At 42.8% G+C, this 215,673-nt stretch overlaps 1 protein-coding gene across 7 annotated transcripts; it reads right to left on the bottom strand.

The window, feature by feature from the left end:
* Positions 1 to 7,186: 7,186 nt before the first annotated feature.
* On the bottom strand, positions 7,187 to 170,105 carry RAI14 (retinoic acid induced 14). Of its 7 annotated transcripts, none has more exons than XM_040262299.1 (18): positions 169,924 to 170,105; positions 142,032 to 142,114; positions 69,513 to 69,643; positions 42,080 to 42,168; positions 31,639 to 31,703; positions 27,773 to 27,830; positions 27,225 to 27,295; positions 25,584 to 25,690; positions 24,788 to 24,966; positions 24,495 to 24,523; positions 23,196 to 23,282; positions 22,191 to 22,277; positions 19,592 to 19,649; positions 17,076 to 17,194; positions 14,711 to 16,246; positions 13,386 to 13,535; positions 9,890 to 9,955; positions 7,187 to 9,074 (listed from the first exon to the last, which is right to left on the bottom strand). In XM_040262299.1, the coding sequence occupies exons 2-18, from the start codon at positions 142,065 to 142,067 to the stop codon at positions 8,997 to 8,999; spliced, it is 2,946 nt and encodes a 981-aa protein (XP_040118233.1). In that variant the 5' UTR covers positions 142,068 to 142,114; positions 169,924 to 170,105; the 3' UTR covers positions 7,187 to 8,996. The 7 variants fall into 7 exon arrangements, with proteins under 7 accessions (XP_040118233.1, XP_040118236.1, XP_040118234.1 ...); XM_040262302.1 differs by having other exon boundaries at positions 7,194 to 9,074; positions 19,592 to 19,646; XM_040262300.1 differs by lacking the exon at positions 169,924 to 170,105 and adding an exon at positions 169,841 to 169,917 and having other exon boundaries at positions 7,194 to 9,074.
* Positions 170,106 to 215,673: the final 45,568 nt, after the last annotated feature.

The raw sequence follows: 215,673 nt of genomic DNA, 5'->3' as shown, positions 1-215,673 counted from the left end.
CCAGCAGTTCCCCGGGTGTTCTGTCTCTGGGGCACGGGGAGGAAAGCCTCAGAACTATTGACGGTGCTGGCACCGTCTATGTAGCCTCTCCTGGTAAAATTCGCGCTACACGTGAGTAGGGGAGCGGAGCTTAGGGAGTCGGTTGCTTAAGAAATGGTCCACTAGTTTTGCTAATGATTGGCAGTTCAGAGAATATTTTCCAGGGTACAGGGCACACTTGGCCAACACTACCTAGCGCAGAGTTATACACCGTGTAGCTTTATCCTACCCACCTTCAGTGGCCTGAAAGACACACAGAGAAATCAGTCATTTAGATCTGCCAGGTGAAGGGGCAGTTGTGGTCAATACACAAATAAATGGCACTGGCTTAAGTAGCCTTGTGTTTAAGGCGTTGTCATGAACCCCACAACGAGTTAGGGGCCTATGACAAGTCAAATTGGAACTGGCATGTCCTCTCCTTTTCAAAAACGAGCAAGCTCAGTAGAGAGAAAAGGAAAATATTTACCAAGAACTTGACAGGTGGTGTTTACGTTTAGTGTTTGTTCTTTCCAGTTCCTTGGTTGAAGTTTAATTGCTGTTGCTCCAGGACTGCCAAGATAGCCTTTCTGGAGTTAGGTTGGAGGAGCTGTTTAAGTGAGTTTGCTTTAATATCCCATAAGTTTAAATCTGGATGACCTATTAAAGCTTAAATCTCTACCCTCAAGCTCCTGAGCCAGAATTTCAGAAAGATCCCACCTGCTTTATTCTCTGTTTCCTAAAAGAGTCCTCAGCATGAAACTACGATGAGAGCACTGATCCGGGCTTTGAAATGGCAGAGCTCTGCTTCGGACTCTGTGCCCTGGGGTAGGTCATAGTCTAGGGGACTCGATTTTCTCGCCTCTACTGTGAGAATATTTGCACCACTTGCTTTCTAAAACCCCTTCCAGTTCCAGGATTCTGTGAGGGTAAACCAGAGATTTTTGTGATTCTATGAATAATATTTAACATGTATGAGGATAAAAAGGAAGAACTTGTTTCCTGTTCTCTTACACATCTCCCTTACCCTTGTTACAAGTTGGTCTTCGTTGAAGAGTTTTAATGTTCTGTCATTGTTGGAAGCGCCTATGAGGTTGTTTCCAAGAGTAATATAACTTCTCTTTCCTGAACACTTGCTTTGCTGGTCCTCGTGAGGGGAAGTGAGGCGCTGGAATAGCCACTGAATTCTCTTTCCTAAAGCCAACAGTCTGGTGCCATCTCCATTTAATTAGTTCTAACCAAAAGCATGTTGCCCTCATCTGTAAAATTAGAAATCAGATGAGAAGAACTTGAAGACTCTTAGAATTCTAAACCTCTGTAACTTTTTTTCTTTCCTTGCATTTCAAACTTGGCTACAAATGTAAGCTTAGTTATGGAGCTGCAGAAGAGGGAAATACCACCACGTCCTGGAGTCTGCAGGAATCCTTAGGACGGACTGCCAAGCAAGGGTTCTTGGCTTAGTGCAAGAGAGAATTCAAGAGCAAGCCACAGTAAAGGGAAAGCAAATTTATTTAGAGAGATACACATTCCATAGGTAGAATGCAGTCAGCTCAGTGAGAGCGACCTCAGGGCATGAGGCCATAGGATTTTATAGTCTTAAGTAATTTCATAGGGAGGAATCTTGCTATTTCAGGAAGTGTTAGTTGCTCAGTCGTGTCTGACTCTTTTCGATCACATGGACTGTAGCCCACCAGGCTCCTCAGTCCATGGGATATCCCCGGAAAGAATACTGAAGTGTGTTGCCATTCCCTTCTCCAGGGGATCTTCCCAACCTGGGTCTCCTGCATTGCAGGCAGATTCTTTACCGTCTGAGCCACAAGTATAGGGATTTCCCAGGAACTGGGCCACTGCCCACTTTTTGGCCTTTTATGGCCCACGTCAGAACTGGCATGGCATAAGGGGAGTGATTTCTAGTATTACAATAAAGGTATAATGAGCTAAAGATCAATGACCTGGCTACTCTTAAAGCCACCTTGGTTTCAGCTGGTTCCAGCTGGTCTTTATTGCATCCCAACAGCCTCACTGCATTATCAAGCATTTGTGTCCTGCCCTTTCCCTTCTGTCTCAATAGTAGGTGTGCTTCAGTTCTGTTTACTGACTCTGAATTGAAATGCTAGTAATCTGGGACAGTGCTTTTATTAATACAGCCTGTTCACGCAAATTTCCTCTCTTTATCCTGATTAAGCATTGCTATTGCAAAAATCACATAGAGGAACCAACCATGTGCAGATGGTTCCTTCTATAGTCTTCCAATCCCCAATCAAATGTGATTATCTCCAGATTATTCCAAACCCAGGAAGTATGAAACTTGAAGACAAGGAAATCCAAATAGACTTTCTCATGGACTGTGTAATTTCTTAAAACATATTTTCCGGCCTCTCAAGGCAGGGTTGGATGTCTTTCTTCTGAGTGCCCTTGGTGTCCCATCTGTGGTCTCATAGTCACACACATGAGGCTGTTTGTGCTCCATTTACTTGAGAGTTTCTCCATGTATCTGTCCATCCCTTAAGGAAGAATACCTACTGAATGCCTACCATGTGCCTGACACTGCTCTTTTTAAGCCGTAGGCAAGCAACAGCAGGCAAAGCAATGAATATTTTGCTCTCCTGGAGCTTCTGTTCTACCAGGTGAAGAAAAACATAGGGCTGCTAGTAAACACCGATGTCTCTGCAAGTTAGAAAAAGGCAGATGGCTTAGGGAATAGGCAGCAACTTTGTGTGAATTATGGAGAAGGAAATGGCAACCCACTCCAGTATTCTTGCCTGGAGAATCCCATGAACAGAGGAGCCTGGCTGGCTACAGTCCATGGTGTCACAGAGTTGGACACGACTGAAGTGACTGAGCATGCATTGTGTGAATTAGGAGAAAACCTTTTAGCTGGTCTCAGGCCTCTGCTAAGGGGTCCAGCTTTGGGAAAGGGATGAACCACCTTACATGAAAGTAACAAATTAAACAAAGAAAAACAAAGCCCTGCAAGGGATCTAGGAAGTGATGTGGGCAGCTGGGGAGGGCAGTGCTGGTTTATACAGGGTTGTTAAGGAGGACTTCTCTGACAAGGTGCCATTGAGGAGGGACCACAGGAAATAAGGGAGCAAATCAGGCCAATGTCAAGAAGAGCATTATAGGATGTTAATAGCAAGTGCAAAGGCCTGAGGACAGAGCAAATTTAATCGATTCAAGGAACAACAAAAGGTTCAACTAAGAATGAGAGAAAGAGGACTTCCCTGGTGGTCCAGTGGTTAGGAATCTGCCTGCCAACGCCAGGGACACAGGAGAGGACACCTAGTTCGATCCCTAGTCCAAGAAGATTCCACATGCCACTAAAACTGTGTGCCACAGCTACTGAGCCCATACACCCTAGAGCCCATGCTCTGCAACAAGTGAAGCCACCACAAAGAGAAGCCCGTGCACTGCAACTGGAGAGCAGCCCCCATTTGCCAAAACTAGAGAAAGCCCGCAAATAGCAATGAAGACCCGGCACGGCCAAAAATAAATACGTGAAGAAAGAATGAGAAGAGACAGGAGAATGAGTCAGCCTAAGAGGAGATCATGATGCAGGGCCTTATAAGCAATTCATCCATCTAAATCTCCACTTACCCACCCATCCAGTGAACATGGAATGTCTGCTCGGTGGCAGAGCCACCGATGTGAGGACCTGTGAGCAGGAGCTTTATATTCACCACTGAACCTTTAGCATCCAGCAGAGTGCCTGGCTTATTATTCATATTCAATAACAGTAAACTGTGTCATCTTCAGGAGCTCCCCATTATTAGAGGTTCTGGCCTCTGTTATGTCTTGCTGCTGTAACGAGTCATCACAAAGTTAGCAGCTTAAAACGACAGGAATTTATTATCTCCTCCTTTTGGCTGGGCTAGAGGCTCTCAGTGAGAATTGTTTTCTTGCCTTTTCCAGCTACTAGAAACCACCCACCTTCCTTGGTTCTCGGCTCTTCTTCCATCTTGACAGTCAGCAGTATAGCATCTTTAAATCTCTGACTCCTTCCTCTGCTTTACAAGAGCCTTTTGATTACAGCAGGCTCACCCAGATAACCCAGGATAATCTCTGTATCAGGCTAATCAGGTCAGCTGATTAACAACTTTAATTCTATCTGAGAACTTAATTTTCCTTTTCCATATAACATAAACTATTTAAATTCCCAGGAATTGGGACATGAGCCTCTTTGGTAGGGTGTTATTCTGCCTATGAAGAGTGTGTTTGCTGCTGCTGCTAAGTCGCTTCAGTTGTGTCCGACTCTATGCGACCCCATAGATGGCAACCCACCAGGCTCCCCCGTCCCTGGGATTCTCCAGGCAAGAACACTGGAGTGGGTTGCCATTTCCTTCTCCAATGCATGACAGTGAAAAGTGAAAGTGAAGTCGCTTAGTCGTGTCCGACCCTCAGCGACTCCATGGACTGTAGCCTTCCAGGTTCCTCCGTCCATGGGATTTTCCAGGCAAGAGTACTGGAGTGGGGTGCAATTTAACCTGACGTAAATGTATAGGTTTAAAAACATCTGATGGTGACACACAGGTAACTCTTACTACCCTTCTCCTTTGTTAAATCCTACATTATTTGACCGTGTCTTGCTCCTCTCTCCCCTCCACATTCTCCACTAACAATCTGGTACATCCAGTCACCCTTCTTGAAATAGTTTCTTCCCATTTTTAGGGCTTGGCTTATAGTGAGTGTGCAGAAATGACTCTTCCCTTCTACCCACCTCCATCTCTTAAGGATTTACTCCTCAGAGGAGCCTTTTCATCTCCTGGAACCCACCCACATCGATTGCTCCCTACCAGCTCCTGTCGGCCCAATTATGGCGACTGTCATTGATGCGCTTTGTCCTTTGGTTCACAAATGTGCCAGACACTCCCTGAATGCTTGGCAGTTCCCTGCCCTGAGCAGGTAAACAGAAACTGCTCCCGTGAATGCCTCTGTCTATTGCTTTTTTCAGCTCAGTCTCTGCCTTGCAGTCTGCCTTTTAAACCTTACATCAGCCCAATCTTGGCTGGGTGGTGTTTCAACTGCTGTCAGCGTCCAGCATTCCAGTTATGCCACATGGCAAAAGGTCATGTGTCAACATATTTGGGGAGTATTTTCCCCACACAGCATATCATGTGTTGATCTTAAGATCGGTGAGTTGAATTATTAAAGGCTTTGGAGTCAGTCTGAAAGTTTACGTAAGAAAAACAAGTTGATGACTCTTATGTAACCCATGTGAAGAAAAAGGCCATTCTTTCTCACTGACTGTGATGACCCACATGCTATTCTACTTTTTCCTTCTCTGCATTCCTGTATCACCTGATGGAGGCCAGTGTGCAAACGGACAATTTGAAAATTACCCAAACAATGCTCACACATATACATACAGACGTTTATTCATAGCATAGTCATCACATCAGTTTTAGGGCTGCAAAATACTGGAAGCAGACTAAATGCCCATCAATGAGGAGCTAGTTTAATAAAATACAGCACAATTATACTATGAAACATTATGCAGCAGATAAAAAGGATGAGATTTGTGTGCTGACAAACAACAATCTTGGATATTTTAGGTGGAAAAAGTATGGTCCTGAAGAATGAATGAAGTTTCCATATTTAAAGAGGAAAGTAAAAGGATGGCCAAAATGTTCATTAAGATCCAATACATATGGACACAGACTGTCTTAAGTCATTCGAGAAACTAAATAGTTGTTGCTTCTGGGGAGGTCAACTAAGGATCAGAAGGAGAGACTTACTTTCAGTTTATCTCATTTATCCTACAATTATACTGTGATACAGAATCATCGAGGGATGACCGTTTCTTTTCTTACCCTGCCGTTGGCATATGACAGTTCTTTCCATTTAAGAATCCTGGTTTGGATTTTTCTAGATTAGTCCTCATTTGAGTGTCCCCAAGAAATTACTTTCTGAGTTGAACGGTTGGCCTCTGTAAGCTCTTTTTAGGGAGCATGCACTTGCTAACTTAAAATAACAGTAGCCTCAGACATATTTTCGCATTATTTTCATTGGTATCTTTTGTCCTTTTTCTTTGCAGAGGGAGGAAGTGAGCGAGGGTTCAGTCGAGTATTATGGTATGCCTTGGCAGCAGGAGCTGAGAGGCAGCAGAACTGTGTTGTGAGCAAAGGGAGATGGCCTTGTTACACTGTGCTATGAAGAATGTGAGCTACTTAAATAATTGCACCCATTTCATTGTCATCTGGTGTTTTAATTATGATTTCAACCTGCAAGAATTCACCCTGCTACTGCTAAGTCACTTCAGTCATGTCTGACTCTGTGCGACCACATAGATGGCAGCCCACCAGGCTCTCTCATCCCTGGGATTCTCCAGGCAAGAACACTGGAGTGAGTTGCCATTTCCTTCTCCAATGCATGAAAGTGAAAAGTGAAAGTGAAGTCACTCAGTCGTGTCCGACTCTTAGCAACCCCATGGACTGCAGCCTACCAGGCTCCTCCATCCATGGGATTTTCCAGGCAAGAGTACTGGAGTGGGTTGCCATTGCCTTCTCCGAATAATTCACCCTACAGGGTTTTTTTTCAGGAATGAATTAACTTTGTAATGTGACAGGATAATGTATCTGACTTTTTAAAAATAAACCATGTGTATGTTTTCAGGCTTCCTAGGTGGTACTAGTGGTAAAGAACCCACCTGCCAATGCAGGAGACATGAGAGACACAAGTTCGATCCCTGGGTCAGGAAGATCCCCTGGAGGAGGGTGTGGCAACCCACTTCAGTATTCTTGCCTGGAGAATCCCATGGGCAGAGGAGCCTGGCAGGCTACAGTCCATAGGGTCACAAAGAGTCAGACAGGGCTGAAGTGACTTAGCATACATTTTCTACTTTTTCAAAATAGAAGAGGAAAGAAAAAATCTAATGGAGGCTTTTAAATAGTTAAAAAAAAAAAAAAAAAGACTGCAGATCAACTGAGAGGCAATTTTCAATGAAATAACTGTGATGCAAGTGTCCAAAAGTGGTTGATGATTGGGGCAGAGTTCAAGGTGGTCCCAGGAGCTAGAAGATGGGAATGGTATGACATGTTGCGTGAGAGATCGCAGACAGTGGCCACCTGCTGAACATGACATAGGGTATAAAAACCGTCGCCCTGAAGTGCTACTGAGCTGATCTTCAGAAGCCTTACAGGGCATGCTAACGAAGGCGCCCAAAATCAACAAGGGAGATGCAAAAGGAAACAAAAGTTTATTTTCTGCAATACTTTTCTGTAAATTACAAAGGCAAAATGCTAAACTACAGCATGTAACTTCAGTATTTAACCAGAGTACTTGAAATAAATATGCATCCTGAAACAAGATAAAAGGCTACACTTTGTCAGGCGTCCTACAAAATGTCTCAAGTTTTACACTCTGCAGCATTTCTGTGTGGGGGTGGGGGGGGTGGTTTTGTGTTTTCTTAAGTGCTGTGACAGAAAGTCCTTTCACATTTTTCTTTGGAGCATGTTCGAAATTGCTGAACTATAAACAACTTAAGAAAAGTAACACCAAGTTCGAAAGCCATTTCTGCTTCGCTGTCGTTGGCCCTCATTCAGCACAGGGCTGCCAAGTGGCCTCTGAGCGCAGGCAGCCCCGTCAGAGCCGGCCTACACTTAACAGTTCTATACGTTAGAGACTTCTGTCTTCAGCTTACATCCCTCAATAAGATCAAGGCCATAAAGGAAGCTGCAAGCAAGTCAGAAACATTTTTAACCTGAAAGTAAAGGGAACAGAGATGTTTTCCCCCAAGACCTCAGCTAGGCACTGTAACGTATACCAGGATTTTTTGTTTCAAAGTAGAAAAACCCACTGGTACTCACAGTCCTTCCCGAGGTAATTTACAAGTGCTGGTAGAGTGGGGGCACTCAGAAATATTCAATGGGCTAAAGAGGATTTACTATATTTAAAGACGTGCTACAGTCCTAAGAACAAATGGCAGAAAGTCTAGGGGTGTTGGTGGCAGCTCATTTTGAGTGGAATATATAACCACCTTCTGCTATAGCTGAAAACGTGGAGAAAAAAGTTATGTATATAAACTCTTAAGCATGATTACCTAAAAAATACTTTGTTAATATAGTCTAATGTAAATTTCACTTACTTAGGGATTTAGATATGAAAACATCTTTAAGAGCCAATAAAAATATTGTACAGAGGAAAAAAAAAACACTTTTAAAAAATTGAGGTTAAAAACTATGAGGCATTTCTTTTGGCTGTAAACACACAGTTTACTGTCCCTTGTTGAAACACAAATGTTTGGATTTCCTGAGCTTCGTGGATAACAAACAGCAGGAGGCAAGTTTGCATAGAAAATTTGCAACATGTCAGCTATGTACTTAAGAAAGAACTTTTAAGGACAATTTGCTTTTGTTTTTAAACTTCATATTTAAGTTAATAGTGCTCATCTGATTGTAAGATTGACAAGCAGGGTGGTGAGAAATATAAGGCAGATGGGAAAAAAGATGGAATTAAAGTTTTTAAATCCACAGGATATCACAATAAAGGATCTTAAGCACATAGTGCATAACTAGTGTCATACTAATTTGGTTAGAAATTAAATCGTGTTGTAGGGGATAGGAAACCAAAGGTAAAGAGAACCCTGCTGTGCTGAATGGCACGGCCCAAGTGTAGGAACAGAAGCACGGCTGCATGGGGCGTCATGTCATGCAGCCACGGAGCCCCTTAGCTAGGCAGGTATCGGGAAAGATACCCCACTACCAGTGCAGGGACCAGACTCCTGAGCGTGACTGATCCCAGCTCTGGTCAGAAGCGGGGGGTGACAGCATCTTTCCCCTCTGCTGCTCTGAAGTCTCTCAGCGGTTCTAAGGAGGACAGTCTTCTCCAGGGACCTGTCCTCAGAAGTCTCTGGAAAGGGAAGAAGTTCTATGATAAGGGTCACAGTGATACACGAATGAGAACAATGGCAGTGGCTGCCGACAACTCCGGATGTAACACAAGGGTGGACAACAAGGGGCCAGTGTCCTGCCAAGGAATCCACTTTACTTCTTCTGGGACTGGTTCTTGCACATGGTGAGGATTTGCTTCAGTACTTTTTGGACATCTTCATCCATCTGGCCCTAGAAAAGTCCAACACAAGACACTCATTAGAATAACCTATGATATCATGCCTTGGACACAACTCACGTGGGATGTTGTGGGGGTGGTGAGGAAGGAGATGAATAAAAGACAGAGGCTGCTGTCCCATAGGAACGTCAAAATGCAGAAAACAGGGCCAGAGGGGAGGCTGAATGCTTGTTAGAAAAGTGAATGTCAAAAAGGTTTAAAATAAAACAAAATGACACTCACTAGAACCTAAATCCTGGCACTGCCTCACCTAGGGAGTGAGATGACTGGCAGGCAGAAGCCTTTATTTGTCCCCCTTGATCTTCCCAGGAAATGTGAGCCCTACCCATTTCCACATTTCCAGGAGTAACTGAGGCAAAGCGAGGGCCCTGATCTTTTTGCTCCAGAGGACAGGGAGGCTGGGTCTCCCAGCAGAGCCCTCAACAAAGGGTTTCTAGAGCCTTAACAGAAAATGAGAGCCCGGCCAGTCTCAGAACACCGACCGTCCCAGGAGTGCGACAGCACCAATGGCTCAGCAAATATCCTCAGGCCCAGAAAGTAACCCCCAGACTCCTTCTCCTGATTGGGTGGGGGGTGGGGTGGGGTGTGCAGTGGCAACCTCCTCATTCAGCAGTCACCAAAGGAGGCAGCTCCCCATTAACAGGGGAAGGGGCTCCCAACACAAAATGCAAAGCAAAGCAGAAGGTATTTGAAAAAGCTTTCCATTGAAAATCCACCTCCTCAAATTCTCATCCATTCTGCTAGTTTCAGGACGGGGATCTGGACAAGGCCCACTGCAGTGTCTCTTTAGGATCCCCAGATATCATACCTGCACGGCGTACAGAAGATGCATCCTGTAAACAGATATCACTTCCTGGTGTTGTTTCTTGCATTCCTAGAAAGAGACAATTCGACACCGTTCAAGAGCTTGTAGTGTGTGTCACTCAGCCGTGTCTGACTCTTGAGAGCCCATGGACTGGAGCCTGCCAGGCTCCTTTATTCATGGAATTCTCCAGGCAAGAATACTGGAGTAGGCATTCCCTACTCCAGGTTCCCTTCCCCAGGGGATCTTTCCGACCCAGGGATTGAACCCAGGTCTCCAGCATTGCAGGCAGATTCTTTACCATCTGAACCACCATCAGGGGCTTAGGAGACCTTCAAAAAAAATCCTAGGGAAGGCTGCGGCCAAATGCTACCCTAGTGATTCCTTCCAGCAACTAGCGCAGGAAGTTTTTGAAATTGCTGTGGACTTGATAGGGTGTGTGGTTTGGAACACTTGTCAGTATTCTTAGGGGGAAAAAAAATCTTTCATATCTTGGCATAGGTCAACTCCAGAAGAAAATTCCTATAAAAAGTAGTTGATAATCCCCATGTTTGTTTAAACAAATATATGTACACATACTTAGGCAAATGTATTCACATAAAGTAAACAACAGGCCAAGGACTACATCAAATGCAGTTACTGTCTCTGAGTGGTTAAATTATAGACAATGTGTATCTAGAGTAGCTTCTTCAGAGTTTTTTTTTTTTAATCTTTCAACTTTTCTACAATGACCAAATATTTATTAATTTAATTTTTAAAATGTAATCTTATAAAAAGAGTTGTTGATCACCTACTGTGTGGCCAGTGGTATGTAATCCCTGGGGAATTCAGTGATTTAGTTGTCAGTGTACTGAGGAGGTGAACAGGGTGATGACCCCAATCTCAAATGGCCCCTCACAGCACAGCTGTTAATGCTTCTATTTCTTCTCACTGAGATACTATTCCAGTTCCTCTCAGTGACTATTTCAAGGATCTCAACTCGGCTCTTAACTCTTCTTAAGAAGAGGCCTTTCTTCCTATTTCCTGATAGAAATTAAAACTATCACATATGGATCACTTAAAAAAATCAACTGAAGTCCATCAGTATCTATTCTTACCACCTTCCCATCAATGTCAGATATGAGGTATCCTTCCCATTCAAGGACAACCTTGGAAACCTCGATCTTTGAAGTTCATGCCACTAGGAAGTGTGCTTGGTAGCTCTCTCTGTGCTGATTCCTCCCACCTCTTGGTTCCCTCCACTCCATCATTTATAGCTTTGTCTTCTGATCACTGTCTCTCTTTCTGGTCCTGCTTCTGTCATTGCTTGGCTGACTGCAGTAACTACATCGATAAACCACCCACCATCCTGGCCTCTCAGTCCCTCAGCCTCAGCTTCATGACCTGTCTCTCTTCCTTCCAGCCACTCAATCTTATGGTTACCTCCCTGCCTCAGTCATTACTCCAAGATCTCAGCTGGAAGCATCCTACTCCTCCACCTCCATATCCTATCTTTCTAGCAAATCTGCATTAGGCTTCCCCTGCCTCCCACTGTTTCTCTTCAGCTCCTGCAGACACCTAGCTCCTTAGTCACTTCTCCACCAGTCAGCCTCCAGCCATTCACACTCCACACCTCCACTCCTCCACTCCATTGGAACTGTGCTTGTTACAGCAACCATGGGCCACCTAAATGCCACATCCTTGCTGCCTCCTACTCATCTAAGATTCAGTACAAGCATCACTTCCTGCAGGAAGCCTTCTAAGACTTCCCCAGATTGGCTATGCACATTGCCTTTCTACACCCACAGCATGTTGGTCATATCTCAACGAATGCTTACCACACTGAGTACACAGTAAGCCATTATATTCCATGAAAGCAGGGACTGTGTCTTATTCATTTTTATATCATGGACACCTGGTACATTACTGATACATAGAAGCTCATTAAATGCATGTTGGATAATTGTAAAAATGACTATATAAACCATTAGTACTTTATCTATGAGTCTGTGATAACCACTTGATCAGAAAAATGACCTGCAAAACAGTCAAGAGCATCTTCTCCTTCCCTGACTACTACTCCACTGCTAGAGCTGGTAACATAAAAAAGCTGGTTTTGAACTTTGTGGCCAGATGGAGTAAGGACTGTAGAAACCTGAATTCACTAGCATCGACCTATACTGAAGAAATCACAAAATCCAAGTTCATGGAAATGTAAGCCAGCAACAGTCCAGGGTAACCTAATCTTCATGTAGAAAACATCACATACCCTCATCAACTAAAGGGCTTCCCAGATGGCTCAGTGGTAAAGAAAGCACCTGCCAATGCAGAAGACGCCAGAGACTCGGGTTCAATCCCTTGGTGGGGGAGATGGAGGAGGAAATGGATCCCACTCCAGGACTCTTGCCTGGAAAATCCCATGGACAGAGAAGCCTGGTGGGCTACAGTCCACAGGGTCACAAAGAGTCGAATACAACTGAGTGAGCACGCCACAACTAAAACTTTACATATACTATAGCTTTGTCTTCTGATCACTGTCTTCCTTTCTGGTCCTGCTTATGTCATCGCTTGGTTGACTTCAGTATCCATGTGGAGGAACCACCCACCACCCTGGCCTCTCAGTCTCTCAACCTGAGAGGCCCTCCAAAGATGCCCATGTCCTAATCCCAAGAATCTATAAACGTTAACTATCAGTCAAAAGGGATCTTTTAGATTAAGGATCCTGAGATGGAAAGAAAGATGATAATGATTATCTGGGTGGCCCTTAAATGTGATTACTAGGGTCCTATAAGAGGAGGCAAAAAGGTCAACGGTGGAAGGAGGAGATGGAAGGACAGAACCAGAGGCTGGAGTGATGTGCTCTGGGGATGAGAGAGGGGCCATGAGCCAAGGAAAGTAGGCCGCCTCCAGAAGTTAGAAAAGACAATCAGATTCTCCCCTAGAGCCTTGAGAAGGAACCAGCCTGCTGAGACCTTGACTTTACTGTTGTGAAACTGATTTCTTTGAACTTATGATCTCCAGGACTGTCAGTAATAAATCTGCATTGTTTTAAACCAAGTTTCTGTTGCTCTATTACAACAGCCACCAGAAACGAGTACAGACATGAAAGAGCTTTACTGGGTGAAATCAGAAGAGGGGCCAAGAAGCAGCTTCAGACATGTGAATATACAACCACCAGACATCCTGGCCGCCTAATAAGAAACATCTCGAGCCGCTGCCAGAGACGGTAACTACTGAAGCAGAAAAACGGAGAAAGGGGAGCAAGTGAGTGGAAGAGGGAACAAGACAAAAAGGCTCCTGCCACTATCCCTCAGACTCCTCCCTTCCCAGTGACACATGGAACCCATTCTCATTGCAGGTAATGACTGGGAAACCCACCAGCTCCCTCTCTGGCCCTCCCCTAAAGGTCTTTAGTCAATTGCTCACTGAAGCACGACACTCTTTAGGCTGGGCAGCTTTCTGCTCGTTCCTACCTGTCCCCCACCCCCAACCCCCAGCCAGCAGTGGAAACAGGCCCACTCACCGCCAGCTGGTTCTGCAGTTGTTTGACCTGCTGCTGCAGCGCCTCCAGCTGCTGGCTCTGCCTCTTGGAGGAGCTGGCAGAGTAGGAGAGCTGTGAGAGGCTGTTCAGGGCCTCCTTCAACTTGGTGACCTCCTTGGACATCTCATTTATCTAGCGAGAAAGGAAAGCTCTTATCAGGAGAGAAGGCACCCGCAGAGGCAAAACGCCAGCTGTTTCTCCACTGGGAACACAGCCTCGGCTGGCCTCTGGGCCTGGAGCAATCCCTTTTCTTAATTTTTCAAAGAAAAGCCAAACAATGAAACAAAAACAGGTAAGAGTCAGGGAAACCAACATGCCTATGCAGACAAGAGCCCCGGAATGAGACTATGCTTGGGGCCATGAAGATAACAACAGCTGTTATGTGGATTCCCTTCTTTCACCCTTAAGATGGGGGACTGTTAAAAATAAAATAAAAACAGAATTTCAGGTATTCTATATTTGGAGCCAGCTAGGCTTTGTTCCCTATTGCTGCCATAGGCAATCAGAAATAAGTTCTGGGAACCCGGGTATCTCTGATATCCTACCTTGTAGTGAAGACAATCCCCACCCCCACGGCTTTGGAAGCTCTTTTGGAAACATTCATTATAATAAAGGAATAAAAGATAAATAATTCTCTAGTGAATGCCATTCAGAACATCTAACGCAGGAGACTGGGCATCTGGGGATGCAGAGCAGATCCAAGCACAGAAGCACGCTTCACTTCTCCCCTTACTCTCCGCCTTCCTCCATGCTCAGCCCATCTCGGGTTGCCTGGCCCCCCACATTCCTCCCTTTCTCTCCTGTTGCACACCTTTGAAAATAAGGACCAGGGAGGGCTTTTACACTGACTCAAGGGAAAGCTCATGGGGTTTAGGGAAGTAGTATCAAGTCTGGCAGTAATTGATTTTCCATATGACAGAGGAAATCTGTCTGGATTCCAACAGAATAGAAGTTTAAGATGGACCACAAATACTTCTCAGCTGATAGGTTCACTTCTGGCCCCTGACACTTGGCAGAGCTTCTGTAAAATAATTTTTAAGGGGAAAATATGTATGTACCGCACATTTGAAAATGCTCTGGTGTGAGGGAAGTAGTAGATGAGGGCTTTCTCACTCTCTCTTTTTAAATAAATGTCCACCCTACTATTTGTAATGTGGCACTGGGGACAGATGGAGTCCCGTGTGGCGCCTTAGTGCTTTCACAATAGCTTAGTGCTAACAAATGCTAAAAATGCTAACTTCAGTAAATGAAGGTTCAAAGTGCTAGCGTTTGCTAGCTAGAAATTCAATAGCAACAGTCTCACCAACCTTCTTGTCTTTATCCTCTTCCAGTTTTGAGGAGCTCTCGGAATGTCTCTTCATTTCTGCAAGTTCTTCCTGAGCATGCTGGCATTTTTGCAGAAGTTCATTTACTTCCTGCTCTTTGGATTTCAAGAGAGTCTGAATGTTTTCCTTTTCCCTTTTCATCTGCAAGACCTCACTTCTAATCTGGGCAACCTCTGAATGGGCCTTCTCTTTCTCTTTCACGGAATCCCTTAATTTTGAGGCCAACACACTCACTTCACTTTCCAAAGACGACTGGAGCTTCTCGTAGGCAGACCGGGGCACCATCGTGTCGGTCATAGCCGCCTTCTCCTCTAGGAGCTGTTTCTCCAGCTTTGCCACCTCCCCTTCCTTGCTCGCCAGGTGCTCTTTCAGACTGCTTATTTTTCCCTCCATCTCTTTGGCAGTGGTCCGCAGAGTGGTTATCACTTGCAAATGCTCTGTGATGGAGACAGAGTTCTCTTTCTGCGCGTCTACCAACTGTTTGAGCTGGGTCAGCTCATTTAGCACTTTTGAATACTGAGACTTCATTTCGGACAGTGCCTCTTCGGCCTTGGCTCTGGATACGTTGGTCACTTGCATCAGCTTCTCATGCTCCGCTTTATGGATATACTCAGCTGTGACATCTTCTAGAGACTTCCTCTTCCGGTAATCCTCCAGCTCTGCCTGGGCCTCCTTGTACAGCTGGGACAGCTCACTCACCTGCTTGTTGAGCTCATCGATCATCCTGTTCATGGTCTCTTTCATGTCCTCAGCTTCATCACCCGCCTCCTGGGTCATCTGATTTTTCAATGTATCTTTCAGTTTTGTGATTTCTTCTTGTGCCTCTTGGTATTTCTCAAACAAAAATGCTTTCTCCTTATTCATATTCTCAATCACCGTGCAATAGGAACTTTTCATTTCCTCATACTCCTCCCTTGGTGGCTGCAGAACTGCCTCTTTCTCCCTTTCTGCCAGCTTCTCCTCTAACTCTCTCACTTTCTCTTTATTTCGTTCACTTTCTTCCAGGGCGCCCTGGAGGTCCCGCTTGAGCACGTCCATTTCTTCCTCGGTGATCCTCAGCTCATGCAGGTGTGAGTAAGTGTCCACGCTTTCTGGTGAGACCAGGCCCAGCTTCATCTGCTTCTGCACACTCAGGACTTCTTTCATAGCTTCCTCGTACTTGCTCTGAGTTTCCTTAAGTTTCTGGCTGAGGTCGGAGCCATTCTCCGAGATCTCAGTGTTGTTTAAGCACACTGATTCTGTCCTCCTGGTCTGGAGCTCGGCCTGCAGCTGTTTCCTCTCCGCTTCAGAGCTCTCCAGTCTCTTCTGCAAGTCACGTAAAACCTCTTGGAGTTGCTGGATTCTGACATCACTGTCAAGAGTGGATTTACTGGAGGAATGTGTTATGACAGATGGAGATGGTTTGGAGTCTAGAGGAGGGTTTTCACTAGGTTTGCCCAGGGATGGGGCCAAGTCAGTTTGAGTAGAATGGTAAGAGTCAAAGCTCAAGTCTGCTTCCCCTTCCCTGGGTGTTTTGGCCTGGAAAGAAGGCAAGAATGAAATGACACCAAAGGTGTGGTTAGATGAGCAAGCAACTGCAATCGGGGAGCAAATCCAAACCTTGAGTATGGGGGAGCAGCAGTATCATTCTGCACACGTCCTCTTGCCCCATGAAAAAACATGGTCTGGGACACAAGAGTCGGACTTAACAACACTAAGCTTATTCTGTGCTCTCAAAGGACAGATTATATTTGCCACTTTAAAAACGCAAGACCTCTTTTGGCTGCAGAGCTTCTGTCTCAAATTTTTCTTTGTTTCTCATATTATTGTAGTTGCCCTACTTCTTACCACATTCTTAAATCTGCGAAATGATCAACTTTACTAAATGAATGACTAGTCATATATATGGTGTGCATATAGCTATCTATTGTCATTATATCATAAAGACTTCCCTGGTGGCTCAGACGGTTAAGCGTCTGTCTACAATGTGGGAGACCCGGGTTCGATCCCTGGGTTGGGAAGATCCCCTGGAGAAGGAAATGGCAATCCACTCCAGTACTATTGCCTGGAAAATCCCATGGACAGAGGAGCCTGGTAGGCTACAGCCCATGGGGTCGCAAAGAGTCGGACACAACTGAACGACTTTGCCTTTACCTAAGTATATAATTATATACTTTACCAGTTTATAAAAATAATAAATTAATGAATAAGTCTCAAGAAACAAATTTAAAGGTATAAAATGCTAAAGGATAATTATATTTTAAAAAGAAGAAACCATGTTGGTGTCTAAAACAATACCCAACTAACCCTGAGAAATCCAATAGCTTGACCCTACTGAACAGACTATGGTAGTGATCTATTTACCTACCTGTAATTTATCTTGTAATTCCTTATTGTGTAAGGTAAGAGAAGCAACTTTTGCTTGCAATAGGACAAGAAGATCTTGCTGGTCAGCTTCAGAACTTACATCCAATAAACTATCAGCACCTTAGGAAAGAAAAAGCCAATTTAAAATAATATTTTAAAAAGTTAACTGTTATATCTCTGACCTCTAACAAACTCACTTTCTATCCAATCCAGTTCTTCTTTCTCATCCAGACTAGGGATAAAAGTCCCCTACAGCTGGATAGATGAACAGAAATTCTCAAGTACTGGGGTCTCCTCACTCCCTAGCACAATACTAAATGCCTAGATACAAATAAACTCATCTGAAAACTGATGGATTTGGTCATACAGTTTCTGTTCACTTGATTAAGTGCCACACCTCGGTTGTTTTTTATTCCTCCCATGCCCTATACATCTCACTCTATGAATCCTTTTAGGAAGATCTCTGGTATCTGGTTCACTTCTTATCCCCATGCCCATTACCCTAGTTCAGACTTCATCACCATACCTGGTAACTGTACAAACGGCTTCCTAACAAATCTTCCTCTCTCTCCTCTAGTGAAAATGTAGCCTGTACCAACAACACTGTCAGACTAATCTTCCTAAAACATACTTTGATGGGGTCATGCCTTTGGTTCAAGTGCTTTAATTGCCCTCCCTCCAAAAATAATCTCCAACTTCCTTTATCTGGATTAAGGCCTCTCAGATCTGGCGCCAATCTACTTTTTTTCAGGGTTATGACTCATCATGTTTTTCCCCAGTATCCCATTTTCATCAGATTCACACCCTCTCTATACTCAACACAAGACTGCTTCTTTAATTCTTCATCCATACGATCGCCCTTGTAGCACTTCTTTGGCTGTATAACTCTTAGGCATCCTTCAAGACCCACATCAGACCCTGCCTCTTCCTTAAGGCATTTGCTGACCACCCCTGCATGAAACAGGAGTCTCCGAATCCCACAATAAACACTGCTGGTAAACCACAACTGTTTGACATTCTACTGATTATCATGCTGAAATAACATGTAAAGCTATGCTACTCAAAGTCCTCACTGAGATAAGACAAGAAATGTGCTGCAGAATGTCACTGAGTGTACTGCTTCCTGCACCCAGAAACTCTTCCTGTGGATAAAACAGTGTGCTTGGCTGGATAACTTTCTGGAGTAATCCCTTTTTAAAAAAAATTTTAGACTGGCAACAGTTTAGAGACCACACTCTGAACAGTGTGATCTGAACAGCACTGATCCAAATTTCACCACTATTTAAAAAATTTCTCACAACCAAATGCAAGGATGAAACCTTGAGTCTTAATTTGGAAGGATGCAAAATGATATCTCTTCACAGAAATGCTTACTAATGATATCTGGGGCCTAAACCACAGCTTTATGAGTGTTCTTGACATCCAGTCTGGTCAGCTTAGAATGAATCAGGGGATTTGGGAGCAGGAGGGTAATTCTAAGCAACAAAAAGTACTTCTAAGATAGGATGGATGGCTTTTAAAATATCCAATTAACATTGTTCTCTACCAGGAATATTTCTTAACACATTATTAACTGGAGCTGTATTAACATCTCAAGCATTAATTTCTGCAAAAATTCCCCAATCAATAATGTGTTTATATGTCTAAATTCCTTAAGTTAAGTGCTCCAAACACATATGATATGCGTAACAGATTGAGAAACTAAATGCTGGAGTGAAAAAGGGGCCTTTGAAATAATCTACTCCACATTTCAGATTAATTCTGAAGGTACTGTACTACATTCTTAAAGGGTAAAGCAACAGGATGAACTCAATACAATGAATCAAACCTCCTTGAAGACAATATGATCGTATGTGATTTCATTGGTAGAAAAGTTCAATTATGGCAGCTGTGGCGGTGCTCAGTTGGCTCTCTCTTCAAGAAATAACCTGCTGCTCAGTCGCAAAGAGGGCCACTAGCTGGCAGCTCACAGCCCGTGGACCTCATCTCAAAACAGTGTCTTAAAATGCATAAAATAGAATGTAGAAGCTACAGCAATTGGCAGGCTTCTTTTGTAACCCACCAAATAACAAGATCTAGAAGCAGGTCTCATAACTGCATAGTTTCTAGTAGAGATACTATAAATGATCTTTCAAGATATCTTATAATAACAGTAAGGGGATATGATACCACCTGTGAGTTCTCTTGGTGTCAAAATCACTGATCTGCTAACACTAAGGGGGCTTACTGTCTATATTCATCACTGAAGGAAGTGCCAATGCTAAATTAGGACCAGATGAAAACAGAGATTTCTTTGTTCATACCCAAGCTCAGGGACTCCTTAAAATCTAGGTGAAAGCCCACTGAAGTAGACAGCATCAGACTGTGAAATACTGGCAGTGTTTGGGTGGTACTCAAGGTTCTCTGACTACCCCTTACCCAATACCTCCCCAATACCTCTCCTTGGCCTTTGCTCTCTTAAAGGGACATGAAATAGAGACCAGTCATGGGAACAAAACACAGGCCCCTCCATCTTACCTGTAGTACTGTCACTTAGTCTGTCTCTGTTCTCTCGTATAGAACTAATCTCAGCCTGCTGGAACACAAAGATGACTTAAAATATATTCCTGAATGTAACACTCTCCAAAAGAGTCCAGCAAATTTTCCTCCTTGAGTTTACATAGGTTTATGTGATCCTACTATGGAAATAGACTATCTCCAGGAAAGAAGATATTTTAAAATATAAGTACATAAAAGCAACAATTAACCCCTGAGGTAAAATTTTGATTTAGAGGTCCCTAAGGATATATTCTCAAAATATTACAAAATGAAACTTCTCATGAATATTATAAGTCTTTGAAGATTAGTTATTTTGTGATTTTTATAATAAAATTACAAAATAACTAATTTAGTGTGCTGTGTGCTAAAACTTGAGACTGTGAATACTATTTTCATAATAGAGACAAATAGAAGTTTTACTTATCTGGCTAATATACTAAAATACATTAGAAGTATTTTTAGCTTTATCACTTTATTGATAAACCATTAACATATGAATTGCTTTTATGAGAAGTGGTAATCAATGAGACCTGTCAGGGAAAATAAAGGTAATTTTATAAGGGAATAGAATTCTTATGGCTGTGGACTGACAATCCCCTAAAGATTTCCTCTAAACCTGTATCCCCAAATATCTGCCTTTTAATATGTCGGAAAAATTCTTGTAACTTCAAAGCCAAACTTTCATTCCAAAACAAAACATGGTTACTTGCCAGAAATTACTAAGTTTTATCTAGATAAGTCACAGATCATAATGAGAGAGATAATTTTTCAGCAAAGGAACTTTTGTAAAGGCTCAAATGCTAAAAATAGAGTGGCTCATTTTTGGCAAGTTCTTATCATAACAAAAGCTTTATTTTCACTTAAAAAGTAAGTGCTTATTTTTATTTTTCAACTCTATTACAGTACAATAAAGTATATACATTGAAAGCTTTTAATTTGAGGAGTTTTAACAGATATACACCCAAGATACCACTATAATCAAGATTCAGAATATTCCCATTACCTCTTAAGTTTCCTCATGCCTCATTAGCCAATCCCTGCCATTCCCAGGCAATCACACTACTCTCCTTCTTTCATTTTCTAGAATTACTATAAATGGAATGTTACAAGGGATGAACTTCTTTGAGCCTAGCTTCTTTCATTCAGCATGACGGTTTCCAGATTCATCTATGATACTGCTTGGCCAGCACTTCATTCTCTTTTTACGGCTGAGTCATACTTTTATATATGGATATATCTCATTATCTTTATCCATTCACTTGTTGTAAGACATTTGGGCTGTTTCTAGTTTAAGGATATTTGAAAAAAGATGCTATAAACATTTGTGTACTTTTTGAGACATATTTTAATTTCTCTTGGATAAACATCTATGAGTGAATGGCTAGATGATATGTTAGGTGTATATTGAACTTTTACAGAAACTGTCAAATGGTTTTCCAAAGTAGCTGTGAGCTTTCCTGGTGGCTCAAATGGTAAAGAATGGCCTGCAATGTGGGAGACCTGGGTTTAATCTGTGGGTTGGGAAGATCCCCTGGAGGAGGGCATGGCAACCCACTCCAGTATTCTTGCCTGGAGAATCCCCATGGACAGAGGAGCCTGGCGAGCTGCAATAGCTGTATCATTTTACATCCAACAAACAAGAGTATGAGAGTTCTAGTTCTTCCACATCATCACCACCCATTGGCATTTTTTTAACCCTTTAAAATTTTAGCTATTACAAATGGTGTCCTTTTTAATCTTTCTGTGATTTTTTTAAAGAAATGTCTTTTTACACTATTTCTGAAAAACATAATTTGTCATATTGTTCTTTGGAATGCATTTATCCCATTTGAGCCATAATCATATTAGAAGATATTAGGATGGTAATTACAAAGGCAAAACTTCCTTTCCTTGCCTTATATTTTAATAAAATCTAGTTAACACAAGGGAGATGATAGGTTGATAGAATCTTTTTCAGATCAATGTGCATCTGAGTTAAACAAAAATTTATTTTTAGTAATTCTCAGATGGGGGAAGTAAATACACAATTATGCCATTGAAATTTCACTTTAACAATTATAAATTTTACTTTTTTTCCAAGTATAATTTCCTAGTGATACTTAGGTAAACAAATATTAAACTGAAATATCCTCTCATTCCTTAAAATACGTTCCAACCACAAATCTAGAGAATCAGGTTGAATGGATTTACTAACATTTCTAAAATACATATTACTTTTATAATTATATAAAAATATATAATCACTTCTTAGTAAGACATCAGAGACTATCCATTTCTTTCTTTCTGATTGATATTATGTCAACTCAATTTGGAAAGATGACTGGTTATCAGGTAAGTTCTTATCTTTGTCCTTTTTTTAAATGAAGAAAATTAAATATTAGTTAATAAATATATTCAGTCTACTCTTTTTTTATGGAGTCCTCACCAGAAAAAATAATCAGAGGATGCTTTCTGATGAAAAGGTTGTAAACCAAATGACTGGGAAGTATATTCTGTTTTACCCAGTGCCATATAACTTAAGTCAAATCTGTTGTATATCTTAAAATTAAGTAATAAGTTGGACACAGAAAACAAATACCTTGAAGGGTGGTTCAGCAAAAAATACTGATTCCTTTCCTGAAAGTGGTGTTGAAGTTATTGATCTTGGGGAAGACACATCACTCAACTAAAAAACCAAAATGAAAACCATCAATAAGGAATCCTTCTTCAAAAGTTTTTCTTCTCCAGTGCCAAAGAATTAGCCTATTTAACCAATGCAAATAAATCTAACAGTAATTATGCTTAGTTTCAATTAATTCAAGGGTAACATATTTTCAATACAATTCACCTATCTCAAATACTTTCTGAAAGTTTACAGAGTAGAATTAACTACGGAACTTTGCTCCTATATTCACTAGAATTAACTTTACAAATTTATAAAACTTCTATTGCATATTGAGAATATTATTAATGAATATGCTAACATGTTTAATATTGCTTATTGAAGGAGATATTCTTCTCAAATACTTGATAAGGATTATTCTCTTTATGGCCTATGCTTCTTTTAATAACAAACCCTGGCTTGTTTTTATTTACCATTTCATAGTTATTCAAGCTTTCTCTTCTACTCAGTAATCACTATAAGCTCAAAAATGAAAGCTGCTTTAATGTTAGTCAACCTTAAATGTAATATGAAAGGCAAATATATTTCAATAATGTTTGATAAACCAACTAAAATTCATTTTCAACTAATGTTTCACCAGTCACATTCTCCCTACTTTACTAGAGCTGTTAATGTGAGCTCTGACTGAGCTTATTATCTTAAGGAAAAAGGTTCTGTCATACATTTTGAGAATTTTGAAAGTTCTAAAAATGATACAGTCTAATTCTTCAGCTTTGAAATAAGTAAGAATCAACATTATTTCCCTACTATAATCAAAATTCTTCATATCACTATTTGTAGTTTAAAACTGCTAAAGAAAATTTTAAATGTGCATTTAAGGGTCAGTTTTAAAACAGTTCTTTTTGACCTAAACACAAAATGACAAAATTATGGCTTTGCTGTTATATGTTTTTTTCACTGTTGGTTTTCTTTCATTTTTACCTGGGTAGGACTGATAGGAGGTGGTGGAGCTTTGCGTTTTTTTGGAGTTCCACTTCTCTCTGAGCTTATTTTAGAGACGTGATCATGCTGAAAGTTATCACAGTCCAAAGAATGGAGGTGGGTTAGTTAGGTTAGTAAAGTCTGAGTAAATAGCTTCATCAAACAAATGAGAAAAACCTCAACAGTTCATGCACTTCTTACTTTATCAAGTTCTGAAACCTGCTACCAACATAAAGTAATATGCATGCTCCAAGTGTTCTTCTAGCAGCCCATGCTTTAAAGTAAGAAAATAAAAAAACACAAGACAAAACCAGATTAAGTTGGTGTGCAGAACTTGGAAAGGAGAGGATAAGGAATTGTTTACCGCAATTTAGAACCCAGAGTATGTTCATAATCCAGCTCCCATCTTAATACAAAAAAGGGGTATTTCCCCAACCTTTTCATGACTTCCATTCCTTTTCTTAAAAACGTACAGTTGACCCTCCATATCCACAAGTTCCACACCCACAGATTCAACCATCTGCATATCCCAGAATCACAGATACAGACAGCCAACTGTACCACACTATTTTATATAAGAGACTTGAGCGTCTGCAGATTTTGCTATTCTCTGCAGATACCAAGGAATGACTATGAATATGGGGAAAGGGGAGAACTTCATCTCTGAAGGTTATGGATAAATAACATAATTGGTACAAAATAAATTCAGTATCAAGTATTTGTTCAGCATGATAATTTTCCCAAGAACCTTGACTTATAAATTAAATAGTCAAATATATAGCTCATTAATAAACAATAGTGACTATGTTTTTAAGAAAAACTCCAAAGTAACAGGGTAAACTTCTCAATTTTTATTTGTGTAAAATGAATGACATTTTAGAAAAGATCTAATTAAAATGAAAGTGGCAAATCTCATATTTTCATTAAATATCTAACACAGATATGGATAGAGTTCTGTAATTCATGTGATATTACAAGTAGTTAAAATACTGCTGTTCTCAGAGTTAAAAATCACATCAAACCTTTTCACACCAGTAGGAAATATTAGTACATTTCAGAAAAAAGATGAATATATGAGTAGCAAGTTTAAAGTTACATGCTTTGGGAACAGGTTAAATTATTAAGAAAATATTTACCACCTTACAATGAATCATTTATTCCAAAGATATTTTACTTCTTAAGTAGTTTCAGCCTAGTCTTAATCACTTTCCTAATGGCCCACAGAGTGGTTTAATCAGAACATGTTCAAATTCCCACAAGCAATGATAAAAAAGAATCTCCTCGTCCTAAGATAAATACCTGCTTTGGTTTTGTTGGTGTCTTTAAATCTATAGAAGAAAAATGAGAGAGAGAAAAAAAAAAACAAAACATAAGAACCATAATGACTCATATCCACTCTGGGTGGGGGAGGGGTATATAAACACACACTCGCACACAAACATACCCATATACACAACATATGCAATATTCAACACTTCATTTTTCCCCAGCAATAATTTAAAAGAATAATATATTATACAAATTCCTTTATTCTTTGGGGAAAATGGAGTGGGATAAATTTGAAACAACATTGGCTATTTTCTTTCACATACCAGCATCCTGAGAGATTTTTGATAATAGAAGGCTTTGAATTCCTGCATTTTCCGAGAGTTTGGAATAATGTAAGGCATTGTGTCCAAGAGAATCTACAAGGTTTAGGTCTGCACCCTTTTTAATTAAGGCTTCTACGATGTTTGAGCTGCCAATCTCACAAGCCAGCATGAGAGCAGTTCTAAAGAATGAGGAGACAAAAAAAATCAGTACTAACAAAATCTGGAAACTTTTGCTAGGAAATCATTTCATTTGTCTGAAAAATAGAGAAAAGGAAATTAAGTGCAGTTAAACCTGTACTACTCTTAATACTCCAGGAAATTCAAAGTGGAATGCTACCAAAATTGGGTAGCTATTTTATCAAACCTCAGATTAAATCATAAAAAATATTAGGTCAAACAACATAGACATAATCTTCTAACTATGATAGAATTTAAATATGATTGGCACAAATCTTGTCTTTTTCTCAAATCAAGTTTTATAAAGAACCTATAACATTATTAAGACTTAAAAAAAAAACCCAATATATTTACTTTTATTTTGCCTGAAAAGTCAAAGGAAATGGCCTATCCATTTCAACATTTAATAATGTCATCATAGACACAGTCAGCTATGATGCTCCAAGAGGTCTGGAGAAAATATTTTTTTAAGTCAAAACAGATTCTTAATTATCCAAAAAAGGCAGAAAACAGTAAAGAAGTTAAAACTGCTTTAAAACAAATGATCCAAAGTACAGCTGTGAAAACTTCTCAGAATGTGGATATCAGGGAAATCACATGCTTTCTAATTCTGTGGTACCTTCCATTTTTGTCTCTGGAATTTACATCTGCTCCGTGATCCAGAAGAAAGCGACAGACCTCACTGTGGCCGTTTTGTACTGCAAGAAGCAGTGGTATATTCCCATCCTAGGAGACAAATTCAGATCAAGATTTTAATTTGGAAGTCAAATACCGGAATTGCAAAGGTCCTGATTCCTTCTGTACTTACTCCTGACTTGTCCTGCTGGCCTTATATTTGACCCACCAATATAGTCTGGCCCCCCCGGCAGGCCAAAATCACACACTAACACAACTCTTCTTATGGAATTTCACTGACTGTGGGCTTTTCCTATGGAGCCAGGCTCTTGGGCTCCTCAATCCCTTGACCGTCACTCAGTCTGGTGATGATGAGAGAGAGAGTGAAACACAAAGTATGTCAGGCTTGAGGCAAGGATACCATGTTCACTGAGAAACGGCTCTCCATGTTCTAGAGAAATGAAGGGTTGTTTCCTCATGGCATTCCTGGGTCCCATGCTCTCTAAGCACTTTCTTCTAAGTATCCTAGCATCCTGCCATGCCATCAACTGTCTTCCCGGAAAGCATTTGCTTTCATAATTTTACTAGGTATCAAAAACATAAGTTAAGAGTTTGTTTGTCCATTACTGACACATGACAAGATAAAGAGATTGATGGAAAGAAAGGTTTAATATAACATCTAACAATTCCTTTAGGAAAAAACTAGATTAGCAGCTCATACAAATTGCAAAATGAATTAAGAATCTCAATATCACAGTATAAAACAAATGAAAAAAATACCAGAATTTATAGGTGACAGTTTCCACAAACTTAGGGTGAAGAGGGGACCTGACTCAAATTATGAAAGCCATAAAGAGAGGCTCTTATTCTGTTCTTGCATTGAACATACCCCATATATGAGCTCGACAATAATTTTAAGGCAGCATGTATTCAAATAGGCAAAGGGAAAAAAAAGTTATAGTATATCCAATTATTTTAACGTGGGGATATTTAAAAATACAACTGCTACTTAAAGATTAAGTATTCTTTCAGAGTAGAACTTCAGATTTCCATGAAAATTATCTCTGTGAAGTTATAATACTTTCTGGCTATGAAGTATTGAGATTCAGCAAATGTGAATTTATTTACAGATTCTAAATGCTCACTTCACAATGTCCCCCTCAGGTGTAACTTATACATGCCAAGTCCGATGATATAGCAGGAAATTCAGTGCTGTAAACAGGAGCAAGAGGGATGTCAATTTATTCTCGACATAGTCCAACAAGGTTAAAATAGGTTATAAGTGGTGTTTATAGTTGGAAAACACTATCCGGGAGCACCAAAGGTGATATATGGGGTGCTGAAAGAAAATAATAGAACCGTTTAGACTTATTTTTTATTTATTAAAAATCAAGAAAATAAGTCTTATTAATATTAAGGTTGATAGTAAGCCATGTGTCCATCCTCTGAAATAAATACTGAACGTGCATGCTGCAAAATGTTTTATTAACGGTTTAAGGACCAATGGGGCTAATACTGAAATCTGTTTTGCATAAGACAGTCTAGTTCAGAAAGCAGCAGACTTTTGCCAAATGCTCCAGAAGGAGCCCGTGGTATTCTAGAGACCAGGGTCCATCTCCACTTCTAATGGTCATCTGTTACTTACCAAATCCTTGAGGTTTATGGGGCTTTTGTGCTCGCAAAGGACTTGCACAGCTTGAAGGCAGCCCTGTGCGGCTAAGGGAAGGAAGACACAGAAACCACAGCAAATCACAAAGCTAGTCTCACAACCAGGGGCATCAAACACTTCTAGGAAAGAAAAGTCCACGTCTACCCAGTATGCAGATGATACTTAGCTGCACTGAAGAGAAACGGTGTCAGGATGGATAAGTAAGTGGTGTTTTAAAATACCGTTTAATTTCAGTGTCGTCCAGACCTACAGTCAGCGCTTGCCAGTTGTTGGTTGACTTTAGGCAAACATTTGGCTTAGCTCTTCGTGTATGCTAAGTCACTTCAGTCATCTCTGACTCCTTATGACCCCATGGACTGTAGCCCACCAGACTGCTCTGTCCATGGGATTCTCCAGGCAAGAATACTGGAGTGGGTTGCCATTTCCTTCTCCAGGAGATTTTCCCAATCCAGGGATTGAACCCAGGTCTCCCACACTGTAGGCAGACGCTTTACCATCTGAGCCACCAAGAGAAGGAAAATTACCTGCATAATGTAAAGCTGTTTTCCCAGAGCTGTCGATACTCTCAGCTGGGCATTTAGACTATAAGACAAAAATCAATAAATATGTATAGTAAATTTCAGTTCTATTCAGTTCATCCTCTTTCTGCAAGGTATGATGCAACTTACTAAGCAAAGTATAAATCTGAATAAGCCCCAGCTGCTGTGCTCCAGGAGCTTATGGTCTCATGGGGAGTGAGACTCACCTCGAAGCAGTCATGACACAAGTGAACTGTCACTTCTCCCTTCTATCAGCTCTGTCACCAACAGATCATCCTACCAGCAAAACAACATGCTCTAGGAATTCTCATCATGATCCCACCTGTCCCCCCATTTCCTGCCCTAATTCTCTATCCCCCTTCACAAAACCAACATTCTGTTAAGAACTGCCTGCACACACACCATCTCCCTGCCTCTTGTTCATTCCTGGACCCACTGCAGTGTACGTCTGTCCTCAATATTCCCTGAGGACTATTCCTTGGATCAGGGAATCCAAGTCACCAACCACCTTCACGTTTCTAATGACAACAAACATTTCTGTCCTCCTCTCATCAACCTCTTACCTGTGATCCACTCCCTCTTCTCCAAACACTCTCCTCTCAGCTGCCTGACCCATCCAGTTGTGGTTTTCCTCCCACTGCTCTGGCCACCCTTCCCCAGAGGGGAACACAGGGCTCTCCAGTGTTTCTTCTTCTCTACACTATCACCCTGGGTCATCTTATCCATACCCACAGCTTGAAACCCCGTCTAGAAGCTAATGCCTCCCAAATGTATATCTTAATAATGACAACAAAACTACTTCACAAGTATTGGCTATTATGTGCTAGGCACTGTTCAAGGAATGGTATTAAGGCTGCTAACAACCCTGATTAGATACCATTAACCCCATTTACAGATCAGGACACTGAGGTACAAAGAAGTTAGTAACTTGCTCGGGTCACAGTAAGCGGCAGAGCTAGAATTCAGACCCAGACAGGCTGCGTGGACCCTGTATTCATGTCAGTACACAGCAGATGGCATCTCTGAGCCCTGGGTTTCATAACCCACTGCCTATTTCTCATAGGCACCTCGAACGCAACACAACCAAAACTTCTGGGGTCCCCTCCTGGTGCAGCTTGATCCTCCCAACCCACCCCGCCACTGTCAACAGCACGTTCATCTCTCTAGTCCCTGAGCAACCACCGAGTCATCCTTGATTTCTGCTTCCTCCTCCTTCCCCACATCTAGTCTACCAACATGCCTGTCAATTCTGTATCCCAAACACACCCTAATCAGCTCTCCTCCTTCCCCCATCACCACCTGGTCTGAGCCAGTACCTGCTCACGTTGACAGCCTTGATGGCCACCTGGCTGTCTTCATGGTTGGCTTTTTCCTTCTTTAGTCACTTCTCTATACAAAGAGAGAGACCTTCTAAACTGTCAGTGTAGCTCTTTACTTCCAAGTCCTGAGCAGTTCCATCATGTCACACAAGGCTGCATCCTGGGCCCTTCTTTCTTTGTGGCCTCACTGTGTAGCATGAGGGATCCCTCATCAGGAATCAAACCCACTACAGTGGACACACAGAGTCTTAACCATGGACCATCAGGAAAGTCTCATGGGCCCTTCTTTTTCTTTCTCCCTCATTTCCCCCCAGGTCCCCTCACTGGCTTTCTTTCCTCCCTGACTACTTAGTGCCCTTCTGACCTTTTGCACTTGCAAAAGGTCTTTTGCAAAAGGTCCGACCTTAGGTCTTTTGCACTTGCTTTTATGTCAGCTTGGAACGCTCTCCCATGGCTCTCTGAACTGCTTACTTTTCAGCTTGAATCTCAGCTCCTCTACAGGGGCCCTCCTGAATACCTCTCACAATACTCTTGTCAGTTTGCTTCTTAGTGATGTGCAATTTGTCGTGGGCGTTTGTGTCTTTGCTCACCAAGTGGCAAGCTCCAGCAGGATGGGGGCTGCTCTGTTCATGAGTAAACACTCGCCATTTGACACAGTGCTCAGGGCCCAGGGCCCACTTGCTAGAAGTCAGAGCAGGGGGATGGGGGGCAGGGGGTAGGAGAAGGAGAGGTCATCTGAATTGGAAGACTCTCACAAGGCTCTCTTTGTGCTCATTGCCTTGAGGAGGGAGAACTCTGAAATGGTAGCCCCTGGAGAAGGGAAGTCTCTCCAGCAGACAGATAGTAAGAGCAAAAGGCCAGAGAGAAAGGAGTAGCTGCAGAAGGCACAGGGCGAGGGGCTGGCAGGAGACAGCAGTGGTCCCACTGCAGAGGGTGTGGGCTGCCCAGACAAGAAGTGAAGCAGAGATCAGAGGGGTACAGGACACAAGGTAAACAACTCACTAGGAGGCCATCAAAGCCTCTGGTTTTCACAGCTATCTAGAAAGAAGAACACCATTCAGATGATCTGTGGAGAGCAGGCAATATTGGAAATGTTCGTCTGCCCTTCAGTGGTAATAAGAATAGAGATCATGTTACGACTTACCATGCTTTTGCCTAATTTTAGAACAGCACAAGGAACTGTTTAAAGGCTTCAAAGATTCCAGAGAAAAACCAATCCATTTGCATAACCAGATATAAAATTACATTAGAGGCTAGAATATCTGGTCCTTGCCCATGAGGATTTCCAGCTTGTCAAGTTCATTCTTCCCTCAAATCAGAGCCAGATGCAAAGTCTGGATAGCCAAGCCAGGATGGGAACAGAGACTTGGAATACAAATAAGGTTTTTTTAAAAAAATTGAAGGTAAGAGCATGGGTGTGGAGGCAGGGCACTTGGGCAAGTCAATGATTTTCACTTATCCAGGGTATCCAGCCCCAGAGCAGGCAGAGAAGAAAAGTTCTATTATAACTTTCTTTAGAGAGAAGCCACATAATAAAAATCATCTTCATCATCACAGATGTTGATCTATCTTTCTTGAATTTCACTTCAAAGACCTGTTAAGGTTAAGCATTCCTGGCACTGGAGGTAGCTTGCCTCATGTAACGCAAGACAAGAAGCTGTGTGATCAACAGAGCAGACAACTTGAAGAATGTGCCCACATTTCTGCATCAGAATTGCGAAGCCAAATTAAAGCAAGATGCTGGGTCCCAAACAGTGCTCAGGAAGGCCGAGACGACAGCTCAACAGAACAGACGGTACTCCAAACATGCAGTTTATTGCTCTGTGCTGTTCCTGAAAACAGCCAAGACTGCATTTTGACTGGCAACAGCAGGAAGTTACTGTATGAATTATTGGGATTTCATTAAATATTCATCTTTAAAGATAGACAGAAGCTGTCGCCCTAAGTGATCGTTATAAAAACTTCCTGGCAAGGAAGTTTCTAACCAGGGAGTTGACCTAAAATTATGAAGAAGAATAAAACCAAGAATTTGAACAAAAACTAAGAACTAAAAGCTCATCAAGTTACATACAAGGAAACAGTGGTGGAAGTTTTGCTTCTCAAAAAAAGCTGCATTCTACTAATGATTGAGCGAGAATAAATACTAGGATATTAGAGATCCTGTATTGTAAGGATCTCCAACAGCACAGGAATTTTTTTTTTTTTAAGGTGACTGTTTAAAGGGTATATGTCCTTCCAAAAAGGCAAAAAAAAAAAAAAAAAAAAAAGAGCTGAATAAAGGGGACAAAAGAGCTGGATCCCAGGAAGGCACTTCAAATTTATTAGGATCCTCTTCTCCACCAGTGGAACTGCTATGGAAATAATCTTCTGCTTAGCTATCTGAAATTTTAATAATGAAGCTTCTTAGGGAACCCCAGTTCTGGGATAATATTTAAAGGAGCATGCATGTATTTATTTGCTCTTTCACACATACAAGGTTACTTTCAATTTTTTAAAATGACACATTTATAATTTTAAGTTGTTCCATTTTACCTGAAGGAGCTTCTTGATGCATTCATGGTGGCTGTTCTTGGCTGCGAGGTGCAAAGCACTGTGTCCTAAATGGATTAAAAAAAAATTGGAAGGAAAAGACCACAGATTTTAAATCTCTTATCTCTGTAATGAAGACAGCTATGAGGAAATAAACTGTTTTCCAACAAAGACGGAATTGTTATTCTTGAGAGTAACGCCTCCACTTCTTATCTGCAAAGTTCATTGTGACAAAAGTGGGGAGAACACAGCATCCTGACCCCTGGATAACATTCAGGGCCCAGGCCAGCTGCCATTCTCCTGGGGTACAATTAAGCTGTGGGCTAGAAGCCTGTGGTAGACTTTAGGTATGCAGCTTCGAAATTCTGCTTTCAGCTGTCAGCATGGGTGCCAGATGCCCTGCGTCCACAACAGTGACACCAGACCACGACTGCCACAGGCCCCGGAACCCAGCACAGGCAGCGGCAGAGAACACACCCAACACCCACGTGAAACCCCACTTCCGCCTGTCCTTTCGCTTTCCTCCAAATGTGCTCCAGCTCTGCAGGGGAACTACCTGCAGTTCAGATGTTCAAACTTGGAACGGGTGGAAGAAGGAAAAGAGTTATAAAAACAACACTATCAAAGGAGCATCGCTTCACGTTCCCTTCAAAAAATGTGATGCCAACGTGAGACTGACGTTTCTGTGCTCACATAACTTTAGGAAATTCTACCCCACAGTCAGAGGCAAACCTCATGGCAAGCCACAGTCCATGAGGTTGCAAGAGAGCTGGACACGACTTAGCGACTGAACAACATTACACCCAGTGCCCTCCCCTGCATTACCTACCAGGCATATAGAACATCTGTGGGTGAGGAGCTTAGGGACAGCCTTGGTGTGGCTACCAGGCTTCCACTCTCGGGCCCTAGAGAATTGCTCTTTGCTTAGCCTGGATCCTCTTCTTCTAGGATAACCATGCAGCTTGCCCACTTACCTGCCTGATGCCACTGAAACCTGCTTCTTGATGAGACCTTTCCTGATTTCACCACTTAAAATTTCTCCCCCACTCCTTTCATCCCTTTGCTTCATTTCTTTGTCCTTCATAGCACTCAGCACCTTCAACCTTCCCTTCTCACCTGACTCCCCTCTCCTCCTACACACAAACACACATTTATGTAGTCAACTATTCTTCCTTTCCCTCTAGAATATAAAGTTTGTATCCCAAGTGCCTATGTGTGCTAAGTCACTTCAGTTGTGTCTGACTTTTTGCAACCCTATGGACTGTAGCCTGACAGGCTCCTCTGTCCACGGGATTCTCCAGGCAAGAATACTGGGGTGGGTTGCCATTTCCTTCTCCAGGAGACTTTCCAAACCTGGGGATCGAAGCAGCATCTCTTACATCTCCTGCATTGGCAGATGGGTTCTTTACCACTAGCACTACCTGAGAAGCCTAAATAAAGACCAAAGAAACAGCATGTGTGTGCTAACACAGACCTGGCTCTCGATACACACTTGTTAATTTGAATTAGAGAGTCTGTCCATTATGAATGTCTGAGGAGGGGGACTTGGGGGCAGGGAACCAAACTCCTAAATCCTGCATTTGTAAACTGATCAAGATACCTCCAATGGAACGCCTGTAAGCAACCCACACTTAAAGCTTGTTTCTCAGCCTTAGCATCAGTGAAATTTAAAGCTATGGAAGGTGGCTCTATGTACCATAGGATGATGAGTAGCACCTCTGACCACTATCAACTGAATGTCCAGATGGGACAAGCAGAAATGTCCCCAGACATTGCCAAACATCCCTTGGATAGGTGGGAATCACATAACCCAGTTGAGAACCCCTGGCTTAGAGGAACAACTTCTTTTATATGGTGATCTGGTCTGCAAATACCATTTCTCTGTTCTGAATTAGTCCTTATAACACTGACCTGAAATCCACTAATTATTAAAGAATCATATAGCTAGGAAACACTGTATTTAAAATTAGAAGGTTTTAGGACCACAGTGAGCTGCATAAAAGCATGTATAAGGTTAAAAGATCAGATACGTTCTTTGCTGAGAAGCTGCACAGAGATTTTAAGGGTATGCATAGCGGGAGCTGGTTGGGGGAGGTAGAACACTCCATTTGACCTCTGCCCAAATGGATGAGGATGAAGATCAGGAAATAAGGCAATAAGATCTTTGGAAGTAGGAAGACAAGTATCTTCTCTTCCCCTTCCTCCTTTTACCACAGGAGACCTCTTTTCAGGAGGTATAACACACAATAGTGATTTTGCTTCAACTACGAATTGAGCTTTGGTGGGTTAGCCGAGCCCTCGACCATCATTTCTATCAGTGTTTCTAAGGAGGAGCACATTCTGTGTTTTAAACAAATGCCTTACAGATGAACTTTTGGAACCCATCCTGATTGTAAGTAGAAGACTGTTTATATCGTGTATGCAATGCATTAACTTTTGTCTATCTTGTAGACAAAAGCTCTTCTAATACATAAATAGCATCCACTGGAAAAAGGCACAGTTCTCCAAAGACAAGAGGGTAGGGAGATTTAAACAACCGTCATAAAATAAATAACAGGCCTTTATTTTCAGCGCAAGTGTTCAAGTCATACCTGAAAGTAAGCACTGTGTTTCTACAGAAACATCACTCTTTTATTCCTTGGCCCTGTGATGGGTTTCCCTAACCAGGAGCACAAAAGCATTTTTCACTTAAAAGAGTCTCTAAATTCAAACGATGCATCAGTCCCTGGACAACATTACTCTGGAGTGAGATGTCTCTCACAGATACCATTAAAACAAAATTCTCTTTCCAAATGCAAAATTTTCTGGAGAGAATATATTAGTGACAAAACTTCACTGTAACCAGCCCCCACACAAGACTGGCCCCCATTTGACTGTGGATCTGTCTGGAATATCAGAAAGCAATTTCCCTATAGGAAAATAACAAGTACAACCCTAATTCAAGTGCATTTCAGCAGAATTCTGCCTGTGAGTGAAGACCCCAGTGCTACTCGTAAGTCAAGTGTCAGAGGCTATTCCAGGTGGTTTAAGAATCCTGCTATTCAAAGAGTCTAAGCAAGATGGCCCAGACACGGAGCACCATCCCCCAGGCTAACCTGGACATTAACCACTTACTCAATGATTTCAGACTGCTACAGAAACACAGCAGAACTCACTCATAAAGTGGAGGAATTACTGATGGGACTAAGAACACAGTCTTCAAGTGCAGGTGACAAATGTTTAAGCTGATGAAATCCTAGGAGACAAAGACAAGGCAAACTAACACTCAAAGGCTGAAGTCTGAGAAATCATAGCTTCAGGTCATACTATGGAAACGTTAGGAAAAATAAAGAGAACTAAAAGATATTCAACAAGATATGTTTGCAATATCTACTTAAGAACCAGAGTTTCAAAATGCTGAATATAACAAATGAAAGAAAGTGTCAGTCGCTCAATCATGTCTGACCCTGTGGACTGTAGCCCGCCAGGCTCCTCTCCCCATGGGATTTTCCAGGCAAGCTACTGGAGTGGCTTGCCATTTCCTCCTCCAGGGGATCCTTCCAACTCAGGGATCGAAGCCAGGTCTCCCGCATTGCAGGCAGATTCTTTACTGTCTGAGCCGCCAGGGAAGCCCAATATAAACAATAATATAACAATAAAAGTAGTATAAACAATAAAATATAAACAATATTAATAAAAGTAGTATTAACAATAAAATATAAACAATAAATGTAGTAATTAATTTTATTTTTATTTACAACTTTAAATATATTTAAACATTGTTCTTAGAAATGCTTATCTGTACATCAAGTTTTCAATCACTGAAGCATAAATCTATTCTCCTAGTTATAGTTCCAGGGGAGAGATCAGAGTATGAAAGATGTATTTCTTTTCTAAAACAAATTTTATTAAAAAGAATATATACATGTAACATAAACTAAATCACTTTGTTGTACACCTGAAACTAACATGACATGTTAATCAACTATGCTCCAATATAAATATTTTTTTAAAAAAGAAAAAATCTACAACGTTGTAAATAAACTATACGCCAATAAAGAATAATAAAATTTTGTGTCTTTTTTATTGAAGTATATAGTTCATTTATAATATTGTATTAGTTTCCAGTGTAAAGTGATTCAGCTGTGTGTGTGTATATATACAAATACCACACACACACATACACAGAGAAAAGAAAAATTTCTAATAACCATTCTTACTATTAGAGTTTTGAAATTATCCCTTAATCTCTACAAAGTAGATCTGCATAGTGATTTACATTGATTCAAAAGGTTTTGTGTTTTTTTTTGCACCTGCATGTATACATCATTTGAAATCTTTTCATGGCCAGATTATGTTGATCACTGTATATAGTTGGCCCTTCAGACATGTATACATGTGCACAACCAGCAAGTAACTATAATCATGCAATCAGTTTTTGGCTTGCCTTTATTCCAAATTAAATATGAAATACTCAATGGACTACAGCCTGCCATTACATTTAAAATGGCCCATTCTCTCAAGTACTTGAGTTTTAAGACATAACTGTTCTTGGCTAGAATATGTGAGCTAGATTGGTATTATATGTGAGCTAGATTAAGGGCATAATAGAATGGAGGGCCACCCAGAAACCCAAACAAAAGCTAAGCCAATAACAGAAACCCTAGAAAGAAGGGTTCTCCAGTATCTCCCTCCTCAAGCCTCTGTGCATTATGGTATCTCCATATTCCACAGCTCAGTTCTCACTCTCCTAAGACTCTCTTCTATGAGAAAAGAAGTTTTGTGTGCAAAGGGATAAAGGAAAATTTAAGATATGGGAGTGTGACAAATCACACATCATTCTTCAACTTCTGTTTACACTTCCTTCTACAGCAAAACATTCTATACATTTTTTTAAACATTTATTTATTTGGTTGCGCTGTGTCTTAGTTGTGGCACATGGGAAAATTTCAGTTGTGGCATTTGAACTCTTACTTGTGGCATGTGGTAAGATCTAGCTCCCTGATCCTATGAAACCCAGGTCCCCTGCATTGGGAGCATGGAATCTTGGCCACTGGACCACAAAGTAAGTCCCCCTCCTGTATTATTAAACTGGACAATTTGCTGCTCTGCCCAGAATTCCCAGCTTCCCTTGAAGGCAGGAGTGGCCAGAGATCACTCTGTGTCCAGTGAGATCTGAGTGTCTGCCACTTCACGAGCTGGGCTTTCCCTTCTGCCAGCTGGGACTGGGACGTGGACGCAGTGGAGGAGCCCCCTGGACTGTTAGGACCAAGGCAATACCCTGGATGGTGGAGTAACAAGTCTGGGTAAGAGTCCTCAGTGTGCAGCTGAGTGGCCATAGCACATTGGGAGTTTTAACTGAAAGAGAGAAAAGTCTATCTTGCTTAAGCTACCGGGTCACATTGTGTCAAATGCATACACTTGCTAAAAAAGAAAGCCTGAAAGTTAATGCTTCAGACAAGCACTTGATAATAAACAGAAGATTCTTTGGTCTTCTTCAATCTTCTGTTAATGCTCTGTTTAATCCTACCTTTTCTTCCTGGGTGCTAATTACAGGAATCCCCCCACCCAAAAAATGCCTAGAAGTCTGGGAGAAATGATTCATTTCTAAAGAAACAGAATGCTACTTCCCTTCCTAAATCAGTGAAGAACACGAGCAAACACAAAGGCCCTGTTTAGAGTCTGCACTGTGAGCTTCAGTTCAGTTCAGTTCAGTCGCTCAGTCGTGTCCGACTCTTTGCGACCCCATGAATCGCAGCACGCCAGGCCTCCCTATCCATCACCAACTCCCGGAGTTCACTCAGACTCATGTCCATCGAGTCAGCGATGCCATCCAGCCGTCTCATCCTCTGTCGTCCCCTTCTCCTCCTGCCCCCAATCCCTCCCAGCATCAAAGTCTTTTCCAATGAGTCAACTCTTCGCATGAGGTGGCCAAAGTACTGGAGTTTCAGTGCAGACTTTCCCAGCTGACTGCTAATGTTATGTCTATCGTGGTGTTTGGCAAATAGGTGATAAGGAATGGGGTGTGTGTGTTTAGTTGCTAAGTTGTGTCTGACTGTTTTGTGACCCCATGAACGGCAGCCCACCAGGCTGCTCCGTCCATGTGACTTTCCAGGCAAGAATACTGGAGTGGGCTGCCATTTCCTGCTCCAGGGGATCTTCCTGACTCAGGGATTGAACCTGTGTCTCCTGCATTGCATGCAGATTCTTTACTGCTGAGCCACCAGGGAAGCCAAGGAATGGGGGGAACCCCACAAACCAAAAACATGAGTCATGAGCTTCTGCCAGTTTGGGGATTTCTTTTTCTGATTTGTACTATGAGAGTGTTTGGCTTGGTGATAATCACAGCTTTTTTTTTTTTTTTTTTTTAAGATGTGAAACATTTTCAAAACCTGATGTGCAAAAGAGACTGGGCGCTAGGATGTTCACATGTATCCTCTCACCTAAGCCTCCAAAGCCATCTAAAACAATGGCAATTGAGATGTACTGGGCTTTCCTGATGGCTCAGACAGACAGTAAAGAAACTGCAATGTAGGAGACTCAAGTGCAATCCCTAGGTCGGGAAGATCCCCTGGAGAAGGAAATGGCAACTCACTGCAGTATTCTTGCCTGGAGAAGCCCATGAACAGTGGAGCCTGGCAGGTTACAGTCCACGGGGTCACAAAGAGTTGGACACGACTGAGTGACTAACACTTTCACACTATTGTTACTACACACAAGGCTTTATCTACTGACAGTATTCTGCTCCTGAGATTGTTTGTAAAGCATTTATGAAAAGTCTGTGGTCAGACTTCCAAACATTTGATGTGGAAGGATGGTTGATAAAGAAATAGATACTAAAATCCCTTTGCTCCTGAACTTAAATCCAGTCACCAGTTTAAGAAGTAGGTAACTGTACCAAGTTAACCATCCTGTACACTTTGTGGATATAAAGGATTAAAAGGGTCAGTGTAATGATATATTTTGAAAGCAGGATTTTTTCTGAAACTCTGCAGGGCAGTTGGATTTATGGTAACAGATTTTCATATGAGTTCTCACTGGGTATTAGAATTGAAGATAACTGGATCTTAGCAATAATATAACAACACTTCAGATAGGTTAATTGAAAAGACAGCATCTATGAGCTGACTTTGAGAGTCCCTTGGACAGCAAGGAGATCAAACCAGTCAATCCTAAAGGAAATCAACCCTGAATATTCAGTGGAAGGACTCATGCTGAAGCTAAAGCTCCACTACTTTGGAGCTTTATGATGAGAAGATGAGATAAGAAGGCTCATTGGAAAAGACCCTGATGATTTAAGATAGAAGGCAGGAGGAGAAGGGGATGACAGACGATGAGATGGTTGGATGGAATTACCGACTTGATGGACATGAGTTTGAGCAAACTCTAGGAGACAGTGAAGGACAGGGAAGCCTGGTGTGCTGCAGTCCATAAGGCCGCAAAAAGCTGGACACAACTTAGTGATTGAGCCATTTAATTCATCCTTTCATCAAATGTTTTGGGCTAATGACAACCACTAAAGCACAGTGACTAATGTCCTTGCCATTCCTTTGGATTCTGACTTGCATTCTTGAGAAGGAGAGAAAGGAGTGGGTGTTATAGCCAACAGGAAGGATATGAGCAGTAAAGGCCATCACATTTATCTTGTTCACTGTAACAGGAAAAACTCTGAGAAGTGTTCTAGATAACACAACAGATTTTCCATGTACTTTTACCCATGCCGCTTTTCCTTCTTTTGTTCCCGGGTTCTGTTTGCATGCTTTCAAGAAATCATGAGAAGTCAGTGCCTCACTCAGACTAAAGCAAAACAATAAGCCCAAGGACCAGAGTGTTGACCTCATTGTTAAAAATGAGAGAAAAGTGACAGGCCGCTCGAGACATTTCCAACTCACAGGATGTCTGGAAGATGTTCTGGGGCTGCCAAGTGCTATGGATTCTACCAGTTTCAATCAGAGTTGAAAGAAATGGGCTGTGACAGTTTCCACTAATCAGCCCAGAGAAGAGTCCAGGACAGGAGAATGGGTCTGCAGTTTCCCCTCCAGCTTGTTTTTAGTTCGTTTTTTTGGGGGGGGGGCCATGCCTTGTGGCATGTGGGATGTTAGTTCCCTGACCAGGGATTGAACCTGTGCCCTGCTGTAGTGGAAGCACGGAGTCTTGACTACTGGACTGCCAGGGAAGTCCTCCCCTCCAGCTTCTTGGAGAGCACTGTCATCTCCACTGGCAAGAAGAGGGAACTGCGCTGGGGTGCCCAGGTCTCACTGCATGACTCCCCAGGCTTTCAGGAAATAAGTGAGGGCTCTGGTAGTAAATACAAACTCTATCCACACAGTATTAGACAGCCACAAAAAACTATGCTTCTTAAGAGTTTTTAGTACAGGAAATGATCATGGTAATCTTTTTTTTTTTTTTTAATGGCAGGATTTAGAGTTTATTATATAATGTGATCTCAGCTACATAAAACTGTACCAGGAAAATCTGATAGGAAATACAGCAAAACAGTAAAAAAATTTTTTTTCTTGGAGTAGAACCGCTGGTTATCTTCTTGGTAGTTTTCTGTATTTCCCAAATTTTCTACAATGAACATGTATTAAACATTTTTTTCCCTTTAATAAAAACATGGGGGAGCGATATTCAGTTATGATGGAAACAATGAGACTCCTATCTATTTTTTAACATCAAATGCAGTTAAACCAAATTATATTACAGCTCCAATTTATTCACACTAAACAAACTTTTTTAGATTATGATTTTCTTAAAGAAATCCCATCTACTTAAGAGGACACATCTCATCAAGGGGATGGTAGCCACTCTTACTGCTTGATATGTATGTGGTACAACTTTAGAAGTAGTAACAATAAACTTTAAAAACAAAATAACTGGATCTTGGTATTAAAGATGATTTTTAATTAGCAACATAAATTAGTGTTCCCTTCAAGGGAGTCACTTAGAGAAAGCATTCTTTCTTCTGCTGGTATTATAATAATTTGTGTTCAGTCGTGTCTGACTCTTTGAGACCGCATGGACTGTAGCCTGCCAGGCTCCTTTGTCCGTGGAATTTTCCAGGCAAGCATATTGGAGTGGGTTGTCATTTCCTTGTCCAGGTGATCTTCCTGGCCCATGGATCAAACCTGCATTTCGTATGTCTCCTACACTGGCAGGCAAGTTCTTTACCACGAGTGTCACCTGGAGTATTGCCATTTCTCAAAATATTTTTTTGGAGCTTTCTGTGGCACTGCTCTGGAAAATCATTCTGTTACTTCCATCACTCCCTATTTTTAACCAAAAATGGTTTTACCAGATTGATACCTCCTTTACCTGACTTGACTTTAAGTGGCTCTTCATCTGTCATAAAAAAACAAGTCTATTCTCAAAGAATAAATATTCCCAGACCCTGATATTATTTTTTAAGTGCCACAGACTTCATGAAAACAAGTCTGAAACATGAGTTTCCCGGCCATATTTTGAGTAATAATTGTATTTTCGTAACACTTGACCAATTTGCCCCCAAGATGACTACTCGGAGGTGTCAGTGTTTTCAGGTGGGAAGCAAAAGCGATCCATCACAGATTAATGCAAAGCCTCAACGAAGACTACAGAACAGACTAATCTTATACTCCAGTAAAAACCAACAAAAGCCTATTAGAAGACAAAGATTTTCAAGTACAATAGAGAAATGAAAAGCCACCAGTACTTGCTTCCACCTTTTGGTGTGGACAACAAGGGGCAGAAACTCAGGCTGGCAACCCAGGGACTCCTTCCGATAATACAATGTTCATAAAAGACAAGACTACACTTCCTTTTCTATCTGACTTGATCATCACTTATCAACACTGGCTTCATGTTAGAATCAGCTGGGAGCTTTACAGAAGTACCAGCTGCTGAAAGTGTTCAGACACTCTGAATCTCGGAAGACAGAGCTGGGATATATATGCGTGGGGGGGTCTGTAGGCGTGTGTTTGTGTGCGTGCTGTTTCTTCTTTCCCTTCTTCTCCTTTCTCCCTTTAAGCTCTTTCACCCTTCCTCCCCTCCAGTTCCTAGGCGATTCAGATGCACTAAAACACAGTAAGGGGTGCAGACCATGGGCAGCTGAGCCACAGGAAGATCCTGCCAGCCTCAGCTAGTTGATGAAATGAGCACCTAAACAATTCCCTCCATCACTCTGTACCATGATTCATAAGAACAAAAACTGGGGGAGAGTACTTGGTTCATATCTATCATCTTAGAAAATAAAAATTTTTAATGGGGGATAAGAAGCATAGTCTCTAGTTGACTGAACGCATATAAGATGAAAATACTTGTAAAGGCCCAAATGAAACCATGTCAGAGCCTAGTCACTGGAGGAGATTCTATGTTTTTCTTTTGGTTGATCTGTATAGACTGTAAATTTTCCACAAGGAATACGTATCATTTCTGTGATACCTACTTTTCTGCTGGCCTGTTGACTTAAGAGAAAAAGATGACATACCGGCAGTATCTTGGGCTGTGACATCCACGCCATGTGTAACCATGACCCTGAGGCATTCCACGTGTCCTTTTGTAGCAGCAAGATGAAAACTGGAAAAGAAGTAATACAATCTCCTTAAGACTGCCACTCTTTATAGACTTACCCCTGACCATGTTTTTGCCTCTTGTGTATACTCTCTCTCATTTAAGCTCCAAACCACCTCGTGAGTAGGTCTTACTTTGTTCTCATTTTAAAAAGGAGAAAACAGAGGCTTGAAGTGGTCTGATAATTTGCTCATTGATACTTTTTATTAAGTAATGGATTAGGAGCTAGATGTTAGGTCTTCCCATGTAAAGATAGGCTTGAAAAAAGTAAAATTCAATGACATTTCTTACCCCTTTAGGAAAAATAACCAGAGTCCCAACTTGATTCAATTCCTAAATATATAAGTAATTTATCAACTTTTTTCTGTTTTCCAGTGTTTTTAACAAAGCCATTATTTTTAAGCAAGGCACTCTCTGAAGGCAAATTTGTCCAAGTTAAACAATGATCAGGGTTCTTGGACAGCATCAATGTCAAATCCATTGTTGTGTCCTAGCAGATAACAATAGTTATCTGTAGTTGTACACAGCTACACAACTTTTTTTACATGGCTAATGTGTGCCAAGCATCTTATTACCCACTTTGGTACATTAGCTCTTTTCATTCTCATAAAAGCCTTAAAAAATTTTTTTTTGTTTGGCCACATCAAGCAGCATGTTAGAGATCTTAGTTCCCTGACCAGAGAGCAACCTTGTGCCCTGTGCACTGGAAGCAGAGAGTTTTAACCACTGGACCACCAGGGAATTCACCATAAAAGCCTTTTGATGTGAGTCCTAACACCATCTCCATTAGATGGCAAGGGTCTACACTCAGGTGCAAACAGCATTAAAGGAAGCCCACAGTTAGGCATTGGAACTCAATGACGCTTGAGGGTACAAACCTCGCTCAGCATGTTTAGACTTATCAATATAAAGAGATAATATCCTTATAACACAGGAAGCTCAGCTCAGTTCTCGGTGATGAACTAGATAGGTGGGATGGAAGTGAGGGTCAAGAGGGAGGAGATATATGTACACATATAGGTGATTCACTTTGTTTACAGCAGAAACTAACACAACACTGTAACACAATTACACTCCAATAAAAACAAATATTTTTAAAAAGAGACAACATCCAATGCCATACCCATCCTCCCCGCAGATCCCAGGGGTGAAGGGCACTTCCATGGGCAGAAGGAAAGCAGAATTCCTCTGAGCAGCCCTGCCTTGAGAAGGAAGTTAATGCACCTCTGAGCTCTCCAACTGCCTCAGACCTGTCTTAGGGAGTTACCTTCTCAGGATACTTGGTGTGTGTAACTCTGAATTAATGCCCAGGTAATATTTTTCCATAGCACAGGATCTGTCACTGGGGCCCATGGTCACACCCAAGTAGCAAATCCAAGAGCTAAACTGATTCAAACTCAAGTGAGCTTGACCCCACACCTCTGCTCTGGAGAACTGGGCTGACTGAGGGTTGGCAGGTCGGCAAATAGGGTTATATCAGTTCTGGTTGCAGATCAGCCATACGTCAGCTATGTATCTCTGGGAAGTCAGTTTAAGCTCTCAGAGCCTAAATTTCCTTCACTGTAAAGTGTGTGGATAGACTCAGATGCTTTCTAATGTTCCCTCCAGCTCTTACACTCTATCATTTTAGCTTCCCTGGCTCTGATCACATTGACCATTTCCTCATTTGTGCAGCGACTTATGTGTAATATTTCTTTAAAGTCAAAATCTACTTTATAGTAGATTTACACATTTTGTGTAATGTTTACACATTACAGTGAAGCTTTGATCATATGGAATGACTCGGGAACATGTGACTTGTTAAATGAAATTTCTGATTAAATACTGCTTAACCAAAAGAACCAACCAAAAGGCAGGACAATGAACAATAACATCTATTTTCAGCATTGTTGGGGTAACTTAATTTTACAATTAGTAAACTTCATCTTTAAAGAGTGAATCATTTAATCACAGTGAAAGGTTTCTAAAATTTCCCCACCTTTAATAACAGTGTTGGCACTAGTGGTAAAGAACCTGTCTGCCAACGCAGCAGACGTAAGAAACACGGGTTTGATCTCTATATCAGGAGAATCCTTTGGAGGAGGGCATGGCAACGCACTCTAGTATTCTTGACTGGAGAATCCCATGGACAGAGGAGCCTGGCGGGCTATAGTCCATAGGGTCACAGAGTCTGGACACAAGTGAAGTGACTTAGCATTCATGCACTGCAGTAACAGTGTACATTACATAATTTAACTACTCTTGAGGACATGAAACCACTAAGAGACTCAATTATTGAACTCTGCTTTCAAGGCAATGGATCTAAATACCCCAGATTATTAATCCCTAATATTTATTAATATTTATCTTTTCTTAATGTCTATGTGCTTGCTTCTAAGCTGTTCACTCTGCTATATCCTATGACCAGGGGAGAACTCAATCAAAATGCTCTGGACAAGGCAGCCAAATCTTTTGCTAAAGATGAAAATACCAGGAACAGAAATTAGCACACTCACATGCACACACACACACACATGCAAACATGTATAGACACAAAACTTTGGACTTAAGTTTAACCTATGGACTTCCCCTGTGGCTAAGCTGGTAAAGAATCTGCCTGCAATGCAGAAGACCTGGGTTCAATCGTTGGGTTGGAAAGATCCCCTGGAGAAGGGAAAGTTTACCCACTCCAGTATTCTGGCCTGGAGAATTCCATGGGCTGTATAGTCCATGGGGTCACAGAGTTGGTCATGACTGAGTGACTTTCACTTTCACTCTAACATATTTAAGCTACACATGTCATAATTGTATAGTTTGCTAAAACGTCTCAAGTGGAACATGTCCCTTCCGCTTTCATACTGAAGAAACACAATGTGCCCAGAGACCCAAAATCCCTCCTGTATCTCCTCTTAGCACCCCAGGTCTCCATGTGCCCCTTCTAGTTGCTAACTCCTTTCTCCCTGTGATAACTATTTTTCTACTCTAAGACTTCCTGGATTTCTTCAGCATGCATGCTCAGTTGCTCAGGCATGCCCAACTCTTTTGTGACTCCACGGACTGTAGCCCACCAGGCTCCTCTGTCCATGGAATCTTCCAGGCAAGAATACTGGAGTGGGTTGGGTAGCTGTTTTCTCCTCCAGGGTATCTTCCTGACCCAGGAATCGAACTCACATCTCCCGCACTGCGGATGGATTCTTTACCACTGAGTCATAGGGGAAGCCCTGTATTTTCTCTGGATTGCACACTATATTTACAGGGCATTGAACTTCCAGACACATGTGACAATGAACAAATGTGTAAGGCCACTCCTGCATGCTGATAAATGTGCTCTGATGAATGTGACACGATATTCTATGGATGGCTTGGCAGCTGTATAATTTTCAGCATCATATTTGAAAGGTCAGTGGTCATTATAAGTCAAGAGAAGTGAGGTGTTAGGAAGTTAGGCTCATTATCCAATCCAATTTTCTTCGACATTGCTTTTTAAAATGAAATTGTTATAGCAATCCATCTTTGATGGCTATAACACATTGCATTGAGGAATCCAGTTAATTAAGGTTTCACTGCATATGTTTTAATAAATTGTGTGCATGTGATTTTGTTTTGCCATCTCTCTTCAGAGTTTAGAGCATGAAGAGACTTTTTCCTTTATTTTGGGAAATCTCCAATTATTCTTTTGCAGAACACTGTGTTCTGATGAAAAAATAAAACGAGTCTTTTCCCAATTCATAATTTTATCCTCATACATTTCACCTGAGACTTCAGCACTTGTTGTTTTTACAGAGAAAATGAACTAGTATAAAGATAAATAATTATAAACAGCCAATCATCCATACATAATGATAGATATTCATGCTGGTATTTTTATACTGCAGAATCTCATATTTTTAGCTAATCAAATCATTCTTAGTTGATGTAATTCAACTAACTAAACCGGTATTTCAAGGTGTTTCTGAAAGGAGACTCATTTCCAGGTGGTTATTGTGGATGTCACATAAAAATTGTTCTTAAGGATCTCATTTATCATATTTTTTCATCTCTGAATTTTTCTACACATATACTTAAACGATAAGCACTTTACAAAGTAGAAATAATAATGCGATGAAATCTTTTGTATCCAACAACCTTGTTTCATGTATACCCTTACTAACCATTATTATTTTGAAGCAAATCTCATGTCATATCATTTCATTCTTAAATATTTCAATGTATTTCTAAAATAAAATGGCTCTTAATGGAAATGTAATAACAATAACATCATCACAACTTAAAATTTATTATTTTTTCAATAATGCCAAATGGTCAACATATTGAGATCTGGTTGATGTCTAATAATGTTCCCCTTTTCTTTTTCAGTTCTTGCGATTTGTTTTATGAAAAAGCCATGCATTTGGGCCTGTAGAATTTCCAGTATCTGGATTTTTCTGCATCTCCCTCCCCATAGTATTTTTTAACATGTTTCTCTTGCCTCTACCTATTCTGTAAACTTGTAGCTAGGTTTAGAGGCTTGGTTTGATACAGGCTCAGTTTTTGGCAAAGCAGCTTTATGAGTGGTATCATGTACTTTTACTGAAGACACGTAATGTCTAGCTGGCTCCGTTTCAGTGATGTTAGCAACCACCGATAATCACTACTTGGAGTCATCCTTTGATTTGTGGTTTGCCAAGTGGTGACATTCTAATCCACGATTTTTTTCTTATTCAATAGCTGGAATTCTTCTAGAGAAAAGAAAAAATTCCCTTGATGACAATTTAGTTTTCCAGAAATATAGTTCATACAGGAAAAAGAAACATCTGATCTTTTACTTTAATGAAAGTCTTCTTAAGAACAAGTTGGTTGCCTGGTGTCTTCTAAAGGAGACCAATGTGGTGTGAGAAGATTAATGTATGTAAGTTAAATAGACATGTCTATGATAGCCAATCAGTTCTCCAGATTTTTTGATAAACAAATTTAAACATTTTCACCACTGTAAATCCCCATATTTAATATGACAATAAATGCATGTCAAACCCACTGCCAAAAATATTTCAACTCTGCATGTAATTGAGTTGATTAAGATATTTGGGCATGGTGACTAAAATGCTTTGATGGGAGAATGTGTCAAATCAGTTTAATTGCACAGAATACGATAAGTGACTTCAAACGGATTTTTGGATATAGTGTTAAGGCCAAAGTACGAGCCAGTTTAGAACGTTTAAGACACCCCACTCCAAGGATAAGAAAAACAGTGCTCAGTCTAGAACATGATGCAAAAAAGAAATGCTATAATTCAGATTTTAAATTGTAGATTTGTTCTTGATAAAATAACCAACACCCCATCTACAACACATATGGGCACACACATGGCTGTACATACTACAGCCATGTTCTAAAACTGGGAAAGTCTTTAAAAGCTCTATGAGCATATGCTGTGAAATAACAAGGCCTCTTCATCTTCAACACCATGTACTACATTTTATACTCTATATAAATACAGTACACTATTCTTTGTAATACATACTATCTATGCTATTTTATACTATGTTCTATCATTTAAAAATACATGGGCTAGATTTAGAAAAAGAAAACATAAAATAAGAAAGAAAAACTACCAAGACATATAGTTATTTAGTATTTATTGATCACTGTGATTAAATACTCTGATACTTATAGAGTATCCCTTTATTTAATAATACATCCAAAAATCATTTTACTACCTAATTTGGGATGAAATGTCTATAACCTGAGTTTGCTAAATCAATTATCACATCAAAGAACAACCCAAATGATCAGTATACTGATTTAGCTTTGCCCTGTTCTTAAGGAAGCTGTACAAATGCAGAAGAAATAAGGTACAAAGTAGACAATGAGATGACTCTTGTCAGCAAGTCCCTCACAGCAACACCACTTATACATTCAGTCCAGTTACCTTACACCTGAAGAGCAACAAATGACCAAGTGGAGGTGCGTCATTTGGTCAATTCTCCCCCAGCTGCTGGAAGAGAAAGCCCTGTCTTCCCTCTCTCACTCTCCCAGCCCTGTGCCTAGAAGCAGCTCTTAATCAAGTTCCTCAGCCATTATACAGAAGGGCGTATTCTATGCTATTCTTCTGAATTTGGATATCCAGTCATTATAAGGTTTTAACTTCAGAAAATCTGGTCCTTATTCCAAACACCCAAGATTTTGAAAAATCAGACAAAACTTCCAAACTTTAGAGCTTTATTAAAGCTTAGAGGAAGGACAAACGTGTAGCCAGATGAGAAAGTATAACAAGAAGCAGGATATTGGGAAGGCAATACACACAATCTTTAAGGGCTCAGGCTAACTGGGTTTGAATCTGCACTCTGCCGCTTATTAACACTGAGTACTCTTGGGCAAGTGTTCTCTGTATCCCAGTTTCCACATCTGTAAAATGGGCTGTGAGGAATGAATGAGGTATATGTAAAAAGTGCTTAGCAAAATGTGAAGCATGGATACATATCCAAAGAAATGCCACCAATTATCAGAGCCTCATCAACACAAGGCAAGGAACAGAGATGGGGACATTCTGCTTAATAAAAGGACTTGTCTCAATGTTCGGAAAAGACGGACTAACAGAAATTAGGTCAGAACCATCACTGCTTAAGAAATGAAGAAAGAAATACGGTTTTCTCTGGGTATATGCTACTCAGCACTCTATTGTGATTTAAATAGAAAGGAGATCCAAAAAAGAAGGGATATGTGCATACACGTTATTTATTCACTTTGCTGTACAGTATAAACTGACACAGCAATGTAAAAGAAGTATACTCCAATAAAAAAAATAAAATAAAAATAAAAAAGAAAAGAAGAAAGGAGGAGGAGGAGAAAAGCAAGAAGAAAATCAAGGGGGCCTGGGAGGGAGGTTCCAGAGGGAGGGGATCTATGTATACCATGGCTGATTCGTCTTGCTGTATAGCAGAAACCAACACAATGTTATAAAGCAATTATCTTCCAATTTTTAAAAAAACTGAAAATGAAAGAAAAGCAAGAAAGACAGAGTTACAGTCAATCATTAATGACAAAAACAAAACAAAACAAAAAACACCACCAAAACCAAAAATCATCTGAGATGAGCCTGGTCTAATTAGTGCTTACACTTGAGCTGCTAAGTAAGATTCAGGCACCTTCCAGAAGTGACAATCTCCAAAGCAGGGTGTGGCAGCAACATGTCATTAGCATTTAGCCTCTCAATAGCATTTAGCTTCCACTTGAGTAACTTTTTATTAGATACTCAAGTGGAGAGTTGGGTTAGCTTGGGTGGGAAAACATGGTTAGTCATTCACAGAACCCGGATCTGTAAATGACAATGAGTAGGTTTCCTTTCTTATGCAGTCCCTGATACATGCAATCATCCTCAGGGCAGCAGTCCCAGTGACTGGTGGGTGCTGGTCTGGGCTGCAGGTGGCATCTGTGGTGTTACCTCAGGCTTAAGGAGCAGATGGCACCCCGAGTCAGCACACAACTACTGAAGATCCTGGTTGGTGGCCTCTAACAGCCTGTACCCTGGATAGCTGATAAAAGAACACAGCTCCAGGTAAAGACAGTTTGCACACTTGGGTGAGGTGGGTAGGAAAAGTACTCGGCTGAAGAACAGCCCCCCTCACCCCAAAACAGAGGCTGCTCTTGACAAAGTTAATCCCAGGGCATTGGAACTAATTTGAGCATGGAATCATTTCTATAGTTGTCTATTTTTATAAACTGCTATAGCTAAATATATTAATTCATTTACATATTTACCATACTAGGGTATTTATGTGCCTGACACTGTCCTAAGGACTGAGAAACACACGGTGAATAAAGAAGCCCTCACAGATCTCAGCTTTTAACAGGAAGACTAAAGATAAACCAGTGGTTCTCCACTGGGGGTGATTCTGCCCCACCCACAGGACATTTGGCAACACCTGGACACAGCTGTGATTATTATTCACAGGGTGAGGGGTGGTATCTAATGTATAATGACCAGGAAGGAAAGGGAAGGGACTAGTCACTCAGTCATGTACGACTCTGTGACCCCACGGGCTAGAGCCTGCTAGCCTCCTCTATCCATGGGATTCTCCAGGTAAGAATACTGGAGTGGGTTGCCAGTCCCTTCTCTAACGGATCTTCCCAACCCAGGGATTGAACCCACGTCTCCTGCTTGGCAGGCAGATTCTTTACCACTGAGCCACCAAGGGAAGAACAGAGACGCTGCTATAACATGCTACCGCGCACAGGACAGCTCCCCAAAGCAAACAGTTCTCTGACTAGTCTAAAATGTGAATCGTACCAACATGTCAAAATGTCAATAGTGCCCAGGTTGAAAAACTGTGACAAACTTAAAACAAATGCATGATGCTGAGATAAATTGAAGAAAACAGGGAAAACCGCTAGACCATTCAGGTATGACCTAAATCAAATCCCTTATGATTATACAGTGGAAGTGAGAAATAGATTTAAGGGCCTAGATCTGATAGAGTGCCTGATGAACTATGGACTGAGGTTCGTGACATTGTACAGGAGACAGGTATCAAGACCATCCCCATGGAAAAGAAATGCAAAAAAGCAAAATGGCTGTCTGGGGAGGCCTTACAAATAGCTGTGAAAAGAAGAGAAGTGAAAAGCAAAGGAGAAAAGGAAAGATATAAGCATCTGAATGCAGAGTTCCAAAGACTAGCAAGAAGAGACAAGAAAGCCTTCTTCAGTGATCAGTACAAAGAAATAGAGGAAAAGAACAGAATGGGAAAGACTAGAGATCTCTTCGAGAAAATTAGAGATACCAAAGGAATATTTCATGCAAAGATGGGCTCAATAAAGGACAGAAATGGTATGGACCTAACAGAAGCAGAAGATATTAAGAAGAGATGACAAGAATACACAGAAGAACTGTACAAAAAAGATCTTCACGACCCAGATAATCACGATGGTGTAATCACTCATCTAGAGCCAGACATCCTGGAATGTGAAGTCAAGTGGGCCTTAGAAAGCATCACTACGAACAAAGCTAGTGGAGGTGATGGAATTCCAGTTGAGCTGTATCAAATCCTGAAAGATGATGCTGTGAAAGTGCTGCACTCAATACACCAGCAAATTTGGAAAACTCAGCAGTGGCCACAGGACTGGAAAAGGTCAGTTTTCATTCCAATCCCAAAGAAAGGCAATGCCAAAGAATGCTCAAACTACCGCACAATTGCACTCATCTCACACGCTAGTAAAGTAATGCTCAAAATTTTCCAAGCCAGGCTTCAGCAATACGTGAACCGTGAAATTCCTGATATTCAAGCTGGTTTTAGAAAAGGCAGAGGAACCAGAGATCAAATTGCCAACATCCACTGGATCATGGAAAAAGCAAGAGAGTTCCAGAAAAAACATCTATTTCTGCTTTATTGACTATACCAAAGCCTTTGACTGTGTGGATCACAATAAACTGTGGAAAATCCTGAAAGAGATGGGACTACCAGACCACCTGACCTGCCTCTTGAGAAATCTGTATGCAGGCCAGGAAGCAACAGTTAGAACTGGACAGGGAACAACAGACTGGTTCCAAATAGGAAAAGGAGTACGTCAAGGCTGTATATTGTCACCCTGCTTATTTAACTTATATGCAGAGTACATCATGAGAAATGCTGGACTGGAAGAAACACAAGCTGGAATCAAGATTGCCAGGAGAAATATCAATAACCTCAGATATGCAGATGACACCACCCTTATGGCAGAAAGTGAAGAGGAACTAAAAAGCCTCTTGATGAAAGTGAAAGAGGAGAGTGAAAAGTTGGCTTAAAGCTCAACATTCAGAAAATGAAGATCACAGCATCCGTTCCCATCACTCCATGGGAAATAGATGGGGAAACAGTGGAAACAGTGTCAGACTTTATTTTTGGGGGCTCCAAAATCACTGCAGATGGTGACTGCAGCCATGAAATTAAAAGATGCTTACTCCTTGGAAGAAAAGTTATGACCAACCTAGATAGCATATTCAAAAGCAGAGACCTTACTTTGCCGACTAAAGTCCGTCTAGTCAACGCTATGGTTTTTCCAGTAGTCATGTATGGATGTGAGAGTTGGACTGTGAAGAAAGCTGAGCGGCGAAGAATTGATGCTTTTGAACTGTGGTGTTGGAGAAGACTCTTGAGAGTCCCTTGGACTGCAAGGAGATCCAACCAGTCCATTCTGAAGATCAACCCTGGGATTTCTTTGGAAGGAATGATGCTAAAGCAGAAGCTCCAGTACTTTGGCCACCTCATGTGAAGAGCTGACTCATTGGAGAAGACTTTGATGCTGGGAGGGATTGGGGGCAGGAGGAGAAGGGGATGACCGAGGAGGAGATGGCTGGATGGCATCACTGACTCGATGGACGCGAGTCTGAGTGAACTCTGGGAGTTGGTGATGGACAGGGAGGCCTGGCGTGCTGCGATTCACGGGGTCGCAAAGAGTCGGACACGACTGAGCGACTGAACTGAACTGAACTGAGATATAATCCTATTAAAACAAATTAAATAAAGACTTAAAAAACAGCATGGGCAGATTCCAAACTTTTTATTTTGCGGTATGTAAATTCGGCATTTTAAAATGCCCAATTCAGTTGTTTTTAGTATATTCATAAAGTTGTGCAACCAACGTCACTATCTAATTCCAGAATATTTTCATCAACTTAAAAAAGAAAATTCATACCCACTAATATTCACTTCCCATCCTATGCCTGCCCTTGGCCATCAGTAATCTACTTCATCTATGGATTTGCTGATTCTGGACATTTCATCAAGATGGAGTCACACTATGAGATTTTTTTGGGGGTTTGTCTTCTCATGTTTGGCCTCTTTGCAATGCTCACCCACGTGTAGCACATACCAGTATGATATTCCTTCCACTGAGCGGATATATCACATTGTGTTTATTCATTCATTGGTTATGGACATTTGGGTTGTTTCTACTTTGGGGTTATTTTGAATAAGGCTGCTAAAACATTTGTGTACAAGTGTTTGTGTAGACACCTGTTTTCGGTTCTAGTGGGTACCAACCTAGGAGTGGATTGCTGAGCCGTACGGTAACTATGTTAAAGTCTTTAACAAAATGCGAAGCTACTTTCTAAAGCACCATTTTACATCCCTAGCAACATGAGGGCTCTAATTTGTCCACATCCTAGCCAAGACCTGTCTGGCAAATTTTTAATTTGAGAGTTGAGAATTTTAATTACACCTAAATTTCCCACAGAACAAACACTTAAGTCTTTCTTAATGAAGCCTTGGAGGTAGTTATTGTAACTAATTATCAGCTGAAATTTCTCCTTAGAGGAATAGAAAAGTGAAGGCAAAATGAAATCAGAACATCCTTGGGCTTTGTCTCTGTAGGCTTTTATACCTAATTAAAAAGTGGGGCCTTTCCTTTTAAAGACAAGAAATGTCACTCAAGTGTCGATAGGAATATATTTTACAAGAGAGTCTATTGGCTTATCTCTTCATTTAAAGATGTCAAGAACTCTGTGGAGGAGGGAGGGGTATAAAAACCTTTATCCATCTGTCCAACCCCAGGCCCAGTGACAGGGACACTCGTCACTGCCCAGGGATACAGCAGGGTGGCCGTCCAGATCCCAGTACAGCTGAAGTGACAGCATTTCAGTAGCCTGAACCTTGGATGCCCACAGGGTGATCCATGGACCAGGAGCTGTTAGACATGCAGGCTCTCAGGCGCCACCCAGCATCACTGATTCAAAAGCTGTATTTACAAGTTTCCCAGCTGATCCCCATGTACGTGACTGCTTTCTAAGTGCTGCTCTAAACAGAGGGCGAGTTCAGAACTTCGCACCATCTTTTTCACCAAGGCATCCATTGTTTCTAACTTCTTTTGAAAACATAATCCCTTAGCCTTGAAAGCAATCTTGTGGATTTGCCCCACAAGAAAGGAATCGATGCTGTTTTAAGTTTCATTATAATAGGCCATGTTTAGTTTTCTTGTAAAAAAAACTCAGCTGGGCCCTTCAACAGAGGGGTAACTAAAAGGCACAAACAGAGTGGCCTGAAGATTTACTTCATGCTCCTTTGATCTCTTTGCTGCTTACTGATATTTGGAATTTCTCTGCTTTTGTCACTTGGAAAGTTCCCAAGGTTTCTGTGCTTAAGAGTTTTATGATTCTCCATCCTGCCCAGAACCCACCAACCACCCTTTCCTCTTCCTCCTCCCTCCCTCGCACTCCCAAGAGAAGACCAAGAAGACCTGGAGAGCCCAGAACAACAGCTGGGTGGCAGCCCAAAGGTACAGAAGGAGAACAGCAGGAAAAAAACGAGTAGCCCAGGAGGCTGAAATACCACGGCTGGGTCCGCTGCCTTGTTATCATGGTTGAGGTACTAACTTCACTTCTCTTGCCTCTAAACCATATTTGAGCAACTAAAAAAAAAAAAGAAAAAACACAGCAGCATCAACAATAATAGCAGGATTTCTCTGGCAGTACAGTGGATAAGAATCCACCTGCCAGTGCAGGGGACATGGGTTCTATCCCTGGTCCAGGAAGATTCCACCTGCCCTGGAGCAACTAAGTCTGCACTCTGCAAATACCAAGCCCTTATGCCTAGAACCTGTGCTTCACACCAAAAGAAGCCACTGCAATGAGTAGCCAAAGCCTGCACACAGCAACAAAGACCCAGAGCAGCGAAAAATAAAAATAAAAAAAATTTTTTTTTAATATTTTTAAAAGCTGCTTATCTATTGAAATACCATGCCCTGTAACTCATTACATCCCCCAACAAGGCTCTGGAAGGAATAACTATCATCATCCCATTTTACAGAGGAGGAAGCTGAGGCACAGAGAAGTCCAGTGAACTTGCACAAAATCCCAGAACCAGTAAGTAGGGGAGCCTGAATTCTGACCTTGGTGTTCTGCCTGCAGAGAAGGCCCTTCATCACCACACTGAGAAACCACAGTACTTGTTAGATCTGCCTGCAAACTATGAAACACCACAAAATACAACTTACTGGCTATGCCGCTCTTAAAGAAACAAAGTTTAAATTAACTAGAAATATTTGGCCAAGAGGCAAATATAGGCTTCTTACTGGGGCAGATGAGGGTTGCCCGTGGTCTCAAATGAAAAGGAATGTATCCAATTGCCACAGCACACAGAGCCCAAAACAGAGGCTTCATTTCCTTCAAAATCACTCAGCAAGTTGTGCAAACTTTCTCGAATTCAAAACCTCGGGACAAGGCCACAATATTCTTCAAGGTCCTTAACCCGAAGGGGATCTGAAACTGCTGCTATTCAAAAGCCTGTGATGGCCATGAAGGTTCCTTCTATCTTGCAGAGCTATTACCAGCACAATTCTTTTGGTTCCTGTTTGCCAGCTGAACCATATATTTGGAGGAGACACAACTCGCATGGCTACTTTCAGAAGACTTGGATTGTTAATGCATGTTCATTCACAGATTTCATTCAAACTCTTTCTTGAGTGAAGGATTTCACCCCAACTCTTTCTTTCTTTACAAGCAACCTAACTCCCGATCCCAAAAGAGCTGGCCCGCTGAGTGAGGTCAGGAATGTAACAGGCTGGCCACCACCAGCAACTCTCTAGTCCTGTCCACTGCTTCTGCAACCAATTTTTTACTCCCCAAGTCAAGCTATAGAAAATAACCATACATCAAACCCTACTAGGACCATCAGACACACCCAGAATTCCAGCAAGTTAGAAGATTGAGAAGAATAAACTGGTCTAACATTTCACTATATAGATGAAGTCAGTGAGGCTCAGAGAGGTTGAAAGTAGTGAAAGTGTCAGTCGCTCAGTCGTTCCTGTCTGACTCTCTGTGACCCTGTGGACTGTAGCCCGCCAGGCCCCTCTGTCCATGGAAGTCAGATTCCTCTGCCCATGGAACTCTCCAGGCAAGAATACTGAAGTGGGTTATCATTCCCTTCTCCAGGGATCTTCCTGACCCAGGGATCAAACCCAGGTCTCCTGCATTGCAGGTGAATTTTCTACCATCTTCTGAGCTACCAAGGAAGAGAGGTTAGGGAAATGTGGAAAAGATCAGGACCTGAGTTCACTGCCCTGACCCTATTAGCAGTTCCTCCCTGCTAAGCCCACATCTCCCTTCTTTCTTTGTAAAGCTCTTTATTTCCAAGAGAGGAGTAACAGTGGTCAGTGAGACTCAGAAATACTTCACAATAATAACCAACTTTTCCTTTTACTATTTATATTATTATTTCACAATAATAAAGCTTTTCAGAGATGGACTATAAAGAAAGCTGAGCACCAAAGAATTGATGCTTTTGAACTGTGCTGTTGGAGAAGACTCTTGAGAGTCCCTTGGACTGCAAGGAGATCCAACCAGTCCATCCTAAAGGAGATCAGTCCTGGGTGTTCATTGGAAGGGCTGATGTAGATCCTCTGGCCACCTGACGCGAAGAACTGACTCCTTGGAAAAGACCCTGATGCTGGGAAAGATTGAAGGCGGGAGAAAGGGACGACAGAGGATGAGATGGGTACATGGTATCACCGACTCGATGGACATGAGCTTGAGTAAGCTCCAGGAGCTGGTGATGGACAGGGAAGCCTGGTATGCTGTGGTCCATGGGGTCGCAAAGAGTCAGACATGACTGAGCGACTGAACTGAACTGAGAACATCAGCAATTCCCCCAGATTGTCTGTACTTTAACTGCATTCCTTTGGTAAGGCATCTTTCTGGAGGGGGAAAAAATATTAGATCATATGAATAAGGGAAATTAAGTATTTGGAATTAGGATTTAATCCAAAATCTTCCCGTGGCCCACCAGGTTCTGTATGAGGGGCTACTGGCTCCCACTGTGATCTCATCTTCTAGTTGATTCCCTGTTTGCTGGGCACATCAAACACCCTCCTACCTCAGAGCATCTGCCCAGCTGTTCCCTCCACCAGGACAGTTCTAGAAAAGTGCATGGCTTGTACCTCGTTCCAATTCAGGAATCTGCTCAAATGAAGGTGTCTGCTCACAGAGGCCTTTCTTAACCCGGTTTATTCAGAGTGGGCCCTAGCTGCTGCTTTTTTTTTTCAGTGCACCTGACATTATGTTACAGAGGCAGGTGATTACTGTCTGACCGCCCTGTTAGAACAGACCTTCCATGATGGCAGAGGTTTTGTCTAGCCTATTGCAACTTTCCTAGCAGAGAGAAGTGATCTGGGGTGAGGCATGGGGGTAATGCAGGTTTCAGTTTTGAATTTGTCTTTTCTATCTGAAGTTTCTATTTTGTGTTTCACTAAACCAAGGCACAGGCTTCCCTGGTGGCTCAGTGGTAAAGAATCTGCCTGCCAATGCAGGAGACTCGAATTTAATCCCTGGGTTGGGAAGATGCCCTGGAGAAGGGAATGGCAACCCATTCCAGTACTCTTGCCTGGGAAATCCCAGGGGCTGAGCAGCCTGGGAGGTCACAGTCCATGGGGTCACAAAGAGGACTTAGTGACTAAAACACAACAAACCAAGGTACACCTATAAACTGGCACGACCATGTTTTTTTCAGGTGGTAAGTTCTTAAGAGAGAAGCTGTGTTATGTGTTATGTTATTAACTTTGCTTCCCAACATCATATCATATAGTGTGTTCCCTGGACCAGCTAAGACCTTAGCATCACGGGGAGCTTGTCAGAAATACAGATTCTTAGGATCTTGCTCAGAATCAGGGAAGAAGCCTAGCAATCTGTGTTTCAATGAGCCCCCTAGGTGATTCTGAAACATGTCCAATTTTTAGGACCACTAGCATTGTAGGCAGAAGCAGGAACTAAAGTCAGCATTCTTTGGTTTTGGTCTCAATTTAGCAATCTCCAAGTATGAGACGACAAAGTCACCCACATTTGTCAGCTTCAGTTCACTCACCTGGTCCATATGATCACGGAAGCCCTTTACAGCTCTAAAGTCTGTGATTTCAACCCAGCCTACCAAGTGTTTCATGGGACTTACTTGCTGCAACGCCTAAATTTTAATGAGGTCATTGAGCTCAAATGAGGCTTTTGCTGCTGCTGCTAAGTCGCTTCAGTCGTGTCCGACTCTGTGCGACCCCAGAGACGGCAGCCTACCAGGCTCCCCCGTCCCTGGGATTCTCCAGGCAAGAACACCGGAGTAGGTTGCCATTTCCTTCTCCAATGCATGAAAGTGAAAAGTGAAAATGAAGTCGCTCAGTTGTGTCTGACTCTTAGCGACCCCATGGACTGCAGCCCACCAGGCTCCTCCATCCATGGGATTTGCCAGGCAAGAGGACTGGAGTGGGGTGCCATTGCCTTCTCCGAAATGAGGCTTAGCATACATTAAATATTTCAGTGGGACAAACCTTAATCCTTAGACCAGGATTTCCGTTTCAGATTATAATCTGAAGGAAAGGAAGGCATCCCTGTCTAATAGCTTCTAGTCAAAAAAGCCTTGAAAAACTATTCTCCTCTTGTAGCAGGGATCAACTCCATGGGCCAACAGAAATTGCCTCAGGCAGAGAAGTAGTAGGCCTCCCTGTGTTTTGGCTATTTCAAAGGCAGGTGCAACAGTGACTCTGATCACTGCTTCTATCAGTAACTGAGGTGGCAGACAGTTTGAAAAATGGAAACATTGATTGCCTTCTCCGGGTAAACATTTCAGGTAGATATAATAAAAGGTGACCGGCATAAAATAAATAAAGACAGTAAAAACAGGATTATTGTTATTAAGTGCCCGTAATGTGCTAATAGAGTCAGCCATGCTTCTTCTCAGGACAGAGGTCTCCTAGTGACAGGAGGAGGAGATGCTGAGATGAAAGATCACATACGCAGAGCTAAGAAACCCCAAGACACTTAAGCTAAACATTAGCTCTTTTTCTTCAAGACTGTTTGTTTTCACAAATGCAGTCTGAAAGTAGCACTTAGGAAGTATGAAATTTTCTTTAGGGCAAATGATTTGTCTCTAGTATTCATGATCAATGCTAACAAATAGAGGAAAACAATAGAATGCGAAAGACTAGAGATCTCTTCAAGAAAATCAGAGATACCAAGGGAACATTTCATGCAAAGATGGGCTCGATAAAGGACAGAAATGGTATGGACCTAACACAAGCAGAAGATGACCCAGATAACCACGATGCTGTGATCACTCACCCAGAGCCAGACATCCTGGAATGTGAAGTCAAATGGGCCTTAGAAAGCATCACTATGAACAAAGCTAGTGGAGGTGATGGAATTCCAGTTGAGCTGTATCAAATCCTGAAAGATGATGCTGTGAAAGTGTTGCACTCAATATGCCAGCAAATTTGGAAAACTCAGCAGTGGCCACAGGACTAGAAAAGGTCAGTTTTCATTCCAATCCCAAAGACAGGCAATACCAAAGAATGTTCAAACTACCACACAATTGCACTCATCTCACATGCTAGCAGAGTAATGCTCAAAATTCTCCAAGCCAGGCTTCAATAATATGTGAACCATGAACCTCCAAATGTTCAAGCTGGATTTAGAGAAGGCAGAGGAGCCAGAGATTGAATTGCCAACATCAGCTGAATCATCAAAAAAGCAAGAGAATACCAGAAAAAAAATCTACTTGTGCTTTATTGATTAAGCCAAAGCCTTTGACTGTGTAGATCATAACAAACTGTAGAAAATTCTTCAAGAGATGGGAATACCAGAACACCTTACCTGCCTCCTAAGAAATCTGTATGCAAGAAGCAACAGTTAGAACTGGACATGGAACAAAAGACTGGTTCCAAATTGGGAAAGGAGTACGTCAAGGCTGTATATTGTCTCCCTGCTTATTTAACTTATATGCAGAGTATATCATGTGAAGTGCCGGGCTGGATGAAGCACAAACTGGAATCAGATTGCTGGGAGAGATATCAATAACCTCAGATATGCAAATGATACCACCCTTAAGCCAGAGAGTGAAGAACTAAAGAGCCTCTTGATGAAAGTGAAAGAGGAGAGTGAAAAAACTAGTTTAAAACTCAACATTCAAAGAACTAAGATCATGGCATCCAGTCCCATCACTTCATGGCAAATAGATGGGGAAACAATGGAAACAGTGACAGACTTTATTTTCTTGGGCTCCAAAATCACTGCAGATGGTGACTGCAGTCATGAAATTAAAAGATGCTTGCTCCTTTGGAAGAAAAGCTATGACCAACTTGGACAGCGTATTAAAAAGTAGAGACATTATTACTTTGCCAACAAATGTCCATCAAGTGAAAGCTATGATTTTTCCAGTAGTCATGTATGGATGTGAGAGTTGGACTATAAAGAAAGCTGAGCACCGAAAAATTGATGCTTTTGAACTGTGGTGTTGGAGAAGACTCTTCAGAGTCCCTTGGACTGCAAGGGGATGCAACCAGTCAATCATAAATATTCATTGGAAGGACTGATGCTGAAGCTGAAACTCCAATCCTTTGGCCACCTGATGTGAAGAACTGACTCATTTGAAAAGACCCTGAATGCTGGGAAAGACTGAAGGCAGGAGGAGAAGGGGACAACACAGGATGAGATGGTTGGATGGCATCACTGACTCGATGGACATGAGTTTGAGCAAGCTCCAGGAGTTGGTGATGGACACGGAAGTCTGGTGTGCAGCAGTCCATGGGGTCACAAAGAGTCAGACACGACTGAGTAACTGAACTGAACTGATTCATGACTCCCAGACTCTGTTACCCAGAATGGGTGATTTGTACCAATTTCCAAACCTTTCTGACCCATACTTTTCTCTTCACAAATTCCTCCAGGGTGATTGAGAGCATCAGATGAGAAATACTGGGGGAAACTGACATGACCTTTCTAATGGGTGAAAGATCAACTATCTGTTGACTGAAGGACACATATGAAAGCCCCCAGCCCTGTGCTGGGTACTCAATATTAACATGAGAAATAACAATTGTTAGTTGTGTAAGATAAGTACAGAAGTAAACAAGTCCCATCAAGTTCTAGGTGGTTTAAGAGAGGTAGTGGTTGAGGTCAAGCTCACCCCTGTTGGAAATTAGAAAAGACTTTATGAAAGAAAGGGCAAACTCGACCTTGAATGACTCTGCAGCCTGTATGGTGGTGGTGGTGGCCTTCTGTAAAGTGTCACTTTCAGGGATGCAGGCACGGAAGCAGGAGTATTTCTAAAGGACAGGCATGTGTTGAGTGATGTCATGTGCCTCAACCCTTGAACTGTCTGGTGGCTGCCAGCGTGAGAACCTCCTGCCCCAGGTGCCCCCTCCTCCTGCGAGGTTAGTCTGGATGGAGGTCAACGCCTGCGTGTGCTGCCGGCCACGCCCACTCGCCCCGGCTCCGCCCTCTATCACAACTCCGTTTCCCAGGCTCTCCTGACCTCTGTATGTGGCGGCAGGCCTCGCCCCTGAGGCAAAGCCAGATTGCTGCAACCCTAGGCAACAATAAGCCATCTGAGTGTCTAAAGTCCTTCCTTTTCAATATACTTAATCCAGCTTTGTCAAGTTTCAAAATGAAAAAATCCTGTGACCCCCACCAATATTTTAATCACTGTAGTTCTTAATCCCCATATGTATTCTCATCAATTTGCACCACTTCCCTGGTTACAAGTCTTCCTTTCAAAGCACAGTTTTGCAACCTGATCTGTTCAGCTTTAACCCATGACACTATTTCCCTATAAACACCTTGTGAATTATATAACTTTAACATAATTTACTTTATGACAAAATTTATCTTTCATTTTAATTTTACTCTGTGCACAAGCATGATATATACATGTATGTGTGGATGGCTTCCCTGGTAGCTCAGACAGTAAAGAATCTGCCTGCAATGTGGGAGCCTGGGTTCAATCCCCGGGTTGGGAGGATCCCCTGGGGGAGGGCATGGCAACCCACTCCAGTATTCTTGCCTGGAGAATCCCCATGGACAGAGGAGCCTGGCGGGCTACCGGCTATGGGGGTCACAAAGAGTTGGACACGACTGAGCAACTAAATGCGCATGCGCACGCATGCACACATACACACACACGTGCATATATGCTAGAAAACATTTCACCTGGGCTCCTTGGGCCTTCCTCAGTTCCCCGGTAACCTGTCATAAGGGAAAACCTGTGGGAAGCTTTGGCTATAAAAGCCTGGGGTCTCACTGCAGAGTGACCAGCACCATGGATCTCAGCTTGGGCTGACCATTCAAGCCACCTGTATGCTGAAACAACCCCATGCCCAGACTGCACCCCATAGGAATTATACAGGTAGCTCTGAGGGTGATGCCTAGCACTTCTCAAAGCTGTCCAGGAAGCTTCTAATGGGAGTTGAGAACCACGGATTTAGTTGCCAAGTGGGTCCCTGACCTTGAAGTGCTATGATAAGCTCTGGAGGAAGGGAAGGAAATAATGACCATGGTATTGTTTTTCTTTTCCATTTGGGACGGTCTCCATCCACGCAGTTGCCACTTCCTCTGTCCCCACCACACCCTCCCAACCCATCCTCTCGGGGCCACCTTGCATCACAGGAAGCATTCCTTCACTACTCCAGTGTACTACCACCTCTTCCCATCTTGAACCCCTTACAGTTAGTATGTTACGATTTAGGACTTAATTATTCTCCAGTACTTCCTTCCGTTGGTCTTATCTTCTCAGCCAGATGCTGTGCATCTTGTAGGCAAGGACCATGTCTTCTCCCTTTTTTTCTTATGTGCTTATGAATGATTTTGGAGCACTTTAATACCTCCCAACTAGAAGCAAACATTTGGGTACATTTGCAAGACAGGAACAGACATTATGTCACTTTCAAAAACGCACTTGACCAGAAGCAGAGTAGATATGCTATAAAGAAATTATAGCTTTCAGTTCATCCCTCTGCCAGATATTAACAGCATTTAGACAAAACACAGGGTGGTTTTGCCTGGAAGGCGATTTTGCTGAGAAGGAGGCTGCAATTGCACATAAAGTATACTGCAGTTTTAGGTAAATGAATTTGAGAGCTGTGAGAGAAGGCAACCAGGTGGTATGACTTGATTTCCAAGGGTTTTCAGTTTTGGAAATCTCTTGGTTATCTCTTCCAGAAAACAGGAAGAGTCAGAAGTACAGTAAGCCACCGGCCAGAGAAGCCCCTTCTCATACTGATCTGCAGAATTTGAGGACTACCTCTTCTATTATACATGTAAGTGCCACCGAGTTATCTAAAAATACTTGCACAAATTCTTGTTTTCAAAGCCAAAAAGATAAGTTTTTGAAAGGTGGGCTAAACATGGATGAAGACTATATATATATATATATTTGTCTTTATACACACATGGCTGGGTGGTATTTCTTCAAATACCACAGTCCCAGCAGTGATTTTATTTAGTCTGGTTGTTCCTAAAACAAACACACATAACTTTAATTAAATGCACATCCAAATGTAGGGGAAACCATCTTGAAACAATTAGCTTGCTCTATGGTGAGAGGTTTTAGGGCAATGGCATCTCCCGCTTCCTCACCTCCACTGTGGAAAGAGAACAGATGGGCTGAGGGAAGCCAAGCTTGACTCCATAAACACAGCCCGCGGCTGAAGCTCTCTGCCCGGCTCTATTTTGTTCTCTTCTGACCCAAGACATCACCTTTCTTTTACTCTTTGTGAAATGAATTTCAGTTATTTGATTGCTTCCCCCCACTTTTTAACCCCTCTTAGATCAGTTTTAGAGGAAAAAAAAATTCAGACAAGGTCTCTTATCTCTCCCTAAAGGAAGTATTCCAGGAAGAACCGAAAAGTCTGAAAAATTACTAAACCACCCATCTGGTTATTGACCTTGGGTTATGGAAGCTTCTGGAGAATGTCAACCGAGATGGCTGCCTCATTCTTCGGACTTTTTGGGTTGTCTGATTCTCTAGGTAGTGAGGGCTGAGTTTGTCTCTACTGAAATTGCACTGGAAGCTGGGAGAGACGTGTGTCAGGTCATGATGTTCACCAGGACGGCTTTTTCCCTCTTGAGCCCCAAGTTAGTTCATCCATAACAACTTTACCCATGAGACAGTACCAGCAAAAAGAGTGTTTTCTCCATTAGAACCATGCTGAAAAGTTCCCTTACACAAATAGCAGCCAAGTGCCTCTTATATGCCTGGAACAGTGGGAGAAACCAACAGCACCACTGAAATCATAGGATCCCTGTCCTCACAGAGCTTCCATGTTGTAAGGGATTTGAGTCACTCAGAAAACACAGATCTTGGGGGCTTCCCTAGCAATCCAGTGGTTAGGACTCTGCACTTCCAATGCAGGAGGCACAGGTTCAATCCCTGGTCAGGGAAGTAATATCCTGCATCCACATGGCATGGCCAAAAAAAATACAGTTCATATTTAAGCTGTAGAGACTTTTCTACATCAAGTTTTTCAGTCAAGATTCTAGTATCTCAAAGAGAAGACAAAATATTTTTTTAAGGACTGAGAATATCAGGGAGGAAGGCATTCTAGACTAGAGAACCTGGGGCAAACACCTAGATGGTCTCACAGGAGAGGAAGGCAGGGAGCAGACAGTGCCACCTCCAGCAGAAGAAATGAGTAAGAAAACAGCAAAACAAGGGCAGGGCCACCAGGAGGCCCTTGAAAGCCAAAGTCAGGACTCCAGGCTGTTAAGCAATAGGAAAACCCTGTGCATCACTGAACAAGATGACAAAATGGGTTATCACAAAAGCTCATTAGAAGACAGGCCTCCAAATTCATTTTGATATGGAGGTGTGCATAAATCAAAGGGTAAACCCTAATGAGTGGGCAGAGAACGAGGCCAAGTCCTGTCAAGGACCTAACTTCCAGGTATGTGATCTAGTCTTACCCTTTGGAGACAAATGCAAACCATTCTATACACATCCTCCAACAAATGCAGGCCCTGCAAGCTCCAGGGGGCTGATGGAGCCAGAGTTCTTGAGGGAGGAACACTCTGCATTGGTCGGCCCTGAATTCAGAACTGCTCCTAAGGAGTTCCCCATTTCCCTGACACCAAACCAGATGCACGTGGAAAGAACAGGAACAAGAACAGCAAAGTCTCCATAGCTTGAGGGGCATGCACATACATGCAGGCAGGAATGCACAGATTAGACTAACCCAAAGCCAGAAGTGTAGACTTGCAAGGTAAGAAGGCAGAAACCAAGGGAACAATGCTGCTTGGGGCTCACTGTTACAGCAGACACTTGGCCTTGCAGAATTACGTGGTACCAAAGGGACAGGCTTTCCTAGTGGCTCAGACAGTAAAGAATCTGCCTGCAATTCAAGAGACCTGGGTTTCATCTCTGGGTCAGGAAGATCCCCTGGAGAAGAGAACAGCTACTCACTCCAGTATCCTTGCCTGGAGAATACCATGGACAGAGGAGCCTGGAGGGCTACTGTTCATGAGGTTGCAAAGAATTAGTCACAACTGAGCGACTAACACACACAGAACAAAGGGACAAGAGCGATGATTTCTAATCCCACAGCACCCCTCTCCCCTCCTTCTCAACACTAAGACTATTAGATTTGAAAGAAAATATGAAGCCAGATAGGTTTAATTCTATAGTGGCTTTGAAAACTAAATTCTTACCATTATCAGTTAATAACTTTAAAAATCAAAAGGAAGAGTCCAACCAGAAAAGTTTAATGTTAGCAGATGATGCCTTATAAAAAATCTTGCACAGAAAAATTAATTACCTCCTCTCTTCCTTTTGCATAGACGTCTCTCTAGTTTTCTACCTAGGTGTCACTGAAGGGAAAAATGGTGGCTTGTAAGTGCAAAGGCAGAGATGTTAGAAATGGCTCAGGGTTAATTCAGGGAGAGATGCATCACGTGGACCTTAGTTTTATCATCTTTTAAATGAAGGTGGTGATTTTTTTTTGTAACTGCTGTGTGCATTTCTAGTTGAAAAGAACAGAACGAACTACTGATTCATGCTACAATGAGGATGAACCTTGAAAACATTAAGCTGAAAGAAGCCAGAGACAAAGGGCCTCATATAGTATGATTCCGTTTGTATGAAATATCTAGAATAGGCTGATTCATAAAGACACAAAGCAGATTAGTGGTCGCCAGGAAGAGTGGGAGGGGAAGTTGAGGAGTGTCACTGTTTAATGGGTGTGGGTTTCCTTTAGGGGTGATGAAAACTTTCTGGAACTAGATAATGATGGTAGTTGTACAACACTGTGAATGTACTTAATGCCACTAAAATGGATACTTTAAAATGGTTAAACTGGTAAGTTTTATGATGTGTATATTTTACAATTAAAAAAGAGAGATAAGAGAAAATAAATTTGACCATCTGTTCTATACATAATGAATATCTTGTTAACAAAAGGCACAGATTGATCAAGGTGATCATAATTATGGCAAAGCTGCTAATCTAAGTTTTCTTTTTTTTTTTAGTGAGTATTGTCTTGGACAAAACTATCATGAACAGTTCCCTTCTCTTTCTCTGGGATGGCTATAAAGGTTTTCTTGTGCAGACATCTGCAGAGCCAGACTGCGAGGAGGAGGAGAGCCTAGAAAGTTGTATGGTGGTATGCGGAGTAATACAAAAGCACCAGGCCTACTGCTAAAAGTCTCAGGACAGGCTTAAGAGGGTGGCCTCTGCCACTGTAGCTCAGAGAGCTTGAACTCCAAATGTAGCATCACCAGAAAAGGTTAATTAACTCATCCAACAAATATTTATTGGCTACCTACTATAGAACTTCCCTGGTGGTCCAATGGTTAAGAATTCGCCAATGCAGGGGACACGGGTTCGAACCCTGGTCCGGGAAGACCCCGCATGCCAAAGGAACTAAGCTCCTGCACCACAACTACTGAGCCTGTGCTCTAGAGACTGTGAGCTGCAACTTCTGAGCCCATCCATCTAGAACCTGTACTCCACAACAAGAGAAACCACCACAATGAAAAGCATATATACCACAACAGAAAGTGGTCTCTGCTCACCACAACTAGAGAAAGCCTGTGCAGCAGTGAAGATCCTGTGCAGCCAAAAATAAAAATTATTTTAAAAAGAATACTATAAACCAAGCTGCTGGCTAGATAATTCCAGCTGGGAACTTTAAGGTCACCGTCCCTTCTAGCAAGGAAGTTATAGTCTAGAGTGCAAGAGACGTAAGAACTAACAGTCACATAAGGTTGAGTAGGCAACTGATGCAACAAAACATTAGCCAACAGCCAAAGCCAGCCTACTACCCTGACTAGCAAGTCAGGGCTCCCAAGGATATGGCCTTGTGCCCACATCTGAGACAGGTCTCTGCCAAGAAGAAGTCAAGCTGAGGCCTGGGGGGTGGAGTTCAACTTAGGGTGACTGGCTGAAAGGACAAGCCCATCTCCTACAGAACCAGACCCTGACCTGTGTGAGAACGTGTACCCTCTCCTCTTTATGTGCTGGCTAGCCTGGTTCCTACAGAAAGCTTAGCCCTTTGAGCTTCCTTGTGGCTGGCAATCAACAGAGTTGGGGTCTCCTCTATGGGATCACCCTTTTCTATGGGTGCTGGGAAGAGAGGTTAATTTGGGGCTTCCCAGGTGGTGCTAGTGGTAAAGAACATGCCTGCAAATGTAAGAGACTTAAGTGATGTGGGTTTGATCCCTGGGTCAGGAAGATCTCCTGGAGAAGGGCATGGCAACCCACTCCCGTATTCTGCCTGGAGAATCCCACGGACAGAGGAGCCTGGTGGGCTACAGTCTATGGGGTTGCAAAGAGTCAGACACGAGTGAAGCAACTTAGCACACAGCATAACACTAAAATGGGACAATTTTCCCTGACAATTTGCCATTTATCCTTCATATCTATGCTTCAATCTACACTCAATCTATTTTCTAGAGAATGGTTCTCTCTGGATGAATCTACATGGGATACTTTTAAAAATATGGATTCCTGGTCCTCTGCCTAGACCAAATGATTCAGAACATCAGGGTGGGCATGGCATCCATATTTTAAAAATCACCCCAGGGTGGACTTCCCTGGCAGTCTTGTGGTTAAGAATCTGCCTTCCAATGCAAGGGATATGAATGAGTTTAACCCCTGGCCGGGGAACTAAGATCCCACAAGAAGTGCAGCAGGATCAAAAACAAAGTTGAAAAAAAATAGAAATAAAAGCACCCTAGGAGAGCAACAGTAATCTAGGACAAGAAAGGAAGGGAGCTGGCTGTATCAAATGCTTACTGTGGGCTGGGCACTGTGCAGCTTTTTACACCTGGCATCTATGGCTGTAGGTGCCCCTCCTTCACCCTTTTAGTGGTGTTCTGGCCATGAGCGTTATCGCCCCTAGCAAAGGCACTCGATCTTGCAGGGTCAGGAGGTCAGGAAGAGATACCCCAGTTTCCTGACCTCTTGGGTGGGACAACTCTGAGTGAGTGAGTGAGTGAAGTCGCTCAGTTGTGTCCGACTCTTTGCGACCCCATGGACTGTAGCCCACCAGGCTCTTCCATCCATGGAATTTTCTAGGCAAGAGTACTGGGACAACTCTGAAGCATACTTTAAACCTGGGGTAAGCAAACTAGTTAAATTGTTAGGCTTTGTGGGCCACACAGTCCTTGTCTTAAGACTCAAATCTGCCTTTGCAGTGCAGAAGCAGCCACGAACAATGCTGAATGAATAGGTGTGGCTGCATTCTAACAAAACCTGATTTACAAAGGCAGACAGTTGAGCCATAGTTGGCTAACCCCTACTCTAAGTCTAGACAGATTCCCAGAGGTCCTTAGTGGGAATGAGTCTCAGTTGCTCATAGCAGTAACCTGTCAATAACATGCTATAGAGGCTTCGTTCCCTTACTGTCCGCTTGCTGAGATCACGGGCTATAAAAACTTCTTGCACTCAAATCCACACCTCACAGCCTGCTTCTGGGGTCACCCAACCAATGTCAGTATCTTGTTTTATTCTCATAACTACCCTAGAGGTTGAATACTGTCATCTCCACTGTATAGTGAAAAAATTGAGGTGCGAGGACTACACAATCCTAGCTGATAAAAGTCCAGATTAGAAATCTAAAGTCAATAACCTCTCTGTAAGATGACCAGGGTAAGGAAGGACAGAGGATGAGATGGTTGGATGGCATCACTGACTCAATGGACATGAGTCTGAGCAAGCTCCAGGAGATGGTGAAGGACAGGGAAGCCTGGCGTGCTGCAGTCCATGCGGTCGCAAAGAGTCGGACACGATTGAGCAACTGAACAACAAATACTATAAATAATAAGGTTTCAAGGTTATGGAAAAAAAAAAAAACTTTCTCTTTTACGCTGTTTCTAATCTGGGATCAGATTCATTTCCTACCTATCAGTTAGTTGGTTACGAGGCTGGTGCTATTTGTTCTCTGGCAAAATCTTTGGTTACACCAGGAACAAATGTAACCATTCAAGGCAAAACTCAAATGTGTTACTTGGAACTCTGAGAGGAACTATACTAAAATATCCTCTTACATATTTTAACAAGGGGTGGGCGGTGGGGGTAGCACTAGACGCTCTTGCAAAGTTTCCCTAGGGATCCTGAGAACTTCAGAGAACAAGCTGAGAACCCAGACGTGGCTGTCAGAAGCCAATCTCATTAACTTACGCCGTCTTGCCCTCGCTGTCATGCTTGGTGGCACTGGCCCCCTTCTTGCCCAGCAGCGAGGCCACCTTCTCAGCATCTCCATTCTCCACGGCCTGCAGCAGTCGGTCATCATTCTTGTTCCACTCGTTGGTCTGTGGAGCAAAGGGGACACGTAGAGCCAGTAAGTGACAGCAGCCACGGCTATCCTGCCTTCAGGATCTGGAATGTCCTCGCTCTCCACCCTCCCTGTCACTCAAATGAGAACCTGCCCTGCAATGGGCAACTTTAAAAATACCTTTCCCTTCACCATGGAGACACCTAAAAAGGCTGGTTTCCCAAAAGAAAACATCCACAGTTCAATGAAATAGCAGCCGGTCACCAAACTCTGCAACAAAGCAACTTCTTTCAACTGAAATGGGGAAGATGAAGCAACTTTCAAAGACCAAGAGGCCAGTTTACACATTAGCTTATTTGTGGCTAAACTTGACAGCTGGCACCGCAGAACACTGACCTTTGACCTGGTCTACAGCTCACTGGGCCCATAAAGGAACAGGACCAACCAGCCACCAGCCCAAGGCCGCCTGAGGATTTACACAGGCAACCCCCCTATCTACTTTTGCTGTCACTTCTTCCGGCCCATTTACTGCAGTTTTGAGTTGTATGCTGGTTTTAAGTAGTTGTCTAGGCTTCCAACTCAACAGACTATCACCAGAAACAAAACTTCTTCCTGAACGAGCTATTACAGATCAAATGGCCCTGAGCAAAGCTTCTACCACCACGGACCCTCAGCTCCGAGAGAATAGTTCTGCAAACGGCAGTAACAGGAAAGCTTTTGGCAGCACAAAAACTAATTTCTAATCTTATTAAGGGATAGAGAAGATCTTGATATCAGAGTAAAAAGAGCCTTGAGTACTAAGAAGTGTCCAACGTGGAAAGGCAGCAGTGAGCCACTGAACATTTTAGAGCAGAGAACAAACTTGTGATGAAAGAAGAGTCAACAGGAGGCGTGTGAGGCCCATGGGGTTCACAGAGGAGGGACCCTGGGACACCTCAAAGCCCCTGGGAAACTGCAAGACCAGCCTGCTTTCCAGACACACCCCCACCGCACCCTTGCTAAGCCTACTTTCTGGAGCCTCCAGGGATGGACGACTCTGCCCTGAAAGGGAACCTTCCTCTCTCCCCAACACTTTCTACAGACAGGTCTCTAGGGCTGGCTGCTTTCCTGTGACCCTGAAAATAAGAATCACCAGGCAATTCATAGTAAAGACCCTGCCATGGACCACTTCCAGGAAAATGTAGAGGAGACACTGGAGATTTAAAAGTAACAGGAGGGATTCTTTTAGGACTACAGTCTTCCATGGGCTCAGGACAATTTGCATCTCTCTGCACTCATGGAACCAGAAAACTCAGTAAGACTGTGCCTCTCAAAGAGCAAGGGTGGGGCCAGCAGATGGCCCCAGCACCCCTTTCAACTCTAGCCTAGAGGCAGGGCTTTCAGGAAAGCCACAGGCCATGGAAAAGGTAACCCAGGGCTCAAGTCAGAAGTTTCCTTCTCTGAGAGTCTCAGGGCTGGACATCTTCCATTTCTCAGGACTCCCTCCTTTCCCCATGAAGGGCAAGTCCTCCTTCTCCTTGCCATCACTGAGTGTAAGAGCACAGAAAGAGTGCATCTGTCCTCTAGGCTGCATGAAGTCCAGAACACCACATGGGTACTTATATATGCTTCAGATATTAAGTCACCACCCTCACCCCCAAAAAAACACCACCACCTGTGTGTGTCTCAGTTTCCCAAGGCTGTGAACTGAACGATCACTGTCCTTACTCTAAAGCTTAAAAGGTTTAATCTAGAAAATGTCCAAAGCCAAACTCTGCTAGGAATTATTCTAGAATTGCACAGTCTGTGATGATGGAAATGTTCTATATCTGCAACTGTCCCAAAACTGTAGCCAGTGGGCCAGTGATTCTGACTGCCCCTCAAGGGACATTTGGCAATCCTGACATGCAGTTTTGATTGTCATGACTAGGGAGTCCTACCAGGATCTGGTAGGTAGAGGCTGAGGTGACGCTAAATACCTTACAATGATCGGGATACCCCTCTCCCCACAACACACAACTATCTGGCCTCAACCACCAATCTCGCATTAGCCACATGTGGCTATAGAGCACTGATAATGTGGCCAGTGAGACTGAGGACCTGAATTTCAAAAATTTAATTTTAGATATCAAGTGCCAGTAGCTAGTGGATATCACACAGAACAGTGTGGCTCTACACAAAGGTTTTCTAAACATTGTTTAGCAAAGAAAGAACGTGTCTAGGCCAAATTATCCACCATTCTCCTACAATTTACTCACAGAGAAGACACTGGTTTTTATCTTTTATTACAAATCAAGTTTCCTGAGACTTCCCCGGTTGTCTAGTGGTTAAGACTCCACACTTTCAAGGCAGGGGGCGTAGGTTTGATCCCCGGTCAGAGAACTAGGATCCCACATGCCACGTGGCATGGCCAAAAAAATAATAATAAAATAAATTCACGTCTTAAAAAATAACTTATAAAAAACAAATCAGGCTTCCTATTGAAGGGGAACAGAACAAATACATTGCCCATGGCACAAGTGTTTGTCAGTAGAATTGCAGGCTTCACTTAATGACAAAATGTAGCAAACACTAAGAGAAATGGATTGCAGCTTACTTCCCTCCAGACTGCATTTTACAAGCCACAACAAAACAAAAAACGTTTACTGAAGCACATTTCCAACCAGTTATTCCTATCTACATCATCCCGACTGCTCCATTATTAGTGTTGTCTTTTAAAATCCTTCCCTAACTTAAACTGACCCAATTAAAACTGGATTGGGAAGATCAAAAGGATATTAAATCTCAGAGGACATGATTGAAAGTACTTAAGCAAAGAAAGGCCACATGAAAGGATTTTCCTTCTCAGTGCAACTAAGGCACTCAACTTTTGGTTGAGAAAAGTCTGATTGCAGGGGCTCCCTAAAATTAGTTACATGTGCATCTGTTACCGGACACATATTCCTGTGCCCGACACACAGCAAGGCCCAAGAAACTGAAATGTTGGAATCTGGTGCAGAGAATGGTTTATTGCAGGGCGATGCAAGGAGAAAGGGTGGCTCATGCCCCCCGCCCCCCCCCCCGACGAAAACTCTGAACTCTCTGAAGGTTTCAGCAAGGCATTTCTAAAGGTCAGGTGAGGGAAGGGGCGTTCCAGGGTATGTGATCGGCTCCTGAACAATTCTCTGATTAGTCGATGGGTGGTTAACAGCATCTGTTCTTAGGGGCCAGAAGGTTTGGGGGCTCCGTGCTCCTGATCATTAACTAGTTCTTCCATTTAGTGGTGGTTTTCTAGCATCTGAAAAAACTCAGGAAATGTGTATGAGATACTATTATTTGGGTACTTCAGAGAGGACCTGCAGCAGAGGATACAGGGGAGGGGTCTGTCCTGGGAGGCCCCATGGCGTCCCGCTCAGTTATAAAGGTGCTGAGCGCGTGGTTTTGCTGCAGAAGCCATGGAAGAGCTGGGCGCCCACACGCATGTGGCAGACACTCCATACCTTGCCCCAAGCATTTCTTCTATCTGGCTATTGCTGAATTGCATCATGTATAATAAACTGACACTGGAAAGTGAAGTGCCTTCCTGGGTTCTAACTGGTATTTCTAGTGAATTGTCAAACCTGGACAAGGGGCTGTGGGAACACCTGGACTTTACAGCTGGTCAGTGAGACAGATGGTTGGCCGAGGACTTGACTCTGGCATCTGAAGTGGGGGCAATCTTGTGGGATTGAGCCCTTTAACCTGTGGAATCAGATGTTAACTCCAGGGCATTAGTGTCAGAACTGAACTGAATTGTTGGACATCCAATTGTTGTCAGGAAAGTTGGAAAACTTTCTTCATATGAAGGACGCCCCACTCTCATATCTGGTATTGTAAGCAGATAGGTTAGGGGATCCCTGGAGAAAGAAATCCAGGAACGGCTTTCTTGACAAAAGAGAAGCCACTCTGTCCTAAGCCATTTTGTGGTCTGAGTCTGGCCACAATCCTTGCCCTTGAACAAGTCTCAGTAATCAGGGAAAACAAGGAATGCAGAAACAGAAACAGGCAGTCAAACAATAGCGCAGTGACAGAGTCCTAGTTCCTCCTCAGGGGATAGACATAATAACAATACATCTTTGAGAAGAGCTTCCCTGGTGGCTCAGATGGAAAAGAATCTGCCTGCAATACAGGAGACCTAGGTTCGATCCCTGGGTTGAGAAGGGACTGGCTACCCACTCCAATATTCTTGCCTGGAGAAGCCCATGGACAGAGGAGCCTGGCGGGCTATAGTCCATGGGGTTGCTAAGAGTCAGACATGACTGAGCAGCTAACTGACTCACATACCGGCAGGAACTAAGGCCCCCACCCAGGTGGAGGATGGGATGATGATGTTGACCCTCCTGACTTCAACTAAGTAAAGCTCGGATTCTGTTGATCCTTACACCCCAATTCTATGCTGAGTTCTCCTCTGCTCAAGCCCCTGCAGGAATATGAATGTTGTTGTTCAGTCATTAGGTCATGTCCAATTCTTTGTGACTCCATGGACTGCATCACGCCAGGCTCCTCTGTCCTCCACTGTCTCCTGAAGCCCGCTCAAATTCATGAGTCAGTGATGCCATCCAACCATCTGGTCCTCTGCTGTCCCTGTCTCCTCCTGCTGTCAGTCTTTCCCAGCATCAGGGTCTTTTCCAGTGGAATATGGATGTACACTTAGCTTAAAATTTCCTTCATTTTGCTGTTGGGGAGGCACTGGTTTGGCTGAGATTCCCAGTGTTCCCCTTACTTGCTTCAATAATTAATCCTTCCTTCTCCAGATCTCTAGCTTGGTTGTGTCTATTGGCTCAACACTCATGATAGGTAAAGTGTGAACTTGTGTCATAACATTCCAAAGTAATTCACTCACATTCTGTAATCGAGGACGATTTCGGGAGCCCACCATCACATCAGCAACCCCTTTCCCTTACTGGCAATCCCAATAAGGCAGGCTCAGGGCAGACTCAGCTGTGCCTCACACTGGGCTCCTGGCCCCCTTAGAACAGTGTTTTCAACCTCGTACTGGGTTAACCCAACATTAAAATATATATATATATATATATAAAGAAATTTTAAGCATCACATGCATAATATGTAATAAGGCTAAACATTCCATGAAACTTTTAAGTATGTAGTGGGTAGTGATATAAAATATATTTCTTACTGGGGTATCACAATAAAAAAATAAATGGACATCACTGCTTCAGGGTGCAGTCATCCCATCCCTCCGCCTACAGAGGGGCAGCCTTCTAAAGCCCAGCGCACACCCTGCAGGCACTTCCAGCCTTTCCTGGTGACCTCTCTCTGGCTTCTCCTCCTAAGGGCCCGCCCACTCACCTCCACTGAAGCCCGCAGTCTAGACTGGATGAAATATCATGTCCTGGCTTTTGTGCGCCAGCTCAGCATGTACTCATTTTGTCTCCAGCTCCCTCAAGGCACTGACAACAGCCTTTATTTCTTACCCCCAAGGTGCCGAGTAAATGTTCAATATCTGCTGATTTTAGTAGGAGTTTCTTCCACAATATCTGACGTGGGAAATGTTTTTTTCATTTCTAACTCTTTCATCCTTTTGCAAAAAAAAAAAACCCTGTTTAATCATGGTTCAGATTTTTTTTTTTTAAACAAGCTAAACAAATCCAGCTCCCTCAACTTTTCTTTCTAAGGCCAATTTTCCAAGATTTTAGTCATAGATACACCTCCTCCAAATCTCTTCCCAACCAAGGATCCATGCCTCATCAATTCATCAGGGTAAACCCAGTGTCCCCCAGTCATGGGAATGGTCTGGGAACTGGTTAAACACACAGACTCCCCCCAGGCCCCATCCTGGAGGTTCCGGTCTCAGTGAGCTGGGGTGTAGGGCTGGGGAGAGAGCCCTGGACTGACCCAAGTTCAACGACTGCTCTGATTGCAAGTTTGGGGACAACCAGAACTCGTGCTAAGGCAAAGCAGAGAATTTACTTGAAAGAATTTTCTTCCTCCACAAAGTGTTGTTGTTAAGGACAGGGACGGGAGAAGAGAAGAATTCTTCACTTTTGCCTCATGGAAGTAAGTACTGCACTTCCTACAAAAACTTAATAAATATATTAGGCTTTCCCTAGGAGTTGCATGTGGAACCCATGTATAAGACATGTATAACATGTTAATGAAAGCATTGCTCATAATAGGCAAAATTTACAAATAATCAAATATCCAATAACAGAAGATAAATAAATTACAATATAACCAAGCAATGGAAGACAACACCGCAATGAAAGTGAACGAACTGCAACTGCGTGCAGCAACGTGGACAGTTACAACAATATTGGTGAAGGTAGCTTCCCTTGGGGCTCAGCCGGTAAAATTCTGCCTGCAGTGTGGGAGACCTGGGTTAGATCCCTGGGTTGGGAAGATCTCCTGGAAAAGGGAAAGGCTACCCACTCTAGTATTCTGGCCTGGAGAATTCCATGGGCTGTGTAGTCCATGGGGTCATAAAGAGTCGGACACAACTGAGCAACTTTCACTAACTAAGCAAGACACCAAGAACACAATAGTATGACTGTGTGTGTATAAAGACAAAAACAGGAAAACTGGATCCATATTGTTTAACGGTACATATATATAAAGATGGTAAAACCATAAAAAAAAGCACAAGGATACCACAGAAGTCAAGACAGTAGTTTGGGTAGAGGCATGGCATCTGAAGAAACGGACATCTTCTAGAGTCTGGCTCAATTTCCTGACCTGGTTACAGGGCCTCTTGCAGACGTTCACTGGGCTTCCCAGGTGATAGTGGGAAAGAACCCATCTGTCAATGCAGGAGATGTAAGAGACGCGAGACATACAGGTTAGATCCCTGGGTCAGAAAGATTCCCCGGAGGAGGGCGTGGCAACTCACTCCAGTACTTTTGTCTGGAGAATCCCAAGAATGGAGGAGACTGGTGGGCCACAGTCCCTGGGGTCACAGTCAGACACAGCAGGCAGCACGCACAGATGTTCACTAAAGGCTACATTCTCTATATGTGACTTATTTCACACACACACACACACGAGTTTAGGAAGAAGACTTGTGGTTCATTTTCTGGTCAAAGCAACACCAGATCAAATGACTTTGGAAGGTTTGCATTCTTACTGGCTGTCTTCTTGTCTCTACACTGAACAGAGCCTGCTGTCAAAGTACAGTTGTTAGGAGGCCACACAAACCTCCAGGAGAATCCGATAAACATATGGACTTTACTCAGAATAACGCACAAACACACAAATGTCTGCATTCAAAAGAGGGTTCTCCAGCTTAAATCCCTACCCAAAGCCCATCTATAAGCCCAAATTAAGAATTCCTGGCATAGAGAAAGATATGCTCCACATTTTTAGTGCTTCTGAGTTGAAATTCCAGCACCACAATCTCCCATTTAGGTGGTATGGAGCAGGTCATTCACATCTGAGTCTCTCTATTCCTATCAGTAAACTGGAAGGAATTCTACCTGGTTATACAATGTGGTTGTTTAGTCGCTAAACAACTTATGACCACGTGGACTATAGCCTGCCAGGCTCCTCTGTCCATGAGATTTCTCCAGGCAAGAATACTGGAGTGGGTAGCCATTCCTTTCTCCAGGGGATCTTCCCAACCCAGGTGTCGAACCCATGTCTCCTGCACTGGCAGGAGGATTCCTTACCGCTCAGCCTGATATAAAGGGCCTGGCAGATATAAGGCACCAACAACAAAAAAAAATGGTGATTATGATTAGGCTTGAATTAGATGATCTGCACTGTTCCATTTTTGGTTTACGCTATGAGTCTTTCAAAATGTACAAATTAGTAAGGATGGTTCACAACCCCTTCAAAGGCAGTCAAAGCCTTAAATTTGCAAATTTTTTACTATGCTCCTTAAACACACACACACGCACATTTTAAAGGGCTCTAGAGAAGACATTCGCAGACATGAAATTAACTATTTTAGTGACTGTGGCTCACTTCTCCAGGAGACTGTTTAAACAGACACTATTTCAACAGAGCACGCTGGGCCCCATTTTCAAGTTCAGGAAGCCATATGTTACGCTCCGGAGACATGTGTAATGTGTCAGCTATGAAGGGCAGCATGTGGGAAAGGCAGACCTTACCTTCCATGTGGGCTCCAAGCATTCCTGCTAAAATATCACATAGGGGATTTTCAATGGCTGGCCTGTAACTGTCCTATTCATCAAATCATTTCCAAATGACACTCACTCACTTAAGAGCTTTTCCTTCAAGCTTGGCCTTTTGAAAGTCGAGCATGCCTCCTGCCAGGATAGCAGAGACCCTGTCAACTGTGTGATGAACACTGGGCTTTGGCATCTGGCAGCGTCTGCCCCTGGCCAGACATGGCATCACCTTCTTTTATTTTGGTTTAATCACTGGGAACTGGAAACCCAGTGGAAACTGAGCGGTCACAGGCATCGGGCTAGCAGGCAGGTTTGAGTTTGGGAATACACCAGCCCAAACCAAAATAATCCAGTGGTACAGTGATCCAGGAAGAGAAAGTTTCTTTGACTTCCTTTAGGAAAAATGCTGAAAACCCTAAGGATCAAACACTTGCATAGCTCCCGGTGGATGGAGCTTGAGCAGCCATCTGGAGAAGTCTATTTGAGAGATTACCTTTAGAAAGACGGCATTTCTCTCTCTAGTTTATGGAAAGGAGACTGTTTTGCCAAAACAATCAGTTAGGCTAAAATGAACATTAGACAAAGGAGACACCATTTTCACCACTGGGAAGACCTCAGATTCATACCATCCGAGAAGAAAAAAAGAACATAGCTCCCATTTTAAGAAAGAGGACAAGAAGCTGACATACTTCAAGCCAGATGATATTTTTCCCTATTGACTGTACCAGTCAGCAATTATTAGATATCTACCTACTAGGTATGCTAAGGTGCTTAGTCGCTCAGTCATGTCCAACTCTTTGCAACCCTATGGACTGCAGCCCGCCAAGCTTCTCTATCCATGGAATTCTCTAGGCAAGAATACTGGAGTGAGTAGCAATTTCCTTCTCCAGGGGATCTTCTCCATTCTATAGATCTTACATTCGTGTATTTGTATTCCAGCACCAAGACCTCCCATTTAGGTGGAATGGAGCAGGTCACTGACATCTGAGTCTCTCAATTCCTATCAGTAAACTGGAAGGAATTCTACCTGGTTATACAATGTAGTTGTTTAGTCGCTAAACAACAATCATTCAGACTCCTTTACACGAATGCATAGTCTTTACTGAATTTTCTATATATTGAAACAAAATATAGCAATATGAGAAATATGCCAACAATATGAAACAAAACATCAGAGTGAAAAAGGGAGTAAAATTGGAAATCAGTCCAATAAAAGAGAGGGACAACTTTCAGCTGGGGCGGGAAGGCTATTTGACTGGATGATAAACTAAACTCTGTAATGAGCAATATTTACATTAATGGAGAGAAGACACAACAATTGAAAAATGCAAGATGTATTTAGAAGAGCGTGTAAATAGTGAGCTGATCCAAGTGAGGCCTTACAAGACTGTCCTTTTTAGCGTCCATGGAAAACGCAGGAAATTACTAATACACCAGGACTTTAAAATCTCACCATCTTCCTGTCTAACAAGCCCAGCAGCATCATAAAGAGCCTTCTATATAATGTTAGTTACTTCGGACCAAAACTTACGTTCGTCTAAAATGAGTCTCCCTCTCCCCACATTTTTATGTCAGGTTATTCACACATGCAGGTTAGGGTGTGTCGCGAATCACTCTGAAATCTATCAGCTTCCCTTTAACAGACTGTGTTATGTGACTCCACATAAACAATGAATGCTATGACATGGACATAACACATCATAAACACCTCCATCCAGAAACAGGCTGGTCCCTCCACCTGACCCACTTCACAGATCACCCTATTCATTTCTGCCCGCCTATTCATCACTGCTCATCACTGGACCAGGTCACTTCCCCTTGCTGGGCTCCCCTGTGCTTCTCTTCCATAGTATTTGGCACAACTGTAATTAAACAGTATTCCTAAAATATCTTTAAAGGTCTGTCAACTCTCACTCGACTATGAGTTCAGCCCAGTCCAATGGCCAGCATCCGTCTTGTTTGTCATAAAGCTTTGGCCCCTGGCCCACTGCTGCCAGATGGTAGGGGCTCAGTTCAGAGCTGGTCCTTCACCAGCTTTGTTTTTCTTCCTTTTACTTTGGGAGCCAGTACTGATTAACCTCTCCTCCTTTGATGCCTTTGTCTTAGTCCCAAAGGTACATAAAGGCTCCATGCTCCTATCAAATGCCTTCCTTTGACTACGCTGCTGCTGCTAAGTCACTTCAGTCGTATTTGACTCTATGCGACCCCATAGACGGCAGCCCACCAGGCTCCCCTGTCCCTGGGATTCTCCAGGCAAGAACACTATGCTACCTAGTGTTAAAAACATTATCCTATTCTTCAAAATCATGTCACATGAGGGAGGTAAAAACAGTCTCATGGGAACAGACAAAAACCTGGAAATAGGTCAAACCAATTTTACCCTTCAGGGAGAAAAATGGCTCCATCCAATTCAATTGGGCTCAAGCACTCATTTATTTTATTTACATACATCAACCCAGTGTGTGTGTGTGTGTGTGTGTGTGTGTGTGTGTGTGGGTGTGTGTGTGCACGTGTGTGTGCGCTACTATGCAAAGCCCTAGGGATGAAAAGACGGATATGAAGTAATATTGACCCTGAAGATGGTCCCATCCAATTCATTTGGGCTCTGGCACTCATTTATTTACATACATCAACCCAGTGTGTGTGTCTGTGTGTGTTACTATGCAAAGCCCTAGGGATAAAAAGATTGACATGAAGTAATGTTGACCCTGAAGAAACTGACATACTTCTGAAGACAGAAACACACACAATAACTACCTCATCATCTGTCAGTGCTCGGCCAGAGATGTGAACTGAATCCTATCAAAGCCCACAGGGGATACTATTACTACCCAAACAGCTAAAACCATATAGCTCTAAGAACTGTACTATCAGTTCGGTTCAGTTCAGTCGCTCAGTCATGTCTGACTCTTTGCGACCCCATGAATCGCAGCACGCCAGGCCTCCATGTTCATCACCAACTCCCGGAGTTCACTCAGACTCACGTCCATCGAGTCAGTGATGCCATCCAGCCATCTCATCCTCGGTCATCCCCTTCTTCTCCTGCCCCCAATCCCTCCCAGCATCAGAGTCTTTTCCAATGAGTCAACTCTTCACATGAGGTGGCCAAAGTACTGGAGTTTCAGCTTTAGCAGCATTCCTTCCAAAGAAATCCCAGGGCTGATCTCCTTCAGAATGGACTGGTTGGATCTCCTTGCAGTCCAAGGGACTCTCAAGAGTCTTCTCCAACACCACAGTTCAAAAGCATCAACTCTTTGGCGCTCAGCTTTCTTCACAGTCCAACTCTCACATCCATACATGACTACTGGAAAAACCACAGCCTTGACTAGACAGACCTTCGTTGGCAAAGTAATGTCTCTGCTACTATCTAGGTTGCTCATAACTTTTCTTCCAAGGAGTAAGCATCTTTTAATTTCATGGCTGCAATCACCATCTGCAGTGATTTTAGAGCCCCCCAAAATAAAGTCTGACACTGTTTCCATTGTTTCTCCATCTATTTCCCATGAAGTGATTGGACCAGATGCCGTGATTTTCATTTTCTGAATGTTGAGCTTTAAGCCAACTTTTTCACTCTCCTCTTTCACTTTCATCAAGAGGCTTTTTAGTTCCTCTTCACTTTCTGCCATAAGGGTGGTGTCATTGCATATCTGAGGTTATTGATATTTCTCCCGGCAATCTTGATTCCAGCTTGTGTTTCTTCCAGTCCAGTGTTTCTCATGATGTACTCTGCATAGAAGTTATATAAACAGGGTGACAATATACAGCCTTGATGTACTCCTTTTCCTATTTGGAACCAGTCTGTTGTTCCATGTCCAGTTCTAACTGTTGCTTCCTGGCCTGCATACACCCTGTACTATAGTTCCTGCTTAATATTACATAATTGCAATTACATACAATGTTACATAATATTACATAAATGCTTCCCTGGTGACTCAGGTGGTAAGGAATCTGCCTGCAATGGGAGAGATCTGGGTTCAATCCCTGGATCAAGAAGATCCCCTGGAGAACAGAATGGCTACCCACTCCAGTATTCTTACCTGGAGAATCCCATAGACAGAGGAACCTGATGGCTTACAGTCCATGGGATCACAGAGTTGGACACGACTGATTGGAAAAGACTCTGATGCTGGGAGGGATTGGGGGCAGGAGGAGAAGGGGACGACGGAGGATGAGATGGCTGGATGGCATCACTGACTCGATGGACCTGAGTCTGAGTGAACTCCGGGAGTTGGTGATGGACAGGGAGGCCTGTCGGAGAAGGCAATGGCACCCACTCCAGTACTCTTGCCTGGAAAATCCCATGGACGGAGGAGCCTGATGGGCCGCAGTCCATGGAGTCGCTAAGAGTCGAACACGACTGAGCGACTTCACTTTCACTTTTCACCTTCATGCATTGGAGAAGGAAATGACGACCCACTCTGGTGTTCTTGCCTGGAGAATCCCAGGGATGGGGGAGCCTCATGGGCCGTCTACAGGGTCGCACAGAGTCAGACGCAACTGAAGCGACTTAGCAGCGGCAGCAGCAGCAGCAGGGAGGCCTGGCGTGCTGCGATTCATGGGGTCGCAAAGAGTCGGACACAACTGAGCCACTGAACTGAACTGAAGTGAGCAACTAACACTTTCAGTTTTCAACAACATGATCTAAGAATATAAATACAATTTAATATTAACAATAACCCTATGAGGCAAGTACCATCCTGAGTTCACTTTACAGATGAGGAAACGGGCACAGAGAAGCTAAGAAACATAAAGTTATTCTTGATTCTCTCAAGAGAAGAAAGCTAAAAGCAGTTCAATTTAAAGAAGATGGATGCACTTTTCAGGATGAGCAAGATTTAAGTGTGTTTACAGACTGAGGCAAGCACAGAGGTCCATGGAGAAAGGAGGAATGAAAAATATAAGGATGGAGGGGGCAGAAGAGAGGATTCAACTCAGGCAGAAGGCTGATCTGTGACTTAGAGTCATGTTAAGACAGAAGGGAGGAAGAGGAAGGTGATCAGAGTCACAGTAGTGGAGAAGACGTCAATTCGTGTTTTACAGCTTCTGTTTGCTCGGGAAGGCAGGCGGTAAAGGAGGCTGAGTCAGTGGGGGGCTAAGGAGCTTGAATAATGTTCCCAGTAGCAAATGTTCCCAATAGCTCCTGGGGGAATGAGAAAGGAAACCCAGCTGAAATGAGTAAAGGGGTTTTCAAGCAGCCCTGAAGGTCCAGCTGAGAGTAAGAATTATAACTCCATAAAGAAACCATTTAGTGGGGTCGTATGATTTTTCACCAGAAGCATTAGGTAGGGTGGGAGCAGAGGGTGGGTAGCTTGATCCATGCCTGGAGACTGGGAAGACCGAAAAGCAGAGATTCCAGGGTCAAGAGGACGGGAGGTGCCAGTGAACAGGTATTTGAAATGGCAGGGGGATCAGGGCAGATAAGGGTAAGGTCCAGGGCAGAGTGCTATAGACCAGAGGCAGGTTATTGGGGGGGGTCATTTAGATGAATGTCAGAGTTTCCACCATGATGGCAGAAAGGAAAAACAGAAGCTGGTAGCCAGATTCCTGGAGAAACAGCCCCCAAAAGATGGTAAGAAAGTGAGATGAAGGTGGCCCAGCAATACCAAAAAGAGAAAGGAGTGATGAGGCTATAGGGCAAAGGGATCAAGTCTATATTTTAAAGAAATGGCTTCCTGGGACTTATTGAGTTTCTACTACACACTAGTCCTTCCTGGATGCTCTGAAGAATTGCTTTCATTTCAGTCTAAGCACCTGTACTGGTTTGAATCATGTCCCTACAAAATCCATGTCCCCCTGCCCAACCCTAGAATGTGACAATTATTTAAGCTTCAGTTTTTTAACTTTTTTTTGGTTGCACTGGGTCTTTGTTGCTGTGTGCGGGCTTTCACTAGTTGCGGCGAGCAAGGGATCCTCTTCTTTGTGATGTGTGGGCTTCTCACTGCTGTGGCTCTTCTTGCGGAGCACTGGCTCTAGGTGTGTGGACTTCAGGGGTTGTGGTCCGGGTTCTGTAATTGTGGCATACAGACTTAGTTGCCTCTCGGCATATGGAATCTTCCCAGACTAGGGACTGAACTCCTGTGCCTGGCACTGGCAGGCAATGGATTCCTATCCACTGGACCACGAGGGAAGTCCTGACCTTCTTTGGAAAGAGGGCTTTTGCAGGCTCCAAGATCCTGACTGGTGTCCCTACAAGGAGAGAAAGATGAAGGCAAGGAGGAAACAGGAAGAAGGCCATGTGATGACAGAAGCGGAGATGTGATGCCATTAAACAAAGAATGCTGGCAACCATCAGGATCTAGAAGACGTAAGAATTCTCCCCTAGAGTCTTGGGGAGAGTATGGGCCTGTCGACACCTTAATGACAGATCTTACTTACAGATCTACCAGATCTGTAGCAGAAGCCCACAGATCGGGCTTCCAGCCTCCAGATCTGTGAGGGGAACACATGTGTTGTTTTAAGCCGCTTGGTTTATGGCAGTTCATGGCAGTTCTAGGAAATTAACACACCATCCAATCAGGTTCCTATTATTATCCTCATTTTACTGATGAGAAAACGGATGATCAGCAAACATACGTATGCTGGCCAAACTCACGAGGCCAGAAAAAGTGGACAATCAGGATTCAAACCCCCGACCTCTGGATCTTTTCCACTGTACAGTCCTGCTCCTCTCACATGCTCACTGCACTGGAGAAAACCCGGCAGAACACGGAGGGTGGCCTGGTGGGCCACATGCAGCAGAGGGACAGAGCTCAGTCTGGTGGCACTGAGACTGGAAACCCTGAGCTTCAAGTCTCTTTTAAAAGCAGGGCCTCCCAAAAAGCAAACTTGTTATGATAGATGAACTTTTTTTTTTTTTGAACTTTATAGTTATACAAAAGCATTTAAAGTATGGTTTTATTCATAAGATGTTCAAAGTAAGGCCTCTTTGAACAGTAAGCTCATATCAGTTCAGTTCAATCACTCAGTTGTGTCTGACTCTCTGCAACCCCATGGACTGCAGTACGCCAGGCTGCCTTGTCCATCACCAACTCCCAGAGCTTGCTCAAACTCATGTCCATCAATTTGGTGATGCCATCCAACCATCTCATCCTGTCATCCCCTTTTCCTCCTGCCTTCAGTCTTTCCCAGCATCAGGGTCTTTTCCAAAGAGTCAGTTCTTTGCATCAGGTGGCCAAAGTATTAAAGCTTCAGCTTCAGCATCACTCCTTCCAATGAATATTCAGGACTGATTTCCTTTAGGATTGACTGGTTGTATCTCCTTGCTGCCCAAGGGACTCTCAAGAGTTTTCTTCAACACCACAGTTCAAAAGAATCAATTCTTCAGCACTGAGCTTTCTTTATGGTCCAATTCTCACATCCATACGTGACCACTAGAAAAACCATAGCTTTGACTAAATGGGCCTTTGTTGGCAAAGTAATGTCTCTGCTTTTTAATATGCTGTCTAGGTTGGTCATAACTTTTCTTCCAAGGAGCAAGCATGTTTTAATTTAATGGCTGCAGTCACCATCTGCAATGATTTTGGAACCCCCCCAAAATAAAGTCTGTCACTATTTCCATTGTTTCCTTATCTACTTGCCATGAAGTGATGGGATCGGATGCCATGATCTTAGTTTTTTGATGAGTTTTAAGCCAACTTTTTCACTCTTCTCTTTCACTTTCATCAAGAGGCTCTTCAGTTCCTCTTCACTTTCTGCCATAAGGGTGGTGTCATCTGCATATCTGAGGTTATTGATATTTCTCCCAGCAATCTTGATTCCAGCTTGTGTTTCTTCCAGTCCAGCGTTTCTCATGATGTACTCTGCATAGAAGTTATATAAGCAGGGTGACAATATACAGCCTTGATGTATTCCTTTCTCAATTTAGAACCAGCCAGTTGTTCCATGTCCAGTTCTAACTGTTGCTTCTTGACCTGCATACATATTTCTCAGGAGGCAGGTAAGGTGGTCTGGTATTCCCAACTCTTGAAGAATTTTCCACAGTTTCTTGTGATCCACAGTCAAAGGCTTTAGCATAGACAATGAAACAGAAGTAGATGTTTTTTTCTGGAATTCTATTGTTTTTTCTATGATCCAGTGGATGTTGGCAATTTGATCTCTGGTTCCTCTGCCTTTTCTAAATCCAGCTTGAACATCTGGAAGTTCTCAGTTCACGTACTGTTGAAGCCTTGCTTGGAGAATTTTGAGCATTACTTCGCTAGTGTGAAAGATGAGTGCAATTGTGCAGTCGTTTGAACATTCTTTGGCATTGTATACATATTTATGATTCATATACAAACAAGATTTGATTTAATCAAATAATATTAATTGCCTAAAAGGTGATATATGTGTAACAACGAACATCTTAAGGCCTGAGCAAGACTTTACTTCCACACAGACAGGACACTTGGGGACATGTCTGGCTATAATCCAAGCACAAACCACAGGTATTTTTGGCCTCAACTTGAGCATAACAGACAGACACAACTCCTGAGATTTGCTCTTTACCCAAGGGACACAATATAGATTTCACATGAAGTATCCAGATGAAATGACTTCATCCACACATTGTTAAGCCAAATGCCTGAATGCACGGTCAGTGTCTAAGTGGTCAGAGAAAAGGACCAGGGCGGTCCCTTGCCCTCATCATGCCCAGGCATCATACCCTTTATAGATGTTAAATGAAGACCAAGGGACAAAATAAGAGCTAAAGAAATCTATGAGCAATGGAAACAGTCCCTGGAGTTACAAATTCTACCAGATCTGACTTCTCTGTATCTTCTGCTACCCCTTCTCCACCCTTGCGCTGGTCCTCCCCTCTCTCAACTCTCCCTTCTAGAACCAGCCAGTTCAACCAGTGAAAGCTGGACTCCTCGATGGGGCAGGTGTCCACCTAGGACTATGGTATCTCCATTGCCAATGGTTCATTTTCTTGTTCTGAGACTCAGAGAATATTTGAGGATCCCAAGTTTAGGGTGGGAGGCCAAGGCATCTCCCCCAACTTAGTGTCCCCTAACAGTTCATCAAATAATGTCCCCTGTTCATATCCATCTAGAATCTCAGAATGTGACCTTAATTGAAAATAGGATTTTGAGATATCCCAAATCCAATGACTGGTATCCTTATAAGAAGTGAGGGCACAGACACAGGCAAGAAGGTCAGGTGAAGGCAGTGAGTGGGTGGCAGAGGTTAAAGTGACGTGTCTACAAGCTAAGGGATACCAGCGTCAGCAGAGGTTGGGAGAGAAGTACGAGATAGTTTCCCCATCGGCACTCCCCAGAAGGAACCAGCCCTGCTTGGGCCTTGCCTTTGGACTTCTGGCTTCCTGAACTATAAGAGAAGAATACATTTATGTTGTTTTAAGCCATCCAGTTGGTGGTAGTCCTAGGAATCTAAGTCAATGACACATGGAAAGAGGGTGGTTGCTTACCCAGCACAAAATCGCCTGCAAGGACTCCATTCCCACTGACTGTGGGTCAACAGAAACCTTCTGGGGGACCCACAGATGACACTGATTTGGTTCCTGTTCATTCCCAGTCACCAGGGTACAGACAGACAGATACGGTGAGCCTGCATCAAGGCGGCTGTGCCTAGCGTCTATCTCAAGGCTGGCGGGACTGCCAAATTTTTAAAAATCCACTTCTCTAAGTTTTTCAAAATTTTTAGAGGAAAAACTTTTTATGATTAAAATAAACAGCGTAACTGTTTACACCCAATGTTTTTCAAAGAGCACGGCTAGGTGGCTACATAATAGAATCACCTATGTCTCTGGGAAAAAACACGAGGGTTAGCTTTTAAAATTTCTCCATGTGATTCTATGATCAGCCAGAATTATTCTTCCCTGGGCAGCAATGAAGATGACAAGTTAGCCTGTTATCAACCACATTTGTTTCTGTTTAAACACTGAACTGGACAAGAGGGTGAATCTCAACATTCCCTACCTTTCTGCATTAAAGATGGAACAAGTCCCAGTAGGCAATCAAGATGCCTTACAATGAGAAAAGAGCCTGAACCACTCTCACTGCACCCTCCTCTTGATGGTTCCCTCGTCTTCATGCCCATGCCCTGGTTAGAGGTACGTTCACCTGTGATATTGTGATCTATAATAAGAAATGTATACCTGATCTCCATTCCCAACTCTGGCACAGAGCTCCTAAAACCCATGTAATTTTCTAAGTGGTGAGAGCAAAAGGAAAAAAAAGGGGTGTCTTTTGTTATATGAATGAGGTGACTCTTGGACCACAACTAAGGATGGGGGCTGACTGCCAGAAGAAATCACCATGTGATTAGAGGGTTGGAATTTTTGGTCCCCTCCCCCAGCTTCAGGGGAGGGGAGGGGGCTGGAAGTTTAATCCACTGCCAATGGCAAATGATTTTATCAGCCATGCCTGTGTAAAGAAACCTTTATTAAAACCCAGAAGGACAGGGTTTGGAGAGCTTCCAGGTTAGTGAATACCTGTAGATGTAGAGAGGGCATGGGAGCTCCATGCCTGTTCCCCATACCTCGCCCTAGGTATCTCTTCCATCTGGCTGATCCTGAGTTGCATCCTTTTCTAATAAACCAGAGTTCTAGTAAATAAAAGGGCTTCCCAGGTGGCTTAGAGGTAAAGAATCTGCCTACAATGCAGGAGATTCAAGAGACCTGGGTTCAATGCTTGGGTTGGGAAGATCCCCTGGAGGAAGGCATGGCAACCCACTCAAGTGTTGTTGCCTGGGAAATCCCAAGGACAGAGGAGCCTGGTGGGCTACAGCCCATGGGGTTGCAAAGAGTGGGACACGACTGAAGTGACTGAGCATGCACACAGGCACTGAGTTCTATGAACTGTTCTAGTAAATTCATCAAACCCAAGGTGGGAAGGATTATGAAACCCTCTGATTTTTAGCTAGACAGTCAGAAGTACAGGTGATGACCTGGACTTGAGGTTGGGGGTAGTCTTGTGGCACTGAGCCCTTAAGCTATGGAATCTGGGGTCACCTCCAGGTAGACAGTGACAGAACTGGGCTGACTAGTAGGACACCCTCGGAGAAGGCAATGGCACCCCACTCCAGTACTCTTGCCTGGAAAATCCCATGGACGGAGGAGCCCGGTGGGCTGCAGTCCACGGGGTCACTAAGAGTCGGACACGACTGAGCGACTTCACTTTCGCTTTTCACTTTCATGCATTGGAGAAGGAAATGGCAACCCACTCCAGTGTTCTTGCCTGGAGAATCCCAGGGACGGGGGAGCCTGGTGGGCTGCCATCTATGGGGTCACACAGAGTCAGATATGACTGAAGTGACTTAGCAGCAGCAGCAGCAGTAGGACACCCAGCTGGTGTCAGTGAATTGCCTGAAGGTGTGTGGAAAACCCCACCGACTGTAACTGTTACTAAAATCATATTACCAATCAAGCCAGAGACCCCGGCTTAGCTCTCCTTCTTACTCACCAACGACTATTGACAACTGCTTCTCCAGTTTCCCTTGCATTGTTTCCACCTTACAGCCACTGCCTTTAATTAATCTAGTTCAGTTCCACAAACAGTTGCTACCGCCAGGCATCGTGTTAGACATTTGGGATGGTGCTCTTCTCTTTATCAAGTCCTGGGCACACTGACAGGTACAGACACTTAAAGAACCAGGGAAGAGGCTCTGACACGGATCACTGTTTAGCTGGAACATTTCAATAGCCTCTTAACTGGCCTTTCTACCTCCAGTTCCTCATCACCCCCAGCCCTCCCTTCTCCCCAGCCCACTATCCTGGAGATTAAATGCTCTTGCTTCTTGCTCTGGCTCACAAAAGCATCTATGGCTACCTATGGCCAACAGGGGACCCCATACTCTTTAGCAGCTCTCCATACACACATACAAGGGAGGACGTCTCTTAATTCAGTTTCAAACCTTCAATTCCACTCTGCCCAGCTCGCCCTCTGGCCCCTGCCACCCCCACACACAAACGTTCTTCTCAAGCCAATCTGTTGGGCTCCAGAATCCAAGTTATTCTTTCCCCTCCTACATGAAACTACTCAATTTTTCCTTGCTCTTGTTTTCATCTTGCCATCTCTCTCTGCTAAGGAGGCATAAAGTTGCTCCCTGCCTTCCCTTTCAACAAAGTTTTACACTAGCATTCAGAGTATGTGGTTTTCCCATTTCAAGTCTCACAAAAGGCCATGGAGTACAGGGCTAAGAGCCTGGAGTCTGGGTTCCTGGAGTCAAACCCTGGCTCTGTTGCTTACTAGTTGTGTACCCTGGAGAAGTCATTTAACTCCCTATATCTCAGTTTCCTCATTTGTAAAATAGAAGATAACAGCACATTTAAAAATATTTGACTCCCCAAACAGACTCTACTTGATGACAGAAAATTTCATATTCATCCACAATGCCCCCTGCCTCCGGAGTAATCTGGATATTTTTTAAATGAATCAATACATTAAAATAAACTGTTTCCACTTTGGAGGAAACTGGGTTCCCAGTTTCCCAGGGCTCCCACTCATCACCACCACTCCAAATTTCTAGCTGTGCTGCCACTGGGTTTGGAAGCCTCAAAGATCAGAAAGTGACTTAAATGATCAAAACATTACATACACATAAGCACACTGTCTAATGTTATCAGAGGTTAATTTTAAACAGTCTGGCTATTTTAATGTATTTGAGGCAAGAGATACCATTGATTTATTTACACCCAAATTCTTGTAGTTCTCAAGAAAGGGCATATCTGTTATAGCCTTTCTTCACTCCAATAATAGCCAACCCAAAATAAACTTCAATATCCACCCACAGGGGAAAAAATCTGGTTCCAACAAATTATTTCAGCCTGAAGTCTGAAGGCAGAGGGCAGCAGTTTTGTGCACAAGACGGGCTGTGATGTTTACCAACAGTATGATCTTTCTGAGACTTCCCATGAGCTCGTGTATAGACGGCCCTCCTATATCACTGTCTCCCCAATCCCCCCAGACAAAGGGCTCCTGAGCAGAGCTCAAGAAGACTGAAGCGTATAACTGCACATTTCCTAAAAAGCACAACAGATAAGTCAAAACCAAGGGAGAGAACTTTGGAAAACTCATCAAGGTTCCCGTATGTAAAGCCTCATTCATTATCCTTTTAGAGTCTACAAGGGATTCCCAGAAAAGTGTCTTGCTTAGAATTGTATGATTCAGCTAGGCACTGAGTGCCAAGAAAACTCAGACAAAAGTTGCCTAAAGAGGGAAAATTCTAGTCAAGCAATATTGGAACGCTAATGTGTGGCCTCGGGCTATGGTTTTAACCTTTATCTAATATAGAAGTCGGGGATCTGCAGTTTGGACATACATACTGGAAATGAATGAGTCTTTTGATAAAACAATGAAATAAAAATAATAAACAACATGGATGCTTTTGAAATTCTGAAACTCCATTTTCCAGGGCCTGTTACACACAGCTTATTATCACTCATGGTCCATCTCTACTGAAAGTCGCTTGGTGTGTATCTAGCGGTATCTCAGACTGTCAAGTTCAAGGGAAGGGGCTCTGGCTTTTACATCTGTATCCCAGGCACCTTGCACCCAGGCTGACACATGGCCCATGATGAACACACATTCATCGAATGACTGAATGTTTCCCCAAGTGAAAGACTCTAGTAAAGCATTACTACTGCTGCTAAGTCACTTCAGTCGTGTCGGACTCTGTGCGACCCCACAGACGGCAGCCCACCAGGCTCCCCCATCCCTGGGATTCTCCAGGCAAGAACACTGGAGTGGGTTGCCATTTCCTTCTCCAATGCATGAAAGTGAAAAGTGCAAGTGAAGTCGCTCAGTCGTGTCCGACCCTCAGCGACTCCATGGACTGCAGCCTTCCAGGCTCCTCCATCCATGGGATTTTCCAGGCAAGAGTACTGGAGTGGGGTGCCATTGCCTTCTCCGAGTAAAGCATTAGGGTTTTTAAAAGATAGCAGTGCTACTATGAAACCACTGAGGAAGTAGCCATTATCTAACCATTCTCCCAAGACAGTCTTTCCTCTTGGGAGCTAATTAAATGTTATTATCTTGACACTGTCATCTTGACACCCCTCCTGCACTACTGGCCATCAACAGACTCTCTCCTCTTTATTCCAACAAATCCAAACTCTTTTCACTATCAGATCCCCAACTTCATGCCTGCTTACTGAAATGCAGTATAAGGTAGTGCTTTAAAGCAGGTAGCCTGAAGCCAGACTTTCTGGGATCACAGCCTGGTTCCAGCCCCACGACCTGGGACAAGTTCCTTAACTCCTGTGTGCTTTGGCTATAAAAATAAAAGATAATAAGAATCACTTCTACCAAAGAATGATTGTGAGAATTAAATAAGTCAAATATTTGCAAGACATTTAGAACATGGTCTGGCACATAGCAAGCATTCAGTATGTGTTTGCTAATATGTTTATTATTCACACTCCTAAGGGAAGGCCCTTTGCTATTTTGAACAGTGGTTCTCTTCCTCTAGGAAGACTGGCTGAGGTTCACGTTCGTCATACACTCCCATCAACCCAAGATTGATGGCAACAGCACAGATGAGACTGTCTGCAAGTCCCAAGGCTCCAGCTACAACTCGCAGCTAAGCTACTAAAGTGGTTGGGATCTCAGGAAAATTCATCCATGTCTTAAATATCTTGACCAATTTATCAGTGTCCTGTTAAAATGAACTGCAGAATATAAAACGAAGAGAAAACTTGCATCTGCTCAGGAAACCACAGATAGATGGATGATAGCCACAAGCCAGAAACTCCAGGGAACCTCTTGTATCTAGTTTTAGGTCAGACAGGACAAGCTGGAGGAAAAGCCAATGGACTAATGACGACGACAAGCTTGCCTGCCAGGAAGAAACTCCAACGAACTCCATGAAAGTGAAAGTAAAGTCGCTCAGTCGTGTCTGACTCTTTGCGACCCCGTGGACTGTAGCCCACCAAGCTCTTCTGTCCATGGGATTCTCCAGGCAAGAGTACTGGAGTGGGTTGCCATTTCCTTCTCCATGATGCCTAATTAAAGGGATAAAGGAAGATGGTCAGGGTGACCACTCAGCGTCACTACGGAGTGCACCCCATGCCAACAGGACACGAGAGGCACCAGGGGCCAGCCCAGAAAGGGGCACTGCGCCCGCGAGCTGCAGGCTGCCCCTGACACTGAGCTCCAGCGTAGACGAGAGCTTCTGCTACCGTCACCTCAGATCCACCCGCTCCTCAGGTTCCTGGCCTTCTGAAATGGGTTTGTGGATTGAAATATTCAAATAGGAATCTTACTGTATCTGATAGAACCCACCTCTCCCCTCCATCTCGGATGAGCACAGCCTTCTTTCTATAAAATATTAGCTGCCAGACAGCACAGGTCCTAAAAACAGCTTCAACAAGTCCAAAAGAGGCAAATATCTTCGAGGAATCGGAGCACATTTGTTCCCATGAAACAGAATTATGCTTTAAGAAACTAGAGCAGTTTTCAAATGTGTACTTTCAACCAGATTCAGGAGGAAAAAAACTGAAACTATTCCACAGAATAATCTGAAATCAAAGATGACTACAAGAAGATGCCAAATTTAAAATGTGTGGGGAATGGTGAAGAGTAGACTGAGGAATCTTGGAAATCTGGAGCTAAAGTATAAGAAAAGTGTAACTCAAAGGAAAAGTAGAGAGATATAATACAAAGGAGAGGGAAAAAGATATGGAAAAAAGAATCCTGGCAAAATATGATGTAGAAATCTAAGCAAAATAAAGAAATAAAAGAATTAATAGAAGAAAACTACCATGAGCTAAAGAAAAGCATGTCTCCAAGTGTGGCTAGAATTAGGGAATGGAGAGCAGGGGAAAAGAGACCAGCATCTTGAGACACATTTTGTTGAATTTTTTTTAAATTTGAAAACAGATTATTTTCAAAAGCTCCCCAAATCAGGTTGGCTCAGATTTCCCTGCAACACTGAACACCAGGATGCAGTGGCCCAACACCAACAGAGTTTTGTTTTTTAACTATTATTGTTATATTTTTAATTAAAATAAATAAAAACCAACAGAGTTTTCAGAGGCACTGAGCATCATGTGGTGATTCTACCTGAGTAGAAATCATGAGTATGCCCTCACCTAAATGCTCGCTAAGTTTTCAAAGCCATGTTCCCCTTGATCAAGGAATGAGTCAAAATAAGAACCCCAAAGTCTAGAAAATTTGGTTGACATAAATGGTGTGTAGCATAAGAAGTAAAACGGTTAATATACAAAACAACGAAGCTGTAGACCATCTTGGAACTTGAAAACAAGAATACAATGTTGATTGCCACCACTCTAAACATTTAGACTTGATATTTCAAAGTGTAAGACAGCACATTTTGCTCCAATATACTCTTCTTACGGAAACAGCATCCTGCTGGGAGATGGTGGTCTTCTTTGAATGAACGATGTATTCATTCAGATAACCGCATGATTCCTCTGAGTGGTATTTTTTTCTTTTAAAAACAATTCTATTTATTTATCTATTGCTGTACTGGGTCTTCACTGCTTTGCGGGCTTTTCGCCAGTCCAGCGAGCAGGGGGATTACGCTCCAGTTGTGGTGCAAAGGCTTCTCATTGCGGTGGCTTCCCTTGTTGTGGAGCACAGGCTCGATGGCATATGGGCTCAGTAGTTGCTGTGCCCGGGCTCTAGAGCGCAGGCTCAACAGTTGTGGTGCACAGGCTTAGCTGTTTCATGGCAATGCGGGATCTTCCCAGCAAGGAGATCAAACCCTTATCTCCTGCACTGGCAGGAGGATTTCTTTACCACTGAGCCGCCAGGGAAGCCCACTCAGTGTTTTTAACAAAACCAAACCCATTCTCAAGATCTGCCTCCAAAATTTTATGCTAATAGTACTACTTTCCTTACGTTGTCAAAAACCCTTCAAGCACAGCTTAAATGCCACCACCTTTACCCCCAGCACATCCTGCAGCACAATAAAATTATTTGCATGCTCATCCTAGCTCTGAACTGCTCTATTTAGTATCGTAACTATTCCAATGACAGTACTCAGAACAGAGAGAGGATTTGACAGGTTTTAAATAAAGTAAAATGGGGCAACCATTGAAAAGATTCTTCTTATAAAGTTTTCTCATAACACTACAGAATTTTTGTGCCTTCTGTTTATCTCAATTTATACAAACCTATGCTGTACACGGACTTTCATGAAAACGGTCTAATTTAACCTGAATTTTAACTTAATCAAAAGCTTTTCCAAGGTATGTCTGTAACTGTGGAATTTGAGGCCACCTTGGCATCCCAACTACTGACATTTTTCTCATGTATCACTCAACATATACTCTAGCTCTGCACCCTCCTCCCTTCAGAAAACGTTAAAAATCACCTACTTCTGAGTTGTTTTGAGGGCTAGACAGGATAATGCGTGAAAACCACATAGTAGGCACTTTGCACATATCAAGAACTGAGTAGATGTTTGTTTTTATCACAACCATCAGTGTACCATGCACCATGCTAGGCCTGAGGAAAGCGTGAAAGTGTTAGCTGCTCAGTTGTGTCCAACTCTCGTGACCCCATGGATTGCAGACTCGGTGGGGGCGGGAGGGGGAAGCGCACAGAAAACCAGATCCATAGCCAGGCTCCTAACCCACAGATTTTATAGGCTGATACTCGACTCACAGAGACGAAGAGGTGCAGACCTATGACGTAACATTTCTCTGCGTGCTTAAAACTCCACTCTAATTTATTAAGCCCTAGGCACTTAAATAAACCCTGTGGAATTTATTTCCCTGAAACACTTCAGTGATTCCAATAAATTACAGAACAGTCAAGATATAAGACAAATAGCATTTGGAGGCTCTTTCCGCAAGTTAAGAGTGTTCACATTTTCTGGTCTTCAAAATGGAGACCACAACATAATTTTTAAAGTTACTTGGAAGATTTATACCATAATAAAGGCATTTTTCCAAATTACCATATGCCTTTATAAGTGCCAAATAATATTTAGGACATTCAGTTGTTGAAATATAAGCAAGAATGTGGAATGAAGTAATAGTTCTTAGGCCAAGTAGGAGAAAAACTGACTAAAGAGTCTTAAAGTTTAGAAATTATAAGAAATGTATAAATTTGTCACTAATTAAGGATATGACATGTAAAAGACAAAAAAGCTCATACAAGTACATATTCTAGCTTTTCATTAAGTTAATACTGTAATTTCTTTTTAAAATGTTTCATACATGTAAACAAGACTCTGCAGAAAAGTTCAAAAACCACAAAGAATTAAAAAGAAAAACATTTATAGAATCACTTTCAATCCTATCATTCAAGATTAATAAACCTGTATATTTTTGTGCTGTGCTGAAGTGCTCAGTTGCTCATTCTCTGACTCTTTATGACCCCATGAACCCTCCAGGCTCCTTCATCCAAGCAATTTCCTGGCAAGAATACTGGAGTGAGTTTGCCATTTCCTGCTCCAAAGGATCTTCCTCACCCAGAGACTGAACCTGCATCTCTTGCGTCTCCTGCATTGGCAGGCAGTTTCTTTACCATTGCACTACCTGCTGCAGCTGCTAAGTCGCTTCAGTCATGTCCGACTCTGTGCGACCCCACAGAGAACAGCCCACTAGGCTCCTCTGTCCCTGGGATTCTCCAGGCAAGAATACTGGAGTGGGTTATCATTTCCTTCTCCAATGCCCTGGGAAGCCCTAAATTTTTGTACCAGTCATATTTTTTCTATGCATAAAACAAATATTTTCTTCTATGACCCTATGACCTGCTTTTCTCATCAGGTAATATACGCTGAATATTTTCCCATATCACTAACGAGCTGTAGCAAGTTTGTTACACCATCTAGTTGTTACCAGGTCCCCCTGATTATGCACAGCTCTGTGTTGAACATACTGAACATTTATGTCTGCACAGCATAGTGCGACTTGAAGAATACCTGAGATGAGGCACAAATGCTACTGGAATCTACCCAGCCTGCCAATTAACATCCCGGGTTGTAAGTTTACAATTTTTTTTTAACCCTTCAGACCATTAATGGTGTCACTCAACATAGCTGCTTTATGTTCTACCAAAATGTCTTTGACACCTAAGTGTCTGATAAAATCTTGATATCATTTTCCTTACTGCCTGAGCATGAGAGACAAAGCCTACTGCTTTGGATAAAAAAAAAAAACCAGTAAGTGACCCAACTTCTAATAAACTGAGGTTGTATACTTCCTCCAGAAGTTACTAAAAAGTAACTAAAGTTACTAATACCAGCTTCCCAGTCTCTAGTAGAACTAGGGCAGAGGGGAGAACAAGAGGCCCTTGAGGGGAGGGCAGGGTTCTCGCTTCCAGGCACCCCAGCCACCCAGCTCACTCCCCATCCTCAACAAACCGAGATGGGGGTACCTTCAAGGACAAACCAAAATCTCTTTCACTGGTTGTCCATCTATTTAGGCAGTGGACTGACTGATTTCCCTGAATGAAACGAAAGATCCTGAGTGACAGAAGAGAGAAGAGAAAGGTGAGGGAGCAGAAGAGGAGGGAGGCAGGCCCAGGAAAGCAGCACCCACAGTTTGGAAAGGCAAGGACCAGTGGATTTCCTGGGACTCAAATGGATGCCACGTTATAAAGCCTTACTTGAGCCATCTTGCTGACACCCTGACCAATACGGCTGTCTGAGGGGAAGAGGGTAGGGAGAGGGGCTAGAAAGGGGCCAGCTGGAGACAGAGTCCCTGAGTCAGGTTACTGAGACCTGCAACACATTCCAAGCGAGCTGCTGATGAGAAACATCCTTGATCAGAGAGAAAAGGCGGGCAGCAGCTGCAACTAGCTAAGTCTAGAGCTGTTCAGCTTCCCTGCCACCTCCAGGCTTCTTCCCTGTCCTTCCTCCAGGCCGGGGGGTGAGGGGGTGGTGAGGGGGGGTGGAGGGGAGTGGTTCAGGCGGGGCTCCATCCCCAAAGAGCAAGGGGCCAGAGTGAAAGGGCAGGATACCCCATGTCTCTCGCGTCCAGTGCTGAAACTGGGGCAGGCTGCCCTGGGGGAAAGAGAGAAGATCTAAACCAGGTTGCAGGTTAATTTCCCAAACTGGATTCATTTCTAGAAGTTTGTGGAGGTTGCAGCTGTGAAGGGACAGGAAAGGGAGATTCAGTGGGCATGGCTGAAAGCAAGGACTGAAGAGAAATAAAGACCCCCTTAATGTTATACCTCACAGACCTGAGACAGTTCATCAGATCAGTTATGGCTCCAATAGGGTAAAGTGCACATATTCAATAAAGGGCGCTACAGTACTGGCCCAGGCTGGCTTGGCCCATTCATTCATTCAGCAGATAACTTACTGAGCACCTCCAGGGCACTGGACAGAGCAGCGAACAAGACCCACGATAGAGCCCTGTGCTATGGGAAGTTATTAATAACTTCCAGGTAATATGTACAATTCCTGACTCTGAAACTTCTTGGGCCTTAGACTCCTCAGAGAATCTTGTTCTCCTATTTTACCTTAATAAATTTCTAAGGATCCTAAGTATCCTAAATTTCTAAGGAAATTAAGTATAATAAAACAATTTTTTTTTTTTTTTTTTTTTTTTTTACTATTTATCACAAGATGAACAGCTTGTGTTTCAAAAACCCAGGCACAAGTTACTTGGAGGCTTCTAAGCACAATGAAATTACTCCAGGCTCCCAGAGTAGAGGTGGGCAAGAGGCTGTGGGAGGATGGCCAGTAATAGCTGGTCTCCTGTGTGTTAATTCTTACCCCATGATCACAGTTTCTGAATATGTAGGAGGGAAAAAACCCTGTAAGTACCAAATCATCTATACAAATGATTTTAAACTACCCAGAGTGAGTAAATATTTTGCAAAATTAATGGTAAGCACTAGTACTCTTATAAGGCAGGAGAAACTCAGAACTGTCTTGGTAAAATTAGTGCTGGTGATTCAACATATCCAGTACTAGGGCTCTGTCTAATAAATACCATCAAATCCATGAGCCAGGGACTTCCCTGAGGGTCCAGTGGTGAAGACTCTGCACCTCCACTGCAGAAAGCATGGGCTCGATACCTAGTTTGGGAACTAAGATCCCACATGCTGCATGGCGTGGCCAAAAAAAAAATAAAGTTAACCCAAAAGCCAGATTTTTCTGGGTACCTGAAGAGAATCAGGCCCCTCTGGGCACTGGTCCATGGGTGGTAGCTCAGCATCACTGCTGAGCAGAAGAGAACCCACCATGTGGCCAGATGGCACCTTCCCACAGCAGGGTAGCCCCATTCAGCTGAGCCTTCAGGCCCCACGCTCCTGAGCAATCCCTGGGTGGGCTGCTGGTTCCTGAGTACAGCTGGTTGGGCCCAGGTCTCTATTGGGCCCAGATCTGTCTCAACTCCAGGGACCACTTCCACTTGGGGCCTGTGATTCACTCCTTGCTGTAGCTTTAAGAGGCAGAAGACAGGCAGAGGAAGGGTGAGGCAGCCTTTCACCAGCCTCTAACTTTAGTGCTTTAGCATGACATGCACCCTGGCTAGACTTCTTCGGGAAGGTCAGGCCACTGGTTAATCCTCAACTTTCCTGTTTTGAATCCATGCAAACTTCACCCAGTTGGTGCAACCCCAGTGCTTTCAACTGTCCTCCATCAAAACAGGAGCTGAGATGACAATGTTTACCAAGAAAGGTAACCAGATTATCAGTGACTTGACTAGTCATTTCCTTATTTGTCCCCAAACTATTTACAAGATGCCACTTACTCTTTCCTTTTTGGTCCTACAAAAGGGAAGCACTTAGGTAGCTGAGTGCCAAGAAACTACAAAATGGAAAAGCAATGTGTAAGTCAACTTTGCCAGCAGCCTCCCCACACTGGGTAAGAAAAAGTAAAACTGCAAAAATCCCCCACAGGTCAAAAGTATCAAGGCTACTTACTCTTGCTTATTTCAAAATAAGTAAATGTAAAAAGATACAAATAAATAAACATCTATAGAAGAGTTTTCTAGGGCATATAATTGCCAAAAAATTTACCATTCACTTAAAATATAAGCCTCCAAGATATTACTTTCTTAAATACAGTATCTTTATTTTAGGTGAAGATAAATACTGTAGTTTAAATATATGTATGGGAGTATATTTTCTCTGTTCACAAGATTATACATTTTAATCCATTTACCTTAAGATCTTAAAAACAAAATATAATCACATAAGAACAAATTAGAAAGAGATACACAAGAGAAACATCCCCACCCATAATTTGATATTCTTCTAAAAAAAAACCAAGGGTCAAACATTTACCTTTATTTCTTTTTAGTCAATTTTCCTAAGCATATCTTTTCTAGCATAATTTTTGCCCTGCTTTCTTTCATGCTAATAATGTACTAAAAGCAACTTTACAGGGCAATTCATTGTTATTTTACATTAATAGAATATAGAAAATTCCATAAGTTATTTTTTAAAAGTTAACATTCCTTTGTTGTTGAATGTTTAGGCTATTTTCAGGGAAGTGACACAAAGAACACAGCCAGAAACATATCTGTGCATATAGTTTTCAAAAATATCTCAGATAAAATTGCTTTCTGTAAAGGATACCAGCAAAGAATGAGGGCACTGGGTATCATCACTGTGGAAAAATGTTTTCGATTATACCACAATGAGCAGAAACTGGTATTTTTTTATGGAAATATTTTAAAGTATCCAAGAGCAGAGGAAATAATTTATACTCCCCTTCCAAGACGATCAGCCAGTGCTGGGCTCCTTTCACTTATCCTCCCATTTTAAATACTTCCCGCCCCAGATCATCTGAAATAAATCCCAAATCACAGAGCATAGCTTCAATAAATATTTCTTAATGATAAGAACCTTTTTTCTTTAGAACATAAGTACGATACCACATCATATCTTAAAAAAAAAAATTACACTAATGCCTTAATACATCAAACATCTAGACAAATCCAAATTTTCCCGATTGTCTCATAAATTTTTCTTGGTTTGTTGAGATCAGGATAAAAATAAGGTCCTTACGTTGTAAATGGCGGCTCCACTCTTCAATCTCTTCATCTGTAGGTTTTCCTCCTTCCCCACCCCTCTTTTTCTTTAATTTACTTATTGAAGAAAGTGAAAAATGAAAGTGTTAGTTTAGTCGCTCAATCCTGTCTGACTCTTTTCGAACCCATGGACCATAGCCTGCCAGACTCCCTCTCCATGGAATTCTCTAGGCAAGAATACTGGAGTGGGTAGGCACCACTCCCTTCTCCAGGGGATCGTCCTGACCCAGGGATTGAACCTGGGTCTCCCGAATTTCAGGGAGATTCTTTATCATCTGAGCCACCAGGGAAGTGAGATCAATCGTCCTACAGAGTTTGTACTAACTGCATCTCATAATGACATTTATAACATGTTTCTCTACCTCCCTATTCCCTGTAAATCAGGAGGATCTCAATACTTGATTAAATTCAAGTTCAATGTTTTGGCAACAACAAATATTTCATAGAAGGTGTTTTGTACTTCCATTAGAAGGCATAAGTCTGGTTTCTTTTCTTTGAAGTTAGTGTGGAATCTGGTTTTTTTTTAAACTTTTTATTAGAAACGATTTAAAATATTTTATTAAAAAAAAAAAAAAGAGAGAGAGAAAAGAAAATAAAGAATCCTCAGTGGAGACTTCCCTGGCTCTCCAGTTGTTCAGACTTTGTCTTCCAATGCAAGGGGTGCGGGTTTGATCCCTGCTTAGGGCGTTAAGATCTCACATGCCTTGTGGCCAAAATGCCAAAACATAAAACAGAAGCAATTCTATAACAAATTCAATAAAGACTTGAAAAATGGCCCACATCAAAGCAAATCTTTAAAAAAAAGAATCCCCATCTACCCATCACCCAGCTTTAACAAGTATCAACTCACTGGCTTCCGTCTCCCTTATTCTATTTTATCCACACCCTTACTCACTTCTCTCTCTTCCAAATCTAGAATATCTTGAAGCAAATCCCAGACATCATGTAATTTTATCTCTCAACATTTCAGTGTTTATCTCTAAAAGACAGTGATTTAAAAAAAAATACCATTATAAAGCTTAAGACCTTTAAAAATAATTCCTTAATATTAAATATCTGCTCAGAATTCACATTCCTTCCATTGTATTGGGCTTCCCTCTAGCAATGCAGGAGTCTGGGGTTCAATCCCTGGGTTGGAAAGATCCCCTGGAGAAGGGAAAGGCATAACTCCAGTATTCTGGCCTGGAGAATCCCCATGGACAGAGGAGCCTGGCGGGTACTGTCCATGCAGTCACAGAGAGTCAGACACGACTGAGTGACTGAGCATAGCACATTGACATTCCCTCCCCTGTATTATGAGATACTTTGGCATTTGACTTTGGTGTGTAGCATTTGATTACTGGTGAGTGAGAACACTTCTGCTGTGTTCATTTACTGGCTATGTCCTCTGCTTGTTTTGAATGGAGTTGATGGGTTGAAAATCATAAAGACTGATGACCATTTTTTGCTACAAATATTTTCTCAGTCTTCTGTCCCTCTACTAATAGGAAGTGGACTGAATCAGTCTGCGCTTCTGTCCATCTACTACCAGTGAACTTGAGCTTTCTAATTTAAATGCACTTCCTGAGTCCTTCTATTGCTTCTTAGCTCAGAAAGCCTCCCTTCCTTCAAAGATATAATGACTATTCAATTCTATTTTCTTCTAGTTTCTCTAAGCAATCTGCATTGTTAAATACATTCAGGTCATATATTCAGAAAGTTATTTAGGTTGTGTGAATCCCAGAATTAATCTCCATAATCCCTAAGTCACAGACAGAGAATAGAGTTTAATAATAGAAGCATAGTTCTAAATTATTTGAATCCCTTAGTAAACTACCCATTGATCTCCACTGCTCCCAAAGAAAAATTCTAACCCTTTCCAGAGAAAGGGGAGACCAGTCACCTGCTTTTAAAGCACTCTATCTCATTAGGGTGTTAATTAGTTACTTGCAAGAATGAAAAGCAGGGATTAATTTAAATCACAGTGAACTTGGTTGGGGGGTGCGGGGGTGGGGGGAGGGTTGGTTAATGGCTTCCTTTTTAACAGTTACCAACACATCTTAAATAGACCCAGACTCTTTTAAAAGGAGGGCAATTATGAGGTACAAGTTTGGTTACCTAGGAGATCCCACCTCTCCATTCTATCAGAGACTGTCCCCTCAGAAAAGCAGCTTGAATTACTAGATGGCTACTTTTCTAAGCCTCAATCAAATGGCCTAACAGAAGAAAAGTAAAACTCAAATATTACCTCAATTAGAGCTTACTTTTTTTTTTTAAAGCAGGAATTCCCACAGTAGCAAAGTAGGATTATGATACAAAGTCCCAAGGAAAATTAAATATGAGTCTCACCAGTTTTCTATACCCTGCTTAAGACACAAAGGCAGGAGAAAAAAAAAAAAAAATCCTGTAGACCAAGTGATTTATAAAATGAGTGTAGCAAGAGTGTTGAAATGCCTGTATCATGAACAGAAGCTTAGGGGTAACGAGTACATTATGACTGAATGTGTGGTTAACTCACACATTCATGTATCAAACCAAGAGGTTGGATGACAGATGTTCACTAAACTTATCATGGTAATCATTTCATGATATATGTAAATCAAATCATTATGTTGTACACCTTAAATTTACACACTCTGTCAATTATATCTCAATATAACTGGAAGAGAAAAAAACATTTGGTTGACAGGATCAAATGAGGTTATACATGCAAAAGCATATCATTATTAATAATACCATTTGAAAGTTCAGTTCAGTTGCTCAGTCATGTCCAACTCTTTGCGACCCCATGAATCACAGCATGCCAGGCCTCCCTGTCCATCACCAACTCCCAGAATTCACTCAGACTCACATCCATCAAGTCAGTGATGCCATCCAGCCATCTCATCCTCTGTCGTCCCCTTCTCCTCCTGACCTCAATCCCTCCCAGCACCAGAGTCTTTTCCAATGAGTCAACTCTTCGCATGAGGTGGCCAAAGTACTGGGGTTTCAGCTTTAGCATCATTCCTTCCAAAGAAATCCCAGGGCTGATCTCCTTCAGAATGGACTGGTTGGATTTCCTTGCAGTCCAAGGGACTCTCAAGAGTCTTCTCCAACACCACAGTTCAAAAGCATCAATTCTTCGGCACTCAGCTTTCTTCACAGTCCAACTCTCACATCCATACATGACTACAGGAAAAACCATAGCCTTGACTAGACAGACCTTAGTCAGTAAAGTAATGTCTCTGCCTTTGAATATGCTATCTAGGTTGGTCATAACTTTTCTTCCAAGGAGTAAGGGTCTTTTAACTTCATGGCTGCAGTGATTTTGGAGCCCCAAAAAATAAAGTCTGACACTGTTTCCACTGTTTCTCCATCTATTTCCCATGAAGTGATGGGACCAGATGCCATGATCTTCGTTTTCTGAATGTTGAGCTTTAAGCCAACTTTTTCACTCTCCTCTTTCACTTTCATCAAGAGGCTTTTTAGTTCCTCTTCACTTTCTGCCATCAGGGTGGTGTCATCTGCATATCTGAGGTTATTGATATTTCTCCCGGCAATCTTGATTCCATCTTGTGTTTCTTCCAGTCCAGCATTTCTCATGATGTACTAGCTATTCTTCAATCCGCTTCTGAAATCCGACTTTTCTTAGACTGAGTTCAGGATGCCACTATGGCGTCACCGTCTCGAGATAGGTAACTTCAAGTGTCAAACTGCTTGCTAGGCTCTGATGGCCAGTTGTTTGGTCAAGCCTAGATGTTACTGTGAAGGTATTTTGTAGATATGACCAACATTTAAATCAGTAAACTTTGAGGATAGTAGATTATCCTCCATAATATAAGAGAGCCTCATTCAAACACCTGAAGACCATTTAAAAAAAAAAGACTGAGATCCCCCCAAAGAGGAATTCTGACTGCCAACTAGCTTCCAATATGGCACTGCAATATCAGCTCTGCACTGGGTCCTGAGCCAAACCTGAAGACTTAAGACTTGTTAGCCCCATAGCTGTGTGGGCCCATTCCCTAGAATTTCTAGACAGAGAGACAGACAGACACAGACACAGACACAGACAGACACACACACACCCATTCTGGTTCACCATCATTCTATAGCTGTTCCCAAAAAGTGAAACAAGTTTATAATTATCTGATTGTCCCCATATTATACAAGCCTGACGTTACAAATTTTCCCTAAAATTGGAGGCATGTTAATTTGCTGGGGCTGCTGTAACAAAACGCTATAGGCTGGGAGTCTTAAACAACAAAAATGTGTTTGCTCGCAATTCTGGCAGCTGGGAAGCCAGAGGTCAATGTGCCAGCAGGCTTGGTTTCTTCTGAAGCCGCTCTTGTTGGCTGGCAGGTGGCTACCTTCATGCAGTGTCCTCACAGTCTTTCCTCTGGGTTCGAATACCCCTGGTATCTCCTCATGGTAGGCCTCATTTTAACTTAGTCACCTCTTTCAAGGCCTGATCTCCAAACATTGTCACATTCTGAAGTTCTGGTGGCTAGGGTTTCAACATATAAATGGGGTAGGAGGCACAATCCAGACCAAAATGGAGGGGCTCCCTGAAAAAGATATGATTTTCTTACTATTAGGCTACATGGATAAATAAAGCTCACTTTTGGGGGAAAGCAATTTGGATGCAAAGAGCCAACTCATCAGAAAAGACCCTGAAGCTGGAAAAGGTTGAAGGGAGGAGGAGAAAGGGAAAACAGAAGATGAGATGGTTGGATGGCATCACTGACTTAACGGCCATGAGTTTGAGCAAGCTCCGGGAGATGGTGAAGGACAGGGAAGCCTGGTGCGCTGCAGCCCATGGGGTTGCAGAGTCAGACATGACTGAGTGACTGAACAATTTAGAGATAACCTTCCTCTAGATTCCCAAGTGGCGCTAGTGATAAAGAAGCTGCCAGCCAATGCAGGGGATACAAGAGATGGGAATTCGATCCTTGGGTGGGGAAGATCCCCTGGAGAAGGGCATGGCAACCTACTTCAGTATTCTTGCTGGAGAATCCCACGGACAGAGGAGCCTGGCAGGCCATGGGGTCACAAACGGTCGGACATGACTGAGTGACTTTTATTTTCCTCTAGATCAGGCAGAAATGTCCAATTAAGAAAAATATGCAAACCTATTACAACACTGTCTGGCAGAGAAAATAAAAAGATGATTTTAAACAAGAGCCCAAGTCCAAGGCATCGAAGCAGACACTGAATTTCAGGCACTCATCTGTCACTTGGGCAATATTTTACATCTTGCTCGGATGTAGAAAGCAGCAAGGACTTAGTTTATCTAACCCTGACAAGTGAGTCTCCCCACAGGCTAGACAGTAATCATAAAATAAGTTACCAAACCCTCTTAAGCCTGGGGCCAGGCAGGATGTGAAATCTTTGTAAATATATATTAGAGACATAGTTTTGACCATAAGCTGTTAGGTGTTTAATCTAACAGGCAATATCGGCAGGGATGAGTAGAGATCCAAGGCCTTAGACAAGACAGAGGGGGAAAGAATGACGTAGGAAGACAGCAGAAAAGAGGTAAGAAAGGGGATTGAAAGAAGACTGAAAAGACAAGAAATGAGAAAGAAACAGTATGAGGAAGCTGGACTTTGTCCCTCCTCTCTTAGTAGCACTGCACCATGCCAGGGTCCTACCTTGACTGAAAAAAAAAGCCAGAACTTCTCATGTAAATAGCATTGTACATTTCCAAAGACTTCACCTCTGTTACCCCTGGAGATGATGAGATGATTAGATGGCATCACTGACTCGACGGACATGAATCTGAGCAAACTCCGGGAGATAATGGAGGACAGGGAAGCCTGATGTGCTGCAGTCCATGGGGTCACAAAGAGTCGGCCACGACTTAGTAATTGAACAATTCCTGGTGTATCCCAAACAGCCCGGTGAGATCTCACTGAACTGTGAATGAAGAATGCTGCCTGTCACAGCAGTAAACAAAGGATGTCACAGCCACTACAGCTGCTCCCTACCATGAGCCCTGAGGGGACTCAGGACAGAAAAGAACAGGATCCTTGCCCAGGATAGCTGAGGTGCACATCAAAGGCATAATTTCTTGAGCCCAAACTCTTGCATCTTTCCACACATACAACAGCGCTGAATTCCTTAACTTGAGATATCTGGTTTTCTTCAATCTTTTGATGTTCTGACTACCTTGCCTTTTTTTGCAAAAATTCCTATATATACCCTTACCTCTTTGGAACAGTCCCTGAGCGCTCTCTGAGAGTCCTTTCTCTTGGGCTTGAAGTCCTTAGCTGTCCGCCAAATTAAACACAATTCTCAACTTTTAGGCTGTGCTATTTTTTTCAGTTGATAGAACTGTTATATTTACTTGACAGTTTCTAAAAATCTGAGACAGAGTCATTGAAGTTACTTACAGAATCTCAAGTAACTGAATATTTCACAGACTAATTCTAGTCCATAGAAATGATCAACAACTACAGTCCTTTTTCACCCCACCATTCCTCCCTTAGGCTTTCTGGTTCATACATAATTACACTAGGTGATCTATATGTAATTTCTTTTAAGTTCTGTGTTCACTCTTTCTCCGCAAAATTTCTTTTTGGCTGAAGGTTTAGTTTGTTTAGCTTTAAAGATAGCTCTCTGACAAATAAACTAAGAGAAAAGTGATTGATATATGTTTATCTACTGGGAAAAATAAGAGTGATCACATCTGAAGAGGTCAACTCCTCTCCTCCAGAACTGCTGTTCCAAACACTACAACTTTCCTAGAACAATCTAAATGACTCTAAAATAAATCTCAGGCAAAAAGCTCATGAACTGTTATCAGTGGGGTCAAGGTAGGGTATACAGGTAACTTGACTCTTGTCAGGAAATAAAATAACCTTATGGCACGAGGCAAAGAAAAGGACTGATCTTTGGTTTTCCAAGTGTGTCTTACACCTTTGAGTTCTGTTTGTGGTTGACAACCAAACATTTCTGTGGCTTTTACATGAAAACTCAGGCTCAAGTTCAAAGCTAGAAGGTAATATGTATCCTGGGACAGACTTCAAAACCCCATACTCCAGGCCCTTCCTTATGTTCAGTTCTCAGCTTCTGGTAAGTATACCTCCTGGCAGGTAATGTAGTAACCAAAGGAACACCAGTGCTAGAATCTTCTGGAAGCACATATGCCTATAAGCTTATAAACTGTTTACATACTGTGGCAAATTGTATTTTCCAAAAGTAGCACTACAAGATTTCTGGTCCCATATGGCTATTCCAAAACCCTGCCACCTGCATCAAGAGTCAAGAGTCTATTTTTCCTCCCCTTGAATTTGGAGAAGACTTCGTGACTGTTTCAAGTGATAGAAAGCAGCAGAGGCAACACCAGGGCGATGTGGCTTTTGTCTGGCTCTCTCTCAGGATGCTTCTCTTGAAACCCAGCTACTCTGCTGTGAAGAAGTCCAGGCTACAGAGAGGGGGCAAAAATGCTTTGAAAAGCCTCAATGAAAGTCTAAAGTACGAGCCGCCATCAGATGATGAGTGAATGAGCCTCCAGGTGATTCCCACAGCCAGCCTTTGAGTCTCGCCAGCCAAGTCTCACATCACGGATCAGAGAGACAAGGCGCCCCAGCGCACCCCATCCAGAAGAGTGTGAGTGTAGTAAATGTTTCATGCCACTAAATTTGGCAGTTAAACAGTCCTAGTAGCTGCAATGTACATTAATACTCACAAGCAAAAAGACTTCACTGATTAATTTGATTTTATACATAACTGGCTTTGGGTCTCTCTTGCAGGTAGGAAAGCGTAGGCAGGAAGCAGAAACACAAATATTTCAGTGCCGACTCCCCTGTGCCAGGCACCATGTCACGTATGAGAAAACTTCAAAACTTCAAGTCCCCCCAAGTTAAAGGTCTGTCAACTTCCTATACATATAGTGGAACAGGGTTTTCATACTTAAAAACATTGGGAATTCTGAAATTGGTTCTCCTACGAAAGTGATACATGGGCATTGTAAAACAACCCATATAGTAGAGAAGGATATAAAGCCAAAAGTAAAACTCCTCTTGCTATCTCCAGCCTTAAACTTACTCCCCGCTGTAGTAACTACTGTTAAAATTTCCTATGAATTTTTGTAGGTATCTTTTAACACATACGAATATATTTGTTTTCTTTCTTTATACGTGTGAGCTTACACCATGTATAATGTTCTCCAACGTGCCTTTCATTTCTGTCTATCACTGTTCCTTGGACATTTGTCAATGTTAGCACTAATAAATCTACCATGTTCTTTTAAAACAAACCAACAGCAACAAAAAAAAATTGGGAACCATGAACTATACACCTCCATGAGGAGATTTCACATTCATGCCTGGTAAGTTGGGCTGTGTTACCACAGGAAAATGCAAGGGTTGCAAATGAACAACATTCCATCTGTGCTGATTTAATAAAGGTGGTTACCCAGGGCACTGAGAGGGTTCCCCCAGCCACAATTCATTAATTTGCTAATTGTTCTTCCCATTGACCACTGGCCAGCATTTTTTCTTGAGCTAATGATGATGTATGTGTCTTGCCACTTCCATATACAGGCAAGTGACAGGGATGGCGGGCAGAGAAGAATGGACCTTTCTCAGTCCTCGGCTTGCCCCTGTCCTTCAGGAAATCCTACTAAGCAGGCATTCTGCTTCCCTTGAGGTAGGAAGGGGAAGGTCGTGATAGATGAGGGGACAACTTTATTATTCATCAGGGATGTACAGCAAGTTCACTACCTCCCTGAGAAATGGGAGCCTGCTCCATTCAGATCTGTGCTAAAGAGGCGAGAATGCTGGTACTTCATGTGCCTTAGAAAGGCTTCTTTCAGAAAAGAAAGGCAGTTTCACCAGAGTCTTTTGCTATTACATTCACACGGGATGCTGAGCAAGAAGCAACCTCCAGCCTGAGACAAATGGGCATGTCTGGGGTGGGTGGGAGGTACTCCCTCTTCCCAGGGCTCTTTTCTTTAGCTGCAGTAATCAGCATTCATTCCCTTAAGAAGGCCCTGCTTTGGGAGGCAAGTCCTACCATGTGACAGCCCCCAGGCTACTCTCCCCAGCTCTAAGCTCTTAAATCACTGCATTCCACAAGGCTTTCTTTCTTCTCAAAAAGGGGAATTACAATATCTAATGAAGGTGGTCGGTGCCAAAACAACTAAAATTCCGATTCATAAAATCACGTTTTTTTTTTTTTAAATCAAAGTGCAGTTTTAACAACTGTGTCTATACGCCAAACCCCATGATTTCTGCTTGTGAGCTGTTCAGCTCTGATTAAATGGCAAAAGAAGAAAATAAGACTCAAGATTTTTGAAAGTACATTTTCTATTATCATTAACTTTAGGTATGTGAAAACTTTAAGGATTATTGGTGGTGGTAACTCTTCAAAATAAACAGTCTTAAAATGAACTACCAATTAATCAGTTTAATCCATAAATGAAAAAAATACATCCTTCATCTCAAGTGCACAACTAGAATCCATTACATACACACACATGCACAAATACACACTTTTAAGATTCACATATTGGCCACCAACAGTCAGAGTACCTATCTCCCAAATGCAGAGCAGAGGCTTTAGCCCCAAAGGTCCTCCATTCTCTCCTAGAATCTTATCAATCTATCAACTTAAGCGAAGGCAGGAGGGGGAAGACTGTTTCACGGACAGTTATCTGGTCTACCCATGCTCTCCCCCTTACCTTTTAAAGGAAAATAACCTAGAAACCAAGAGGATAACTGGAACAGTAAGGAAGTAGGAGAAGATATTTTAAGAAATTAACCCCAAATTCATAATTCGCTAGCCACATAACAAAAGCAATTGACCTATTTCTGTCTTTCACTACTTCATTTTCTAAATCAAGGCAGGACTGCTGACCAAGCAGGTACATGGCCCACAGCAGAACTGGTCACAACCATGAGCTTCTGCCTCACCAGGATTACAAGTGTGCATGCTAAGTCTCTCAGTCGTGTCCAGCTGTTTGTGACCCCATGGACTGTAGCCTGCCAGGCTCCTCTGTCCACGGGATTCTCCAGGCAAGGATACTGGAGTGGATTGTTATGCCCTCCTCCAGGGGATCTTCCCTACCCAGGGATCGAAGCCATGTCTTTTATGTCTCGCGCATTGGCAGGTGGGTTCTTTACCACCAGTGCCACCAAATTCCCATTATCGCAAAAGATGTGGGCCCCGTGAATAATCCATCCACACTTATCCTTTAAAACCCATGCCGTTCCTATAATATAGAATATTTGTCTGTTTGCTTCATCTGTTGCCACAAACAACTCCAGATGTATACTATCAGGCATTTCCGAGGTCAGAGTTCCTTACAGATCACAAATTCCTAGAGGACAGGAAATACAGTTGTTTTTCTTGTACCGGACTATAACTACCCAAATATTGCACACGAAGACATAAATTTCAGCCAGGAAATCCTTTTTGTTGTTGTTGTTAAAGCCTCATTTCCTTCAAAGTATCTAGCCTTATAAAACCTCTGGGAAGATGGATGATAACATTCTTCATTTATAACTGAGGTAACTGTGATTCATTCATCCACTTACTCCTTCATTCAACAGAGATCCCTTGAGTACCTCTTATGTGCCAGGGGATCCAGCAGTGAACTAGCCAAAGCCTAGGTCCTCACAGGGCTGCTGCTCTCGGAGGAGAAACAAGTCTATAGACAGGTCAGACACTAAGAAGTCAGTCGAAGATAAGCAGATGATATGTCAAGAGTGACAAAGGTTTACCAAGTGGAAGGAGGGATAGGAAGCGAGAGGAATGTGTGATTGGGGTGGGGGGGGGGGCAGTGTCAGGGACTCAGTGGACATGAACTTTGGCAAACTCCAGGCGATGGTGAAGGGACAGGAAAACGTGGCATGCTGCAGTCCTTGGGGTCGCAAGGACATGAAGAGTTGGACATGACTTGGCGACTGAATTAACAATCACAACGAGGCTGAGGGAAGAGCTCTCCAGGTGCCATTCAAGCAGAGAGACCTGGAGGAAGGCAGCCCTGTGAGTGCCTTGGGGAGGAGCCTTCTAGAGTGGGAATAGTACATGAAAGGCTGGGTGGGCTCAGGAACTTATAAGCGAGCCTGGAGCAGAATAAACAAGAGGGTGGCTTCCAGACCTGGAAAGGATTTTGCTTGACTGAGTGGGATACTATGCATGCCAAGTCACTTCAGTCATGTCCGACTCCGTGCAACCTATGGACAGCAATCTGCCAGGCTCCTCTGTCCATGGGATTTTCCAGGCAAGAATAGTGGAGTGGGTAGCCATTTCCTCCTCCAGGAGATCTTCCCAACTGATGGATCGAACCCATAGTCTTTTGCGCCTCCTGCATCAGGAGGCACGTTCTTTTCCATTGTGCCACCTGGGAAGCCCATAAAAACTTAAGTGTTGGTCACTCAGCCATGTCCGACTCTTTGTGACCCCATGGACTGTAGCCCACCAGGCTCCTCTGTCCATAGAATTCTCCAGACCAGAATACTAGAGTGGGTAGCCATTTCCTTCTCGAAGACCCAAGAACTGAACCTGGCTCTTCTGCACTGCAGGCAAGACTCTTTACCACCGAGTCACTGGAGTGTCCCATACTTAAGTAATTATGCAGTTAGAGTAAAAACCTCAAGTTTTCAATATACACTAATTTATTAGTTACAGAACTGGTTTCTAACACCTGAGAATTTGTTAAAAGACTTTTTATTAAAAATAAAAAAATAGCTTTGCTGATGTGACACAGAGTTGAGGGCATTTGCATCAGACAGGCCTGAGTTGAATTCCAGCTCTGCTACCTCCTAGCTCTGTGACATTGGGGAAAACTTTCCATTTTTGTCTCAGCTCCCTCTATAAAATGAGGAAATACTGCCTTTACTGCAAAAGTAGAAATACTATATATAAGCATCTATTAAAATACTGGGGTGCTTTTTGATAAACAGTCTTTTCTTTGTGTAACCCAAATATCCCTGACCCCTAAACACAACAACATTCCTGTAGGGAGATGTCAGGAGAATGTTCATGGCCTTAAAGTCCCCTTCTCTGGCTCTACCTTTTCTTCACTGGCCGGAATTGACTTTCATTGCATATATACTGTTTTCAAGGCTGGTTTACTGCTGTTGTTTTCAAAGCTGGTTTCAAGTTCTAATCTTAATAGAATCAGCAAACACCATCCATGCCCCTTATCCGAGAGGTGGACAGAAATAGTAAATGAAAAACAGAATCCTAAGGCTAAGAATTTCTGAGAATGTCAGGAAGGTATTTGAACATAGTATTGCTAATTGCATATTAAACACTCCTGGCTCTTGTACTCAACAGAAGAGGCTTAATTATTATTACATGCTGTTCGATTTTTAAAACTCGGAGTTCTTGCTTCCTTTCCTGTCCAATAATTCGTTAGGCCAATATTTCTTACTTATGGCAACATATGATCACAATCGTATGATCTTGAGTCCAGGAAGGAGCGAAACCACTCAGCCCTGAAAATCAAACAGAAAATCCCACTTCTGGTTTCTTGGCTGGAATGTCCACTAGGAAGTACATATACTTAATTTTGGTTCTCTTCACTTTCCTATCCCAATTAACCCAATACTACATTCACATGGCTGCCTAAAAATGTAAACTAATTTTGTAAATCTCAGTTGGGTTTACATGTGTGTGTGCTCAGTAATGTCCAACGCTTTGCAACTCCATAGACTGCAGCCCACCAGGCTCCTCTGTCCATGGGATTATCCTGGCAAGAATTCTGGAGTGGGTGGCCATTTCCTCCTCCAGGTAATCTTCTTGACCCAGGGATGTTTAATGTGACTTTAAAAGCTATTCTAAACAACACTGGTTGAGCAACAGAAGCCAGCAAGTAGAGGATTAAAATGACTTATTAATGGATGCTTGAAAGTGATAGAGAAATCTAGTAATGGAGTCTTTATGGTTGAAATTTAGAACTCTATCTGAAGAATTTTAAACAGTTTTAATAGAACTAAAATTCACTACTCAAAAGAAAATAAAATTCAAATAGACCACCTCAGCATCTTCTGGAGCACTCATGGAAGATGCTTTGAAATGTTCATTAAATTCATGTTGATAGTCACCTCACAGAGACTGTACCTTCAGTTCAGTTCAGTTCAGTTCAGTTGCTCAGTCATGTCCGACTCTTTGTGACCCCATGAACTGCAGCACACTAGGCCTCCCTGTCCATCACCAACTCCCGGAGTCCACCCAAACCCATGTCCATTGAGTCACTGATGCCATCCAACCATCTTATCCTCTGTCATCCCCTTCTCCTGCCCTCAATCTTTCCCAGTATCAGGGTCTTTTCAAACGAGTCAGCTCTTCGCATCAGGTGGCCAAAGTATTGGAGTTTCAGCTTCAACATCAGTCCTTCCAATGAACACCCAGGACTAATCTCCTATAGGATGGACTGGTTGGATCTCCTTGCAGTCCAAGGGACTCTCAAGAGTCTTCTCCAACACCAAAGTTCAAAAGCATCAATTCTTCAGCGCTCAGCTTCCTTTATAGTCCAACTCTCACATCCATACATGACCACTGGAAAAACCATAGTCTTGACTAGATGGACCCTTGTTGACAAAGTAATGTCTCTGCTCTTTAATATGCTGTCTAGGTTGGTCATAACTTTCCTTCCAAGAAGTAAGCATCTTTTAATTTCATGGCTGCAATCACCATCTTACAGTGATTTTGGAGCCCAGAAAAATAAAGTCAGCCACTGTTTCCACTGTTTCCCCATCTATTTCCCATGAAGTCATGGGACCAGATGCCATGATCTTCGTTTTCTGAATGTTGAGCGTTAAGCCAACTTTTTTCACTCTCCTCTTTCACTTTCATCAAGAGGCTTTTTAGTTCTTCTTCACTTTCTGCCATAAGGGTGGTGTCATCTGCATAACTGAGGTTACCGATTTCTCCTGGCAATCTTGATTCCAGCTTGTGCTTCCCCAGCCCAGCGTTTCTCATGATGTACCCTGCATGTAAGTTAAATAAGCAGGGTGACAATATACAGCCTTGACATACTCCTTTTCCTATTTGGAACCAGTCTGTTGGTCCATGTCCAGTTCTAACTGTTGCTTCCTGACCTGCATATAGGTTTCTCAAGAGGAGGGTCAGGTGGTCTGGTATTCCCATCTCTTTCAGAATTTCCCACAGTTTATTGTGATCCACATAGTCAAAGGCTTTGGCATTGACTGTACCTTCATCTGAACTTAAAAAGCCTGTTTTGTTTTTGTTTTTTAATCACTCATGCAGCACTTAAAATTCTATTCTGAATATTCTTCTTCTACATGTAAATGTCTTATCCCCCCCAGAGAAAAGTGCAGCTCCCCAACGCCAAGAACCACGTCTCCCATTTTCTGTGGGGATCTAGGGCCTTGCATCTGGCTGGCACTAAATCTGTGTTCTTACATATTCTGTGATTTCTCCTACAAAGCTGCATTTCTCCAAGATGGTCCTGACCAAGGTGCATGACCCATGGTTGTGAAGTAAAAAGATTACCTATCATATGGCATTATCCACCCCCCCACACCCCACACATACAACCCTCCCCTTTCTTAGACATTTACAATGTACATTAACAGCTTAAAGGCACCAGGCAGTCCTGTAATAAACAAACCTATTTATTTTGCTGAAAGGGACACGCTCCAAACTTCTTTGACACAGGAGACTTTTCTTCCTTATAATGCCTGTTAAAAATTCAGCAGAGCCACGTGAGGAAACTGGCCTAAAATATCTGCTGCTGCTGCTGCTGCTGCTGCTAAGTCACTTCAGTCGTGTCTGACTCTGTGCAACCCTATAGACGGCAGCCCACCGGGCTCTCCTGTCCCTGGCATTCTCCAGGCAAGAACACTGGAGTGGGATGCCGTTTCCTTCAATGCATGAATGTTAAAAGTGAAAGTGAAGTCACTCAGTCGTGTCCGACTGTTAGCGACCCCATGTCCTGCAGCCTTCCAGGCTCCTCCATCCATGGGATTTTCTAGGCAAGAGTACCGGAGTGGGGTGCCATTGCCTTCTCCTAAAGTATCTGAAACAACATCATATATACAATGAAGTGCTCAGTAAATAACATACATGAGACATGGTAGAGTTCACAAGGTGCTTTCAACACGTGATGATGACTGAACTCCCTCAACAGACAGACAAAGTAAGAAATTTTAAAAAATAAGGAAACTGTCTTACTTCCCTCCAACGCCCTTGACTTCTCACTCACATCCCTTTCTTTATGCATCTATTGACTGAAAACTTCTATTTCCGACTCTGAGTCACTAAGGATATGTGACAACTTATTTTTTCCACAAAAATAAGTTGTTCCCACATCTTGGAACTGAGAGAGTCCTTAGAGATAAATTACAAATTGTTCCCTTTGCCCTTGCGGGGAGAAAGAGCAGGTTTTAGTTTTAGAAAATCTACCTTAGAGACACAGAGAAATTGGGTGACTTGGTCAGTAATGTGATTTTAGCTTAGAGGAAAGTCAAAGTTCCACATTTAGAGATACATCAGTTAAGGATTAGGTTCAACCATATATGAAAGGAAACTCAACAAAATGGTGCCTTAAACAAGATAGAAGTCTTGATACATAAACAGAGTCTGAGAAGAGTGAGTCCAGTCAGACAAGGCAGTTGAGACTGGGAGTCTACCTGTTCCACCACCTTAATACAAGGCTTCCATCTTTAAGGTCACCATAGGGCCCAAAATGGCAGCTGGAAGGCTAACCATCAAGTCCTGATCCCAGGCAGAAAACAGAGGATGATGGCAGAATAGGTGAAAAACAAGTAGCTTTCAGGAAAGTTTTAAGATGCCTATGGAGATTTTCCCCAGTCCCCAGGTCAGCTTCTCATTGGTCACATGATCTTTGAGCTGAGTACACTGAATCTCAAATTTTAAAAATGAAGTCCTATTACTACGAAAGAACAGGAAAATGGAGGTTGGGTAGTTGACTAGCAATCTCTGCCAGGAAGAAGGAGTAAGATATTAGAACCTTACTGTCTTAGGTTGCTGGTCAGAAATCATTTAGTCCAGTGTTTCTCAAGTTTATGGGTAAGAGTCATGTGTGTGGGGTGGGTGGTAGAGGGGTAGGAGGGAATATCCTCATTGAAATATAAATTCCCATGCTCTACCCAGACCTACGGAACCAGAATCTCCAGGGAGATGACCCAGAGATTTTAACAAGCACCGTAGGTGATTCTTATCATCAAGCAAGTTTGGGAACCATTGAAATCTGCTCTTTTGCCTAGCTTGGTAGTTTCAGCAAATTCCTGAGTCTCAGTGCCCCAAAGGCAGTCAGTCCATCCTTGAGTAACAAGAGACATGGACATACTCCCTCATACTGACACAACTTCCATCATCAGAGTGCCAACCCTACAGGAAGAACCCAAGGGGGCCTCACTGTTAAGGAATCATACCAAAGTAATTATGAATCCAGCAACCAAGTGCTTTAACCCACCAGCCCCACCACATAAACAAACACGACTGCTAAAGAGAAAAACCACAAGCCCCAAATGGTGTCACAGGTGCTAAAGCCCATGTTACCAAACCTAGATTTAATACCCAACCCAACAGCAGTTTTGACTTTCACCGGAAGCATAATCTTAATCAACCAGTCTGGAAATTTTTTTTTTAAACTTTTGGCTATGCTGGGTCGTCGCTGCTATGTACAGGCTTTTCTCCAGTTGTGGTGAGCCGGGGCTGCTCTTCGTTGTGGTTTATGGGCTTCTCCTTGGAATGGCTTCTCTCGTTGCGGAGCACAGACTTCAGGTGCAGGCGTCAGTAGTTGTGGCACACAGGCTCAGTAGCTGCAGATCACCGACCTGAGATCTCCCAGGCTTCAGTAGTTACAGCTCTGAAGCTCTCCAGTGCACACTCAGTATTTGTGGTGCACGGGCTCAGCTGTTCTGCGACATATGGAGTCTTCCCAGACCAGGGATCGAACCTGTGTCCCCTGCATTGGCAGGTGCATTCTTATCCACTGAGCCACCAGGGAAATTTGGTCTGGAATTTTCTGATCAGCACCAGTGAGGTCTCCTGAGCCCTCTCTCACCCTCCAGAGGAAGGGGCAGCAATCTGCATGATAATGGCCCCTGCCCTGCCTGCTTCCCTCCCTCAGAAGGATAATGTCCTGCCTAAAAAAAAAAAAACAAAACTGATCCTTTCTTTCCTTGACTAATAGCCCAAAGCCCCTTCTTTCTGTATACGCCTTCCATGTTGTACAGTCCCTTGAAGCACCCTTCTGGTTGCTGGAGGTGGTGCTGCCCTATTCATGAATCACCTGAAAAAATTAGTTAAACCTTCATGTGGACGTGGTTGAATTTTGTCTCTTAACATGATCAAACAAAATCAGTCCATTTCCTTACAGAAAGCTTGAGAATGACTGTTCTCTAATTTTTTCAAGCATATTTTTATGCCAACTGGGACGTATGTTTGACAAGCATCAGAGTCCCCCAGGCTCCCAGGTGCCCTGCAGTATGTTAGGACCCTCCAGCAGATTCTTTGAAAGGCTTTAGCCTGTAGCTGGATGGGTTTTTCTTTGAAGTTTTTTTTTTTTTTTTGGCTATGCACAGTTGCATGACTTTAGTTCCTGGATCAGGGATTGAACCTAGGCTCCAGCAGTGAAAGGGCTGAGTCCTAACCACTGGACTGCCAGGGAATTCCATCTTTTTGAAGTAAAACTATAGATCCCAGGTGGCTCAGTAGTAAAGAATCTGCTTGCCAAGGCAGGAGACATGGGTTCAATCCCCTAGAGGAGGAAATGGCAACCCACTCCAGTATTCTTGCCTGGGAAATCCCATGGACAGAGGAGCCTGGCGGGGTCAGAGAGAGTCGGGCACAACTGAGTGTCTGAGCACGTATGCACGCACACACAGATCAAATGTGCAGTGCACATTGTAACACGTAGAGGTCACTCGTTCCTGATTTGGAGTCTAGTTTTCCTGTCCATCGCAACATTTATTTCCTCCAAACAAATGTACTAAGGACCATGCATTCTACCATTCTAGCAGTTCAGCTTCTATCTGCCATAATTTTTCTACTGAAGAAAATGAGTCCAACCTGCATCTAGGCTGATGTTTCTTTATGAGTGAAGAATTCCACCTTTAGAATGAATAAAAGAACGAAGTAAACATGTTAAAGGAAGATTCTTTTTTATGTGTCGGTGTTACAGTCTGAATGTTTCCTCCAAAAAACAGATACATGGACATCCTCACCTCTGGTACATCAGAAGGTGACCATATTTGGAAATAGGGTCTTTCTAGAGGTAGTTAATTTAAACTGAGGTTAACAGAGTGTGCACTAATCCAATGGACTGCTGTCCTTATAAAAAGAGGAAATTTGGACAGATAGACACCTGGAGGGAAGGTAGAGGATTGGAATGATGAATCTCTAAGCCAAAGTAGTCAAAAGATGGCCTGCAAACTACCAGAAACCAGGAAGAAATATGGATGACAAGTTTCAAACGGACCATAGTCTTGCAAACCTTGATTTCAGACTTCTAGCCTCCAGAACCCAAAGACAATATTACTTTTGTTGTTCTAAGCCACTTTGGATATGGAACTTTGTTTCGGCAGCTCTAGCAAACAAAGAGAATGTATTTCTTCACCGAGGTCAAATTCAAATGTCCCTGATCTAAGACTGAAGCTATCTGCCTGCACAACTCAGTCTGAAAGCCAAACAAACTGCAAATGTCCATGTGAAAACAATTCAAACTGCTCTAAATGCAGCTTTCCACTGCATTTGATTTCTCCAGGATGCTTTGAGAACCAGGTTTTTCTACTTATCACTGGGGGATCGGTAGTAGGTGAAGATGGAGGTAATTCATCGAGATGCTTCTCAGATCAGAAGTATCTACGATACTTACTTTCTTGCTACACGACCACTTGCTATCCTGGATCAGTGGTTCTAAACACTTTCAGCTCAGGACACTTACCCAGCCCAGGGTCCTCTCCAGAAGCTTTGATTCAGTTGGTTTTGGCCGGGGCGGGGGATGGGGATGGTGGGGCGTGGCAAGGGGCAAGAGGCAGAAATAGTTTGGGATTTAGTTTTTTTTGAAGCTTCCCAGGCAGTGTTAATGTACAGTGGGAGTTAAACAACCGCCCAATATTATAGGGGTTATGGGTTTTTTTTTTTTCAATCAATGGCTTGTGTGGGGGTTCGGTGGCCGGTGGAGTGGGGAGTGGCGGGGGGGGGGGGGCGCGCGGGGGTTGTCCAAAATTCAGAAATAATAGGAAAACCCATCCTGTGTGAAACTGACATTAAGTAGCTACAGACTTTGAAAGCTGACTTTAGAAATCAATTTCCGTATGAATAACTGTTCCATCATGGTTTGATTAGCAATGTTTTAACTAAATGGCTCTAGGCGGGCTCTTAGGCATCTAATTTTATCTGTGGCATAATAGTCTTTCATATTCAATCTCACCCTCCATAGTTTTAACAGAAAGCAACAATTTTAGTATTTTTTTAAAAGCTACTGATACTTTCACTATTGCAAGTTGGCAAAATATCCAAATTCAGAGCTACCCACCACTTAGGAAATATGTTCTAAATAAACTGAAGCCGAGTTTTTCCTGTTTTGTTTTGGTGACAGGGGCAAGGAAATTATTTGACAACTGTTTAACAGCTGGCATGCTTATTCAACTGATCAGAACTCTAAAGACTTCTTAAAAATTCTAAATTTCTTACTGCTTAGCTGCTTTGTTACTCTCAATATGGTTCTAAAGAGTATGTTACATTATATCTTCAATTATAGGTAGATAAAACTTAGGAGCTGAGCTTTTATACTACCTAATTTCTGGACAAGATAAACTTTCCTTTAAAAAAAAAAAAAGATAACCCTTCCTAACTATTTCAGAAACAAAACAAATTCATAAATACAGTAGACATCTGTGACATAAGAGCCTTTTCCTTCCTCTATTCCTATCTCAATCTCTTTCTTCTTTGGCCATTTTACAAAGCTTTGATTTTCCCCTTGGAGAGGTCAGAGACAGATTTCCTGTCTAGGGCCCTGCCTTTGTGCTTAAGGAAACGTGAAGAAAAAAAAAAAGACCCTTATGTTTCAAAAAAATAAGGTCATTATAATTACTCAATACAATAGGATCACATTCTTCTTCCCGGGTGTTCTTAGTTAGTAGAAATTATAAGAAATGCCAAGGACGAGAGGAAGAAGAAGGTACATTCCGACGAGGCACTGGGGAGCCTTGAACATACTTCAATTAAGATGTGTATTTTTTTTCCACATGCCCGTGGGACTTCACACAGCTCCAGTAAAAATAAATGTACGGCTTTCTGACTCTCTTACAGAAGCAATTACCAGTGGATGCAGAGATGAATGGGAGCACAGCGGGGATGGAAAGTGACTTTACCAGGAAATACAGGACTTTAAAGCTTAATGAGACTTTAGAGAGCATCTTATTTTACCCATGCGCAAAGCCAGGGAGGTGAACTGACTTGCAGGAGTCTCAGGCATGTAATTGGCAGAGCTAAGATCCGTAAATGTAGCCCACAGCCCTGTCCACAAAATTGGCTGCCAAGCCTTGACGCCATTCGGAAGAAACAGTAAAACGCTGAGCCAACAACCTCTTTGCCTCTGTGGGCCTCATGTTTTGCATATTTATCATCTCTTAATATGCTATAATTGATGTGGGGAGCAGTGAGAGCTGGAGGTCTTGATTGAGTTACTGCCTCTTGTTAAGATGATAAAAAGCTTTTCTGGAGTGGAAAGAGGATATTTCTCCCCATACACGCAATTCTCCATACAAAAGTTCAAGGTCAAAGAACCACGTGTGGCACATCCAGAGGGGGGCACAGGCATAGCTTTGGGGCCCCAATGGTGGAACAGATAACCTAGGGCTCCAAGATGAGAAAACACACTCCTGTTGTAACAGGAGCCACCAACAAAGAGTACACGAACACCGATCAAGACGAAAGGCTTGCAGTACCTTGAGCATGGTGGTACACCAGGCAAAACACCCGTGCAGTGACGTTCTGAAATACAACATTTCTTCCACGAGTTCAGAACTTCATGGCTCAAGTGTCACCTTTAAAATGTCAACATACGTGTCTAAGCAGCCTCACATCCATTACTCAGCCAGAGATATTCTGACCAAGGGCCCCCCAAATGGGACAAAAGCCATATAAAGGCAGAAAATAATCCTTAAGTGGCATCATATTGATGTTTACCTTACAAGAAATCTTCACTGTGCTCAGTTTAATGAGTACCATTCAATCCGGGAAGATACATTCCATGGGTCACCTAAAGCCAAGGCAGCTGAAGTGGGTGGTTTAACATTTCAAGGAAAAATATGAATTATATGAAGGTCAAGTCCCCTTTTAAAAGGAGATTAGGAGGCAGTACCAAAATAAGGAAGTGGTTATAAATCTGAATTCCAAGAATGGTAACTCCCTTGTATGGACAGAGCAAAACTCCGGGGCAGAACAATTACATTCCTATGCTAAAACAGCACTTCACAGAAAAAAAAACACACAAAGGCCAAAATCACATATTTTAAAAAACGAATTTTCTTCATTGAGATACTCCATATTGAAATTCGTGTGGCTAAACCAGCAGCTACAGCTCAAACTCCTCTCAGGTTTGGAAGGCAAATAGTAGGCTGTGACATTTTCCAACACAGAAGTTGTTGGCATATATCACGAGAAAAAGGGAGAAGGGCTCTGAATTGCTCCCACAAAAGCAAATTTAAGGGAGTGCAGTGCTCCCAAGTGTGAAGACAGCTGACTGGGTTAAGGTAAAGAAATGACTCAGGTGACCAGTTTTATCATTTTACTTTGTCTTAACAGTTCTGTGGCTTGCTTTTTCAACTCTGCTGTTTCTTTAGTGTCTATCAGTGCTGTCCAAGAGAAGTAATACAAGCCGTATTTTATATTTTCTGAGAGCTGTATTTAAAAATATAAAAAGAAATGGATAAAATTAATGTTTCATATAACCCAACATAACCAAAATACTATCACTTCGGCATGAAATCAACATGAAAACTATTAACAGGAATTTTACATCCTTTTCATACTAAGTCTTCAACATCCTGTATATTTATGTTATTGTTGTTGTTCAGTAGCTCAGTCAAGTCCAACTCTTTGTGACTCCATGGACTGTAGCACGCCAGGCTTCCTTGCCCTTCACCATCTCCCGGAGTTTGCTCAAACTCATGTCCATTGAGTCGGTGATGCCATCCAACCATCTCATCTTCTGACGCACCCTTCTCCCCTACCCTCAATCTTTCCCAGCATTAGGGTCTTTTCCAGTGAGTAGGCTCTTTCCACCAGGTGGCCAAAGCACTGGAGCTTCAGCATCAGTCCTTCCAGTGACTATTCAGGACTGATTTCCTTTAGGATTGGCTGGTTTGATCTCCTTGCTGTCCAGGGGACTCTCAACAGTCTTCTATCTCAATTGTAATGCTACATTTTTATCAGAAATACCTGATGTGTATTTAGATTTCACATAATTTATGCTTCAACAGGTAAATTCACAAACTTAAGTTGTTCCAAGGTAAAAAGTTTCCAACATCTGAACTGAGTAACCCATTTCTAAACTGAAGTTGAAAATAAAATTTTCAATTCCATTCCTTAGCCACCCTAGCCACGTTTCAAGGGGCTACAGGAGGGGACAACATAGATCTCAGACAACCATCCCTGTCCCACCATCACAGGAATCATTTCTCCCTCCAACTGTCGACAGAATATAAAAGCTGGGCAATAAAAGTCAGTCCATAAGGAGAGAAAAAAAACACTTCATTATCAAAAACTGTCCTGAAATTCAGCTTATTGAATACAGAAATGGAAGAAACTTTTTAAAAATAGATTTGACAGATGAGTTTATTACTTGGGACAAATTAGAAAGTATTTGCAAAAGGGATCTGAATAACTTGAACACTTTTACCTTATTTAATCTTCTCACTATCCTAGCGGTGGGTACTTTTCTCATATTCCTATTGTATTGAATAGGAATCAGAGGTTCAGAGAGGTTAGAGCTATTAAGTGCAGAGAAACTGGGCTTTTTTTTTTTCCTTTCTGTAATTTTTACCTTTTGGCCGCGTCATTTGGCATGTGGGATCTTAGTTCCCTGACCAGAGATTGAACCCAGACCCCTTGCACTGGAAGTGTGGCATCTTTACCATTGGACCCAGAGGGAAGTCCGAGAAACTGGGCTTAACTAATGAATGAAATTAACTCTCAGGAGATAACTCTGGATTCTGTGCAAAAACACCGTTCAGCCAGTCAAGTAATTACAGATACTAATTCCCTTGTAGAGTTCAGGAAAGACAAAGCACGCTGATGAAGTGTTCATCTACACAGCTCTCCATCTGTGTTGTAAGCGCCATAAACGATAAATCCTTCACTTTCAGTGGTGAAGGATTTCTTTTCCCTCTCATAGGACAAAGAATCTCTGGGGGTGAGTCCCAGTAATCAGCAGTTATAAAAGCTTTCTGGGTGGTTGTCATATAAAATGAGGGTTGACAGCTATAGGACTAGACCTCAAACTTGAGTTGATACCAGAATAGCCTGGGGTTGGGGGCTTGGCTGGGCTCCACTCCCAGAGTTTCTAGTTAGGTAGCCCCAAATTTGCAGCTCTAACAAGGTCCCCAGGAACGCTAAGTGGATGGTCCAGACAATGCACTTGGAGAACGACCAAACCAAAAGAAAGATAAATGTACTTAGATGAAGAAAAGAACCACCACAGTCTTTTACGAATCCTGTTGTGTAGGGCAATTTACTAAGCCTGGGATGGTATCAGCAGAGGGCCCCTAGGAGATAACTGCTGCAATCTGAGATGGATTGAATGCCACAGGCTTGGCCGCCTTCTACTTTCAGGTCAGAATATGCAAAAAGGCAGACCAAGACACTCAGAAGCTACTGAAGCTTAAACCTAAGGGACCCCTTCCCTGTATGAGTCCCTCTCAAGGCCTGGCAATATGGTCCCAGTGTATGTACATATATTTTTGTTTGTTTTGGTCTTTGTAAAATTTGTAAAGTAAAAAAAAAAAAAAAATTTTAAGGAGGGTTCCCATACACTTCTGTATAACCCTCAGTTTCCACAAAACTTGGATCTGTCCTTAGAAGTCTCTTACCTAGTTCATATCTTTCACCACAAGTATGTTTAAGAACTTACTGTTATCTCTCAATAATATACAAAACACCTTTCGCTAATAGATTTCTGCAACATGTTTAATGGCTTTGTAATATGTACTCAAAAATGTACTCAGCCAATTTTTTTTTTTACTATAATGCTAAAGTGGTTTCTAGTTTTCATATATTTAAGAGTATCACCGGGGTGATTATCCTTAAGGCTAAATATTTTCACCCATCCTTATTTCCTAAGTATTCCTCTAAGTGTTGATATGTACCATATGCATTTGCTTTTTGTAATTATAATGTTATATAATTTTGTAACTTGAATCTCTCTCCACTTAATTAAATGCACTTTCCCAGTTGCTGCATAATTTTTTAAGCTTAGTATTTTTAAGAACTCTAGGACATTCCTCTCTGTGGATGGAATAATTTATTTGCATACTCCTCCAAAATATGGGTTGCTCTCCATTTTTATTAATGTAAATAATATGACAAAAAAACTCCATGTTTTAGATTCTTTCCTTCACATAACTTCCCTTAAGTGGATCAAAAATCATAACAGTGGCTAACCCAATAGTATTATTTATTAAACAGGTTTATAGTAGAGAAATGAATGTGTGAACAGAGCTCACAATGGGCTTGAAAGTTATCAAAGCCTCAGGCTTGAAAGTTATCAAAGCCTCAAAGATAAGTAACATTCACCACGTTACACCTGGAGCCACGAGCTGAGACCTCTGTCTGAGGACTTGCTTGACTATTTGAGAGAATTCTTCTGCAGCGAGGAACAAGCTGTACAGACTCTTTTTGACAAACTTTGGCAAAAAGACTTAGACATACATTTTTTTAAATGAATAATAATGATATTATGGCTTCCTTGCAATGAGGTTGGCATAGCCACTCCATCTTAACCACAACCTAAGCACTGTTTTGTTTCTAGTATCGAGTGGTCATATTCCAGCTCTCTCATGACCAAGGAGACACAGTTGCTAGTCAGTAAACTGGATCTCAATTTAGATAATTCTTGCCCATAGGACACAAGCTAGTTCTTTAGCCTACATCAGATCCAAGTTCGTGACTGGTCTTGGTGTGGTTCTCCAACCACTTCAGCTAAGGAACTACAGACACCAAATAACTTCACAGCATGGATACAAAACGCAGTTGGGTTGTACATAACAAGCCAGGCCCTCTGATGATGCTTGTTAATGTCATATAACACAACCAGAAGTGGCCAAGAAGACATTCAGGCCACTCTGAAGGAAACCCACCCAGAAAATCCCTCTGCCCATCTATTTCTGTCCACATGGGGAGAGTACCAAATATTGAGCAAACAGGAGCCAGAGGAATGAGAGGGGTGGGGGGTGCGCTGGTGACAATGAGCAGTCTTTCCATGCCGCTCTCATTCACTCACTCATCACACTCTCTGGAGAAGGGAGCTGGGCTGGATGCTGCAGACAGAGCAAGGACAATGATCTCATCCTGCCTACCATGGTTCTCTGTGTGGGAAGGGCAGAAGTGGCTTTCCAAATGCACTCCAAAAGGCAGGAATCTATAGTATCAGTGTCCCACGACTGTGGGACTTACTTGAACACTCAGAACTTCCCAAACAACCCAAGTTCCAGCTCTTCATGGGGCATAGCTGATGCCCTGAGACCCGTCCCAGGGCCAGATCCACCACTCAGGGATAGCTGAGCCCCTAACAGTCAAAGGCACAGCCAGGCTGGCCTAAGTCCAGCCCTTTGTAATTTTCAGCACAAAAGACTGTACAAACATTCCTTAAGTCGCAGGTCCCAATGTATCTGCAGGTCCGGATCTTCCAGGAACAGGTCTAACCGCTTCACTTCGCTTTCCATGTTCTCCGCCCCAGCTTATCTCTGACACCAAAGGATTTCAGAGCGATCAGTGGGAATCCAGCTACTGGGCTTTACCAGAACATGTTTTGGTCACAGTTTACTCATAATTATCACTGGTTAGTTGCCATTGTACTATGGAAAGAGGAATTTGAAATCCAGTCTCAGGACAACTTGGCTAGCTGGAGTATTTTGCAGCTCCACCAGCCAACACCTGTGCACAGCAGCCACTACAGACACTGTGCGGAAGGCATGGCTTGTGGGGGAAGGTGTGGCTTGTAGAGGCGTGGCTTTGGGGAGGTCTTGAGTCGTGGAGAGGCGTGGTTTGTGGAGGGCGTGGCTTGTGGAAAAGGCGTGGTTTGTGTGGGAAGGCATGGCTTTCGGGGCCAGAGTCCCCAGGCACCAATCCTGGTTCCTGCTTCACCTTTCTGATTTGGACAGATGTTCTGTTAAATTGTGTCCTCCTGTAATTCACATGTTCATGTCCTCACCCCATTACCTTATTTAGAAATAGGGTGGTGACAGGTGTGATTAGCTAAGATGAAGTCATTCTGAACAAAGGTGGGCCCCTAATCCAGTAATACTGGTGTCTTATTTCCAGTATAAAAAGGGGAAATTTGGACAGAGACCCACACACAGAGAATGTGTGTGAAGATGAAGGCAGAGATCTGGGAGATGCACGCATAAGCCAAGGAAACGCCAAAGATTGCAGCAAACCAGCAGAAGCGAGGAGAGGTGTAGGAACACATTCTTCCTCATGGCCCTCCATCCTGCTGACACCTTGATCTCAGACTCTCGTTGTCCAGAATATGAAACAATACATCTCTGTTATTTAAGCCACTCCATTTATACTACTTGTTACAACCATGCTAGCAATCTAACACAGCAAGTTACTATGTCACAGCTTTCTCATCTGTAAAATGGGGATAAGAAAGGTACTCCTCTAACAGAGACAAGAAGCAGATCACAATTTGTCGTTTAGAACAATGCCTGGCAGAGCAGTGCATTTGAATGTTAATGTTCTCCAAACATTCTTTTTTAATCAAGGAGATTCTCACTTTAAAAAAAAAAAAAAAAACACCTCTTGAAGTTTCCCACAAAGCTGCTTAGTGAAAGGAGAGTGTGATAACAGCCCACGCCAGATTTCTCAGGAGATGGGGAGTACCCTCCCTTGGCTGGCATGCTCGAGGCAGGGTGTGGTACAACAGGAATCATCTTCTCTGCTTTTGGTCTCACACCCACTCAAGGCACTATATCCCTTCCCTCCTCGCACGCAGCAGCCACCACCGGAGCCTCGGCCCTAGAGTCCTGGCCCTTTCCTCCATCCCAAATGCAATCAGTCTCAACCCTCATTCTGCAACTTTATCACCACCACCCACCCTTAGTTTCCAATGCTGTGCAGAAGTCCATCCCTCCCACCTAAACGCAGTTATTCGGTTCATCTCCCTCTTGTCGATCTCTCCTCTGGACAATCCCCCACCAGTATTGACTTCCTCTCTTAATCCTAACCTACCAGTCAAGAAGGCCCAAGCCCAAACTCACCCTTTCCAGTGAAGCTCTCCCTTAACCCTTATAGTGTTTATCACTGGGGCTCCTGGTTTTGTTTTGAATGACACAAGCCTTCTGTTGCTGTACCTGTTTCGTGCATGTCAATCACAGTATCTCAACTAGACAGTAAACTTAGAGACCATTCATGCATCACACACTACTGAAGACCTACTAATGCCAGGCACCAGGCAAGGCAACAGGGTTAACAGGTATCATTGGGTAGTATTTATTGAAAACTTACTGTGTGCCAGACTTTATCTTAATCCTCACAATGATGCTGGAAGGTGCTGGCATCACCCTGGTTTACAGATGAGAAAATCAAAGATGAGAGAGTATGTAACCTGTTCAATATTGCATAGATAGTAAAGGATAAAACTGGGACAAGATAAACAGGGTTGAGAAATAGTATAATGGGCCAGCTGTAACCAGACCCCAAAGAATGTGAATTAAGGCACTGCCCGTTTGGAAGGATGCTAATAATTATATACAGGCGTACATCAGAGATATTATGGGTTCAGTTTCAGACCACTGTAATAAAACAAATATTGCAATAAAGCAAGTCAGGAACTTTTTGGTTTCCCAGTATTATAAAAATCATGTTTACACTATAGTCTATTAAGTATGTGATAGAATTATGTCTAAAGAAACAATGTGCATAATAGTGAAAAATTATAAAACAAAAAACAATTACAACAGCATTATAAAAGATCACAGATCATGACAACAAATATAACAATAATGAAAAGGTTTGAAATATTGTGAGAATTACCGAAGTATGACACAGAGAAATGAAGTAAGCAAATGATGTTGGAAAAATGGTGCCAAAAGACTTGCTCGATGCAGCGTTGCCATAAACCTTCAATTTTCTTAGGAAAAATAAGCAAAATCTGAAAAGCACAATAAAATGAGGTATGCTTATATATGATATATATATAATATATGACAAAGTGATACATATTAACCACTGACATTCTTCCAAATGGGCATTGCCTTAATTTATTCTTTGGAGTCTGGTTATATATCCATATCTGAAGACAGAGCTAGCTATACCATACATTAATGACTTAGATTAAATAGGTGTGCCTACTAAGTTTTGGGGATTCCCAGGTGGCTCAGTGGTAAACAATCCACTGCAATGCAGGAGACACAGGAGATACAGGTTCGATACTGGGGTCGGGAAGATCCCCTGGAGGATAGCATGGCAACCCACTCCAGTATTCTTGCCAGGAAAATTCCATCGGCTGAGGAGCCAGGCCAGCTGCAATCCATGGAGTTGCAAAGAGTCAGACATGACTGAGCGGCTGAGCATGGTAAGATGGGTGACAATGTGATTATGGTAAGAGTTAGAATTTAATGCAAAAACCAGAGCAACAGAATTACTGAACAAACTTAACTAGGAAAATAAAATTTAACTAGGATAAATATAGTATCTTGCATTTGGCTTCAAATATTCAACAGTCCAAGCCTACAAAGACAATGACAAGGCTTTGCAAGCAACAGTGATAGAAAAGAATCAATAGTAAACTACGAATGAAAAGGGGGATGAGGGTAAAAAAAAAATATTATGTCAGGTTATAGTAATAAAGCTACATGACTGAGAAGTGGAAAATGCCACTATTTTAAGTTCTTTTGCAACAAATCTAATGTTTTGCTCAGAATTCTAAGCCTCAGCTTGAAAGTATGTCAAACGGGCATATATGTTCAAATGAAACCGATATAGTTAAGAATCCTCATGTTTCACAATTTCATAGATTGCATACTGACCAAATGAATGTATGTACTTTAATGTAACCTACAACTAAGTTTAAAATGTATAATTGTAGGCTGACATCATTCCCAAACTTCCCTGTGAAGGTATAGGATCAGGTCAGGACAGTTCCCATCACTGCCAACAATCTCAGAATGATGACTGTATGGTATACTTAACACAGGTCCTTTTAATCCCACTTCTTATCAAACTCAACCTATTACTGGACTAAAAGGAAAAGCCTGATTGACAACCTAATGTGACAAGTTGGTAACACTTAGGAGCAGTTTCCATTTCAAACATGGAAAAAGCACTTCACGTCACATGAACAGCATGTCCACCAACAGAACAATGGAGAACTGGACAAATGGCAACCAATGTTCACCACCGGGGTAAAAGCAATCAAAATGACACACCTTTACCACCTAACTCTCTCAGATGAAACTCACTGTGGAAACTGCCTGTGGCCAAGTGTAATGGTTTTCCAGGGCTGCCACCATAAAATACCATTAACTGGGTGGCTTAAAACAACAAAAATGTACTGTCTCCCAGTTCTGGAGGCTAGAAGCTCAAGATCAAGGTGTTGGCAGGGCTGCTTCCTCCTGAGGGTAAATCTGCCCCACACCTCTCTCCTCACTTCTAGGGATCTGAAGACAATCTTTGGTCTTTCCTTGGCTTACAGGTGCATCACAGAGTTCTCTGCCTTCATCTCCACGTGGTGTTCTTCCTGTCTCTACACATAGTCTTCCTGTCCAAGCATCCCCTTTTCATAAGGATATCAGTCATATTGGATTAGCACTCATCTTAATAACTTCATTCTAACTTAATTACCTTTATTAAGATCCAAATTCCAAATAAGGTCCCCTAGGACCTCAGTATGTGACTTCAATCTATCTTTTGGGGGATGGGTAGCAATTCAACCCAGATCACTGAGTTAATCTACTCCAGGACCCATTCCTCCTATCCCTTGAGGTGTCATTGGTTTCATGGCTGCCATCTGGAGAGAGTGTTTTTCTCTCAGAATTCCTCCCTTGTAGCTAGGTAGGGGCATGTGATTAAAGCTCCAGAAAGTTCCATGTGAGGGGAGAATGATTTGGGTGACTTCGGGGTCACATCTTTTAAAAAAAGAAGATGCTACTAGATTTTCCTGATGGTTCAGTGGCTAAGACTCCCTGCTCCCAATGCAAGGGACCTGGATTCCACTCCTGGTCAGGGAACTAAGATCCCACATGCTACAACTAAGACCTGGCACAGCCAAATAAATAAAAAAAAAATTTTTTTAAAGGAGATGCTTGGGGTTCATTCTCCCTCTTTCTGGTTCTCACATACAGAATATGCACCATGAACAGCCTAAACCAGCACTGTCCAAAGGAATTAGTAAGACATAAGGCATTTTAAAGTTTCTAGGAGCCATATTAAATAAGAAGGAACAAGGGGAGTGAATTTTAAATTTACTTAATTCATTGTCTGGAATATTAGCATTTCAATGTGTAATTATAAATATTATTAAGGTATTTGACACATTTATTATTTGGTACTAAATCTTTGAAATCTGGTGGGTATCTCACATTTATGGAATACCTCCATTTGGACTAGCCACATTTCAAGTGCTCAAGAGCCCCAGGCAGCAACCGCCTACTGCAACACACAGTGCAGCTCGGGAGGGCAGCAGAAGGACATTATAGAGGAACCTGGGTCCCTGGAGGAGTCCATGAAGCAGACCTGTCCTGCTGGCTCTGGGGTGTTGGAAATGTTTACTTAAGGAAACAGTTCTATCTATCCAATTTCACGTATCTTGTTATCACAGCTTACAAATCATATCATAATAAATATGTCCTCTGGGGTCTCCCAGAAAGACCCTGCAGCTTCTCAGTTATGAAACAACCCTTTAAAGCATGGAAGCTGACTCTCATGGAAAAATAAAGAAACCTCCAAAATCACAGCCCAAGTTTAAAAAATTACCATAGAAACATTCTCAGCATTGAAAAATACATTTCAAAATAAAACCATCCCAGGAGAACATGTGGTTCCTCAGACTTTTTTTGTTCTTTTCCCACATTATAAATCTCTGCACCTCCCAGTCAGTCAGCCCACTGGGCAGCCCAAAAGGAAGGAGGAAGGGCAATACCATGTCCTTCAGCCTCCTGAGAAGATAGAAAATGAAATCCTTTCAGGCAGTGCTTCTTAAAAAGTGAAACTAATTTCACATGGTAACAACTAATAATTGGAAAACCAAGTCAATCAGAACATACTGACTTTCCTTGTTTAAAGGGAGGTGGGGACTCAAAAGGAAAGTCAATGCTTGTCACTAATGTCATCTTAATGGACAACAGCTTCAACTCATGCTGACACCTGCTGCCACAGAAATGCAAAGAACCACCTCCTATGGCAAAGATCTGTGGAAAGAAGCTCAACTGAAAAATCTCCATGGAATGAATTCAGAAGCAATTCCTATTTCACTTCAAAAGAAAAGTGACATACAAGAATTTGTCAAGCAAAAAACACCAATGTCAGCCATAGTTCAAAATGATTAGGTAATTAATTTCAGAATAAAGAGATAAGAGGTAATAACCTAGATGATTTTCTGCTTGTGTAGACGATCAGATTTCCCCAAGTTTAGGGGCCAGCTTCTAAGTTTCATATCAGTTTCTAGCTACAGCTGGAATGATATCAGGTTTAACCAAGAATTCCTGCAATTATGGTCTGGGGTAACTAGAATGATAACCATTTTGCATTCTTGCTTTTCTTTTTCTTTGGAATGTTTTTGTTTGCTGCCTCCTGTACAATATTACGGAACTCCATCCATAGTTCTTCAGGTACACTGTTTACAAGTTCTAATACCTTGACAAACCAAGACTGTGTTGAAAGCAGAGACATTCCTCTGCCAACAAAGATCTGTCAGTTCAGTTCAGTTGCTCAGTCGTGTCCGACTGTTTGTGACCCCATGGAATGCAGCATGCCAGGCCTCCCTGTCCATCACCAACTCCCAGAGTTTACTAAAACTCATGTCCATTGAGTAGGTGATGCCATCCAACCATCTCATTCTCTGTCGATCGTCCCCTTTTCCTCCCGCATTCAACCTTTCTCAGCATCAGGGTCTTTTCCAATGAGTCAGTTCTTTGCATCAGGTGGCCAGAGTATCACAGTTTCAGCTTCAGCATCAGTCTTTCCAATGAATATTCACGACTGATTCCTTTTGGATGGACTGGTTGGATCTCCATGCAGTCCAAGGAACTTCAAGAGTCTTCTCCAACACACTTCAAAAGCATCAATTCTTCGGTGCTCAAACTTCTTTATAGTCCAACTCTCACATCCATACATGACTACTGGAAAAACCACAGCTCCAACTAGACAGACCTTTGTTGGCAAAGTAATGTCTCTGCTTTTTAAGATGCTGTCTAAGATGGTCATAACTTTCCAAGAAGTAAGCTTCTTTTAATTTCATGGCTGCAATCACCATCTGCAGTGATTTTGGAACACCCTCTGCCCTGCCCCCACCCCCCTGCAAAATAAAGTCTGTCACTGTTTCCACTGCTTCCCCATCTATTTCCCATGAAGTGATGGGACCAGATGGCATGATCTTAGTTTTCTGAATGTTGAGCTTTAAGCCAACTTTTTCACTCTCCTCTTTCACTTTCATCAAGAGGCTCTTTAGTTCTTCACTTTCTGCCATAAGGATGGAGTCATCTGCATATCTGAGGTTACTGATATTTCTCCTGGCAATCTTGATTCCAGCTTGTGCTTCATCCAGTCCAATGTTTCTCATGATATACTCTGTATAAGTTAAATAAGCAAGGTGACAATATACAGCCTTGACATACTCCTTTCCCTATTTGGAACCAGTCTGTTGTTCCATGTCCAATTCTAACTGTTGCTTCTTGACTTGCATACAGATTTCTCAAGAGGCAGGTCAGGTGGTCTGGTATTCCCATCTCTTTAAGAATTTTCCAGTTTGTGGTGATCCATACAGTCAAAGGCTTTGGCATAGTCAATAAAGCAGAAATAGATGTTTTTCTGGATCTGTACAGTCAAGGCTATAGTCTTCACAGTATCATGTACAGTTGTGAGAACTGGACTGTAAAGAAGGCAGTGCACCAAAGAACTGATGCCTTCGAACAGTGGTGCTGGAGAAGACTCCTGAGAGTCTCTTGGACAGCAAGGAGATCAAACCAGTCAATCTTAAAGGAAATCAACCCTGAATACTCATTAAAAGGACTAATCCTGAAGCTGAAGCTCCAGTATTTTGGTCATCTGATGTGAACAGCTGACTCATTGGAAAAGGCCCTGTTGCTGGGAAAGATTGAGGCCAGAAAGAGAAGAGGGCATCAGAGGATGAGATGGCTGGATGGCATCACCAATGCAATGGACATGAACTTGGGCAAACTTCGGGAGATGGTGAAGGACAGGGAGGCCCGGCATGCAGCAGTCCATGGGGTCTCAAAGAGTCAGACACAACTGGGTGATTGAACAACAACTAGAATGAGGCTGTGGTCTAGTTAGCCAGTAATAGGGCTTCCATTTAGAATTAGAATTAGTTTTCTGAACTACAGAGGAAGAGCACAAAGTAGCAGCATCTGTCCTCTCTTGCTTCGAAAGTTCAGCTTCAAGAGCATCTGCCTCCCACAAAGCAACCCAGAGCCTCCTCTGCCTGGACAATGACGCTATTGGTGAGCTTTGCCACCATCAGTGGCGAGCGCTGATAACGACAAAATCAATCCATGGGTCTTTATTGCTTAGACCATTGGAGCAAAATTCACCTTCTGCAGTCTGCAGCTTTGAAACTTAAGAAAGGGAATGCCCTGTGTCAACAACCGTGTATAGCTATTGCTCTGGCATCAAGAGAAACCAGGATTCAGATCTCTCTGCTATTTATCAAATGTGCAACTTTACCCAAGTTACTTAACTTCTCTCAACTTAACTTCTCTCTGTAAACAGCAATGGTCTTTATTGGATACAATTTTGTAAGCATTACACGTGAAGGGTTTTGGTACAGTGCCTAGCACGTGGCAAGCATTCAATTAATGGGAACTCTTCTAATTTCTCTTGTAGTAGGTCAGTGATCAATACATGTTTACTCGTGTGATTGTATTTATTCTTTTGATTAACATTATGTTTAGGCACTGCCCCTTCATGGATCACAGCCTTGTCATGGCTAAGGGGCTTCTGCAACTCAGTGAAGCTATAAGCAATGCTGTGCAGGGCCATTCAAGACAGATAGGTCACAGTGATGAGTTCTGACAAAACATGGTCCATTGGAGGAGGGAATGGCAAATCACTCCAGTATTCTTGCCTAGAGAACTCCATGGACAGTAGGGAAGGCAAAGAGATATGACCATTCAGAAGATACAGCCACCTGATCCAAAGAGTCAACTCATTGGAAAAGATCCTAATGCTGGGAAAGGTTGAAGGCAAAAGAAGGGGGCGGCAGAGAATGAAATGGTTAGATAGCATCACTGACTCAATAAACATGAATTTGAGCAAACTGCGGGAGACAGTGGAGGACAGAGGAGCCTGGCGTGATGCAGTCCATGAAATCACCACGAGTCGGAAATGACTTAGCAACTGAACAACAAAATTAGGCACCAACACCCATCAAAAAATTGTGATAACCCAGCCTCACTTTATTAGACACTGAAAATGTACAGTCCAAAAGATGAAGAAACTGTGAAGCAGAAGTTTATGAGCACACGTGCTCAGTTGTGGGTGCTAGGGCTTTGGAGCATCTGTTCTAGGACAGAAAAGGATGGAGGCATGTTTGGGGTTCAACTGTGAGCCCCACGCCTGACACACACCTTGTGAAATTGATCAGTTGAAGTCTTAAGTACTCAGAATATGACCTCATCTGGAGACAGGGTCTTTACAAAGGTCATCAAGTTAAAATGAGGTCCTTAGGGTGGGCCCTAATCCAATAAGGCTGGTTTTCTTACAAAAAGCAGAATTTGAAGAGAGACAGAGACAAGTAGAGCGATCGCCATGTGAAGATGAAGGTAGAGATCAAGGTGATGCACCTCAATGCAAACCACCAAACAAAGCTGAGAAAGACATGGATCAGATTCACCTTCATAGCCCTCAAGAGGGAAGAAGCAACCCCACCAACACCTTGATCTCAAACTTCTGGTCACCAGAACTGTGAGATAATACACTGCTGTTGTGTAAGCCACTCGAGGCATGTTCACAGCAAGTCTAGGTAACTAATGGGTTTCCCTCATGGCTCAGTGGTAAAGAATCCACCTGCCAGTGCTGGAGACAGGAGTTTGATCCCATGGTCCAGAAGATCCCCTGGAGTAGGGAATGGCAACCCACTCCAGTATTCTTGTCTGCAAAATCTCATGGACAGAGGAGCCTGGCGGGCTGCAGTCCATGAGGTTGCAAAAGATTCAGACGACTGAGGGATAGACTTTCACTCCCCCCACTCCTACCCCAGGAAATTAATACAAGGTAAAATCAGGCAGCAGCAGATTCCTCACTAAGATGGGCTGACAGGACCTGGAAACTATGTAGCCTGACACATTCTCTGCTCAAGTTTACAAGAGACGCAGGCCTCTTCCCCAAAAGGTCACCTCTGATGTATTTTTAAATCTATGGGGGAAAAAAAAGAGGCTAAGCTTTACAATAGATTTAGCCAAGGTTCCTCTGTCAAAAGAGGCTCAGATTTTAAAAACTTTTTTTTTTTGCAAGTGAGGTGGGGGGAGGGAGGCATGGGCATCTGTAAAAACTTATTATAAACAACTAATAACTTGAAAAACATACCTTGGCAGAGATGCCGATTATCGACCTTCACAAGAGCCACTCTCTCAACAGGCAACAAATTCAAACTCCTGCCTAAGCAGGATGTGTCTGGTTCCTCAAGATTCATGGGGTGTGTGCATTCTTTGGCTGAAAGCTGCCATCATTAGTAGCTGCTCCATAAAGAAATACCATTAATTTAATCTCTCATGGACTCAGCCATTTCAAACTGGATGCCTTTTTCCCCCCCTAAACAGAATGTCCACTGCTTCCCTGTTACAGTGGAAAACATAATTGGGAACAAATCTTTCATAAAATTAAGCACACACCCACAAAGTAAACTCTGAAGGCCTCGATCACGTTGGAGAGGCAGTTCTCAAGATTTGTTACAAAGATCTTTCAACCCTTTTTTCGCATCCCTCAACCTCCATTTCAACTCAAGGCACTAAAAATTGGCATTTACAAAGAAATTCCAGAAGCCTGAGCATTTTATTAGCAAAGGGAAATCCCAACCTTCTTGGCTTCATTTCTCATGATGACAGCTCATTTTTCCAAGTGGAACCACGTACTGGTTGCTGCAAATATTTAAAGAGGTAAAGAAGCTACTTTCAAACTAGTCATAAAAGAAATAAATAATGATGATTTAGAACCCTGTACTTACTTTTACAAGCATAAAAAGTCAAGTACATCCATTTTTTAGACTAGAATGAAAAATTTACAGTGTTCTTATGCAAAGACTCAGAGCCATGCTATGGGATTTCTCTTGGGCTCCTTAATGTCACTTTTGTGCAGGTCAAGGGCTATTTTTGGAAAGCGAGTCTACCCACTGTGCCTTATGACTTGCTAGCCAGCATTACCCTCTCCTCCTCTCCTAACCATCCTTCCAATCCTATGCCTCCCTGAGGCCTAGAAGCTTCAGCTCCATAAACCTCCTACCAATTTTCCCATTTCCAGCGATTCACTCCTCTCTGAAAATCTATAGCATTTATCATTCAGGTCTCCTAATTTAACAACTGGTTATATCATCCTGGATATCCTATTAATATCTATATTCTATAGGATTTGTATTTTGTCTTAGTTATTGCCTGTGTGTAGTTTTTCTCCTCCCACGTGGGTTTTTGAGTTTCTTCAAAACAATCAGCATCCCGCATGTTTCTCCAGTATCCCTTCCAGTACCTAACCCCAGTTCAAAGATGACCAAATCAAGTTAGAAACAGGAACTGGAAAATGTCACCTACATTAGGGAAACTTTCGGTAAGCTCCACGACTTTCTTTGGCCTCTCTGGGTTACCTGCAGGCTCCCTATTAAGTTTAGGGATGGAAGCCACTAGGCGAGGATGGTATCTAACCACAGCCCAAAGAAACAGGCTAGGTCCTTCCCCTAGATCATGCACAGAAACTCAGCCGCCGAAGTAAAGCATTCTGGAAAGGATGCTCAGAAGAAATCTCTGTCTGCCTGATGGTCCTAGTGCAGCACAGTGACCTTAAAGGCATCCATGGGGGCTCCTCCGGGCCACGCTTGTCCTTTCTCACTCCTGGGTTTTGCCCTCAATGGTCACAAACTCATTTGGCTGCAAGACCTCCCAGACACAGGCTGGCTGAAATGTGATCATGCCCGCGGGTCACCTGCCTTCTCTTGACAAGAGAACACCACTACGTGCTGTCCCTCTTCCTCCTCCCCGCCAGAAACACAAAGAGCCCTTTCTTTCTCCTCCTTTCAGCCTCCCACGAAGACTAGCAGGCAAATCTGATGGGTGGGTTTAGGGTTATTCTCTAAGAGAGACCACTCACTTCGGGTAAAGAAGATTACAGTTTGGCTCACTGAACTGAATGTAAACAGTTTAGAACTTGCTTTTCTTGTAACAAGTGACACATGGGGATGCATACACATATACCAAAAAATGAAAGCCTAAAGCACCCAGTGAAAAGCAAAATCCCCCCCAACCCCTCACCCCCAGTCACCAACCCACTCCCACTTCTGTGTCCCTCCCAAGAAATAGCAACTTAGTTACCAGGTTATTTTGCCCTCAAGACCACATAGGCTTTTCTGCCTACTTCTCATTGTGTTTGCTTTTTTTATAAACCATAATTATTGACTCATTCTTTACTTTCAATTAGCAATTTCTACATAATAATTTTTTTTTTTTAACTTTCCTGATAGCTCAGTTAAAGAATCGGCCTCCAATGCAGGAGACCTGAGTTTGATTCCTGGGTCAGGAAGATCCACTGGAAAAGGGATAGGCTACCCACTCCAGAATTCTTGGGCTTCCCTGGTGGCTCAGCTGGTAAAAAATCCACCTGCAATGTGGGAGACCTGGGTTCGATCCCTGAGTTGGGAAGATCCCCTGGAGAAGGGAAAGGCAACCCACTCCAGTATTCTGGCCTGGAGAATTCCATGGTCTGCATAGTCCATGGGGTCACAAAGAGTTGGACACAACTGAGCGACTTTCACTTTTTTTTTTTTTGCCTTTTAAAATGCTTTTACATGACAATTTACATTTCATCTCCAATTACTTTTCAAAGGAAGGTCATCAGTAGTGAATTTCCCTCTTTATTTTTTCAATAATAATTTTCAATTTTAAAAATATTCAGAATCAGTAAAAGATTTCACATATGAAATAAAGTTTGCACCAACAAAAATATCACTTTGCAGTCTGTCCTGTTAGACTATTTTAAATTTTAGACACAAGTAAAAATTCCCAGTGGTTACACAGAGAATAAGAGAGAACAAGCTGCTTCTTTCGTGTTAAAATCACACTGATATCATTTTCATCTAAAATCTACTGCTTAAAGGGAGAAATACATGTTGTAAGAGAGAGAAGGCCCTCACTGCCCAGGTTTGTGCTCTGAAGACGACTTACAAAGACCAAGCAAGAGGTAGTAACCTTCCCAAGTAAAGCTTGTGGTGAGTCTGAACCTGTCTGCCAACCATATAGCTGAAGTCCTCTCAACTCCAGCATGGATGTCTGTGATTAAGAAAGAGGTAGGAAGATATACCAAGCACCTCCAGAATGCCAGGCCTAAAATGTGTGCCTTACAGACATTAGAACACCTAACCTTCACAACTTCATGAGGTAATACGATCTTCAGTTTTCAGGTGAGGAGCCTGGGGGTTCAGGAAAGGGAACAGACTTGCCCAAGGCCATACACCTAGGTCTGAAGTCGCTTTCCCAACCTACTGCCTGGATTGCTGTTTCATAAAATCAGACCTGCATCCACATTTCCTCTTTTGCAAAACCTGGGGTCTGGAATCAGGCTACTTGGGCACAAACACTGACAACTCTGAGCTAGAAGAACTCAGGCCCAGGCAAGGGACTGGGGCTCCTTGGGTCTCAGTTTCTTCATCTGGAAAATGAGCCTGCCAATAATACTTACCACATAAGGGTTGCAGCAAGATTAAAGAAAGTTCACATAATGAGCTTGCTACAGCACCTGACATAAAGTAAATATTTCATAATGGTGAGCTCTCACTATCCAATGGCTCATTAACAAGCTGGGCTTTGAAACGTTTTTCTTTTCTGCTTTTATTCCTTCCATCTTGCAGTGGAGGGATGACGCTTTGGGAAGCAATTTGGGGTGAAATTGGGGAGCCATCTGATACCATCTGGCCCCATAATACCAATTTCTTTTGCTCTCCTTTCCCAAGCTTGCTCTTCTAACATTTCTTCCCTTTGCACTAACTGCCAAAATCATAGCTTTTCAACTGCCAAATTCCAGAAGCTTTTAATAGTGTTATTACTGTGACTTTTTTCCCCTAAATCATGGAAATATTTCAGTTTTTATTTAAAAAACTAGATTCCAGCAATACCCTCCCTACAGCCACCAGTTTATAAATCGAAAGTGTATGCTCCTATTATTTCCCCCCTGCCCCTGTTCATATATCATAGAAGTCTAGATTGATTAAATTTTGCTAAAACAATTTCAGCTTGTACAAATGGAAGCTGCCCAATGGAATGGAAAAGGTATTTGTGAACCTGGTCACACAAGTTACAAACCTGAATCGGCCTGGCTGGGCAACATTTTCCATTTAACTGCCTTTTCCTTATTAACTGAAAGTCCAATGAGATCTAGAGGCTGAAGCATCCCTTGGCCAACAAATGAGAAGACTGAAGGGAGTTTTCTCAGGGGAGGGGCAGGGCAAGAGGTCAAGGAAGTCAGATCACCAAGGCTGTCACTCCAGCCAAAGGTTACCTGGACAGCTTTAGCCAAGTCACTTTCTCTGAGTCTTAGGTAACTTACCTGAAGAACGAGGAAGCAAAGTCCACTTTTTCCCAAAAAACCTTTCTCCTTAGAGCTCAAACTTCCTTTCGGCATAACAAGATTCTGCAATCATTCCACAAGCACCTCCTCCAGTCTGGGGCTTATCAGGGCAATAAGTTACATGTCATGATGTAGCCTCAGGAGATGAGCTTCAGCCAAGAGGAGGTATGTGTGTTCGTGTGTGTATGTGCGTGTGTGACATGTTAGCCGTAAGACACGGTCTCCACTCATTGCAAAAATGTGGTTGTGCCAAGCTGTCATATAATTCACAGCAAAGCAATAAAATCCAGGTTTACTTTTAATTACCCAATGTTAAATGACAGCCAAGCAAGCCCATTAGGAGGGTGACATCGCTGAGCTTCCATCAAACATCCTTCCATGTATTTCTCCCCTTCAACAACTCTGCTCCAAGTATCTGCAGCAGCTAGTACAAGACTGGAGCCTCAGCAGAGTTTATGAGCTGACCTTCTGTTATAATAGCATCACATATAATCCCACTGCTATGTTCTTTTTCTCCATTTTCTCCTCTGGGAGACTTTGTCTCATAATTCAGGCATCATCACTGGTTCAGTTCAGTTCAGTCACTCAGTCGTGTCCAACTCTTTGTGACCCCATAAACTGAAGCACACCAGGCCTCCCTGTCCATCACCAATTCCCAGAGTTCACTCAAACTCACGTCCATCGAGTCGGTGATGCCATCCAGCCATCTCATCCTCTGTCGTCCCCTTCTTCTCCTGCCCCCAATCCCTCCCAGCATCAGAGTCTTTTCCAATGAGTCAACTGTTTGCATGAGGTGGCCAAAGGACTGGAGTTTCAGCTTTAGCATCACTGGTTACTCCAATCCAAAGGCTTGTATGATGAATAATAAATAAGGAAGAACCCCAGGAATTAAGAGGGAATAAAGGTGTAGGCGGCAATAGATATTGCTGTTTTACCACTAAAGCCTTAACAGAATTTAAGTTTCCTAAACACCCAAGATGAACCACGTTAACACATAATTCCTTAACCACTCTCTAAAAATGACATTCTGAGTCAGATTTGGGGGGATTTAGAAATGCTGAGGTATTTTACTCTTTTTGTTAAGATGTTAATTTGACTGTTCCTTTCTCTACAAGGCACAGACATCAGAAGTAAAAAAAAAAAAAGTGCTTTTTAGAAGCTATATACACAAACAGCAAGAACACGTCATTCACAAAAGCCAGGCTGAGCTGGGCCCCAGAGCACTTCTGACTTCTGTAGTTGATTAACCCAGCATCTCATCAAGGTCCAAGGGAGGGTGTTTCTGCAGCCAGACGTGAGTCACAAGTACTTACATCACTCTTCCTGAACTTGGCTTTCAAGCTCTTCATGTTTAGTCCATTCAACCTTCCACAGCTCTAGAGGAGACCTTCAGCACCTAGCCAGGAGGAGAAAAAAAGAAATTAAGTATCAAGGTTTCCTGGCTCAGAGGGTAAAGAATCCGCCTATAATACAGGGGACCCAGGTTCGATCCCTCAGTTGGGAAGATCCCATGGAGAAGGGAATGGCAACTCACTCCAGTATTCTTGCCTGGAGAATCCCATGGACAGAGGAGCCTGGTGAGCTACAGTCCATGGGGTCACAAAGAATCAGACATGACTGAGCAACACACTCACACACACACGCACACACTTTAAGGTTTCCAAACAAACACTACAGTGGCTCCTTCCCAACTGGACTAGGACTTTGGGCCATGGGTAATCGTCTGGGTTTGAGTTAGGAAGGTGGTCAGGGTTCAGGGCTGGGAAGTGGTACAGAATGTCATGTTCTTCCCATTTGTGACACTCCTTTGAAGCATCCAACATTTTCAAGTTAACTGAAACTTTTCATTTTCTTCCAACTCCTCATTCAAAGTAGAACAAGCTTAAGTAAAGGCTGGCCTGTCACTGCACAAAATTCGGTGCCTAACTCCCTCCTCTCCATCCCCTTCACGGTACAGTTACAGCCTCCACCTCCTCTGAAAGGGACACAGGAGTGAAGCATACTGAAGCGCAGCTCATATTCCAGATGCCATTCATTCCCTATTTATTTTTCTCAGTGTGTTTTTTTCCCCCTCATAGATGCAAAGGGCAATGAGGGAAAAATGCAAAAAAAAACAAAACCTCCCTCATCAAATACCTCATTCCTCAGGAAGCCACTCAAAACAGTGAAAGACTCTCCCCAGGTCCTCGTGGGACCCAGTGATTCCAATCCGGAGCTCGAAAAGTCTTAAGAAACCACCTCATTTAGGAGGGATCTGTGGTGCCTTTAGAAAATGAAGGTAAATTTTTGGAATGACAGTATATCTGTACTTTTTTTTTTTTTTTTTAAGTTTATTTGGCTGTGGTGAGTCTTAGGTGCATCCTACAGGATCCAGTTCCCCGACTAGGGGATCGAACCCAGGCCCCCTGCATTGGGATTGTGAAGTCTTCATGACCGGACCACCAGAGAAGTCCCTGTACTTTTTTCTGGGAAGAAAGTTCCTATTTTCATCAGATTGTGCAAAGGCATCGTCACCCTTCAAAAGGTAAGACTATGGATATAGTCAGAGCCCCTCATTTTCCAGAGGGAGAGATGGAACCTCAAAGTAAAGAAACCTGTCTGCATTCCCCACACCTCTGTATGATAAAATTCAGAACCAAAGTCTGACTGATGAGTGAATGCCTTTTCCACTGCCCTACAGCTTTAAAACTAAAACCTGAACGTAAACTCCTGGGCTAAAACATGGCATGAACTTGATCTCTTCCATCCTGAAACCTGGAAAGTGTATGTTTAGGTAAAAAATGACAGAAAAATCTATGTGCAAGTTCTCAGCACGTGGAAAGCACTCAACTGACAAAGCCTCAGCTGACAAAGTGAGAACAGGGGAACATTAACAGGCCCGCCTATTTGAGGACTAAGGAATGGTGGTCAGATGTTGACTAGGTTGATCATTACCTTTCAAAAGCCTTTCAAGGTCATCATGTTCATCCACCATCTTTATTCTGGACTAAACTGATCTGAGGAAACAGATGGCATGGTGGGGGCGGGGTAGGAAATGCAGGCAACTGAATGGCTGGACCCATTCCTCTTGAGGTCTTTGTTGCCACCTCCAGAAGTGGTCCAGTGGCTCCCTGGCTTCTAATTTGTTAATTTTTGACTTTCATTATTGCTGCTGCCCTTAAGCAAGGCCCTTTGGACCGGTCACAAAGCACCTCAATGACATTAATCTGGAGGCCACACCAGTCCTGTGGCCTCCCTGTGGTCCCTTTCAATCTTCCCAGCCTCAGCAGGAGTGACAGAATGTCTGTTGCCTTGGAAACCGCACACACGGTAATTACACCTTGTTAATTGCCATGTACTTAAAACCACAGAGAAGGCTGGGCTGATACCTGAATGGCAAAGTGTAAACTCTGAGGACAGTGCTTCTGGAAGGTGGCCCCCCAACTTAACCTGAATCAGAAGAATCTGGGGACAGTTTGCTGAATGCAAAATTCCCTGGAAATTGAATCTCAAGGGCAGAGCCTAGGCGTCTGCTTGGTTGACTCTGGCATACAAGTTTGAGAAGTTAGAAATGAGGTATGTGGAACTGGAAATATCCTTATCAAAGCTGTGCTGGTTTATGAAACAGCCCTTCATCATGTCAGAGCAACCATCTTTTGATGAATCCAAGTAGAAAACCATGATAAGCAGAAGTTCCCAACCGGACACCGGTTCATGGTTCTCCACCAAATGCAGCTAGAAGATGGAAATTGCCCTTGAAGTTCAATTCCTTCCACCCTCCGGATAAAGTGCTATTAACCAAGAAAACAGGACAAAGCCATGCACCAGGAAAAGAAGCAAAGAGAAACCCAGCCTTGGATAACCCACAAACTGTGTTACCCACCAAGGTGGAACCACCCAAAGCATTCTTTCAGGCAAGAACACAATGTCTCAGGCAAAGCTGGATCAGGTTTTTGTTTGAGGTCGTGGGGCACATAGGGCCGGAGGTGGGGGAGCGTGTTTCATGGGTGTGGGCGCTAGCGGCTTGCTGTATTTGTCTTTGTCTCCCCCTCACCCCTCAGAATGGCAGTGAGAAGTATGCAAAGGCTCATTTAAAGAGGATTAAATAAATAAAGCAAGTAATTCCAAAAACTTCCAGGGGGGAGGTATTAGCTGTGAAAATGAATGTTTTCCTGGAAGCTTTGGGTGTTTGAGAGCTGGGTGGTCCAAGGGTATAACTCTGGGATGACAGAGATGGGGGTCAAGGGTAAAAAGGTGTGGAAACCCACAAAATAGTAACTAGAAACAAGAACTGTAGCTGGGGATAATTAAAGTTAGTAACAAATCACTGCTTTCCAGGAAGTGGTAACAGGGCTTTACTCCAGGACCCAATCCTGGAAGCCAGGACTTGTGGCAAGTCACCTGGGCCCCCTTTGCCTCAGTTAGCCCCCTCTTCCCCAAGAGGACCCAAGAGTCAATCATGACTTGCCTTCCCTGGGTCAGCTGGAATCTTTCTGCTCCAATTCCCAGATTCAAACTTCCAAAGCCCAGACTGGATAAAATGACATCTATCAACTTAGTGAAGCCACACTAAGAGCAGTCCTTGGAAAAGTAACTAGGTGCTTAGGTCAAAAGAGCTGTGATAAAGCTGAATTAGCTGCATGGGAATCTAATTTGGATGGTTCAGAAAGAGAAGGGCATGTTTCACATATACAGGAAAAGGTATTTGAATTAAATCCTCTCATTTCAAGCAGAAAAAAAAGCCTGTCTACCCACTGGGCAGAAATGTTGGTCAGTTTACTCCATGCTCAACCCAAAATAAATCACCAAGCATTGCTTCGTTGCCAGTTACCATGTGATGTCACTCCATCAGTAAGGATGGAATAGGGCAGGGAGGCACAGACTATTGCCCTCTCATCTGAAAGACTAGACAGGGTTTGTTAATCCATTTTCCCTTTAAAAATAATGTAACTCTCAACCAAAGCTTAACATGAACTACCCTTATCAAATAGAATTTCTAGCCTGAATCAAAAAGCCTTGATGTTAGCCTATAGAGCTATACTGTGAACTAATAAGTTAACTTCTTTGAATATTAAAAATGACATAACAGATATAGAATTTTCCTTTTGGGGTGATGAAAATGTTCTACATTTATTGCTATGATGGCTGTACAACCTGTGAACACACCAAAAACCAATCGACTGTACCATTCAAATGGGTAAATTGAATAGGATGTGACTTATCTCAACAAAGATGTTAATTCTTTAGCTGTTTTTTTTTTTTAGTAGTTTAATAATCTTTATTACCTTCAATCTGTAGAGCTAGGAAAATTTCAGGTTGAGAACCTCTGGACTGGCTGAAAATGAACTTTGAAGGAACAAAGGTTAATTAAGCAATGGCCTTAGCGCTAAAAGGTTCCTTGCTCCTAAATTCTCTTTAGCTATTTCTTGACCACAAGCCATCTCCAACTGAAATGTAACCATGAGGAAAAGAGCGGAAAAAAGTTCCTCTCTTCTATTGCCAAACCACTCCTCCCACTCACCCGCACTTCCACCCCTACATGTGACCCAAAGGTTATTTCATAAGACAATGCTGACAATTATGTCAGCACGTAAGGGCCCCCTTGGAGCCCCAGCCAGGTATTTGGATTCTGTAATCAGAAGTGAGGCTCAGAATTGGGTTTTTTTCTTTGTTTTTTGGTCATGGTCCACAGCATGTAGGATCTTAGTTCCCTGACCAGGGATTGAACTCACACCTCCTGCACTGGAAGTGCAGAGTGTTAACCACTGGACTGCAAAGGAAGTCTCTGGTAATTTTGTTTAACTCACCAGGTGACTTGGATGCTCAATGAGATTGGGAACCACTGTTCTATACCTATCATACCACCTAATCATACTTACAATTGACACTTTCATTAAAAACAATTTATATCTGCATAAGTAGATATTATAGATCATTATTTCTGAACATTGATGGAATCTTTCAAAATATTGTGGGTGGATGAGAGGGGAACATTCTACATTAAAAGGTAAGAGAGAAATTAGCTGGTTACCATGGCCACTAAGAAACAATAACTCACAGAGGCAAATGGCAGCTATACACACATGTACCTTTTCCTGAATCACAGGGATGTATTTAGCATCCAAGATGCCATACCCTAGGATTCAAGGGCAGTGGTTTAAAATAGTTCCCTCTGAGTCACCGTAGCACCAGAGGACCTGAGTGAATAACAATGTCCTTGCTCTCACTAATCCCTCCGTCATGGAATGTGAGATACTTCCTCGGAATCTTCAGCAACACCAGAACACTAAATGTGCACCCCCAGACAGGCTTCAAGAATTTTTCTTCCAAGTGAAAAGTACATGAGACTTAAAATCCAAAGCACTGGAGACGACACTGAACAAATGCAAGACACTGAAATCAAAACACTTCTCTCTTGCTCAGCATCCACCTCTTCTCCCTGAGTACCTGCTTCTACAATCACCTCTCTCCAGCAAATGGAATTGTAACCCAAAGCTGTATAAACATTCAAGGCGGCAAAACAAATACATGCTATAAAAGGTCTCCCCGGATAAAGAAGTCCCTGAGGAGAGAGCCTGTCCTGCCATCTAAACTGCCCCTGGGGGCAGAAGCTGCTTTAAGACTCTGCCTCCTGGATGGAAATCTCTGAGGGCTAGGAAAAATCTGAGACGTCTTCACCACAGAGGTAGGGGTCTGGGTGTCTCTAAAAGGGAACTCAGATCTGGGCAAGCTGACGAGAAGAGGGCTCCTCGTCGGGCCTTGCTGACAAGACGGGGCACAGCCATCCCAGGTGAAGGTCAAACCCCGTCCAAACTCTGCCAGTCGTCCTTGAAGCTTCTCTCAGGAGGCTGAGCGGGCATGGTGGGAACTGATGCAAACTTCTCTCTGAAGAAAGACTCTCCCCCAGTCTCCATTCCCTGACTCTTTTAGACCCTGGATGTAAGCAAGGGGTTCAAGAGTCCATATTACCAGTTTTTCTGGCAAATTTGAAAATGTACATCTCAGGCTATTTACATTGGAATGAAGGATTTTCAGGGTAGAGTTTTCACTTTGCTTATTACCTACCTGGGTGCTAGCCATCGGAGAAGGCAATGGCAACCCACTCCAGTCCTCTTGCCTGGAAAATCCCATGGACAAAGGAGCCTGGTGGGCTACAGTCCGTGGGGTCACAAAGAGTCGGACACGACTGAGCGACTTCACTTTCCCTTTTCACTTCCATGCATTGGAGAAGGAAATGGCACCCCACTCCAGTGTTTTTGCCTGGAGAATCCCAGGGACGGGGGAGCCTGGTGGGCTGTCGTCTATGGGGTCGCACAGAGTCAGACACGACTGAAGTGACTTAGCAGCAGCAGCAGCAGCCATTGGTATAAAAATCAGTAAATGTTTCCTGAAGGAATGTGTAGGAAAGAGATACAGGTTAGGTGCCTGGGTAGACGGTAAGGTAAGGTGAAGTCGCTCAGTCGTGTCCGACTCTTTGTGACCCCATGGACTGTAACCTACTAGGCTCCTCCATCCGTGGGATTCTCTAGGCAAGAATACTGGAGTGGACTGCCATTTCCTTCTCCAGGAGATCTTCCCGACCCAGGGATCGAACCCGGGTCTCCCGCATTGGAGGCGGACAGACACTTTAACCTCTGAGCCACCAGGGAAGCCTCATCTTTGACCTCAGCAAGGCTTTTTATGGTCCTAAATGGACTGGGTTAGCTGCAATGGGATTAAGTAAATGCCATGATCAGTTTTCACATGTACATATGAAAGCACTAAGTTTTAAAAAACCCCAAACCACCATCTCATTTGGCCTATGAATCTTATCAGGTTGCTCCTCTTTGTTCCCTCTGCCTCCCTCTCCTCTCTAAGCTGTGCACCTCTTGCAGCATCTCCCCAATCACATGCTGAGCTCAGCCAAGGGAGCTGACCATTTGAATAATGGAATGTAAGAGTCAACAGAGAGCAAGGACCAGCTGCTAAAACCCCAGGGGGCAAGTGCTTAGGACAGAGATTTTATCAGCCTGATGCAAAGCAGGCCAAAGGCTCCTCCAGATCTGCATGCCTGATCTATTATTTTTGCATGAGATTCTACCACTTCCAGGTAGGGAACTTCTCAACAAGGAAAAAGTACATCCTAGCTGCTGCTGCTAAGTCGCTTCAGTCGTGTCTGACTCTGCGACCCCATCGATGGCAGCCCACCAGGATCCCCCGTCCCTGGGATTCTCCAGGCAAGAACACTGGAGTGGGTTGCCATTTCCTTCTCCAATGCAGGAAAGTGAAAGTGAAGTCGCTCAGTCCTGTCCAACTCTTAGCAACCCCCTAGACTGCAGCCTACCAGGCTCCTCCGCCCCTGGGATTTTCCAGGCAAGAGTACTGGAGTGGGGTGCCATTGCCTTCTCCAACATCCTAGCTGCACCTGATGCTAAAGCTGAAGCTCTAATACTGTGCCCACCTGATGCGAAGAACTGACTCATTGTAAAAGACCCTGACACAGGGAAAGGTTGAAGGCAGGAGGAGACAGGGACAACAGAGGATGAGATGGTCGGATGGCATCGCCGACTCTGTGGACATGAGTTTGGGCAAGCTCCAGGAGACGCTGAAGGACAGGAAAGCCTGGCGAGCTGCAGTCCCTGGGGTCACAAAGAGTCGGACATGACTAAGTGACTAAACTGAAGTGAGCAACGCCCAAATGTTCATCTCTGACCTCAGAAGGGCTTTCTCCATGGTCCACACTCAGCGGAAGTTCACTGAGGCTGAGAGAAAGGATGGGTGAACAAGCGTTCACGCTAAGTCGCTTCAGTCCTGTCCGAGTCTGTGTGACCCTATGGACTGTAGCCTGCCAGGCTCCTGTGTCCATGGGATTTCCCAGGCAAGAACACTGCAGTGGGTTGCCATGCCCTCCCCTCCAGGGGATCTTCCTGACCCAGGGATCGAACCCCAGGGTCTCCCCTACGTTGGCAGGCAGGTTCTTTACCACTCAGTGCCACCTGAACAAGCACTGGGTATCAAACTGGAAGCACAAAGATACAACATTTCATTGTGGCCAGTCCAAGATGCACAATTTCAAAGGATTTAGCTAAAAACTAGTAACAGGACTCTTGAACCCTCACTCACATCCAGGGTTTAAATGGGTTAGAGCACATGGAGACTGGGGGAGGTTCTTTCTCCACTCCAGTACTCTTGCCTGGAGACTCCCAGGGGCGGGGGAGCCTGGTGGGCTGCAGTCTATGGGGTTGCACAGAGTCGGACACGACTGAAGCGACTTAGCGGCAACCGCAGCTTTCCTGGGAAGGAATAATGCAATGATTCCCACCAGGCCTACTCAATGAGAAAGGCCCACAGGACTACTTAGAGACTGGACAGGGGTCTGATCCTCGCCTGAAAAATCTACAAGTTTGGAGAGAAACTGGCCTAAGTTCTAAGGGTGGGAATGAAGGCATGGTAGCTGCTGGGCTGTGATCAGCCTGATGCTGAAGTTTATCTGTGCACAGATGTCTGTCTCCTGTAAACCAGACATAGGCAATTCACGGAAGAGTAGTAAACTGTCTTGGATTCTGTCTAACAGAGTGGATTACAGGGTGAAGAGGGCAGAGAGAGGCTGAGTCCCAGACAGAAAAGCAACAAAGCAGAACCTGCAACACAGGAATCAGAGGGGTCCCTAGTGATGGTCCAGGAGTGGAACCAGGAAGAGAGAGGGACCTTCCAAGGCCTCCTCTGCTGGTTTGCTAGGACTGTGTAACTAAGTGTCACATCTGGTGGCTTATACAACAGAAATCTGTATCCTCACCGTTCTGGGCACTAGAAGTCCAAGACGGCAGTAACAGCAAAGCCAATTCTGATTTATTCTGAGGCCTCTTGGACTGCAAGGAGATCAAACCAGTCCATCCTAAAGGAAATCAGTCCTGAATATTCACTGGATGGACTGATGCTGAAGCTGAAACTCCAATACTTTGTCCACGTGATGTGAAGTGCTGGATCATTGGAAAAGACCCTGATGCTGGAAAGATTGAAGGCAGGAGGAGAAGGGGACAACAGAGGATGAGATGGTTGGATGGCATCACCAATTCAATGGACGTGAGTTTGAGTAAGCTCCGGGAGTTGGTGATGGACAGGGAAGTCTAGCGTGCTGCAGTCCATGGAGTTGCAAAGACCTCTCATCCCCCCACTCCTGTCTCCAGTTTGCTTTACAACCCTGGAGGGGACACAAACCATGACAGTCAGATAAAGGGAGTAGAGTAACAGGAGAAAATGGAGAAAGAGAAAAAGAAAGATATTTTCTTTTAAATCGAATTTGAAATTTTTATTTTTATTTTAAATCAGGCATTCCAAGTTCTAAATTAAGAGTATTTAGCAACTGAAATTGACTGTAGAATTTTTTTTAATCTAATCAGAAAAGTGATAGATTTCACCCAGAGGCATGAGATAGACTAACCTCCCTGAATAAATTTTAAAGAGTCAGTGGGACACAAAACAAAGCTGCTTTTTGATCAGATTTTAGGTGTCTTATTTATTCCACAGACCAGATATATATAAATAAATGAATCAATGACTCAACAAACATGCAAACTTTACTAAGCATTAATTATGGGCTGAGTGCTTTCATATATTCACTAAGGTACAGGTGAGATAAAAGATTGCCCAGATGATAAAGAGGGAAAGGTAAGAGGGAGAAAAAAAGACATAGGCAGTAGTTTCATTTTGGCGATGAATCCTGTAATATCTCACTCCCTCCCCCAAAAAATGACCACACTCTTTTAAAACCATAAACGCCATCCAGATAATGTACCATAATGATCATGAAGGGAAATTCTTAAGAACATTAATCTCCCTCCCTATATTCACAACTTGCCTTTATCAGGGGATGACATTTCTTTTGAGAAACAAATACATCATTCTTCTTTAAAAATAAAACCTGCCATCAATGAGGACTGATCTTAGTCCATGAATCAGTGAGAGCCACCAGCACTGATATAAATAAAACTGGTCGGGGCTCTGGTAACATTACTATCTGGGCTGTCAAATCTGCTGCTCACATGCTCCAATAAACCTACCAAAGAAAAGCCCCAAGGTTACCTCATGCCCTAAATCCATCCAGTTTAAAAAGCATGGGCTTAATCAAAACAAGCTACCTCTGGAATACAAAAACCACTCCAGGACTAAGAAACACCATGGGATTATCCCTCCTTTTGAGGTTATTTTTAAGCTGATCTCTAAAATGCCCTGTTTCCAGGGTGTATTTCCAAATCTTTGATGTTGGTGTCAACAGCTCTATCAAGACATAACACTGTGTTCATCTCAAGCAAAAAAGCTGCCCTGCACACATCTAGTAATCAAACCCAAACAGCAAGGGGTATGTGCTAAGTGCCTTACCATCTCCATCTCAAGTCCATTTCTTGGCTTTCCCCACCTTAAAATCCATAAGAATGATTCAAGTTTAAAAAGGCAGGGCCACTCCTCAAATGTTGCTGGTGAATATATAAAACGTGGAAAGCACAAAGTCACTGTGGCAAGTACTTTGGCAGCTTAAGTTAAATATGCATTTTCCATTCAACCTGGCAATTACACAATGTGTCTTCTTGCCAAAAAAAAATGAAAACATGTGTCCACAGAGATGTGCACATGAATGTTTAGGGCAGCAGTATTCATAATTGTGAAAAAGTGGAAACTGAAACATCCACCAAGTAAGGTAAACAAAACATGACATTTCCATACAGGGGAAGGCGGACTCTCCTGGACCAAAAAGGAACCAAGGGTTGATACATGCAGTGCGAAACCATTGCACCAAGTGAAGGTCAGACACAGAGACCACACTGTAAGATTTCATCTGTAGGACATGTCTGGAACCGGCAAATTTATAGACAGGAAGTAGATTAGCAGTCGCCTAGGGCTGGGGATGATAAGGAGGAATTGCAAATGAGCATGAGGGCTCTTTTGGGATAGTGAGAGAGATGTTTTAAAACTCAATTGTGGTGATGATTCCACAGCTCTGTAAATTTATTAAAAATTGAGCAGTACTGTATACTAAAAATGGTAAATTTTGTGGAATATAAATCATACCTCGATAAAGCTGTTTTTAACAAGATGAAATACAAAAAGTGAAATGCTAAGTTGCTAGGTAGTGAAAAACAGCTTTAGAGTGCGAAAGGGTAGCTCCCTGGATGGTTATACCAGATTCCCTTGGTTTTCCTCTAGAAAGATTTAATGGTCAAATGTTGGCTTACTGTGACATCATCAGTTCTTCGACTTGGCTTTAAAACAGGGTAAACTCAGACTCTCCACAATCTTGGATGCAGGAAGTGTCATTTACGATGGTCACAACGGTTCTAATGAGTCAGTCATCCAGTGCCTCAAATACTTTTTGAGGATAAGGGATAAATAAGTTAACAACATGGATACTTGTGAATTCTGATGCCCTAGAAGCAGGAGTGGAACAGCAGATGGAGAGCGCAAAAATCATTTCTGGCTGTCCCAGCTACCATGTTGGGATGTCATTCGAACACCACATACTCAAATCGTTTATTCTCATCTCCAGCCCTGGTCACTTGAAGGCACGTCTCTGCGTTTTCTCTAACCTAACACATTACCTTGCGGCACGCTGTCTGCCCCATGACTCTCAGTGCCCAGCCTTCTTCTGATAACTGCATTTCTTTCTAGAAAGCTGTCCTCCTATTCCCTTCCCCCCGCCCCCCGACTCCAACTTGGTTATAGCCTGACCTTAGCTGTTCCCAAGAGATGGAAACGTGTCCTTAGGAAGGCTATCAGAGACCCTCCCTGGGATTCTGGGTTGGGGGAGAGGAAAGGGACAGGGAAGGGGTGAGTACAAGAAGAAGGAAGAGAAGGGAGTAGAACAGGGAAGAAAAAGGGAAGATTAAAGCCTTCCTCTCTGGTGGAGAACTAGGAAAATGTGAGCCTGGCAGCTGTCCAAGACACTCCTAAGCCAGAGCAGAGAGCTGGTTTGAGGGAGGGAACCAGAGAGGCCCTGACACCCTTTTAGCACAGAATTTGGCATCCCATGAGCCAAGCTGCCCCCCGACTCCTCACCCCAACCTACGTGCGTGCAAAGTCACTTCAGTCGTGTCTGACTCATTGCAACTCCATGGACTGCAGCCTGCCAAGCTCCTCTGTCCATGGGATTCTCTAGGCAAGAATACTGGAGTGGGTTGCCATGCCCTCCTCCAGGGGATCTTCCCGACCCAGGGATCAAACCCATGTCTCTTGTGTCTCCTGCATTGGCAGGTGGGTTCTTTACCACCAGTGCCACCAGGGAAGCCCTCCCTCCTATCCTAAGCTAGTTCAAGGTGAGTTTCTGTGACTTGCAATCAATGAATACTGACAAATCCTCTGGTGCTTTCTCACATAGTCAATCTCGCTCAGGCTGTCAACTTAGATACCACAGTAAAAGAGGAGCCTAGAACCTTGGCAGCACCGCTGTAGTTTGTATGTGTGTCTGTTCAGCTCATTTGGAAGCCTGAAGCTAAATTCACTGTAAGAACCTACAGAACTGAAATACACAGTCTCCAGAGTCTAAGTGGTTGAATAGAGTGGGGGGACCTACAAGGTCCCCTCTGACCCATAGGTTAGGGAGGGCCTATTTATCATCCATTTGTTTGGCTATTAGCTGCTCCCTGATCTGCCAGCATACCCTCACCCATCCCCACCTCCAAGCATTCCATTCTTTCTTCACCACAGAAGACACGGCCAGCAAGCCCCACCTTCTGGGTTATTTCCACTCTGAAAATATGACCGGCTCTTTCACTCTCCTACAGGAACCTGCCAACAAGGAAAACAATCACGAGTAACTGGAAATGAATAGAATTAGACTGTTAAAAACCCTCACGAAATGAAAAACCATTGTAACAGCTGGGTCCTGAAGGACCCTGTGATGTGGCTCTGGAGGAAGATAGAGACTTCTGGGTGGGTGGGGCAAGGAGATAGGGGCAGACAGTGGGGAAGCCGCCTGGAGGAGGGGGTGGAACGGTGGGGTTCAGCTGGATCAGGAGACCTCAAGCACCAAGGATAATTCTCAGAAAAGTTCATCCTTGAATACCACTGAAGATATGATAAGAAAGCAGGCTTTCACTCAGCCTAATTGAGTCTAAACAAGACAACTGGAAGAGAAGCCCAACAGTGGCTCAGTCACCAAGCATCAACCCCTAGGGGTTAGGCTGGCCTGGATTTGCCACACTGCTGTCCTGGCAGCACAAATGGGAAAGCCTTCCAGATCCTTTCTACTAGAAGCCCCAGGCCACTCCAAGCCCATGTTCTGTCGGGGGGCCTAGGACCACCTGCACAGTGAACACAGACTCTGTTGACTGAACCCTGGACCTTCTTTCCATTTTCAACCATTTTCTGTACTGAGGGATAGAATAAAACAGCATTAACATAAAGGATGGGGAATACTTCTGTCACATGCAACAAAGATTTAAAACGCACTCCCCTCCACCCTGGGCCCCACACACAAACTCACATACCTGGCACCTGATTCCATGAGGCTCTAAAGAGTAAAAACATCGCGGCTACTCAAGAACTCACAACTTAAGAGGAAAACTAAGAAATCCATACTGTCTTGTTTACCCATAGGCACTGCCTACCAACTCTGGGCCAAGTACACAAGGGGATGTAGAAAACTGGCCCATACATAATCCCTGCCTACAACAAAGAAAAAAAAAAGTCCATGCTGATTAACACACATGCAAGAAAGCGGAGACACATAGATTTGTAAACCAAGAACACAGACGTCCACTATTTCATGTGTAATCAGATTATGATGAAGCTAATGAGCTATCATACTTCTCTAAGGAAGCACTGAAAATGAAGGGCGAAATTCCAGATAACTAGGTAAAGACACAGGGAAGCTTAATCAAACCTGCATCTACTGAGGGCATTCTAAGTGTCAGGTTGGACTGGAGTTACAGGACCTACAAAACGACAAACTACTTCGACCAGTGCTGTCCCATACTGCAGTCATTAGCCACATGTGGCCACTAAGCATCTGAAACATGGCTAACACAAACTGACATGTGTAAGTGGAAAATACACAATGGATTTCAAAGATTTACTATAACAAAAAGGTCAACTATATCATTAATAGCTTGACTGAATACATGTTGACAGAATTTTGGATAGACTCGATAAAAATAAGATGATTACAATCTCAGTTGCTTCATTTTCCTTCTTGTGTCTACTAGAAACTTTGAAATGACTTGTGATGGCATGTATTTATGGCTTACTTATATTCTATTAGACAGTAATGATTCACATTTTCCCCTCAAAGACTGGCACAACTGGCAATTACAGCATCTTCTTATTATTACAAGGCAGGCACAAAATTAAGGGGAAAAAAGTATAGGTTATCATGTTTAACATTCACTTACTATCAAATCATAAAGCTTAGATCTAGTAAATCCCACAAGTTGGTAGTGGATGAAAGTTAGTTGAAAAGATTCACTCTGCCACATGCAGAAGAAGGGATGATTAACCAACAATTTCATTTCAAAGCTCAGCTCAGAGCTCTGTGACATCATAGAGGGGTGGGATGGAGGGGGTGGGAGGGAGGCTCAAGAGGGAGGGGATATATATATATATATATATACTTATGTTGCTGTACAACAGAAACTAACAACATTGTAAAGCAATTATCCTCCAATGTAAAAAACTTTTTTAAATTTCATTTCCAGACTGATGGACTTCTATGCAAACTATTACTCTGTTATATATGGTTCAGAAAACATGTCTGTTTTTCTCTATCAACAGGTGGACAATTTTCCAAAGGATTCAAAAGGGAATTTAATTTCCCTATCACTTCATTCTAGACACTACTATCTTCATTTTAACCACAAGATTACTCCTCTGTGCCTAGATGGTGACTGAAACAAAAGTTGTCTGGTGAGACACAACGGAATTTGTTAATACAACTGGGAATAGGATTGATCACAACTATAGGAATATGCCTTTATTCTGTCCACATTACCTAAGGATATAAAGAAGGACTAAATGGAGGAATGATAACACAGGAAAACATAGTCCCAAACTACACAGAAGATACCTGGCAAATGTGTTTCAATGACAGATGAGGGCAACCCCTTTTTAGTGCTATAGCTTATAATGGCAGGTACAATCATATTGGCCAATCAATCAACATTCTTCAAAGGTAGGATACAGAACATGATAACCTTAATAATATTCACAATAGCTATCATTTACATGATTACTTGGCAAAAAAAAAATTTTTTTTTACTATCTGATTTAAATGAGTATTATTTAATGCTCACATCACTTCAAAATTAGATGCTATTGCTTTTATTCTCAGTTTCAAGACTAGGAAATTGCCACCAAGAAAGTTTATTTGGCCAAAGTGGCACAATTTAAAAATAGAAGGCTGGGTTGACACAAATTCAGTTTCTGGGCTGCATACTAAACAGCACTAGTAATTTTTAAAAAAGTCTGACCAACAGACCAACCTTTTTACAACTTAAAAAAATTTTGTTGCCTTTAATGATGGAACAGTCCTCAGATCAGCCACTGGCATATACAGACCTCCCCCTAGGACGTCTGAACAGACCAATATGAAAAAAGGCATTCCCTTCTGGCTGTTTGCCCTCACAACATTCCAGGGGAAGGTGGCATTTTATTTCTTTGTCCTTTTAATATGTGAAGCATATACACAGTGAATAAATGCAATGAGCTCACCAGTCCAGAAAAAAAAAATCCTTTTCCATACAGCTTGGCTAAAGATACCCAGTCAATAACATAAAATGTAAAGATAATTACAGACAAGTGAAGTGGCTATTTTTATACTCAGCTGAGCTGGCAAACTACAGACTGGGGTGGAGGTTTCCATGCTTTGGCAACAATATGAAAAAGCGGAACGGCTAGATATTTAAACCCTTCCCCATCACATTTCTGTTCCTTAGGAAATCATTCTAATGTTCTGTATACTGGATACCTATATACCGTATACCTGTGTCTTGTATACCTCTTTCCAAGCTATTAAAAAAAAAAAAAGGAAATACTACAATGTTTTACAACCATTACAAGCACTGATATCATAATAAAAGTGTGTCCTTAAACAATCACCAGTGAGACAGTAACGGGGCAGGGTTACGGTGCAGGCAGTATTTGTTCTGGAAGCCACACACAGAAGCACCCACAGCCAGTAGGCTGCCACCTCAGATATCACCAGGATAGGGTAAGCTACTCTTTGTTTCTTCTGCCACAGTGAACAAAAACACCCATCTGCAATATAATGAAAATCAAATGCGCTTTGTTCCAAGGGGTATGCACTTAAAATAATCAGGGGTTGTTTTAAAGCAGAAGAAGAAAGCAAGCTTGTTGCCAGACAAGACACAAGTGGTAACACAGCCATCCTCTGTTGGGAGACAGGCTGGGACAGGGGGTCATCTCTTTCTAGCTTTTAAAGACTCTAGAGGAGAAGCAATAGAAAAAGTCACCAAACAGCACATCAAGCACGACCTAAAGTTGGATAGCACAGAAAGAATCTAATTATCAAGGTGTTGCTGACTGGATGTATACACAAGGTTAGTGGAAGAAAGGAGTTTTTCCTTTAAAGAAAAAAAACTCTTAGGAAATCCTGGTTAGTATACAGATACTGGTTAGTGTCTATGCCTATATTTTCTAGTTTCTTTGGATTTCAAAAAAAGCTCAGAGGGACTTCCCTAGTGGTCCAGAGGCCTCCTTGGTGGCTGAGATCGTAAAGAAGCCACCTGCAACACAGGAGACCCGGGTTAGATCCCTGGGTCGGGAAGATCCCCTGGAGAAGGAAATGGCACCCCACTCCAGTATTCTTGCCTGGAGAATCCCATGAACAGAGGAGCCTGGCGGACTACAATCCATGGGGTTGCAAAGAGTCAGACACGATTGAGTGACCACTGCTGGGTCCAGTGGTCAGACTCCGCACTCCCAATACAGGGGACCCAGGTTCAATCCCTGGTCAGGGAACTAGACCCCACATGCTGCAACAAAGATTCTGCACGCTATGCTGAAAGACCCAGCATAGCCAAACAAATATTTTTTTAAGTAAATAATAAAGCTCAAAGGAAATAAATGTAAAACTTTTTTCTCAAAAGAAAAAAATGATATAGCCCCAAAGAAAATTAAGGATTTTTTAAAATGACGATTCAAGAAGGTCCTGAGCATATTCGTTGAAGTAACTTGCATCCATGATGAATGTGGACTGAGCCCAAAATAAGATTCACTTGGAGACAGAATGGTAGGCTTCTCCTCACCTGGCTGTGGGTGAGGCCTTCCTGACATGGTTCAACGTGGGACCTCAGAGCCCCACATATGTTTACGGCCCTTGTACAACACAGGTTTGAACTATGCAAGCCCACTTACATGCAATTTTTTTTCAATAAATAGACTGGAAAGCTTTTTGGAGATTTGGGGCAATTGGAAAAACCTCACCGACGAACCATGTAGCCTAGAAATAGAAAAAAAAATTTTTAAGGTATATCATGAATGCATAAAATGTGCAGATACCAGTCTATCCTTAAATAGGCATAAGGTGGGTGATATTTAATATAAAACTAAGAATGCATTAGGTTTCTTACTGTTTTCTAACTTTGCTTTAAAAAAAATTACAGTATGCCTCTCTCTCATAATAGGAGAAACTGCCTATCAGCCTATCAACATGCTAAGCAGCTTTGTTTAAAAATGTAACAGTTTTCAATACTATATTATGAATATAACTGTAATACTGTATACCATAAAATTTTATAAAGATTCATTCATTAGTGTCTAGGCTACACTACCATGAAGCAATTGTACCAATTATACTAAGCCATTTTAAAGCAATTACACCACTGTTTATTCCTATAAACATGAATTTTTTTCACAACTTTTCATTTTTGATGTCCAGTGTTAATAATACATATAACATCGACAGTGTTTTGTATTATAAGACTATATTGATATGGATACTAACAATTAATCATGTAAACAGACAACGTGAACTTAGGGTATCAATACATTGTATTGTATTGTAGGATATCAATACATATACAGTACTGGAAGTGTATTTTCTCTTCCTTACACTATTTCCTTAACATTTCTTCTCTAGCTTACTTTATTGTAAGGCTACAATATACAACTGCACTCATTTCACATGCTAGCAAAGTAATGCTCAAAATTCTCCAAGCTAGGCTTCAACAGTACGTGAACTGAGAACTAACAGATGTTCAAGTTGGACTTAGAAAAGGCAGAGGAACCAGAGGTCTAATTGCCAACATCCACTGATTCATAGAAAAAGCAAGAGAATTCCAGAAAAACATCTTCTGCTTCACTGACCATGCTATATAGCCTTTGACTGTGTGGATCACAACAAACTGGAAAACTCTTAAAGAGATGGGAATGCCAGGCTATCTTACTGCCTCCTGAGAAATCTGTATGCAGCTCAAGAAGCAACAGTTAGAACTGGGCAAGGAATAATGGATGGTTCAAAATTTGGGAAAGAGTACATCAAGGCTGTATACTGTCACCCTGCTTATTTAACTTATAGGCAGAGTACATCATGCAAAATTCCCAGCTGGATGAAGCACAACCTGGAATCAAGATGGCCAGGAGAAATGTCAATAACCTCAGATATGCAGATGACACCACCCTTATGGCAGAAAGTGAAGAGGAACTGAAGAGCCTCTTGATGAAAGTGAAAGAGGAGAGTGAAAAAGTTGGCTTAAAACTCAACATTCAAAAAACTAAGATCATGGCATCTGGTCCCATCACTTCACAGCAAATAGATGGGGAAACAATGGAAACAGGGACAGACTTTATTTTCTTGGGCTCCAAAATCACTGCAGATAGTGACTGCAGCCATGAAATTAAATGACGCTTGCTCCTTAGAAGAAAAGTTATAACAAACCTAGACAGTATATTAAAAAGCAGAGACATTACTTTGCCAACAAAGTCAAAGCTATGGTTTTTCTAGTAGTTATGTATGGACATGAGAGTTGGACCATAAAGAAAGCTGAGTGCTGCAGAATTAATGCTTTTGAACTGTGGTGTTGGAAAAGACCCTTGAGAGTCCCTTGAACTGCAAGGAGATCGAACCAGTTAATCCTAAAGGAAATCAATCCTGAATATTCATTGAAAGGACTAATGCTGAAGCTCCGACACTCCAGCCACCTGATGCAAAGAGCCCATTCATTGGAAAAGACCCCGATGCTGGGAAAGAATGAAGGTGGGAGGAAAAGGGGCTGACAGAGACGAGATAGTGGGTGGCATCATTGACTCAATGGATATGAATCTGAACAAACTCTGGGAGATGGTGAAGGACAGGGAAGCCTGGCATGCTACAGTCCATGGGGTCGCAAAGTTAGATACAACTGAGCGGCTGAACAACAACAATAAATAATATCTATAACATACAAAATAGGTGCTAATCGACAATTTTTATTACCAGTAAGGCTTCCCGTCAGCAGTAGGCTATTAGAAGTTAAGTTCTAGGGGAGTCAAAGTGATATACAGATTTTTCAACTTGTTGGTAGTGGGGTAGGAGGTATCCCCCTAAACCCCTACATGGTTCAAGGGTCAACTGTGTTTTGCTTCTGGCTGCCTTTGCTAAGGAAGAAAGAAAAAGCAATTCACAAGTCCATTAGCCTTGCAGCTCAGAGGTTCCCACGTCTTCTGGGGCAGCTGGGAGGAGCCACTGTGTACAGGCTGCTTCTCCCACCAGTGAAATGTCTATGGGTCAAAACCATCCACCCAAAGTCAGCACTCCCTTTCATTTTTGAAAAGCCATCAATCACAAACAGGTCAACTCTCGTAGGAGGAGATGGTCAAGTTATGTGAGCCTTCTCATCAAACTAAAAGGCTCAGCACAGATCTTGTTAACTCACTGACAAAGCTTGACAGATGGGTTTGTTTATGTGGTTCTTGCCTAGCAGGATCCCAAGGGCCTGGGTTCCAGTTCCTTTTCCAACCTTCCTGTTGCCGCTCAAAGCCATCTGCCTCACCTCGGACTCCCCACTAGACTCCACTGCAGCAAGTCAGAGTTTATACCAGTCTTCATTCATAACACTTGTCCTTAGCTACCTGTGGGACTCCCAAGGTCACTGTCTAAATCAGAGAGAAAAAGAAAAGGACAACATCTAGAAGCCCTGTGCCAAGAGTAGCCAGAACTGAGGCTCACCTCTAAGCTTCGCCCCTTATTGACTGTGCCACGTTCAGAGGGCTCATTTCTCTTTCCTAGACCTCAATACCTACTGTCAATTGAGTCCCCCTCACCTCCACTCCAACAACTAGAGCCTTGTACTCCAATGGAATGAAAATGTGTTAAACTCATTAAAACAAAGCTCCATGAAGGCAGGCATTGCTGTTCATCCCCAGATCTTCTATCTACCACTCAATGATTCCACCAACATGTACTGCTCACAAGGGATTTGATGCTGAGTAAGACGGCCCAGACCTCCAGAATCTGCCAGTCTAGAAGCAAAGTAACTGGTGCAGACAGAGAAGGTGCTCAAGTCAATTCAAAGAACTTGTCGAAAAAAGCTTACATTATTCACCTTCTGTTATAGCCAGCTCAAATATTCACTAAAGAGATAGAGGATGTCACCTAAGATGGACAGTGACAGAACAAGCTCCTTCCTGAGCATGGCTGATGACCCTGGGATGACTCTCTCCTAGCATCTGCTACTTTCCAGAGATGGGCTAGTTCCTCTGAAAAAGCCAGCTTCTGAGGACCAGCTCCCCAGCTAGGATATGTGACCCTATCTTCCTTGGGTCCCTTTTGGAGGCAGCCCCATAGGCTAGGAGACTGAGAGGAGAAGGACATAGAGAATTGGAGACATTCCCCGTACCTGGTTGAGCAGTCAGAGATTGACCCCGTGAGCTTAGAAGTGTCGTGTGCTGGACCTAGGGACATCTTCATTCCCTCCTTCAACAGTAAAGGGAGGAAACTGCTGTCCCCTGGAAAGCAGAAAATGGTATGTACCAGCACTAGACCAAGAAATATCCCTGGGGTGAGGAGCACAAGACCCAGTCTTAGAATCCAGCACATCTCTGTGAAATAGCCATATGACAGGTTTACTACTTATTACTTCTAAATAGCGTTTTACTGCTTTCAATAGAAATAGTTCCTAAAAATCATCGATGGTACATAGACTGGTTTTCCTACTGAGGGTTTAAGACCCACAGTTATTACTTTGCACTTTTGTTGGATAAGGCTCCCCAGGTGGCGCTAGTGGTAAAGAATCTGCCTGCAATGTAAGTGATACAGGAGACACAGGTTCAATCCCTGGGTCAGGAAGATCTCCTAGAGGATGAAATGGCAACCCACTTCAGTATTTCTTGCCTGAAAAATCCCATGGACAGAGGAGCCTGGTGGGCTACAGCCCATGAGGTCGCAAAGGGTCACACATGACTGAGCAACAGCACACACACCTGTATGATATTGTCAGGTCTGAGGAATAGTGGCACTTGTTAAAGAACAGAACCCCTTGTCACTGTACTCCTGACCTTATAAGTGGCTGTTAAAGTACATAGGACAAATGCATAAAGATCTTCTAGGTACATTCAACAGATCTTGGGTAAACCTGGGGATTCCAAAGATGTTCACCACGAGGCTGAGCACAGGGACTTCCACAAACCTTTTGAAACCAACAAAGATTACACGTGGATAGCATCATTTCATATAAGTGAATTTCCCTCTAGGAAAAGTGGTCCAACACCTGCATCCAATTTGCAAAAATGTCCATCTTTGACTCAAAAATATTTAAGAATTCCTGCTAGATGGCCTGCCTCGGTCTACAAAATGAACTTCTCTTGGAGGAAAACATTTGACTCTGTGCTGCCCTAGAGCAAAGGAAGCTGCTCAGCCTTTTATTCCCCACTAGTGAGCTCTGCCAAAGCTTTTTTTCCTGGCTGGGTTTCTGTCATTTCAGCCAGCAAAAGGAACTGGACAGACGTAGTGAAAGTGAAAAGAGAGATGCTGCTGGGGTTGTTAATTCTAGAGTCATTTAGCTCTTTAAAAAGAAAATATTCTGGGTTAAGCAAACTGAGTTCATCTAGAAGGAAAGAAAAACAACAACAATAACAACTGTAGATTGATATTGCTGTGACCAATTGCAATACTTAACAGGGATAAAAAGAGTTAAGGTTTGAAAGTAATTATTGACAGTGAGGAAAACTGATATAGTAGAGGACAAAATGCTTATGCTCGATTACTTGATGATAAATTTGCTGTTTACTAAATGCCAATTTTAGAAAAAAGTAAAGGAAAAAATTATGTATTTTCTTGCACTATACAATAAACTCCTTGGCCTACAACCAACTTTTCTCACAACTGGATTCTGTTCATTTAGAAGCAGGGAGGAACAAGCCATGAACTCTCAAAGATTGCCCCTTACCCAGGGGTGACCGATGGCGGTGGAATTTATAAGGCAAGACACTGTTTCCAGTGAAGGCCAGTTACTACAGGAAGAACTGGACTAGGTCCCAGGTTCAGGTTAGATGAGGTGAGACCTATCACACAAAACCAGCTGGTGAAGCAGGCAAGACACAGTAACTGTTCCAAAGGCCGGAAGCAGGTTTTTAAACTATATAGGTAAGGCTCAGACAGTAAAGAGTCTGCCTGCAGTGAGGGAGAAACGGGTTCGATCCCTGGGTGTCAGGAAGATCCTCTGGAGAAGGAAATGGCAACTCACTCCAGTATTCTTGCCTGGAAAATCCCATGGACAGAGGAGCCTGGCGGGCTACAGTCCACAGGGTCGCAGAGAGTCGCACATTACTGAAGTGACTTAGCATGCACACAGCTCCTTAAAGACCCAGCCTCCAAATGCAGTCACATTCTGAGGCACTGGGAATGAGGATTCAATATATAAATATTTGGGGGGGGGGGGCAGTGGGGAAGGCATACAAAATCCAGTCCATAACAGTTGGCTAAACTTCACTCTTTGCAACTAAGCAGTTTCAAATAAAAATAAAAAAGAAACCCAAGGCTCAGAGAGGTGATCTAACTTCCCTGAAAAGGAATGTATCTTCTGAACTTCCGCCTGCATTTGGCTAACTACCTCCACTCCTTGGCCTTTTGATTTCTGTTTCAATTCTCCTCCAGGCTCCCAAAAGTTCAATACATGATGAACACCCTGAAGGGCTTTATGGCAACATGGGAGGGTGGGTGGGTGTGTACAGTTCAATGTTAACCACCTACTATGTGACAGACACTCTATTATACACAGAACATAAAACTGAAGAATGAAGCATACTTCAACGAGAAGAGGTTTTGTTTTAAAACACATGTTAAAAAAATAAATAAATAAAACACATGTTAAGTCCGCAAAATTACTTGCTAAAATATTGATTATATATACTAATACCCATCAGTGAGCCTGATGTCAAAGGCTGGAGCGGTCTGTTCACTGTAGATGGCTGGAGTTGGGAAACTGAGTTTGATTAACAATCTTTATCATTAAACTACTACCATTTGTACTTTTCAGCTCATGGGTAGCAATAAAACAAGAAATAATCTCTAAATCATGCAGCATCTTCATGATTTTCTTAAAAGGATACCATCAGTATCATATACCTATGTAAATAATTAATAGGGGGGAAAAATCTAGAATCCTTTTCACTATCACCCATTTAAAATACACCCAAGAGGCTTTTGATATATTTAGCTCTGTCTTGTCAATGCCTATATTCATCATTTCTCCTACACAGAGGCTATTCAGTTGGCTTTCAGCAAAATAATGCACAGCACTAATAGTGAATGCTTTCAGTACCATGAGTTAAGGACTGTCTGATGTGACAGTTTTTCTTTTATGTATTTCTGGGTATACTATTTTATATGTTGATTGCTCCTGGATCTTCATATTAAGGTCACCGTTCCCCTCAACCAGAGAAAAAAGAAAACATGACCTCAGGATGAATGCACAAAAATCAAAGCAACGATGAATAAACCCTCTGCAACAATTCAGAGAGATACACTTTCTATTCTTGGAAATTCAGTGTGGTGGGTGTTACTCGAGATCATTTCTAGTCTGTTTGGATCCTGTATGGAATGGAGAATGAGCATCACGTGGTCATGCTCATCCACAGATGAACTGGTGGAAGGCTAAGGTACTAAGAAAAGGAAAGATGGGGGTGCCTCTGAGCATCGTCTTATGTTTTCCTCTGAATTCAGGTTAAGGCAAATGCTGCAGAAAAAATTGAAGACACAAGTGCTTTGTGGGATAGATCACACAGATTTAATAGAGTGCTCTGTTTATAAGAATCTGTATTTTTATCCTTATGGAACCTGTAAATACGACATCTGGGGCACTCGGTTGCAGCCAGGGTAACAGCCAGCACCACTGAGGATAACCAATATGTGCTAAGAAAAATCTTAAGTAGAAAATCACAACAAAAGGCATGAAATTCAAATATTTGAGTACTTACTGTGTGCAACACTGTTCTTGACACTACCGATTCAATAGTAAACAAAAGAGACAAAATCCCTGTCTTCATGGAGCACAGATTCTAGTGCAGACAGACTACTAATGTGAACTAAACTAATATTAACTCCTGGCAAGTTAGAAGGCAATTACGTGCTAGGAAGAAAATAAAGGAGAAAAGGGAATTCCCTGGTGGTCCAGTGGTTAGGACAGAGTTTTCACTGCCAAGGGCCCAGGTTCAATCCCTGGTCCAATAAAAGAACGAGAGAGAGAGAGAGAGAGAGAGAGAGAGAGAAGAGCACCAGGGTATGCCATAAAGGGGTGGCCAGAGAAGACGACTTCTGAGTGAAGAGCTGAGGGGTTGAGTGGCATAGCCCTACAGACAGCTGGCAGAAGAGTGATCCAAACAAAGGGGAACAGTAAACACAGTGGCTCTGAGGCAGGAGTGTGCCCCGTAACTTGAGGTAACAATGAGGAAACCAAAGGGTTTTGATGCCTTAAACTGCTTCCTGATTAACAGATTTATAATCAGATGGAAAATGTCATGAACACAGCCATATTTTCATACACGCATAGTGCAGGAACATGCCTCTGTAAATGGGTGGTGGCTCAGATGGTAAAGAATCTGCCTGCAATGCCAGGGACCTGGGTTTGATCCCTGGGTTGGAAAGATCCCCTGGGGAAGGGAACGGCTGCCCACTCCAGTATTCTTGCCTGGAGAATTCCATGGATGGAGGAGCCTGGCAACGCTGCAGCCCATGGGGTAGCAAAGAGTCAGACAGGACTGACTGTCACTTCACTTAAGCCCCTAATCTTTCTAAGCTTGAAGAAATGAGGAAGAGAAAGTTGAGCAAGTAATCCAGGGTTACACCTGGGTGACCAGCCAAGAAAAGGCTTTAGTATAAATATCCCAGACTCGCATCACACTTTTGTCTCAAGCTTCGATCCCTGGATTGGGAAGACCCCTTGGAGAAGGGAAAGGCTACCCACTCCAGTATTCTGGCCTAGAGAATTCTATGGACTGTATAGTCCATGGGGTTGCAAAGAGTGGGAGACAACTGAGCGACTTTCACTTTCCCACTTTAAAATTAAGAGGCGCTCGTTTTTCTAAAAAAAATAAAACTGAAAAAACTGAAGAACTCAGCCAACTAACATAACCTTAAAAGCTAAAACATCAATTTCACTTTTCATTCAGCAAGTGAGAGACCCTACATATGCGCTGAAGAAGAAATAATAAATGCTTCATTACCTAGATCCCACTACTCAGCAATCAACTGTACAGGTGTGTTTCACAGAGAAACTGCTCAAGGAGAACACATTTCAGATGTTGACTGTAGCATTGTTAAGTTAAAAAAAAAAAAAGTAGAAAAAGATCAACTGTCCTATGCAGAAAAAGTGTAACAGTGAAAAACTGGAAACTCTCAAATTTTCTCTTGGCAAGGGAAAGAACATGCTATAATTTATTCATACACTAGAATTCTCCGCAGCAGCTAAAGTAAATAAGATCTACAGGCATCTCAAACACATACTGACAAATTTTAAAATGCAAGCTGTATGTATATAGAATTATGCTACTTAAATAAAATGTTAAGCTTGGGGATATGGTTTGTAGATACGTAACACAGAAGTACAAACATGTTTGGACACTCTGTATACTGATTTCACAGTAGTGGTTATCTGAGGATGGATGCAGAAGAGGAGGGATGGATGCCTCAGTTGCAGTTTATTTTTAATGAGAGGGGGATATGAAGCAAATATGGAAAGATTAGTAACTCAAACATAAGTAGTGGAAAATGGAAGCCTTACTATGTTCTCTTTACGTATGTTTGAAATTGTTCATACTTTTACTTTAAAACAACAACAGGAAGAATAGAAGGAAGGGATAGACAAAGCTCCTCCACCACATTCCAGTAACTCCAAGGCCAAGTTTCCCTAACTTTCAAAGCTCAGGTTTTCACCCTTAAGAGGTGAGTGATGCTAAATGTGCTTGCCTCAAAGATGGTACAGAAGTGGCAGTCTGGAGACAGAACTTCATTGTCAGACACAATTCTGGCAGACAAGGACACTACATCGTGTCCCCATTGAATCTCCAGGGCCCAGCAGCCATTACTTTATTTCAATTTTATAGATAATAGTAATAAGATTTTTCAAGAGGGTTATAACCCCCCCCCAAAAGAAGGCATAAAAACACATCTAAGGAGTGTAAATGACACAATAAATGCTTTACTGAAGCATCTCAATGAATGCAGACAGCCCAGAATGGACCACCTCTTCCACTCCAAGTCATGCAAGGACTAGTTAAAAATTTTAAGAACAGGATAAAATTCCTCACATAAAATCAACTATTTTACAAGAAAAAGAGAAAAAATATGACACTGGTTAAGCATCACTAAGAAAGGATAATCAGATTACATCCATCAGTAATAAGATTCCCAGCCACACCTGTAAACAGGACTCCGCAGGCTGGAGACCAAGCAATCAAAATCCAGCCTCCCTGTGATGCGCTGTCTCCTTTGAAAGTCTGTCCAAACCTCAAGAAGGTGAGATTCTCCTTGCTAAGATGAGCTTCTGCTACGTCTTACTGACCGACAAAACCAACTCCTCCCTCTGCCAAGGTCTGAGGAGCTTGAGATCGCATTCTCCAGAGAACTGGCAGTGTTTCCCCATTCCAGGGCGCTCAGGAGTCTCCTCTCCCGGAAAGAAAACAGAGCCCATCTAAATCACTTGTGAGCCTGCGGCCAAGCGAAGCCGCAGGTCCAGGTGAGCGACCTCGAGTTCGCACGTTTCCCCAATCATCGGAAACGAAGTTGCGCTGAGCCGGGCTCTTCGGAGAAGCGCAAGCCTGGCTACAGAACTCGGCGCTGGGAGATCACTCGCAACCTCTCCACTTTACCCCGGGCTCCATCTACCGCGTCTGCGGTCTCTCCCGGCTCTCAGCCCCACCCCCCTCCACAAAAGCGGGGTACGAGGTCCACAGCAAAGAAAGCGCGAGCCTAGGGTTAGCTGACGAACTCTGCAAACTGCAGAAACTAAACCGCGGGCACACAACCTGCCCGAGCCAGCAGCGAAGGGAGGAGGGTGGATTAGGGAGGATACCCACCCTCCTGGGCAGAGGATGGGGTAGATGGCGGGCGGGCGGGCGCCCCTCTTGCGGCTCCAAGAACTCCCTCCTCCCGAAGTCTGCCCGAACTCCAGCATCCCTCCTCGGAGCTGCGGTGGGAAAAAGGACCCGAAAGATGGGGGAACTGGGGGGGCAGTTGGAGGCCCGGAGTGGTCCCGCCTGCACCCTGAGGGCTCCCGGAGTCAGGAAGAGAACAATAGCGGACCCTCGGTCGCCCGAGCCCTCCGAGTCTCCCGCTCGCGCCTTCCTCCCCAGGTCCTCCAAGTTCAGCGCGGAAGCGGGTCGAGTTCAGAATCGGGGATCTGGGGGAGCAAGACGCCCGGCGGACCGGGCAGGTGGGACTGGGAGCGGGCTCGGGGTACCCAGAACGCCCCGCCGGGGGTGGAGGGGCTAGTCATTCATTGCCACCCGCGGTCCCTCCGCACCTACCCCTGCCCCAGCCGGCCTGCGAGTGGCGGGGAATCAGCAGGAGAAAGCCCCTCTCCTAACTTGGCGCGCCCTCCCTCTCTACTCGGACCCCCACCACTCCTCTCTTCCTCTGTTTCTCCGTCTGTCCTCTGCAGACACTTGGCGGCAGGCGAGGAAAAGGGACTGGTGGCGGGACCCTCGCAGCCACTCCGCCCTGCGCGTCCTCCGCGCCTCCTACCCTCATCGGAGTCCCAGACACAAAGGCGAGGACCCGAGCTGAGGACCCCGCGGCCAGGAAGCCTCCCGACGCCGCGCACTCACCCCATCTAGGCGGCGGCAGCGGCTCCCCGGGTCGGCCCCGCTGGCTGCGCCACCCCGCCCGCCGCTTCCCCAGGAAAACGCGGCCGCCGGGCTCGCTTCCTGCTCGGCTTCCTGCGCCTCGGTCCCTCCTCCTCCTCCTCCCCCCGCTGCGGGGGTCCGTGGGCGCCGCGGCTCCCGGGCTGGGCCGGCGGGGCGGGGGCGGCGGCAGCACCACCACGTGGCCGCCCGGCGCCGGCCCCCGCCGACCCGGATCCCGCGGGAGCCGGGAGGGAAGTGCTAACCATTCCCCTCCTCTTCCACCGCGCGCGGCCCCAAATTCCGCGAGTCAGGTGATCCGGCCCCGCGCTCCGGCCGCAACCTGCGGGAGGTGCTCCTGGCCCGCGCGGCCCAAGCCTCCGCAGCCTGTTTGTAGTTTTCCGCGGATCGTGGGATTCTGCCCCGTGGATCTGTTTGCATCATCGTCACCTGAAGCTAATGGAAACCACCGGTGTTCTGACCCCCGGGATTTTAGAACGGATGAGATCCTGAATTGTATTCATTTCTGGTTAACGTCCAAAGTGTTGGTGTTTGCAAGTCACTAATCCAAGCGCCTTCTACCCAGAATCAAATCGGTCATAGTTTCCAAAATTATTGAACAAAAAGGAAACTAAAACCTGCTCAGAGTCTCTGGACTGAACCAGTTGGTCGGAGCGACTGTTTCCTGACGTTCATCAGGTGGCAAGAGAAAACTACCAGCGTTCAGCGGTGCTCGCGAGTTAGAAAGGAGACGCCTACTGTCTGAACTGAGAGGCACCGTGCGGAACGCCCTCCCTTTGGGGTCTGGGATGCTGAGGGACCCGGCCTCAGGCCCCCGGGAGCTCCTCTCCCTTCCCCAGCCCCCTGAGCACCTGCGTTTGAATCGTAATGGACTCTTGCTTCAACTCCCAAGGATTTCAAAGCTCTCCGCCTCTCCATTAATTTGGGACGCCTTTGTGATTCATTCTGGTCATGCCAACCAGCTATGACTTTAAAAGTCTTTTCACCAAAGTCCCTGTGTTCTGTTAACTCCAAGTTCTTTGCAGGAAGCTTTCTGGAAATAAATATGTGGTATGAGTCCCTTTTTGGTGAGATCAAATCTAAAGTAATTGAATTTTTTAAAAAATCCAACACAAATGAAAGTCACCTAAGTTCAGTTTATAATGTCTTAAACAGATCCCCACGACTACCAGTCAGACTTTATCTGTACCCCTACCTCCCCACTACCACCACCACCAGCAACAAGCCAAAGGAACAGCCTGTCTTAGCTTTAACAGGTAACATCAGAGACAAAAGGTGTGTAACTAGCTGCATGGTCTTCCCTTCCTAAATCATAGGTCAGCAATTTCTTAGAGAAGTGATGAATAGCTGGTTTAAAGCAAGACGTACACTCCTCTTCCTGTCTTTTATCCCTCTCAAATAAAATCATCCTCTAAAAGACATCTGAACTGATAAACTTTTTGGTTCAATGCTGGCAATTTCCACAGTACAGTTATTCATTGCAGTTCACATGAATGGTGTAATGTAGGGTATTTATTGGGAACAATATTGCCACGTGTTAGTTTTCTGTTCCCATTTCAGCAGGTCAGTCTCGCTAAACAGTGGCAGCTGGGAAGATGTGCCCTGGAGCACACTGTCCTGTGCTGCCTTGAAAAGTTGTGTGCTGTGCTTAGTCGCTCAGTGGTGTCCAGCTCTTTGTGACCCCCATGGACTGCAGCTCTCCAGGCTCCTCTGTCCATGGGGATTCTCCAGGCAAGAATATTGAAGTGAGTTGCCGTGCCCTCCTCCACCAGATCTCCCAGCCCCAGGGATGGAACCCACCTCTCTTGCATCTCCTGCGTTGCAGGGGGGTTCTTACCACTAGCACCCCAGCTACAGAATACGCACCACCTTCCACCAACCCTGGGATTGAACCCAGGTCTCCAGCACTGCAGGGGGAGGGGGGAGCGGGAGGGAGTGGGGGCTGTGGGGGGTTCTTTACCGTCTGAGCCACCAGGGCCCGCCTTGGAAAGTTAGTATGTGCGTACTCTGTAGCTGGGGCTTCCCAGGTGGTGGTAGTGGTAAAGAACCTTGCCTGGAGAATCCCACGGACAGAGAAGCCTGGTGAGATACAGTCCCTAGGGTCGCAAAGAGTCAGACTGAAGCGACGTCACACACACACGTTCTGTAGCTGAAGGAGTTAAAAGAGCAAACAATAATTGTGTAAGGCTTCCCTGATGGCTCAGATGGTAAAGAATCTCCCTGCAATGCCAGAGATCCAGGTTCCATCCCTGTGTTAGGAAGATCTCCTGGAGAAGGGAATGGCAACCCCCTCCGGTATTCATACCTGGAGAATTCCGTGGACAGAGGAGCCTGGCGGGCTACAGTCCACTGTGCTGCGAACAGTTGGATACAACTGAGTGTTTAACACACACAGGGTCATCAACCTTTTATTCATAAAATAAGAACATTATTCATAGAATAAATTATTTTTCTCTTTTACACGACCAGACCCTGTCCCAGCCACCTGCCTGGGAGTCCACCTGCCTTTGTCAGCTCTGAATGGTTCCCACAGGTGGCTCGTGTGCTTATTCTCCTTAATTTATAATCCCACCTTCTCCATCAGCAAGTCCAGCTCCGAGTGAGAGATTGTTGTGAAGGAAAGGACTCTTATAGTTAATCCACTGTGCTAAGACCCTTTTCCAGATCTCCACCTCTGTTGAAACGGAGACCACCAGCTTCAGACCACAACGGAACTTCTGCCACCTGTAGGGAGATTGGTGGTCAAGTGTATGTCTGAGCAGGGTCTTCTCATTGGTTGTTTTCACCCAGGCCTTTTAGAAAATGCTAATTGGGATTGGGATACATTGATGAGACCCTCTGATGGAGACCTTGCCCAGCTGAAAAGGTTTGAGACATGGAAGCATCTCAACTGCTTAAAAATTTGGGGGGCTGTAAACAGCATGTTGAACTTCAATAGGAGAATAACCCCCAAATCAAATTAACTATGGTGTGATATATAGTATTGGGAGTAAGAAGAGCCAGGGGACCAGATTTCCCAACCCTTCTGTTTGACTCACTTGCCATTTGAACTTCACCACATGTTTGGATCTCTCCTGGGCCACTTTCCCAGTCAAAGAGAACACTGAATTACATGGCCTCTAGAAGAAGGCAATGGCAACCGACTCCAGTACTCTTGCCTGGAAAATCCCGTGGATGGAGGAGCCTGGTGGGCTGCAGTCCATGGGGTCTCTAAGAGTCGGGCACGACTGAGCAACTTCACTTTCACTTTTCACTTTCATGCATTGGAGAAGGAAATGGCAACCCACTCCAGTATTCCTGCCTGGAGAATCCCAGGGACAGGGGAGACTGGTGGGCTGCCTTCTATGGCGTCGCACAGAGTTGGACACCACTGAAGCGATTTAGCAGCAGCAGCATCCTAAGACCATTCCTTCAGTTTGAACAGCTTTCACCGGCTATGTCGCCCTCACATGTGTTTGGCAAAGTATCTGATCTAGCAGGTCAGTCTTGCCATACCAACAAGATTGTAAATCCTAAGAGTCTTGCCATCCAGGACTTAGCAGGATCCATAAATGAAATCCATTGGTTGGTAGGGCTCAGTTTCCATTTTTGAAATTAAATAATGTCACATCCCTTCCTTCTTGCTCCATCTCTTACCAATATCAGTTCTTCCCAAATTAAGGGCTTTTAAAGTTTGAGGAACCAAAGCTAAGACTTGTTGGAATTAAAAAAACTATCCCTGAAGGAGAAAATAAAGATGGCCAAAAAGTGCCAGAGCCAAAGTTACCCCTCCACTTTCTCTGGTGTTTGGTCAGGATCTGACTGCACCTCTGGGTCTAGTTAGAGGCAGCATAATTGAAAGGAATGTGGTGATATTGGGCCCAGTCCAGAGAATGGAACAAAAACACAATCAGAAGGCTGGAGAGAGATGATCTGTGGGGAGAAGCCAAAATATGTGTGCGTGCTAAGTCACTCAGTCGTGTCTGATTCTTTGCAACCCCATAGACTGCAGCCCACCAGGCTTCTCTGACCATGGGATTCTCCAGGCAAAAAAACTGGAATGGGTTACCATTTTCTTCTCCAGGGGATCTGGTCGACCCTGGGATCACACCCATCTCCTATGTCTTCTGCACTGGTAGGCAGGTTCTTTACCACTGAGCCACTTGAGAAGTCCCAAAAGCCCAAATATTCACAACAAAACCACCTTCTGCGTTTTCTTGGTGATGTTTCCAAATAGGAGGAAACTGTGACATGGGAGAAAATAAAATAACTCTGACATTTCTTCTCATGTGACAAGACCCTAGTAATAAAGAAACCTGCAAACGCTGATTGGTCCATGGTTTTTCCACTTGCCAGGAAGCCAGCAGAAATTTCTCCAAGGGTAGATTACTACCCTCCCCTTCTCAGTGACCTTGGTCACCTGATGGGAAGGTGAAGTTAAGATGCTCGGTAAAAATATATCCCACAGCCCTGCATCAAAGCCCTACTCATAGGAATGTGGCAGAGAAGATAAGCATCTGAGCCTTGACACTACAGACCTGAGAAGGTCTTAAGACCCATCACTGTCCATAAGAAATGGAAAGTGTGCAGAATGTTCTATCTGGTATTGTAACCTCTAGCCACACGTGGACACTTGAGATGTCACTAGTCAACTAGGCTCCTGAGCTCTCAAAACATCACTAGTCCAAACTGAGATGTGCCATAAATGCAGAACACACGCCAAAATTCAAAGGCTGAAAAAGAAAATCATCTCACAAAAAATTTTTACGTTGATTACATATTGAAATGCTGATATTTTGGATATATTAGGTTAAATATATAATTGACACTAATTTCAGTTATGTCTTTTTACTTTATTAAATGTGGCTAACTAAAGGACTTCCCTGGTGGTCCAGTGGTTAAAACTCTGAGCTTTCAGTGCAGGGAACATGGGTTCAATCCTTGGTCAGGGAACTAAGATCCCACATACCACGCAACATAGCCAAAAGATAAAAGTAAATAACAATAAACTGTGGCTAACTAGGAAAATAAAAATTACTATCTGGCTTACATTGTATTCCTATTGGATAGCACTGCTATGGGGGCTAATAGCAGCTAGTACACATTTAGCACCTTCTATATACCAGGCACTCTTCTAAGTGATATATGCATTAACTACCATGGCCAAGTACTTAATTATCCAATCTGGGACATTTTCTGAGAGTGAAGTAGGGCAGTTCAGTTCAGTTCAGTCACTCAGTCGTGTCTAACTCTTTGAGATCCCATGAATAGCAGCACGCCAGGCCTCCCTGTCCATCACCAACTCCCAGAGTTCACTCAGACTCGCATCCATCGAGTCAGTGATGCCATCCAGCCATCTCCTCCTCGGTCATCCCTTCTCCTCCTGCCCCCAATCCCTCCCAGCATCAAAGTCTTCTCCAATGAGTCAGCTCTTCACATGAGGTGGCCAAAGTACTGGAGCTTCTGCTTTAGCATCATTCCTTCCAAAGAAATCCCAGGGTTGATCTTCAGAATGGACTGGTTGGATCTCCTTGCAGTCCAAGGGACTCTCAAGAGTCTTCTCCAACACCACAGTTCAAAAGCATCAATTCTTCAGCACTTAGCCTTCTTCACAGTCCAACTCTCACATCCATACATGACTAGTGGAAAAACCATAGCCTTGACTAGACAGACCTTAGTCGTCTCTGCTTTTGAATATGCTATCTAGGTTAGTCATAACTTTTCTTCCAAGGAGTAAGCGTCTTTTAATTTCATGGCTGCAGTCACCATCTGCAGTGATTTTGGAGCCCCCCAAAATAAAGTCTGACACTGTTTCCACTGTTTCCCCATCTATTTCCCATGAAGTCATGGGACCAGATGCCATGATCTTCGTTTTCTGAATGTTGAGCTTTAAGCCAACTTTTTCACTCTCCTCTTTCACTTTCATCAAGAGGCTTTTTAGTTCCTCTTCACTTTCTGCCATAAGGGTGATGTCATCTGCATATCTGAGGTTATTGATATTTCTCCTGGCAATCTTGATTCCAGCTTGTGTTTCTTTCAGTCCAGCATTTCTCATGACATACTTTGCATAGAAGTTAAATAAGCAGGGTGACAATATACAGCCTTGACGTACTCCTTTTCCTATTTGGAACTAGTCAGTTGTTCCATGTCCAGTTCTAACTGTTGCTTCCTGACCTGCATACAGATTTCTCAAGAGGCAGGTCAGGTGGTCTGGTATTCCCATCTCTCTCAAAATTTTCCACAGTTTATTGTGATCCACACAGTCAAAGGCTTTGACATAGTCAATAAAAAGCAGAAATAGATGTTTTTCTGGAACTCTCTTGCTTTTTCCATGATCCAGTGGCAAGCAGATGCTAAACCAGACACAACATCAGGACAAGAGGCATAAGCTGAAACTGTCCTGAGAAAACTGAGATGTCAAGTCCCCTTAATGTTAGGTCAATGTAATCCTTACATCAAACCTATGCTGCTGTTGTTTAGTTGCTCAGTCGTGTCCAACTCTCTTGTGATCCCACAGACTGTAGTCTGCCATGCTCTTCTGTCCATGAGATTTCCCACGCAAGGATTCAGGAGTGAATTGCCATTTCTTTCTCCAACATCAAACATATAAGTACAATTATTATCCCTTTGGGGCACATGAGGGAACTGGGGCACAGAGAGATTAAGTAACTTGCCCAAGGTCACACAGCTGGAAAGTGGCAGAGTTGTGATTCAAACTAGGGCAGTCTGGCTCTCAACCCTTCACTCAACTGCTGTGCAACACTGTCTGCTCAAGAGTTAATATGGATGGAGGTTCTAATAGATGCCATTTATCTTAATTCTCACAGCAACTTGGACAGAGCATTGTTCTGTTTTTACAGTGCAGAAACTGAGTTTTAAATAATTTCAGCAACTTGTCCAAATCCTAGAACCAGAAAGAATGGAGCCAAGAATCAAGGTTTGGGATGACCAGCTCCAGAAAGGTCCTCTTAACTACCACTTTGTTTTACTTTCAGGCCACCTCTGTTTATAAACGACTCTCATGTTGACTTTATGACTTCTCTCAGTTCTGGCAGAGGACTGGATAAGAGAAGATGAGAATGCAGGTGTCATCCCCTTGGGACAGGCAACTAATACCAAAAGCTCCATCTTGTTGGCCTCTCGTTTCTTGGAAGGAGCATTGTAAGATAATCCAAAGAGGCATCCATGTGCCAAGTTGGTTGTTCTGCTGTGCATGTCAGGAATTCCAGAAAATATTGGCCATTGAGGCTGTGGAGGTAGCATTGTGAGGAGCTCACAAACATCAAGAAGACAGCTGATTATCTAAAGGCTAAGAGCAGGGGCTTTTACAAAGCTCCACAGTCGGAAGCAATAACAGGGCACGTCATTCCATGAATGTGGCAGGGGCAGCTTTACTGGCTTCCTCTGCAGTGGGTCACAGTCTTAACAGCTCCTTAGAATCACCTGCCTTTAAAAATCCCCATTGCCTTGGCCCACACCCTAGAAGACTGGTTTCAATGGTCTGGTGTGGGGCCCGGGCATTGGTATTTTGTATTTTCCCCATAGATTATCATGGCAGTCTTGGCTGTCCTGACTGTCCCAGCCATGCCTGGAGCATCTAGTCCTTGATTTAGCATTGTAAGCAAAGTGAGTTTAAGTGAAGAGGGTGGGTAGGTTATTAACGGGGCTTACAAAAGCTGATGCTTCAGAATGATGTCTTCATAGAGTGATTCTAAAACAAGCCACTATTTTTGTTGGCCTGGTCCATTTGTTTTCTGTTATGGCACTAAAACTGAGCTCCAGATTTTTGTCTTCTTCAGTAAGATCAACTTCTGCTTATAAGGTATTTTAATTTGTGTTTCTTCCTTAGCTAAACAGTGCTCACATAATACATCTGTGTCCTACTTTGGCTGATGAGTTATTTTGCATCAGTTATGGCTTCTTGTTTATGCTTTTCTAAGGTTTGGTAGCCATTTGGCTTCTGTTATTCATTCTCACATTCCCAGTTTTGTGGCTTTCTTTAACATCCTTAGAAGACATGAAGTAGTTTGCTTCTTGTTCTCAAAATTGCTCTTTCGACTTTGCGAGAGAACACATTTTTAAGAGACAGTCTATGGCAGACAGTTCATACTTAAGACATATGACTACACTACTGTGAAGATATTTAACAGGATTCCATACACCCTTTGTTTGTTTTGCCTTTAATACAAATTCCTCAATCATCCAAACATGCACTGTGAGCAGGTTTCTCTCATTCGAGGTGGAGGTTCTTCTAAGGTCAAGTTATCACTCTTCCTTTGCCTTCTTTGAGAAGAGTCCTGTAATTTCTTGTTCTCGACTTCCTGTTTGAGTTTCAGAACAGAATTAAGGCTGTGAGGGTGTTTCTGACTGTCCCATGACATGCCAGAAGACAGCGGCACCACCACCAGAAAGATCGCTGTGGACCGGATTCCTTCCCCAGAGCCGAGGTGGGATGGGGAAGCTGCACAGAAACCAGCAGAACCCAGCAAAGAGGCCATGGTGGCCGCCTGCCATGCATTCCTAGAACCCTCAGGACACGAACGCCAAGATGACAAATTGGCTTTACAATAATAGAGCAATAAGAGGCAGGGGGGCAGGGTTCTGGTGTTGAGGATATGGAGGTCACCGTTGACCAGGTAGAAGAGTTTGTCCTTTTGAATATGTAACAGGGAAGGGAGTTTTGGAGGCCATTTGGGAGAATCAGAAGAGTAGGTTGGCACTGAGTTTGGAAATTTGCCACGGCAAAACCCAGGTCTTTGGGGCAAAGAGAGGAAGGTGGAGGTCTGAGTGGGTTTCACATTTGCTTTGTGGACTTCTGCAGGATATTTTAAAAGGTTGTATTTAACCTGTGTGCCTTAAGAGGATCTTTCATTCACATTCAGCATAACATGCTCATATGAAGAAACATAGATGATGAGAACATTCTGTGTGTGCCCTCTCATCCCAGTTCACCTCCCTGATCACATTGCCTTCTGCTTCAAGTCTTCAAGTTCTTACTTGCATGTTCAGTTCAGAGGGATAGAAAACAATTCAAGGTCAGAGAGGCACTTGCAAAAATTTTAGAGTATCACGTGTGAGGCTGGATCTGCAGAAGACTGGTGAGAACAGAGAAGCTGAATCCCGGCAGGAGCCCTCATAGTGTGGCCCAGAGAGGGGACTTCTCAGCCCAAAGCTGCTTGTCAGCTTCTAGGCAGCAATCATGACTGACTGCTTCTTTTTCCTTTGTTTTCATACATGGAGTAAAGATGAGAAATGAGAGAGTTTTTAAAAGGAAGAAATATTGTTAGGTTGCAGACTGAGCCCTAGCTTCTCCAGTTACTAGTGCAGTGAGCAGAGGGCGTTTGAACTCAGTAATGTCCCCACCTACAGTATCAATTCTGAGTTTCAGGCAGGCAGAAGGAGATGAGCGGATAGCCAGTGTGGTCTGCCCCTCTCAGGAAGATTTTCTGAAAGCCCCATCCAACTTAATTTTATTGATCAAAATTGTATCACATGGCTGCCTTCCTCTGAAAGGGAAGGGAACACAGATTTTTTTTTTTTTTTAAACTGGGTACACTGCACACCAAGTAAAATTGGGATTCTGCTAACATGGAAATGGTTATTGGGTTTATCTGTCGCTGTAAAACAAACAGCTTCAAAACTTAGTGACTTCAAGCAACAACAGTAGAGTCTGTTATTCCTCATGATTCTGTAGGTTGACTAGGTGGGTCTGGAGTGGCCAGACGACCTGAAATGTCTCTCTCCAAGAGCTTGTGGTTAGTGTTGTTCCCTGGTTGGAGGTCAGCTGGGGATTGTTGGCTGAGATCTTGGTTCTCCTTCTTGTGGTTTCTTGGGCTTCCTCAAGGACTGGTGGCTGGGTTCCAGAAAGGAATGTTCCAAGGGGTTGCACCTCAGTCTACAAGTGCTCATCAAGCTTCCACTCGCACCATGCTTGCCACGGTCCCACTGGCCAAAGCTAAAGGTGTTGATCTCGGGTGGACTCAGCCTACAATGGCTTGCCGTGGAGCTTCAGTTCCCAGCCAGAGACTGGGCTGGGTAGCAGTGGTGAAAGCATCAGATCCTAGCCGCTAGACAAGTAGTCAGTGACAAGGGCCTTGGTCCTTCAGCTTTGCAGGAAAGAATGTCCACAAAGATGGAAAGTAGTCATACAAGTATTTATTAAAAGGAAAAAGTACAGTATGTGTGTATAGATACATGGGCAGACTCAGAAGGAGAGTCCCTGAGTTGCACCCTCAAGACAGTTTAAATTACTTTTATGGGATATTTCTTCTGGATTTCCTTTGGCCAGTCATTATGATTTGCCTGGTTCACAGTTGTATCGGCTATATCTCAGGATCCTTCTATGTGTGTGCTTGCATCTCAGCCAAGATGGATCCTACCAAAAATGCATCTTGGCAGCCTAGTATTAGTTAGCATCACTCCCCTTTGACCTCCAAAAAGCTTCTTTGTGCATGTATGGTTGGGGAGGTCTCCTGACTTCAGGAAGGAAAATTGTGTATAGTCTGAGCAGCCTCCTCCCATAATTGTAGTGCTATACTTATCTTGGAGTTTTGGTCAATAGAGGATGAACCTCCAATTGCTTTACCCTGCGGAGAGCCCATCTGCCTCCTGCCTCAGCGTTGCCAATGAATTTGAGGTTCTTGCTTCATCGTGAAAGATTTCACAGAAAAAAGTGATAGGTAAGAACTGGATTTACTTAGAAACACACTTTACAGAGTGTGGGCCATCTCAGAAGGCAAGAGGCCTTGGGAGAAACACATTCCATGAAGGGTGGGCCATTTCAGACTATAAGAGAGAGAGAACCTTGAAATAAGGCATAGTTAGTTTTTGTGGGCTGGGTAATTTCATCGGCTAATGAGTGGGAAGTTTATTCCATTTATTTTGGGGATGGAGCAGGGATTTCCAGGAATTGGGCCACCACCCATTTTTTTGGCCTTTTATGGTTGGCCTCAAAACTGTCATGGTGCTAGTAGGTGTGCCATTGAGCATGCTAGTGTATTACAATGAGCCTATAATGAGTCTCAAGGCCCACTGGAAGTTGAATCTTCCGCCATGTTGGACCTAATTGGTTTCAACTGGTCTTTATCATGTCCTATGGCATGGTAAATAGATGGGGAAACAGTGGAAACAGTGTCAGACTTTATTTTTTTAGGCTCAAAAATCACTGCAGATGGTGATTGCAGCCATGAAATTAAAAGACACATACTCCTTGGAAGGAAAGTTATGACCAACCTAGACAGCATATTCAGAAGCAGAGAAATTACTTTGCTGACTAAGGTCCGTTTAGTCAAGGCTATGGTTTTCCCGGTGGTCATGTATGGATGTGAGAGTTGGACTGTGAAGAAGGCTGAGCGCTGAAGAATTGATGCTTTTGAACTGTGGTGTTGGAGAAGACTCTTGAGAGTCCCTTGGACTGCAAGGAGATCCAACCAGTCCATTCTGAAGGAGATCAGCCCTGGGATTTCTTTGGAAGGAATGATGCTAAAGCTGAAACTCCAGTACTTTGGCCACTTCGTGCGACGAATTGACTCATTGGAAAAGACTCTGACACTGGGAGGGATTGGGGGCAGGAGGAGAAGGGGACGACAGAGGATGAGATGGCTGGATGGCATCACTGACTCAATGGACGTGAGTCTGAGTGAACTCTGGGAGTTCAGTATGATGGTTTTTAAAACAGGGCTTCTCAAACTTTAATGTGCATCTGAGTTGCCTGAGATCTCTTTAAAAAGTAGGTTCTGATTCAGTAGGTCTTCAAGAAAGGCTTGAGAGTCCGCATTTTTAACAAGGTCCCACCCTTCATGCTGGTCTGAAGAATCACACCCCATACCTTGTAGCCAAGTTTTAAAACCTTAGAGGGAAAAACAAACAAAAAAGCCTTTGAAAGTGAAAGTGTTAGTCCATCAGTCATGCCCAACTCTTTGCCACCCCATGGACTGTAGCTCGCCAGGCTCCTCTGTCCATGGAATTCTCCAGGCAAGAATACTGAAGTGGGTTTCCATTTCTAAAAATAGGGAGGCAGATAAACACAAGGGGAGTCAAGGTTTGGGTGCCCACTAAACATCTGTGGGAAAGACAGAAATCCCTTTTCCAAAGGGACAGGTCACTGATAAAAGACACAGACCTGGTAGCAAAAAAGGGAGCTTATGTACACCTGAAACTAATACAACACTGTAAATCAGCTATGCTCCAATATAAAATAAACATTTTAAAACAAAATTTAAAGAAAGAAGGAGCTTAGAGATAGCCAGAACAGACTTCCTTGGTCAAAGTGAGACATACGGGCAGGTGCAACAAGGAACAGCGATGAAGGTGTTTTTCTAGTGAATTTGGACTGAAGAGCTGACAAAATTTTTAAAAAACTTGAGGAAACTCAAAAAAAGTCAGATAGTGGGATTTCCCTGGTGACTGGTCCACTGGTTAAGACTCCATGCTGCCAATGCAGGGGGCACAGTTTTAGTGAACTAAAAATCTCACATGGTGTATGGCATGGCCAAAAGATTAAAAAAAAAAAAAAAAAAAAAAAACTCAGTACAAAGTCAATAGAACTAAATGAACACAAATGTTTAGATAGGCTGAACTTCTAAGGTGCAAAAATACACAATTTGTATTTAAGAGTTTGTTTTCTTCCCAATCCTTGCTTTTTGTGTGGTTTTGTGCTGTTTATAAGCAGAAGGAACATACTGGAAGAATACACTCTGTGCCAAGTGTTACCAAGTCCAAGCTCACTCTGCTCACTGCACGAGAGGCCAATAAATCCAAGGGATAAGGGGTTGAGGCAAGGAATATGATTTTATTTGGAAAACAAACTGACCAAGAAGATGGCAGACAAATGTCTCAAAGCAATCGTTTTTGGGTATTCTGGATACCAGGTTCTTTTACGGAGTCAGAGAGAAACAATGAGGAACTAAAGTCAAAAGGCAGAATGGAGAGGGAGAGGCCATGAGGAACTTAAGTAAAAAGGGTCTGCAATTCAGTTCAGTTCAGTTCAGTCACTCAGTCGTGTCCGACTCTTTGCAACCCCATGGACTTCAGCACTCCAGGCTTCCCTGTCCATCACCAACTCCCAAAGCTTACTCAAACTCATGTCCACTGGGTCAGTGATGCCATCCAACCATCTCATCCTCTGTCGTCCACTTCTCCTCCAGCCTACAATCTTTCCCATCATTCAGGGTCTCTTCCAGTGAGTCAGTTCTTTGCTTTAGGTGGCCAAAGTATTGGAGCTTCAACTTCAGCATCAGTCCTTCCAATGAATATTCAGGACTGATTTCCTTTAGAACTGACTGGTTTGATCTCCTTGCAGTCCAGGGGACTCAAGTCTTGCAAAATATCTCTGGGAAGTGTCAGCCTTTGGAAGGGATGTGTTAATCTCTTCTATTCACAGGTGGGCAGGGTCAGATTATCTCTATGAGCTGAACAAAGGCACTTTACCCTCAGGCAGAGGGACAGGGTCCTTTGAGACATGCCATTATGTATGATTATAAAAACAAAAGCAATAAAAAGCAAGTCAAAGAAACAGTTCCAACATGGAGTCAGAATTTCTTCTCTGTAACATAAATCCCTTCAAAAGTAGATTTTTAATCCTTGCAAATGAATCTGGATACCTTACTTAAGCAGATTTCTCCACCCCCACCTCCCCTGCCCCCAACTCCTGCCAGAGGAGGTGTATCAGAGCAGAGTATTCTCTTTCCAAAGGAGAGCCTGATACCATACCTTAGTTATAGAGTGGCTAGAACCACTCCTTAGAGTTAACAAAGTGTTTGTACACCCACTTGTCATATTTTTACCCCTCCTCCCATTATAAAAAATAAGATATGTCCATGGATTATTGGAATTCCATAGAAGTACAAAGGAAAGGAGGCACTCTGTCCCACTAGACTGAAGCAAGAACAAGTTACTTCAGGCATAACTGGAGGTAACTGTGTTCTTCAGAGCGGAGGAATGGACTTTGGTCTCCAACAGTATGGCTGCCTGGAAATTCTGAAAAAAATTTCCCCACAAGCACATAGAACCACTGGGTAATATACACCAAACATTTGTTTAAAAGCAAAGTTAAATTTGTAAGACAGTAAGATTCACAGGATGTAAGAAAAAAAGTTGAAACCAGAGTGGTCAGCAAACCCTGAAGCATGGAGCTACTCGGGGGTTATTTGCCAATCCAGGGAGCTTGATTCTCCGTGGGGAGACTAAAGGCCTGTTAAGATGAAAATTGAGATCCTAGAAAAAGTTAGGGGTCTCAAACATCTACACTCTCAAGTAAAAAGTTGGATTAGGAAAAAAAAAATTCATCCTGTAGCAAAAAGGAAGCCAACAAAGAAATATCTCCATTTCAGCCTTGGTAAAAAGCATCAAAAATGAAAACAATATCGCTCTTTACTGCGAATTTATAATCCCAAGCCTGATATTGTAGTGATTTAGTATTTACTCTATTTGCATGGCCCAGGAAACTCCAGGGAGAAAAATTATTTTAAAAGTGCATCCAGTTCATAACACCCCAAGGCACCTGGTATTAGACGGGATGCAACCTCAACCTAGAGTCTTCAGGATTCTTACCTTTAAGAGTAGCCTTATTTGTACTGAGTGTAAAAATGAGAGGCACATGAGAAGATAAGCCACCATAAATTGGGCTCAGCAGACACAAGTGACAATAGAATTAGACAATAAGAACTTTGGGCATGAAAGTGAAAGTGAAAGTCGCTCAGTTGTGTCTGACTCTTTGCAACCCCATGGACTATACAGTTCATGGAATTCTCCAGGCCAGAACACTGGAGTGGGTAGCCTTTCCCTTCTCCAGGGGATCGTCCCAACTCAGGGATAGAACCCAGGTCTCTGAAGAAACAGAAGGAACTGTAACCATAAGAAATGAAAAAAAGACCATCAAGAATAAATGTTCTTTTAAAAAGAGCCAAATAGAATGTTTAGAAATGTAAAATATAATACTTAAAATTTCAAATGTAATGTGTAGATTAAATGGCAGATATATCACAACTAATAAGAATTACTAAACTAGAAGAAAGGGGTGAAGAATCATCTCAAAATGCTATACAGAGAGATTAAGACATGGAAACTATGTAATTGAGGCTGAGACATGGAGGAGAAAAGTAGATCTTCAAAATATATCTAACTGGAGTTCCAAAAGGGGAGAATGGACAGAAGGAAGAATGGCAATATTCAAAGCGATAATGAAAAAACATGAACTGATGAGAGATCTGAATTCTAAGTTTGAAGAAATACATCAACTCTGAAGCAAAATAAATAAAAATGAATTCATTGCTACAAACATCAAAATGAAGCTTTAGAAAACTAAAAAAAAAAAAAAAATCATAAAAAGAACCAGAAAGAAAGAAGAAATTATTTTAAAAAAACCACACACAATAATTATATAATAGTCTTAACAACAACAAGAGGATTCAGAATCCAGAGGAACAATTCAAAGTGCTGAGAGAAAATAAGTGCCCCTGAAATTGTGTACCCTGCTAAACCATCATCTTGGACAAGAGGCAAATAAGGCACTTTCAGAAGAATGTGAGAAGACAGCCTTATACTCTGGGAACTCCCAAATTTCTTCAGGAAAGTCTCCATGCCTGTCTCTATGTCATTCAAATTTCCATGGTCACAAAAAGTATGGATGGTGCTGTACCTATATTTTATCACATTGGTAATATTTTTAAGGGTATTCAGGCTGATAGTTTCCTTATGTTAGATGACACTGTGCTTATTTCGAGATTCTAGTCATTCATTTTGTACACCCCACTTTTTTGTTTTATGTTTGAGAATACATCTGAGTTGCACACAGACGCACATATACACACGGTGTTGGGGAGGTTATGCCAGATGAGATTTTGTGAGGACAGGAAGTTCAGGGCAGTCATACTCAATATCCATTATTGATTTGAAGAGGTTGAGGAGTTTGGGATATTTTTATATTCCTGTGAAGAGTCCACATTATGGGCTGAACTGTATCCCCTCTAAATTCCTATGTTGCAGCCCTAACTTCCCAGTACCTCAAAATGTGACTGTTTTTGGAGGGAGAGAATTTAAAGGGGTAATTAAGTTGAAGTGAGGCCATTAAGCTGGGCTCTAATCCAGGCTGCCTGGTGTCCCTGTGAGAAGAGACCATAAGGACACACAGAGAAACACCAGGGGTGTGTATGCACTTGGGACAACCTTGTGAAGAGGCAGGAGGGTGGTGACTATCTGAATGCTAAGGAGAAAGGACTCAGATGACACCAATCCTGCCAACATCTTAAATTTGGACTTCCAGCCTCCAGGACTACAAGAAAATTAATTTCTGTTGTTTAAGTCACCCAATCCATGGCACTTTGTTATGACAACCCTAGTAAACTAGACAACCCACTTTTTTCTTTTCAGTGCATGCTTTCCCTCCATGGGTAATGCTCATCAACAGGCTCTGCTTTTTGTTATTGGACATGAAGCTTTCCCTCTTCTGGGTCAAGATTCATTTTCTGGATAAGTGAGATAAAGCGTACTCCCTTCTGACTCCTCTAGGGCACCCATGCACGCTGCTCTGCACCAACAGCTAGTTCAGTCCTGGGTCCGAGTGAGATCATTAAAGATTTTCCTCCTTTCTTTCCATAGAATTCCTCCTTGTGCTCTTTTTCTCACCCAAGACTCTTGGAAAGGAAAAGATCGATCTTCCCCAGCTGTACCATGACCTCTGCTCCCTGCACCAACCGTACCGCAGATGCTCAATTTTTTGGCTCTAGGGCTTGCATTGATTTCTAGAAGTGAGATGAAAAAGACGTTGAAAGCCCAGGCCAGACAGTTCCCCACCCCAGATATGGAGACCTCGGAAGACAAACCTTTCTTGTGCTCTTCACCAGAGGCCTGCTGCTGTCCGTGAAGGAATGCAGAGCACTCTCACTGCAGCTGGACCTGGGGAGAGCTTTTCTTTAGCCTTGAGAGTTATAGACCCATGTAAAGAAACTCAGAAAGTTCTAAATTCCTGAGTATTGTTTTGATATTATTTGCTAGATTATTTGGGTCTCAGTGGAGTTTTAAATGTTAAAGTTAGTAACGTATCTGATAGTATATTGCAGCCTATCTCAAATTCCATTGTTTTTTTTTTTTAAACAATAGAACTTGGAGCCTGTGGTTTCTCAGGGGTACCTTAGGGGGTGGAACTCAGGAAAATGGGCCCCTCCTTCTGGCTTTCATCCCTGTGGATTCAGTTCTACTTAGGATGAGCACCCATGGCCCTGAGCCTAATCCACTACATTTCCTTTTAACTCAGTACTTAGAGAATAATTATAGACAATTATAAAGTTCCCACAAATATGAGTGCCCACTCTTGTGGGAGGATTACACATCCTCACCCTGATGAATTAAGATGTGACCATAGGTCTTCCTCTGGGTAATCAAATGTGAGAGCAAGTATATATGTCACTTCCAGGTAGAAGCTTCAACATCTAGTGCCTGATTCAGTGCGGTCTTCTTTCCCACTCTGGGGAGTTGTAGCAGTAGAGTGGAGACGGGTGTCCATCAGCCTGCAGTTCCTGAGTGACAGCGTTGTGAAGTGGGAGTGGGTTGCCACTTCCTTCTCCAAACATTGTGAAGAGCCTCCGCCAACCAACATGGGAAATACCATGTGAGCAAGAGATGCACTGGGCTATTTTAAGCTGCTGAGATTTTGGGGTTGTTTGTTACTGCAGCAAAACCTAGCCCATCTATTTATCATACTACATTATCTTTAGATTATTCAACTTTTTAAAAATTTAAGTAAAAAAGGCTTTTGATTTAAAATTGTATTCAAGAAGAAAGTGTGTATTAATGAAAGGAGACAAACATTTGAATGAGGAAGAGGCACTAACTCCTTTGTAACCCACAGCTCATAAACTGGGCACCTAATGGTTTCAGTTCTACTCCCCAGGGGTGAGTCTAGGTGAAACATTCAGCAAATGTTCTGAAAGGACCAGACAGTGAGTATTTTCAGACTGCAGATCATATGGTCTCTATTACAGCTACTCAACTCTGCCATTGGAGCTCAAAAATGTCCATAGGTAATGAGTAAGCTAATGGATGTGGCTGTGTTCCAATGAAAGTTTACTTACAAGAACAGGAGGCTGACTCATCATTTGCTTACTCTGGTCTAGGGCCTAGAGACCAACATGGGAGCCCTTGATTCTCCAAACCCTTGCCAACCACTCTTATTTTTTCCCTTTCTGCTTTGAGTTTTAATTGACATACATTGTGTAGCTTAAAGTGAGGGAGTGATGTGTTGAGCTAATACACTTGTATATTACTAAATGATTATCCTCATAGCATTATCTCATTCCTCCATCACAGCACATAATTACCATTTCTTTACTATGGTGAGAACACTTAAGATCTACTCTCTTAGAAAATTTCAAGTGTATAATACACTGTCATTAACTATAATCACTATGTGTGTGTGTATATACACACATATATGTATTATATATATAAATTTGTTAAGATAGTAGATCTTATATATATATATATATAGAGAGAGAGAGATAGATAGATAGATAGAATGGTATAAATATATAGAATATATATAATGCTGTAAATTAGATGCCCGGAACTTATTAATCTTATAACTTGTACGCTTTACCAACATCTCCCCATTTCCCCACCCCCAACCCCTGTTAACATCTACTCTACTCTCTGTTTAGATGAGTTTGGCTTTTTTAGATTCTACATATAAGTGATATTATACTAAACTTGTCTTTTTCTTTCCGGCTTTACCACTTAGCATAATGTCCTTAAGTCTCATCCATATTGTAGCAAAAGTCAGGGTTTCCTTCTTCCTATGGCTAAATAATATTTCATTGTATATGTGTGTATATATGTATATAAAACATATCTTCTTTACCCATTCATCTGTTGAGAAACACTTAGGTAGTTTGTACATCTTGGCTATTTTGTGAATCATGCTGCAGTGAACATGGGATGCAGATATCTATTCCAGATGCTGTTTTCATTCCCTTTGGATATATACTCAGAAGTGGGATTGCTGGATCATAAGGCTTAAAATGATAAGATCTATTTTTTTCCTGTCATGAGAAATCTTAGGATTTACTCTGCCAACCACACTTGAGGAACTAAGTCAGGTGGTCAGCTATATTCGTTTACTTCTTCACCCACTCACTCATTCATTCATCCACTCAGCTTGATACTGTGATAATCTTCTGTGTTTTAGCTACTGTGTTAGGCCCTGGGGACAGAGTAGAAAACAAAACTGACAAGATCTCTGCTTTCACAATGCTTAGGGGAAAACGCAGGAAAATATACAGCAGAGAAACAGGAGAATTTATGGTAATGATAAGTGCCATGGATAAAATAAAAGTTTAGTGTAGTAGAGTACCAGTAATTGATCCAATGCCATATAATGACTCTGAAGAGGTGACGTTTGAGCTGAGACCTTCAGTGCCAGCTAGACGAGCAGGACTGAGGTGACTCTAGTTTGCCTTCTTCATCTTTTTTTTTTTCCTTATTGATTATTTTATATATGTGTGTATATATGTTATGCGTGTGTCCTAATTTACCCCTCCTGCCACCATTCCCCTTTGCTAATCATAAATTTGTTTTCAAAATCTGTGAGTCTGTTTCTGTTTTATAAGTAAATTCATTTGTATTAGTTTTTAAGGTTCCACATATAAGTGTTATATGATATTTGTCTTTCTCTGTCTGACTTAACTTCACTTAGTATGATAACCTCTAGACTCAAGTTGTTGCAAATAACATTACTTCATTCTTTTTTATGGCTGAGTAATATTCCATTGTATAAATGTATTATTTCTTCTTTATCCATTCCTCTGTTGATGAACATTTAGATTGTTTCCCTTTATTCTTCTTAAAACTCGTATAGTGGTATCTGAAACTCTTTAGCCACAATCAGAAGAGACAGATTTAAAATGCAAAAGCATGATGGAAGTCACATCTTAGTGTGCACGAGCTTTGTTTAGAAAGCCATTGGCCAATCTATGTATCAGTGGGAATGATGATCATACCCTGTTTTGATTGGAGAGGTGGGCAGAGGAGGAAAGTGAGAAGCTTTGTATAAATCCTGGCTAGAATCATAGCTTCTTAGTGGGATCTAGTTCCTCTTTGCATTCCCAGTTTCTATGAACCCACCAATCTATTGAGTGGAAGAGAATGTGAAGAGATTTGAGAGAGGATATTTCTCCCCTGAAGGGGAAAGGACCCCCAAAGACTTGGCAAGAAAGCACCAGCTTCATAATTCCTCATCAGTCTAATGTTTTTTTCCTTCCCTTAGGCAACTTTGCTTGCACAGTTTATGTAGAAATTCTGTGTGCTTTTTGTTTTTACAATGTTTAGTCCCCAGGGATCTTTTAATTAAGATCTTACCGCTCTTATTTTCTATCCCACGCAGCAAGTCACTTAGTAAATGCTCAATAAATGCCTGCCTCTTGATAGCTCTTCTTGGTAATTATGTTCTAGAAATAGAAGCCTATTACTCAGCTGGATTATTTTCCTCCCCACTATGGGCTTTTATGCCTCACAGACATTTATGGTTAACCTAAAAAGGGAGAATTGAATGTGATTTTTTTAGTTGTCTGTAAGTGGATTTTTAAAGTCTGAATGCATGTACAAAGAAGTATTTGATTGAAACATTTTGCCTGGAAAATGGGGAGAGAATCTTTTCCACAGGGTCTCGTTCACTTTCCACAAGTTTTACCAATTCTGAACTATAGGCGGAAAGAGCTGCAATTGATGCTTCAGTCAACAGCAAAGAAGAAGCTAAGTTTTGGATGGAGAATTCCTGCCTTCTCTCCAAATCCCTGCTAGTTAAGGAAGCTTCCCGTTTATTTATGGAACAAAAGGCATTTTGAAAGTCCAAGCCTTTCTTGAGACACGATGCTTCTAATGTTTTAGGCTGGCCATTCAGAAAAACATGGTCTGTTTGTATGTGCTGAGAACACTGAACATGCTATTCATTCTTAGAAAAAAAAATTTATAAATTTTTACAGGTTTTTTTTTGGCCCTGTGGCATGTGGAATCTTAGTTCTCTGACTAGGGATCAAACCCATGCCCCTTGCATTGGAAGCCCAAAGTCTTAACCACAGGACCAACAGGGAAGTCTCTTTATACAATTATTAAAGGTTACTTTCCCCTTACAGTTGTTACAAAATATTGGCTATATACCCTGTGTTGTACAATACATCTTTGAGCCTATCTTCACCCAATAGTTTAAACCCCTCACTCCCCACAACAGTGCTCTCCACTCCCGCCAGCTGGTGCCCATTAGTTTGCTGTCTGCCTCTGTAAGTCTGCTGCTTTTCTGTTACATTCACGAGTTTGCTGTATTTTTCAGATTCCACATATAAGTGGCATCATGCAGTATTATCTTTCTCTGACTTCTTTCATTTAGCATAATATCCTCTAAGTCCATCCATGTTGCTGCAAATGGAAAAACTTTGTTATCTTTTTATGGCCTCATACTACTCACTCTTAGCTCTTAATAACTGAAGTATCACAGAGCCCCTATTTTCAATGAGATCGTTTTCTAACCACCCTTCAACATATGACATGAGGTCTATCTTTCCCTTTGGGAAAGCTATTTTTTTAAAAAATCATGTTAAGTTTTCAGAAGCAAGCTAGCACAGGATAGCAAGGATGAGGGCTGGAGCAAGGGAGCTTTGAATCCCGGTGCCACCACTTGCTGGCTGAGCAAGTCAATTATTCTCCTGAGGCCTTGATTTCTCATCTATATAATGAGACTAATAAGACTGCCTGCCTCATTTGAGATTTTGCAAGGATTAAATAAGAAGATGCAAGTAAAGCACTAAGCCCAGGGCCTGACACATGGGAAGGCCCCTGTGAGTGTCGGCAGTGGTTCCAAACTATTACTGGTCATTAACTGCACCACTTTTGGTGATATATTTCTAGAAAGAAGATGATATTTCCTCTTTCCTTTCTAAAATACAAGAGACTTACTAAACACTGTGGTTGAAGGGCAATTTAGGAATGAAAAAAATCTTTAGACCTCATCATTTTAAACCTCTAAATTTTAGCCACAGTTTTCTGAAACCACTTTTAAATCTTTTGGCATTTCAGTTGCAGCATACTATGTAATCTTTTTAAAAGCAGATATCAAAAAAGCAGTATTTTTTAAATGAGGGATCAGGTTACATACTTATATGTAATGTACAGAAAGAAACTATTCTTCTTTAGGGGTTTGGTTCTATTCCTGGTTTATAAATCAATTTCCTCTTCCTATTTAAACCCAAACAGTTCACATTCCTGCATAAGTTTATGGTTATTGGCGTTTCTGTGGAAACAACCACCTAGGAAGTGGTATTTCTCAGCCTAAAATCTTCGCCTTAAGTCTTCTTGGCAAGATGAGAGAAGGGTGTTTCATGTCCATAAAACCCATAATTTTAGCATAATCATCAGATAATAAGGATAATAATAGAGTTGTAGAACTTTAAGACTAGAACATTAAATCCCATCTAGGCCAACCCCCTTATTTTACAGATGAGTAAATACCATATGCTTGAATATTGTTTTACAGTCTTCAAAGGATTTTCATACGGTAGATCATTTGCCTCCCCAACAATCCTTTGAGGTAGTCAGAAGGTAGCTTTATTTATCTCCACTTTGTGGAGAAATGGAAGCACTGGAAGGATGAATGGCTTGCCCAGCTATGGAAGGGGCCAGTCAATGGACACATCTACAGCTCAGGCTTTCCACTGCCTTGTTGGTGGCCTTCTCACCAAAGAGCTGGATGCCACAGGACTTTACATGTCTACAGGACTGTCTAAACTCCAGTTCCCTTAGGCTGGATACTTTTGGACTTGAAAACCCTGCCATGTATGGAACTAACATCTCCTCTTATGCCTCACCTTTGTGCATCTCTTTAACCTCATCTTCTACCATGCCCAGGTTCCACATTTTGTTTTAGCAACTCTGAAAGCTGTTACTTCTGCTCATAGCCTTCCACCTGAGTGTGTTACCCAAACCAACTTCCTTTAAGAATGAAGCCTGAGATGCTCACCATTTTTGTCCAGCCTCTATATCTCCTTCCTGAGAACCCACCTTAGCTGTAATTCTTTAAAAGGCAGGTCTGCACACTACCTGACTTTACCTGAACCTGATTGTACCAGAGATGGGCATGAAATGTGGAGAGAGAGAAGAGAGAGATGTGTGGACCTGAGAAAAGGTGAGAGGCCATGTGGTTCTGGAAAGACTGATGGAAACATACAAAGAAGTTATCCCTGTTCTTGGTAAATTTACTTTGCTGTTTAGTCACTGAGTCGTGTCTGACTCTTTTGCAACACCATGAACTATAGCCTGACAGGCTCCTCTGTCCGTGGGATTTCCCAGGCAAGAATACTGGAGTGGGTTGCCATTTCCTTCTCTAGGGGATTGTCCCAACCCAAGGATCAAACTCAAGTATCCTGCACTGGCAGGCAGATTCTTTACCACTGAGCCACCAGGGAAGCCCCAATAGCTGGTTCCAAATCCTAGCAAGACTTGCATAAGATACTTCTGTATAATCCACAAATTCCCACTTTGGTAATGAGATACTGGTTTACCAGTTCTGAAAAACAAACAACAAAGCCCTGATTTATAGCAACTGCCAATTTCCAAGGTGTAAATACTCCCATTCTGGACTATTTCAAGCCATCATGACTTCACTGATATCACTGCAGAAGAAGTGTACTTGCATTTTGCCTTCTGTGAGCTTGTCTGAGCTTTCTCTAGCTCACTATTGATTTGGGCTTAAGCTAAACATTATTGATTGGCTAGATTGTAGATAATCAATAGGAAAGAACACTCTATTTTTAAAATTATGCCATAATGCTTTAAGGGCTGTTTTGTGCCATATATGAATCAGGACCACCAGCCTTTGCTTCTTTGACAATTTCTTATTTCTCTAGTTTTACCAATTTATCCTGCCTTTAGCTGTATTGCTTAGTGTGTGATAGATGATTCTTTTTTGGTATCTTAGTAACAAAATGTAACAGAGCTTCATTTACTTCTACCTTTTTTTCTAGAGTCTTGTAAAATATTTGTTATTTTGGGAGAAAATATAGAACTGTGGTCATTCTTCCAATGACATGTATCTGCTTTCTTAATGATGAATGTATGGTCTTTTACTCTGTTCCCATACTTTTCTATGTAGACAATAACTTTTTACAGTAATGCCAAATCATGTGTAATCTCTAGAGAACATTTTAAATGGCAGTTCAACTCCACATTAAATGTTGCAAGTAAATGAACTGATGAGAAAGGGACCAAGTTTGTTTCTGTGCAGTAATGACAATTATGTCATGACAGCTTGCCTGGCCTAGAGCTTCTATGTCTCCATCAATTATAAGACAGAGCTCAGAGATGTTACAATGTGGAAAACAGCACATCTTAGAATCAGTGAAATATGGTTGGTCATCTCTACCACAGAAAGCAACTTGACTCAGCTATCACCTCCTCCACGAAGACTTTCCAACCATCTTCTTTCTCTCCCTTGCAGCTGGGCTAAGCTCCCTTCCTTGTGTCCCCATAGGACCCCGTGCACATCTCTGCTTTCACACTGACCTGCCTATCGTGATGCTGCTGAATGCAGAGTTGGGCAGCCATGTGGTCTCCTAACCATTTGCTAACCTGAGGAGATCCGCAATATCTGGTAGAGTGTCTGACACATAACAGACTCTCAGGAAGTGCTTCATGACTGATTTGTGAATCCCAGGAGACAGGGTTCATCTTTCAGACCAGCTTCTTGAAGGTTCTGGGTAGGACAGCCCCTATGTGTCCCAGGTCCTCTCCAGCAGCAAGCTACCCCTGACCATCCCTACCGGTCATTATAAAAATGCCAGAGTGTGCTGTCCTCCACTCTCCCACATGGCCTTATGTGGGAAAGCAAGTCACACTAAAATTCTGATGGGCAGTAATGGCACCGTATTTACCCTCTCAGAGGGCTCATGACCTTTTGCCAGAAAGTTAGAAGGAGCCAACACACAGAAGAGAATCTTGATAAACATTTTGGGCTGATGTGACAACAGGCAGCTTTTTTGAGTCCCTAAAATCATACTGCTTAAATGGCTGCCTGAGTTCACTTTATGACCTAATCTGGGGCCGTGCTACAGTCATGATGCACTCAGGAAAGCTTGTTTTCATCTTTGCATTCCAATCTCCCACTCTGGGATTCTCTCTTTCATTTTTTATGGAAATGGATTGGGCAAGAGAGCCAGCACTCCAGAGGGCAGAGGTGGCCCACCTCCAACTGTAAGGCAGGCACCAGAGGAGACCAAGTTTCCTCTTCTCTGCAGTGTGACCCACTTGCTCTGACTAACTCAACCATGTTCCATCATCTCTCACCAAGAGTCACAACACCCAATTCAAGTCACAATACTCTGTTCTCCCTAAGTGAGGAAAAGACTCAATGGCTTCCCGATCTTACTTCCTGACCTCCATCCTAGGTGTATCTCATTCTCCTTTATTTTCAAAGTTTCCAAAAATAAAAGTTACTTCCAACATTTGATCTTCTTACAACCCACTTCCACACATTGCTTGAACTCCCAAGTGTGTGTGTTAGTCACTCAGTTGTGTCCAACTCTTTGTGACTCCCTGGACTGTAGCCCACCAGGCTCCTATGTCCATGGAATTCTCCAGGCAAGAATACTGGAGTGGGTTGCCATTTCCTTCTCCAGGGGATCTTCTCAATCCAGGGATCCAAGCCGGGTCTCCTGCATTGCAGGCAGATTGTTTTACCATCTGAGCCGTCCAAGGTCTAACCTAAATGAGGAAAAGTTGATGAAGGAAACACTAGTTACAGGTATCAATTAAATAAACAAGAACAATTTTTAAAATTACATACAGTTTTCCTGGGTTTGGTGTCCTGCAAGCTGGGATACTGGAAGGAATATCAAAGGATTGGAAAATGGGGCCCCATCCAACTTCTAGAGCCTGTTGATTTAATGTTCAGACAGAGGTGGGTGGGGGACCTCCCCCCTGCTCTGCAGAGGCAGAAATAAGCCTCTGATAACTTTTCTTCTACAGGGAGGCTCGGTGGATATGGGACTTCAAGAATGAAACACTTAATTATAACCAAACACGGAGTGAACAAAGGAATGAGGGCTGAGTTGGGCTGTTTCATGTGAATCCTGCCTACAAAAGAAGCAGCTTCTTCCAAATTTCGTAAGAGATCAGTGACAAGCTGGAATTTTTCATTTCTGGGCGCGGTGAGAAGTTACATTTAAAGAACCATCCTCGTTTATGTTTCAAAAGCAAATAGGTTCCGGCTTGCCACCCTGGTGTGCTTTGAGGCTGCTGAATGTTCTTGGAACTTTCATATTGATGATAATTTCATGACTGAAGAAAGATATTTTAGTCATTTCCCTAACTCTGATAGTTTCCAGCCATAACCTCAAAAAGGAAGGTAAAAAATAACAAGTGGGTGTGATGGGGGTGTCGCTCCTGAGTCTTTGTCACTGTTGAGGGAGGTAGGAGAGGGTCTGGCCCCACTCATCCTCTCTCACCCAGAATCTCTTTGTGTGACTGCTTGTATATGTCAGGGCTTGATACAATCTGCAGAGGTAGAAAGAGGTTTCTTTTCTTTCTTTCTTTCTCTCTCTCTCTCTTTTTTTAAAAATAAGATATCCAGGGATTTCCCTAGTGGTCCAGTGGTTAAGAATCTACCTCGAAATGCAGAGGACAAGGGTTTGATGCCCTGTCAGGGAACTAAGGTCCTACACGCCGTCTGGCCAAAATATTTTAAAAATAAATAATAAAATAAGATATCAACTTCCTGTGAGAAAGGAATCTGTGTCCTTGGCTCTGTAATTATAATACTGGCATTTATAAAGTGTCTAGCAGCAACCAGAAAATTACACTATTCATAATCCTTACAACACCCATTACACAGCTCTGCAAACTTGAGTTATTTATCTGCTTCAAATAACTTAACCAAGACAATAGAACCAGACAATGAATGAGCCAGGCTTTGAACTCATTCTTCTCTGACTCCAAAACTTACATTCTTTCCACTCTACTATGCAGCCAAGTAAACTCACCAGCCTATGTTGGAATAAGTCCTTAGAAAACTATCTTGGAAATAGAGAAAGGAATGAGATTTTTATCATCTTATCAGTTTAGAACATGCTATATATAGTATCTATGGGGAGCTTACGAAACACTAAAAATAAATTTGAGTTAATTTGAAAGAGAACCGAAGGTACTATGAGGACACAGTCACTTATCACCCCTCTCTGTAGATCCTGCCATGGCCCCACCCCACCAACTCCCCACCTTAGGGTGCTGTGCAGAGGCCCTCCTATTGACTCTGATCTACATTTTGACCTCATACTGTGAATCTCCAGTCTGGGGACGCTGCCATGTTCCACTTCCTGACCCACTGGACTTCTAGAATTTCCAGCATGAGGAGGTGTTCACACTGTAATCACAACGTGTCCCTTATTCCCATTATGGCCTCTCTTAGCAGTCAGCCATCTCTTCAGATACACATGGCCAACATGGTCCAGTTTGGGGGAAGTTGCACAGGAAGAGGTTGGGTATTCTTGCAGAGGAGTCTTTGGTTCACAGCAGATTCAAACAGGTTAACCGCTTCAGAGCAGAGTGGATTTCAACGCCCATGGTTGGCTTCTAAGGAATCTTACCTTCTGTTTCCACACTCACTCGGGTGACGGTAGAACCTCCCGCCAGTATCTCTGCTTCCCTTCTTCCCTGCGTTCACTTCTGCCCAATTGCCAAAGCCAAGTTTATCTTCAAACATGGTAAACCAGTTTCCTGTTTCAAGCGTGTCGATGGCCTCTCATTCTGCCTCCCATCCTCACCCAGCCTGCAGGACCCTGTAAGATCTGGCCACCCTCCCCTTCTGCTTCACCCCACACCAGTCTCTTCTTGTTCCCCAGGCCCCCACAGAAGTACCTTCTCTCTGTTCTCCCAACAAAGCAAGGGCCCTTCTCTCCTTGGGGCCTTGGCACTTGCTGGTCTCTGCCTGGAGTTGCAGTCCCTACCTCCTCACGCTTTTCATCCTTCAGGTCTCTGCTCTCCTCAGCTAGCCCCTCTCTGGCAGAGACCCCTCCACACCCCAAGTCTGCCATTGGATGTGGCAGATCACCCCACCCCCATCACGCACTACCATCATCTTGGCTATTTCCCTGTAGCACTTAACTGCTAATTGCAATCCTCTCCTTTTCCTATTTATTTTTTCTGGTTTCGTGTTCTCTCTCTCTGAATAGAAAGGAAGGTTATGAGGACAGGGACTTTATTTTGATCAGCCCTGGGTCCTTAGCAATAAACATTTGTTGAGCCACCAAGTCCCTTAAATTTAAATTATGTGGCCTCTGTTTTTCAGGGCTTAGGAAAGCATGCTCCCTCTCCTTCAGGGCCCGACTCTAAATCCATGCCTCCTAGACTTCCGTGGTGGTCCAGTGGATAAGAATCCAGCTCTCAATGCAGGAGACACGGGTTTGATCCTTGGCCCGCCTGGGGAGATTCCACATACTGTGGGGCAAGTAAGCCCATGCACCACAACTACTGAGCCCGTGCCCTAGAGCCTTCAGGCTGCAACTTCTGCAGCCTGTGTGCCGAGAGCCTGCGCTCTGCAATAAGACAAGCCAGCACAATGAAGAGGACCCCAAGAACCCCAACGAAGAGTGGCCCTTACTAACTACAACTAGAGCAAAGCTCACACAGTAGCGAGGACCCAGCACGACCATAAGATAAATAAATGATAAATCCGTGCCTTCTGGGGAGTCCTCCTCCTTCCAGCCCTATTATTTCTAGATCCCTTCTGTAAGTTTGTACCAATCTTCCTGAGAGGAGTGTGTTCTAAACAGGGCCTAATATATTATGAGAACTTTCACGTGTCAAATGATAAGTGTGAAACAATGGAAAATTTTATCCCTATGATATCCACGTGTCACTGTTTAGCCATGTCACTGCAGCGACTCATACTTTAGATCACTCTTCATAATAATGTTCTTGGGGTGGTTTTTGTTTTTGTTTTGATCTTTTTAGTAACTAGTATTCTTATGTGGGATTCATTAGATTCCAGTCAAAAGCAGTGAATTTTTGTTTCATTTCCATGTATAGCCTCACCAAGGCAGATTTAGTTTTAAATCGCTACAAGTTTTAAAATGTTGACAATAGCACAAGGCCTGCCTCCCTTAATACCGTCTCGAGGACCTTCAGTGACCCAGGGTTAATTGGTGCGTAGGGTCTGAGCCTGTGTATTCTAGGTCTATACTTGGGAAAGGCGTTTGAGATATCAGGTGAAGTGCAAGTTGAATGATATTTCAAGGTCTGTCTAAAGTCTTCTATCACAAGGCAGTTTGAAGTGTAAAACATCAGCTGAAATAAATGAGTTACAACTATGGGTAGGCAGTCTTCCCCAATCCATTGTTTATTATGGTGACACTGAAAGTTGGAGGGGTCATTAGGTGTCCAATTTCCAGAACAAAAGGCAGTCATATACTTTTGGCTGAAGGACACAAGGGGTGATATTTTTCTTTTTCAGAGACATTCTGTACAGATGTACACTGTGAGCCTAGAGACAGGAAAGCAAACTATTTCCTTCTAAAAGAAAGCAGGATATCAATTTAGTACCTGATCACTTCCCTTTTATTGCCTATCCCAATGGCTATCTTTTCGGGTAATGGCTTACTAATAATTATGATATATTGTAGACTTTTTAATGAATTCATTCATTTCTATTCAATGTGCAGGATCTTAGTTCCCCACCTAGGGATCAAACCGGCATTCCCCTGCAGAGGAAGTGTGGAGTCTTAACTACTGGACAGTCGGGGAAGCCTATTATAGACTTAGAAAAAAAAGTTTACAGAGTTCGTTATATTATTTCATTTTATTCTTACAACAGCTAGCTCTGTGAGTATTGTTATCTTTGCTTACTGTCAAGGAGAGTGAGGCAGAAAGCAATTAAGTCTTTATTCCCAGACCACCCAGCACATAGGTAACAGAGAAAGAACTCAGATCTGCTTTCAGACTCCACAGCCTGCCTCCCCCAGAGTACTTCCTCTGGCAGTTTGACCCCACAGGCTTGGCCCGCACTGTGAGATCCTTTTGGTGGAATTTTCTGAAAAGTTCAAGTTGGAGGAAGAGAAAGTGCTAATATCACATTGGAGCTCTCATTGCCACTAAACTCTTGGTAACAAATACATTTTTTTTTTCCTTTTTTTTTTTTTTCCTTTGGCTGCACCTCACAGCACATGAAACTTCACTGACCAGAGATTCAGTGGAACCCTCTGCAGTGGAAGCTCAGAGTCTTAACCACTGGACCACCAGGGAAGCCCCATTGGTAACAATTTTATAATTTGACTTTCTAATGAATTGGCCGAGATAATCCTGCCATTGGATAACAAACTGCTAAATAATTGGAAGTTAGTTGTTTTTAAGGTTGTGGGAGAGGAACTGCTTTGACAGTTGTGAGATTTTCCTTGTCCCTGTGCCTCTTTCATTTGCACACAGATATACTCTGAAACAATGTGGCATTATTGTAACATGATCATAGGGAATTTGGTCCTTGGGTGTTGGAAGATAAATTATGTTACCTTGACTGTCCTCTTGTCTCTGTTTAAGCTGCCTCTTTCTGAGGTCACATTTTTGGGGTCAAGAACAAACTAATTTGCCCACAGTTTGCAGATGAACAGACTTGATAAGAAATAAGGCTGGTGCCAGGGAATCTCCATGGATGAGTGACCTGGGCAGTCACACAGGGCCCACGGGCTTGCAGAGCCTGCTCTGGTTAATGCTCTGTGGTCGCCATCTTGCAATTCTTACTAAGTTTTGAACAGGGAGCTCTGCATTTTCATTTTGCCTTGAGACCTGCCAATTATGCAGCTGGTCTTGCTTGGTGTCTCAGGGTATTAGCCTCAGAGACAGTGATCTGGCCAGGTCAGAGCACTGCCAAGGTTTTAGTTCTCCTGAGAGAGCCTGGGGATTAGCCAACACACTGCTGACAGATCCAGGAGTGTGGGGTCAGGACTGAATGGGGGCCACAAAGCCCCCAGTCTCAGCAGGGGCAGAGGGTGCTGCCCCCCACCTGGCAGAAGGTTCTATCTTGTTATAGTTAAACTCAAAGAGGCGGGGGCCTGCCTGGCACCCAATCCCAAACACCAAGAAGATATGGAATGCCCCCAAGAATAATACTAGTCTCTTGTTTGGGATCTTTTTCCCACATACCTACTTAATCTACTTAACAGAGTATTGGGCAAGGTCAGATGAGAAACAGGTTCAGTATCCAACAGGCTGCAAGCTTTGGAACTTTCTAAAAATCCTTTTATTTTAGGAAACACTTTCATTTTCTAGAAGTTAACCTTTTTATTTATTATAGACTAATATTCATTGAGAAACAATATTTCATTACTGATGAGCAGAAAGAAAGTATATATCACCCAGAGTCCCACTCCCCAGAGATGATCATTAATTATATTTTGATGGACAGATAAACATATATGTGTGCAGTCGCTAAGTCATGTCCAACTCTTTTGAGACCTCATGGTCTATAGTCTACCAGGCACCTCTGTCCGTGGGATTTTCCTACGCCAGAATACTGGAGTGTGTTGCAATTTCCTACTCCAGGGGATCCTGCCAACCCAGGGATCAAACTCGTGTCTCCTGCATTGGCAGGCGAGTTTAGCACTGCGCCACCTGGGAAGCCCAAACATTTTATTAGGAGCGTAAAATTCAAAATCGTTATAGCTATTGTGGAAACATATATATATATGTGTGTGTTTGTGTGTGTGTGTGTGTTAGTCAGTCATGTCTGACTCTTTGAGACCCCATGGACTGTAGCCTGCCAGGTTTCTCTGTCCATGGAATTCTCCAGGCAAGAATACTGGAGTGGATAGCTACTCCCTTCTCCAGGGAATCCTTCTGACCCAGGGATGGAACCTGGGTGTCCTGCATCGAAGGCAGAGTCTTTACCATCTGAGCCACCAGGAAAGACCACATGCATTGTATATTTTATTATACATATTTTATATATTATATATTTTGCTACTACATTGCATTATATATTATGTATTTTACTACTGCATCACATTAAATCTAACATAATTTTAACAAAATTTATAGTTTACTGAATTGCCTCCATAGCTTAATGCTTGAGTTGATCCTCATTCCTTGCTATTTTAAACAGTGCTGTGATGAACAGGCATGTAGCTCTTTTTGCAATCATCCATAACTATCACTTTAGAATAATTTTCTAGAATGAGTATTCTGAATTAAAGATGTGAACATATTGAACAATCCTAGTCCAGTTGCCTCAAAGAACTGTTGAAACTATCTCCATTCCCACCAGCAGTGTAGACCAGTTTGGGTTGTGTTCTTCGAGTCCCATGGAGACATGGTTTTGTGAGTGGGTGGGAGGTTGCGATTCACACCTAGAAGAGGCTCCTTCTGAAAACTCACGGAATTTCTAGAATCACAAGTGATCAAAAAGATGAGAGTGCAAATGGTGGTACTTTTTATGATTTGTAGTCTAGCAATCAGTATGAGTGAAAATCTCCCTAAAGAGATTACTGCCAAGAGGTCTTCCAAACACTCTATTTGCATATAATTGCAGCTTCTAGTTATAAGTAACAATGAAATCACATGGTATTGAATCAAGGATTTATAAAAATTACACTAAATTGAACAAACTCGGGGGGATAGTGAAGAACAGGGAAACCTGATATGCTGTGGCCCATGGGGTCGCAACTTAGTGACTGAACAACAACGCTAAATCCATGTTCTATAATTTAAAAAAACAAAACAAGACTTTGGGCTTTTTTTTCTCATTATTAATCATTAGTAATTTTTGGCTGGCTTGGTTTCCCTGCCCCTCTCCTCTTCCAGATGCCTTTAACATTTTTCTTTTTTGTCACATAGAGAAGCAGAAGTCCTATGCCACGTCTAACTAGTCACAAGTTAGTTCCTTAATCTTCAGCTTCCTTTGTAAATAAAAATTTCATCTCAAATCTCTTTCATGTTTATAAACACTGAGCTTCATAATCCCCAAGTCCAATTTTGTATCAGGTTTCTCTTCAGGGAATCCATTCATAATCCTTCTCTACAAGGCAGGCCTGCTTCTGCAAAAAAAATCAATAAGAGGGAAACATAAGTCAATCAACCAGAAGTGCAGCTGGAAATTAGAGGCTGGGTCAATCATAGGACCTTTTGCATTTATATTTATTTTTTAGTCAACAAAGATTTTATTATTGTACTATAGGGTGATAGATATATAATCAGAATTCTTAAAAGTATTATAGGCTAGACAGAGACTTCCTACTGAGTGGATGTGTGATGTACAACATCCTTTGAAGATAAATCTCCCTTGTGGATTATGGTGATGCTCCAGGAATACATCCTAATGTCAGGAAAAACCATTACCCACCAATATACGCTGTAGTCATTTTCAGTGACTAGTGGTTTGGGTCTGTGGTGTGTTTATTTTCCTACACAATAATGCAATGGATTATATAACCTTTGCAATGGGCAGTCTTAGAATTCCCATGGTACAATGGTTCATTCTTTTAAAAATACATTAAATATGAATTAACCACTTCTCATTAAAAATAGTATATATTATTTTCTTGCTTCTGTCTCTTCTTTCTCTTTCTTTTCTACATAGTCCTGTTTTCTGTTTCCAGCTCCTTGCCTACACTCATTCTCAGTACTTTCAGAGCTTATTCACACATTTCTTTTTAGTTTTCTTTGTAGCAACTCCAACACATTTCCTTTTACGCTTGTGATTGTTACTTAGCTTTTCTCCCTTGCTTTTCTACCCAACCTTGTTTATTTTCATTTTTCTCCCAATGGTCTAATTTTTCTCTGTGCCTGTCAAATTTAATTGAGGTTTGCTGCATGGTTAAGATGAAGAAAGCCTTTTCTTCCCAGGCTCAAAAAGGAAATTAGAGTGTCAGCTTAAAAAGTTTCAGTTTATCCTAGATTACTGACTCTCTCAAATAGAATCCTCAGCTTTTTCTTTTATAAATCTGATCAAGAAACAGCTCTGTGCTCTGAATAGAACACAATGGGGACATGCAGGTTCATGATTTGCATTTCTGAGTTCTCAGCATTGCTTTCTTAAATGTTATGGAACATTCTTATCACCAGATTCATCCCCCTTTCTCTTTCACTGCTTCTGCTCTTTATGGATGTTTTGAGCTAAAATTCACCCTTCTTGTCAAAGTGGAACTTAGTAGCTCTAAGGTCACTAATCAGAATGCAAAAGATGTTAGGGAGAGGTGTTCAACTCAAATGATTATCCTGAGAGGTACTTTCATTTGTGGAAGAAGGGAAACATGAAGGAGAACTGAAAAAAGAACTCTGGAACAGTGAATAGTTACGAGATGTGCTTTGAATGAAAAACAGTACCCTCTACTTGGGAGTCTTTATCACTGGACATGTGTCTATTTTGGAGTGTCTCTGGAACATAGCTATCCTTGTGATGGGAACATCTTAAACTTTTTTGAGGTCTTGCTCAAGTCCGTTTTTAAGTGAGTGCATATGGGGGACAGTATGAATTCTAAAATGTAGAGTATCTCAGACTCTCCACTGAGTCATTTCCTTATTTTTATTAATTGGCTTAGACCCAACTACAGAATGGAAAGCTATTTTTATGCATTTGCTCACAACTGAGAGAGCTAACCCAAGACTTAAGCAACACAGTCTGCCAGTTTAAAACAGGAAAAAAAAAAATGTCTTACTATATTCCATTAAATTAGACTGACAATATGTTTCACATTTTAAGGTCATCTTTGCCTTTTAAAACATTCATAGATGGTTAAGAATAGCCTCTATGGGATGTGACAATGCTTGAAGTTAAAGGGGTAGTCTGTGTCTCATTTTCCCTCTATTGTGGATTCCTTAGGATATATTTTCTCTTGCTCGACATCTTCATAGTCTGATGGATTGAAGCTCTATTGAACATAAGTACTCTGTAATAAAATGTGACTCACCTCCTCACTCCATTGTAAAAGTCCTAAAGGCAGTAACTCAAATGTGTGGCTGACTCAGTAACTGCCCAGCACTATCTTTATTGAAATTATCCTGCAATCTGGAAATTAGACGTAGAATAACCCATGATGAAGTCATCCTGACCCAGCTATTCTGAGCCAGGGTAGGAGTCTTTTCTGGGCAATTTTTTTTTCTAGTACTCTTTCAATTTAGTTTTATAACTATCAGTCATGCAACAACTCTGATCATTAGTTTGACAAATTTCTATTCAAACTAGCTGTAAAATGATAGAATCTATCACTCATAAGCAAAGCATCTCTCCTGAAATGAAGTAGCATTTATTTTTCAAAGAAATGAGAGTTGGGAGGCAGCTCATAAAACTCCGGAAAACCTATGAGATGATTAGAAGTTACTCATGAAGTCCAATCTTGTCTGTGTCTGGGCGTGGAGTAGTAAGGCTTATCATGGGATGGAATGTGTCCAGGCAGCATGCCTGGAGCAGTGGAGAAGAATCTATATGTCAGAGGTAAAGGACTGCCCACTGAACCATCTTCACCCTTCTAGCTGTCAATGCTGAGCATGGGAAGATTAGAAGTAGACAGGAAAGGGAGCCTGGGAGGATAGGACAGAGCAGACAGAGCAGTGGACTCAAATGAGCATCAGCTCCAGAAATACAGGTCTGACTGTGGCTCCCATCCCTTACAAGATGAGCTCCAAATCGCTTAGTCTGGCAAAAGTACAGGCATCAAGATTTGGCTCAGCCTCAGTGTTTGTTTCCTTCCTGATTCCTTGACCATTCTGCTCTCTCTCTTTGGAATACCCTCTTCCCTTGCCTGTTTGAAAATTTGAATTTGTTTTCATCGAACTTGGTTTAGCTCTCATTTCTTTGGGAAGCTTTCACTGACCTCAGAGACAGAGTTCATAGCTCCCTCTCTGCCAAGTACATGCTCTGATTGCTGTACTTGTCCAAAGCCGTGTAATTTATCTACTTCATTTTTTTTTTTTTTTCTGTCTGCTTCCTCTAATGGACTAGGAACTCCCTGAGGACAAACCTGTGTCTTTATTCACGTGGTATCTGCTGTGCCTAGCACAGAACCTAGCATGTAACAGAGGCTCTTGACATTTATGTGCAGTGAGTGAATGAGTGCATGAGTGAATGAGGCAGAGGCACCATTTTGGTGTTAGGAATCTAGGAGAGCATTCGGAGATGCCAAAGGAGGTGTTTCTGTATTGTGGTGTTGCTTGGATTAAATGTTTTCTAAGAAAATGCCATTCATCAAAAGGCTTTCCTGGCTTTTAAGATATCACAGATTCAGCACAAAGGGAAATGAGAAATCACCTGGTTCAACATTCCATTTCAAAAAAGAAGTCCTTTCCAGGGTCTTATTGACAGAGAAGCAGCTGGCTCGCACCGGGATACCCTAGGGGCAGCAATTTACCGGAGAACCACTCTAGCCTCAGATGGCTATGTTTATCTTTCATGATTGGGCATAATTTGCTTCTTTGAAATCTTCATCCAAGTAAACGCTCACTAAAATCTAGCTGTGACTACTGTCATTTTCTTTTTTCTTCATGAAAAATACTTGAAGGTAGTTATCAAGGTTTCCATCTCTTTTCAAGGCTAATTTTCCTGATGACTTAAGCCTGAGACTTAGTTCCTGACCCTCCTGGCCCCTCTCCTCTTACTTAGTACAAGGCACACCAGCTGCCAGTGTGTGGTCACCCGTGCTCTTTGTGACCTGCTATCTTTGACATTTTCTGGCTCAATTCATTCCAGAGAAAGGCCCCTTTCACCCCTCTGCTCCATGCTTATTAGAAACAAATGTCCAAAGCAAAATGCAGCTGTGATTGGTTGATGTGGGGAAAATATATATACAGGGACACAAATAAGAATCAACTCCAAAGTAGTATTCATCGGCCAAAGGAGAGCTGGAATAGGGAAAGTGATTCTAAATAAATAATCAGGGATATAGAAAGCTCATCGTTTAAAAGAACTTGATAATATTAAGTACAAATTGTAGAAGAAAGCAAGCTTTCTTTCTGTATTAATTATTCACACGTTGCTGTTTGCTCATCAGAAAGCAAAACAAAATAACCTTTATTTCTTGGAAGCAAAGCCATTTTGAGCTCAAATAAATAAACTGAATTGTCAGAGAATAAGAGACTTGTGGGAGATTAAAAATAGATTGTGGGTTTTTCATTGCACTATGAGGTTCTTTTTTTTAATTGATGTAAATTGATTTACAATGTTGTGTTAATTTCTGCTGTACAGCAAAGTGGTTTGATTATACATATATACACATTCTTTTTTTAAAAAATATTCTTTTCCATTATGGTTTGTCATAGGATACTGAATATAGTTCCCTGGCTGTATAATAGGACCTGTTTGTTTATCCACTCTATGTATAATAAATTACATTTGCTAACTCCAGTCTCCCAATCTATCCGTCCCGCAACCCCCTCAGCCATGGCAGCCACAGTCTGTTCTCTCTGTTCATGAGTCTGTTTCTGTTTCATAGATAGGTTCATTTGTGTCATATTTTAGATTCCACACATAAGTGATATCATATGGTATTTGTTTTTCTGACTTATTTCACTTAATATGATGATCTCTGGTTGCCATATCACTAAAAATGGCATCATTTCATTCTTTCTCATGGCTGAGTAGTATTTCATTGTATTATATGTACCACATCATCTTTATCTATTCATCTTTCAATGGACCTTTAGGTTACTTCTGTGTCTTAGCTATTGCAAGTAGTGCTGCTGTGAACATAGGAGGTGCATGTATATTTTTGAATTACAGTTTTATCTAGGTATATGCTCAGGAGTGGGATAGCTAGATCATATAGTACTTCTACTTTCAGTTTTCCGAGGAACTTCCATACTGTTCTCCACAGTGACTGTACCAGCTTATATACCCACCAACAGAGTAGGAGGGTTCTGTTTTCTCCATAATTTCTCTGGCATTTGTTATTTGCAGACTTTTGAATGATGGTCATTCCGACCCGTGTGAGGTGGTAGTTGCCTCATTGTACTTTTGATTTGCATTTCTCTAATCATTAGCAATGTTGAGCATCTTTTCAATGTTGAGACTCTAAAGTTCTTCTGGGATGGTCTAGGGGGAAAACAAAGCAAAAGAATCTCCTTTTTGAAAAAATTATGTAAATTTTAATATTAGTCAGCATAAGTAAATGCATTTTCAATATCACAAATATTTGTAGATGCCATAACCTATTTTAATATTTAGTAGAATACAACCTTTTATTTCTTTTTCTTCTTTTAAAGTCTTGAATTTTTACTGAATTATAGCTCAATTTTCAGAAAACTAAGATTATGGCATCCGGTCCCATTACTTCATGGCAAATAGATGGGGAAACAGTGGAAACAGTGGCTGACTCTATTTTTCTGGGCTCCAAAATCACTGCAGATGGTGATTGCAGCCATGAAATTAAAAGACACTTACTCCTTGGAAGGAAAGTTATGACCAACCTAGACAGCATATTGAAAAACAGAGACATTACTTTGTCAACAAAGGTCTGTCTAGTCAAGGCTATGGTTTTTCCAGTAGTCATGTATGGATGTGAGAGTTGAACTATAAAGAAAGCTGAGCGCTGAAGAATTGATGCTTTTGAAGTGTGGTATTGGAGAAGACTCTTGAGAGTCCTTTGGACTGCAAGGAGATCCAACCAGTCCATCCTAAAGGAGATCAGTTCTGGGTGTTCATTGGACTGATGTTGAGGCTGAAGCTCCAATACTTTGGCCACCTGATACAAAGAGCTGACTCATTTGAAAAGACCCTGATGTTGGGAACGACTGAGGGCAGGAGGAGAAGGGGACGACAGAGGATGAGATGGTTGGATGGCATCACCAACTCAATGGACGTGAGTTTGGATAGACTCCTGGTGATGGACAGGGATGCCTAGCATGCTGCAGTTCCTGGGGTCGAAAAGAGTCGGACACGACTGAGCGACTGAACTGAACTGAACTAAACTGATATTTGATATGCTGCTGCTGCTGCTGCTGTCGCTTCAGTCGTGTCTGACTCTGTGCGACCCCATAGACGGCAGCCCACCAGGCTCCTCTGTCCCTGGGATTCTCCAGGCAAGAACACTGGAGTGGGTTGCCATTTCCTTCTCCAATGCATGAAGGTGAAAAGTGAAAATGAAGTTGCTCAGTCGTGTCCGACTCTTTGCTACACCATGTCCTGCAGCCTACTAGGCTCCTCTGCCCATGGGATTTTCCAGGCAAGAGTGCTGGAGTGGGTTGCCATTGCCTTCTCCGGATATTTGATATAACATTGTGTAATTTTAAGGCATGGGGCTTCCTAGGTGGCACAGTGGTAAAGAATACACCTACCAATGTAGAGATGCAGGTTTGGTTTCTGGGTTGGGAAGATCCCCTGCAGGAGGAAATGGCAACCCACTCCAGTATTCTAGCCTGGGAAATCCTGTGGATAGAGGAGCCAGAGGAACTTGGTAGGCTCCAGTCCATGGGGTCACAAAGAATCTGACACGAATGAGAAACTGAGCCCACAAATTAAGGCAGACATGTTAATCTGATATATTTATATACTACTATATGATTGTGATAATGAACACCTCTAATCACATACATTTTTTTTTTAGTGGTTGGAATAATTAAGTTCTGGTCTCTTAGCAAGTTTGATGATTAGAATACAATATTGTTGTCTGTATTCCCTATACTATGCATTAGATCTCTAAGGCTTATTTGCTACTTGTAAGTTTGTCCCCTTAAACAGCATCCTTTCCTATCTGCTTCTCATTCTCCTTTCTTGATGTAAGTAATACAGTAATGAAATCAACAAGAAAGTAGAATAGAATGTCCTTCTAAAATTAATTATCAGCAGTAAAGGACTAGTTTTTAAATGATATTGATAACAAGCCCTATGTTAAATAACACGTAAATGATGTTCCAGCTGGTCACCCGCCATTTATATGACACAGTTTTCAAGTCACTTTCTTAATATTGGTGATGAGTCCATGTTCTCTTGTCCAGCTCCTCTTATTCTTGGTGATACGTATTTGCACAGTGACTAGCCAGGGAGAAGACTCTTACATCTTCTGCACAGAAACTGAGATAAGGGTTTCTAGTTGAATATAAGATGCTGGTTGTGTTACAAAGATGCAGCTAAGCATGGAGTGGGGTCAGGGGCTTGGAAAAGAGAAGACACAAACTGGAAGAGACTGCCCATTCCAGGTGATCCTCCCAGGAAAACTGCTATTTCTTTACAAGACTTTTAATTGCAGGTGGAAAGATTGGCTTTACTAGCAGCAGTCTGAATATCACAGGGTCTATAGTCATGTTGAAATTCAGGGACATGGTCCCGGGAAAGCAATGTTACAGTGGACAATGTCGGTTTCCATCTTGCCCCTTTCTTGTTGATTGTAGGACTCTGATTTTGCACAGGTATCTATTTTCTCCTCTTTTTGAAAAAGAAGCACTGTGTTCCAAAAGAGGTTGGGAATGAATTGTGATTATCTCAAGCTAATCATGGCAGTCTCTCCCTCTCTCAATGGGAATTAGTCTAAGCAAGTGCCCATGAAGAGATTCCAGCCAGTGAGCAAAGGGAAGTCTACACTGGGTCCTTTTGAATAGGACTGTAAAGAGAAACACCCAGGAAGACACAGATTATTATTCTACTAGGCTTATCCTACCTGGATGTGATGCCCAGAACTGCAGCAGCCATTTTACAACCCGAGGAGCAAGGCTGAGGCTCAGCCCCACATGTTGAAGATGACTGAGCAGAGACATGGCAACCCCTGGTGTGTCAGTCACTCGGTTGCATTTGACTCTTTGTGACCCCATGGACTGGAGCCTGCCAGGCTCTTCTGTCCTTGGGATTCTCCAGACAAGGATACTGGGGTGGGTTGCCATTCCCTTCTCCAGGGGATCTTCCTGACGCAGGGATCAAACGTGGGGCTCCTGCCTTGCAGGCAGCTTCTTTACCATCTGAGCCACCAGGGAAGTCCCAACAACCTCTGGGGCCTGAGGCTATACCCGAAGCACTGAATTAACCAACCACAGAGCTGCCTATTGTAGATTGAATTGTGTTTTTCCAAAATTCATACACTGAAGTCTTAACCCTCAGTGCCTTGAAATCTGGCTATATTGGCAGATAGTGCCTTTTAAAGAGGTAATTACAGTCAAACAAAATCTCATGGGTGGGCCCTAATTCAATCAGACTAGTGTACTGATAAGAAGAGGAGAATAGGACATACAGGGAGGGGCGCAGAGATGGAAGTGCCAAGAGAAGGCAGCAAGCCAAGCCCTGGGAGCAACCAAAGCTCCCGCAGCTTGATGTCAGAGTTTGAGCCTTCAGCATGAAGAGAAAATAAATTCCTGTTGTTCAAGCCACCCAGCCTGTGCTGCTGAGTTAGGCACAGCTCTTACAGACCAATATACTGCCCGACGTTTGGCCCTTGATTTATAAGGCCATACAATTTTTTGTTTTTTTAAGTCTCTTAAGTGGGGTTTTCTGTTCTATTTTAATAGAGTTGTTAAAAAACCAAAAAAGATATTGCAGCCATATTATTCTATTATAATGAAAGCAAGTCTGAAGATAGAAGATGAAGCTATAACATTTAACACTGAAGGCCAGAAAAACACAGAGCATCATGTAATACCGAAGTAATACAGCCATAATATAAGGAGTAGCAGATCATCTAATGACCAGGAGGAAGCTGAAGATGTCAGAGGAGTGGCAGCAGTTTTAGTTTTTTTCAAACACACAGGTAGGGGTTTGGTATCTGTCCTCCCAACCCTCCTCCAGCTGTAACTGAGGATGGAGCCTCATGAGGCTATGGTTTGTGGCCAAGGGACAGAGTGAAATCAACTGTCCCATGTGTGGGTTTAGACCAATGACTACGACCTCAGCTAATGAATCAAATTAACTAGCAACAGATAAAAAACAAATTTTGACCAGCTTCAGAGACTGAGAATTTACAAAGTTGCTTCCCTGGTAGCTCAGAGGTTATAGCGTCTGCCTGCAATGCGGGAGACCCGGGTTCGATCCCTGGGTTGGGAAGATTCTCCTGGAGAAGGAAATGGCAACCCACTCCAGTATTCTTGCCTAGAGAATCCCATGGACTGAGGAGCCTGGTGGGCTACAGTCCACAGGGTCGCAAAGAGTCAGACACGACTGAGCGACTTCACTTTCACTATGTAGTAGAGTAGGACAGCATGAAACCAGCTTCATTTTATGGGTTTCCCTCTACTAATTTAGATTATCCCCAGTTCTAACGTCAAAGCTGGAAGTTGGACAACCACTGGATAAGGAGATAACTGCCAACATATAATAGTGTTTGTATATACTATCAAATAGCTCAGGCTTGGCTCTGATCTATGAAATAAGACATGTTCTTGTCATAACTAAATACAAAGTTATACTTGTTAAAGAAGTATATTTTTTCTAGAGAATAGTGATCAGGTTGACTATGACCCCATTATGTTACGTTTTCAATGCTTAGATTCAAATAGCTGCTCTTTAGTCTTCCTGCTTTGGGAATCTTCACTTTTAAACCGTTCATCTCCCTGCTGAAGCTTCCTGAGATCATATCTATTATTTCTTCACCCCCTGCCAAGCATTCATTTGGTTCTAAAAGCACTGAAGACATCTGTTGGTGCCTCTGTCCAGGCTTCAGTCCCATACTCCTTCTCTGAGTGCTGCTCCAAACAAGAGGTAGACCACAGAAGCCATGTTTACTCAGTATGGCATCACTTCTATTGCTGCCCTAGGAATAGACAACCAAATCCACTTTCATGGAAATTTGCATTGGAAGTCAAAGATGTGGGTAGCCTCTGCTGGTCATCTGAACTGAAGAGATGTAAGCATGTGAGCTGTGGGAAGAATTGTCTTCTACCACATTCATGGGGAAGGATGAGGCAGATATGCAGAGAGAAGGCAAGGTGAGACAGTATATGACTGGGGTGGAGTTGTGTGATGAAGACTAGGAAAATGTAGCTCTAGCTCCTGGTAGGTTTTCATTCCTGGTTCCAGGCCTTGGGGTGACCCAGCTGTCCATTCTGCCCTTGAGTTTATCTAGATCCTTTTGTTTTTAAGTTACCTCACTCCCTGGAGCTTACACTAGTTTGAGTGGTTTTCTGTTATTTTCATCCAAAACCACCTTGGCCAAGGCAAAGCTAAAGCTTAAAGACTTGGCTTGATAATGAACACGTGGCTGTCATGTATTGTGTTCATCATCATGTCCCCCTGCCATCCTACAGAGAGCTTCATTAATACCAGTCTGCTTTCTTTCCTCCTCTAACACTTTATATTTTTTATATTTTTGTCTCATTCCTTATTCCTCTACCTCAAGTATACATAATTTCCTCTACCTCAAGTATTCTCTTTCTCTTCTTGGCCTACTTGAACCTTACACATTTTTAAAGGTCAACTCAAGTTTGCTCTTCTAAGTAAAGTCTTCCATAAGCTTCCCAGTCCACAACCAATCCTCCTTGTTTTAAACTTCTTTAGTGCATTTTTTCCATTAACAACTGTTTTGATATTACAATAGCTTATAGTAAACAGGTTGGTTTCAGAGAAAACACCTTGATGATAGAAACTCTAATTCCAGACTTACCAAAGAATATATCCCAGGATGTCAAAACAGGAGGGTGGTAGCAAAAAAAAAGAAAAAAAGTACATTCAAGTATTACCATTAATAAAATCATATCCAATCTGTTGGAAAACGTGAACTGTGCATGTTCGTATGAATTCCCAGGTGGTGTGTTCTTATGACTTTTAGTATTTAGCTTTCTCCACAGTGTGGATGGACCTAGAGATTGGCATACAGAGTGAAGTCAGAAGGAGGAAGAGAAATATTGCATATTAGCACATTTGTGGAATCTGGGAAAAAATGTTATGCTGTGGCTCTTTAGTCGCTAAATCGTGTCTGACTCTTGCAACCCCATGGACATGGACTATAGCCCTCCAGCTCCTCTGTCCATGGGATTTCCCAGGCAAGAATACTGGAGTGGGTTGTCATTTCCTTCTTCAGAGGCTCTTCCCTACCCAGGGATCAAACCCATAACTCCTGCTTGACAGGCAAATTCTTTACCACTGAACCACTGGGGAAGCCCTCAAAGTGGTATAGGTGATCCTATTCCCAAAGCAGAAATAGAGACACAGACATAGAGAACAAATGTATGGATACCAAGGGGGAAAGCAGGGGTAGGATGAATTGGGAGATTGGGATTGACCTATGTACACTATTGATGAAGTGAAATGAAGTTGCTCAGTCGTGTCCGACTCTTTGCGACCCCATGGGCTGTAGCCTACCAGGCTCCTCTATCCATGGGATTTTCCAGGCAGTAGTCCTGAAGTGGATTTCCATTTCCTTCTCCAGGGGATCTTCCCAACCCAGGGATCGAACCCAGGTCTCCAGCATTGTAGACAGACGCTTTACTGTCTGAGCCACCAGTGAAGTTAGATAACTAATTAGAACCTATTGTAGAGCACAGGAAACTATACTCAGTGCTCTGTGGTGACCTAAATGAGAAGGAAATCCAAAAAAGAGGGAGTATATATAGACGCATAGCTGATTTCACTTTGCTGTACAGCAGAAACTAACACAACATCGTAAAGCACCTATACTCCAATACAAGTTTTAAAAAGAAACAAAACAAAGTATATGATAAAGCAATTAGATGAGAGAAGATAAATATATAAGTAATTAGATGAGAGATGGAGAAACAAGAGGCTCTAAATGAGAAGATAGACACTGCAGTGTTGAAGAAGATGCAGATGGTAGGGTTAAGAGTGGAGAAGGCAATGGCACCCCACTCCAGGACTCTTGCCTGGAAAATCCCGTGGACAGAGGAGCCTGGTGGGCCGCAGTCCATGGGGTTGCTAAGAGTCGGACATGACTGAGTGACTTCACTTTCACTTTTCACTTTCATGCATTGGAGAAGGAAATGGCAACCCACTCTCCCAGGGACTGATGGGCTGCCATCTATGCGGTCGCACAGGGTCGGACACGACTGAAGCGACTTAGCAACAGCAGCAGCAGGGTTAAGAGTGGATAGGACAGAAAGGATCAGAAAAAGATGAGAAGATGTCAGTGGGCCTTCTTTTCTTCCGGTAAAATCAACTTTACCTGACACTACATCCTCTCTCAGGGAGGAGAAGGGATAGAAGTTATCAGGGTGACGTCAACAAAGCACAGTAGGATGACAAGGAGGACAGCGCCACGTCCTTCCCCAGGCAAGGCAGACTTAGAATCCTTCACCTTTGACCCAGGATGAGATAGTCCAGTCTTTCTCACAAGAGTTAACCTGTGAGGACAAATTTGTGTTTTTCATAATGAATATGTGAATCCTTATAGCCCTGTCCACTCAACAACATTCACTCAACAAATATTTATTGTACTCTCTATTATCAGATGGCCCATTAACATATGGATTAGTCACACCCTGGATTAGCCCACACCATGGGTTTCCCTGGTGGCTTAGAGGTTAAAGCATCTGCCTGAAATGCAGGAGACCCGTGTTCAATCTCTGGGTCTGGAAGAGCCCCTGGAGAAGGAAATGGCAACCCACTCCAGTACTCTTGCCTAGAGAATCCCATGGAGGGAGGAGCCTGGTAGGCTACAGTCCATGGGGTCCCAAAGAACTTTCTTTCTTTCTTAGTCACACCCATGTCCCATTGCATAATATAGAAACCCTCAGAGTCTGATAACACTGGCTGTAAACAACACACAGCTGTAGGCATTTTGATGAGGCTGCCTCTTTGACTCACCACTGACCTTTGGTCCATGACAGTTTTCCACCCCTGTCTGCCTGCAGCATATT

The sequence above is a fragment of the Oryx dammah genome, unplaced genomic scaffold, assembly GCF_014754425.2.
Source record: "Oryx dammah isolate SB20612 unplaced genomic scaffold, SCBI_Odam_1.1 HiC_scaffold_20, whole genome shotgun sequence".
NCBI lineage: Eukaryota > Metazoa > Chordata > Mammalia > Artiodactyla > Bovidae > Oryx > Oryx dammah.
This window is presented reverse-complemented; position numbering and strand designations above follow the sequence as displayed.

What these genes read in the sequence shown, in the direction of transcription:
- RAI14 (XM_040262299.1), bottom strand. Translation starts at nt 142,067, where the DNA reads ATGAAGAGCTTGAAAGCCAAGTTCAGGAAGAGTGAT. An exon ending in CCAAGTTCAGGAAGAGTGAT is followed by an intron (nt 69,644 to 142,031) that starts GTAAGTACTTGT and finishes TTTGCTCCACAG; the next exon opens with ACCAACGAGTGGAACAAGAA. An exon ending in AACAGCTTTACATTATGCAG is followed by an intron (nt 27,296 to 27,772) that starts GTAATTTTCCTT and finishes TCCTTCCCTTAG; the next exon opens with CCGCACAGGGCTGCCTTCAA.